Source organism: Lepus europaeus, chromosome 8 (genome assembly GCF_033115175.1).
Source record: "Lepus europaeus isolate LE1 chromosome 8, mLepTim1.pri, whole genome shotgun sequence".
Lineage (NCBI taxonomy): Eukaryota > Metazoa > Chordata > Mammalia > Lagomorpha > Leporidae > Lepus > Lepus europaeus.
Window position 1 is genome coordinate 103,959,462 of NC_084834.1, and position 288,358 is coordinate 104,247,819.

Consider the following 288,358-nt stretch of genomic DNA (forward strand, 5'->3'; position numbering starts at 1 on the left):
AAATAAAATGCAAAACAAAACAGCCTTGATCTTGATGATAAACAATCAATCCCCCTAGGATCCAGAAAATGAGGATGGAGCCTGGAATTGAGCAGGACCTTCTAGGACCTGGGAGCTGTAAACACTGCAGACCCTGTTAGTCATCCTCCAAAGGTCAACCCATACCAGCAGCCACACACTAGGGGTGGTGAAGCCAGCATGGTTATCAGATCATATCCACAAGAAACACCAGGTCACACCTGTCCTTACATTTTGTAAGACTGTAAACATTTCATTGTAATCCAAAACACCTGTTTGCCCAAAGGATGATAAATCTGATTGTCCCTGATCTCCAAACAGCACAGGCTAAACAGGGAAACTGCCTGACCTTTTGAGCATATGTAATCCTATTTAAAGAGCTTTATCTAATATGCAGCCTGCAAACCTAGAGCAACTGTCAGTCACTCTGTTAGTCTGACATGAAGCAGCGTGAAGCAGCGCAGGAAATCACTCTGCCTCCTGAACTCTTTGTGGGAATCATATTTAATCCATCTTGAGGGCCATAATGTTTATGCTTGCACATTAACCTGCTATTTAAAAAGAATATCAAGAGTTGCTTTACAAGGGAAATAAGTTACAAAGGTACTATACATGTGTGTGTTAATAAAAGCACTTTTTATTTTGATAGCATCTGTTATCTAAGTCTCCAAGTCTTTCTGGTGCCCTTTCGGAATTAGAGATATTGAGAGAAAGCAAAGTCCCCACCTTCAGTTCAGTAGATAAAAACCAAATGATTGCTTCTTTCACTGTTGTCTTTTAGCACAATTGCTTTCAAATGTTGATGACTACCCGTCTCTTTGGTGGAGCTTATTAAATACACAGATACTTGAGGTGTACCCCAGAGTCACCACAATATAGTGCCGTAGGAGGCGCGGCCCATGGGTGTGCGAGTTTAGCCTGCTGCACACGTGGGTCAGGTGACGCTGCTCAGGGTGGAGAGGTGCTGGCCGTACAACGGAATGGCAAAGAACAAGGAAAAGAAAATCAAGACTTTTTGAACTGAAAGAGACATGGAAGAAGAAAGACTTGTGAACAAGGGCGTTCTGTCCTCGCTGGTGTCATCGCTCACAGACCATGTATTTACCCACAGGCATGGACCAGAGAATGGAGATGAGCGCCAGTCCCACCGCCTGGCTCCAGCCTTCAGCAGGTGCCAATCCGCTGCCCAGGAAGCCTGTAGCACGGAGCTGAGGAGCGCACCCAGCAGCTGCTCCTAAGAAAGTAAACACTCCCAACATGCACTGAGGCGCAGGGAGGGGCTCAGGTTCCTCACACTTCCCCGCAGAGGCCAAAAGGACTAATAATTAACCGCTGCTCCTCGGACGCTGCGGGCGGGCGCCAAGCCGGGTGCGGACTCAGAGAGGAGCCGCGCGCGGCTGCTCCGCCCTCTCTGGCCTCGGACCTCGCCTACAGGTGGGTCCCAGGTGAAGCCCAGGCCCTGGAGACACGGAGTACTGCCTTTCCTGCAGCCAGAGCTCCTGGTTGAACACGAGAACTCACTCTGCAGAGCAAGTGCAGCCCAGCACCTGCGGGTGGAGCCCCCCGTGTGAAACACCACGGCGGTGGGGAAGAGGACCCCTGCACCGCGCCCCCCAAGTCAGGTGGAGCGCAGGTTATAGGAGAGCAGGATCAGAGGCTGCAAGGTTGAATGCATGCGCGCTTGTTTCAGAGCAGGCTGAACCCCGGACACTACTTTTCCTCCTGATTTTCTCAGAACACTCTATTCTGCTCAAGGTAAGGCGGTGGGGAGGGTGAGGAAAGGAGGGAGCCAGGGGGCAGCAGGAGTGGCCTGAATGTGGCCGCGCCAGCCCTCCTCCCTTCCCTCAGGAAGCCCTTTACCTGCAAGTGCGCTTGGCGCTCGCCCTGGTAGACAAACTAGGCGCTTGGACTACACCCCGCTCTCCTGGTGGTCCGAGCCTTAGAATCTCCTGTGAATCCTTAGCCTGGGATTCAGATCCTTTTCACTGAGGGTTCAGGTAAACCTTGAGCTGTTTTCACAAAGGGACAGGGAGGTCACCTCCAAACAATTCAAGATTTCCAACGCAATTTCAGACTTCAATGAAACAATGAACGTAAATGACTAAATGAGACTCCGTGGGTTAAGGATACAGACTCTGAAGCAGGAGAGTCATCTTGGCTTTGCTGTTTCCTAGTTTGCCCCTTTGCAATCTGTTTCACTTGTCTGAGCCTCAAAAGTTTGTCATCTTGAAACAGACATCACACCAAGATCTGCCATAAAGGGCTCTGTGGGAATTATTCATTCAGCAGATGTTCTACAAAGGGTGTCTCCGTCTGCATTAAGAAATAAGCAGCTCTGCCAACAGGGACATATGAAGAAGGGTGTGCTGAGCTGGGAGACCAGACTATGTGGGGTGCTGGCATTGACCTGGTTTCCAGAAAGTGGATCCGGGACACATGAGCAGGTGGTAGGCAGGCAAAGCGCCTCTCTGAGCAACAATGAAAGTACCTGGTTTCTGGCCACCTTTCCAACAAAGTGTGTGGTGACAAATTTAAATGTATTTGCCACTTAGTCACTTATTTTAGAAAAATATTCTGTATATATATATATATATATATATATATACTAATCTGCTATTTTTGAAAGAAAAATAGAAATATATACTAAGAGTTGTACACAATCTTATATTTGGGGATCCATGGCATTTGATTTTTTTCAGAAAGATTACTTCTTAATAACTTCAATCAGAGTGTACCATATAATCCATGTATTTCTATTGTAGTACCTACTGAATTGTATGTATTGAGATGATGTTGCCATTCATTTATGTTTATGTACAACAAACACCAAAAAATGGTACCTACGTTTTGTTAATCTTTACCTTTTAAGCTTAAATGACCTGGAAGTGGCATATTTTATGAGGTGTTATTTAAAGGCACTTGTGTTAATGTTGCTGGTGGATTTGTTAATATTGCTAACTTAGAGGAGGGGACAAATGTGGTAGCTGTGACTAGCAACTTTTATTGGTGCCATTTTATCTTTTTTATTTTATTAATATAAAACACTTAAATGATTTTTGATTGACCCTAACTTTATATGGTCACTGTGTCAATGGATTATTTTTTCAAATTGCAGAGTAGAAATTCTCCAGTATACTTATAAGAGGGTATTGAAAGGAAAATTGTGAATGAAATTCTAAAGCCAACCTAGCCGAACATTACTTTTTCATTGTTTTCTGGAGTCTGGTCGTGTTTCAGTGTAGTTCAGCCAACAACTGAATAAATTAAATAAATTAGAGCACCAGTATGCACTTCACATTTTTAAAAGAGGAAATACACTTTTATACTGGTATATGTTATTAGAACTCTTTATACTAAGTTGTTTAGTTTTTGTGTTTCTTGAAAGGCATATGTCTAAATAAAGAACAGCAACTCTAATTTGAGATCAATCTATTGAATCACATTTGAAATTGGAAATATAGATATAATTTTTTCTGATATATATAACATTTTATGATAAATGATGAAATGTTTTGATCAGAGTGATAACCAATAGTGATTAAGGAAAAATTAACTTTTCCAATTATATTCAAAATATTGTAACATGCATACATAATTTTTTAACATGCAATTGAGAGGTTCATCCTGACCCTTGTTTTAATTTACTAAAATACAAAATATCTATACTTTTAATTGAAGCAGAAATGTAATGCCAACAGTTCACTTACTTGGAGAAATTCATTGATTGTAGTATAAATGGGAAATTCAGGGTTATTAAAGGTACATGGGCTGCTTATAAAAGTTTAGATCTTTTTAAATGCTCAAGGCCAGTTGAAAATACATCCTTGGAAAAAGGACTCTGATATATTCTGTTGCATATATTTATCTGTAGTGTCCAAATCTATAAATTATAGTGGTCTCATCATTTTTATAACAACTTCAATTACCAAACCAACCAGTGCCACTATTTGTAGTAGTTGAATATGGGCATGTCTCCTCTTTAAGTCACAAGGGAGCTTACTACAGGAGCTTAGATGATTGAAGGAAAATTACATCATTGCTCAGAACCCCTTAAATGGTGCTCAGAAGAGAGAGTTTTGCAGCCAAAATATATACAGGAGAAATGACTCATGATCTCTGTGAAATCAGCCTTAAATTTCCTTTTGAGAACTCAGATGAAGTAGAGAATCCTTGGATTCCACCACAGAGCAAGCTCAGAAGAAGCCATTTGCAGACTGATCAGCTCCCTCCCGGACCATGTAGTGGTCAACATGCCTGAAGTCCTTAAGTGGCCTCCATAACTTGCTTCTCCTCCTCCTGTCCTCACCTCCCTGAGGGTACTCTGGGCAGAAGAAAGTGCAGGGCATCAGTGCCATATAAATACCAAATAGAATATTAAAGATTTGGCATCACAAGGTAGATCCCACTGGAACTGACAGCTATGGCATGCTCACACATCAGAATGCCTGGATTTGATTCCTGGCTCCAGCTCCTAATTGCAGCTTCCTACTAATGCAGACCCTGGAAGGCAGTGGTGATGACCCAGTAAATGGGTTCCTGCCATCCATGTGGGAGACCTGGATTAAGTCCCCAGCTCCTGGCTTTGTCTGGCCCACCCTGATTGTTGCAGGTATTAGGAGATGGAACTAGCTGGTGAGAGTTTTCTTCTGTTTATTTCTGACTCTCTGCCTCTGGAATAAATTTTCTCAGAAAAGAGCTACTAACACTTTTTAAAATTTTTCTTATTTATATAAGGTGAATAAATTTCATATATACAGATTTAGGCGCATAGCAGTACTTCCCACCCTACTCTCCCTCTCACCCACACTTCCACCCTGCTTCTCCCTTCCTTTCTTAGTCTTTCTTTTAATTTTTACAATGACTTACTTTCAGTATATTTTATAATCATAAGACAAACTCTCCTTTAAGTAATGAATTCAATAAACAGCAAGAAGACAAAACACTGTTCCTCAATGGTAGATACAAGAGCTATAAACAATAATCAAATCTCAAAATGTCAAGTTCACTCATATATATTACATTTTTGTACTCTATTAGTTGCTACAGATCAGGCAAAACATATGAAATTTGTCTTTTTGGGACTGGCTTATTTCACTAAGTATAATGGTTTCCAGTTGCATCCATTTTGTTGCTAAAGACAGGGTTTCATTCTTATTTATAGCTGAGTAGTATTCCATTTTGTAGATATACCATGTTTTGTTTATCCAGTCATCAGTTGATGGACATCTGGGTTGATTCCATTTCTTACCTATCGTGAATTGAGCTGCAATAAACATGGAGGTACAGATCACTCTTTCATGTGCTAATTTCATTTCCTTTAGGTAAATTCCCAGGAGTGGGATGGCTGAGTCACATAATAGATTTATTTTCAGATTTCAGAGGTATCACTGTACTATCTTCCACAACAGCTATATTAGTTTACATTCCCACCAACAATGGACTGGGATACGTCTTTCCTTACATCCTCACCAGCATTTATTGTTTTTGGATTTCTGGAGGAGAGCCATTCTAACTGGGGTGAGGTGAAACCTCATTGTGGTTTTGATTTGCATTTCCCTGATAGCTAGTGATCCTGAGCATCTTTTCATTTGTCTGTTGGCCATTTCAATTTCAAAAATTGAAAAATTTTGAAAAATACCCATTTAAGGGGCTGGCGCCATGGCTCACTTGGTTAATCCTCTGCCTGCAGCACCAGCATCCCATATGGGCACCGAGTTCTAGTCCTGATTGCTCCTCTTTCAGTCCAGCTCTCTGCTGTGGCCTGGAAAGGCAGTGGAGAATGGCCCAAGTGATTGGGCCCCTGCACCCGCATGGCAGACCAGGAGGAAGCACCTAGCTCCTGGTTTCGGATCCATGCAGCACACCAGCCCTAACGGCCATTTCGGGGGTGAACCAACGGAAGGAAGACCTTTCTCTCTGTCTCTCTCTCACTGTTTAACTCTGCCTGTCAAAGGAAAAAAGAAATACCTGTTTAAATCCTTTGCCCATTTCTTAAGTAGATTGCTTTTTTTGTTGTTGTTGTGTTTCCTAAGCTCTTTATAGATTCTGGATATTAATCCTTTATCAGCTTAATAGTTTGCAAAAATCGTCTCCATTCTGTCATTGTCACATCACTTCCTTAAGTGTTTCCTTTTCAGTGAATATTTTTATGAATATTTTATTAGCTTGATGTAATCCCATTTGTCTATGGTTTGTTTTTTATTGCCTATACTGCTCTGTCTGGCCTTTTCTAAGAAGTTTTTGTCTATGTCAATATTTTGCAGAGTTTACCCAATGTTCTCCTCTAGTAATTTGGTAATATCAGGTCATAGATTTCAATCTTTGATCCATTTTGAGTTGATTTTTGTATAAGGTATAGGGTAGGCATCTTGTTTCATACTTCTGCATGTTAAGAACCAATCTTCCCAGCACCATTTGTTAAAGACTATCCATTCTCCAGTATTGATTTTAGCTCCTTTGTCAAAGACTTGGCTTTAGATGTGTGGATGGGTTTCTGGGGTTTCTATTCTGTTCCATGGGTGACATGTCTATTTTTGTGCCAATACCAGGCTGTTTTGATGATAATTTCCCTGTAGTATATCTTGAAATGTGGTATTATGATGCCTCCAGCTTTGCTTGTGTTGTTTAAGATTGCCTTAGCTATTGGTGTTCTCGTGTTTCCATTTTAACATAGTTTTTTCTGGATCTGAAATGAATGTCATGGTATATTGACTGGGATTGCATTGATTCTGTATATTGCAGTCCTACCCTATGACATTTTGATGATATTAATTATTCCAATCCACAAACATGGAAGAGTTTTCATTTTTTGGTATCTTCCTCTCTTTCTTTTATGTTTTGTAATTTTCATTGTAGAGATCTTTTACCTCCTTGGTTAAATTTGTTATGGGTACTTTCTCATTTCTTTGGAGTGATGTATTTGCATATGGCTCTGATCTTCTCTATTCCAAGTTTTTTCTCTACCCCAAGTTTCTAGGTCAGAGCTGAGAGAACAACTTTATTTTGGAGCTGAACAGTTATTTGTAGCTTTGTTACTTTTTGAGGGTAAAACACTATATTTTAAATTTTAAGTTAAAATTTTTTTTAAATTTTAGAGTTTACAGCCGTTAATTTAACCTTACCTTATAATTAAAATAAACAGTTGTTATTGTAATGTGATACTTTCTGTTGTTTTTTTTTAAGTTACTGTTATTTCGTGTGTGTGTGTGTGTGTATGTGTATTTTATGTAAGATATGCTCCTGGTATATGAATTAGAAATTACACATGCAATCAGAAAGAAAATAATTATCATTTGTGTTCTCACAACTCCTAATTTCCCTATTAATATTTTAACATACATCCCTATTAATATTTTAATCTACACCTGTTTACTGAATAGATTCAGTATTTTATATGTCTCATCTAAATACCTGAATATAAAAATATATTCATGAAAGGATGGGCATTTGGCACAGCAGGTAAGATGGCATGTGGCATACCCGCATCTCTTATCAGAATCCTGGGGTTCAAGTCCCAGTTCTGTCTCTGATTTCAGTTTACTGCTAATGTGCTTCCTGAGAGGCAGCAGTCGATGGCTTAAGTGCTTGTGTCCCTGAAACCCAGATAAGAGGCTTTGATTGAGTTCTGTGCTTCTGTCTTTGGCCTGGCCCAGCCCTGCCTCTTGTGGGTATTTGGAAAGTTAACCAGTCTACATATGATCTTCCTCTGTGTGTCTCTGTCTCTTTCTCTCCCTTTCTACCTTTCAAATAAAAAGGGAAAATAAGTACATTTTAAAAAATTAAAATTCCTGTACAAATGGAAACAAAATACAAATTTATTTTGGTGCAAAAAATCTTTTGAAATCCATACATTTCTTGTCATAAGACACATTCTTCATTAACTCAAAGATCCCCTGTATTTTCTCAGTCTAGAAAACATAACAGTGAAATAGTGATAATTCTATTCTAAAGGATCTAGTGTTCAATAATATAATAAGATTAGAGAAAGAAAGTAGTGACTAATCAGATAGCTGCAGATAATTTGTTGTGAATTAAGACGCAAGAGAAATTCACTTTGGCTGGAGAAAATAAGGATGTTAGTGCACAGGCATACACACACCCACACACACATTTAGTTCTTCATAAAGTCATGACCATTGTGGCACTTCATGCACCCAGTGACTTCAGGAACAAGGGGCTATAGATGCAGATATAGGCTATACTTCCACCAGCACCATAGAAAGCACAGAGCAGGAACTCAGGAAATGTTTATTGGATAGTCAATAAAACAAATTTTCCATTTTAAATAAGTAACCGTTTAATACATCCATGGTTGGGCACAGGAAGGTACTTTATATGACTGACTCATTTGCTTCATGTGGGCTCATTTTGGTCAGAAGGTAACCGACAAGCCCAGGCAAGACCACACCCAGGTGGGAACACAGAGCCGGGCAGGTGAACCACACATGCCTCAGCTCTTCCTGGGCTTTGCCCAGACCCTGGTGCTGCCTGATGCTGCCTCCTCAGGTCCCAGATGCGCTGGCCAGGCCACCTTCATTCTGCCTTCCTGAGCGTCTCCCATTCCTGTTCATCCCAAACCTGCTGGTACTCCCTAGTGCAATTTATTTCTCCAGGACTTGATTGCTGAACTGTCTAAGTCTCTTTCATTCCTGGGCCATAGAGCAGGCTAAATAGCCAAACTTAAGTAAATGACCTTATTTGATACACAACCTAAGTCAGCGAGCTCTGGCCCCAGGCCCTAGAAGGAACGGTATCATCCACCCTCTCAGTGAAGTGCTATAGATTTGTGTCAACCATCTTCCTTTTCATATTGTAACTGTAGAAATAGTTCTACCAAATAGCTGTGAGCAGTGAGACCTCAAGGCCTCCAGACTTCCAATTTTCTTTCTTCATTAGTCTTCTCTACTTCTGCCATTCATGACCTCTCTGTCATCCTACCCATAAGGCTTTACAAAAACTAGGTCAGACCCTCAAATTCACCAAGTTCTTATAATCTAGAAGACTCTAACAAGAGACCCACCAGGTTTCAGTTTGCTATGAAGCATGATGAATAGGTATGGTAAACAGAGGAGGAGAAACTATGTGAATTCATAGTTCTATGCCTCACTTACAATTAATAGCAATGAGATTTTTACCAAGCTGTATTTTTACCTTTCATGTATTTAAACCATTTGAATATTTTATCGAACCATTTTTAGCTCTGACATGGTCACTATTCTTTTCTATTCAATTACAATGCACTGCCTATGAACAGACATTTCATTCTGTTTTCACTTTCTTTCATTAAATTCCATTCCACTGTCCTGCTGAAGTTCAGAGAATACCATAAAAGCATCTGAAATACTTTCATCACATCTGAAATCTGAAGCTGGCTGTGATTTACTGCAATATAGCTCACAAGTCAGACCTGTAGTTACATAGTGATTATTTAATCTTTTTAGTTATGTTTTTGTGGCTTTTACAAATACAAACAGAGAACTGACCGGAAAGCCACTGTCGTGACTCTTCAGCCCATCACTGCCAGTTTTCACCTTGTGTTCAAAGTTCCTGTTGGTGGTTCTTTTCACTTCAGTAATATCCTCTGGCTCAGCGAGGGCCTGCTTTCTGGTTCATAGAAACATCTGGCTATTTTCTCACCTGCTAGAAGGGGCAAGGCAGCTCTTGGGATGTCTAATCCCATTTGAGGGCACCAATATCATTTGAGAGGGCTCCATACTCATGTCCTAATCATCTCCTGAAGTCTTCACCTCCTAACACTATTGCATTGGGGATAGGATTTTAACACATGAATTTGGCAGGGGGCTCATGGAGCTCCTGCTGTATCTCTGTCCCAGGGAAACCTAAAGGCCCAACAGGTTTCTAACCCCTGGCACTGCTTCACTGGACTAACACCTGTTCTTTCTGATGTGAATCCTCTGTGCATTGTCCAAGACATGCCACAAAAGAGGATGACCCTGCCAATAATGTGCCACCAAAAAGGATGACATCCCCAACTTGAGGGCTATCATTCTCTTTGAGCAAGGGATAATATCAGCAAAGGAAATAAGGCATAAATGAACAATGGCAATACAAAGCAGGAAGAATCACAGCAGTGTAGATGAAGAAGGCTATGGGAGACTTAAAGATGTTGCAACTAAGTGGAAACTAGAAAGAAGCAGAAATCCAGACCTAACGTGATGGGAGTCCTTGCATGCTAGGGACTTGCAAAGAAAAGACTCCATGGTATGGAACTTCCAAGACTGTCACTGAAGACCAGCTTTAACCTTAGGTTACAAAGGTAGGTTTGGGTGGAATTGCAGAAAACCTGAATGTCAGGTTAAGGGTCTTAGGTTGTATTTACTACAAATAAGATCCAAGGAATGTTTGTAAATAACAAAGGGACATGATGGTCAGTGGGCTAAAAATATAAATGGACACCCCAGTCCAGCATTCAGCTTAGGGACTAATACAGGTGCCTGGTGAGGTTAACAAAGTGACTAGGAGGGAACTTCAAAAAGTTCATGGAAAAATGGAGTTAAAAGAAAGCATATTTCTTACAGCAATATGATACATCAAGAATTTTATGGATACCTACCTACTGGTCACTCATGCTTGCAAAGTCATAAATAAAGCCTTGCTTTTTTGTTGGAAAACAACAACGAAAAAAAGAATTTTATGAGAATGGCAGAGTCACTTTCTTTTCTTCCCCTCTTCCTCCCATCCACTTCCCTGTATTCTGGAGAATTAGGATTAGGTCATCCTAACCAATGAAACCTAGTTTGAAAAGAGAAAGAAGAAATACCCTCCCTCACCTTTTCTTTTCCTTTGTTTTCTTTTTCTCTCTCTTTTTTTAAAGAAAATCGCATTACTTAGTGAAATAAGCCAGTCCCAAAAAAGACAAATATATTTCATACTAATATACAGAGTGACAAAAAATGTAATGTATATGAGTGAATTGACGCTTTGACATTTTTAAAAGATTTATTTTATTCATTTGAAAGGCAACATTACAAAGAGAAAGGAGGAAGGATAAAAATATCTTCCATCCTCTGGTTCACTCCACAAATGTCCGAAACAGCCAGGGCTGGGTCAGGCCGAAGCCAGGAGCCAGGAGCTTCCCCCAAGTTTCCCACTTGGATGCAGAGGCCCAAATACTTGGATCATTTTCCTCTGCTTTCCCAGGTGCACTAGCAGGGAGCTAGAACAGAAGTAGAACACCCTGGACTCACTGGTGCCCACAAGGGATGCTGCAGGCTGACTCAGTTGGTGGCTCTACCCACTATGTCACAGTGCCGGTGCTGACATTTGGAGATTTGATTATTGTTTATAGCCTTTGTCTGTACTTCTGAGGAACAGTGGTTTTCTGCTGACTACTTGTTGAAGTCTTTATCTAGCAGATGGTTAAGCTTGTGATTATAAAATAAATTGAAAGCATATCATTGCAAAAATTAAAAGAAAAATAAGAGGAGGATGGAGCGTGAGAACAGAGAAAAGAGAAAGGGTACAGTGCAAAATATCATTATGCTCTTAAAATTGTATATTTGAAATGTTTTCCCTTTATATAAATAATTTTTTTAAAAAACTGCATTGCTCTCCATTCTACCTTTTTTTAAAAAAAAAAGTGATTTATTTGTTTATTTGAAAATCAGGGTTACACAGAGCGAAGGAGAGAGAGAGAGAATCTTCCATCCTCTGGTTCACTCCCCAGGTGGCTACAATGACTAGGGCTAGGCCAGGCTGAAGCCAGAAGCCAGGAGCTTCACCTGGGTCTCCCAATGGATGGCAGGGTCCCAAGTACTCGGTCATTAGCTGCTTTTACCAGGTCATTAGCAGGGAGCTGGATTGGAAATGCAGCTGCCAGGACATGAACTGGTGCCCATATAGGTTGCTAGCATTGCAGGCAGTGGCTTTACCTGCAACACCTCCCTCCCCACCACCACCTTTTTTATTCTGTCTATAATCCCTGATTCTACAGGCTTCAAACAATGGCAACTAAATATGCAATTCATGCAAAGTGGAACAACCAGAAAATATATGTTAAATTTTTGGTCATGCCCTAATGCCATCTAAATGAACTCATAAAGGAAGGGATTATTCTGGTCTGACTACAGTTTCCAGAGCCTGAAGGAGAATGGAGGTTATTATGTTATGCTTAATCAACCTTCAAGTCAAAACTTGATTTTACCTGCCTGGAAGCCAGCAGTTGGGTTGGTCTGACTGGGGCAGGGTTCAGCCAGTTTGGGTTGAATTGCTGCAATAGAAAAAATATTATTTCTTGCATAGAATCATAGAGAAGAAAATGCTTTCTAGATAGATGTCTGAAACAGACTTAATAAACTGCCTGGTCCTTCCTTACCTTGAACCTCTATTTCTGTAGTTTTTCAATGATAAGGTGTACATTTCTCTTTTTTGTTCACACATGAAATTTTACTTAAAACTCCCCAAAATATTCTTATAAACTAGAGACATAACAAAATATTCAATTTAAGTCAGAAAGTAATGCATGAGTGCATCACAGAAATAAATCATTCATATCATTCTGATGTTTAGGGCATCATCGGACCATCTCAGGAAGAGGGGAAAGATGACCATGCTGGCTCACCAGTACCCTTCTTGGATCTTCATCAATGACAGGACATTCATAACCAGGTAACCACACACTTAACGTTGTTTGCTATCCCTCATCAGTCATTTCAAAGTTTTCTAAACACATTGTAAAATCAACCAGATCAATCCTATGAATTGGTATTTGGAATACTGCATGAGAAGTTGAAAAAGCATGTTGCTAAAGTCTCCTAACCCATATGCTCTCATGGAACAACCACTCCTATCTCATTATGGGAGCTTAATTTGATAGAGAGCTACATCTCTATTTTAGTACTTAGAACAATACTGAAGAACCACTTTCAGTGAAGGATCAAAGTTACCTCCTCAATGTTACATCAAAGATTCAGCCCAGGGGCAAAAAAAACAAAACAAAACAAACAAACAAAAAAAAACAAAACAACAACAACAAAAAAGACCAGTGTTTTTTCTTGCTTCTCTTTTCCTTGCGCCTCATAGCACACTTTATCTTTACTGACTCCCTCTTAGCCAATATATGGCAAACAGCCACATGTGTTTTCTTATATACAGCAAATAGCACCCTATATTGCTCTAGAAATAATAGAGGAGGGGACTAAAAACTAAGAGTAAAGACAAGAACAAAACTTGGTTTATGAGAGCAGAGGCTGAGGAAGAGAAAGGTGAAATGATGAAAAACCTAGTGGTCATGACACAGGACCCAAGACATTCAGAGAATGAGAAATAAAACCAAGGAAACGGTAGAGAGAAGTGAATGTAGGTGATGTAGGATTGGGAAGTAGGAAACTAGAGGGAACAAGGGTGGTCATGGATGGAATTAAAGCCACAGTTGGAGGACGAGGATGAAGTACAAGAGATGGGAAGCAGACATGAAGTGAAACATGGAAGCTGCATCCATGCATTCCTCCAATGCTTGCTAGCTATTCACTACAGACAGGTTCTCTGATGGATCCTGAGCATCCAGCAATGAGGAAAAGAAACCTCTTGGTCTTAAAGGGAGGATAGACTCACTATGCAAAATAAATGCTGAAAGGTATAAAGTATAAAAATAAAGGAGGAAAGTGAATAATGAGTACTGGAAGTCAAGAGAAGGAATCCAATTCAAGGTTTTATTTTCAGTGGCCAGAGAAGGTCTGGGTAAAGAGGAAGCATTGGAGGAAAAGCTTGAAAAATATGAACCAGCAAGTCCTGCAGGTGTCTGGCTGCAAATGGTCCAGGCAAACAGAATAGCAAGCCCATTGTCCTGACACAGGTGCATAGCTGCAATGGTTGAGGAGGCCAGTGTTGGGTAATTAAAGACAGACAGACAGTAGGGGAAGGTGAGGTGAGAGACCAAAATGGGACCAGGACATGTACCACTAAGAGACTGGTCTGTCACACTAAGTAAGATAAGAAGCCATGGATGGATATTGGGCACATAAGTGACAATGTCAGTCTGTTAAGAAAAGATTGAAGAGGGGATAAAAATCTAAGCAGAGAAACTGTGAAGGGGCTGATAGTTGAAGTCAGAAATAGTAGTGGCTTGGACTAAGGCAGCAACAGTGAATGTAGGGAAAAAAATGTCCAGATTCAAGATATATTTTGTTTATGAGAGAGAGAGAGAGAGAGACACTCCCATTTAGTGATTAACTTTCCAAATGCCCACAATGGTTGGGACTGCACCAGGCCAAAGCCAGGAGCCATGAACTTAATCTAAGTTTCCCATGTAAGTGGCAGGAACCTAATTGTTTGATCTATCACCTGTTGCCTCCCAAGGTACACATTAGCAGGCAGCTGGAAGTGGGAGCCCGAGCTGGCAATGGAAACCAGAAACTGACACAGGGTGTGGACATCCCAACCGGAGTCTTAACACTAGACAAAACACCTGCCACCAGATTTTGGACATATTTTGAAGGGAGAGACAATAGGATTTCCTGAAGGGTTAATAGGGAGTGAAAAAAAGAGAATAATCAGGATAATTAAAAAAAATTTTCTATAAGAGTGGGATTAAGATTTCTGAAGCTATGAAAGCTACAGAAAAAAAACAACAAATTTTTGATATAAGATAGTGGATTCAGTCCTGAGTGTGTTATATTGCAGATTGAATAACATCACCAAGTTACACAGGTGACAGTTAATGAAAGCCAAAGGAGATACTATCCACATAAAAGTCAGAATAGACAGCTGGAAGGGTGCTGGAGACAGTTAAAAGATAATCACTTATTTTATTTGTCTCTTCCCAAAGAGGTTATGGGAGGAATACAGCGACTCCAAAAAGACTACGTCAGTATTTATTTTTGCCCATATGCCTTATGTGAGTGTAAATTGAACCAACCAGGAAGACAGACTTACCACACTGGCAGAAAAGATCAGAGAAGAAACAGTACACAGGGTTAGAGAAGGATGTGCCAACCTGCGTACTGATTTTCCTGTTCCTCAACTTTTCTTAAGTTGGTTCAGTGCATGAAATCAAGATGTCCATCTCACCTTGCCGAGACATTGCCATACCACTCCCAGGACCACCTCTCAGTGTGACTTACCCACCTGCTTCCCTCATCCTATTCCAGCTGTGATTCCTGGGGATGACATGGCTTTGTGCATTCAGTTCTTTTAACCTTCCCTTGAGATCAGCTTGCAGTCCACTCTCTGTAGTCACCAGGCATCTCCTGAAACCATCTATAGCCCTCTGGCATCCATTGCACTCATTGGCAATTCCATCAGTTAGAATGTCTCTCTCCTAAAAAAATTGACAAATATGATAGAGAAGTCCCCACACCCTCCCTGGCTCTTGTCTGCTCTTGGGAGTCTTTCTCATCTTGCAAATCCCGGTCATTTGTGTGCCATGGTTTTTCTTTGTTCCCTAGGTTCCCCAGGTTCCTTGAATCTTCAGTTCTGCTAGGATAACTTCATGTTTCTTCTTTTTTATCCCTTACTTACTTATTTGTTCTGAGAGGCAGAGAACAAGAGAGAGTACACTCCCATCTGCTGTTTCCCTCCCCAAATGTCCGCCACAGCTGGGACTGTGTTGCTTGAAGCCAGGAGCCAAGAATTCAGTCTGGGTCTCCCATGTGGGTGACAGGGACCCAACTACTTAAGCCATCATCTGCTGCATTAACAAAGAGCTGCAGTCAGGAGCTGGAGCCAGGCATCAAACCCAGGCACTCCAGTGTGGGATGCAAGCATCCTAAGCAGAATGTTACTAGGCAAAAACATTCTGTTCCAAATGGCTTTAAATCTATCTCATTTGTAGCTTTGGCAACTCAGTTGTAACATCTCATCCTTCCCCTCTTCTGTTCATTTGTGCAATAACATGCAGGCTCTTCATGGAAGCAAACATCTCTCCCACATGCTGATAGTCATCAGGCCACCTTGTTGCTTTCTCTGTAATATTTCAGTTTCCCAGTCTCACTTTTCCCACAAAATCCTCCCAGAGCCTCAATTAGATTTTAGTTGGTCCTTTTTAATTACTTACATAATTTTATTTAATAATATTTACTTTTCAATTGTAAAAGTATTGTATAATAATTATAGTTACAATTATAATTGTAATTATTATTTCACATAAATTAATATAATTATAAAAGTTGGGAAAACTAAACATACAAATGTTAGAATAAAATGTATCCATGCCTAACACTCAGAAAAAAAGGAAACAGTTTAATTTTGACATCTTCCCATCTTTCTGTTTTTTTTTTTTTTTTTTTTGACAGGCAGAGTGGACAGTGAGAGAGAGAGAGAGAGAGACAGAGAGAAAGGTCTTCCTTTACTGTTGGTTCACACTCCAATGACCACTGTGGCCGGTGCACCGCGCTGATCCGAAGCCAGGAGCCAGGTGCTTCTCCTGGTCTCCCATGCGGGTGCAGGGCCCAAGCACTTGGGCCATCCTCCACTGCACTCCCGGGCCATAGCAGAGAGCTGGCCTGGAAGAGGGGCAACCGGGACAGAATTCGGTGCCCCGACTGGGACTAGAACCCGGTGTGCCGGTGCTGCAAGGCGGATTAACCTATTGAGCCGCGGCACCGGCCTGACATCTTCCCTTCTTTCTAAGGATATCATTTTACTTACCTGAGCTCCCATTGTTACCCTCTTTTATACAATTGTCATTGTATTACAGATAATTCCTTGTACCTTTAAATTATCTTCCCAGTATGATTTTAATGACATTTTTCCATTCAGTGATAATAGAAACATTGTAATTCCTGACATTTGGTTGTCAGAATGGCTTTGATTTTTTGAATTCACAAGGCTAGTTCACAGAAACACAATTACTGAATTAAAGTGTACAAGTTAATGTACTGTTACTGTTAAAAATCATTTTTCTTAAAATGTACCATGGGTTCACTTCCTATGTGGCCTTTCTTGTTTCATGCAGGACTTAAGCATCTTTTACATCCTTTGAATTTGAGATGATGGTTTTAAGTGAAACATAGATGACCATTTTTTATTTGAACATTCATGAAAAATAAAACCAACTCATGCAACCTTTGATTTTTTCAGCACAAATAAAAACATACTTTAAAAAGGAGTCAATTAGAAAAACATTGACAGAAGATGGTAATTTTGAGTAACCCAAGAATTTCTCTTCAGTAATATTTACTATGACGATTACTAGTAGCAATTTTTTTAAAATTTTTTTATATGTACTAGTTGTACACATTTATGGGATACAGTGTGATTTTTCCATATACTTTTACAGTGTGCAGAAGTCAAAGCAAGGCAGTCAACATTTCCATCTACTTATTCTTACTCTAAGTTTGAGAGCTTTTGCGCTCCTCTCTTCTAGTTATTCATAAAGTTAAAAAATGTGTCTTGTGAACTGTGATCCTCCACACAGTTGGGGGATCTGTGGATGGAACACTCAAAATTATTCCTTCTATCTCAATCTGTTTTAACACCCATTATCCAAACTCCCTTTCTCACTCCTCTCCTTTTCCATTCCAGCCTCTAGAAATCAGTATTCTATGTGCAAATTCACTATATTTTAGCTTTCACATATGAGGGACCTGATTCTTTAAATTGACAAAAATCATGAAAGCAGTGCCTGAATAATTAGTTTGAACAGCCCTCAACCAAAATGTATCTGTGCTTGCTACAAAATAACTTTCAAGCTATCACTCTATACTTTTATACTTCTGAAAATATTTTTTAATCAATACTTTCCAGTAATGAGCAATAGAAGACAAACCAACTATTTTTGAGAACCTATGTGGGTCTTAACTATTTGCAGCAAAATACGTTGCAACAAACTCACACAGGTTTTGGAGGATATTTCCAAAGAAGGTGTGAGAGTCCAGTGACTCTTTCTTTGTGTCATATTTTGAACTGGCAGAATGCAGAACCTGTAGTTCATCTTCTGTAATCCAGAGCCCCTTCAAGCCCTACAATCCCTACGTTCACTGAGGCTCTAAATGTCAAGGTTAAATATTGTAGTAACGTATCACACAAATACTAGACTCAAAGCGTTTTTCTTTTCTTTTCTTTTCTTTTTTTTTTTTTTGAAGGAGGAGAAAACACTTTTACTTTATTTGCTTTTGTACTATTTGATTTAGCATGTGTTACCTTTATAATTTAAAACAGCAACTATAATAAAATATTAGAGAAAAAAGAAATTAGTACTTAATTTTCACTTCAGAAGAAGGTGTTAAGATACCATTTCCCAGATTTCCTGTCTTCTTCAGAAACTTTCTTCCATGTCTGAAGTTCCAATCCAATTCTTCCTTTTTTTTTTACTTTTATTTAGTAGATATAAATTTCCAAAGCACAGTTTATGGATTACTATGGCTTCCCCCCCATAACTTCCCTCCCACCCCCAACCCTCCCATATCCCGCTCCCTCTCCCATTCCATTGACATCAAGATTCATTTTCGATTATCCTTATATACAGAAGATCAATTTAGTATATATTAAGTAAAGCTTGCAACAGTTTGCACCCACACAAAACACAAAGTGTAAAATACTGTTTGAGCACTAGTCATATCATTAATTCACATTGAACTACACATTAAGGACAGAGATCCTACATGGGGAATAAGTGCACAGTAACTCCTGTTGTTGACTTAACAAATTAGCACTCTTGTTTAAGGTATCTGTAATCTTCCCAGGCTCTAGTCATGAGTTTCCAAGCCCACGGAAGCCCCCTGAGCTTGCCAACTTTTGACAAGGCCATAGTCAAAGTGGAAGTTCTCTCCTCCCTTCAGAGAAATGTACCTCCTTCTTTGATGGCCTGTTCTTTCCTCTTTCCACTGGGATCTCACTCACAGAGATCTTTCATTTAGGTGGGTTTTTTTTTTTTTTTTTTTTTTTTTCCAACATGATGTGGTTTAGCCTAATTATTAAGCAAAAGCCTAGAATGCATGACCGTGTCCTTCAGGGGTTTTATCCTAACAATATATATGAAAGTCCAATCTCCATGTGGTAGGTTTTTTTTTTCCCATGTTGTATGTCAATCCATATTTAACATGTCGTAACATTGTACCATTTATTTTAACTTATTTCACTCATTTGTGTCTTGAAATGTGAAACCAAAGCCTTGGCAAAATTGATTGAAGGGGGATCTGAAAAAATTGTTTTACTTTTCTGTTTCAAGCCAACAATTCTTTGTAGATATAGATTCTTTTATATACAAATGCACAGCTTTCTGTAGCCAGGCAGGGCTTATCTTTTCATCTGATGAATTATTTTTCATTTTCATATCAGAAGTTTATTTTAATCATATACTTAAATTACATTAGATCAACTATGAAAAATTCTATGTCCCTCACACAGAAACTCTAGGAAATGAATGCATTTATTTTTCCCCTCAATTAACTCATATATTACCAAAGCCAAATTCTGATACCTCAGATTTTCCTACTGCCTTTTATACAGTAATTTGTCAAATGTATGATTCTTTCCCATTGCTGATTAGTTCAGTTAAAATACCGCTTTTTTTTTTTTATTATTTGACAGGTAGAATTATAGACAGTGAGAGAGACAGAAAGGTCTTCCTTCCATTGGTTCATCCCCCAAAATGGTCGACCTGGCCAGCACTGTGCTGATCCGAAACCAGGAGCCAGGTGCTTCCTCCTGGTCTCCCATGCGGGTGCAGGGCCCAAGCACTCGGGCCATCCTCCACTGCCCTCCCGGGCCACAGCAGAGAGCTGGACTGGAAGAGGAGCAATCAGGTGGAGGATTAATTTTTTGTTTTGTTTTGCTTTTTGTTTTTTGTTTTTTTGCCAGAGTGTCTTGGCTTTCCATGCCTAAAATACTCTCATGGGCTCTTCAGCCAGATCTGAATGCCTTAAGGGCTGATTCTGAGGCCAGAGTGCTGTTTAGGACATCCGCCATTCTATGAGTCTGCTGTGTATCCCACTTCCCATGTTGGATCGTTCGCTCCCTTTTTTATTCTATCGGTTAGTATTTGCATACACTAGTCTTGTTTATGTGATCCCTTTGACTCTTAGACCTATCATTATGATCAATTGCGAACAGAAATTGATCACTTGGACTAGTGAGGTGGCATTGGTACATGCAAATTGATGGGCTTCTATTGGAATCCCCTGGCACATTTCTCACTCCACCACTTGGGGCAAGTCAGCTTGACCATGTACCAAATTGTACATCCCCTCACTCTCTTAGTCCCACTCTTATATTTAACAGGGATCACTTTTCAGTTAAATTTAAAAACCTAAGAATAATTGTGTGTTAAATACATAGCTCAACCAATGGTATTAAGTAGAACAAACAAAAATACTAAAAGGGATATAATATTAAATTGTACATCAACAGTGATGACAAGGGCTGATCAAGTCATTGTTTCTCATAATGTCCATTTCACTTTAACAGGTTTCCTTTTTCATGCTCGGTTAGTTGTCACCGATCAGGGAGAACATATGATATTTGTCCCTCTGGGACTGGCTTATTTCACTCAGCATGATGTTTTCCAGGTTCCTCCATTTTGCTGCAAATGACCGGATTTCATTGTTTTTGACTGCTGTATAGTATTCTATAGAGTACATGTCCCATAGTTTCTTTATCCAGTCTACTGTTGATGGGCATTTGGGTTGGTTCCAGGTCTTAGCTATTGTGAATTGAGCTGCTATAAACATTAAGGTGCAGACCGCTTTTAGGTTTGCCAATTTAATTCCCTTTGGGTAAATTCCAAGGAGTCAGATGGCTGGGTTGTATGGTAGGGTTGTATTCAGGTTTCTGAGGAATCTCCAGACTGACTTCCATAGTGGCTTAACCAGTTTGCATTCCCACCAACAGTGGGTTAGTGTCCCCTTTTCCCTACATCCTCACCAGCATCTTTCGTTGGTAGATATCTGAATGTGAGCCATTCTCACTGGGGTGAGGTGAAACCTCACTGTGGTTTTGATTTGCATTTCCCTGATGGCTAGTGATCTTGAACATTTTTTCATGTGTATGTTGGCCATTTGGATTTCCTCTTCTGCAAAATGTCTATTGAGGTCCTTGGCCCATCTCTTAAGTGGGTTGTTTGTTTTGATGTTGTGGAGTTTCTCGATTTCTTTGTAGATTCTGGTTATTAACCCTTTATCTGTTGTGTAGTTTGCAAATATTTTTTCCCAATCTGTCAGTTTCCTATTCAGTTTCCTGACTGTTTCTTTTGAAGTACAGAAACTTATCAATTTGATGCAATCCCAATAGTTAATTTTGGCTTTGACTGCCTGTGCTCCTGCAGTATTTTCCAAGAAGTCTTTGCCAGTACCCATATCTTGCAGGGTTTTTCCAATGCTCTCTAATAATTTGATGGTGTCGGGTCATAAATTTAAGTCTTTAATCCATGTTGAGTGGATTTTTGTGTAAGGTGAATGGTAGGGGTCTTGCTTCAAGCTTCTGCACGTGGAAATCCACTTTCCCCGGCACCATTTATTGAATAGACTGTCCTTACTCCAAGGATTGGTTTTGGATCTTTGATCAAATATAAGTTGGCTGTAGATGTTTGGATTGATTTCTGGTGTTTCTATTCTGTTCCATTGGTCTATCCATCTGTTTCTGTACCAGTACCATGCTGTTTTGATTACAACTCCCCTGTAGTATGTCCTAAAATCTGGTATTGTGATGCCTCCAGCTTTGTTTCTGTTGTACAAGATTGCTTTAGCTATTCAAGGTCTCCTGTTTCTCCATATGAATTTCAGCATCATTTTTTCCAGATCTGAGAAGAATGTCTTTGGTATTTTGATTGGTATCGCATTTAATCTATAAATTGCTTTTGAGAATGGACATTTTGATGATATTGATTCTGCCAATCCATGAGCATGGAAGATTTTTCCATTTCTTGGTATCTTCTTCTATTTCTTTCTCTAAGGTTTTGTAATTTTCATCATAGAGTTCTTTTAACGTTAAGTTAATTCCAAGGTATTTGATCATTTTTGTAGCTACTGGGAATGGGATTGATCTTAGAAGTTCTTTCTCAGCCATAGCATTGCTTGTGTATACAAAGGCTATTGATTTTTGTGCATTGTTTTTATATCCTGCTACTTTGCCAAACTCTTCTATGAGTTCCAGCAGTCTCTTAGTAGAGTTCTTTGGATCCCCTAAATAAAGAATCATATCGTCTGCAAAGAGGGATAGTTTGAGTTCTTCCTTCCCAATTTGTATCCCTTTCATTTCTTTTTCTTGCCTAATAGCTCTGGCTAAAACTTCCAGAACTATATTGAATATCAGTGGTGAAAGTGGGCATCCCTGTCTGGTACCAGATCTCAGTGGAAATGCTTCCAACTTTTCCCCATTCAATAGAATGCTGGCCGTGGGTTTTTCATAAATTGCTTTGATTGTATTGAGGAATGTTCCTTCCAAACCCAGTTTGCTTAGAGTTTTCATCATGAAACGGTGTTGTATTTTATCGAATACTTTCTCTGCATCTATTGAGATAATCATATGGTTTTTCTCCTGCAGTTTGTTAATGTGGTGTATCACATTGATTGATTTGCGAACATTGAACCATCCCTGCATACGAGGGATAAATCCCACTTGGTCTGGGTGGATGATCTTTCTGATGTGATGTTGCATTCTATTGGCCAGTATTTTATTGAGGAATCTTGCATCTATGTTCATCAGGGATATTGGTCTGTAATTTTCTTTCAATGCTGCATCTTTCTCCGGCTTAGGAATTAAGGTGATGGCGGCTAAAGAAAGCGTTTTTCAAAATGTGGCCCAGGAGCCCCCTGCTTCCATATCAGTTGTTCCTTAACAGTATAGGCCCTTGGCTACACCCATAGCCAATCTGGTGACTCTAACCCGTATTGAACCATGGCTCAAAGAGGAAAGGATCAGGAACTTCTGACTTCCTGACACAAAGAAAACTCCTGAAGCCAGAACAAATCACTGCAAATTTGTAACCCGAAATAATCACTGGGTAACTGTGATAGCCAGTGTACACCTCTTCAGCAAACACCCCCCACTCATTTATTCGCTTAACAAACTGTTTTTCAGTTCCCTGTCTATATACTTGCCCTTTTGGTAAACAAGACAGAAATTACCAACTTCTTGGGGGACTTTTCTTTTCCTGTACAGAAATACATGAAAACAAATAGTAAAATAGAATTTGCCTGACTGAGTTAGTTAGACTGAGTTAGTTAGAAATATTCAATAAAATAAAAGGTCCTAATTTTTTTTCATCTGATATCCCAGTATTTTTTATTGAGCAAATGACAGAATGAGTAGGAAGAAAATCTGCAAGAATATACAGGTGAAACCACCACTCTAAAGTATCCTTAGAACATTTACCAAAATAGATGTTGTAGACCATAAAACGAATATTAGTAACTGCATAACATCAAAATGATGGTATACAAATTATGTTCTATGTAGTGGGAGACACAGGATCACTCGGGTTCCCACTCGCCACTGGCAGCGTATCATTTGTGTCTTAACGCAGAGTGAGAATTCTTAGCTTAGAAACTTCCTTGTTGACGGGTGTTGGCACAGGTGAGCTTCGTGCTCGGATGACTAAGGTTCTTGTTTCTACTTTCTTGCCTGAGGTCATCACCATTCTGCTTTACATGGCAAATAATCTTAGGGAGCTGAGGTTTGTTTTGTTTTGCTTTTTTGTTTTGTTTTGTTTTGTTTTTAAAAGAGGGTTCCATATGGTTGCTTTCACAGTACTTACTTTTCAGGTAGTAAGATAAAAACAGTGCACTTTGGTGAAGTGCCAGCCCTGTATTTAAAAGACAAAACCAAAAAAAGAAGTTCAAATCCAGTTTAGAATGCAGATCATAGTTCACTCTGTTGGACTTTTTCTGCTACTTAGCAATCTAATATCAACCCTTGTAGGCTGTGCAGCCTCCAACAGCAGCCCAAAGGCACGTGTGTGTTCCTGCCTGCAGTAAATAAGCTTAATTAGCCTGATGTCATAAATTTTTGCAGAGAGCGCATTATTCCGAGCACTTTCTTTTTCCAAGCATGTTGGCCAGCACCCTCTGCTTTAACAGAGGAGGCGGCCACCTGCACCTCTAAGCAGAAATAAAACACAAAGAACCAGTGTTCCAGAGGCTGCCTCCTGTCTGGCTAGTGCAGCCGGAGAGCAACGTTTGCCCAGGTTCTCTGACCAAGGTCCTCTCTGATCAGAGGCACAGGAGCAAACACCACATGCCCTTGCGAGTCCTGAAGGAGGTGCCAGACAAAGGAGGACACCACTGCCCTGAAGGCAGCTGAATTTCTGTCTTCAGCTAAGGATAAAGGAGCCCTTTCTGGAGTATTTCTACAAGGAGTCAGGATTTTAAAATCAACCAGAGGCAAATGGTTTTAAACATGTTTAGAGCTATCTCCTTTAAAAATTAGACTTTTTTTCCACATTGGGATTCTTTGTAAAAACTCACAGTACTTATCGTTGATAATGCAGCAAACACACAAGAAAATTGATTTCAAGAAAGTGGATAACACATCTGTTACTATGTCACAATAATGTCCCCCACATATGTGAAAAAGGACATTTATTCAGCTTTATTTATAGTTGATATTTTACTTTCTTTTTTTTTTTTAATTTATTTGACAGGTATAGTTATAGACAGTGAGAGAGAGAGAAACAGAGAGAAAGGTCTTCCTTCCGTTGGTTTATTCCCCAAGTGGCCGCTATGGCTGGCACTGCACCAGCCGAAGCCAGGAGCCAGGTGCCTCCTCCTGGTCTCCCATGCGGGTGCAAGGGCCCAAACACTTGGGCCATCCTCCACTGCCCTCCCAGGCCACAGCAGAGAGCTGGACTGGAAGAGCAGCAACCGGGATTAGAACCCAGTGCCCATATGGGATGCTGGTGCCGCAGGCGGAGGATTAGCCAAGTGAGCCATGGCGCCGGCCCGATATAGCTGATATTTTTCAATAAGAACTTAGTGCTAATAGTCATTGAGCATATCAGTATGACTGGTCTGATACTCCAAGTAAAATTCATTTCCTCCACTGTTACCTATTATCGTTTAGTGAGTTTAAAAACAAGATTGTTCTAAGATACACCGAAACTGTTTCCATGGAAAGTCTGTTTACTCCAGAAATATATTACATGTATAAAATTTACTGAATTCTTGTGTTAGCTACACAAGTGAAAGCCGCCCCCCCCCACTCCCCACAGAGTAGATCAGCATTCAGTTTTCTATATCTTATTCCTAAACAAATGAGTCTGCCTTCTGAAGCTGCAGAGCTCAAACCGAAGTCTTCCTCGGAACCACTTGGAGGGCCTTTTAAACTCTAGGTGCCTGGGCCTGTTAAACTCTAGGTGGTGCAGGTGCTGCTGGTCTGAGGATCACAGTCCGGGAACCACAGGTCTAAAGGCCTCAAACAGAGGTCCATTGTTCGGAAAGGACAGAACCCAGTTCCATGAAAAGATAAGAGTCTAGCTGAGACAGAGGGTTCTGGGAAGACTCATCCCTGAAAACAGTGTTTGTAGGGAGATGGAGTGGAGTGGGAGGGGGCTGATCAGGTTCCAGAGGTGGGTGGGATAGCATTCCTGACACGAGGAGTCTTCCCAGGATCCTTGTGGCTGGCGAGCGGCAGCACACTCGTGATGGCTGAGTGCAGGACACAGGGAAATCATCTTTTGAAAGGAGGCTACAGAAAGAGACCAAGACCTCCATGATAAGGATTCAGGGGTCTTACCCCATCAGCAATGGGGAGACACTCAAGGTAGCTGAGCGGATGATATGGATTAGATGTGTTCTATGTAAGTACTCTGCATACGGTGTGGGCAACAGGTGGAGGATGCACAGAAGAGAAAACACGAGTTTGCTTAGTGTGTTGTTTGTCAAACGTAAGGAGAATTAGGGGTGAAAGGCATGGCCATGTGAGCCACCTGCAAAGCAAGAGCCAGAAGGACTAAGAAGACATGGGTCAGGAAAGCTGTGGGTGCTCATGTGGATGGCCCTGGGAATCACTGGCCACCTCGATGTTTCATACCCTCCAGTGACAATGCCAGAGGTCCTTAAGGCTGGAAGGACCAGCAGTAAAATGAATACAGAGTGGGAAGATGGTTTCCCTCCCAAGGGAATAAGGACCACCCCACAAGCACAGAGTCCCAGTTGTTGCTACAAAGGGTGGTATTTTATAGCCAACTTGCATATGCTCCAGGCAGGACCAGTTCTGTGTGGACACTTGTGCTTACTTTTCAACTGACTTTACAAAAAAAGTAGGGATTGTATTAGAAAAACCATGAAAAGAAAGGGTAAGTCACAGATGAGAGAGAAGCAAGACCCAGGACTGAACAAAGTACCAGCCTAACTGCTCCATTCTCTTCCTAGGACCGGCTCCTTCCCACCACTGAAGTTTCAGTTTAATATTTCTGTCCTCCTGACCATCTCTCTCCAATGCCCTCTTTCTTCTTATTATTTTTTTACTTTTATTTTATTTTTGACAGGCAGAGTGGACAGTGAGAGAGAGAGACAGAGAGAAAGGTCTTCCTTTGCCGTTGGTTCACCCTCCAATGGCCGCCGCAGTAGGCGCACTGCGGCCAGTGCACCGCGTTGATCCAATGGCAGGAGCCAGGTGCTCTTCCTGGTCTCCCATGGGGTGCAGGGCCCAACCACTTGGGCCATCCTCCACTGTACTCCCTGGCCACAGCAGAGAGCTGGCCTGGAAGAGGGGCAACCGGGACAGAATCCGGAGCCCCAACTGGGACTAGAACCCGGTGTGCCGGTGCCGCAAGGCAGAGGATTAGCCTGTTGAGCCACGGCGCTGGCCGTCCAATGCCCTCTTTCTAAGAACTCTTTCACATCTCCCTCTTTCAGCATTCTCCCCAAAGTTGCCCCTATATAAAAGTATTATATTTCTTTATTTTCTCTTTTCTTTTGTCATCCTCACCACAAAGTAAGTCCCACCACTGCAGGGGCCTTGAGGACTTTGTGCATCACTGCCCCTCCAGCGTCTCTTACGGTGTCTGTTGCATGGTAATCCCGCTGTACATTTTTCTTGAATATGGATGAGTAGGAGAGTTAACTACCTGAAAAAAACTAGGTCCACGCATTAGTTTGACTTTACATCTGTTTCATATCTTCACACTGTTTCATATCTTCACACTGTTTCATATCTCAGAGCAAAAGGATTATCTACATAGCACTTGTCTCTTAGTTTACATTCAAATGTCTAGGTTGCTTATATGTGATTATTTTAGTTCTATTTAGAATGGCCTCATATTTCAACCTGCAATCTGCCCATTGCAAGGCTTCCCCTTTTTGTCCCAACCTCTCTGTCTCTTAAATAATAGAGAGCTAGAGTGAGAGTAAGAGTGAATGAGAAAGCACTCCCATTCTCTGATTGCCCAAATGCTCACAATGACCGAGGCTGGGCCAGGCCAAAGCCAGCAGCTGAGAACTCAGTCAGGGTCTCTCACATAGTGGCAGGGGCCCAATCACTTGAACTATTACCATGGCCTCCCAGGGTCCGCATTAGCAGGAAACCGGACTCAGGTGCTGAAGTCAAATATTGGACCCAGCAGCTCTGACGTTGGGACATGGGTGTCCTAACCAGCTTACTTGCTAGGTCAAATGCCCACCCCTTCAGTCACTTAAAAGAATAAAATCACTTGGATTCTCAGCACTCTAAGATGTAAGAAAGTGGATCTCCAAGTGTGATTTCTGAAATAGTGGCATCAGAACTGCCTGGGCATGTGTTTGGAAGGCAAATTCCAAGGACTCCTCCAGACGTGTTCAGTGAGTAATTCTGGGGGTACAGCACAACAGTCTGTGTTTCAACGAGCCTTTCAGGTGATTGTGCCCCAAGTTCAGAACCCCTTGTTTTGTGAGTGCGAGTTGGAAAACCCCTTTGTCCAGTATAATCATATGGCCCCCAGGGCTTCATGTTGTCCATGCATACAGGGTATATGTTTTTTTCTATAGCTTCCCCCACTATTTCTTTAGGCACTAAATGTTTCTTAATCTGTTCTCTCCCAAGCAATTGGTTACAACAACAAATATATTTTCACCTAACAACGTATCAAGCCCCCATTTTGGACTACAATCAAAATATAAAAATTAGTACAGACTTGTGAAAGTATCCCAGCTGTGAGCCATGTTTTCTGTGTGTTTTGGGCCAAAAGGAGATTAGACAGCCAGGGCTTCCCTCGCTCTTTCTTTCCTGTCCCCTTGATGGCCCCGGTGGCCCCTAGGAAGCCAGCTGCTTGTGATAAGAGAAACCAGGGACTGCTGTGGCACCCACTCATTGCCACTGCCAACCACAACCGTAGGTTGTAAATTTTCAGAAATTGTCATCTTCAACTTCAGAAGCCAAACACAAAGTGAAAGGGAATACTTAAGTGCTTCTCCTCACTGAAGACTGCAAAACATGCTAGGTTGTGAAAAACACTGAATGCCCATAATGAAGAGATCTCTTTAAAAACTGTCAGATGTCAGATCTAGAGCATGCATCTGCTTTCATCAGAAGAACAAACATTGACAAAAAATATGTAGCCCTCCTTTGCCTTCCCTGATTAGCTTCCTCGCCATATTTTATTAACATGCAGTGACACGGTTCCAAGTCACTATAGCCCCTCTCAGGTGGGGGAGTTTTCATGGATAGAACATTCTGGATGTTTTCCTTGTTTTGTACCTACTGACCAACCACCACTTCAAGTTTCTTTACAATGCTATGAAATGATTCCTTAATCTTTAATCCTTTAGCTCTTATCTGGGTGGGTCCTAGAAGTTAAGGACCATTAAGGGTGCCAGGCCCATTTTTTTATAAAGGGCAATCTTGTTCTTTAAAAAAAAAAAAAAAAAAGAATGTCCCAGAAAATACAAAGTTACAAAATAGCCAAAAATAGCTGGAGGGTGCTTCTGTGTCCAAATGAGACAAGGGTGGCTCTATCATACCATGGATTAGATCCCTAGAGATCATGTGAAACTCCCAGGTCCTTCTTATCATCGGTAGTCAACAGTAAGAGAAGCAGAAGGAGGTAAGGATGAGGGACAGAACTGCTTGGAAGAACAGAGGAAACAAGTCACAGGTGCCAGCATCCCCACCATAATTCATAGTATTCCATCCTCAGTCATAATTCATAGTATTGCAACAGGGTTGCCGGAAAAGTCAAATGTTTTGCTCTTCACAAAAGCAGCCCCTTTGGCACATGTGCCCTGGCCAGGGCTTTGAAGTCCAGAGAGGAGGGCAGAACTCTGGCCTCCTGATAATTCAGGACCTGTCTTTTCACCTCAGTTGAGATAGACAGACTTCTTCTCCCCCAGCTTGTCAGTTTTCAGATCTTGGAACCTGATCGCTGCATTTGCAATGGAAATGAGAATAACCCACTTTGCTGGCTGAGGGAGCTCTCTGTGCTAAGGGTGAAAGGCACGCTTTTCCTTCATCTTCTGAGCCAGCAGATGAGGGCAAAGGCAAGAGGAGCTGCCGCTATGGCTGCTGATGCAAAAGGACTGCCCAAGTGTGCGGTAGTGATGCCATGGATATGTTGATTCACGTGGATGAAGTGGGTTCAGAGAATTCCGTCAGCGCTTGCAGACATCAGGAGAACGGGATGACATTTTGTCTTGGCAGATTGCTTCATGTCTTGGCTTTATCTGTTGGCATAGTTCCTGATTCCATCTTTCCAAAAAACATACAAGTTTGTATTATATTTAAATGGATGGGAAACTACAGGGAAAAACCTTGAATGCATTACACATTTATTATAAAGAGGTTGCAAAGTTTCCAGAGTTGTAACACATGATATAAAACCACAACCTTTATTCCTAGCAAATAATCCATTTGTATGACCTTTGTATGTTTCATTCCTAGTTACTTAATAAAAACATACAAAAAGTTTTCAATTCAGTTCTATGACCCTAATAATTGAAACATTTTAGTAATCTCATTGTGAACAAAATGCATGGGGGAAAAACTGAACGTGCAAGAGAATAAGCTACTGCTTTTAATCTGCTTCAGTTTTTCATTCGCTGAAGGGACCGGTGCAAATGCTCGATTCCTGCTCTTAAAGAGGAGCGTATGCACAGCTGGACGCTGCTGTCATCACGCAGTGGAGGGGCTGCCTGACTTGAGCCATGAGCGTTTTTCAGTAGTCTCTAAGCAGCAGAAGGAACACAGACGCAGGAATGCAGCCAAGTACGGCCAAAGGTCAAATCGTCTTTGGCAGCTCTCTTGACGTCACGCGGTCGTCTCTGAAACTTATGGTGGGGTACAGCCTACCATAGCATTTCTGCTTTCCCTGAATGGCTCCAAGTAAATCATAATTAAAACAAGAGGGAAACTCTTGCTACAACAACTACCTGACATCCCTTCCGTCTGAGGATATGAGCCTAATTCACAACCACCCAGCAGCCTATGCTTATGCTTATTATAGTTTTACAAAATCTAATAAAAATGGTTCCTTCTAAATTGTTCTGGCTATATTGCCTGATAAGATTGAGGAACTCAATTCTTGCTAAATCCATTACTCATGACACACGTCATTCTGTGGGTAATTCCCCATCTGCTGAGCAGCTGCAACTCAAGCCACAGAGTACAAAGTACACCTGACCTTTTTACAGTTAGCCCTGGGTCCACCCTTCCTCATTCACACCAAGAGATTGCCTTAAAGGAACAGGAGCCCGGGGTCTCCTCGGCACCCTTCCCCGACCCTCACACCCTGTGGGAAGTCTCTCTTGGCCCACCCTCTTCCCAGAGTTGTGATGAAGAATTCTAGGCACCTGTCAGCATCTGCAGGCTCTTCTTCAGCACTGCTGGTGGCAGACACTCAGCGTCCAGCATGGAGAAACTTATGATTCGATCTGGTCCTTTAGTTAGAAATGCAAAGGATAACATTCCTCAGTTCAGTACAAAGAAATCCACATTACATGGTGCATGATGATTTTAAATTTTTTAAGAAAAAATTATTTATATGAGAGGCAGTGGGAAAGAGTACTTCCACTCACTGGTTCACTCCCCAGATGCCCATCAGGAGCTGGGAACTCCAGTCGGCTCTCTCACATGGATGGCAGGAACCCAGCCACTTGAGCCGTCACCTACTGCCTCATAGAAGAGAAGACAGCTGGTGTCAACAGCTGGAGCATCAAAACCAGATACTCTGATGTGGGACATGGGCATCCTACCTGGTGACTCCACTGCTAGGATAACACTGCCCCTGTAATGATGCTTTTAAAAATCCTTCTTACATATTGTGGTGTGGTATTCTGTGTTCCAAAACACCACGGCTTTTCCTTAGAAAATCCATTTCTTTATGTCTCATGCATAAATTACCTTTGAACGCTGTGTCTATTTCTCGGACATCCTCTGGCTTCTAGACATCTCTAGTTATTAAATGAAGAAGATCAGATGCAGAATCTATTTCTCATACCCATTTTAAAACAGTCCTAGGGCAATGGAACAGTCTACATTAAGCAGCTGATCTACCCTGGGTGGGGAACTCTTCTAGAGTTGACAGGGAAAGGTATATACATTTTTTTCTTTTTTATTCTTTTACTTTCTTCTCCTTTTTCTGTAGAGGGGAATCCATTTAAAGAAATTTCTTATTTTTTAAAAGATGTATTTATTTATTTGAAAGTCAGAGTTAAAAAGATAGAAGGAGAGACAGAGAGAGAGAGAGAGAAAGAGAAGTCTTCCATCCACTGGTTCACTCTCCAATTGGCTGCAATGGCTGGAGCTGCGCTGATCTGAAGCCAAGAGCCAGGAGCTTTTTCCGGGTCTCCCATGAGTGTGCAGGGGCCCAAGGGCTTGGGCCATCTTCTACTGCTTTCCAAGGCCACAGCAGAGAGCTGGATCGGAAGTGGAGCAGTTGGGACTCGAATGGTGCCCATATGGGATGCTTGCACTGCAAGCGGCAGCTTTACCCGTTATGCCACAGCACCAGGCCCAAAAGAAATTTCTTAAAATTACCAGTGGCCTGCATAGTGTATATTAAACCCTTGTCCCTTTCCTAAAAATTGCTTGGTTAACATCTTCAATTGGCTTTGAATCCCCTAAACCATACAGTTCTCATGTTACAGTTATTTGGCTTTCCTTCTAGATTTTATATCCCTCCATCTTTGTGGGACATTTGACAGTTTTTCCATGAAACACCAGACCCGGTCCTGCACCTGCACCCCACGGTTTTGCAGTTGCCTGACTCATCCCACTGCCCCCATCTGTAGTTGTGCTGAAATCGTTCCTTCAGACTCTCCTGATGTTCATCATGTCTGTCTAGAACCTCCAACAGCTCCCCATTGTGTGCAAAGTAAATTCTGAATTTCTTAAAATGGTTCACAGGATTCATTACATGTTAGACTCATAGAATCCCAACTCTGAGTTTCTTCCACAAATGACAGAAGTAGCTGCACGTCCCTGGTCCTTGTTAGCATTCTTTCCTTGGCCAGGTAAACTCTTCCCCCTCTTCTTGTTTAATTATTACCCACCGAGGTTCACCCTAGGCAGCAGTGATCTCTTAAAGCTCTCCCTACCTGTGAGGGTGACCAGGACCTCTTAACTCTGCTTACACGGGGCCTCTGGCATGTAGGAATGACCGGCTGTTAGTACAGGCCCTCTTGTAGAGACTACATTGCGAATCATCACCAGATACAGAGAATCAATTTGTCAGCAACTCTTCAACTCCTTGTGCCTGTTGGTTACGTCAAACCAGAAGGAGATAGGTTATCATTTTCTTTCCATTGTTTATATTAGACTCATATCACCAGGCACACAAGCCAACTATCTTCAAAAGTTCCTCTGGAGACCAGCATTTGACCCAGTTGTTAGATGCCTGCAACCCACATCAGAGTGCCAGGGCTTTGGTCCTGACTCTAGCTTCCTCCTAATGCACACCCTGGAAGGCAGCAGGTGATGGCCCAAGTGATTGGGTCCCTGACATCCACATGGGAAAACTGGATTCAGCTCCCAGCTCCCAGCTTCTTTCTGGCCCTCTCTCACCCATTTTGGGCATTTGGGGAATGAACCAGCACATGGGAACTCTGTTTGTCCCTGTCTCTCTCAGTCTCTCCCTCTCTCTACCTCTCAAATTAAAAAAGCAGTTCCTCTTGGAAGGTATGTGCAAAAGACAAAATAAATATTTGGAATTCACCTTCACTATTGCTGTAGTTGTTCATGAAACTCTGAATTTTCTTTCCTAGTTCCTCACTTTACTTTGTGTTATTAACTTACCTAATTTTATTCCAATATTTTAGTTCACTGTGTTCCAATCTATTTTTTATTTTCAATCACAAATGGTTATTGTATATGAAGCAGGTGTGAGATTTCAACATATGTATACACAGAGCATCCTGATGATATCAGAAAATCTAGCAGTTCCATCTCCTTATCATTTCTTTATGAGCCTTGGAGCTCCTCTCTCTTTGTTCTTTAGAAAATGCAAAATGTGTTATTGTGGCCAGAATCTCTCTAACTGGCCTATGCTACACTAGAAATGATTCCTTCTAGCAACTGTTTTTGTCCTCCAGCGCACCATTAGTTCTCTTTTTTTTTTTTTTTTTTTTTTTTTTTTTTTTTTTTTTTTTTTTTGACAGGCAGAGTGGACAGTGAGAGAGAGAGACAGAGACAGAGAAAGGTCTTCCTTTTGCCGTTGGTTCACCCTCCAATGGCCGCCGCGGCTGGCGTGCTGCGGCCAGCGCACCGCGCTGATCTGAAGCCAGGAGCCAGGTGCTTCTCCTCCTCGTCTCCCATGGGGTGCAGGGCCCAAGCACTTGGGCCATCCTCCACTGCACTCCCTGGCCACAGCAGAGAGCTGGCCTGGAAGAGGGGCAACCGGGACAGAATCCAGCGCCCCGACCGGGACTAGAACCCAGTGTGCCGGCGCCGCAAGGTGGAGGATTAGCCTGTTGAGCCACGGCGCCGGCCACCATTAGTTCTCAATCAAAGATCCTGCTCTTGGTGAGAAAGATGGGGAAGATTTCCCTGGTATCCAGTGTCACACAATGGATTATGTTTTGGCAGACTTTCTCTACATGGGGCCAAATTATAAATATTTTAAGTTTTGTCTACAGTATGGTTGCTATCACCACTATGTGACTCTGTAGTAGAGGTGGGAGAGCAGAGCATCCATAGATGACCAGCAAACCGACGGGTGTGGCTCTATTCCAACAAAACTTTATTTACAAACACAGATAGGCAGGGCCATCACCTGCTAGCTCCCTGGGTCATTTAGAGACATATTCCAGTTGAAGATTTTGTCAAACTCTGTGCAAGTACAGAAATGCTTTCCTCTGCACACAATCCTGGGGTACCTATTTTGAGGGCTACTTGTACCAGACCACTAAATACAGAAACAGAAGCTGAGGGAGTAGCATTATGTAAACCTTCATTTGCTTTCATAAGGACTCTCATAGCTCAGCATATTAGGAGTTGCATCCCAAGTGAACCTGAAATTTCTGTCTGGAACTAAAAAAGAAGAGCTATAAAAGTGCTCCTGTTCTTTGCCAGGAGCATAATTTGCAGGAAAAAAATCCCACAGCAATGAGCCCGAGGGAACAAAATCAGTGTGCCCAATGATATTTAGAACAGAAATATTCATTAACATTAAAAATTGAAAGGAACCCAGTTGGAAAATTGAACAATAGCATGGAGGCCATCTGTAGAATTTGTTTTATATGGTAATTGTGTGGAGTGTATTGATCCTTGGAAATGTGCATGTTGAAAATTACAATTGAGACAAGTTCAATGGGAAAAGTATTTTACATTATTTCAAATGTATAAAAATCCATATAGAAGAGACCTGTCATTCACTGTTCAGGAAGTAGGAGCCCACTAGGAGCAGTGAGAAACCACCTGCCCTCCCAAAGTGGCTGCTCATCTGAGAGGGACTCAGATGTTGAAGGGCAAAGGGATTTTGGTGAGAAAAATACTTGGAATTTTAATTTCATGGGAATTTTTTTCCCTATAAAATTCCCTAATATAAAAAAGACTTCCCCCTTTGTTTCTTATTGTACCAGACCATTAAATAAAATTGAGGGATAAAAGTTTTCTGATAATTTTTAAAAGTTTTAGGCTGGTACATAAAAATTGTACATATTTATGGGGCATCATGTGATGTTTTGATGGATATATACACTGTATAATGTTCATATCAGGATAAGCATATCTGCTTAAACATTATTTCATTATTATGAAAACATTCAAAAATCCTAGTTTTTTTCTTTTGGAAAAAATATACCATAGATTATCATTATCTGTAGCCACCCTACTGTACAACAGAACACTAGTAACTTAAAGCCAGTTAATCAGCCTTCCCCATCTTTTCCTCCCGCTATTCTCCCAGCCTCTGGTAAGCCCCATTCCACTCTCAACTTCTGTGAGGCCCACGGTTTTAGAGTCCGCATAGGAGTGAGATTGTATGATAGTTATCTTTCAGTGCCTGACTTACTTCACTTAAGAATTTGTTACTAATAGCATTTAGCCAGGGTTTATTGAATTCGTACCATGTGCAAAGTACTCTTCCTGGCACAGAATATGATGTGAGTAAAATGTATAAGCACCTCTTCCCTCTTGGAGGTGCAGAATATAAGATGAATAAGTATGGTGTATAGAAAGTTAGATGTGACTCCAAGAAGATGCAAAAGAAGAAAACAGAATGTTGAAGGGATGCAAACTTTTAGACTGGGTGACGCAGAAGGCCACCTTGAGAAGGGAACCTTTGATTAAATGGTTAAAGAAGATGAATGAGCTAGTGATGGGATGATGTAGGGTTGAGTCACTGTTGTTCTGAGAAGGATTAACAGGCCAAGGCCCTGGCATTAGAGTATGACCAGAGCATTCAAAGCTAAGTGTAGATAGTGAAGAAAGAATAATAGGAAATGGGAAGGAAGAGATAACCAAAGGCCTGGGCACATCTAGCCTTTTAAGTCGTTGTTTGAATTATAAGGATGTTGACTTTTATTCTGAAAATTGAGAAAGACATTAGAGAGTTCTGAGCTAAAGAGAGGGAGAGTCAGTGTTGCACTAAAATAGTATTTGCTGTTGAGATTAGACAGCCTCAGGGAGGATTTTTGGAGACTGTTACTGTAATCCAGGTGAGATATCTCAAGACTTGGCAACATGGGTGGAAGGATGGAGGTGTGGCAGGAACCAGTGTTTCAGCACCACAACCCACCTGCCACTTAGAGTGAAATAATCCAGGAGAAGCAACCATTCCTTGACCATTGCTTTCTCTCCAGTGGGAAGCACAGTGTCAGGTGCATAACAGATGGGTACTTTAACATCCGTTAAATGTTGCCAAACAGAAGTGTTGTGAAACCCAATGACTATTTCATGGCTGCCTCTCCCCACTTGCACTCTCTGCTCACCACTCTTGGCCCATTTTTCATGCTTTAGTTATTTACCTCTGAGTTAACACCTTCATTGTTTGTTAAGTTATGAGAAGCCTTCAGTTTTCAATCACTGGCATTAAGTCAAAATGACAGAACCATAAAGATTTCATTGAATCACTTTTTTCTCTCATTCTCTATGAATTGAAAGTATTATTATTACCTTTTACTGCTAAGAAGCCCAAGGCTGATTGGAACTGAATCTTTTTTTTTTTTTTTTTTTTTTAGGGAACAACTTAATTCTTTATTGGAGACCTATAATGTTTTTTATGGAAACCAGAAAAATCTGCATATTTTATATGGACAGGTAAGCTCATCAAAGAAATGCAATAGAGTTTGACTCACAGGGGGAAAAAAAAGAAAACTATGAATGTATTGAGGAATCAGGACGAGTTAGAGTCTATGTTCTGGCAGCACAAGTGGCCTGGGAGAAGCAAGTGAATCCTTAACTTGATTTTGATTTTTATTTTTAGAATTATCACAAAACCTCAGGCCTGGAACATCTATGATTTTTTAAGTGTTTTTGGGATAGGAAAGCATTTAAAAATAATTTTAATGACATAGTTAATTTCTATTTTATTTATTTATCTTTATTGAGAGGCAGTGAGAGAGGGATGGGGGAGTGAATGAGAGAGACAGTTGTGCTCCTGTCCCATGTTTCATACGCAGATGCCTACAATAGGTGAAACTGAGCCAGGTCAGGCCAGGAGCCCTGAATTCAATATAGGTCTCCCATGGGAGTGGTAGGCACTCAAGCTTTTTAACCATCCCTGCTGCCTCCCAGAGTCTGTATAAGTGGGAAGCCAGAACTAGGAGCCAGAGCCAGGGATCAAACTATGTCATACTAATAGCAGATTTTTAAATGTTGAAGAAATCACCCAGGGAGATTCTGAAGCTAGAATGTATTTTTAGGGATGCAACTGGCACATGACTGTACCAAATGGCCCTAGGTTTGCTTTCCTTCCTTCCTTCCTTCCTTCCTTCCTTCCTTCCTTCCTTCCTTCCTTCCTTCCTTCCTTTTCTCTCTCTCTCTCTTTCTTGTCTTTCCCTTCATTCTCTACCTTTCCTCCCTCCCCTTTCCACTTCCTCCTCCTCCTCTTTCTCCTCCACCTCCTCTTGCTCCTCCTGTTTCCCTTTGAATATTTTTTTCTCTGTCTCTCCACTGAGTCTTATATAAGAATGAGGCTTACTTCACATGCTTACATTGTCCTGGCCTTAGGCAACATTAGAATTTATTACTCCTGATTTAAATCTTCAAATCTGATGACACAGAATGGAATTTAGGCTACCAGGATTTGTCTGGAATCTGCAGGTTGGAAAGAAGGAAATTTATAAAGCACTCTGGCCTTCACTACTGTGTTTAAGTGATTCACTTTACTTGGGTATTTCAATTAACTTTTTAATTTAATAAAATACTGGAGGAAATTACTAGTCCCTTTATAAAGAACTGTGTCTAATTTTAAATTATTTCAATATTGTCCTATATCTTAGATCTTTAGTATGCATAATATTAAAATATAAAAGTTAGAAAAAAAAGATCAAAATTTTAGAAATTTTGGGAGTTTCTGCAAAATTCATAAGTTTGTTTCCCTAGGGGAAATACTTGAGTTCTCTTCTTAAGGAATTTATTAAAACATCAGATTCTCAGAGTCACAGCAAATGCATGATAATTACTACAACACAAATCTCATCAATTTTCATGTTAATGTGTTATTAATACAAAGAGAACAAATTCAATGCAGTTCATACATACAATTCTTTTTTTTTTTTTAAAGATTTTCTTTATTTGAAAGGTAGAGTTACAGAGAGAGAGAGAGAGAGAGAGAGAGAGAGAGAAAGGTCTTCCATCTGCTGATTCATTCCACAGATGGCCCCAACAGCCAGAGCTGGGTTGATCCGAATCCAGGAGCCAGGAGTTTTTCTGGGTCTCCCACGCAGATGCAGGGGCCCAAGCACGTGGGCCATCTTCTACTGTTTTCCCAGGCCATAGGAGAACTTAATTGGAAGAGGAGGAGCCAGAACACAAACCAGTGCCCATAGGGAATGCTTATGCTGCAGGTGGAGGCTTAGCCCACTAAGCCACAGCAGCGGCCCCCATGGATACAATTCTAAGAGTATAATAATATGTCCCTTCCTTCCTCCTTCGCTCCTGCCATCCCCTTTTCTTTTTTCTTTATTTCCTTTATTTTTTTTTTTTTGCTTTGCTTTTTAAAATATTTTCAAGGTTACATTTTTTATAGATTTTATTTATTTATTTGAGAATTAGAGTTACAGACAGTGAGAGGCAGAGGCAGAGACAGAGAGAAAGGTCTTCCGTCCACTTGTTCACTCCCCAGATGGCCACAATGGCTGGAGCTGCACCAATCTGAAGCCAGGAACCAGGAGCTTCTCCTGGTCTCCCAGGTAAGAGCAGGGGCCCAAGGACTTGGGCCATCTACTATTGCTTTCTCAGGCCATATCAGAGAGCTGGATGAGAAAAGGAGCAGCCAGGACTAGAACCCATGCCCATATGGGATGCTGGAGCCACAGGTGGAGGATTAACCTGTGCCACAGCGCCAGCCCCAGAGATTACACTTTTATCTTTGTAAAAATTAAGAATGGGAACAGGAAAGGAAGGAGAAGAAAGGGTGGGGGCATGGGTGGGAGGTAGGGTAGTGGGGGAAGTATCACTATGTTCCTGAGTCTGTATATAGGAAATGCATGAAATTTGTATACCTTAAATAAAATTTTTAAAAAAGAAGTAGTGAAATGGACACTATAAGCAACAATGAACTGATCAGCTCCTGTCCTGACTTTAGATGTACAATGTAATACTTTATCCTTTTTAGTATTTGTTGTTGTTGTTGTGGTTCTAGTACTATTGGTTGAACTCAGTAATTAACACACAATTATTCTTAGGTGTTTAAATTTTAACTGAAAAGTGATCCCTGTTAAATCTAAGAGTGGAAAAAGAGAGGGAGGAGATGAAGAGCTATGGGTTATTTAACTATGTGCTTATTTTCAAAGACTTGAATAATCACCTTGTAACAATGATCAGATTTGGTCTATGTTATGTCATGATTTTAAGGAATCTTATTTCAACCAGATATTTTGGATTTTGATATTGGCCTATTATGCTATGTTATATGTGCGTACATATTGTATGTCCACATGGGGAAATTTTATTAAGAGTTTTATTTTAAATGGCTTTTAGATAAGATTGTCCATAAATTTAAGCTGCTAAAATCAATCAAAGATACATTTTAATTTATATGACCTGAATCTGTGTATCATATGTTTTAAACTTGTTGGTAGAAAGAAACTAAAAACATTTTATATGGTTGTGCTTAAGTTTACTGGTTAAACAAACTACACCATGTTAGATATCTAAGACGTGTTTTCAAATACATGATTCTTAAAATTTATAGAAGGCATTGGACCTTCCGGTAAATGTTTTGTTAAGTTGTTATCTAATGGTTGAAACGGTTTGCTAAGTATTCATGTAATATTGCTATTGTCAGCAAGTGATCTAGGACTTGCTCCCTCATTTCTCTATTCTAAGCCCAACTTGTTCTTTCACTTCTCTATTCTCTTCAAGGTAGGGAACTAATTCTATTATGAAGGAATCTGTAGGATGCACAATTCAATCTTTAGACCTTATAAGAGATGGCTAACATTTTTCTGTAATAGCATAGCCAAAATAAGAACTTAACTAATAATCTCATAGCTAGATTCACATCGCCATCAGCGAAGTATACAGTAAGTAGAAAAAAAACCTACCTTTCAGACCAAAGGGAAAGAAAGTTTTAAAGTGAGAATATAATTTTCCTCATGGGCATTGTCTACCTTAGAAAAACTACTACAGAACATGCCTGTGACTATAGACTTGTAGTTCAGGCCACCAAAGATTAGAGATGGGACACGGGCACTCCCTTGACTTGCATCGTCTGGTCTGCTTTAACACAAACCAGGAGGAAAAGAAAGCTAGGCATCAGAAGCAATGGGTGGCAGGCCTATTAATGGCTGATCTGTACAGTGATCTGCCCTCAAGGAGACCCAACAGGCCAGTCCACTGCAGTGGCTTTCAATGTGGTAAGCCTGGGCTTTAGCAGAAGTCAGCTTGTGAAGAGCCCTGGCAGCTCTGCCAAGAGTTGGATCACTGGAAATGGACCTGCCCTGGAATCGAAGGATGCCCAGGTCAGAGCCACAGATCTTATTGGCTCCAAGCTGAAAAGCCCTTCACTCAGCCCAACTTCCAAAGTGACCACTGCAGTTGAGGGGACAGCCAAGTAGGGTCAGCAACATTGCAGGCAGAACTGTAAATTTCTTGTTAGAGATGCCCCCTGCCTTTACCTGGCCAGCTCTCCTCCCAGGCCAGCCAAGTAATGAAAGTCAACAGAGTGCCTTCCCCTAGGAGGTTCACACCTCCCTTAGGATATACCCCATGTGAAGAGATAGATAGGTCTGGGCCTCTTAACTTACAAGGCCTAAAGCCCAACAGATTATTATCAAGCCCCTTCTATCAGGTTCTATTTGCCTCTCAATCAGAAAAATTACTTGTAGCTTAGACAGCACCTTTCTTAGCTCCTCTAATAATGACTCTATCCTTTGTTCTAGACCCTGTCTAGTCCACTTGGGCCTCATTCCTTTGTAATCATAACCTCTACTCTACCACCAATGGCTCTACTCCCAACCTGTGTGTACTGATGGTCCTCTTCCCCACTTAATGCTGTATAATTGTTCAGACCTGGTTAAGGCCACTCTTAGGATCATTGGTTACTATCCTCAACCTGTCTTTTATGACCTTGTCTAAATATGATCAGAGTCGGGGAACTTAGAAGGCTTCCATAGCCTTGGCAACTCATGATGACAGCCTAGGGTGGTTACTGGTGCCATAAACTAGAGTGTCAATTTGTTGGGTCAACAACAGGAGCCACTGTGCGCTTGCTCCTGATGTGGGATCTCTGTCCTTAATGTACTGTACATTTTGATTTAATGCTATAACTAGCACTCAAACAGTATGTTTCACTTTGTGTTTCTATGTGGGTGCAAACTGTTGAAGTATTTATACTAAATTGATCTTCTGTATATAAACAGAATTGAAAATGAATCTTGATGTGAATTGAAAGGGAGAGGGAGCGGGAGAGGGGAGGGTTGTGGGTGGGAGGGAAATTATGGGAAGGGGAAGCCATTGTAATCCATAAGCTGTATACTGGAAATTTATATTCATTAAATAAAAGTTAAAAAAAAAAAAAGAAAAGCAAAACAATTATCCTCAGGCATGTATACATGTGTATATAAAACTTCCATATATAAATTCATAGATATGTATACATGAATATGAAACAGTGATTACTAGAAATTTAGAAAAGTGGAGAGACAGGGGGAAGCTTGGATAATAGGCATCAAAACGCAGTTGGGTGAATGCAATGGTTTCTGGTATACCGCAGCATAATAAGGTTAACTACAGCTCACAATACCACGTTCTATTCTGTATAAAGAACTAAAACAGAAGAGCTAGTAGGCTCCAAATCCAAAAAATAATAAAAAAAAAAAAACAGAAATACTACTTGCCTGGTATGATCAGTTTATACTGGGTATATGTAGTGAAATATTGCACTGTATCACTGAAACTGTACAAGTATTATCTGTTAATTCAAATTTTAAAAATAAATGCAAGGGGGCTGGCCCTGTGGCGTAATGGGTAAAGTTGCTGCCTGTAGGGCCGGCATCCCATATGGGCACCAGTTGAGTCCCGGCTGCTCCACTTCCTATCCAGCTCTCTGCTATGGCCTGGGAAGGCAGTAAAAGATGGCCCAAGTCCTTGAGCCCCTGCACCAGCATGGGAGACCTGGAAGAAGCTCCTGGCTCCTGGCTTTGGACTGGTGCAGCTTCAGATGTTGTAGCCATCTGGGGAGTGAACCAGCAGATAGAAGACCTCTCTCTCTCTCTGCCTCTGCCTTTCTGTAATTCTATCTTTTAAATGAATAAATAAATCTTTAAAAAATAATAATAATAAATAAATAAATAAATAAATAGAAGATATACCAAGTACCTGGTTTGTAATTATCATTTTTGAAAGTTCTCCACATCTGGTGAATGGAAGGGGAAAGGGAGCGGGAGAGGGGAGGGTTGCGGGTGGGAGGGAAGTTATGGGAGGGGGAAGCCATTGTAATCCATAAGCTGTACTTTGGAAATTTATATTCATTAAATAAAAGTTAAAAAAAAAAAAAAGAAGTAGAATTTTAAATACACATTATAGTCAAAGGCCTAATGCTCCACTAAATAAAGAGTTCAACAAGTAAAACATAAAAAGATCCTAGTTTAGCAGAAATATAGGCAAGGACTATAAATAATAATCCAATAAAAAATATGTCAATTTCACTAATATACAGTAAATTTTAAAATAATCACAAATCATTAAATCTATAGTAGTATATCATTCTTAATCATTTGGCAAAGATATAAAGCAAAGTTTGGCAAATCTGTACTTGTAGCAATACTGATAAACAAAGGCATCTCTCTCTGATTTTTAGCAATCAGGGAAATGCAAATCAAAACCACAATGAGGTATCACCTCATCCCTGTCAGAATGGCTAGTATCCACAGTAACAAATGCTGCCCAGGATGTTGAGAAAGGGGAACTCTGTACACTGTATCAGGCAATGTAAATTAGTACAGCTACTGGGGAAAACAGTATGGAGACTTCTTTAAAAATTAGAAATACACTTGTCATATGATCCCACTATTGAGTACATACCCAAAAGTCACAAACACATCGTATCAAAGAGATACCTGCACCACCATGTTTACAGCAGCACTATTCACAACAGTAAAAATATGGAATCAACCAAAGTACCCCATGTCAGATAAATGAAAAAGCAAATGTGAGATAGATAAGTAAATAGATAGATAGATAATGAATATCACTGTTAATGAACTTCTATCATTTGCATCAAAATGGACTCAACTGGAGGACATCACATTGACTTAAATAAGGTAGACACAGAAAGACAAATACTACACATTCTCCTTTATATGTGAGAGCTAAAATTGAAAAAAGAAAATCTTTTAGCTCTGATTTAGAACACTTAAGTTGAAGCATGGCCTTTCCAGTTCTATGAATCATTTTCTGTTTACAATGTAAAAGCTATTTAATTTTTTAAAATACATAGTTTCATATTTTATATATTTTAAAAAACCAAACAAGGTGAAGTGTACAGTAAGGCTATCACATTGCTTAATATTTCAATCTTTGCTCACTGGTCAATAAAGTCAGAATTCAGAATTTTCCAAATCTTCTGACTTAGAAGTGATGGAAACTATTAAAAGAGGCAGTCCATGGTTGATAATATATAACTTTCTTCATCTCTCATGATTGAATCAATTACTTAAGCAAATATTTATTGAGTGTATACAATGCCCTGGACACCCTCTAAAAGCTAAAGTTGTGGTGGTGAAGGAAAGAGACTCCCTGCTGCCCACATTCTAGTACAAAAGATGGACAAGAAACAAAGGGAAAAAAATGTCTGCTATGACACATGATGGTAGGGATTCCATACAGCAAAACAAAGAAGAGGACTCAGAGATGTCCCTGGGAAAGGTATAGGGGGAGACGGGTACTGAAAGACAGAGACTGAAAGACAGGAGGCAGTGAATGATGGAGAGGTCTGTGGAGCAGTCATTCCAGAGAGACAGCAACTGGAACTAAGGGCTGATCCGTGCTAGTGTGATTGAGGTGCGGCATGGAAGCCACTCTGGGAGGAGCCCTGTGAGAACAGGAAAGCAGGAGTCAGGGAAGCTGGAGAGGTAACTGAGCAGAAGAAGTTTCCAGAATACATAGGATCCTTTAGCTAGATTACTGTGAAGTCTCTAGCCCATACTTGGAGTGAGCTGGGAGGCCATTGGAGGATTTGAATAGAACAAATGCATTAGCTAAATCACATTTTCAAAGGATCTCTCTAGTTACTGGGAATATTTTGGGTTGGGAGAGGCAAGGGAAGAATGAGACAGACCAGAGAGAAAAGGAGTACAATAACCCAGGCAAGTGATTACAGTAATGAGGACCAGAGTGGAAGTGGAAGTGGTGAGATGGGGCCACATTAAGGACATATTTTAATGTAGTGCTAACAAGAAGTGTCAGCTGTGAAAGAAAGATTATGGGTAGCACTAAACTTCTTGGCCTAAGCAACTGGAAGGATGAGGGTGCTATTTACAAAGCCAGAGATGAATGAGAGAGGACAGTATTTATGTCAGAGAGGTCAAGAGGTCAATTAGAAAAAGACTAAATTAATGTCAAGTATGCAGTTTAACTACTGAGCTCAGGAGGAAGATGTGGGCTAGAAATATATGGTTGAGGGGCTGGCACCATGGCACAGTAGGTTAATCCTCTGCCTGAGGTACCGGCATCCCATATGGGCACCAGTTCTAGTCCCAGCTGCCCTTCTTCCAATCCAGCTCTCTGCTGTGGCCTGGAAAGCAGTGGAGGATGGCCCAAGTGCTTGGGCCTGTGCACTCACATGGGAGACTGGGAAGAAGCACCTGGCTCCTGGCTTTGGATCAGCACAGCTCCGGCCATTGCAGCCATCTGGAGAGTGAACCAATGGAAGGAATACCTCTCTCTCTATCTCTTCCTCTCACTGTCTGTAACTCTACCTCTCAAATAAATAAATAAAATCTTAAAAAAAAAAAAAACAAAAAAGAAATACATGGTTGGGAGCTGTTGGTTTAGAGATGGAATTCAAAGCGCCTTCAGGTCACCAAGGACATTGGTACAGATCCAGAGAAGAGTCTAGGGATAGGCAATGAGATTATGTGTAAAAAGCCTTCAAGTGAGTTACCTAGCCAGCCTCTAAAGAGATATTTTCTGATGGTAGATGGTAGAAAATATTCTGAAATTCCTTGTCTGGAAAACACATACCAATGCTTGATAACAGATGGAGTAGTCAATTCTAGAGAACAAGAATTACATCACTTCAGACAGCAGTTGTTCTATGAGGTTTTTATGTAAAGAATTAATTAGAGTCTCTGGACAAAGCAAGGATGCTATGCACTAATAATATAGAATCTGCATTGTGTGCTGACATTTCAAATAAAGAACTTTGTGTTGGGTTGTTGAAAACACTGATTAGTAACTTGACCTCTGAGTAATCCGAAATGAACTCAAAAATGGGACAAAGAGCAAAACTTTGTTTCAGGAGTGGCTTAAAGACAATTTATCAGACAAAGAAATAAGCAGCAGTAATAATTACCACGCACATCTGGAGTGCTTGCCAGGTCCTGTGAATTAGGGATTCTCATAATGTCCATTTTTTGCGAAGAGGAATCCCAGACTTCAAAAGGTAGTCAGCAGCTTGCCCACGGCTGAGTAACTAGGAAGCAGCAAGCCAGGGTTTGAACACAAGTCTAGCTGATTCCAACGTCTGGCATTTTCTTTATTCTCTTAAATAAGAATTGAGTCATTCATGTTGTCTAACAGTTGAGTTTTCATAATAACAGTAGCTAATTGTTGTTATAATGGTTACTGGATGGTTGACATATAACTCTTCTTGCTTCTATATTTTCCCAAGTTTCTATAACAATTACACATTAATTACTTTAATAACAGAAACAAACTTACTCCTATTAAAGATAAAAATAGATTAGAAAATAAGTTCTATGGGAACAGACATTGTTCTCAGTATTGTTTAAAAACAAGTCGTGTTCAACACATGTTTTTTTAATTTTCCTTTAATGCACAGCATTTTCTTCTTTTATTACACTATTTCTAACTTAAAAGAATTTCCAGGGCCAGTGCTGTGGCGTAGCAGGTAAAGCCGCCACCGGTAATGCCAGCATCACATATGGGTGCCAGTTCAAGAGCTGGCTGCTCCATTTCCAATCCAGCTCTATGCTATGGCCTGGGAAGGCAGTAGAAGATGGCCCAAGGCCTTGGGTCCCTGCACCCTTGTGGGAGACCTGGAAGAAGCTCCTGGCTCCTGGCTTCAGATCAGCACAGTTCCAGCCGTCACAGCCAATTGGCGGAGTGAACCAACGGATGGAAGACCTCTCTCTCTCTCTCTGCCTCTCCTTCTCTCTGTGTAACTCTCACTTTCAAATAAATAAATAAATCTTTAAAAAAAGATTTTCCTAAAATTCTATTGACTTTTCAAAACTATCACTTTGATAGTGTTTTGGATTTTACAGTGTGTTTTCACATGTACTCTGTATACAGACTTTTCATGTATTCTGTATAACTTTTTGAGCTAAACTTTTCTTGTTCAGAAATGAGAAAACAAGTGCTAAGTGTCCCGATAGTTATTTCCTATGATTTCTAGTCCAGTGCAATTTTAAAACCTGCTTTAATTTTAAATTAAACAGAATTACAGAATTCCACTGAATGGACGAATCAGAGTTCAGACTCTCTTAGCATACTACGCCCTCTGGTGGATGTGCCATTAGCATTGTGACTAATTTTATTGGGTATGGTTTTCAAAAATAGAAAATATTATGTAGGATCTCTGTCTTTAATGTGCTGTACACTCTTATTTAATGCTATAACTAGTACTCCAACAGTATTTTTTTTTCACTTTGTGTTGCTATATGAGGGCAAACTGTTGAAATCTTTACCTAATATATACTAAACTGATCTTCTGTATATAAAGAGAATTGAAAATGAATCTTGATGTGATTGGAAGGGGAGAGGGAGCGGGAAAGGGGAGGGTTGTGGGTGGGAGGGAAGTTTTGGGAGGGGGGAAGCCATTGTAACCCATAAGCTGTACTTTGGAAATTTATATTCATTAAATAAAAGTTTAATAATAAAAAAATAGAATATTTCTAAAATAGTTCTTTTGTAGATAAATTAATAAAATCATTCTTGGGATTTTTGAATCTGTTATTGTTTCTCATGAACTTAATTCCCACAACATCAGTTAAATCATTTAGCTTCTATAAATCATACAAAACAACGTGGGGGAATATTGGTTTCTTCCTTAGGCGGAAGATGGCAACCTAATTGTGGAAGGAATGCTGGACATTTTCTGGGGAGTGAAACGACCTATACAGCTGAAAATACAAGATGAGAACCAAATCTCTCCTTTCACTACATTGAAGTCTCCAGAAACCTTTTCCACCAAAGGGTAAGCCATCTTTCATGCTTTTAGTTCCTTAGATGATATGTATATTTACATTCGTTGTATGCACTCTGAAAGAGGGAGCTGATGCTTGTTGGTAAATGCTTACACCATGGATTTGAGTCCCCTGTGAAGTAGGAGTTTGTAAGTCAGGACTCTGCAAAGTTATGTAATTTGTGCAAGCTCCCCGCTAAGGTGGCAGAAGTTAGAACCTTAGTTCTATGGGCACTGGAATCTGAGCTCTGAATCCCTCTACAGTATTGCTTCTCTCCTGAGAGACTATGTTCTTTCATTGGGAAAAAAATATTGTAACCCAGGATTTGTTTATCCCTAGCCTAGTCTCCTAAACATGGGGCAGCATTTAGACATCTCTCATCGGAGCAAGGGACTCTTCCTGATTTTTAATAAAGACTTAATCATGCCAGACCTGATTGTTCTGATCCTGCTCAACAGAGCACAGCAAAGTGCATTAGAAGTTAAATAAATACACAAAACAATTTCCTGCATGGCTTACCTTGAATATCCAAGTTGAGCTGTTTTCTTCATTATTCCTTCCACTTATCAAAAAAATTAATTAATAAGTATTCCCAACAGGAATACACCTACAAAATCCCTCCTACCTCCACTTCTCCCTTCCTTCCTTCTTTCTATTTATTTTTAATCCTTGACTTCCAGCTCTTCTCCCGTCTATGTGAACACTGAGCTACGAGCCTTCTCTTCACAGCATTCTGTCCTCCCATTCATTATTAGGGTGAGTCAGGTTCTCTCAGAGGGGAGGACAGGATAAGGGCTGCCAGGACAATTTGCACCATGTGGTCTTTGGCTACAATAAGAAAAACCAGCTATCACCTCGAGGGAAGTCTGCTTTTCATTTGGAGAAAACATTCAAGCCCCACGATGACTCTTGGCTTGCCAATGTTTCCAAACATTATGCCCCAGCAATAAGAACATTTTGTAATTCCCTACACATATTGTGCAGGTTCTAATTCTCCTGAACCTCTGAGCAAGAGACTACCAACTTCGAGACACCTATTCGCCATCCTTAAAGACATAGGTCAGGTGACGTTTTTCAGAGAGCCTTTTCTGGCCCCTCTGTGTATAGTGGGTACATTGACACTTGTCTACATCACTCTCAGAGCATACAGCTTCCTGCATTTTTATGAACTGATTTCTCCCTATGTAGTGTGAGCTTCAGGATGGGAGAGAACAAGCTTTGTTCATCTTTGCATCCCAGTGTACCTGGCACAAAACAGAGGCTCAAAGCAGAGTATCAAGGGGAGTCCCAAGAAACTTGTGGTTCAGTTACCTCTGCTTTGTTGGAAGGACTCTGTCTCTGCATCTACCCCTTCCCACCAGCCTCCTGTCCATGCTGAGGATTGCCAATGGTATGGAATCCAGACATTAGGAAAAACGGAGGACCAGTCCTAGGTAGCCTGATGTTGTCACCTGCATCCCACCCCTTGAGGTACTGGACGACTGATAGGGCTGATGAGTCTCCATGAGAAGCATCACTTTTTTCAAAGAAGAAATTGCCCTGGGTCCAACATTCGGAAACCTGTACAACATATGAATTCACAGAATTAGCTATCACACTTCATATTACCTCAGAATGCAAGGCCCACTTCTCTGAGCAGTCAGTTTCTTTTGTTGCATTTAATTTTTTTGATTCATGAAAACTTAATAAGTATGCAGTATTAAAAGAAGATGTAAGGGAGAGGAAGTAAGGTTCATGTAACATCACATTCAGCCATCATGATTTAGATGGTTTTCAGTTTCACGATTGTTCTAGCAGTCTTGAATTTTTGTATGAGTTTCAAGACCACAGGTGGACAAAGTCCTGTCTGACAGCTCTCCTTATAGTGCAGCCAATGCTGCAATCCCATCCTTGGGATGCACCTTCTCTAGGACCCATTTACACTTTCATCATTTACCAGATGAAACTGGGAAGCAAACAGGTTATTTCCTAGAATTTAAATCTGCAAAAGAATTACCTAGAAAACCATGTCAGCCTGCTTTTTATACTAGTAGGTAGATTTACGAGCACAATGCTTGAAACATGCCCTCGCAGTGCATTTGAACTTTGTGGAGAGCAAGAACTGGCAGAGAAAGATCCTCCTCCTTATGCACTTGTAGACACACACTCTCTCACACACACACTCACACACACACTCACACACACACTCACACACACAAGCAAGCAAAATTGGATTTGATTGTGATTAACTACTCTGTTAGCCAGCTAAACACTCAGGTGGGAAGGCATATTTGGAATGGCTTTGCTCTGGCCTGTGGTTCTCTGGTGGGGTACATAGCCACATCAAGTACTATTTTTTGTTTCAGTTCAATCTTATACACTCTCTCTCTGGTGGCCACCCTTAAGGTGGTATTTGCCTAAATTCTGGGCCCCAATTAAATTGTGTAAAGAAATTTATTATTTCTTCACTCTAATCCTTCTCCCATGTTCCTTTTCCCACATGTGGCATCTACAGGCAGAACCTGCACCTGTGTTGTCATGGGCTCACAGCTGTGGTATCTCAGCAGCTGAACCCTGTGTATACACCTGCAGGAAGGGCTGTAATCTGGCTTATTTCAGTTCACCTCTGAGAAAATCACCAATCTTGCCATGCTGGATTTTTTTTAATGATGTTTGACATGAGTCACAGCTGAATGGGAGTGATGGAGGCTTCAAAGAAATGAATTTGTTTGAGCTCTGACCACTTGTGATCCTTTATGGAAATTATTCTATGGGTAGAACTTTGATCTCCCATATCTAGGCCAAGTGTTTTCCTTTGGAAATTTTTCATTAAAAAAGAAAAGAGCAATCTTGTTGAGATGATTTTCACTGGCACTATTTTTCATTGCTGTTTCTAATATCTTTCCAAAATTTGTTTTGCCTTATTTTGGACAACTCATAGCAGTGTGACATAAAGAGCAGAATTAGGCAGGTGTACATTTGAATGACATCAATAGTGCTGGAGTTCCCTTACAATACAGGTAAGGAAGTGACCACATTCTATTTGTCTATCCAATTTATACCTCCTTTTTGTTTTGAAATTCGTTAGAAAATTTCCCCCACAGCTTAAATTTGCAAGTCACCCTGAAACCCGGTCAGAGCCAAATAAACAACCCCCCAGTTTGGGCAAGTTAAACTATTTCATGTTACATAAATTTCTAAGCTGTTTTCTCTTGAAAACTCTGGAAAACCACCCTCCCACCCAGCCATATACATCACTGGGTATGGTGACACTTCACAGAACACAATCCAGAGGGGGATACTGATGCTTTCTGCTATAGATAGTAAGGAGAGAGGAAAGGAGGCTAAACATTGGATGTATCCAGTCATGCTCAGGCCCCTATGTTTGTGTGGTGTCACTGAGCTTAAGAACGTGAGACCCTGGCAGCCACCGAGTCTGCCAGGGTCACCAGCAATCTGGGTGGCACATCACTGCTCTGCATACCTGGGGAGTCTCACCTCCTCCACCTGGAAATAGTGCCAGATTGCTTTGCATTTTTAATTCCTGCTTTTCATAGATATTCTCTCTTTTCCATTATTAATTCTCCTTCAATGTTAAGTATATCTGCCCCCTTTTGATTATTAATCTGTCATAGATTGGAGGGAAATAGGTCATTTTATTTGCCGTGAAAGTAATGAGATTCTAGGGCAGGCATTTGGTGCAGTAGTTAATAGGAGGTTAGGAAAACCCACAACCCTTATTGGAGGGCCTGGATTCAAGTCCAGTTTCCCATCCACATGCCAACTCCCTGTTAAGGAGCATTCTTGGAGCAGCAGGTGCTGGCTCAGGTACTGGAGTTGCTGCGACTCTCTTAGGAGACCCAGATTGTGTTCCCATTTCCTGGCTTCAGCACGGCCCAGTCCCTGTTGTTGCAGGCATTTGAGGAGTAGACCAGTAAATGGAAGATCTCTCTCTCTCTCGTTCAAATAAATGAATAAATACTTCAAAAATGTAATTAGAATCTGAATCAGTAGTTGAGTATTGCTTCTTTGAGTGGGTTACCTATAGTTTTGGGACTTTTTTTTGTTGTTTGCTTTTTAAAGATCTCATTTATTTATTTGAAAGGCAGAGTGACAGAGGGGAGAGGATGAGAGAGAGAGAGAGAGAGAGAGATCTTCCATCCACTGGTTCACTCCCCAAATGGCTGTAACAACCAGAGCTGGGCCAGGCCAAAGCCAGGAAAGATTGAAACTCTATCACAGTCTCTAGGGCCACTTCTGCTGCTTTCCCAGCACATTAGCAGGGAGCTGGATCAGAAGTGGAGTAGCTAGGACTTGAACCAAAGTTCACATAGATGCCAGCATTTGCAGGTGGTGGCTTAACTCTCTGCAGCACAATGCTAGTTTTGACTACCTATAATCTAACAGTAGAGGGTGCTGGAAAACTAATCACCAAATATATTAGGATTACTCTATCTACTTCATAACACTATTATGCCAATCAAATGATGCAATAGTTGTAAATTGTAAAAAGAATCAAAAGAATTCAAAGTCAAGGGAAAACTTTTTTTCACATTCACTACCATTAGTATTAAATATTATTTTTTGATTGCCACTATGACAACTGGATAGAATAGATGACACAAATCATCTATGGATAATGCATTTCATTATATGGAATAGAGATTGTGGAAAAAGCCCTTAGTGTGACTAAGACTGGCTCCATACTTAAGAATGTCCATTTGCCTAGAGAGATCAAGAATGTTTAGACCCTAAAGGTTATTGGTCTATCACAAAATAGATACAGCTGGTCAATATCATGAAGATGGTGACATTGAAGATGAGGATGATTTTTAAGACTCATAGTACGTATTGAGTGCTTAGTATGTGCAGGGCATGATTTCAAGAATTTTACACAAATTAACTCATTTAATATTTATAACAACCATATCCTACATGCTATTACATCACATCCACGTTACAGATGAGGACACTGAGGCACAGAGAGGATAAGCAGCTGCCCAAGGCCAGCGAAATAAAGATGAGTGTTGGCAAAATAAAGATGAGTGTTGGCCTGATATAAGAAAAAATAAGTCGCTGTCAGGTTTTATTGGTTCTGAGCACTAGAATACACTGAACATTGCTACTATCCTATATGAAATTATAATTCTTTAGCAAAGGAGTTTCTCATATGTTATTTTCCTTTCTAAACTGCTCTTCTCCATAGTAGTCAATGGCCTTCAAGACAAACAAAATATTTTATTCTCCCACAGCAACTCCCCACAACAGTACTTTGAGTACAATGATACTCAATGTGCATTAGTAGGATGAACACTTTTATATCTAAATTCTCATGAGATATCTGTATAACTATGAATTCTGTTGCCTTCTCCCAATTCCATTTGCATGTAGTTTTTGCAGATTCTATCTAGCTTTGTGTTGAGATGTGTAACTAAATTATTACTCCAAAACATCCAAGATATGATCCCAAAAAATACAGGAAGTATTTAAAATGCATGCTGGTGACTCTGGCATGAATATGATTTTAATAATATCATAAAATTGTTATAACTTTGGTGATTTATCCACCTACAGAGGTCCATAAGTATTATATTAATATTATAAACCTGAAAGCCATTGTGAACCTAAATAAGAATGGAATTGATGTTATTTACAAGATTGATTACTTTGCAGGAGAATGACTCGCTGGGGAGAATTTGATGATCTTTATCATATTAGTGAGTTGGACAAGACCCAGATCCCAGCATCTGAAGCAAGGAATTCTCAGGAAGGTCAGTATCGAGGGAAGATTTATTTTTTTAATCAATGTAAGGATTTAGTGCTGAAATCTATCATATTATACTCTACTACTCAATAAGATTTTGTTTTATACTTTAAAAAGATCTTCTAGATGCATAGTAACTTAAGTCTCTACCATGCTCCTATGATATTTAAGAAACTTATCTTCTTATGTAAAATTATGATTTTTAAAAAAGTTATATGAAGCCACTTAGGTTTGATAGACTAGGGAGCACTAATGGTTTGAATGTACTCTGTATTCATAACATTATTCAATATTTTCCCCAAGGATTAGAATCATGTATTGTTCCAAGTAGTTTTATATGTTAGACCAACCCCTTCAGACCTAGTCCAACATCTCTTTAAAAGTTGAAGCTTTAATTAGTTAATAAATTTATAAATAGCATCATTCTCTCTCTCTCTCTCTTTTTTTCTTTTTTTTTTTTTTTGACAGGCAGAGTGGACAGTGTGAGAGAGAGAGAAATATGGGGAAAGGTCTTCCTTTACCATTGGTTCACCCTCCAATGGCCGCTGTGGCCGGCGCGTTGCAGCCGGCGCACTGCGCTGATCCGAAGCCAGGAGCCAGGTGCTTCTCCTGGTATCCCATGGGGTGCAGGGTCCAAGCACTTGGGCCATCCTCCACTGCACTCCTGGGCCACAGCAGAGAGCTGGACTGGAAGAGGGGCAACCAGGACAGAATCCAGTGTGCCGGCGCTGCAGGTGGAGGATTAGCCTAGTGAGCCGTGGCGCCAGCCATAAATAGCATCATTCTCAGAAACAGTAGATATGCTGACATCACTTCTATATTTAATGGAATTATTTCAAAGATTTATTATAAAAAGAGAAATCTAATTATCAAATGAGTTCATATCAAACTTGGCAAATCCATGAATAATGCCAGCTCCTGTGACATGTCACATTAGTAGTTGTAATAATAATGAAGAGGATATGAGAGTAATGATGATCTTCAGAGCTATAATTTACTGAGACTCTGCCAAGTATCGTGCATGAAATTTTATTTTTTTTCATGTATTGCTTCATGCAATTCTCACACACAGACATTCAAGGAGGAGCTGATGACTGAGAATGGAGGCTGGGGGTGACACAGTTCAGGTACCTGAGCTGAGGCTGTGATATTTCCACACCAGGTCCAGACTGAACAGTGATTTCTTGCCGGCATTAACTTCATGAACCTACCAGTAACCAATATCTTCTAATGTGTAGCTTTTTAATATTTCCAAACCATTTTCAATCCTATCTCCTCCTATGTCCCCTATTATCTCCCTAAGAATTCAGATCCTACTTTTAAAAATGAGATTCCTTATAGTACTCCTCTACCTTTGTCTTATAGGACCTTGAAATTTTGTTATATTAAAACATGAGTTCTTCCAATTATCCCTTTGAAAATATCCATTAAACTCAGAATAATTCCAAAAGCTTGGCAACAAAGATGACATAAAACCTGTTTAATTGTTTTTAAGCACCAGAACTAAACAAAGATGAAATATCTCATGTTTATTTGATGCTTATTATTCTAATTACAAAAAAAAAATTATTTAAAATCCCAAGGTAAAATAGAACACTGTTGCCACCAGATGGCCCTATTCTTACATGAGAACATATTTAGTTGAGGAAATTGGAATAAATGCTATTCTCAAGGTGCAAACAGAAAAGGAGGCAGAAGGCAAGCTGGAATCTTGGACAAGCTTGAATCTTGGGCTACATTGTAGCTAACCTAGATTCAGTTTAAACTCACTCTCCCCACCCAGTCCAATGCTGTACTATAAGTTTATATTCTAACCTAAAAAAAGTGGTAATAATTATAAATATTGGAATAACAGCCAAATTTTGACTAGGAGATTATGAATTGTTTAATTTATATGACTCAATGAAAAGAAATTATAAGATAGTGTAAAATTATGGAGAACAGTCATTTGTATAACACTTCCGGAATGTTCTTGAAAGTATATTATGTGATATCTCTGTGGTTTATTTCAAGTAGGCCCTAATCCAAATCATTCTACTACTTTCACTTTTGTAAAAATCAGAAATAATATCTTTCAAATCTCTATATACTGTACAAATGATTCTCAAGGATCTTTCTGTAGTTTTGCAGGGAAATTAAGGCCCAAATGGCCATCTTTTTAGGAAAAGTCCAATGAATCTCCTATAAGTGCTACTTCAACTTCCTGTACTTTATCTTAGGTGGAAGAGATAGACTTCATAGAGCATCACGTTTCTTCTCCTAGCTCTAACATTCAGAGATCCATATAATGCACCATCCCCACATAGGTTAAGATGGAAATAACACTTGAACCCCAAACACGTGGCCATTTTCTATGAGATCCAAGTCACTGGCAACATTTTCTGTCTGAGTCAGTCCCAGACAATATTAAATAGAGAATATGTAGCTAAGCAGTGGACTATAATGCTTTTAAACATCAAGGAAATAGCAACATTCCTAAAATTAATAAAAACATATATGAATCCAACCCAGGATGCAAGGAGATAGGCAGCTGAATGATATGGGCTTTTAATCTTTATTCTTCCCAGACTATTTGTCTTACCACAGCAGCACTCTGAAACCACGTGCAGATGAAGAGCCACGGTCCTCACTGCTTTACAGAACCATGAGTGAAGCAACCCTGGTGAGAAAAAGGATGAGGCCACTAACGATGGACCGAAAAGACAGACAGAACCATAGGGCCTCTATTAACGGACATTTCTATAACCACGAAGTGAGTTGTTTAAGTTCCACTTATTTGAATTCCATCAATGTGATGTAGAATGATGTTAACTAGTGAGCTAACAGCACCACTCAAATCAACTTGCAATTAAAATGGTAATAATAACAATAGTATTTTGTCTCAGATTTATTGAGCATTCCCTACTGTTAGGCATTAAATCATTTTAAATAGATTTTGAGTAAATGATCTCATTAATCACTGAAATAATCCTAAGAAGTAGGTACCATTAGTTTCTCTACACATGAGTTAATGAGGTTCATGTAGCTTTGGCAGTTTGTCTTAGATCACACTGCTTTTAAGAATAACCAAATTTGAACCCAGCCCTATCTGACTCCAGAATCCAAGCTCTTCACCAATGTGATGGGTGGATTCTTTCCAAGTGGTAGGCACTGGCCAAGCATTGGAAATATATAGATTTTTCAATTGATGCCTCTGCCAGCATGAAGCTCAGGCTTAGACAGGAAAAGCAACATACCAACAAATAATGTCAGATAATATAAATAATAGATGTGAGTTTGAAGGACTTTTTAACAGTAATATTTAAACAAAAAGAAAAAGTCATCCAGAAACCTATTAATTCCAGTAAACTGTACATCTCATTTTGCATATTCCCTTCCAGGTCTTATACATATACACTTACTTTTTCTACAAGTGTAGTTGAAGTTTAGATACAATTTGCATTCTGATTTTTCAACAATATGTGTTAAATTTATATGCGCTATTCCATGGTTCTTGTAAGATATTTCTGTTTGCTGAAGGAGGCTGATATCATTCTTTTTCCAGAACTAAAGTATTTTTCATGCCATGCACTTTAGCAATCATTCAGCCACTCATTTAACAAATACTTAGAGAGCATTTATACTATACCAGGCACCCTCTGAGCCTTTTAATAGTAATTCATTTCTCTGTAGGCCTGTTACTGTGGGGTTTTCTACATTATTCCTTCTTTCACCCTAGAGAGAATATGGGTAGTGTACCTTTGGGGTTTGGTCAGAAGAAACTCCCTTCTCAATTCTTCAAGTTGGACATGATTTTCTGGTTCAAGAATTTTCCTCTTGGCTATAAAGTAGCATTCACTCTACTCACAGATATGCAACCAGAAATTGTGTTGTATAGCGTCATTTATGGGGTGATCTGTGTTGAACAAGGAAAGCCACTCTGCTCCAAATGAGTGGCTTCCACATGGGTCACTTTTGCTGAGAATAAAATTGGCACTAAGTTGGCATCACAGTGTGGTGGTTAAATGCCTGGGCCCTGGAGCTTGACAACCTGATTTCCAATTCTTGCTGAGCAAAGTTAAACATTTACTCTGTCTGTTGCTTTTAGTTATTTTATCCTTCCTACTTTACAAGGTTATTGATGGGATGAAATCAAATGAAATGGATTAAGCTCTGAGCACATGAAACCTCTTGATAATGCCACTATTGTGAGCCACAGACAATATCCATATTAAAGTCTTAGATTGTGATATTGGAGATAAGTTATGGTGACTACGACTCGACAAGTATATATTTCTATCCATTCAGTAATAAATGATTTTGTAGCAAGGTTCTAGCATGTGTTTTGGCCAATATAATTAATATAAAGATTGTGGTTTTAAAATAAAGTCCTCATCAATATGATTTCAAATTCATTGTATGTTGGCATTACTCACTGATTTGTAAATGAAGTCATTGAAGTCTTGTGATGTTAAATGAGCTGGCAAAGTTGGAGTGAGTAGACTGTGGAGTGCCCTAATCTAGTGCTATTGCCATGCTCTGTGACACTTCACATAAACAACATAAACCTGCAAATCAAACATACAGGAGCCCTGAGTTACTGTGGGACGAACAGGGCTCCATAGATCTGATAAGCAGTGCTCCTAAGGGTCACAGAGTGCCTTATTCAGGCCTTAAAATGAACACAGAAATAAATTTTTCTCATACTTAAGGTTTTCCCAGACATTCTCCTCATATTGTCTCAGAAAACTTACCTACATATGCAGATTTTTTACTCACACAAATGCCATGGTTACATATATTCTTTGACAATTATTCATATTTACCAGGCTCTCAATATAGGATTTATCTAGCACTCCAAAAGGCCTCCCCAAAACCCACCCACTTCCACATCTGCTGAACGCACCCTATTTTTACAGAGGCTTGGAACATTTCAAGATTGGAAATAAAGACTGTGGAAGTAAATCTTGACTTAATATCCTTTTCTAACTTTTAAATATACATCTCATGTCATGTGTTCTTCCTTTCTGCTATCTGATAAGTAAAACTTATTCTTTTTCTATTCTCTGTTACACATGGAATTGTATTTTCTACAAGATAACTGTCACAAGTTATATTCACACCAGCAATTACCTACTTGTGAGACCCCACTCACTATTTTTCTTTTGTAAAATTTGAACATATTTCATTTGTATCACAGAATTTAAAATCAATCTGGTCTACTTATGGTTACGAATTCAGTTATTTAATATTTATAAGAGGTTTAGAATAACTCTTACTACATAGTGAAAACTATAGTAAATCACTAATCATGTGAAAATCCTATGGAATCCGTGGAATGCTATAGCTTTCAAGAATTATGAATTCTGCCTCTGCTCAGCAATCAACTTACATACTGACAACAAACAGATACTGTGGCCCTACATAGGCACAAACACGTCTTAATTCCTTTCATAGACTTGTAACCAAGAAACATATACAAAATAGGGAAATTCTAGCTGAGTAAGTATCACTGTCCAGCATTTCTCCAAGTGTGTTCCAATGACTACATACTATTTGTTAAACTCTGTATTTAGCGTAGGGCTAATCTTATTGTATAAAGTTAATTGAAAATAGATTTTAGTAAAAAAAATAAGATTGGGAATAGGAGAGGAAGGAGGAACAAGGGTGGGAGTGCAGGTAGGAGGGGAGGTGGAGTCGGAAGAATCACTGTGTTCCTAAATTTGTATATATGAAGTGCATGAAGTTGGTATACTATTCAACAATAAGAAAGAAAAGCAAAACAAACACTGGCATTTTGAAATGGAATACCTTGAGTTTTTTTTTTTCCCAATGAGAAGACCAGTTTCAAAATTTTGACAACTATTAATTGGGTACAATTTTAAGGACTTATGTGACTTTTTTTTTCCCTAGACATCAATTTTCACTCCAACCTTTGGATCAGAAACTAAGGTCAGAATAAACAGTAACATGAGAACTGAGGAAGTCATAAAGCAATTGCTCCAAAAATATAAGGTAATTTTTATCACTAAATTAAATTATAAATATCTTGCCTATAATGTAACTGTAGATGTCAATGCAGTTGTCTTAAAAGACCAAAGAACATGGAGATCTAAGTTGGATGTTTTCTTCTGAAGGATTCCTTCTTGTTTATGATGCATTTTAGTAACTGTGCCCTGAGTAATTACATTATGCACAGGGAAGCAGTGGTGTTTTTGTCTGAAAATAAAAAACAATGGAAGAACCAAATTCATAATTGGGGTCTGGTTGGCTTAGACAACATCATATGATGACGAAGGATCACATGTTGGTTCATCTTCTTCCATTGACAGATTGAAAATAGTCCCCAGGATTTTGCTCTCTACATTATTTTTGCCACAGGAGGTAAGAAAGCCTGGTCATCTTTGTAACTGACTTGAGCAATTCACAGTTTTCTGACCATGGGGAAGCAAAAGAGCTGTTTACTGTTGGGGGAAAGGGAAGATGATAAGGAGTACAAGAGGGAGGGGGCTTTCGAGGATTATTTATATTCCACCACTTCAGAGAAAGATAACCCAAGAATAAGGTAGCCTACTACAAGGTTGCAGTCCTTATAACACACAAGAGATTGTTGGTTGACTAGACAGTAAATTCCCTGACTAGAGGTCAGAACCCTCAGAAGTCCCCTAAGGGGCATCCAGGAATTGTTAAGCATTGATATATGTTCTTCACCTTTGTACTTGTATTTGTCTTTAAAAAAATTGCTTATTATATTTATTTAAAAGGCAAAGAAACAAACACTCAGACCTCCCAATCACTAGTTTATCCTTCCAAATTCTTAAACAGCTAGGGTGGGCTGGGCCAGGCTGAAGCCAGGAGACAGGAAGAGGCATATATGGGCACTGTGTTTTGTTTATGCTTCATTTCTACAAAAAAAGGAAATCCTGGATATGAAGCTACTTTGACAGAAAACTACAGGCACTTTTGCAGTGGTTGTATTTATATTAAAACTCTGGAAAACTTGAAGTTCTGGGAATATACCAAATTGGATGATATTACTTTCTCTACCTCCCTCTCATAGCTGAATGGATGAAGCCTATAGATGAATGAAATAATTAAAATACTGGCCTCCATTCTCAAAAGCATTCTGTGTACACACACATGTGTATGTATGTATGTATGTATTAAAGATGATCCAAGAATTGGATATGGAGTAAGAGAGAGAAGAAAAATTGAGAATAATTACAAGGTTTTGCACCTGAACAACTAAGAAGATAAAATAATATTAACTGAACTTAGAAGGAATCAAAAAGTATTTGTTGTGTAAATGAATAAATGAAAAATTATGAAGAATTATTGAAGCCTTTTGCTTTATAAAAGGCACAAACAGGACGGGAGATGTGTCAGAAAGCCAAGCTTGAATTTTTGAGATATTAAGGCAAAATCCCAAGTATAGTAAGAGAAAGGAGTCCATTTTTAGTTTAGTTCAAAGTTTGCCCTTCTACTTACTTTTTTGAGTGAGTGACGCCTGTTGTATGTTCTTTTCAGTTTCTTTGTCTTTCTAGATGAGCTGAAAAGAGAAACTGAGTGGGAAAATCACCTTTCGTTGGGATGAACTCTTCAGTACGGTTTTCCCTCATTTTCATTCACAGAGCAGAGACGGCTGAAGAAGACAGACATCCCACTGCTGCAGAGGCTCCTACAGGGACCTTCCAAGACCAACGCTCGCATCTTCCTGATGGACAGAGATGCAGAAGAAATCAGCAGTGATGTATGGGCACCGCCACCCTGAGCCCGTTGTAGCTTCCCTCCTGCCTTGCACCTCTCACATAAATGCTCTGCCTTTTGTGTTGTGTTTTTCTTTCTCAGGTAGCTCAATACATTAACTTCCATTTTTCTCTCTTGGAATCCATTCTTCAAAGATTAAATGAAGAAGAGAAAAGAGAGATTCAACGAACAATAAGGAAGTAAGTCAGGAGCAAGCATGCTGGATGTGTGGTTCTTTAATAGGTTCCTTATACAATTGCATCCAATTTTTAATATTCTTTCTCTTCCTCTCATTTTCAGATTCAATACAGAAAAGGCCATTATACGACAATGTCTTCAAAGTAAACGGACAGTAAAAACAGAGACGACGGTTTAGTCATACAGGCCTCTATTGCTAAAACACTTCAACAAAGTTGGAGACGTGTCCCTCTCCCATGAATGCACCAGTACTGTACTTGCACTCATACAAATAGTCAAGGCCTTGAATCTGTAGAAAACTGAATTTGAAGGAGCTTGTTTCTCTTTGAAGTGATGCGGTTAACTAGGGTTCACTGTTGGACTAAAAGAAGATTGTATTTAGATTCATTAACTGAAATAGGTGGCGTGGATACTGTGCCTTCCAAATGTATTTTATAGCAAAACACGCAATGAACTCCAATTTAAATGGCATCTTCAGGTATCATGCTGCACTTTAAACTTATTTTCTCTTGAACTCTCAAGAGAACTGAAACATCAGCTGAATCAGACATGACTCAGAATAAAGACTGCCGGTTCTAGAAATAAACAAGAAGCAAGCTCTTTCAGCACCAAGGACTCTCAACAGTGACAGCGTTTCACAGATCTTTGAAAACTCCGGCATTTCCGTGACATCTCAGACTGTCTTGATAGGAGGAAGTAGCTCTGGCTATCAGTCACATTCGAGCTACCCATGCTTTGGAAGGAAGATTATCAACTCTGCTGGGAAATTCAAATTGCAATTTGCTCCAACCTGGGTCCTTCTTTTTCTTCTCTCTCTGTTCTCCTAATGACAAGAGTTAGTTGAAGTCTTTTGTTTTCCTTAGTTGTCACACACACACACACACACACACCAAAAAGACTTAATATGTTACAATAGCTAAAACAAGCCTTGGTCCACAAATTATGAATATCTGTTGCTAAACTAATGTGATGGCTAAAGCAAAGCTGTTGTAGCTAAAACTAAGCAAAGGATCTGGAGCTCTGCTCGCTCAGAATCCCTCTTTCACAGGACAGTTGTCGGGGTACTTACAAGTCTCCTAAAGTTATTTGGGAAAAAAACACTGAAGAAATTATACTGAGTTATTTATCAACTGAGTATTAAAACTGGATTTTTTAGAGTACAGTATTCTGTGTTGTAAACTGCTTCCATTTGCACTGCTCATAAGCATTGCATTAAATTGTTTGATCATATTACATGTACTCAGTAACAAATTTATATATAATGAACCCAGCTGAAAGGTCAACTTTTAATATTAAAAGGGGAAACAATTTTAAGGCAAAAGTATAAAGACTTTATCCTTTCATGTGGTTAAATAATAAAACAGTTTCATCTCACGAAAAGAAGGCAAAAGGAATAGTTAAAACTCGGTATGAGCAGACTAATGAAAAATGTGAAGTAATGGCAAGTAGCTGCCATAAACATGAGAGAAGTTTCCTCTTTAATATAATTGAAAGCCTGCAAAATGCATCGGAAAAACATCTGGCCTTGCACAGAAAGAAAAATGGTAGATGGTATGAAAAGAGAAATAACCGGATAGGAAATGCGTGTTGCTACCAAGTATATGGGGGAAAAAAAAGGTTGTATCTTCATGGTGCTCAACTGTAGCAGTCATTGTCCCGTCAGGAGAGAGAAATCAGGCAGTAACTGCAGTAGGAGTTTATAGCATAGAATTTCTAATATCTGAGAGGAGAGTAAAGCTAAAGACGGGAAGAGAACTCTAAAGGGTACCCTTTGGCTAAAAGAAAGACCCTTAAAAATAAGAAGCTTAGAATAAGGGGTTCAGAAGTCACTGGAGGGGCAGGCATGTGGCCTGGCAGGTAGGACACCAGCTAAGATGCTGGCTTCACACTACCTGGCTTTGGCTCCTGACTCCAGTTTCCTGCTAATGCAGACCTTGTGAGGCAGCAGTGGAGGTGGAGGCAGTTGGGCCCCTTGTGGGAGACCAGGCCTGCGTTCCCAACCAGTGCAGATATTTGGGGAGTGAACTAGCAGATTGGAACTCTCTACCTCTCTCTGTGTGTGTTTACTTCTCAAATTAATCAATATTACAGAAAGAAGAATTCACTGGAGAAGGTGTGCCTGCAACCTCCTGGGTAGGTCACTGGGCTGCCCAGCACAAAGCGAGCCTCACCTGCTGGGTGAGCAGGAATGGCCCCCGCAGAGTAGATGACCTTTGTGTGGAAGGACTTGGGGCACAGAGGGATTGGGGTGCTGCTCCAGGCACTGTTGCCACAAAGAGCTGGAGGGACCATCTGCAGGAACGTGGTAGAACCCTGGGTATGGTCTGGGCTCGGGCAGCTTAGCATTCAGCAACTGGCTGGCTGGCTGGATTGCCAGCACCACAGGGTCCTCTCTGTGAGCCTCCGCCATGCTGAGTTGTGGAGAGCAGACTGGGCTCAGCGCCAAGTTTCACCACCACTGGCCAGATCAAAAGCTTCAGAAGCAGGCGGGCAAACGAATGCTGGAGAAAGCTGAACGCTACAGGCAACTGGCGCTGGAGACCCCACTCTGGGCAGAGCCCTGGAAGAAAAAAGCCTGCTCTCCAGGAGCCTGGCCTGCCCACCCCTGGGAACCCAGAAAACCTTTTCCTCCTGCAGTACAGCGCCCTCTACCTCAAACTGTGACATCATGCAAGCAGCGAAGGAAACGTCTGGAGTGCCTGAATAGATTACCACAGAGCTCAGAGACAATAAAATAATAACCAGCATGTCAGCAAAACCCAAAGCAAAAAAAAAAAAAAAAAAAAAAAAAAAGAAATATACTCTTGCCTATTAGCAAAGATTAAGAAATGTCCCATCAAGGAGAGGGACATAGTCCCAGTAGAAAATCGAATGCATATTATTTTTCTTGATGACAAGTTAATGCTATTTAGCCTATGATCTTATCAAACGGAAATGACCAGTGGTACCAAGACATTCTACAAAAATATTTATTATACTGTTATTTATTGTGATGCAAAAAAGTAAAAGGTTTAAATGTTTGAAAAATAGAAAAAAAATTAAAAGATTAGAGGGAAAGAAATTTTACCATAGAATGTTATGTAGCCATTATGTTTCTAAATAAACTTTAATTATAAGAGTAAATTCTCTTCGATATCTAAATAAGAATATGTACACATTCCAAAATATTTATTTCCCTTAAGATATATGTGTTTCTGTGTGTATGTACATATTAGTATTTGTGTGTGTACACGTTCACAAACAAAAACAACATGTTATGTGGGGATTGCAGAATCAGGGTGATCCATGTTTATCTACTTTTTATTTATTAAAGTTTTGAAGTGAATGTATTATTTTTAAAATCAGAAAACAGAAAAATTGTCATTTAAAGGTTAGCAACAACAAAAAAGCAAGTACATGAAAGTGTAGAGTTCTACGAGGTGCGAAAATGTTCAAATCAGCTATTCAAATGCGACATTAACACTACGTCTGTGGTAGTTTTAAAATACATCCATAAAGTCTTGGATACATTTCTTTCCAAGAAATAGAGCTGAATCCTCCTCATTTTGCAAATGGGCTGGACTTGGTGGCTTCTTTCTGTTCTGTTTTTAATTGACAAAAAATAATTATTTGTATTTCCGGGGTGCAATGTCATAATATGATACACACATGTGGTACACTGTGGAATTAACTCAGGCTAATTAACATAGCCATCACCACTCTCACTCATTATTTTCTAGGGCTGAAGTCACGGGAAATCCATACTTCAGACAATTAGTGACCTAACACACAGAAGAGGTCTGAAGGGACAGTGTGGGGCTTTGGAGTACAGGTCACAGAAACTGTGTTCTCTTGCGTCATTTGCTCTGAGGGAAGCCAGCCACCCTGGGCTGAATGGTCCTGGTGCACTAGGACCTATTGCCACAGCCTGGCAAAGGGTCAAGGCCTCCTGTCCACAGCTGTGTCAGCAGACGCCTGGAAGTAGATCCTCCCACCTCAGTCACGCCTCCAGAGGACCGCCACCCCTTCTGATAGCCCAACTGCGGCTTCCTGAGAAAGCCCAGTGAAGCCACTGCTAGATTCCTGATCCCCAGAAACTGTGGAGGATGAGCAGTGCTTCTTGTGCTATGCTGTTAGATGTCAGGTTAATGCACTATCTGGCTGTGGATAACTAATACAATTTCTGAGGCCAAAAAAAAAAAAAAAAGTCTGTTTACCTCAATTATGTTTGCACAGTACAAGAATATAAATTTTCATCACAAAACCATTTTTCAGTGTTTTCGGTGGTCCAAATATTTCATTACCAGTTACTTGTTAGTTCAAATTATGTTCTGGGTAATATATTGCAGTTATTAACAGTAGAGAGCCTCTCACATGCATCTTTATATACTTCGATGCATCTTAGGTCTAGGGTGTGTTCAGTCAAAAAGCAATTAGAATAAATTAGTGAATGAATGAGCAAGTGAGTGGATTGTCTAAAATATTTTTATAAAATGTGTAACAGCTCCTTTTTCACAAATCTCATTCAGTAGCTCAAGAAACCTGGACTCTTTCCTCAAGGGAAGGTTTGACCTAACAGCTAAGATACCCATTGGAAGGTCCACATCCCATAACAGAGAATTTGGGTTCAAGTCCTGGCACTGCTCTTAATTCCAGCTTCCTGCTGGTGTGCATCCTGGGAAGCAGCAGAAGATGGCTCAAGTAACGGCAGTCCTGCCACCCACACGGTAGACCTGGATTGGTTCCTGCTCCCAGCTTCAGCCTGGCCCAGCCTCAGCCACTGTGGGCGTTTGGGGAATGAACCAACGGTGGGAACTCTGTCTCTGTCTTTAGGCCTCTTAAATAAATATATATGTAAATAATTTGAAAAGACAAGAAATATATTTCCTTTTCCTATGGTTTTCCATAATATCAGTGTATATTTCATCATCTTGTGGCTCTGTGAACCAAATATTCAGTTAGGCAGTGTTACTGTGGAATTTGGCTTGGAGATGTTTAGACTGGTTTCAAGAACTAAAAGAGAAAGAAGTTCATTTATAAGGCAGCCAATGAGGTGGGAAAGACAGCAGGTGTGATTACTAAGTTGAAGTATGTACATGGGAAAGAAAGAGAAATAGAACACAATTAGGCAGGCAAAATGCCTCAGTGACACCCATTTGTCTTATAAATTAATAACATCTTACACCTGTTCAATCGACCCATTTGAAATTATTAATATTTAACCCACAAAAGCAGTAATTTCATATAGTTTTGCCTTAACCCACTTACACTTTGCCAGGCACTATTTTAAGTGTTGTACACTGAAACTCATATTACGCACATTACAGTCCCATGAGGAAATTTCTCTTGCAACTGCATTTCATAAATGAGTGCAGTGAGCCACAGAGAAGTTCTGAGATTTGCTGAGCTTTTCAGCAGAAGAAGTAGGTGGGACTTGAACCACTCTGGAATCTGGGCTCTCAACCACCCAGAACTCCACTCCCTCAGTAAGACTTCCTTTTATGTGTCCTCATTCATGTAATTGGAAAAAAAAAAAAAAAAACAACAGAGTAATTCCTCGCTATCCCCTGGAGATTGGTCTCGGGACTCCCTGCAGTTGCTCGAGTCCCTGACATAAAATGTCATATATTTTACATATAGCCTACCCACATCCTCCTGCTTACTAACTTAAATCAGTTCTAGCTTAGTTATCATACCTACTAAAATATAAATCCTATATTAGTGATTGTTATACTGTTGCTTAGAAAACACTAACAAAAAAAGTGTGTGCATACATTTTTTCTTAAATATGTTTGATCCTCTGTTGGTTGCTTTTGCAAATGTGGAACCTGCAGATACAGAGAGCTGGCTGTAACTCCTTTATTGGACACATGTGGGAGTTATATGAATAATACATGCAAAGGCTGGCACTTTTCACATGAGTGTATGATCAACATTAGCTGTTATAATTAAACAGTGTGTCCCCAACCACCACAGCAGCCTTATCTCCCACTGCCTTACTACCCACAACTACTGCATTCTTGTCTTAAAAAGTAGCCAAATTGAGTCACTCAGTGTCTCCTGAGGCAGCTCACATTTCGCCACAGCTCCACGGCTCCCACTTTCTAGTCCTTGGCCAAGGTCATTTCCTCCACGAACCTCCTGGGTCTCTGCCACAGTGTGTAATCCCAAACCCTTGCTGTGCACCACAATTTCTGTGACACTGGAAATTTGAAATTTGCCTTTTATTAGAATTTCTTGCATGTTTATTCCCTGCAATTTCTAGCACAGCATATTGAATGCTTTAGGTGCTAAACGAATGTTTATTGTGTTTAATTTGAAATTCATATGAATAAGTTGAGGGAAAACAATTATTTAAAATCAAATAAAGAGCATTATAATACACATTAATTCTTTATTTTTATCAAATCAAAATAAGACAAATAAAAGTGCAGATTTTTACTTTACCTATTGCACCAAAAAAATCTGGAAAAATAAAAAGAAGTTCAAATTACAAATACAAGTTTGTTTATGTCACCTATGGCAGAATTTCCAGGGAAAGTACTGATTATCTCTTAAAATTAATACACATATATTAAAGCTAAAATTAATACACATATATTAAGAGTACTTGGCCCCAGTGTCAGCATTACATGTATGAGCTAAAAATGAAAGGCAAAACAATTACGAAGGTAACTTTATTTGTTTTAAAAGATTTATTTACTTATTTTTTGAAAGGGTTACTGAGAGAAAAGAAGAGACGGAGAGAGACAGATCTTCCATCCTCTGGTACACTCCCCAAATGGTGGCAACAGCCAGGGTTGGGCTAGAACAAAGCCAGGAGCCAGGAGCTTCAACCAGGTCTCCCACACGAGTGCAGGGGCCCAAGCACTTGGGCCATCCTCCACTGCTTTCCCAGGCACACGAGCACAGAACTGGATCAGAAGTGGAGCAGCCAGGATATGAACTGGAGCCCATATGGGATTCCAGCATCAGAGGAGGTGGGTTAAACAGCCCCAAAGGTAAGTTATAATAGATCTTGTTCCTCTTGGTAAGGATCAACTTCAGAAGTAGTATGGGCAGAAACTCCAACTCCAAGCATGGAGTATTTCTCCCTATGGAAACCCAGCAGCCAGTTCCCAGCCAGCTGTGGCAACCCAGTACAGCCACCACCAGAGGCTTTTGCAAGCCCACGGTTCTCACCTTTCTGTTGCTACTCCTTAGAAGCAGAGAACCTGTAGGGAGATGGGGAGAGTGACTGAATTTTCCAGGGTGACAATGAGACGATTTCTCTATTAAGTAGGAAAGGAGAGATTTAGTGTGAACTGGCCCCTGCTCTTGAGTAACATTGTGAGCAGTTGAAAAATTATCTTGTTGACTCTTATTTTGAATATTAAACTTGTGTTTCATGGTTCATGAAAAATAAATGCAGATCTCCACAAAGATCCCACTTGGACATTTCCTGGGATCATTTAGGCCTCCAAGACAGACTGGCACTCTTCAATTAGTTTGGACCCCTGCGGGGGGGGGGGGGGGGGAGAAGCACATCTGTGAGGGAAAAAGAAAGAAAAGAAAAACCTAGATAGCTATGATCCCCAGATAGAAAAGCTTTCAGACTTAGCTGTTATATGCCTGGGCTGGACTCTAATGGGCCATTTTCTCATGTATTTGGGCTTTTCTGCAGGCCTACTCCCTTAGCTTTGAGATCCATTAACTGTAATTCCTCTCCCACTGTTAGAACCCCCAACTGGGAATGAACTAAAAATTTGCTTCCTTTTCCCAAAAATTTAGGCCTTTTTGATCTCTGTCCTTAATGTGCTGTACATTGTGATTTAATGCTATAACTAGTACTCAAACAGTATGTTTCACTTTGTGTTTCTATGTGGGTGCAAACTGTTGAAATCTTTATACTAAATTGATCTTCTGTATATAAAGAGAATTGAAAATGAATCTTGATGCAAATGGAAGGGGAGAGGGAGCGGGAGGGGGGAGGGTTGCGGGTGGGAGGGAAGTTATTGGTGGGGGGAAGCCATTGTAATCCATAAGCTGTACACTGGAAATTTATATTCATTAAATAAAAGTTAAAAAAAAAATTTAGGCCTTTTTTCTTGCAGGCTACAGACAAGATCATCAGCATCAGCACCACATTGAGTCTGAAAACTGCTCCAGGCTGACCCCACAAGTCACTACACAGCTTTGCACAGGAACTCAAAGGAGACAAATCTGCCAGCATCGAGTCAGAGTGCCTTCTGTGCGGGCAGCATTGAATCAGAATGCCTTCTATGTGGGTTCTGGCATAGACCTCAGTACTCTCAGTTCAGTAGTTTTCTTTGACTTTTACCTGTGTAGTCTGTATTCAAGTAGAAATTACCTGTGGAAGCCCAGATGGATAGATAGAAGTGAGACCTTCTTTAGCAAAAGTGGGAATGGGACAGTTAGAGTACCATTCTAAGATGTGTATACACACGCATACACACCATGGGGGATTATCCACTTGCTCTCCTAGGAGCTCCTAAGATCCTTGAGAAAATGGCTAGAAGTCTATTATTAATTTAGTCCTTCTTCCCATTTGCAAATAATACCATACTAAATTATTCAGACAAATTAAAATCCATCTAACCATTTTTAAGGAAACAATACTTCTGGAGTTTAGGATATCCTTGCTTCTTTGTTAACCTATGATTTTTAAATCAATGTCCATGGGAAATTTCCCCACAAGCTTAACCCAAGACCTTCACTTTTATCCTAGTCTATTTTCTTATAATCAAAACATAGTGATGGAATTTCTTCTTTCTGCATATCAGTACTTCCTGATCTCATCTATCCCACAGTTCCTTAGTCAATTTCTGTTCATAAAATGTTTCTGGATATGGTAAGACAGGAGGAACGCCTTTAAGAAAACTTCTTTAATAATGAGAAATGACTGTGTAACATTAGAACAGTGATGATAGTTGGAGATAAGGCCGATGCAAGGTTTTCTTACATTAAAAAATGTAAGGGCCAGTGTTGTGACGTAGCGGGTAAGGCTGCAGCATGCAATGCCAGCATCCCATATGAATGCCAGTTCATGTCCAGGTTACTCCACTTCCAATCCAACTCTCTGCTAATGGCTTGGTAAAGTAATGGATAATGGCCCAAAGACCTAGACCCCTGTCATCCACCTAGGAGACCTGGAAGAAGCTCCTTACTCCTGCTTTTGGCCTCGCTCAGCACTGACCATTGTGGCCATCTGGGGAGTGGACTAGTGGATGGAAGAGTTCTCTTTCTTTCTCTCTCTCTCTCTCTCTCTCTCTCTCTCTCTCTCTGTGTGTGTGTGTGTCTTCTCTCTCTGTAACTCAGACTTTCAAAATAAATGAATGAATTTTTGAAAAAATGACTTGTGATGAAATAAGGATGAAAAAAGAAGAAAGAAGAGATATCTTCCTTATGCTGAGTCTACTGACTCTAGATTTTCTACTCTTATTTTAAATCCTGCTATGCCAGTGTTGGAAGACTGCCAACACATCATCTATACCAGTTTATCCCTTGGGGATAGATATTAAGAATCTATTCCTAGTGACATGGCCTTCAATTCTGAATACTCTCCAAGCATAATAATTTACCAATAGACTTTTAAAATGTGTTGTCTGAACACCCTAAACAGCACTCTGTTCTAAAAATCAGTCCCTAAGGTATTCGGATCTTGCTAAAAAGCCCATGAGAGCATTTCAGGCACGGAAATCCAAGACACTGTGGCAAAAAATGGCCTACATGAAAGATCTGAATGAGATCCCAGTAGAAAGAAGGGGCCATCAAAGAAGGAATACCTTTCTCTGAAGGGAGGAAAGAACTTCCACTTTGCTTATAGCCCTGTCTAAATAATGATGGTATTTGTGGACTCCAAAGGCTCCCATCGCCTTGGCAGCACATGACAAGAGCCTCAGGTGATCACTGACGTCATAAATAAGAGTGTTAATTGTTAAATTACCAACAAGAGTCACTGTGCCCTAACTTCCCATGCAGGACCTCTGTACTTAATGAGTTGTACTATGAAAATTAATGGTAAAACTTGTCTTCAAACAGTACTTTATACTTTGTGTGTCTGTGTGGGTGCAAACTGTTGAAATCTTTACTTAGTATAGAGTTGATCTTCTGTATATAAAGATAATTAAAAATGATTCTTAATGAAGAATAGGATGGGAGAGGGAGTAGGAAGTGGGATGAGAGTGGGGGTGGGAGGGGTATGGGGGAAGAACTACATATTGAAAAAGTTGTACCTATGAAATTTATATTTATTAAATAAATGCTTTCTAAAAAAAAAAAGGATAGCCACTTCCCCACAAAAATGTCCTTCATTAATCTCTAGAACCTAAGAACATATTAACTTATATGCAAAAAGAGACTTTGTTGAATGACACAAGCATCCTTACAAGATTGCTAACTGATGAAATTGTACTGTTGCATTTCCTCAATCCTGTTGAACCAGAGATAGTGCCTCATCTTTTTGTTGTCATTGATGGTCACAACGGGTCAGTTTTCTGGCTGAAAGCACTACATTCTGCAGTTGTCTGGTAAGTTCTCCAAGATTCCATTTAGGTGAAACATACAGGCAGAAAAAGTGCATAACTAGTCCTGTATGTTTTCTACCACATCCCATATGGAGGCAAAGAATGTTCAGTTTGTCCACAACTGTTGTCATTATACTAGGATTGTTCACTGGGTTAAGGAGGAGCCTAACATATCTGTCCATTGAAAAGTTACTTTGTTTGGTCCAAAATTAAGAAATTTGGAGAGTTGGACTTTGAAATTACATAAACATCCTATTCTGCATTGGTCCTCTGAAAATCTCACAATCTATAAATCACTCTTGTCTGTAAAATTATTGTATTTGAATTTATGCATCTTAAATGTCCTATTTCAACTCTTGCTTTATACTTGTATTTGCAGGTCTTTTCCAGAATTTTAATGTTAATCAAAATTCAATATCTTCCTATATAATAAAAGTTTTTTGGTTTAAAAAAAATAAAATGCGTTGTCTCTCACCTCTTCTGAAATCTCAATGCCATCAGTAAAATATACAAAAAGAGAATAAAATATTGTCAATGCTTTTCTTAAAAAAAGTCACATCAAAATAAAATAGGCTGATACATTTCTGAAGGGAAAAAATAGAAATGAATTGAGGGCAATATTGACCAAAGTAGAGGAACAGGAGCTCAGAATAGAAAAATGAAAGATTTATAGTAGTAAAACACCAAGAAGTCATTTATTTCTGGGCTGCTCTGTTTTTTATCTGGTATTTTCCAAATATTCCACAGATTCTTGAGGCCACTAATATGCCTTCAATATATTCATTTTTACTTAGGTTAGTCAGAAATATTATTAATAATTAAAGAAGTCAAATGACCTAATGAATGAACAAAATAATCTTTAAAAATGAAAGAACCCAAAAAGTTTATCTGTTAGGTATTCATTCTGAAAAACTACATAAATATGTATGTATGTAGAACTACATAAATATATACATATGTGTCAGAATAACTGGAGAATATAGGCCAGTGAAACTTAAAAGAATCCATGAAAGAACACAACATGAGATAAAAGAAATAGTCAAATTTCACCAGGATTGCATCAAAAAATAACCCCACTTGGATCACCAATAATCAGGCCTAAAAATACTGAAAGCTAAAGTGAAAGGACTTTTCTAAATATAAACTTAAGATGATAGAATATTCAATTATAGAAACTGTAAATATATTATAATATTGTAAGAATTATAGAACCTGAAATATTTTCAGGGTATGCAGAAAGTAGGTACTTTTTGCTTTGTCAATGGGAAAAGAAAGGCAACTAAAAACTCCCAGAAGATTATACTAGGAAATCATAATTCAAATATGTAAAACTAAATGAACATAGCATTTATTTGAAAGAGACAGAGGGAAAGATAGAGACAGCAAGCAGGGCCCTCCCATCACTGGTTCACTCTCATTTCCCTACAATGGCTGGGGCTGTGTCAAACCAAAGCCAGGAAACTGGAACTTGATCCACATCTCCCACATGGGTGGTAGGGACCCAACTACTGGAGCCATCACCTGCTGCCTCCCAGGGTGTGCATTAGCAGGAAGCTGGAAACAGAAGCCAATCTGGGACTCAAATCCAAGCCTTCCAATATAGCATAAGGGTCTTCCAAGCAGTATCTTAACTGCTGCACCAAATGCCCACCCCAAATCATGACATCTGTATTATTCTCACTTGAGAGATACAGGATGAGAGACAGGATGACCTAAAGGTCAGTTACTCACATTTACTCACGATATTGCCATAAATGATATTCTTAGCAATCATGTTATTGAATATACCATTTAATGGTTTATGGTTTTTAGCAGCAACCTATTATCAAAGCACATAAACATGTACACAAAGCAGGATGTATAAATCTAGACAAGATCAAAGAAAGATAACAAAGGTTGCAAAGAAACTTAGACATATTGATTACATTTTGGAGAGACATTAGATGGTAACTAAAGTTGAAAGATCAAGAAATAGAATATAAAATAACAATATTCTAATTTAAAATAGTGGAGTCCTTGGATAGGATGGTTGAAGTTAGTATAAGTGCGCTATATTCTTTAAATTATGGTAGTAGTTTAAGAAGTTATTAAGGCCGGCGCCGCGGCTCACTAGGCTAATCCTCCGCCTTGCGGCGCCGGCACACCGGGTTCTAGTCCCGGTCGGGGCACCGGATTCTGTCCCGGTTGCCCCTCTTCCAGGCCAGCTCTCTGATGTATCCAGGGAGTACAGTGGAGGATGGCCCAAGTGCTTGGGCCCTGCACCCCATGGGAGACCAGGAGAAGCACCTGGCTCCTGCCATTGGATCAACGCGGTGCGCCGGCCGCAGCGTGCCAACCGCAGCAGCTATTGGAGGGTGAACCAATGGCAAAGGAAGACCTTTTTCTCTGTCTCTCTCTCTCTCACTGTCCACTCTGCCTGTTAAAAAAAATTTTAAAATAAAATAAAAAGTTATTAAAATGAGTGTGGTGGTCACCGAAGAAGTAAACTCCCATTTTTATTTCCTTCATACTCTTGCCAGCATTCTAACATTGGTTTTGATTCTTTTTTTCTCCTTAGAATTCGCCTTTGTTCTGGCTTTACTTCTTAAAATATGTTTTCTGTCTTGTCCAAAAATGATTCCTCTACCAATAGCCATGGCTGGAACTACAGACTTCCAGCCTACCTGCTCTCCCTTGCAACAGGAATAACAGGTCCAAGTAATTGACCAGTATTATCTAGAAAAGAAAACAGCTAGTCCCTCATAGACCTTGGAACAGCTACTGGCTGCTGTGCCTCCTCATATCAAGAATCTTGGTCCCTTGAAGACTCCTGGGAAGCTACTAAGAATTATTCCATTTTACAATAGCAGACCTAGACTCCTTCTGAAAGCACAGAAGCCAGAGTATTATGCAAAAATTTAACTAAGATTCTAAAATACTTTGATCATCTATTCCTACTATTTTTGCCAAGTGTTTCATATACCTTAGGATTATTTTTAAATATTTCAGTCATTCTCATTGAATATCCCTAAATTACTTTTCTTGTATAAATCTGTTACTTTACAATTGTCTCTTTATTTCTGTTACAAACCTTGACCCCAACTTCTCACCAAGAGTTAGATAAATGGAAATATTGGAAGGGGGTGGGGGAAAATTATGATTCTCTACCTTTACCTTAAACTAGTAGTTCTTAAGGTACAGTCCCCAATTCAGCAACAGAATCATGCGGAAACTTGTTAGAAATGTAAAAGTCGGAGCCAGCGCCACAGCTCACTAGGCTAATCCTCCGCCTTGCGGCGCCGGCACACCGGATTCTAGACCCGGTTGGGGCACTGGATTCTGTCCCGGTTGCCCCTCTTCCAGGCCAGCTCTCTGCTGTATCCAGGGAGTACAGTGGAGGATGGCCCAAGTGCTTGGGCCCTGCACCCCATGGGAGACCAGGAGAAGCACCTGGCTCCTGCCGTTGGATCAACGCGGTGCGCCGGTCGCAGCGTGCCAACCGTGGCGGCCATTGGAGGGTGAACCAACGGCAAAAGGAAGACCTTTCTCTCTGTCTCTCTCTCTCTCACTGTCCACTCTGCCTGTCAAAAAGAAAAAAGAAAAAAAAAAAAGAAATGTAAAAGTCGGATCTCACCCCAGATCTACTGAACCAGGAGTTCTGGAAGCAGAGCACACTTGGTCTGTTTGTGTAAGCCTTCCAGTTGTTTCTGGTGCTCACAGGAGTCAGAGAATCATTGCCTTAGGAAAATCACGCAAAGGTAAACTTGACCAAACTTCAGAGACTGTGCATCATTATGTATAATAAGCATTTTGATCTGAAGAAATAATTCTAGTCCATTTAAATTAGCATAATACAATCTTCAGATAACTTCTATTTTCTCCTTTAATTTGTGGAGAAAATCCAAATGAAGAAGAAAGGGAAAGAGAGAAAGAGAATATTTGGACTTTTTAATAATTAAGTTTTGCTGTTGGACAAAAACTAGGAAGAAAAGCACACAGAAATTTTCTGAGAATGCTCTTGAATGAAATTGTTAGAGTTTTGAGATCAAGGACACTCCAGGAAAACTTCCTATGGAATTCACTGACACAGCTCTTCACCAGATGTGTTTGTTTGACTGGATATGGGGTTGTTAGTCCAGTCGAGTCATATTTCTCAACATTTTATGAAAAGAAGGCTTTAAAATAAATAAATCAATAGGACGCTAGTGCAGGTGGACTATGTTAGTCGTGTGCTAGTCCAGGACTTGGCAAGCAGTTTACTGGGTCTTTGTAGTTTATATAGTCTCTGCCCTACTACTGGAGCCTGCTGTTGCAGGAATGAAGTATCCATTAATAATTTGTAAATAAATGAGTGTGGCTATTTGCCAATAAAACTTGCTACACATATACAGGACAGGGAGCTAGTTTAACCTGGGGGCTATAGTTTGCTACCCTTGGCTAGACCATAGATACATGACTCTTCACATAAGCACATGTACAGGTTAGCTAAATGGGTAGAAAGGAGTCACTGTGGGTGATGAAGGCATTCATGAAAATTAGTACCTTTGAAAATATCCCCCAGGGCTTCGCTGAACTTAACCACAGTAAACCAGCCCCAGCCTGTTTTGCCAAAGCATGAAACTGCTCTATTTTTCTTAACTTCACGCTTGCACTCCTCCACACAGATCCTATCACCTACAATGCCTGGGTTTCTTTTCCTGAAGTCATGTCCCTGGTAAAGAAGCCAATCCCAGGTGCTCTGCTTTGATTCCCTTTGGTGAATTTACACAAGTGTACCAAGCAGTGTCCCTCTGTGATATTCTCAGAACTGTAAGTCACACTTTACTATCATGAAAGCCCATCTACTTGTTGACAATTTGCGAGTAAATCACAGAAAATGTTCTTCTGCAGGTTAGTTTGGGGAGGATGCAGACACACTCTTTTCTCCTGCCGTGTTTTTTCATCTCTCTATTCTTCACCTTCTAATCTCATGAATGTCTGCCCACTGAAACAAGGAAATCTCTGTATCTGGTTTCCTAGTTAATCCCTAAACCACATTTGGTGACTTGCTGATTGTACCCTAGAGATTTCTTGAACAAAACTCCAACCTTCCCAAATAAATCTTTAAATGGCCATTTCTATAAAATTCCTCTGTATTTTCTAAGGAAGCCATTTTTCTACATTGCCAAAGGGCTTCAGCTTATCCTTCTTCCTCCCACCCCCAAACCCTAAGCATTCATGATTCATTCAGCATCGTGGGTTGTACCCATCTCCATTCATGCCTAATTCTCCTGGTTTTCTCAAGTGCACATAAATACTAAAATATCCTACACAAGTAGAGTTAATTACTCCAATCCACCTAGACTGAGATTTTCTCCAAATCCACTTAATTGAAATGGAGAAAGGATTTCTCCTGCAGTAACATTCCTCCTTTTTTCTTTTACATTGATAAATCCTAACAATCCTAAGGGAACAAACAGGAAACAGGAATACCACTTCTTGAAAACATATTTCACTGATGCCATCAACAAGAGTGTCAATTGTTAAATCAACAACAGGAGTCACTGTGCTCTTGCTCCCCATGTTGGATCTCAGTCCTTAATGTGTTGTACTATGTGAATTAATGGTAAAACTAGTATTCAAATAGTACTTAATACTTTGTGTTTCTGTGTGGGTGCAATCTGTTGATCTTTACTTAGTATATACTAAGTTGGTCTTCTGTATATAAAGAGAATTGAAAATGAATCTTGATTTGAATGGGATGGGAGAGGGAGTGGGAGATGGGATGGTTTTTGGGTGGGAGGCTGGTTATGGGGGGGGTGGTAACAGCTATAATCCAAAAGTTGTACTTTTAAATATATTTATTAAATAAAAGTTTTCTAAAAAAATAAAATAATTAAAAATAAAAAAAAGAAAACATATTTCACTTTTCCCTGTTCGGCAGCACACCTGCACCAGATGAGTAAAATTCCCCAAAATGGCTTGAAACTGCGTCTCTGTTGCATACAGTTTCTGCTTCACAAGGTTGCTGAGGAACCTAAATAACAAACAAGAAAAAAACACTAGTACTCCCTAAGTTCTAGAAAACAAGACAGCGCAGCCGCCTTTTATATCCTGAGCACCACACCACCAATGCCTTTTCACCATTCCCACTCTTAAGACTGAAGGCTGGCCAGCGCCGCAGCTCAATAGGCTAATCCTCCACCTGTGGCGCCGGCACCCCAGGTTCTAGTCCCGGTCGGGGCACCAGATTCTGACCCAGTTGCCCCTCTTCCAGTCCAGCTCTCTGCTGTGGCCCAGGAGTGCAGTGAAGGATGGCCCAAGTCCTTGGGCCCTGCACCCACATGGGAGACCAGGAGAGGCACCTGGCTCCTGGCTTCGGATCAGCGCGGTGCACGGCCGCAGCACACCAGCCGTAGCAGCCGTTGGAGGGTGGACCAAGGGTAAAGGAAGACCCTTTCACTATGGAAGTCAGTTTGGAAATTCCTCAGAAACCTGAATATAACCCTACCATACAACCCAGCCATCCCACTCCTTGGAATTTACCCAAAGGAAATTAAATTGCCAAACAAAAAAGCCGTCTGCACATTAATGTTTATTGCAGCTCAATTCACAGTAGCTAAGATCTGGAATCAACCCAAATACCCATCAACAGTAGACTGGATAAAGAAATTATGGGACATGTACTCTATAGAATACTATCAGCAATCAAAAACAATGAAATCCGGTCATTTGCAGCAAAATGGAGGAACCTGGAAAACATCATACTGAGTGAAATAAGCCAGTCCCAAAGGGACAAATATCATATGTTCTCCCTGATCAGTGACAACTAACCAAGCACCAAAAAGGAAACCTGTTGAAGTGAAATCGACACTATGAGAAACGGTGACTTGATCAGCCCTTGCCCTGACTGCTGAACAACTTAATACTTTATCCCTTTTAGTATTTTTTTGTTCTACTTAATACTATTGGATGAACTCTGTAATTAATAAACAATTATTCTTAAGTGTTGAAACTTAACTGAAAAGTGATCCCTGTTAAATATAAGAGTGGGAATAAGAGAGGGAAGAGATGTACAATTTGGGACATGTTCAAGCTGACTTGCCCCAAGTGGTGGAGTTAGAAATGTGCCAGGGGATTCCAATACAATCCCATCAAGGTGGCATGTACCAATGCCATCTCACTAGTCCAAGTGATCAATTTCTGTTCACAATTGATGGCTCTGATAGGACTAAGAGTCAAAGGGATCACATAAACAAGACTAGTGTCTGCTAATACTAATTGATAGAATTAAAAAGGGAGAGAACCATCCAACATGGGAAGCGAGATACACAGCAGACTCGTAGAATGGCAGATGTCCTAAACAGCACTCTGGCCTCAGAATCAGCCCTGAAGTCATTCGGATCTGGCTGAAGAGCCCAGGAGAGTATTTTAGGCATGGAAAGCCAAGACACTCTGGCAAAAAAAAAAAAAAAAAAAAAAAAAAACCTAAATGAAAGATCTCTGCGAGTGAGATCCCAGTGGAAAGAACAGGGCCATCAAAGAAGAAGGAAGTACCTTTCTCTGAAGGGAGGAGAGAACTTCCACTTTGACTACAACCTTGTCTAAATATGATCAGAGTCAGTGAACTCAAAAGGCTTCCATAGCCTTGGCTACTCATGTCAAGAGCCTGGGATGATTACTGATGCCATAAGCAAGAGTGTCAATTTGTTAAGTCAACAATAGGAGTCACTGTGCATTTACTCCTCATGTAGGATCTCTGTCCTTAATGTGCTGTACATTGTGAATTAATGCTATAACTAGTACTCAAACAGTATTTTTCACTTTGTGTTTCTATGTGGGTGCAAATTGTTGAAATCTTTACTTAATATATACTAAACTGATCTTCTGTATATAAAGAGAATTGAAAATGGATCTAGATGTAAATAGAAGGGGAGAGGGTGCGGGAGAGGGGAGGTTTGCTGGTGGGAGGGAAGTTATTGGGGGGGAAAGCCATTGTAATCCATATGCTGTACTTTAGAAATTTATATTCATTAAATAAAAGTTTAAAAAAAGACTGAAGACTTTGGAAATAGCTTGATGTCTTCATGGTGTTCACAATGTCCATCCCTATCTTCAAGTGCCCTGTTGTCACCAATTGGAGATGATACAGAAGAAAAGTGCCCAGTGGGAGAGGGGGGACACACTGTGGTCAATTGCGCTTTGCCCTCAGGACACTTGACATGGACAGTTGGAACAAAGCAGTATGGGTAACTGAGTTACTTGACCCCAGAACTGAGATGTCACCCATCCTCTGTTGCCCCACTGCCACCAACAGCAATGTCTTCAAAGCAAATGTGATACCAGTGAAGGCCCTGGGCAGTGGCTAACACAGTCACCACAGGGAAGGCTCTGCTCTCTCTGGCTCCCAGGATGGTCCCACAGGCCCTACAATTACAGAGGAAGCAGATGGTCATAGTTTACCTACCTAGTGGAAACAATAAAAGGACCTCCAGCTGAAGGTTGTAACCCACTGGGAATGCCTCGTCAAAATTCCCATCTCAACTCCACCACACCTTCACATCCCCTATTAGAACCATGAGGACAGACAAAGCAGAGTCACATAGATACAAATAATGGGGAAGCATAGCTCATGATTTCTTTTCCAGAAACTACAATTGTGATGGGGCTAATTTGAGAAGCATGTGAAGCTGTTAACCTCTGAGGGCCAGCGAGACAAATCCAAAAGAATCTGGACGATTTGGGGGCCAACATTGGAATGGAGTTCCTGATGCTTGGGAGATAGCAGCATCCCATATGAGCACTGATTGGAGTTCCCACTGCCACACTTGTGATCCAGCTTCCTGCTAATGTGTCTGAAAAAGCAGCAGAAGATGGCTCAAAATTTGGGGATACTACTACCCACTTGGGAGACCTGGATGGAGCTCCTGGCTCCTGGCTTTGGCCTGGCCCAGCACTAGTCATTGTGGCCATTCAATGAGTGAACCAGAGTATGGAAGATTCTTTTTTTCTCTCTCTCTCTCTCCTTCCCTCCCTCCCTCTCCCCTTTTCTCTATCTCCCCTCCCTCCCCCTTCTCTGTCTGTCTTCCCCCTCCATCTCTCTCTCTGTGTAATTCTTTCAAAAAATAAATAAATCTTATTTTTAAAAAGAAGCTGTGTGATTTTAACTAAGTCTATGGTTACCCCCAATTCCAAGTCCTAGAAATTGAGGGAAAATTAGATGCAGGACAAAGATTTCTATACAAAAATATTCATTGTGACAATTTATAATAGAAACTAAAGACAATCTTCATGCCTAACAATAAAGAATAGCTGAATTCATATAATGGAAGAGTACATAGTCATTAAAATTCTATTTTGAGGAATAATTAGTGGCAAAATATATGAATTATAATTTGTTTAAAAGCTATATTAAGAAATAATGTCAACAGTCAATGTCTTTTGCATGTATTAATATTTGCTATATTTCAGGCAATGTGTAATAATTTTATGTCTGTTATCTCATGCTATGATTTCTATACCCATTTTAAAAGGCTCTATCTCATCTCCATCTAACTCCTTAGGAATAATATGAGGAGACTTGAAAAATGAAAAATGTAATCAAAAAATAAGTTTATTTTGGTGTAAAACTTTTTGAAATCTGTGCATAGTTTTTTCATAATACAGATTTTCCATGACCTTGCTGAAGAACCTTGGGACATACATCACCAACTGGTGGTGAGAGCCTCCCCCTGCCCCAGAAGACATGAGGATCAAGAACCACATGCAGGGTTCGGTGCCATGGCTCACTTGGTTAATGCTCTGCCTGTAGCACCAGCATCCCATATGGACGCCGAGTTCTAGTCCCGGTTGCTCCTCTTCCAGGCCAGCTCCCTGCTGTGGCCCGGGAAGGCAGTGGAGATGGCCCAAGTCCTTGGGTCCCTGCACCCGCATGGGAGACCAGGGAGAAGCACCTGGCTCGTGGCTTCAGATCAGCATAGCTCCGGCTGTGGCGGCCATTTGAGGGGTGAACCAACGGAAGGAAGACCTTTCTCTCTGTCTCTCTCTCTCACTGTATAACTCTATCTGTCAAAAAAAAAAAAAAAAAAAAGAACCACATGTGAGGACTCATCCAGGAGACAAGAAGCATGCCCCAAATTTCAACTCAGTGAAAAAGACTCACTCAGTGGAGGACAAGAGTAATTCTGTGGTTCCCCAGTGAAACCTCCATAAGACTCATTTCTGAGTTCTGTGTGGATTGGGTAACTTCTAAGTTCTGCAAATCATAAAAACACCAGCAGCTCTGCCATGGCATCCTCTCAAAGTGCATAATTCAGGAGAAATGGAGGGGTATGACCTTCTTTTCATGACAAAACATAAACCAGCTTTGCCTTTTCAAAGTGTCCAGTCTGTGGCAGCTCATGACAAGAGCCTCGGGTGATCACTGACGTCTTATAAATAAGAGTGTCAATTATTAAATCAGCAATAGGAGTCACTGTGCACTTACTCCCCGTGTAAGATATCTGCTCTTAATGTGTTGTACTAAGCAAATTAACGGTAAAACTAGTCTTCAAACAGTACTTTATACTTTGTGTGTCTGTAGGTGCAATCTGTTGAAAAATCTTTACTTAGTATATACTAAGTTGATCTTCTGTATATAAAGAGAATTAAAAATGAATCTTAATGAAGAATGGGATGGGAGAGGGAGTAGGAGATGGGATGGTTTGTGGGTGGGAGGGAGGTTATGGGGGGAAAATTGCTATAATCCAAAAGTTGTACTTTTGAAATTTATATTTATTAAAAAAAAAAGTTAAATTAATAAAATAAAAGTATCCAGTCTGCAGATGAGCAGGAGACAGAGTACCTGGAGGGCACCTGTCTCCTCAGTGGGGCAGGAATGGTGCCACGGATAGCATATCTGGCCAACTCATTGGGAATGGGGGGTGAGAGGAGTTCCATAAAGTGCCTGCTTGAGAATTTTGTAGATAATTGCTGGAACTGAGATTCCATGTAAATAGTAATAGAAAGAGACTGCAAAACCTGCACTATTAATCTCTTAGAACTAAAGACTGATGGAGCCAAGGCAATTGTGGTGTTTGCACTGGTATACCTATATACTTCTATACTGCATATGTATTTATACTGGATATCTGCATTGTTAGAATTAAATGACTATAATTTTCCTCTTTACAGTCTCCTGTATTTTAGAGTATAGCAAGATAAATATTTAAAAAGAAGTAGAAAATATAGGCATTATTTTTTCTAACTGCTCTCTATATATATTCAATTTTCATCCTAGATTAGACCTTAATGATCACTATGAAAAGAAAACATTGCTCGTGTTTGTGCATCTATACCATTCAAGTCTATGTGATTAGGATATATGAGTATAATCAAATCAGTTTATACCGCCTTTGAATAATACACCTAATTATCAGTTTTTAGCAGATTAATTATTCAAGATCATAAACTCAGACTATTTCTCATTTGAATTTCATGGATTTGCCTCAGAACATATTTTCCCACAGAAACATTGCTTGTGGTGTTGAATTTATGAGCCAACCTATAAAAGCATAATAGCTTAAGTCCCAGATCACAGAAATTTTCTATCATGAGTACCTCAGAGAAAATCAAATCATAGATCTTTCAGGCCTACACAATGGGATTATCCTGTTTCCATGCCTCTATTTCAAGCTTCTGTGGTCTGTTATAGATGATTAAGTATTACTAAGGGGCCAAAGCTGGTTCAAGAAAAGGACAGAGTTTTCTGCTAGCTCATTCAAAATCTGAAGTTCTCTTTTCTTCTAATATAAGTTAAATATTCTACATCTGAAAAAGGAAATGTAACAAGAGATACCACAGAAATAAAAATCACCAGGAATTACTACAAAGAGCTATATGCCAACATGTTGGAAAATCTAGAAGAAATGGGTAGATTCCTGGAGACATCATCTACCAAAATTGATTAATGAAGACATAGAAAACATAAACAGATCAATAACCCAAACAGAGATTGAATCACTAATAAGACCTTCCCAAAAAGAAAAGCTCAAGAATGGATTAATTCACTGCTGAATTCTACCAGACATTTAAAGAACTAATTCCAATTCTTCTTGAGCTATTAAAAACAATTTAAAGGAGGAAATCCTCCTAAAGTCTTTCTGTGAAGCCAGTATCACCCTAGTTCCTGAACCAAAAAAAAAAAAGAAACAACAGAGAAAGAGAACTATAGACCAATATCCCTGATAAACATAGTTGCAAAAATTGTCAGCAAAGTATTAACTAATTGAATCCAACAACATATCAGAAAGATCATTCACAGTGACCAAGAGGCATTAATCCCTGGTATACAGGGATGGTTCAACATTTGCAAATCAATCAATGTGATACATCACAAGCAAACTGAGGAACAAAAACCATATAATTATCTCAAAGATGCAGAGAAAGCATCTGATAAAATACTACATCCTTTCATGATGAAAACCATAAGCAAATTAAGTATAGAAGAAACATTCCTCAACACAATCAAGGAAATTTATTGCATCCTTGAATGGGAAAAGCTGGAAGCATTCCCCTAAGATCCAAAACCAGATAAGGATGCCCACTTTCACCATTGCTATATAGTCCTGGAAGTTTTAGCCAGAGCCATCATGCAAGACAAAGAAATCAAAGGGATACAAATTGGAAAGGAGAAAATCAAACTATCCCTATTTGCAGATGACAAGATTTTATATATAAGGGATCTGAAAGACTCCACTAAGAGACTATTGGAACTCTTAGAAGAGTTTGGTAAAGTGGCAGTATATAAAATCAACACAGAAAAATCAGTAACCTTTGTATATACAGACAATGCCATGGCTGAGAAAAAAACTTTTAAGATCAATCCCATTTACAATAGCTACAAAAAATTAAATACCTTGGAATAAGTTTAACCAAGAATGTCAAGGATCTATGATGAAGATTATAAAACATTAAAGAAAGAAATAGAAGAAGACATTAAAAAAAGGAAAAATCTTCCATGTTCATGGATTGCAAGAATCAATATCATCAAAATGTCCATACTATCGAAAGCAATTTACAGATTCAATGCAGTCCCCATCAAAATACCAAAGACAGTCTTCCCAGATCTAGAAAAAATGATGCTAACATTCATATGGAAACACAAGAGATTCTGATTAACAAAAGCAATCTTACACAACAAAAACAAAGCAACAAAAACAATGCCAGATTTCAAGGCATACTTCGGTTATAATCAAAACAGCCTGATACTGGCACAAAAACAGACGTGTAGACCTATAGAACAGAATAGAAACTCCAGGAATCAATCAATCCTCACTTCTGTCTTCTTTCCCCTGCAGTTGGTTTCCCTCTGGGATCATTAGATGGAAGAGGAGCACACAGCTAAGTTTCCCTATCAGCCAGTCCATTGGTTATCTAAAAACAAAGAAAATCCCCTACAGTTTGGGGACAGGTAAGAAAAAAGAGTCTTCCTTGATTAGAAACCAAAGGTCTGGGAATGAGATTCAGGGCAGGAGATATCATGGTGTCCTGTTACCTATCCTGAGCATGACAAATGAAAAGGTAGTTACTTCCACAACAGGGGACTCTGTGCCATTTGTAAGCAAGACCACTCCCTACCCCCACCACACTACCAACACATGGTCTGTTTGCAGTGTTCTGTCCCTCCATCTTCCTCCTGCCTCCTCCACTCTGGTATCTCTACTTACCAATCTCATTGCCTTTATTTTAAAACATTTTCCACAGTATTTATACTCTTTCAGGGTTTTTTCACTTTTTAATTTACCTTTTTTTCATCTTGAATACTATTATTTTAGCTTTCTTTACTTGAGAGGCAGAGAGAGAACACATTCCTGTTCACTAATTCACTCTCCACATGACTGCAATAGCATAAGCTGGGCCAGAGCTAAGCCAGGGCTGACACCAAGAACCAGGAACACAATCCAGGTTTCCCAAGAAGGAGCAGGAATCCAACCACTTGAGGCATGACCACCACCTCCCAGAATCTGTATGCAAGAGAATCTAGAGTCAGGAGCCAGAGCCAGGGACTTAACCCAGGTACCCTAATGTAGAATGCAAGTAATTGGCTAAAAACCCACTCTATTACATCCTGTTTTTGATATTCAGTACTATCAACATGTTTTTACTTTTTCATTTCTATGCTGCCAATCTTTTATTTTTATTAAATTCATCCATAATTCCATTTAGAGGCCATTTTATGCTTTATACGTTGCTTTGTATATTTTCCATACTATTTTATATGCTGTTTTAAATTTTAACATTTCAACTACATAATTTTAATTCTATTTTAAATTATTTTACTTTAAACTTCTCTATGTCTTTTGTTTGCTCTATCTTACTCTTAATTACCTTACTAATGTTTTCCTTTCCCCTCCAGGAGCTACTTTACTTGCTTGTTTGTTTTGTATTTTGTGGACTGAGCAGTGTTGTCCAGCCAGAATTATGCAGGCATAAGTAGAGATACCTTACCACTATCACAGAAAGCTGCAAGTTTTTTCACGACTGGCCTTTCCCAGCTTCCTAATATGGGTCTTTCTAGGAATATCCAGAAATCCTCATAGTAACTATCTCTGTAGTACTGTTTTCTCCATACAAGAGTACATGATGAATTTGCTGGAACAGCGATGCTGCTTCTGAATATTTCACATTTCTGTGTCTAACTTTTATATAAAGAGCACCATATTTTAAAAATTGTGGAGGCTACTATTGTAACTCTTTGATTTAGGGCACAGCAGCAGCCATATTTTGGTAATTAATCACATGCACTTTGAGCCAGATAGTTTGGGCTCAAACTCCAGCTCAACAACCTCTGTACACATTGCATGAGCAGATTCTTGGTTGCGCAAGCTCAGCCTGTTTCCTCATTAAAAGGAAGCAGTACCTGCTATGGTTTGAGCAGAAGTTGGTTCCCCACGACTCATGTAGACATTTGAATCCCAAAGTTTTATGTTGTGCTAATGGTTAATTTACACAAAATGTTGATTTAGATGTGGAAACTGTGAAATGATTTGGGAGTTTGGCCCACTAGGAGATATTTATGGCATTGGCTTCTTGCCCTTAGGAGTATTTCCCACAAGAGGGTTGCTTATATGAGCCCAGTGTTCTTCTTGTCTCTGCTTCCTGACTTGCCATGAGATTTTCCCTCTGCCATACTCCAGCCATATCACTAATGGGGCCACTCAAATTGGACTGTGAATCTCCAAAGACACAGGCTATAAAAAAAACCTTCATTCTCCCTAAGTAATTCCTCTCAGGTGTAAATCTGACTAATACTTCATCTATCTCATAAATATTCTTAAAGATTTATTTTGTTTATTTGAAGCAGAGTTACAGAGAGAGGCAGAGAGAGAGAGAGAGAGAGAGATCTTCCATCTGCTGGTTCACTCCCAAAATGGCTGTAATGACCACAGCTGAGCCTATCCAAAGCCAGGAGCCAGGAACTTCTTCTGGATCTCCCATATAAGTGCAGCACCCCAAGGACTTGGGCCTTCTTCTGCTGCTTTCCCAGGCATTTTAGCAGGGAGCTGAATTGGAAGTGGAGCATCCAGAACTCTAGCCGGTGCCCATATGGGATGCCGGTGCTGCAGGCCGGGGTTTTAACCCACTGCGCCACAGCACTGGAACTCCCATCTCATAAACTTGTAATGAGGTTTTTGTAAATTTTCAAACATAAGTTGGTGCCTATCTAGTCTGGGAAACTTCCTAAGAGGAAGCAAAGTACATACTCGGGAATTGAGATGGACTTTTACCTTCTTATATCTTATTAGACTTGAGCTAAAGGAAGAATAAGAGTTATGATAGTCTTTGGGTACTTAGCGAAGTGGAAAGTTTTAAAGCTACATTTGTGGTCAGCTTTATTACACAGAAAATACCTGGCCATGACCCCTGATTTTTGATGACTTCAAATCCAGCTAACTGCCTCTCTTTCCCTCAGTATCTTGCCATTCATCATTTTTCTGTAATTTCAGCAACTGCATTAATGATCCATATGTGACATATTGACTGCAAAACTGAATTCAGTTGTCTACATTACCTTGTATCCATGTTCTTTATGATGCAACTTTTCTACTCCTCCTATAAAGAATTGAAGTCTATTTCCACATTCCTTCAATCTGAGCTAGCCATGCTGCAGAACTGTCATTGCACAGTTCCAAACCTTGGCCTCCGGTGGCCTCTACCCTTCCCCTCTCTTCCAGCTACCATTTGAAGAAATTGAGTTGGAAACCAGACAACAGGGCACCACATGCAAGAGAGAGAAACAGTCCAAGCTGAGGTCAGTCAAGGCCAACAGCCAACAACTGGCTTAGCAGTCTAGTGCAGTCATGTAAGCAAACTGAGCTGCAGACTGGCCCAGGTCAGTACATTCACCCAGTCAACACAAAGAACTTGAGCAATAATCATTGATGTGCTGATCCACTGCATTTCATCAAAAACTGATATAACATATGAGGAAAGGATAAGGGGAAACAATGGACAATGAGCTACAGTAGCCAGAAGGAAATAGGGTAGACAACATAGAGGAATGACAAGATAGTTTAATAGATGTTGTGAAAGCAAGAGCTGAAATTTTGCTGATTTCATCCAGAAAACTTTTTTTTACATAGAACATGTCATGGAAAATGTTGCTAAAATTTTAAGAAATTGTATCCCACTAGCAACATTTAAGATCAATATGCTTTAGTATTGTTAACAGCAACCAAATCAGAATAGCATTTTGTAAAGTAATAATTTATATTCATAAATTTTCTAATTTGTAAATGTTTCCATATACCACATATATGTCATCTATGAAGGGTCTTCAAAAAGCCCATGGGAAATGTACATCATTTAATTCCATTTTTTCAAGAACATTTTGAAGAAAATTCATATAAGCATGTACGCACCCATGACTTTATATAATTTTGAAAAGAATTGCACATCATTCCTCTCACCTTCCCCCTGGACAGGCACTTGCAGACTAAGAGTATAATAACCCTACCTCATTGTTTATTGTCAACAAATAGGAATCTTTCCTTACTCTGAAACACAACATATCTGTGAAGTATTTCTCACTGTAGCTTTAGTGGCAGAAATTTGGTTGGAAGTGATAAGGAAACTGACTTAGTGCTTTAAAAATGCACTTTTAATAATTAAACATATTCAAAGATAAAATAGGCTACTTTAAGCAAATGATCTGTCCATCACTAGAAGTATTCATAGAGGAACTTCACAGCATGTTTTAGAAAAATTTCTTCAATTTGGAAAAGGAAGTATTGATTAATACTTAAAATTCCCTTTTTTCAGAATGCTTTGATTTTATATCCTCACTGAAGTATGTGACATTTAAATGTTTATCTCCTATATTTTGCACTTCTTGTGACACCCTGGTTTGTTATACCCTGAGAAGTTGCTGCAACACCTTATCTGGTGCAAGGAAGTACATTATGGGGTGGTAGGAGATATACAGAAGAAATCAAGTATTGAAGGAGTTGAAATCAGAGGCATTATATTATTACCAGCTGGCACCCTTCAGTAATCACCCCCAAATCATCCTTCCAGGTAGATTAAAAAGCACCCCTAATAACAGTAGTACAAGTTATCAATTACATACTGCGAGGTGACACGTGTCATCCTCAAGGAACACTGCAAAGCACTTTCCCAACACATGAGGGCTTGTCAAAAAATTAATGAAAAATGCATATTATAAGGGCCAACACTGTGGCACAGTGGGTTAAGCCGGAGTCTGTTGTGTAGGCAACCCATACAGACACTGGTTAGAGTCCTGGCTACTCTACTTCCAATCTAGCTCCCTGCAGTTCCTGGGAAAGCAGCAGCAGATGATCCAAATCCTTGGGCCTCTGCACCTGGATGAAGCTCCTGGCTCCTGACTTCTGCCTGGCCCACCCAGCTCTGGCTGTTGAAGCCATTTGGGGAGTGAATCAGCAGATGGAAGAACTCTCTCTGTCTATCTTTGTCTCTCTGTCTCTCTCTCTCTAACTCTGCTTTTCAAATAAATAAATAAATAAATAAATAAATAAAATCTTTTTTTAAAAATACATATTATGAAAGTCTATGAACGGATTCCAAAAATATTTCATGCCAAAGCAAACATTTTTTAACTCTATATTTCATGAACTTTTTGAAGTATCTTTGTACAGCTCCTACAGAATATTAGTAGGTTCTGTTGTCCAAGGATTTCTGGGTTGGAACAAGCTAAGCAGATAGTCAAGATATCACTGACTTCTATTTTTAATAAGCAAGCATCAATTTTCAAGAGAAAAAGGGTAAAAAAATTCCCAACTTACTTGACCAAAGAACCCTTTTTACATAAATTACCTTATAAAGTTTACATTTTAGTAAAATTATGTTAATGTATTTCTGTTAATAGTTTCTTTGTTTTTTTTATTTTTTTTATTATTTTTGGACAGGCAGAGTGGACAGTGAGAGAGAGAGACAGAGAGAAAGGTCTTCCTTTTCCTTTGCTTCATCCCTCAATGGCCATGGTGGCTGGCTCTCTGTGGCCGGCGCACCACGCTGATCCGAAGCCAGGAGCCAGGTGCTTCTCCTGGTCTCCCATGTGGGTGCAGGGCCCAAGGATTTGAGCCATCCTCCACTGCACTCCTGGGCCACAGCAAAGAGCTGGCCTGGAAGAGGGGCAACCGGGACAGAATCGGCACCCTGACCGGGACTAGAACCCCATGTGCCGGTTCCGCAGGCGGAGGATTAGCCTATTGAGTGTGTCAATATTTTCTAATCAATATGCTTCAATCCCATTAACTAATTAAATACAGGTAATAAGTATGATAGCCATAATTGCAAATCTGAAGAATATTCTTAATTCCACTTGAATTCCAACATAACATTTAGCTGTTCTTCTTGTTGAACAATCATTATATATGCATCCAATTTAAATGCTTTTGTACTCACTTCCTTGTTGGTAGTGGTAATAAAGAACAAAGTTAACATTCTTACTTTTGCTTTTCAATTTGGAGTTCCTCCTCCCGAGCTCCACACAAGTCCTCTTTAAGTCTGATGATTTGGTGACAAGATAAAGATGGAGCAACATAAGTTCTGTCAATTTGCAGATCATCAAAGCATGGCTTTCTGAAGGCATAGGAATCATCACAACAGTGACCCACTGCAGCGTTGATAGGCTCAGCCGCATGTCGTCTGCACAATGCTCCAAGAATTAGCTTTGCCTTTCCCAGAAGAAAATTTAAAAAGAGACATAAGATCAATGGTCATTAATTTTTTTCTTAAATAAAATAACATTATATGTAAGTATTCTAAAGTTTCTTCTAGTTCCACCTGAATTTCATTACTTGGGGAAACACAAGACTATGGGGTGCAGCCTGGTTCCCAGCCTCTCCTGCTTCTTCCTATCATATTCAAGATGAGCTCATTTGGGCTTCATCCTTAGGTTCCTGTCCAGTCCAATTTATAGACCAGTGTGGATTTAAGGCAAGAGTTTCCTATGCTCCACCAAATAAAGCCTCAAGTCAATACTATTGCTAACTTGACTCTGATGTAAAACTGATGATGATTGAAGTTCTTAAGAAGCTCAAATCCGATTTTGTTTCTACTTTTACACCTAGACATTTGTAAACAACCACAGAACTTAGAACACGATAGATACTATATGGATATTTGTGGAATTAATAATAAAATTATTAATGGAAAAAATCTTTAGATTCTATTTCAATTATTTCCTTCTTCTTCTTCCCCTTGTGAAATTATCACCTTGCATTGCTCACAACTTAGTGTTCAAGACACTAGTAGTTATCCTAATGCTATCTGCAAACCTGCCTCTGTGCCCCCATTTCCATAAGGACAACCCAACTTCACTATCACTTATTTGGCTGAGGATGAAGTAACTGAAACCAGCAACTAACAACATTTAATGTTTGGTTTTAGAAGTAATGAAGGGCCGGCGCCGTGGCTCACTAGGCTAATCCTCCGCCTTGCGGGGCCAGCACACCGGGTTCTAGTCCCGGTCGGGGCTCCGGATTCTGTCCCGGTTGCCCCTCTTCCAGGCCAGCTCTCTGCTGTGGCCAGGGAGTGCAGTGGAGGATGGCCCAAGTCCTTGGGCCCTGCACCCCATGGGAGACCAGGAGAAGCACCTGGCGCCGGCCGCAGCACGCCGGCCGCAGCGCGCCAGCCACGGCGGCCATTGGAGGGTGAACCAACGGCAAAAAGGAAGACCTTTCTCTCTGTCTCTCTCTCTCACTGTCCACTCTGCCTGTCAAAAAATAAAATAAAATAAAAATTAAAAAAAGAAGTAATGAAAAAGATCACCCAAAAACAAAGTTTTAAGGATATATAAGTTTAATCAAAACAGTCTCCCCAAAAAGGCATGACTAGATAATAAAAATTAATAAAAAGGAAGGCAGGGCTAGATAATATTTAAATATGAGACCCAAGCAATTAGTTTCATCAAAATAAAGAACAAGTAGGTCACTCATATCTTGGATGTAATCTACCAAAAACATTCAGCACAGAAAGCTGTCACCATATAAGAATCCAATAATGTTAAAATCATGCTGCTGGAGAGGAATCTGGATACTGGATCTCAGAGACTTGAGTATCTTGGTTCCTGGAGTGTTATTTTCCATTATGAGGAAAGAATAATATATTGTGTTTTCACTATAACCTGAAGGAAACATCCCTCAAGATCAAACCTGATCTATATTTGATCCCATTTGCACTAATTTCCACATCCTAATTCAGTCTCCCAACTATTTTGATTCAAGAAAAAAACATACAGACCTAATCATTATACCCAATTATCCTTCCTATTGGAAAGATATTGGTCACTGTAAATGAACAGATTTGTAAAATTAATATCTGTAAATTTGATTAGGATGAGTTAGTCTAAAATCAACATTACCTTTGGAGTTGCTGGCAAAATCACTTTTGTTGACTTTAAAATCTAAATAGATCCTGGGAAGTGATCCAGAGAAAGACCTTGGAATCTGACACCCACAATGTTAGAAGGGAAAACCTTACCAACTGCTGATAAAGACAATTGATGTGAGCTGACAAGAAAGAATTTCCCCTGAAGACAGAAATATTGGGCTTTGTTGACTGTTACTAGATGTGTTCACAGAAGTGAGTTCGACTGCTGAGGATTAAAGATCAGAACTTTCAAGACCAGGCTAATCAAACCTCAGATGTGCTCACGGAATCCTCAATGCAGAGGAACTGCTGCACGCCGCTCAGCAGGCAGCTTCTGGTGGAGCAGCCACCATCTTCTTAGTGAACAGAACCACCTCTTGAGCAGACAGCTGTGGAGCTTTCTTGGTGTAAAGGACTATGAGCCTGAAAAAGTTGCTTCTTCTTACCATGGGCCACAGCTACCCACTTAAACATGGATTCTACAGTTTTTTTCCAATACCTGACAGTGTCTATGATTTAAGATGTGTAGTGAACAGTTCAGAGTGCTTTAAGGACAGATGACAATTAAAGGCTTAACTCTTCCTGTTGAATATGATGATAAGGATCACCTTCCTTTCTTTTTCCTCAGTGTATTTTCTTTAGAAAACTTTGAATTGTAAACACTTTGTCTTGTCTTTGAAATGTATACAAGTTTTTTGGAAATTACATATATCTCTTGTCAGCTTTATGACCCAGAAATGTCTTCTTTAAGGACCAAAGAGCCATCTTTTAAGAATGCAAACAAAGGAGATAGCTCCCCTATCTCCCAGGTTTTGAGGAGGGCAGCTCCCTCTTTAGTTGGTGCTTTGCTCCAAGCTGCAAAACTACCTCCTCTCATGAAGATATCATAAGTTCCCCACGCTCCCTGACAAAGCCACTTAGCTAACACAGATGGTGACCCCAATTACTGAGTAAAGTTAGGATGAACTTAATGTGACAAATAGTACTGTCAAGTCCTCTTAATGGGGATTGGTTTTGTTTACACTGAAAACATAGATGTAATGAGTTGTATTTGCTGGGTTGTGTAGGGGGCTGAGGTCTCTGCCTGTCTTCAGTCTCCTATTGTATGGCTTGTGGGGTGTAAACTAGTTCATCTTTCTACTGTTCTTGTAGAGATGTTTTCTGGGTTGGGATAATAATTCCCCAACAATGCACCATGAATTGCATTGAATCTCATCCCAGGACATTCAGGCAAGTGGCCCAGAGGAAATAACATCTGAGCTGGGATCTAACAATGACTCCAAAAACCCACATTAAAGTAGGAAAGGAGCATTTGGGAAGTCATTGAATGTGACAGAGAGATAAGAAAGAAAGTTTTGTAACAAAATCAAATTTTCATTGTTCAAAACATAATGATGTTTCCTCCATAAAGAAAGTATTGGGGGTGGGGGGGAGGCTGACACTGTGGCGTAGCTGGTTGAGCCTCCACCTGCAGTGCCGGCATCCCATATCGGTGCTGGTTCAAGTCCTGGCTGCTCCACTTCCAATCCAGCTCTCTGCTATGGCCTGGGAAAGCAGCAGGAGATGGCCCAAGTCCTTGGGCCTGTGCACCCACATGGGAGACCTGGAAGAAGCTCCTGGCTCCTGGCTTTGGATTGGCACAGCTCCGGCCATTGTGGCCAATTGGGGAGTAAACCAGCATACAGAAGACCTCTCTCTCTCTCTCTCTCTCTCTCTCTCTCTCTCTCTTTCTCTCTCTCTCTGCCTCTCCTTCTCTCTCTCTGTAACTCTGACTTTCAAATAAATAAATAAATAAATCTTAAAAAAAAAAAAGTATTGGAGGTGGACAAGAGACAAAGTGAGGGGAAAAAGCAATCTGAACAATTTGAAGGCTGTTCCAGCAACCCAGGTAAGAGCCTGAACTAGAAGGATGGTAGGAAGCCATAGATAGAGAGAGAGACCTTCAAGGGAATGACTAAAGAACCAAGCATTGAAGATTACCAAAAATTGGAATCAAGTACAGAACTAATAATAGAAATGGAGTTGGGGAAAGAGTTTACTTTCTACAGCACCCAAGGGAACAGGCAACTTAGTCGAATGATCCGCAAAGTATAATCCATGGTCCATCAGAATCAACATTTATGGGATTTTTTCGAAATGCAAATTCTCAGGCTTCATCCCAGAGTTATAGGATCAGAAACTCTCCAGGTGGGAATTTGTGTTTGAACAACTATTCCAAGTAATTGGGATGCAATATCAGGTTTGAGAACCACATGTTCTCAAATAAACCTTATTCTGGTAATTACCAATGGAATTTGCATATAAAAAGTGATAAGCCAAAAATTCTCTGGATCTATTATTTTGGACATTTAACTTAAAGTCAGTATTATGGGACTCTGTATCAAACTAAAGTTTTCCTCAACGCTTTACTTCCAAATAGACTATTACAGTAAGATCTTAAAGATTACTAAAAATTACCCTTTGTTTTTCGACATCCTAATCCTCAAAATACATTGGTACTTAACCAGGCTCTGCACACAAGGAGGAGTGTGTGTTCTCTCTGAAAAATGACTAAGGTATCTATCTCTACTCTTGGTGAAAATACTAAATTTGCTCTATAGATCTGACCTGGTTCTGACAGAGAGATCCTGGCTTGGCTCCCTGTCACAGCCTTGACTCAAAATCACAAAGTCCCAAACTCAGTGTTCAGATGTGAAGGAGAGACCCCTGTGAGAAGGCAGCCAGGCAGCGTCCCAGCCATAGACATTGGCATCCCTAAACAAGCTTCTGGGGAACAGGCTTGGAAAGCAATGTAGATACCCAAGGTTATATACACATCTATCTAATCAAGACAAAGAGAGCTAGGTGATTTCTGAACTGACTCATTCTCTTAGCCTCTGAAGCTTTTAAGATAGGATATAAATACTTAGCTACTCTCAGAATCAGGATTCACCTAAATCTTTCTAAAGACACAGATCTGAACACCATTTTATAAACACACCTGTCATGAAAGCTACTCCCTCCTAATTTCTTAAGTAAATCACAGTGATTTTTTACACGGCCGCGGCTTTCACGTACCACTCTTTGGAACATTTCCTTCTGCAAAAAAAAAAAAAAAAAGAGATAATCAGTGTTTATCTATGGTTGCAACAATGTATCTTCAGGTAACATTGCAAAACCATCTTCTCTAACAGTTTAATATAACTGTTTTTCTAAATCTAGGTTTATTTAATGAGTTTGAAAAATCACATTTTGCTCAAAGAGAAATTACCATGTACTTGGCGAAGAAAAAGTGGGGCAGTAAGATTATATTACACTCCCCATGTTATAAATTCATTTATGGGCTTAAATGGAATGTTTCATAAGAACAGGCAAGTCACTCATCTAGGCAGAAAAAACTTTAGTGATAATTTACAGATCTAAGTTTGACTAGCTAGCATGTATGTATATTGGACATTTTTGTCTTTTTTTTCTAATTTGAGAGGCAAAGAGACAGAGGGTAAAATAGATATAGAGAAGTGAGCCAGGCTGAAGCTGGAGCCTGGGACCTCAAACCAGGTCTCTCATGTGGATGACAGAAATCCAATTACTTGAACCATTCTCACTGCCTCCCATTGCCTTCATTAGCAAGAAGCTGGAGTCAGGAGCCAGAGCCGGACATCAAACCTAAGCATTCCAATATGGGACATGGGGTTATGACCTGGCATCTTAATTTTTAGGCTAAACATCTGTCCCAAGTTATTTTAATGATATATACATTTCACATAAATAGAATAGGCATGATATAAGTGCAGAAATAGAAATACAGATTAAGAAGTCATGGCTTAGTAAAAACACCACTGGCCGTGAAAACAGGAAAGTATTTCACAATGTATAGTGAAGTAAATCAAGTGGAATTTTCAAAGCTATAGGAAAATTCAGAGTTCTTGAACTGTGAAACAAGATTCCAGTAGGAAGATTCTAGTGACTTTGCTTTGCTTTTTTCTAGGATCACTGGTTAACATCTTAACTAATCACACCTAGTCTCCCTTATCCTAATAAGCATTGTTTGTTCTCCTGAAAATGGTATCAGATTTGCAAAACAGCCTGGATTTTACATTTAACCCTGTCCTTGCACTCTGTGAAACAAACAAGTCACCTGAACCTTCTCAAATTTGATAATCTGATCTAAAAAAAAAAATGTACTTTATAATTCCAGCATTATCTTTCTTACCAGGCTATGGTGAAGATCAGATAGGCCACAGTTGTAGGTGTGCTTTGTAAACTCTAAACATCCATGCTTTTGGAAGATGTTATCATCAAAATGATTTTCATGGAGGCCTAAATAGTGAGGCTCTGAGAGTGTGCTCAACTACAAGAGACTAAATCATCCTTATTTACCCTTCTCTTTGGAAACAGAAAGATGTTACATGTACCTGCGTGAGGCCATAAAGGAAAAGAGATGCTTTCACCCTCAATCCTACTCTCCAACCCCCTCTCCAGGCCTCTAGAGGTATGGAAGCCATCGACTAGAATAACCAAAGCCAGAGCCGCCCTGGCTCAGGGTAACCCATGGATAACTTCTCATTTGGTCAGAGGTTTGATAGGCCATCAAATTTTTCATATCAAATGCATGACAAGAGCTGCTAGCTGTGAATAGTAAGATGTGTCACATGAAAGAGGGATCCTTTTTAGACTTCTTAGCGAAACAGTAGGTCTTCCCACACCCTAATAGGCTGTGTTTTCATGCTGTTACTATGCCAAGCAATCATCTACATTTACTTTAAAGAGGAAATTGCAGAGTTTTCATGAAACACAGAACCTACAAGGCAGTGACTCATTCAGAATCTTATGATATGCCTTTTGATTCAGATGGAAATCATATTTCTTTTCTATTGCTTAAAATCAGCATGAACATGCAACATCATCTTATAAAAGTGTGGTGCCACTAACAACACTAGGACTTCACCTATATTTGTAGTTATTTATTATAAGAACTTTTAAAAAATGAATTTACCCCATAGCTATAACACTCCAGAGGGTTTTCTAATTTACAACAGTTTCCCAATAAATTTTCATAAACTATATTCACTCTTAAAATCACTGGAACTGCCAATTCTGGATGTCTTCTTGAATATTCATAAAGAAACCTGTATCATATGAAACATATTAGAAGGTAAAGAGCAAAATTCGGAGACAATGAGGTTTGCTTTGAAAATCAACAATAACTACAGACTTTTAACTAAAGAATCTGGAAACTTTGGGTACTGCCTACATTTTGAGATAAGGAGATAAAAGTGATAAAATCACATAATTTATACAAAGTAACTACATAGTAGTGAATGGCAGATCGAAAACTTGCACCTAAAATATCCTGATTAACTGACCACTTCCAGCTTTGAGACTATGCTTACTTTTACTAGAAATTAATTTCAGGTGTTTGAGTAGACATATATTTTTTCTAATGAACCTTGAAAGTTCGTTGTCTAAATATTACAATTGTTTTCTAGAATGATATTAACCAGGTATAAAATCAACATCTACCCCATTTTTCAAATAAGCTTTCAAATGTGATCAGTCCATTCATAATCTATGCATTCTTCAAGGTCATAAGAAAGAAAAATGTAGACTGTAGAATATTTTCAAATCAATCATAGGACTATAGAAGGAACCCTTGAAGATATCTGATCTTACTGCCTCAGTTAACAGTTAGAACACAAAAACCTAGGGCAATCAAAAGACTTGACCCACATTCTACAGTATATTCACATCAAAACCAGGCCTGGAACTCAAGTCTCCCAATCCTAGACTCATGTGTTCATTTAGCACTCAAAAGACTCATTAAGATCTATACCTATTTTTCAGTAGTAAATGTGAGTTTAAGAATTCATAATAAGTGAGTTCAGATAGTGCATTCACTTTTATCAACCAATATCCCATAAATTTGAGAAACATAGCTAAGATCATTCTACAAAGAATTTTGAGGAAAACTCAAGTTCTCATCTTTTGCTGGAATTATTTCAATCACACAGCAATATTATCTCAATATTATATATTGAAATCAGTAAGTTTTTTTGCACAAATTAGTATGTGAGGATTCTTCAAAATAGTCATAGAAAGTGAAATTAAAAGTTTATTTTATTACAAAACATTTTGAAATCCATACACAGATTTTTTTCATAACACCTATTTTCCATGAGCTATTTGAAGATCCTTCATACACTTCTGATGGCACACTAGGGCTGCCAACACCCAATTTGTTAAGCATTAAGTGCTACACCATGGGATTGATAGTAGATATTAAATTAATTAGAACAGAGGAACTGACCAGGTATATACCAAGCTGAAGCTCTTGCTCATCTCTAAGTCCTCTAGGACAAAGCTTACAAACATCATTGTGTTTAAAAATTCCTACACTAGTTGTCAATATTTACAAATTAAGAGATTTCTACTTCTCTTCAAATGCAAGGGACACAATCACCCAAAACCCATATTCCGTATTCCCATACAGCAACATGACTGACACTGAGCATTGGCTGCCAACACTGGAACGCACAGTGCCTCTCCTCCTGGCCACACTTCCTACCCAGACACTCTGTTCCCTCACTGGCTGCACCTGTCATTATTCAAGTGTGCAACCTCCCCCCACCCAAGAGTTCATGCATACATATTCCACCACTACGACTTTACAGAAAGCGCCATTACTCTTGTAGAAAGTCCTCTTGCTTGTCAGTGAATTCTTTGCATACAAATTGGTCTTCTGTGAACCTGCTGAGTGGCAGGGGCAAAAGGTCAGGTTTGTCATCATTTTCTGAGATGATGATGCATTTCCCTCGGAATGGCACTGGCTGTTCACAGCACCGAGTGATCTTGCTGGATAGGATAGTCTGTTTAGAGCACATATAGTTCATAAGCTGAGTCTATAAAACAAGAAATGCAGCAGTTATTTTTGATGACTTCATTCTGATCTTTATTGTTATTAGCAGAAAACTGGAGGAAAAACTTGTCACTGTGTATTGCTTTATCCTTGGCAAGGTGAAAGACTGAAAAGGTTATTTTTAGTGATTCACTTTAAAAATGGAAACTTCTCTACTTGACTTTTTTCAAATGTCACAGACTCTTTTAACATCTTTTAAAGAAAAGGGGAGAGGAACCATATTATTGTTGCCATGCTTAGCCAAACAAAATACAAATGATTTGTTTGTCTTTCCATTGTTGTTCTTATTTTGGGATCCTACTTTAGGAGGCATTTTTTCCCTGAACCACATCACAATTGGTTTATTTACTATATACACTATAAATTACTATTTCCCTTGTATATTTACTTATAAACACAAATAATTGGGAATGGATGTGTGTATATGTGCCTATGATATTCATTCTCTTTATATTAATAAAAATTTAAAAGCATTAAAAAAGGAACTCAAAATCTAGTCACAGAGTCAAATAATTAAACAAGGACAATCAGAATGCATTATAATAGAAGTTGTAAGGAAAATATACACATGGTGCTTTAGAAGAAAAAAAGAGAGATTAGCAATGCAGACTGGACAAGGATCACAGTGGAAGTCTTGAATGACTTGTGCCTGAAAGACAAATGGAAGTTGGTTTGAAAGAGGAAAGGTATTCTACAATTATTTGTATTTATATATAAAGAATCTGAGAGGTAATAAATCATGGTATGTTTGGGAAACTGTATTAACATATTTGGATGTCATTGAGAAAATTGAGTCGATAGCTGATGTGTTGTGAACCAAATCAGTGATTGGATAGATTTAAGAACTACTGAAATGTATAATGGAAAAGATTGTAGTAAATAATAATAAAGTTAGAAGCAAAGGGGAGTGATAAAAATATAGAGTGGTATAGGAGACTGCCTTAATACTACCATAAGCCATGGAAATTGATATTCAGTAAAAAGAACAAACTTGAACAAGGTGGCTCAGAATGGAAGCCAAAGTGTTCACTGTTGGAAAACAGAGTGTAGTATATAGATCAAATCATCTGCAAGGCATCACCTGGAGGTTTCTTCTTTGTAGGTTGGGGTATACTTGAAGGCTCTGGAAAGAAGAAAAGGGTGAAGGGCTAAATCTGAGAAGGATGAGTTGAAGCTACATTATGGGGCCAGCATTGGACTAAGGGAAAGCGTGTGCCTAGGCTAAGCAACAAACATGGTCTCAGTCACTCAACAGACTCAGATTTATTTCTCTCTCGAGAAAGTCCTAATGGGGAGGAAAGGCACATCTCTTCCAGGCAGTAGTTGCAGGAATCAAGAGGCAATTTGTCACCTTCAACTGGTGAACTTCCAATATTGTCTTCAGCATTAAAATTAAGCCAGGGGTTCAAGATTGTAATAGACAGCCCAGGAGATTTTTAAGGCTGAGATGCAGAAATAGAATAAACCACTTTCCACCAGAACTTGGTTAGGTGGCCCACTTAAGTGGTTCACAGCCCAGCAACATCTCTGGACTATGGAAGAGGAAAGAGCATGAATTCATGTTGAATGACTAGCCATTTCTGAGAGTGTGCAAAATGAAAGAAAGGAAAAGGCCCAAGCAGATCTGTCAAGAACACCAATTTTGGGGTCAAGTGGTATGGCATAGTGGATCAAACTGGTATCCCATATGAGTGCTGGTTCAAGTCCCAGCTGTTCCACTTCTGATCCAGCTCCCTGATAATGCACCTGGGAAAGCAGTGGAAGATGGCCCAAGTGCCCCTGCCACCCACATGGGAAACCTGGATGGAGTACCTTGCTCTGGACTTCTGTATAGAACAGGCTTGGCTCTTGCAGCCATTGGGAATTGGACCAGCAGATAGAAAAATTCTCTCTCTCTCTCTACTGCCCTCCCTCTCTTTCCTGCTGTGTGTGTGTGTGTGCACATCTGTGTCTCTCCCTCTCTCTCAGTAACTCTACCTTTCAAATAAATAATAATTTTTTAAAATATCAATTTTAAAGGCTAATAGAAGAAATGAAATTGATGAAATAAACTGTAACTATATAAATGTTCTGTTTTCTACCAGAACCTTTGTGGTCATCACTGGAAAAGTAAGAGTGCAGTGGTTGAGATTTGAAACTCTAAAGTCAGATCCTTGGTTTTAATCTTGACTTTGCTACTTTATAGCTTTGATTTCAGGCAGGTTACTTTGCTTCTTGTACCTCAATTTCCTATTCTACAAGATGGTGATTAAATAATACATCCTAAGAGTGTAGGAATTATGTGAATTAATACTAAGAAGTAAAAAAAAAAAAAAAAAAAAAAAAAAAAAAAAAAAAAAAAAAAACCAGAGCCTGTCACAGGGTAAATGCTGGAAAAAGTGCTTACTGAAAAAAATGATCAAAAGAGAAAAAAGTAACAAATATTATGAGAATATTGAGAAAGGGAAACTTGTACACTGATAGTGGGGATTTAAATTAGTACTGCCACTGTGGAAAACAATATGGAGATTCTTTAAAAAAACTAGAAATAAAACTGCCATATGATCCACAAATACCACTCCAGGGTATATACTCAACAGAAATGATGTTTTATATAAGAGATACCTGAGCCACCATATTTAACAACAGCCCAAGATACAGAATCAATCAAGGTGTCCATCACCAAATAAGCAAACAAAATGTAAACTTACACAGTGGAATAATAGCCACAAACAAGAATGAAACCTTGTGATTTAAAGCAAAATGGATGAAACCAGAGGACATTATGTTAATCAAAATAAACCACAGACAGAATGACAAATATTATGTCCTTCATATATGAAAGATAAAAAATTCAATTGGAACATAAAATAATGATTCCTAGAGACTAGGAGGGATACAAGGGATGGAGTGAGGTTGGATAGTAAATAACATATCACAGTTGAACAGAAGAAATAAATGCCTAGAGTTTTACAGCATGAGGGAGTGACTATGGTACACAATAACTTATTATATATTTTCTAAGCAAGTAGAAGAGGAGAGCTCTACAGCTAAACTAATAAAGGAAATGACAAAGAGAGGGAAATGTTGATTATCCTAACTTGATAAGTACACAATGTATACATGTATTTAAATGTCACATTGTACTCCCATAAATATGTACAGTTATTGTTAATTATAAACAATTTAATGCTTTTTAACGTATAATAAATAAAAATATTGGAAAGAATTGAAATGTGTAGAGTGAGTAGTGTTTTGCATACAAAAGGCATTTTTAAAAGCTAATGCCGTAACAATTATTATACAATCTTAGTATGTTGGTCTTGAGGCTGGTGCTGCATTCCATATGGGCACTCATTCACATCCCAGCTGCTATACTGTCAGTCCAACTCCCTGCTAATGGCCTGGGAAAAGCAGGAAAGATGGTCCAAGCACTCGCACCCCTGCAAGCATGTGGGAGACCTAGAAGAAGCTTCTGGCTCCTGGCTTCAGCCTGACCCAGCCCCCACTGTTGCAGCCATGTGGAAAGTGAACTAGAGGATGGAAGATTCCTCCCTCTTTGTCTCTTCCTCTCTCTGACTTTCAAGTAAATAAACAAATCTTTAAAAAAAATCAAGCTGTATTAATTTATATCACTTAATATTAAAATTAATATCCATTCTAAATATAACTTTGTGAGAAGATGTACTCTTACAAAGAACATGGTGTACTATGATGAACACCAACAAACATAAAAAGCTTCTAAGACATGCAATTCTATTGTATACAATGAATACTCCATTCCTGAGAGTATTGAAATACTCTAATCAAAAGAGACTTAAATCAACATAAAAATAAGAAATAATTATATTGTATGAAATAAGTGATCAAGTGAAATAATTTTTGTTAACAGTGATGAAAAAATGAATGTAAATAAACCAAGCAAACCAACTGAGTTAAAAGCAATTAACAAACCTAAGGAGAGAAATAATAAAATAAAATCAGAAACCCAATAAGCAAGCACAAGAACATTGTATTGAAGAAGATCAATAATTTAAATAGCCTTTTTGCAGAGCTAATTAATTAAATAAATACATGAGCAAAAAGAGGCATAATTACATGGTTGATGTTTTTAATTATAAAAAAAAATCAGATAGAACCATATGCACCTAAATGAGAACATGCGAAGGAAGCAGATTTTTTTTTTTTTTAGAAACGTGGCTATTACAACACCTGACCAAAAACAAGTACAGTTAATTCTTCTTATTCATGATAGATGTAACACTCAATTAGTGCATAGTGAATCACTGCCCCTGAAGGTGGTAATACAGGGTCCCACAAGCCTTTAGTCACAGTGTTTTTTTATCAGCCAAGCAAGACACATTTTGTTTTATGTGGGTTTCTATTTAAAAACACATTATTTAATATATGCCGTTCACTCACTTACATGGAATTCGTAAACCAACACCCCTATAACTCATGCATGAACAAAGCTTATCTAATACAGAATTTTTTTCTCCATAAGCACATCACAGCCTTCCTGTGCTTAGGAACACTAGGTAGTGCTTCATCGTTATGCTTTGGGGACACTTTAAATAGCAAAATCACCAATTAATAACACAAAAATTCAAAAAAAGTCATTAAGTAACCCGTACACAGGACCCTTCTTTGCAGTCTAAATGCTGAAGCAGGAAGGCAGACCACAGTCCTGTTTGCCCTCAGCTGGGACTGCGTATGTTCAGCAGCTCAGATTTTTCACTACTCTGAGCATGCACAAGTCTGCAAGTGGCCACAAAGGTGCTATGAGTACTGATTTGGGGTTACAGATAAATTTGGGAAAACAGATGAATTCGTAAGTATAGAATCCTTGACCACAGGAGGATCCACTGGGAAAACACTGAAATTGACCCACAGCCAAAAAAAAAAAAAAAAAAAAAAAGCTAATATACCAGTTTTTATGACCATCCCAGTTTCAATTTAATGGACTAGTCCCAACTTTCACAAAAAAAAGATCATCTGCATACTATTTGAATTATTTTAAGTAATTTAAAAGGAAAAAAAAATCTGATTCAAGAAGTTAACATAAGTGAAACCAACATTTGAAAAGTATCTGCCAAAAAAGAAAGCTGTTGATCAATCTCATGTCTAGTCATAAATACAAAAATCTCAATATATATAAACATATATTTCTCCAGTCTAGAGATACAGTAAAATGAGATTGACTTGAGGACTATAAAAAGATGGCTATACTTTTTTAATCTTTTAATAAAATTCATGAGTGAGTAAGTCAATGGACATAAATCAGTTGATAATCCAGAAATGGCAAAAGAACATTTACTAATTTGGAATCCACCCTGCGGCTGGTGTGTGGCACAGTGAGCTAGGCTGCTGCTTGCAACACTGACTCCCATATGAGTCCTGTTTCAAGTCCTGCTACACCAGCTCTTATATGAGTCCTGTTTCAAGTTTAAGCTACTCAGCTTCCATAAGGCTTCCTGCTAATGTGTCTGGGAAAATACTGGAAGATGTCCCACCTACTTGGGACCCAGCAACCTATGTGGGAATCCAAGATAAAGTTCCTGGCTCCTGGCTTCAGAATGACCCTGACCTGTTGTAACCATCTGGGAAGTAAACCAGTAGATGGAAGATCTCTTTCTCTGTGTCTCTTTGATTCTTCCTCTCTGCATTCCAAATAATATATAAATAGATAAATAATAATACTTCCAAAATACTTTTAAATAATCTATCCTAATTAAAAGCAAAAAAGAATCTTCTAAAATAGAATCAAAACCCTCTTAACACATAAACATTAAGCCTGTTTCCATTATGGTCTGTATCAAGGCAGAACTTCCAGGACAACCTTGAGTTATTTAATATTGTTTGTGAACTCTCAACAACACAACTGCGTAGCTACAGATTTGGTTGGCATTCCTGCCACAGTCCAGACTAGAATGGGAGCAGTTCCAGGGATACTGCTTTGACACAGGTTTTGCTTATGTATTTTGTGTTTTGTTTTATTAGGAGATTTGTGTTTTGTTTTATTGGGATGAATTCTATCAGACCCCAAAGTTCAATTTGTATCCCCCTCAAATTCACCTAGTTTTGACAAAGGCAAGTAAGATTCTAGAAGCCAACATTGATTTCAAGTATGCAGGATAGTATTCCTGTCACACCAGTTGAATCTTTTGCTATAAAACAAAGTAATTCAAGGGAAAAGTCCCAATTGTCTGTCTCCAGGACAGAATTGGCAGTGTCAGCTACACCTTCCTAAGCGATAAAGCTGAATGAGGCACTGACCCACCCATAACAATCCCAATGCCTGGCGAAGAAAAACTGTGTTCTGACTGTAACTCTGCCCCAGCCAAGGAGAGATTTGAGGATGTAAGATTCTAAGGATTCCACTAAGTGTTCTAGCCCATGATTTTCTACTTTAATTGCTATTGTTACCTACATCCTTTAATCTGTCATGTAATAAGATTACAATGGTTGGGGTCAGGGGTCATTGGCCAAAGGAGTCATGAGTCTCTCCATGGAATTATTTTTTTTAACATGACAATTATTCAACTTCCAAATGTATATAATGAATAGCAATGTGACTTGTGATTTACTGAAGCCTTATGAACTTTTGTTGCTGATTCCCTTTTTTCCCTCCTTCTCTGGACTTTTAAACTTCACATTTGAGGTGGGGCCAGAGAGTCCTGCACTGCCCCTGCCCCTGGGCCTGTTGATATTGCTTCTTCAGCCTTGCTTGCTTCCCCTTCCCACCTAGCTGATGTGTCCTAATGGTGCAGATCACAGCTCTAGGACTTGTGCAAGGCTGAAAGATGAATGAAATGTAGCCCTAATTTGGACTGAAGTTAGAGACCAGCTCTAAAAGCTTAAAGAATAAAGGAATAAAGTGAAATAAGAAAGGAGAAGGGAGGGAAGGAGAGAGGGAGGAAAAATGATCACATGAGTTGGGAAAAGATAAGAGGGGAGACATCAGCCTACTTGTAATATGGTGAAATAAATGGTCACTACATTTTCGGAATCATTATTTACCCTGTTATCTTTACTAGTATTTGAGATTTACAAGCTTTCTAATGGCACTAGTCACTGTTAAGAAAAGAGAGAGTCTCACCCTGCCAAGTGCGCATGCTACTGTATTTCCTTCACAACAGATCTCATGCAGATTTTTGACGTCCATGTTGAGTTTGGCAATTTCAGAAAAGTTAGCTTTAGGTTGTTTTTTAGTCAGCAGAACCAATTCCCTGAAAAGGAAAATAAGTACATTTTAAACAGTATTTTAGACTCAATGCTTTCTAAAATTAGTTCTAGTTCCCTGAGTAATGAAAAGAATAGGAACACATCTGCAAATGTGGTGTGAAGAGCATGTACTACAAATGCTTTCTATTTCTCCAAAGGTAGCACCCAGAGCCACACAAAGACCTAAGTCACAAAAAGAACAATTCATGATAATTTTTATTGTTTAAATTATTACTGGAAGAAGTTGAATTGCTTAGATAGGTGATGAAATGCAAGCTGACTAGACTTGGAAATTTATCTGACCTGAGATTTCTAGGTAAACCTCTTCATCGTAAATACAGAAAGTATCAGAACATGAGTCTTTTCTGTTTCTGTCAACAATTGAGTTACATCCCTGAAATTTTCTGCAAATAGAGACAGTGGTCCTTCTCTGCAAACAGAACTGAGCCTCTAGGCAGCCTAACATTGTCTTCAATTGGGGTACAAGGTAGTTGAAGAAAACCTCATGTCATTAAGATCTACTTGGGCAGAAATGCAGTCCCAGCCAGGAAGGAGGTAGGCTGAGTAACTGCAAATGCTCCTCCACCCACGCCTCCAAAAACTTCATTCCCTTTCTTCTTTTATAAGATGTTGGGCCAAAACCAATCTTCAGGAGAAAAGAATACATTTTGTCCTCCAGCCTTTATTATTGAAAGCGGTAAGGACCTGGCATCTCAAAACATGCAGAACTGATATATTGATTATTTCAAGTGGAAATTCCTTGAAGAGCTGTAACTTCAGAAGGGGTCATTGGCCTGCCTTTTGCTACATGCAGCAAATCACAAAGATTCTTAGCAATAGATCCCTTTCATATATCAAGGCCAGAAAACAGCTTTGATCACCAAAGATAATTGGGGCTGCAATGAATCTAAATAAATAAGTTCTGCGAAGTAACCCTAATCTTCCACTTGCTACCTCTTCCCATATCTCTTAATTCCCAGAATTTACTACTCATGTTCAGAGATCCATCTGTCCTGTTCCTCTTTCACAAAGTTTAGGCTCTTTGTCTGAAAAGTATAAAAGTATCATGAACATTGTTTTGGACATTGTTTTGGACATGATCATTGTTTTGAACTTCACTGTCCTATGAAAATTTCTATGTACATGTTAATTTAGTTAAGCTTTTATGCTTTTCTCTTTTTATCAGCCCTTGTATTAATTAGGTTTCCAGATTGAGCCAAAGGGCCCACATAAGAAGTAGGGGGGATTTGCAAGGCAGGGCAGTCTAGAGGATGTGGGAAAGTTCATAGTGCCTCCAACTCAATGTCCTGTGTCTTTGTGCACCCAAGAAGTTCTAAGGGATTTGAGCACATGGAAGAAATTGAGGCAGGAAATAAAGGGGGAAGTTGAAAATTGTGCAATGCCATCCACAGCTCTCTCCCTGCCCTATTTGGGTTTTGTTTGTATGTTTACTTTGTTTTATATTTACTTTTTTATTTCTATGAAGGGAACAGATTTCAAGTATTTCATTTATATAGTTTTAAAAACATACTAATACTTCCCACCATCCCTCCTTTGCTCCCATCCTCACTCCTCCTTCATTGTTTTTCTTTCCATTTTTGCAATGACATACTTTCAGTTTACTTATAATTACAAGCTTAAACCTCTGCTAAATAAAGAATACAACATGTTGCAAGTAGAAAAACTATTCCTCAGAAATGACAAGGGCTATAAGCAAGAATCAAATCTCCAGATGTCATTTCACTCTTAAACAGTACATTTTTTTGTACTCTGTATATCAGTTACCACAAATCAAAGAAAACATAATATTTGTCCTTCTGGGTCTGATTTACTTTACTTCACTGAGTACAACGGTCTCCAATTGCATCCACTTTGTTGCAGCAGACAGGATTTCATTTCTTTTTATGGCTGAGTAGTACTCCATCATGTATATGTACCACATTTTCTTTATCCAGTCATCAATTGAACATCTGTGTTGATCCTGTATCTTAGCTGTTGTGAATTGGGCTGCTATAAACATGGTGGTACAGCAAGTATGTATAAAAAATCCAGGTTTATGTTGATAGAAATGGTTAAATAAGGAATAAATGACTTTCAAACAGGCTTAGTCAAAAGGAATAACCCAATAGCAACAAATCCACAAAATCTAAACAAGTAACTTACACTGCTTTTGCTACTGTGTAGTTGAATTTCGCCTTGATTTCACATAGATAATGATGCCTCAAAGACATTTCTTTAACATATTTTCTGATGGGTTCTAGCTGTAAATTAGAAAAGCAACAAAGAAATATGGTAGTAATAGAGTTAATCACACCCTTAGCAAAGGAGAGAAAAGTAAAAGTTATGTCCTTCCTCAGCATTACAGAGTCTTCAACTAAACCGCTTCAAAAGAAGCCAAAATGCAAAACAACACCTTGCTTTCCAGAGATCACTTAAAACATTTCAAATACAAGTGAGAACAAGAAAGTGAGCTAATGAAAGCCCAGAAAGCCATCACACTATATTTCAGTAAGTACAATTATTTTACAATTATATTTCACTTTTATCCAAATTACTAACCCTGTCTCTCGGACACATCCCATGCTACTTATCTAAAATTTATATTCCAGTTTTGTAATATTTCAGTAATAATGAGTTCCTCCACACCCCAAATGTTCATATTCTTTATCCAGGGGTTTCTAGTTCTAAAACTCTATCATAAGAGTGGGAATAAGAGAGGGGCAGATGTACAGTTTGGCACATGCTCACTCTGACTTACCCCTAATGGTAGTTAGAAACGTGCCAGGGATTCCAATACAATTCCATCAAGGTGGCATGGACCAATGCCATCTCACTAGTCAAAGTGATCAGTTTCAGTTCATAATTGATCATAATGATAGGACTAAGAGTCAAAGAGATCACATAAACAAGACTAGTGTCTGCTAATACTAATTGATAGACTTAAAAAGGGAGAGAACGATCCAACATGGGAAGTGAGATACACAGCAGACTCATAGAATGACAGATGTCCTAAACAGCACTCTGGCCTCAGAATCAGCCCTTAAGGCATTTGGATCTGGCTGAAGAGCCCATGAGAGTATTTCAGGCATGGAAAGCCAAGACACTCTGGCAAAAAAAAAAAAAAACACCTAGATGAAAGATCTCTGCATGTGAGATCCCAGTAGAATGAACAGGTCATCAAAGAAGGAGGTACCTTTCTGTGAAGGGAGGAGAGAGCTTCCACTTTGACTATGACCTTGTCTAAATAAGACTGGAGTTGGTGAACTCAAGAGGCTTCCATAGCCTTGGCAGCTCAGGACAAGAGCCTTGGGTGATTACTGATGTCATAAATAAGAGTGTCAATTGTTAAATTGACAACAGGAGTCACAGTACACCTACTCCCCATGTAGGCTCTCTGTCTTTAATGTGTTGTACTATGTGAATTAATGGCAAAACTACTACTAAAATAGTACTCTATAAAAAAAACTCTGTCATAAAGTTTTCTAAATAAATTAAAGCTTAGTTATGCAAAAAATGTATATTTGGTTATGACAGCAAAACTTTGAAGACAAAATCATTCAACAGCAGGATTGTGGTATTCAGACTTAACTTCTAATAAATAGCTAATATACTTAAATCTCTAATCAAAATTATATACTCAACATGATCATAATCATATATAAAATGAAATCGAGAATAGAAAAATTAATCAAAGGAACTGTATCAAAATCGGTGTCCTTGTTTGGTAGGAATATGTGATATTTTAAAATTTCTAAACAGCTTTATATTTTCACTGAAATCATTTTATTACCATATGTGTAACTATACCTCACAGTGGTATTTTCAAATAGAGTAAGTAGAAAATGTACACAAAGGTAATATTCAAATCATGAAACTAGCATAGCAACAATATAATAAACATTAAAGATAATTTAATTGTATTTCATAATAGTTATCATTATCCTTTCATAATAGTTATCATTATCCTTATAGTTATCATTATCCTTATTATTCCATCACACTCATTCTAAATCAAATATAAGAAGGCTTATTCACTTATTCACAAAACAGTTTGCAAGGCATTTTCTCAAACATCTCATTCACTGATCACAGACCAATGTTTACACAATTGATTGTGTGGTTTTCTGGGAAACAAGTAAGAACTACCAGGAACAGACACTTTTTTTAAAAAAAAGATTTATTTATTATTATTTGAAAGGCAGAGTTACATAGAGTCAGAGGCAGAGGCAGAAAGGGAGAGGTGTTCCATCTGCTGGTTTACTCCCCAAATAGCAGCAAAGGCCAGAGCTGGGCCAATCTGGAGCCAGGAGCCAGGAGATTCTCCCAGGTCTCCCATGCATGTGCAGGTGCCCAAGGACTTGGGCCATCTTCTACTGCTTTCCCAGGCTATAGCAGAGAGCTGGATTGGAAGTGGAGCAGCCAAGACTCAAACCAGCTCCCATATGGGGTGCTGGCACTGTAGGCTACAGCTTTACCTGCTATGCCACAAAACCAGTCCCAGGAATAGATATCTTAACAGCAGCGACATGTGAGCTCACCAAGTGAGAAAGGAGGAAGAACTCTCAGTTGACTTATAAGTATCTGCTTATGCCTAAATTATAGGAGCATGTTAAAGATTTAGGAAAAATGTCCACTAAAAAAGGTTAATATTAAGAAAAGTTTGTAACAAAATATTAAGTACAAATTACCTAAATGTTCATCTCCAGGAAAAAAAAATCTTCACAAAAGCTAAGGAATAAGATTTAAGGCTATGCCTGATCACTAGCTTTTAGCTTTTAATTAATATGAAATCATCATTTTTAAAAAGGACTGTTCTGCTTCAGAATTCAGCTTAGAAATTGGCTTCTAAAAAAAAAAAATGAAGTTTACCAGGGGAAGAAAGGAGAGGAAGGTATATCTATAAACATATAATATAAGTAGTTTTAATGAAGATAACTAGAATTATTGAGTCCTTAGAGTATGCCAGAAACTCGTCAGATACATTATTTAGTTTCTGATAGACAATGAGGAACTCAATACAAGTAACATGTAAAATTATACTGAAGTTTAGAGGAAGATAAGATGAACTTCTTACTGGAATGATCAAAGAAGACAGCAAGGAAAAAGTGGCAGCACCTTCAGCCTTGAGAAATTCACCAAAATAATTATCAAACTACCAATAATTTTCAGCATTACATTTGGAAAATCTGACATCACCATCAGTATTTTTGTTGATTTAGAATCTTTATAGAGCATGCAAAAAAGTACTTATATGGTTGATTTATAGTTATTCAATAAAAGAGAAAGGGCTACATGGTTAGAATTGTGCATCTGATGGTATTTTACAGAGTGGCTACAGTATCTCCTAACCCCATGCTCTTCTTAGAAGGAGATTTTGAAAATCCTCCCATCAAGAGATAAAGCATAAATATTGTCCCTTTCAAACTGGTGAGGTTTTATGATGTTTCAATCTAAAAGGCATGGAAGAAGTGATTTCTTTGGCTGAACTAAAAAAGGCCAAGTAACTTCAGCTTTATCCACTATATTATCTGCATGGAGCCTTGAACCACATGAAGTAGTCCACCTATGCTCTATTAAACTGTGCAGAAGCCCAAACTAGCCCACTTAGAGGCACCATATGGGCAGATTCTAAGAATACGTAAGAGGGAAGAGAGGTTGAAAACATGGTCCACGTTTCAGCCTCCAGAGTCCCAGATTCAGCCATTGGCCCCCACAATCACAAAAAGATCCTGAATCAGAAACAACTGCATGAACCCTTCTTGAATTCCTGACACACAGAAATCTTGAGATAATAGAATGGTTTTCATTGCTTGGAGTCACTAAATTTTGGGGTGTTTTATTATGCACCAATAGGAACTTGAATATTAAAAAATTTATTGTTTGGTAAAATCTATGCTAGACCATGCTTCTAAAATTGTAATGACTATATAAACTCTCTGAGTATTTTGTCAAAATGAGGTCCACAAGAGCTCTTCAAAAAGTTCATGGAAGATGCATATTATTAAAAATCTATTTGTAGAGTTCAAAATTTTAACATGAAAAGCTTAGCTTTTAATTCCATTTTCCCATGAAGTCCCTCATATTTCATAGATCTGCAGAAGAATTTTGGATTCTGTATTTCAGTTAAGTTGCCAGATGACACTTGTACTTCTGGTCCGCAGTCCACACTTTGCATAGCAGGGCCCTAAATAATGATTAGCATATGAATATTGTACCTTTATCTGGAGGCATTTGGTCTTATTTTCTTCTTGGCAACATGACTGAACAGCTGTTTCATAGCAAGCAGACATGGTCAGGAGAGTGGGTCCATACAAGAATGGATATGTTCTAGAAATTTCAAAACTGTACCTGTAATTTGACAAACACAAAGTTGTGCAATTTAGAATTCAAGAATATATGCTTGGCCGGAGCTGCTGCTCAATAGGCTAATCCTCCACCTGCGGCACCGGCACACTGGGTTCTATTCCCTGTCGGGGCACCAGATTCTGTCCCAGTCGCTCCTCTTCCAGGCCAGCTCTCTGCTGTGGCCCAGGAGTGCAGTGGAGGATGGCCCAAGTCCTTGGGCTCTGCACCCCATGGGAGACCAGGAGAGGCACCTGGCTCCTGGCTTCATATCAGCATGGTGTGCCAGCCGCAGCAGCCATTGTGAGGTGAACCAACGGAAAAAGGAAGACCTTCCCTCCTCTCTGTCTCTCTCACTGTCCACTCTGCCTGTCAAAAAATTTAAAAAAAAAAGAATATATGTTGGTACTATTTCTTAAAAACTTAAGATTCATTTTACTTTGTTGACCTGAAACTTAGAATTTCATGGTGATTTAGATGAGGTGGCGCTCTACTTAAACGCACCAACCATGCACTGTGACAGATCACTATGTGATTCATTAGACATCCTCTGAGTGCCCATAGGATGGCCAAAGGTGACTTCTAGGCTGGAAGAAAATGAAAATCAGCAATTTAAACCTTGCATATATTTATAGGAAGTGTGCATTGGATAGCTCAACAGGCCAAGCTGAATTGTAAACTCAGAACTGTATACTGGAACAGAAGAAATAAATTTAAAAGTGTTGGTGAGTGGAGAAGAGTCTCAAGATCATCTACAAGTTCTTTCTAGACTAGGAAAGTTAATGTCACTGTCCTCCAAGATGTGTCATTCAATTGTTTGGTTTGTTACTAAATTCCCTGCCTTTATAGGCTTCTCTAAATGGCTCCTCGCATTCAGTATAGAGTTTGGGCACCAGGTTTGCCTCTCATCTTTCATCATATCTCTTCATAATCTGCAAAGCTTTCTTAAACCCTGTGCCCCTACACAGGCATATATTTTTCTATTTTTAAAAAATTTTTTGACAGGCAGAGTGGACAGTGAGAGAGAGAGACAGAGAGAAAGGTCTTCCTTTACCGTTGGTTCACCCTCCAATGGCCACTACGGCCGGCGCACCGTGCTGATCTGAAGCCAGGAGCCAGGTGCTTCTCCTGGTCTCCCATGCAGGTGCAGGGCCCAAGGACTTGGGCCATCCTCCACTGCACTCCTGGGCCACAGCGGAGAGCTGAGAGCTGGACTGGAAGAGGGGCAACCGGGACAGAATCTGGCACCCTGACCTGGACTAGAACCCAGGGTGCTGGCGCCATAGGCAGAGGATTAGCCTATTGAGCCGTGGTGCCGGCCTACACAGGCATATAGAACCAACAGCAGTTGACATGGCAGACAGAAATAGCTCTGTGCCCAGACAAATCTATTGTCTCTTCCTGCATAACAGGAAGACTCTTCCCACATCACAGGAAGACTCTTCCCAGCCTCCTTTGCCGTTAGATTAAAAACAAGTAACAGAATCCTAACCAGTAAAGCATGAAAGAACATGCCACATTCCACTTCTAGCTCTGGTTACTAATTTCTTCCCACAATTCCCTCTTCTCTTTGTTTCATGGTGACTTTGGAAACTCAAGCTCCAGATGGTATGGCTCCAACATCTTGAATTCCTGAGCAATCTTTTGGAGGAGAATTGTTGCAAGTTGAGCTGAGCTGGAAAAAAGATGAATTCCAGGTGTTAGAGCAGTCCATTAAGGCTGCAGAGTAATAATTAAACCTTTCATCATTCCTTAGGATACTATAAGCAAAAGCTAAATGCAGGGAGTGTCAGCTCCCTTCTCTTCAATTTTCCCCGTGGACCAGGACCAGTCAGGACTGGGAGGATCATGACAGGCATAGAATCAACTCTTTCTGAGGGAACCCCAAAAGGTTCCTGTAGTCATAAGGACCCTGTATTTTCAATACTCTGTTTATCTTGCTTGTCCTAGTTAACTGCCTACTCCACTGTACCTTTCAGTATATTTGCTGCTGCTCTGCCTAATCCAATACTTAAGGAGATGCCTCCTTTACAAGTCCTAGTCATTTTTAATCTGTTTCAATGCACAGGCATGTCCCCACTTTGTTGGTTCAATTAAATGTAATTGTCATTCTTAAGGAGAAAAAAAATTATAGCACAACTTTTCACTTTAATTCCATGTAATAAAGCATTGTGTTCTCTGAGGCTTTTATAGGGGAAAAAAAAAGTCTGGCTTCAAAATAAGAAAACACTCATTTTAGAAGACAATGGCACAAAGAAATGGCTTACCTGTCCTTCACTGACACATGATTCTCTTTGTCCATCTTACAGACACACTCCGCATTTGGAATTTGGAATATATCACTGTATTCAGCATCATATTTTTTATAGGACAGGAAGCACTTGTGCCTTGCTGTGTTACTTGTATTGCAACAGTGGGAAGACCCATGTTTGACAAGCATTCCTGGGTTGTTACATATATACTCTAGGAAAGTAGTCATCTATAGGAAGCAATGATAAGTTAAAGGGAAAGTGTTCTGATGAAACATTTCCTAATACAAGAAGTAAGAAATTATTGTAAAGAAAGACAATTGATTACATAATGTTAAACTTTTAATTCAGCAGTCCCTAACACAGCTCATTTGAGTAAGTCTTAGGTTTTTAAGTCCAAATTTCCACATTCTAGACATTTACCTAGTCAAATTTATTATTCTCTCCTTTCCTATGCAACTGCTTCATTTTTGTGCCATGGAGAGCTACTGAAACAAATAAGCATATGCCATAGAGTCCTGGGAAAGATATTTTTAATGAGAACTACCCACCAAGAAATAGATGGTGATTTGCTCTTCTTGCTTCCTAATTGTTTTCAGTTTGGTTTCCATAGGAACTTATTTTAAGAATTGAACTCTGAGGCAATGTGTATCCATTGTCAAATTTTCAAGTGGAAATATAATAATTTAGTTAGTTTTCAAATACCTTTCAGTGGCAGTAAATGTGTGGAATGACTCTCAAATGACATTTGTTTTCAGATTTGGGGGATAAGGCCAATATTAAAGGTCATCTTTTGAAATGGAAATGAGTGGGAATCATAAAATAAGTGAGACAGGCAGAAATACTTTCCTTAAAATATGAGTCTAATGAGACTCTTTTCACCTCCAAAAAATAAAATTTTAAAAATATATAAGTAAAAAATGATTCACATGCATTAAAATTATTAAGCATAAGAATAATGAATCCAAGAATATACACCTTATAAGAATATGTTAGTGTTTAGCAAGAATTTTTGTGGAATTTGCTAATCACAAGACATAACATTTTATAAAGAAATAATAAATAATTCCCGAGATTTTCTACAAACTGGAAAAGGATCCCATAATAATATTCACTTATTTCTCCTTTACATATTAGCTAAGAAACTTTTTGAAATTACTACTTCAATTTCCCAGGAACCTTTCTATGAGGATGCCATTAGCCAAGATATTCCAAAGATAGAGACAGAGCAATTGATATCAATTAGCCAAGTAGCATTTGGGCTATACTTCATTTTCTTCAGAGTATGTTTCTCTGAGCCTGGTTTCCCAGAGATGGACTGATCAAATGTAGATTTATAAACCTACAGAGATTAAATCTTGGGTGTGACTCATCTACATATCCATTTCTTACAAACCTTTGCCTAATTATTCAACCAGCCCCCTTCATAATAACCTCTTTTGGCTGCAATCTTGTTTAAAAGAGAGAAAAAGGCAGAATATGATTCACCTACCAGTTGATGAGCACATGGGGACAGTGACTCATGTGACTCTTACACTTCTCTGCAAGACCCAGCAACTCTCTAGCTACAGTCTGTACTTCTTCATACATTGCTTTCTGAAGAAACTGAGCGACCATAATGCTGGTGCTGAAACGCAAGATCCATGAGTGTGTTGAAAGTAGCATTCAACCCCTTTCCTCCATCACTCATCATTGTACCATTGCCGCATTCTCCCCAGACATAATTAATGTGTTTTCAAAAATAAAAGAATTTTGGTAGAACTCACATGTCTCTTAAGTTCTCCTGATGATAATTCTGGGTAGCATTATGCTGCATGGCTGAAAAACAATGAAATTTTATTGGCTGCTGTGATCTGACAGCTTGTATCCCTAACCCCAAAGCTGATGAGCTTAGATCTGAATGCTTGAAATCCTAACTCCTGAGGTGATAGTGTTAGGAGTGTCCATTTTTTGGCCTCTTGGCTAAAATCAAATGATAATATTAAGAGTGAGACCTTCTAATAGAACATGAGGGTAGAGTCCTCATGAGTGAAATTAGTGCCCTTTTAAAAGAGACCCAAGAGAACTTATGCATCCCTGCACTGCGTGTGGAATAGCATGGAAACATTGTCTAAGGACCAGAGAGTAGGTTCATACCAGATACCAACAGTAAGGGCTCTCACCAGACCCTGAATCCACTAGCACTTTGATCTTGGGCTTCTCAGTTTCCAAAATTGTGATGAATAAATCTGTTATTTATAAGATAGCCAGTTTAGGGATATCTTGTCATAGCAGCCCACATATCTGCATCAGAGGAAATTTTCCAATTCGAAATCCCTCTTCACAATTCTGTAATCTATATTCATTCACTCATAAATTTCTAGATATATTTTATTAACCACAGTAAATTGGAACAATTTGCCAGACTATACCTTCACTTATATTTTCAAGTATTTTATTTTATTTACTTGAAAGACCAAGAGAAAGACACACATGGACAGATGGAGAAAGATCTTCGTCTTCTAGTTTACTCTCAAAATGCCTGCAACAGCCTGGACTGGGCCAGTCCAAAGTCAGGAGCTGGGAGCCAGGAATTCAATCCCCATGTTCCACACAGATGGCAAGGATGCACGTTATTTGAGTCATCACCTGCTGCCTGCCAGCATGCCCATTAGCAGAAGCAGATCCAGGACTGAAACCCGGAACTCCGATAAGGGATACAGGCCTCCCAGGGAGTACCATAACCGCTATTTCAAAAATCCACCCCTTTCCTTGGTATCTAAACTGCATTTTGTGAACAACTTATTTATGCTTAAATAGATTGTGTAGTTGAAATCTATCGTTGGTCTACAAATAAACCACACACATATGTATTGACGTTTCCGAATTAAACAATGTTTTGATTACTCGACTCTTGACATGAGAAGTTACTAACACACCCAAAATTAAAACTTAGCATGGGGAACAAAAACATAGATGTTAACTCCTTGCCGGGCTTAATTTGGCAAACACAGAATCTCAGATACTGTGGATTCATTAGTCACCTCCATCTTCTTCCTCACCCCCACTCACCACATACACATACTCATGTTCTCTATTGAAAGCAATACTTTGCTTGTTTACACTCTTCTCCACTAAATAAAGAAACCATAATTATTCACTACATTAAAGTAAGTATAGGTTTGGAGACAATTATTTTGGTTTCACCTTCTACCTCAGGTATTTAATGAAACCTTGGGGAAATAGCTTCTGCTCTCAGAGTCACTTTGTCTCCATTTAAATAAGGTCTACTATATTGGGTGGTTGTTAGAATTGCACAAAAGCATCTCTGTGAAGCCCTGAGCCTAGTGCCAGGCACATAATGCTTGTCAGTCATGAAAAATGTAGCTCATAATACCATTGATGCTATTATTCTTGCTGTTTCTCTAAAATTGCTCTCTCAATTTCAAGTAGAGTTTGAAATGTAACATTTTCTCACCTACAGAGAGAATTAAGCTAAAGTGAGTTATTCCTGCATGTGTCACCCTCACATATTAGATCGCTTTCTGTATTCATTCCACACATTAATGTCTAGCAATTTCCAGTGACTCTATTGACAATGACAGCACTGAGAAGGAGAAGCCTTCCCATACACATTTTAGAAATTATCATGTCCCAGCTACCTCGTCCTTAAACAGGGAATGTACAAACATTGATTGTAAGTAGCATTTCCTACCTGCATCTAGTAACCTTCTCTGAAGAGTCTGACATTTAATGCAGCTGAAGAAAACAACAAAATACATAGGCTTGACCATCTTCATTATTTCAGATGAAGCTTTATGGGAAAGAGCCCTATTGTCTGACAAAAATCCAGAATATCTTTATATTCTTTTCAAGTAATCACTATTAACAATTAACCTTTTCTGGTGAATATTTTTACCAGGCTACTCTGATCCCTACAAAACTGAAGAAACTGATGACAATGAAGAAATATTATTGATTACATTCATTAACAAATGCTGGATTTTTAAACAAGTCATGTCAATCTACTTGCTCTCTCAAGATTGCAACATGCAGGCCTTGTAATAACTAATCAATAAACCCTTTTGATAAATACTGGTCTGCAATATTTCATTCCTGGAAATGCTTATTGACATGTACAAAGTTCTGAAGTGGCAGGGGGGAAGTTCAGATCAAATAAATGATCTGGGCCCAGGTTCCAATGTTGGACATATTTCTGTGTTCCTAAAGAAAGTGGGAGCTAAGCACACAAGTATTGGGAGCAAGCCCAGGAGATTGGGACCCAATTAATTGAGTGCTTACTATTGTCCTTGTATTTATAAAGACTTTAATGTATGTAGCAATACACATACTATCACTTCTTGAGGGAGAAACTCTGATTTAGGCTCGTTGAAATTGCTCATGGACTCACATACAAAAATTCAAGTCTGTCTGGCTTCTAAGTTCCACACCACGCAAGTATAAAGAGCTAAGTTTGGGACTGGCGTTGTGCTACAGCAGGTCAAGCCATTGCCTACAACAAGTGTGTCCCATGTAAGCAGTGGTTTGAGTGCTGGCTGCTCCACTTATAATCCAGCTTCCCTGCTGTTGTGCATGGGAGCACTTGAGTCCCTGATACCCTGTGAAAGATTCAGATGGAGTTCTGGGCTTCTGGTTCCAGCCTGGCCCAGCCCTGGCCATTGTGGCTATTAGGAGAGTGAACCAACAGATGGAATATCTCTCTCTCTTTTTCTTCCCATCTCTCTCTGTAACTTTCTCTGCCTTTCAAATGACTAAATAATTTTTAAAAATAAAATAAAATAAAAATTGAATTCTGAAAATTAGTCAGCTATCCCTCCCCACCCACGCTTTGTCAGTCATCTAGCTCTTGGATCTAGGTCAGGAAGAAAGTAATTACTGATTAGGCAGAACATTTAAGATATATGTAAAATCAAAATATTGGAAATGGGAGAGTACTGGTTATTACTTTAACTATTCCTGTCCTCAGTTTCTTCATTTATAAAGGAAAAATCTGGATCAGATCATATTTAGGTCCTATTACTTCAATATGCTACCAACATATTCTCATTTCTGACTTCCTAAGCAAATATATATATGTATATATGTATATATATGGCATATATCATAAGTAAGATAGGCATATTTGCCTGAAAAACAACCAAAAAATCCTATTATGATATATATTTGGGACACATCAGCTTATGGAAGAGAATGTGACAGAAAACTGAGGTCAGCAAGGGAAACCTTTGGCCACATTCCATTACCCTGTGTGGAGTCATAATACTCCATTCTTCTGTGGTGTATCCTAGAGCTGTTCTTTTGAAACTTTATCCTAAACTTCCTGGAACTATCAGAAATGAACTGTTAAACTAGTCTAATCCAATCCTTTGGCAAACTTCAGATGAATGCTACCAGACTATCTGATATCTGCTAGTAGAGACATTACTGATGGATCACTGTGCTTCTCTCTGATCCTAGACACAGCTTTCTCATAGCATAATGCTACAGGACAGCCACTATCAATGGATAGGAGTTGACACTGAAGAAAAATACTGCTAAGTGTATGCTAAACTAATTCCTCCTTAAAAAAAAAAAAACCTCAAAATTAACTTTCAGTGGGAACTCTGCTCTCAGAGACAAGTTCATATAGTAGTGGATTCTTGAAAATAAAAAAGATGGGAAGCAGCACGATGGCAGAATAGGAAGGGAGCACACTGATAGTCCGGGAAGAGACAGTTTAATAAAAGTGGAGATACTGCAGGTTCAAGGAAGAGTAGGGGAAGAAACAGCAGAGGAAACTCTTCCGGAACTAGTGATTCACGGTGGACCTGCGTGAAGGGTGTGGGAGCCCACGGCTCAGGACACCAGCAGCAGAATCAATGCACCAGCGCTGGAACACGAGGTGAGCCGAACCTCAGTAGCCCAAGACACGAGCAGAAAAGCAGGAGGAGCCTAGAGGGAACAAGGCTTGAAGCCCCATAGGGGAAAGTTCACCAGGCTAACTAGAGGAGAGAGGAAAAAAAGGGACCAGTACAGACATGAGTTTCTCTCTCTCTGCTCTCCTCTCAAAGGTGAGCAAGACAAAGAGCAGGTGCCATTTTGGACATACATAAAAGCTGTGCGACCTCAGGGCTGCGCCTGCCCTCAGCCAAGCAGAAAAACCTGACTCTGGGGGAGGGGGGTGTGAAATAACAGGAGATTAGGACCTAGTGAATGTGTGGAGCTAAAGAACTGAGACTGTCAAAAAAGAGACAGTGGGTGAGAGAACTCACAGAGTTCACGTGAGTGCTCTCCAGAGACGCTACAATTCAGTAACCTTGGCAACTCAGTGGGAGACTGTAGGAGAATTTGAGGTCACACTGAGGGCAGCACAGATTCCCTGTGTGGTCTTTGGGAAAGAGCAGGCAAATGTTATACCCACAGGAGCCAGAGATCAGAAGCTGACTACCTTCAATTCCATTCCGCTCAGCTGTGTGGAATTACTTCCCTTCTGAATCAAAAAAGAAAAGAAAAGAGAGAGAGAGAGAGAGATTTACCACGCCTAACCTGGGAGTGTCACCTTTGGCACACCCTTAACCCTGAAGAACCAAACAGAGCTCTCTGGCCATACCCATCTCAAGTCTCTAAGGCTCCATCAAAAGCAGACAGTCCACTTAATAAAGTCATAGTATAACAAGAAAAAAACACCACAGCGAGGGAAGAAGAATCTGAAGAATATCTCCACAATGCCAAGCAACAAACGCAGAAAATGAGGGAACAAGAACAAGGAAGACATTATGATGACCCCAAATGAACAAGACACCCCAAGACAAGATTATGAAGATGATGAGATGGAAGAAATGCAAGATAAGGATTTCAAAATATTTATGATAAGAACATTTAGAAGTTTTCAAAAACAAATGCTTGAACTATGGAAATCCTTACTGGACAGGATAGAAAATCTCCTTCGAGAAAATGAAATCTTAAGGAGGAATGAAAATGAAATGCAGAAACCAGTAGAAAAGGAGGAATGAAAATGAAATGCAGAAACTAGTAGAACAGGAAAGTGTGATAGTGAAGAGAAATCAAAATGAAATGAACTCAATAGATCAAATGACAAACACATTAGAGAGCCTTAAAAACAGAGTCCGTGAAGCAGAAGAGAGAATATCGGACTTAGAAGACAGAACACAGGAAAGTATACAGTCAAACCAAAGAAAAGAAGAGGAAATTATAAATCTAAAAAATATTGTTGGGAATCTACAGGATACTATTAAAAAAAACAATATTTGGGTTCTAGGAGTTCCTGAAGGCATGGAGAGAGAGAAAGGATTAGAAGGCCTTTTTATTTTTATTTTTTTTTAAGGGAAAGGGTTTATTGGGGAACACCCTACAGACCGGAGTGAAGGGATGGTGAAGGAAAAAGAGAAGGAGACTGTAAGAGAGAGAGACAGAGAGGAGGGAAGAGAGAGACAAGAGGAGGAGAGAAGCCAAGAGAGGCCAAGAGAGCACGTGTTCAGGAACAGGCCCTTTTAAAACTTTGCCTGAGGGCGGGCAGGGAAGCAGGAGCAGCGAATCCCATTATGATGGGGGTGGAGCCTGGCTCAGGTAGCTGGGCTGTACTGCCACCTGGCTAAAACTGTGCCAGTTTCCTAACATTCCCCCCTTTTGTTTTTTATAAAGCAGGATTTGTATGGGGTTACATTAGTCCCAAAAGTCCAGGAGGGGTAGAGGGACGATGATCTGTCTTTAGAGCTACTTTCTACTGGCATGGGGTGATGTCTCAGGCCGCTGTCTCCTGGGTGGGGAGCCGAGTGTATTTCTGTAGCAGCATTTGCAACAGGAAATACACAGTTCTGAGAAGGCCTTTTTAGTGAGATACTAGCAGAGAACTTTCCAGGTTTGGAAAAGGACAGAGACATCCTAGTACAGGAAGCTCATAGAACCCCTAGTAAACATGACCAAAAGAGATCCTCACCACAACACGTAATAATCAAACTCAACGCAGTGAAACATAAAGAAAAGATTCTAAAATGTGCAAGAGAGAAACGTCAGATTACTCTCAGAGGTTCTCCAATTAGACTCACAGCAGACTTCTCATCAGAAACCCTACAAGCTAGAAGGGAATGGCGAGACATAGCCCAGGTACTAAGAGAGAAAAACTGCCAGCCCAGAATATTATATCCTGCAAAGCTCTCATTTGTGAATGAAGGTGAAATAAAGACCTTTCATAGCAAACAGAAATTGAAAGAATTCGTCACCACTCGTCCAGTCCTGCAAAAGATGCTTAAAGATGTGTTACACACAGAAACACAGAAACACGGTAACCAATATGAAAGAAGGTAAAGAAAGGAAACCTCACAGCAAAATATCACAGGAAGTTCAAAGCATATATTAGAAAATATCTTTGGCAAATGGCAGGGCAAAGTTACTACTTATCAATAGTCACATTGAACGTTAATGGCCTGAACTGTCCAGTTAAAAGACACAGATTGGCTGATTGGGTTAAGGAAAAAAACCCATCTACTTGCTGCTTACAAGAAACACATCTTTCCAACAAAGATGCATACAGACTGAAAGTGAAAGGCTGGAAACAGATATACCATGCCAACAAAAAATGAAAAAAGAGCAGGCGTAGCATCTTAATCTCAGACAAAATAAACTTTAACACAAAAACTGCTAAGAGAGACAAAGAAGGGGCACCATATAATGATTAAGGGATCAATTCAACAGGAAGATATAATGATTAGAAATGTATATGCACCTAACTACATGGCAACGGTTTATTTAAAAGATTTGTTAAAGGACTTAAAGGGAGAATTAGACTCCAATACAATAGTACTGGGGGACTTCAATACTCCATTCTCAGAGATAGACAGATCAACAAGACAGAAGATCAACAAGGATACAGTAAATTTAAAGGACACTATAGCCCAAATGGATCTAACAGATATCTACAGAACTTTTCATCCTACACTTAAAGAATTTACATTCTTCTCAGCAGTACATGGAACCTTCTCTAGGACTGACCACATACTGGGCCATAAGACCATAAAGCAAGTCTCAGCAAACTCAAAAGAATTAGAATCATATGATGCAGCTTCTTAGACCATAGGGGAATGAAGTTGGGAATTAGCAACTCAGGAATCCCTAGAGCATATGCAAACACATGGAGATTGAACAACATGCTCCTGAATGGCCACTGGGCCATAGAAGAAATCAAAAGAGAAATCAAAAACTTTCTAGAATGAAATGAAGATAACAATACAACATATGAAAACTTATGGGATACAGCAAAAGCAGTGTTAAGAGGAAAGTTTATATCAATAGGTGCCTACATCAAGAAATTGGAAAAGCACCAAATAGATGAGCTTTCAATGCATCTCAAGGATCTAGAAAATCTGCAGCAAACCAGACCCAAACCCAGTAGGAGAAGAGAAATAATTAAAATCAGAGAAGAAATCAATAGGATTGAATCCAAAAAAACATTACAAAAGATCAGCCAAACAAAGAGCTGGTTTTTTGAAAAAATAAACAAAATTGACACACCATTGGCCCAACTAACTAAAAAAAGAAAAGAAAAGAAAAGACCCAAATGAATAAAATCAGAGATGAAAAAGGAAATGTAATGACAACACCACAGAAATAAAAAGAATCATCAGAGATTACTACAAAGAGTTGTATGCCAGCAAACAGGGAAATCTTTCAGAAATGGGTAGATTCCTGGACACATGCAACCTACCTGAATTGAACCAGGAAGACATAAAAAACCTAAACAGACCAATAACTGAGACAGAAATTGGAACAGTAATAAAGGCCCTCTCAACAAAGAAAGGCCCAGGACCTGCTGGATTCACTGCTGAATTCTACCATACATTTAAAGAAGAACTAACTCCAATTCTTCTAAAACTATTCAGAACAGTCGAAAAAGAGGGAATCCTCCCAAATTCTTTCCATGAAGCCAGCATCACCTTAATTCCTAAACCTGAAAAAGATGCAACATTGAAAGAGAATTACAGACCAATTTCCCCAATTTCCCTGATGAACAAAGATGCAAAAATCCTCAATTAAATTCTGGCCAATAGAATGCAACAACACATCAGAAAGATCATCCAACCAGACCAAATGGGATTTATCCCTCGTATGCAGGGATGGTTCAACATTTGCAAATAAATCAATGTGATACACCACATTAACAGACTGCAGAAGGAAAACCATATGATTATCTCAATAGATGAAGAGAAAGCATTTGATAAAATACAACACCCTATCAGGATGAACTCTAAGCAAATTGGGTATAGAAGGCACATTCCTCAATACAATCAAAGCAATTTATGAAAAACCCACAGCCAGCATCCTATTGAATGGGGAAAAGTTGGAAGCATTTCCACTGAGATCCGGTACCAGACAGGGATGCCCACTCTCATGATTGCTATTCAATATAGTACTGGAAGTTTTAGCCAGAGCCATTAGGCAAGAAAAAGAAATTAAAGGGATACAAATTGGGAAGGAAGAACTCAAACTATCCCTCTTTGCAGATGATATGATTCTTTGCTTAGGGGATCCAAAGAACTCTACGAACAGACCATTGGAGCTCATAGAAGAGTTGGCAAAGTAGCAGGATATAAAATCAATGCACAAAAATTAACAGCCTTTGTATACACAGGCAATGCCATGGATGAGAAAGAACTTCTAAGATCAATCCCATTTACAAAAGTCACAAAAACAATCAAATACCTTGGAATAAACTTAACCAAGGACATTAAAGAACTCTACGATGAGAGTTATGAAATCTTAAAGAAAGAAATAGAAGAGAATACCAAAAAATTGAAAAAAATCTTCCATACTCATGGATTGGAAGAATCAATATCATCAAAATGTCCTTTCTTCCAAAAGCAATTTATAGATTCAATGCAATACCAATCAAAATACTGAAGACCTTCTTCTCAGATCTGGAAAAAATGATGCTGAAATTCATATGGAGAAACAGGAGAGCTCAAATAGCTAAAGCAATCTTGTACAACAAAAACAAAGCCAGAGGCATCACAATACCAGATTTCAGGATATACTACAGGGCAGTTGTTATCAAAACAGCATGGTACTGGTACAGAAACAGATGGCTACACCAATGGAACAGAATAGAAACACCAGAAATCAATCCAAACATCTACAGCCAACTTATATTTGATCAAAGATCCAAAACCAATCCTTGGAGTAAGGACAGTCTATTCATTAAATGGTGCTGGGAAAATTGGATTTCCACGTGCAGAAGCATGAAGCAAGACCCCTACCTTTCACCTTACACAAAAATCAACTCAACATGGATTAAAGACTTAAATCTATGATCCGACACCATCAAATTATTAGAGAGCATTGGAAAAACCCTGCAAGATATGGGTACTGGCAAAGACTTTTTGGAAAAGACCCCAGAAGCACAGGCCGTCAAAGCCAACATTAACATTTGGGATTGCATCAAATTGAGAAGTTTCTGAACTTCAAAAGAAACAGTCAGGAAAGTGAAGAGGCACCGACAGAATGGGAAAAAATATTTGCAAACTATGCAATAGATAAAGGGTTAATAACAAGAATCTATAAAGAAATCAAGAAAATCTACCACATCAAAACAAACAACCCACTTAAGAGATGGGCCAAGGACCTCAATAGACATTTTGCAAAAGAGGAAATCCAAATGGCCAACAGACACATGAAAAAATGTTCAAGATCACTAGATATCAGGGAAATGCAAATCAAAACCACAATGAGGTTTCACCTCACCCCAGTGAGAATGGCTCACATTCAGAAATCTACCAACAACAGATGCTGGAGAGGATGTGGGGAAAAAGGGACACTAACCCACTGTTGGTAGGAATGCAAACTGGTTAAACCACTATGGAAGTCAGTCTGGAAATTCCTCAGAAACCTGAATATAACCCTACCATACAACTCAGCCATCCCACTCCTTGGAATTTACCCAAGGGAAATTAAATTGGCAAACAAAAAAGCTGTCTGCACCTTAATGTTTATTGCAGCTGAATTCACAATAGCTAAGACCTGGAATCAACCCAAATGCCCATCAACAGTAGACTGGATAAAGAAATTATGGGACATGTACTCCATAGAATACTATACAGCAGTCAAAACAGTGAAATCCGGTCATTTGCAACAAAATGGAGGAACCTGGAAAACATCATGCTGAGTGAATTAAGCCAGTCCCAAAGGTGGAAGTATCATATGTTCTCCCTGATCAGTGACAACTAACCAAGCACCAAAAAGGAAACCTGTTGAAGTGAAATGGACACTGTGAGAAACAGTGACTTGATCAGCCCTTGTCCTGACTGCTGATGTACAATTTAATACTTCATAACTTTTAGTATTTTTTTTGTTCTACTTAATACCACTGGTTGAACTCTTTAATTAACACACAATTATTCTTAGGTGTTTAAATTTAACTGAAAAGTGATCCCTGTTAAATATAAGAGTGAGAATAAGAAAGGGAGGAGATGTACAATTTGGGACATACTCAATCGGACTTGCCCCAAATGGTGGAGTTAGAAATGTGCCAGGGGATTCCAATACAATCCCATCAAGTGGCATGTACCAATGCCATCTCACTAGTCCAAGTGATCAATTTCAGTTCACAATTGATCATAATGATAGGATAAGAGTCAAAGGGATCACACAAACAAGACTAATGTCTGCTAATACTAACTGGTAGAATAAAAAAGGGAGAGAGCAATCCAACATGGGAAGTTAGATACACAGCAGACTCATAGAATGGCAGATGTCCTAAACAGTACTCTGGCCTCAGAATCAGCCCTTATGGTATTCGGATCTGGCTGAAGAGCCCATGAGAGTATTTTAGGCATGGAAAGCCAAGACACTCTGGCAAAAAAAAAAAAAAAAAAAAAAAAAAAAAAACACCTAGATGAAAGATCTCTGCGTGTGAGATCCCAGTAGAAAGAACAGGTCATCAAAGAAGGAGGTACCTTTCTCTGAAGGGAGGAGAGAACTTCCACTTTGACTACAACCTTGTCTAAATAAGATTGAAGTTGGCGCACTCAAAAGGCTTCCATAGCCTTGGAAACTCGTGACAAGAGCCTAGGGAGATTACTGATGCCACAAACAAGAGTGTCAAATTGTTAAGTCAACAACAGGAGTAACTGTGTACTTACTCCTCATGTAGGATCTCTGTCCTTAATGTGTTGCCCAATGTGAATTAATGCTATAACTAGTACTGAAACAGTATTTTACACTTTATGTTCTCTGTGGGTGCAAACTGTTGCAAGCTTTACTTAATATATACTAAATCTAGGAAGAGGCGGCAAGATGGCGGAATAGGCAGGGAGCACACTTAGTCTGGGGGGAGAGAAAGTTTAATATAAGTGGAGATACTGCAGGGTCAAGGAAGAGTAGGGGATGAAACAGCAGAGGAAACTCTTCCGGAACTAGTGATTCACAGTGGACCTGCGTGGAGAGCGTGGGAGCCCAAGTTCGGGACACCAGCGGCAGACTCAACGCACCAGCGCTGGAACGCGAGGTGAGCCGAACCTCCATAGCCCGAGATACCAGCAGGCAAGCAGAAAGAGGAGGCTAGAGGGAACGAGGCTTGAAACTCCGTGGGGAAAAGTTCACCAGGCTAACTAGAAGAGAGAGAAAAAAAATTTAAAAAGTGACTGATACGGACACAAGTTTCTCTCTCTCCGCTCACCTCTCAAAGGCGAGCAAGACAGAGCAGGCGCCATTTTGGACATACGTCATAAGCAGGGCGACCTCAGGTCTGCACCAGCCCTGAGCCTAGCAGAAAAACCTGACTCTGTGGGGAGGGGTGAAATAACAGGAGATTAGCATCTAACTCGGCAACCCAGTGGGAGACTGCAGGAGAATTGGAGCCCACACTGAGGGCAGCAGAGATTCCCTGTGTGGTCCTTGGGAAAGAGCTTCCGATCTCTGGCTCCTGTGGGTATATCATTTGCCTGCTAACTACCTCCAATTACGTTCAGCTGTGTGGAATTACTTCCCTTTTAAATCAAAAAAAGAAAGAGAGATTTACCACACCTAACCTGGGAGTGTCATCCTTGACACACCCTCAACCCTGAGGAACCAAACACAGCTCTCAGTCCACACTCATCTCAAGCCTCTAAGGCTCCACTCAAAGCAGACAGTCCACTTAATATAGAGCCATAGTGTAACAAGAAAAAACACCACAGTGAAGAAACCAAATATCTCCAACATGCCAAACAACAAACGCAAAAACCAAGCTAACAAGAACAAGGAAGAAACTATGACACCCCCAAATGAAAAAGACACCCCAATTCAAGATTATGAAGATGATGAGATCAAAGAAATGCAAGAAGCGGATCTCAAAAAATTGATAAGAACATTAAGAAGTTCTCAAAAACAAATTCTTGAACTACAGAAATCCTTCATGGACAAGATAGAAAATCTCTCTTGTGAAAGTGAAATATTAAGGAGGAATCAAAATGAAATGAAACAACTAGTGGAACAAGAAACTCTGATAGTGACGAGAAATCATAATGAAATGAAGAGTTCAATAGATCAAATGACAAACACATTAGAGAGCCTTAAAAACAGAATGGGCGAAGCAGAAGAGAGAATATCAGACTTAGAAGACAGAGAACAGGAAAGGAAACAGGCAAACCAAAGAAAAGAAGAAGAAATTAGAAATCTAAAAAATATTGTCGGGAATCTACAGGATACTATTAAAAAACCCAACATTCGGGTTCTAGGAGTTCCTGAAGGCATGGAGAGGGAGAAAGGATTAGAAGGCATTTTCAGTGAGATACTAGCAGAAAATTTCCCAGGTTTGGAGAAGGACAGAGGCATCTTAGTACAGGAAGCTTATAGAACCCCTAATAAACATGACCAAAAGAGATCCTCACCACGACATGTTGTAATCAAACTCACCACAGTGAAACATAAAGAAAAGATCCTAAAAGGTGCAAGAGAGAAACGTCAGATCACTCTCAGAGGATCTCCAATTAGACTCACAGCAGACTTCTCATCAGAAACCCTACAAGCTAGAAGGGAATGGCGAGACATAGCCCAGGTACTAAGAGAGAAAAACTGCCAGCCCAGAATACTATATCCTGCAAAGCTCTCATTTGTGAATGAAGGTGAAATTAAGACTTTTCATAGCAAACAGAAACTGAAAGAATTTGTTGCCACTCATCCTGCCCTGCAAAAGATGCTTAAAGATGTCTTACACACAGAAACACAGAAACATGGTCACCAATATGAAAGAAGGTAAAGGAAGGAAACCTCACAGCAAAAGATCACAGGAAGCTCAATTTCTCTTTGACATAGAATTAAACTCTGATGCTCTGTTAAAGCAATGTGTTAAAGTAATCTATTATGTTCTCTTGATGTCTGTTAAATTCTAATTGTTCAAAAACAGCTGAATTTTTATTAAGAGCTATGGGTTATTTAAATATGTGCTTTTTTCAAAAATTTGAATAATCACCTTGTAACAGTGATCAAATTTGGTCTATGTTATGTCATGATTTTAAGGAATCTTATTTCAACCAGATATTTTGGATTTTGAGCCTTCTTGGCATTCTTGACAGGCATTCAAAAAATCAAAGTTTCAAACAATCTGGTCTCTAAAATTTCCAGTAAATCCTGGACTTTGGTTTTTCCAGTTTGGGCCCAACTGAAAAAATCGAAGGACCTATGTCTCTCATCTTATAGAGACACCAACTAATCAGTCTATTTGGAGTATATTAGAAGGACTGTCAAGATGTGATGTGGTACCAGACTTTAAGTTTCTATAATGGAAAATGCTATTAATACAAATGTTTGAGAATTAAAAAGTCTAATGATCTTGTGTTACTAGACATGATAGTTATCTTAATGAGAAAGCCCCAGAGGCTTAAAGGGTTAAATACTTGTAAAATCCTACAGGTGCTTTCAAAAATACTGTGAAGTAAGCAAGTGCCTCTTGTTGATTGATGAGTTTATAATTTTAAACATGGCGACTTAAAGTCTTTTGTCATCCACAGTTATGTATGATGTGCTGCTCATAAAACTAAAGCGTTGTTGGTTCTGTGTTTAGCTGTCCTCCTAGAGGTTCCTATGGACTTTTTCCAGCCACTTCTATTGGATTCAGTACTTTGGGATGGCTCTGTAAACAGATGAAGCCAATAATGTATTAACAGTACCAACTGAGAGAAAGTATGGTTAACTGAGGTTACTAAAAAGAAAAAGCAATTCAAATCAATTGGCAATCTACAAAAAGAGTTAAAGATTTTAAAAGCTATTATTAAAATTGCTATATTGGTCTATTATGCTATATTATATGTGTGTACATATTGTATGTCCACATGGGGAAATTTTATTAAGAGTTTTATTTTAAATGGCTTATAGATAAGATTGTCCATAAATTTAAGCTGATAAAATCAATCAAAGATACATTTTAATTTGTGGGACCTGAATCTGTGTATCATATGTTTTAGACTTGTTGGTAGAAAGAAACTAAAAACATTTTAGATGGTTGTGCTTAAGTTTACTGGCTAAACAAACTACACCATGTTAGATATTTAAGAGGTGTTTTCAAATACATGATTCTTAAAATTTCTAGAAGGCATTGGACCTTCTGGTAAATGTTTTCTTAAGTTGTTATCTAATGGTTGAAACGGTTTGCTAAGTATTCATGTGATATTGCTATTGTCAGCAAGCGATCTAGGACTTGCTCCCTCGTTTCTCTATTCTAAGCCCAACTTGTTCTTTCATTTCTCTATTCTCTTCAAGGTAGGAAACTAATTCTATTATGAAGGAATCTGTAGGATGCACAATTTAATCTTTAGACCTTATAAAAGAGATGGCTAACATTTTTCTGCAATAGCATAGCCAAAATAAGAACTCAAATAATAATCTCATAGCTAGATTCACTTCGCCATCAGCGAAGTATACAGTAAGTAGAAAAAACCTCCCTTTCAGACCAAAGGGAAAGAAAGTTTTAAAGTGAGAATATAATTTTCCTCATGGGCATTGTCTACCTTAGAAAAACTACTACAGAACATGCCTGTGACTATAGACTTGTAGTTCAGGCCACCGAAGATTAGAGATGGGAAACGGGCACTCCCTTGACTTGCATCCTCTGGTCTGCTTGAACACAAACCAGGAGGAAAAGAAAGCTCGGCATCAGAAGCAATGGGTGGCAGGCCTATTAATGGCTGATCTGTACAGTGATCTGCCCTCAAGCAGACCCAACAGGCCAGTCCACTGCAGTGGCTTTCAATGTGGTAAGCCTGGGCTTCAGCAGAAGTCAGCTTGTGAAGAGCCCTGGCAGCTCTGCCAAGAGTTGGATCACTGGAAATGGACCTGCCCTGGAGTCGAAGGATGCCCAGGTCAGAGCCACAGATCTTATTGGCTCTAAGCTGAAAAGCCCTTCACTCAGCCCAACTTCCAAAGTGACCACTGCAGCTGAGGAGATGGTCAAGTAGGGTCAGCAACATTGCAGGCAGAACTGTAAATTTCTTGTTAGAGATGCCCCCTGCCTTTACCTGGCCAGCTCTCCTCCCAGGCCAGCCAAGTAATGAAAGTCAACACAGTGCCTTCCCCTAGGAGGTTCACACCTCCCTTAGGATATACCCCATGTGAAGAGATGGATAGGTCTGGGCCTCTGAATTTACAAGGCCTAAAGCCCACCAGATTATTATCAAGCCCCTTCTATCAGGTTCTATTTGCCTCTCAATCAGAAAACTTAATTGTAGCTTAGACAGCACCTTTCTTAGCTCCTCTAATAATGACTCTGTCCTTTGTTCTAGGCCCTGTCCAGTGCACTTGGGCCTCATTCCTTTGTAATCATAACCTCTACTCTACCACCAATGGCTCTACTCCCAACCTGTGTGTACTGATGGTCCTCTTCCCCACTTAATGCTGTATAATTGTTCAAACCTGGTAAATGCCACTCTTAGGATCATTGGTTACTATCCTCACTCTGTCTTTTATGACCTTGTCTAAATATGATCAGAGTCGGCAAACTTGGAAGGCTTCCATAGCCTTGGCAACTCATGACGACAGCCTAGGATGGTTACTGGCGCCATAAACTAGAGTGTCAATTTGTTGGGTCAACAACAGGAGCCACTGTGTACTTGCTCCTCATGTGGGATCTCTGTCCTTAATGTGCTGTACATTGTGATTTAATGCTATAACTAGTACTCCAACAGTATGTTTCACTTTGTGTTTCTATGTGGGTGCAAACTGTTGAAATCTTTATACTAAATTGATCTTCTGTATATAAAGAGAATTGAAAATGAATCTTGATGCAAATGGAAGGGGAGAGGGAGCGGGAGAGGGGAGGGTTGCGGGTGGGAGGGAAGTTATGGGGGGGGAAGCCATTGTAATCCATAAGCTGTACACTGGAAATTTATATTCATTAAATAAATGTTAAAAAAAAATATATATATACTAAATCTATCTTCTGTATATAAAGAGAATTGAAAATGAATCTTAATGTGAATGGAATGGGAGAGGGAGTGGGAGTTGGGAGGGTTGCGGGTAGGAGGGAAGTTATGGGGGTGGGGAAGCCATTGTAATCCATAAACTGTACTTTGGAAATTTATTTTTACTAAATAAAAGTTTTTAAAAAAAGAAAAGAAAAAAGATGTTAGGGGCTGGCGCTGTTTCTCCACTTGGTTAATCCTCCGCCTGCAGCGCTGGCATCCCATATGGGCACCGGATTCTGTCCCAGTTGCCCCTCTTCCAGTCCAGCTCTCTGCTGTGGCCTGGGAAGGCAGTGGAGGATGGCCCAAGTACTTGGGCCCTGCACCCACATGGGAGACCAGGAGGATGCACCTGGCTCCTGGCTTCCATAGTGGCCATTTGGGGGGTGAACCAACAGAAGGAAGACCTTCCTATCTGTCTCTCTCTCTCTCTCACTGTCAAACTCTGCCTGTCAAATAAAAAATTAAAGAAAGAAAATAAAAAAGGATGTTAAGTCGCCTTTTAGTGACTTATGGTGGAATTTCAGACCATAGGAAAGACAAGTAGTGGACATTTTTAAAGCAAAAGGCAAGGAAATGTGTTCCATGATACAACTCAGTGAACACTACATAATGTGATCTTTAAAAAAAAGTTTATTGATTTGGAAGGTGGAGAGACAGAGGCAGAGACAGAGACACAAAGAGAGAACCCAATATTCCACCTGGAGGTTCGCTTCCCAGATCCCCACAATAGCCACAACTCAGCCAGGCCAAAAACAGGCACCATAAACTCAGTCCAAGTCCCCCATGTGGTTGATAGGGACCCAACTACTTGAGCCATCACTGTTGCTTTCCAGGAGGTCCACTAGCAGGAAGCTGGAATCAGGAGCAGAGTCAGAATCTGAAACCAGGAATCTGATATGGGATGCAGATGTCTCAGGAGGCTTCTTATAGGGTAGGACGTATCACCATGTTCCTAAATCTGTGTGAAATACATGAAACTCGTTTTACTTAAATAAAAATTTTTAAAAGAGTTTCTTAACCTCTGTACCAAATGCCTGCTCCCCCCCAAAAAATGCAGTTCTTTAAATTGGTTTTAAGGTCAAAAATGAAAGGTAAACAAGTACAAGAGAGGATGATAATACTTAATAAATATTATTTTCATAGCAAACTTAGTTCTTGCATATGTCACTGAAACGGAGCTCAAAGGAACCTTAGAAAGACCAGGACTGGATCCCTGAATCCCACTAAAACCCTGGGTAATGGCTGTTCATGCACCTGCAGACTTGGGAATCACTTGTGCACCCATACAAGCACCACTAGTGCTAGAAAACTCTCCCTGCCTGAGCCCAGATGTGTTCTATTCATTGGCACAAGTTATGCTTGACTAATACAGAGTAAGGTTGACTTGTCCTATGTACAGATTCTCTCTTCTCCAGTTATGATGTCTTTCCTATAAACCACTCCTCTCCCTCTTTTTCTCACAGCCCTGTGGCTTCCTGCTGTGATTAATGCATCTCTGACAAGACAGCCCAGAGAAAGTCATGTGGCAGCCTTCTGTGATGACAGTCTTCCTGAAAGCAGCAGATTTCAGGTCTCTAGTTAAGCACAGTATATTGAACAATAGCAGAATCCACTTTTAGCAATGAAATTGAATCATCTAATTTTGCTTCCGTGTGCCAAATCTGTTCCCTATTAAGTAAAACTTTCTTCCTTGTTATCCTCATTGGTAAATGAGAGTGTTTGGAGGAAAAGGTCAGAGGACAAAATGACTTCATGAATTAAACATTACCATCTGCTAAACGATGCATTGGATACTTTATTTTTTTCCCAAAGAAATCTTTTATTTAAGGAATACAAATTTCTTAAGTACAACCTTAGGAAAATAGTTATTCTTCCCAAGATACCCACCCTCCCACCCACACTTCCACCCCAACTCCTACTCCCAATCCCCTTGCCAGTACCATTCTCCATTAAGATTCATTTCCAATTACTTTTGTACAAAGAAGACCAACTCTATACACTGTAACAATTTCAATAATTTTCCCACACACACACATACACACACAAAAAAAAAACTGTTTGAGAACAAGTTTTACAGTTAACTTTGATAATACAAGTCATTGAGGACAGAGATCCTGCATGGGGAGTTAGTGCACAGTGACTCCTGTTGTTAATTTAAGAATTAACACTCTTATGTATGAGGTCAGTGACCACCTGAGGCTCTTGACATGAGCTGCCTAGGCTAAGGAAGACTTTTGAATCCACAAACTCTGTCAGTATTTAGACAAGGCCATAAGCAAAGTGGAAGTTCTCTCCTCCCTTCAGAGAAAAGTACATCCTTCTTTGATGGTCACTTCTTTCCACTAGGGTCTCACTCACAGAAATCCTTTGTGTAAAACATTTTTTTTTGCCACAGTGTCTTGTCTTTCAGTGCCTGAAATGCTCTCACGGGTTTTTCAGCCAGACTAGGAATACTTAAGGGCTGATTCTGAGGTTACAGTGTACTTAAAACTATTGTCATTCTATGCATCTGCTGTGTGGACTGCTTCCCATGTTGAAACATTCTCTCCTTTTTAATTCTATTATTATTACCGGACACTTGATCCTACTTATATGATCACTTTAACACTTAAGATGACATTTTTACCACCCAGCTTAGTGGGATTTGGGGTCCCATGGCCAGTTTTTAAACTTTACACTTAGAAGTAAGTCTGTAGGAATGTATGCAGAACTATATAGCTCTACAGATACAAGCTTCCTCCTCTCTCTCTTATTCTCACTCTTATTTTTTAATGAGATCCATCCTCAATTGACTTTATACACATATGATTAACCCTATATTAAGAGCTCAACAAATATTATTAAGAAAAAAAAACTGTTCCTCAACAGTCAAGACAAGAGCTGGTCAAGTCATCTCTCCTTGAAGTGTCAATTTCACTTCTACAGATTTCTTTTTTGGTGCTCTATTAGTTCCCACAGATCAGGTAGAACATATGGTATTTGACCCTTTGGGACTGGCTTATTTCACTAAGTATGATGTTTTCCAGATTCATCCATTTTGTTGCAGGTAACTGGATATCATTTTTTTGCCACTATGTAGTATTCCATAGTGCACATATCTCATAATTTCTTTATCCAGTCTTCAGTTGATGAACATTTAGGTGTTTCCATATCTTAGCTATTGTGAATTGAGCTGCAATAAACATGGGGGTGCAAATAACTCTTTTATTTGCTAATTTCATTTCCCTTGGGTAAATCCTGAGGAGTGAGACAGCTGAGTCATATGGTAGGTCTATATTCAGATATTTGAGGTATCTCCATACCGTCTTCCATAGTGGCTTTACCGGTTTACATTCTCACCAACAGACTCATAGAATAACAAATGCCCTAAACAGCAATCTTACCTCATACTCAGCCCTTAAGGCAATTGGATCTGGCTGAAAAGCCCATGAGAGCATTTCAGGCATGGAAAGCCAAAAAACTGTAGCAAAAAATTATCTACATGAAGGAGTAAGATCCCTGTGGAGAGAAGGGGCCATGAAAAAAGATGTACTTTTCTCCAAAGGGAGGAGAGAACTTCCACTTTGCTTATGACTTTGTCTAAATACTGACAGAATTTGTGGACTCAAAAATCTGCCATAGCCATGGAAGCTCATGTCAACAGCCTCAGGTGATCACTGACATCATAAAGAAGAGTGTCAGTTAAATCAACAACAAGAGTCGCTATATAGTTACTCCCCATGTAGGACCTCTGTCCTCAGTGAGTTGTACTATGAGAATTAACTGTAGAACTTGTTTTCAAACAGTACTTTATACTTTGTGTATCTGTGTGGATGCAAATTGTGGAAATCTTTACTTAATATAGAGTTAGTCTTCTGTATATAAAGTTAATTAAAAATGAATCTTAATGAATAATGGGATGGGAGAGGGAGTAGGAGGTGAGACAGGAGTGGGTGTGGGAGGGCGAGTATAGGGGGAAGAACTGCTATATTCCTAAAGCTGTACCTATGAAATTTGTATTTATTAAATAAAAGCTTTCTTTAAAAAATGACACCTACTCATAGATTAGTTAGGATTGAATGAGGTAGTGCATAAGAAGTATGTAGAACAATGTTTAGTGCATAGAAAAAAAATCAATAAGCTAGTAGTAGTAGTAGTTATGGTGCTTGCCCACAACTCCCCATTTACATCCAGGAATGAATGACAGGAGCAGGATCTAGAAGGATTCTGCCCACACAGTTGCTATTCCAAGTTTTGATTTCCTCAGAGCAGGGCAGATTTAGTTGGTGTGAAAAAAAGATGTTAATGGAATGAATGAATCATGAGTGCTTAATTGTGAGATTGGTTGATAAATGACATCAATGTGAGAAATAACCACAATTTGTGTTTATTGCTTGCTGCAATAACACAATTTCAGGGGAAGATGATGGAAGAATCCTTTTATTTTGTTCTTCTCCGGATATGAAATTTACTGCAGGACATACAGGATGATTGCTAAAAAGAAAAAAAATATTTTATGTATCAAAAGAATAGGAAACATAGGGGAAGAATTTAGCCTATGTTAAATTTAGCCTAGTGGTTAAGATGCCACATCCCACATTGAAGTGCCTAGGTTACAGTCCTGGCTCCAGCTCCTGACTCCAACTTCCTGCTAATGCAAATCTTGGGAGTCAGAAGTAATTGCTCAAATATTTGATCCCTAGGAGACTTAGAGTTTTCAGCCCCTGCCTTCAACCTTAGCCCAATCCCAGCCATTGCAGCATTTTGAGAGTGTACAGGAGCTCACTCTCTATCTCTCTACCTCTCTGCCTCCCAAATAAATAAATAATAATAAATTTTAAAAGAATATGAAATCTCATTAATTGAATGATAGGAACTCAAATACTTAATACAATTTTTAGTAATAACTATGTTTTGCTTCTGGTAGCTCCAAACCTATCATCAGTTGAGGTTCATCATCACTGTATATCATGACTATATCCATGCAACCTTTTGTTTCTAAAGTGTGTGTTAGGACTCTTACAGAAACTGTATGTCTTTTTAAAAACTATAAACACATTGCTTTTTTGTTTATAGGAATGCTGCAGCAAGACTCTTTGCATGTCATTCCTATCTCAATAAAAGTCATTTTAAAAGTCACTGAGATTCTCTCAAAAATGATTCTTGTTACTAGGTTACTTCTCACCCAACCCCAAAGACATTACCCCTCTTCTTCCCATCAGTATTGAATGTCTCTTTTTGCTGGTCCAGAGAGCTGAATGCAGCAGCATAAAGATGGAGAGGTAGGTACATTTTAGCTTTTCAGAAAACTGAACAGAAAGAGAAGTGCTAGCTAATACATTTGTAGCATTGCCACCCTTAAGCAGGGATTAATACCAGAGAAACATGACAGGATTGATATCACGGAAGGAGGAAGCAGAGATAGACATTGACATGTGAGAGAGAAAAAGCCAGAGAGACCAAATAAGCTGCAAATGCATTTAACATTTGATGTGAGAGAAGGGATTACCTTTGATGCCTTTCAACTCTTTCCCAAGCAGCCTGGCTTCAGCCACCAATTTTCAGATGCTGAAAGCGAGAGAGAGAGAGAGAGAGAGAGAGAGAGAGAGAGAGAAGAAATAAAAATTTATAGGAAGAAAAGCTTAAGACCTTGTTATTTAAATTAAGAGAAGCATATTACCCTGAATTGGGGGGGGGGGAGTCTTAAAGCACTCCTATATAGTATAGGGGGACAGTGACCATTCTTTCTTCAAGTAAACTTCAGAATATACACACAAGAACTTGTAAAAGCTACCAGTGAATCCATCCATCCCTTTCCCTAGCCCTAAAGTATACCAATTACATAAATGCTTGGTGTTGATCAATAACTTCTAAAGAAAAATTAAAGATTAAGCACGTTTTTAAAGGCATACTAAGCAAGCACTGAGCATAGTGGAGGGCTCTCCCCAGCCTGAAAGGTGGGGAGGGGCTGTGCCTGTGAGTGAGCTTGAGAATAGATGCTTCTAGAAAAGGGTAAAATGGAACTTGGAAAACAAGCCACATAGAAATCCACTGGGGCCACAATAAATGGGGCTCACACTATAGGCAGGTGGCATGTCACAGCAGGGAGCATCTTTCACCTCTTCCCCTCTGCTCTCCTTACCTTCCACTCCCTCGGGAATTCTTAACCAGGGAGGTTAGGATGAGGACTAGGAGGGTAGGAAAGTCGCACCAAAGAGACTTCACTTTCTTACATTTTTCCTGCACCCTCCCTTTGGAGCTAATAGTGATGTCCTTTTCAGATCACATTGAGTCTTTATTTTGTGAAGATGATGGGTGACTCAGAACTGGTGGTATAATCAAGGAGCATTATTATCATACTTACCTACAGATGGTGAGCTTCACTTCAGTTACATGACCAAGGCTACTGGGATTATAAAAAAGCCAGGATTTTTCAACAGCTTTTTATACCCCATTCTATCATCAAAGAGATAGTACCCAAAGCCTGTACCAGAAAGCTGTCAGCCAATGAGGGTGTAGCAACGGTGCTGTCAATCACAGACTTAGAAGACCTTGCAAAGAGGAAGCAGGGGCTTACCATGAACTCTGATTTATTTTGTTTGCCCTGGATACCAGTGGAATTGCAGTGAAAAAAAAAAGCACTACCTCTTGGTCAAAACAGGCTTCAGGCCCCTTGGCTTTGCAGCACTTCTCCAATGTGTCAGTGAAATTAGTGAACAAAGACTGCAGCTCTTCATCTGGGAGTTCAGGCTTCAGCTTCACTAAGTTGACAAGAAACCTATGGCCCACAAGATGCCACATAGAATTAATTAATGGTTTCATTTTAAAGCTCCTCTTCTTCAAAATGTTTGTTACAGAATCACATGTCTTGGGGCAGGGGTATCAATATAAATGGGAATAGAGAGTTAAAGTCTTCCCTTTCAAAAAGGACTCCTGACGCTTTCCTATTAAGCGAATAGAATGGATTGCATGGAATATTCTTTGGAGGGCTATGTAATTGCAGACAAAATGGTATAAAAAATGTATACAAGGTGACCTCAAAAAATAGTGGAAGATGGAGTTCAAAGGATAAGTTTATTTTACAACAAAATTTTTATCATAATACATGGAAAATGATTGTTACAAAAAAACTCCATGCAGAATTCAAAATTTCTTCACATCACAGAACCCTTACACTCTGGATTCTGTTTATACATGAACTTTTGTTTTTCTTTTTTGACAGGCAGAGTTAGACAGTGAGAGAGGGAGAACCTTCCATTGGTTCACCCCCCAAATGGCCGCTATGGCCAGTGCACTGCACTGATCCAAAGCCAGGAGCCTGGTGCCTCCTCCTGGTCTCCCATGCGGGTGCAGGGCCCAAGCACTTGGGCCATCCTCCACTGCCTTTCTGGGCCACAGCAGAGAGCTGGACTGGAAGAGGAGCAACCAGGATAGAATCCGGCGCCCCAACCAGGACTATAACCCCAGGGTTCCAGCTCCACAGGCAGAGGATTAGCCAAGTGAGCCGCAGTGCCGACCTACATGAAATTTTAAAAGTACCCTAGTGTTAGGTTTTTATTATGCACAGTATTATAGGTTATGTAACTACATTGGATGTTTCTAGAAAATTTATATATAAAATGACCACCAATCCTCTTCTTCAATATCTGAATGCCGCTTCTACTACACTTGATAGAGATCCTACCCAAATCCAAATCAACTAGTCATTTCTTGGCATTTAAAGCATTGCCTGAGATAAAGAAGGTAAAATTTCTGTCCCTTTAGACCTCTCCTTTTTTTTTTTCAAACATTAAGTGAAGCTCTCAGAGTGAATAACCATGTTGTTCTTCCAAAAAAATCCAATTCATCATAAACTTACCTGAGACTGTGTGCCAGCCATGCTAACTCACCTCCCAAACACAGTCTCATGTATACTCCAAGTCTCTAGTAAAAGGAAAATAACTGAGTTTTTACTTATAATCAATGACAGTGATTATCCACTGGTGCTTTGCTGAATAGAAGAGAGTGGACGATTTTACAGAAGGAACAGGATTGTGACACCAAAAGCACATAACCACTACAATGAACCTTCTCACTAATACGTGATGTGGGCTATCTCAGAGGGAAGGGCAAGCCATGGAGAGAATGGTTGTACCTGTCTTTCTTCCTCTGGAACTCCTCTTTTTGATCCTGACACCAGTCTAAAGGAAAGGCAAAGAAGTCTTGCGAGGTCGATGGAGGCACATACGTTTGATCAGCTTTCAGACCCTCAAAGCAGGGCCTCCGGAAAGCAAAGTTGGTTTGACAGCAATGGTCCACAGCAGGGTTGATGGTTCGATTTTCCTTTATACCACATAACTCTCCAAGAACTAAATCCATCTGTACCAATGGGAGATGGAACACAGATGGGATTTTAAAACTTGAGCAGACTTTTGAAAAATATGATTAGGTGAATAGCTAGATTGTGCTGAGATCCTTGCTAACCTGACTCAGAAAAATGCACAAAGTTCTAACACTAAACTATAAAAGGAAAAGTAGAAGCAAGAATTCTAAATGTCACCAGGACAAAAATGCCAGCCATAGCAATGTAAATGCCTTAGCAACCTGTACACAGTACACAAACTTTTAACTGTGAGCACAGAGATGTGAACAGTCAACTGAAAAGGACCACCACACACTGCAGTCCTTGGGTGGATTTCCTTCTGGGATGCCCCAAAGGGTACTTTTCACCCCAATCCTAAAAACACACATTAAAGATGTGATCGGAGTAAACACAGAAATTCTTTTAACTGAACTCTCTCTCTTTTTCTTGCAGCAAAAAGGAGACTATGTAACATTCCTTAAAATTATGAGGCTTCTGCTCCAATTCTGAAACAATATTGCAATTCCAAGCCAATTGCCTTAAAAAATTATTTCTAATATAAATAAGAAATAAGAACATTAAAAAAAAGCCCCCAAAATATTTAAGGCATTCACTTTTGCTTCCTACAATTTTCACAGGGTAAATCAAAGAAAAATCTATATTCTTTACTTGATGATGTTGATAACAGTGTCAAGAGAAGGGAGACAGTTACTATAAACCAATGAGTGAGGATAGACTTTTGTTAAGAATTAGTCAGGTATGAGAACCATGCTTACCAGATTATCAACACAGGCAAACTCTTCACTTAGTGTGCAACAGGTAGACAAAGCCATCACCATTTCCTGGCCAAGAGAGAGCAATTCTTCAGTGGAGAGCTGAGGGGCTGTTTTGGTGAGTTTGATAAGGTAGCTGAAAGAACACGGGTCTGTTTGATTCTGAATTAAAGTAGATGCCCATTGGCCCTTGAATAGCAACAGAAATGCACACCCATCAAGGCTAGAGACAATTACTATATGTGCAAAGTGACTCTCAGCTCTCATAAAACACGCCTTATTTTCTTACATCTTGCCTCCTGTAACTCTATATCTTAGCTTCCTTTCCAATTTCACGGTCACTACCAAGGCTCTTGGACTTGTCTGTCATGTCTTATGTAGTGTAGGAGACCCTTGCCAGCAAATACCTTGGCTAGCACGTAAAGCCCTGCTTGAAATCCTTTGTGTATCTGGTAAATATTTTTAAGAAGATTTAATAGGTACATGTTGAGAAAAGGTAGTTACAGAGAAAGGAAACTAAGATCTTTCAATCACTAAGTTTGAATACGCAGCTATCTGATTGCAGAAACACTGAAATCACATTTTTTAAATTGCATTTTGTTGATTTGAAAATGCTCAGTTTCAACAGCCACATTGGCATGATAATTAAGAGAATCCAAATAAACTGTGTATTATTCATGAATACCTACAAGCACACTGGAAGAATAATCATTGAAATGTTAAATAAATGCAGTTGTTTCTATAAACTCAGTAAAAATGGGCATAAATTCTAGGCAAAGCATGTCATCCTGAGCAAATCCAAGTTTGCTCCATCCCTTTTCTAAACCAAGCAGAATCCAAGAATTCTGGGTTGGAGTGAGAAACGCAAGGTCACACTAAAGCATTAGATAATCAACCTGTCCAAAATCTTGCATTTCTCTCATTGCTGTCCTTGTTTCTGATAAAGGATTGACATGACCATTCAATGTGTATTCTTTTTTTTTTTTTTTTTTTTTTTTTTTTTTTTGGACAGGCAGAGTGGACAGTGAGAGAGAGAGAGACAGAGAGAAAGGTCTTCCTTTGCCATTGGTTCACCCTCCAATGGCCGCTGCAGCCGGCTCACCATCGCACTGCGCTGATCCAAAGGCAGGAGCCAGGTGCTTATCCTGGTCTCCCGTGGGGTGCAGGGCCCAAGGACTTGGGCCATCCTCCTCTGCACTCCCAGGCCACAGCACAGAGCTGGCCTGGAAGAGGGGCAACCAGGACAGAATCCGGTGCCCCGACTGGGACTAGAACCCAGTGTGCCAGCGCCGCAAGGCGGATTAGCCTATTGAGCCACAGCGCTGGCCCAATGTGCATTCTTGACTTTCATGTTTCTATTCCTTCCCAGTGTTTAGTATTGGTCATCACTGAAAGACTGAACTGTTTTTCTACACTCTGAGGGATTCTGTATTTTGTCTTGATCGTGAGTGCTCGTCCACTTGTGCAAACGACCTACTGATATTTCAAGCCATCCTTCCCCAAATTCTGGAAACGTTTACATTCTTGTTGGACCATCTTCAGGCTTTTTTCAGTTGTCTCATTGAATTTCTCTTCCTGCAAATAAGAATAATGGTAGGATCAAAGTTGTTATCTAAAATTTAATCATACGTTTGATGTCAACTTCTCAGTCTTTATTTACTTACATAATATTTTCAAGCTTTCATTATACATTATTCACCAAGTTAGGTGTAATTTCTGCATGTGTGTGAAAGAATTTGAGTTTTTTCAATTATGATATATAGTTTTTCTAAAATTTGAAAATCCAAATTTTCATAATCATCTTGTTCATTTTTAGAGCTTTCCAATTGACAGTGTAATTCAGATATTATATTGATAAGGACCACATTTGATTCTTACTTTGAATTGATCAAAGTATTTGTTATCACTGACCTTATGAAATTAACTAACTTGTCCAGAATGACTCACCTAGTAAGTACAGCTACAGAACTTTTACAATCATGTTTATATTTATTCTATATAGTTTTCAATCATTTAGATTTGGAACATAAAATCTTCAATAGTTTTCTTCCAGTTTTTGACAGACTCTCATATGAAATAAAATTGAACATCTGGGGCAGGTTAGGCTGTCTCTTGGGACATCCACATCCCATAGTGGACAGCCAATTTGACTCCTGGCTACAGTGCCTCTCATCCAACTTCCAACTAGTGTACCTAGGAAGGCAGCCAATGATAGTCCAAGTACTTGGGCCCCTTCCACCTATGTGGGAGACACAGACGGAATCCTGGATTCCTGGCTTCCACCTGGCCCATCCCTGGCTGTTGTGACTATTTGGAGCATGAACCAACAGACAGAAGGTCTCTCTCTCTCTCTCTCTCCCTCTCTCTCTCTCTCTTTCTCTGCCTTTCAAGTAAATGAATCAGTTTTAAAAAATGGGACATCTACTGAGTGGCCACCTGAGAGAAAACTGTATCCCGGGGGATGGATGTGATGAGACAGACTGTGTCTCCATGTAAAAGGGAAATTTTCCAGCAATGATTCATTTAAGGATCAGGAACAGAGTGCCTTGTCTGGGACAGTGACAGAAGACAAAGGTAAACAAGTCTTACTCTAGTGTTCAGATTTGAAGCAGTGTAAACCCTTTAATGGCAAGTGAAAGAAAATTTTTAAATAAAGCAAAATAGTACATATCAAAGCAATGAGAAACAAATCAAAAACTTCCAATAATTTCCATAGTATATAAGGGTTAATATGCATTGATACTAATATGCAAGCTACTAATTGTAATAGAAAAATCAGTAATAGACATGAACAAGTTGTTCATAGGTAATTTGTAAATGTAATATCTAAAATCTATAGGAAAAGTTTCACATAATTAAAAAAATCAAAGTGTTTGCTTAAGTCACGATCACTAGCTTTTACATATCACTCTAGCAAAGATAATTTCCATGTGTCATGTTGGTGAAGGTGAAGTTGAATTGAGCATTCTCAAGCACTGCTGCAGGACTGCACACTGGCAAACACGGAGTAGTAGAGGAGTTCAATAATTACATCCTCGTGATAGGACATCATCATTTAAAGTAAAATATATTTTCAAGTCTTTAGTGACATAAAGCATTTTCTGGGCCAGCGCCACAGCTCACTAGGCTAATCCTCCACCTGCAGCGCCGGCACACCAGGTTCTAGTCCCGGTCGGGGCGCCGGCTTCTGTCCCGGTTGCTCCTCTTCCAGTCCAGCTCTCTGCTGTGGCCCGGAAGTGCAGTGGAGGATGGCTCAAGTGTTTGGGCCCTGTACCCGCATGGGAGACCAGGAGAAGCACCTGGCTCCTGGCTTCGGATAGGCACAGCGCACTGGCCGATTTTCAGAATTTTTGTTTGGTAAATTTAAAACTGTTCTGAAATAAAACATTTATTTTACAAAAAGAACTATCTCTTGAGGACAGATTTAGAATTTTTTATTTTATTCTTTGTACCATTTGGTATGCTCCTGATAATCTACATTAATCATTTATTACTTTTATAACATAAAAAAATCCAATACAGCTCAATAAAATAGAGAGTACACACATACAAATGTAAATAAACATTGAATAGGGAGAGTTTTTTGAACCATCACACTGAATCATGGCTTAAATTATTAAGCATAAGCCAAATGGATGATGTCAGTCTTCCCAATTATCATCATACACTAAATCTAAAGAAGACTTAAAGAGGTCAATCATAATTCTCCCTCCTAGTATGGAGCAAGACTTTGGCATCAATGTTAAGTGTGCTGATGTTCTTTTATAATTCTGTGAACTATGATGCTGGAACCTACCACACTGTGGTAACAGTTCAGAGGATTTTCTGTGCTGCAGCAATTTTCCATGAGATTCTTGTACACTTCAGCAATTCTCAAAAGCTCTACTATAGACAGGTCTTGATGCCTTCTTGCATATTCGTAAAGAAACCTGTAATGTGTACAATATTTTGTATATTAGAAATTAGAGCAAATCCTACTACCATTTAATCTAGATAGACCTCCTAAAATCAATCCGCTTCCACATGCTAGTTCCCTCCTCTGGTTTGGTCAGAGTGACTTAAGAGAACATTTTGACACAGATGATTGATCATTTTACAAAAGTCCTCTTCCATATTATGTGGACTAATATTTTTTGTACAAGAAAAGACAGAATTATTAGAGTTGTTTAGAGTTAGTTATGAGAAGGATTTACCACAGAGAACATCAGAAATAATTTGCTGTTCCATCTGTGCTTTAGAATATTCACACTGCTGAGGCCAGCATGTGACATAGTGGGTAAAGCCACCACCTGCAATGCTGGCATCCAATATGTGTGCTGGTTCATGTCCCGGTTCGTTCACTTCCTATCTAGCTCCTTGCCAATGGCCTAGGAAAAGCAGCAGAACATGGCCAAGTGTCTGGGCCTCTGCCACACATGTAGGAGATCCGAATAAAGTCCCTGGCTGCAGACTGTGCTCTGGCCACATTGGCTATCTAGGGAGTGAACCAGCAGGTAGAAGACCTCCCTCTGTGAAACTCTGACTTGCAAAATAAATAAGTAAATCTTTTATTAGAAAATAGAAAAAAGTAAAATTCACCCTGAGTATAATTCCATTGGGAAATACATTCAGTTGCCTAACTTGGACTTGTGGAAATGCAGCTTTCTCCTCACTCCCTGCAACCAAAGCAGGAGATGAGGAGCAGCCTTTGCCCATTCTCCATCCTGTCATTGCCGAACAGTGAAGTGACCACTCTCTCAGCTCTAATTCATGCAGTGGTCCCCATGGGCTCAGTCAGGGGTTTCAAGAGTATGGATGGGAATGATTTGGGGAGAAGGTGGGAAAGGAAGAGGGAGGAGGCTAACATTTACTAAGCCTTAGTGGATGCTAGCCTCTGGATCAAGCTTTAGGCCTAAGAGCCAGAACTGTACTTCCTGGTCTTTGGAAGCACTTTCTCATTTCTCTTCACTCTATCCTCAAAATAATAAAGCTAAGGAAACTAAGTCACAGGCTGATTAAGCACCTGGCTCTGAATAGAATTAGTCAAATAAAATTTGACCCCATGTCCCCAGGAATGCCCACACCACTCTTCTCTACACAAAGCTGACTCTCAACAAAGAACACTGTCTTCTCCAAGTACCTCAGCTGCACCGCCTACTATCTTCTCCATAAAGGACTCTCATCTGCTCATTAAAAATTGGCTAAGGTCTTCCATGGTTTGTGAGAAAAATACCTCACAAACATTTCATGACCAATTAACTCTCCATCATTTTTTGTTGTTCTTTCGGTGGCCTTTGACCCTCCTGGATAATCTCGGTGTTCCCCACACAACCTCCTCAGTTTCCTGTCTGCCTTCTCTATCCCATTTATGGGATGTGCTCCCCCTGCTGAAAGGCAGTAGTGATGAGCCCTCACAGAATCAGGGCTCCTCTCAATATCTGGTGTAAGTCAGCATATTTTTTCTTTCCAGAGAGGAAAAAATACCTAAAAGATAACATCCTCAAATGGTTATAACAAAAAAACCCTGGAAGTCCCCCTGGCTGTAGCATCCATTGAGGACTTTCCTCAGATGCTCCCCTGGAAAGACTGCACCTTAAAGCTCAGTTCTGACTGCAGGCTCAGTGTCATTTTTCCCCAAGGCTCCAATCACCATCTGTGTGGTTTTTTTTTTTTTTTTTTTTTTTTTTTCAGGCAGAGTGGATAGTGAGAGAGAGAGACAGAGAGAAAGGTCTTCCTTTTTGCCGTTGGTTCACTCTCCAATGGCCACTGCGGCCGGCGCACCGCACTGATCCGAAGCCAGGAGCCAGGTGCTTCTCCTGGTCTCCCATGCAGGTGCAGGGCCCAAGGACTTGGGCCATCCTCCACTGCCTTCCCGGGCCATAGCAGAGAGCTGGCCTGGAAGAGTGGCAACCGGGATAGAATCCGGCGCCCGGACCGGGACTAGAACCCGGTGTGCCGGCGCCGCAAGGCGGAGGATTAGCCTGTTAAGCCACGGCGCCGGCGATCTGTGTTCTAACAGGGATGATCAGGCAGGTAATGAAAATGATGACCAAAGTTGCTTCCCTTTCGTAAGCATGGATACAATCTATCATTGTATTTAGTTTAATTTGGTTTAATACCCACTAAACTCATGAGAAATAAAAGAGCACAGTAATTAGAAGAGGCATCTAGAGCTAGGCTGCTTCCAATTAAATCCTGACTGTGTCATGTGTTAGCTCTGGGACTTTGGGACAAGTTACTTAACTTCTCTGAGTCCATTTTATCTCCTGTAAATAGGAGTAATAAATGTACACTAACCTCAAAGGGCTGTTTTGAAAATTTGGCTCCAGAACTACTAGCTTTCCCCTTAGGAGCCATGTAGTTATTTTACAGGATTCTTGAGGATATCAAAATAAATAAAATATATAGCTCATTGCCAGGCATGCAGTAAACGCAATTCTCAAGCAGTCAATAAACATTAGCTTTCACTATAACAAAGATTCTTTTTCTTAAAATTATTTAAAAATACTTTCTACAGAAATGATCTTTTAAAAAATTATATGATACCCCATGAATAGATCCTTTTCCTTCAGCCACATTAGCCAAGTTAAATCAAATCTTATCAACTTCTTTCTATTGGCCTTATAAATTTCAATAGAGAGTTTATATTACGCAGCAAAAAAGTTGTCTGGGTCAGTATCTCGTTCTTCACACAAATTTTCGTTGTCAGTAAGTTTTGCTTCTCTCAAAGATAAATCCTTTGGTCTATCGTCTTTATTTGAGTTAATTATACACTCTCCACGCTCTGGTATTTTCTTTTCACAGCACTCTTTGATTTTGCTGGAGATGGAATCTTGTTTTGAGCAAATATGGCTCATAATCTTGCCCTGTACCAGATAAGAATGAGAAATGACTTTATTTCCAAATTTCTTCAGCATTTCCTTCATAATGGAATCTCTGAATGCAGAAATATTTGGGGTCATTCTGTCAGCTAACTTTGTAGACAATACTCATTTAAATTTTGTATCCATTCATACACACGAAGTTTTACATTATTGAAAGCTTTATTTCTTGGGATTTAAAATGATATAATTATTTAAATTAGGCTCTATCATAAATTTATATTCATTGTTGCATATCATTAATCTTTAAAATATTTTAGTATTCTATATTGTCATTTGGTATTCTAAATATTGTTTCCTTCCTATCGGAGTCTACCTGTGCTTTCAGTGGGGCTATCGAAGGCAGGTCAAGGTCACTGTAATATCCATAGCCCTGATGTCACCTGAAACTACATTGCCAAGAAAATGGCAAAAGCTCAAATATTTGATAAGTGACAGAGATTGGTAAGCAAATGAATTACTATATCAATCAGATGGAGATTTTTCAAATACAACAGGCCATTCTACTCATGGGATCATTTCCTCATGGAAATTAATTTGAAACTGTTCAAATGATCAAATAATGTTCAAAATAGAAAAATCTTATTCTGCTCCCTATTCCTACTCTTCATCCCAATTCTGATCTGTATATAAGGTGTAGGAATTAAGGAGATGGTAAGGTTATCACATTTACACATAATGGATAATGGTTTCTTTTTATTTTTTTTAATTTACAGACAGATAAGAAAGTTCCCATTCATGTTTCACTCTCCAAATGCCCGAAATGGCCAGGACTGGGCTAGAGTCAAAGTCAGGATTGGGTTTCCCACATAGGAGACAGGGACTCAACTACTTGAGCCATCACCTGCTGCCTCTCACAGTTCGCATCAAGAGGAAGCTGGAGTCAGGAGCTAGAGCGAAGTGTTGAATGCAGGTGCTCACCTGCTAAATCCTCACCCCAGGTAGATAATTTTTAAAAGCTGATCTTCCCCAGTCCCTTCTCCAGACACTCCAGAACAAGGCTGACATTTCTTCCCACCCTCTGTTCTAGTCTCACTTCAAGGTCAATGAATTCCATCAACACACCAGGCCATTTCAGGCCTCCCTCACTTTATTCAAACTGTGTCCACTGCCTGAAATCTCCTGGTGATCATTATGGCTGGGGAATGGAATGCATCTCAGAGTTGAAGTGAGAAATAGAATGGAGTCTGGCACCATGTTTCCAACAAACTCCACAGAGAACCAGGAAGCCAGTCTTTGCAAACACATTCACATTTCATCTAAGGACACCTTGTCTAGGAACATCTCTTATTCTCTCAGGATTCACTTCTATTTTCAATCAACTATAATTCAATTCCTCATATTTTTCCATAAAGGCATTAAAGAGAATGAAATTTGAAATATGATCCCTTAGTCTCAGCCCCAAACTTCACAGAAAGTTTTCAATTACATTCTAATTCAGTACATTAGATTTTAATATTATAAAACCAACATTTTCATAAATAATCCAACAATTAAAAATAAATCATGAATGAGATTACTTGAACTGGGTTCTAGTCAGGGATGAAATAACTTAAGAGACATTTATTGCCAGCTGCTTTAAATAAAATGAATGCTTCTTAATACCTTGAAACTAAAATTATGTAACTAACATACTGTCTTCACCATAGTCTAAAACAGTTAAGCTAATTAAAAGTCACAGAGGTAAAACCTAATTTCAACTAAAAAGCAGTCAGGACATTTTGAATAAAATTGTATTAACTTTGAGGGCATGAAAAATTTAAACTATGTCAACAATATAGTTCCCAGTATATTCCCTAGAGAATCACTTTAATGATTCCCAGAGTGTAGCATATGGAGATTGAAGAGGTGTTGGTTAAAGGACACAATTTTAGTTAGATAAGAGGAATAAGTTTAAGGGCTCTGTTGTACATCTTGATGACAAGAATATGTTGTATACTTGAAAATTACTAACAGAATTTAGTTAACACACACACACACAAAAGATATGTGGTAATGTATATGCTAAATAGCTTTATTTGGCCATTCCACAAGGTACATATAGGGAAAACTATGTTACAGGGGCAGGCATTTAGCCTAGTGATCAAGAAGCCAGTTGAGATGTACATGTTCCATATCAAAGTATCTGGGTTCAATAGCCAGACCCAGCTCCTGACTCCAGCTCTATACAAACCCTGGAGGCTGCAATGATAGCTCAAGTAGTTTGGTTCTTGCCACTCACATGGGAGACCTGGATCAAATTCCCTGCTCTAGGCTTTGACCTGGCCCAACCCTGGCCATTGTAGGCATTTTAGGGTATGAACCAGCAGAAGGGAGCACCCTCAAATACATATATACATCATGTTCTAAACTATACATGTACACAATTTGTACTTGTTAATTATGAAGAAGAAAAAATTATTTGAAAGTATTTGGAAAGATTGCACCAAATAATCTGAGGAAGCTTAAAGAAATCAGCTCTTCAGAATACAATGATAACAAGTCATTCCCTGAGCCTTACTGCTAAGTTCTAACAACTCTAAAACAAAATTTGTGATGTAAAAGGTAACATCAGAATTGGTGTTTGGCACTGTTTTGTGTCCTGTCTGCTCTACTTCTGATCCAACTCCCAGTTAATGACCTGGAAAAAAGCAGTGAAAGATGGCTCAAGTGTTTGGGCCCCTGTCACCCATGTGAGGACCTGGATTGAGCTCCTGGCTCCTGGTTTGTTCTAACCTGGTTTGTTCTAACCTGTTGTGACCATCTAGGAAGTGAACCAACAGATGAAAGATCTCTCTATATATAACTCTGACTTTCAAATAAATAAACAAAATATTAAAAAAAAAACAGAGAAAGAGAGCTTCAATTTGGCTTAAACAGATTTTTAAAAAATCTCATATTCCTGAATTTTTATGTCAATACATTCAGCCATATAAACTAAAATTTGTTGAAGGATCTCTAAAAAAATCCCATGTGTAAAAGGAAACCCAAAGTTTTATTTGGACTTATTTACTAAAATTATATTTTATGTTATTTTTTTAAAATTTCCTAATAGCACAGCTCAGGTCAATGTTAGAATTATAAAAAAGTTTACCAAAAATCACTTTTTTTGCTTAGTTTTGGAAACTAGTTACCATGCCGTAGGTGCAATGTACAACATCCCCTTCACAGCATCCGTCATACGTGGAAGAAACTTCTTCAAGGAGGGAAGTAAGTTCCTTAAACCCGATCTTGGGGAATTTTTGGCTGAGGACAACGATGTTTCTGGAAACAAAATTGATAAACCACTAAAGTGATTTGAACAGCAACTAGAACAAGAGGGTGTTCTTTGCTGATAAAATATAAATAGCTCCCAAAAGCGTTGGTACCCTTGGTTTTGCACACGCAGTTCTTTGTCAAACAACTGACGGGACGATGCAGTCTACATGAGTACTTTGAAAATTCTGGGCTGATAGTTGGGTCTGCGCCCACAATCCTGGATCAGAGCAGAAAGAGGTATGTCCTGAGACGTACGGCCTCTTCAGTAATTAGTATAGCAAGAAACACTGTGTAATGGGCCACTACTTTGTATTCTAAGCCCATGGCAGGCATAGAAATCTTTCCTACTGATCTACTTGAAATCTCAGAATTTTTCTCAAGACATTGTCCTAGCACCATTACAAATTAGTTAGAGTGAGTACTAACGAATAATAAAGGTTTTATTTAGGTTTGGATAGGTCATATCAAGCTGGTAAGAGTTTTAAAACCCTCATCAGGAACTCTTAGACTTGTTCAGATTCCCAACTAACCAACATTTATTTCAGAAGTACCCCTTTTTCGTTTGGTTCTCCCCACCCCACTAATCTTCTCCCAATATTAGATCTGATTCTGAGCTATCAATGTAGACTTAAACCACCACAAAAATTCTTGCAACACCTGGAAAAATATAAATAAAATGTCATGAAGCATTTAATAAGGAAAGTGAGTGAGACAAAAAAAAAAAAAAGTAGAAACACGATACATACGTAGAAAACTCACATAGAGTTTAAGACTTTGGATCCAAATTTTAAAAAGGCCCCACAGACATTTTTTTGATAAGAAGACATTGCTTTTAAGTATTGTGTGACAGGTGCTGCCTGTAGGAAAGAGAAAAAATTGTGTTGAAGCAAGAGTACCTCACTATTATTTTATTTAACTACATGTCAGTGAAGTCTTTACAGTTTGTCCAGAGACAGTGAGTCTATGAAATTTTAATTTAGCAAATTTCCATATCAAAATAAATATTCCCTTGTGCATATTATAAAGGCAAAGCCAACGTTCCTGATAACTGAGCTGCACTTGGGAGATTCACCGTGATCACAAGGTGGGGCCTTGTGAGCTTGACTATGGGTAGTCTCAAAGAGGACAGAAAATAGAATGTCCACTTTCATCGTGGATCTCCACCTGCTAGCACTTCTTCTAATGCACAAAGAAAATGAAGGCTGAACAGAGAACCTAGAACTGAGCAACTGTGTCCCAATGATCTCAGGTAGGGAGAATATTTGGATCAACAGTTGATGACTGTCAGTGTGAAAATCAGTGAATGTGACGAGGAAGTGCCATGATGGTAAATGACCCCACATTTCCATTTTAAGTGAGCACGCTGGTCCTGGTGTCGCATCATCCTTATCCTTCCAGAGGAACAAACAGGACACTCACCCTAACTCCAAAACAGCTGGCTTTATGTTGTTCTTCACAGCACCTGTTTGTCAGCTCCTCAAACTGAGCAGCAACAGTCAGAAGTGTAGGGGCAAAGGCAAAGGGGTTCCTTCTGGCCACTTCATATATATAGCTATAAAAAGAAGTTTCAAATTAAAAATAAGAAGAAGAAGAAGGGAAAGGAGAGAAACAGGGAAGGAATGGTAGGCAAAGTAAAGGAGGGGAAAGAAGTGGAAGAAAAGACAGGGACAGGTAGAGCAAGCTGCAAACTGAAGGTAAAAGGGAGAAATGTTTCCCTTTATAGAAAACTTCAATACAAAGCAACAATGTTCAGTCCCCAATAACAGTACTGTCAAGTCCTTTTCATTGTAACTGTTAAAGCAAGGGTGATGATACAGCTGTAATCCTGTCTTCTTCCCTCCCCGTGCTGCCAAGGGGACAGCAGATCTCCCTCCTACGTTCAAAGAACAGCTATCTTTGCCCAGCCCATCTGTGATCTGGGTCAGATTTACTTGTGGACAAATAAACTTATGACTTCGGTTTCAGTGAGTACATCAACTTTCCATAAAGTCTCTGCTGCTACAATTACTGCACTATTGAAAACAGATTTTAGCTAAACAGCCAGTAATTTAATCTCTTTCTGATGTAAAAGCTAAGACTTCCCCTGGGGAAGATATATTATTTCCTCCACTGTGTTTCCTAGCAATTTAACACTGCGCGTACACTTCTATTCTAAAGCGTATCATATTAGCAAGATAACATCTTTCATGTAAGAGTCTCAAAAGCAGGGTCCCTATCTTTTTTTTTTTTCAAGATGTATTTATTTACTTGAAAGCAGGGTTGTGGAGAGAGAGAGAGAGAGAGAGAGAATCTATCTTCCATCCTCTGATTCACTTCCCAAATGACAACAGCCAGGGCTGACCAGGCCAAAGCCAGGAGCCTGGAAGTCCAGGTTGCCCACATGGAAAGTATGGGCCTAAGCACCCAGGGCCATCTACTGCTGCATTACCAGGCAAATTAGCAAGGAACTGGATTAGAAATGGAACAGCCAGGACTTGAATGGATGCTCAAATTGAGTGTTGGGGTTGCAGGTAGTGGCTTAATCTACTGTGACACAATACCAATTCCCAGGGTTCCTATAATACTTTTGTTTATTTCTTCAATGCTGAGCACAAAATGTGCCACACAATACATGTTGAATGAATTCATGAACCAGTCAATCAATGAAATCAGCCCAGTACTTTTGAAATATGTATTGGACTTAGCATCATAATAATTCTTCAGTTAGATCATTTTTTGACTAAAATTAAACTTACTGATTTAGAAAAGAGTCTCTGCTATTTTTATAAGCCTGACACTTCTCTTCAGGATCCAGAGTAAGGAAAGGAGGTAGAAATCCCACATCAGCTTTCTTGTTGTAGAAGAAACAGAGTCTTCTTTCAAAGTCAACTTTACTGCAGCAGTGTGAAAAATTATGCCTTTGAGACAGCCCCTCCATAGCACAAATCTTTTCCTGTAAAATGTTATTCTGGACAAGAGAGAAGAAAATGACAATTCCTCATGCCAAAGACACATGGACCCAAAGAACAATCAGTGCCATACTTTGGGATACAGATTGTCATCTTTCCCCTCATCCCCCACAGAGCATTTTATCCAAACCCTTGACGATCATCTCACACTTCAGGAACCTTTCCCTAACACTTAGCCATCATTTGTTGTTTGTTTGTTTGTTTGTTTGCTCTCTACCTTGCCCTTCCGTCATTGACTTTTCTCCTCCTCTCCCAAGGTGACAACGTCAGTGTGAGTGGGTTCGTAAAAACTTTGGGGTATTTAGTAGCAGTATTCTAGAGATGCAGAAGGTGACACTACTTGGGGAAGCCCAGCAAGGGGAATGTGACTGCAGAGCTCACACTGAGAGGCAGCTGAAGAGGCACCTCTGTGTTTCCACATGCATGTTCAGGCTACGGCAGGGTGCATATGGCATACTGTATACATATGGCATATGCTCACATCCTGCAAGTACATAGTCAAGTCCCCCTGTGCATCTCTCCTGAGGAGAGTACCTTATCCGAAATGCAGAAATGGGGCAAAATAAAAGCTAATATTCATTGAGCATCTTTCTTTTCATATTTTCAAGCTAAAAATGCTCTCTGTGTTGGCAGCTAGTCTTGTATGTTTAAGAAATGCAAACAATTTACTTACAGCTGTTTCTGCACATTCTGGGAGTGTCTTGTCAGCCAAGCATTTATCTTTGTATTCTAGCATGTCTTTCATGAGCATCTGCACTTCCTCAAAGGTAGCTTCCTGAACATATTGAGCAAATGCGATGATGGTGCTGCAATGGTCCACACGAGGTACACAATGTCATATGCAGAATTTCCATTTACATCTAACAAAAACTCACATGAACATCCATTGGATGACTTGTCTCAAGAATTTATCTAAGTATAAAGGCTATAAAATATACAACTCAGTTCTGTCACCTGAATTTTGTAATTAATGGTGTGTTCATTTTCATATGTTTCCTATTACTTAAATTACCACTGAGAAGCACTAACATTTCTGGAATACATCAGACTAGATTACAATAAATACCATCTTCAAAAGGCGTTTCGGACAACTCACAGGTATCCAGCATTCTCTTCTATGAATTTCTGAGTAACACTGAAGTCATCTGAAAAGTAAAGATATTTGCTTTACAACTTACCCTGGTATGTTAACACCTTCTCAATCAATAACTACACATAACATTTAAGTGCACCAAGTACAAATTAGAATATTGATGGTAGAAAATAATTTGGTATATTCTACAAGTAGTAGAGAAAATATATGAACCTAAAATGAGATCTGAATCATAACTGATTATGTGCTCAAGAAATATTCACTTAATTAACTAATTTGAATTACTCTCAAACAGACTAGATTTTAGATTTGCCATTGTTGCTCCATGGACACAAAAGACAAACACAATCACTATTTCCATGATAAGTAGTTATAACTTATGACTAGAGAAGCGATATGAGATTAACTGGCAAGTGATGTGATGAGTGACCAGGCCTGACGAGACTGCCATAGCTCACTGGTATCAGGTCAGCACAGTTCATAAGGCTACTCGGAAACAGATAAACAAGTGGTCTCCAGACTCACCTAATATTATGGATTCCTTTCCAATGAGCGTACACTAATCAGAGCACATTGTGTTCACCCACTACAATGTGAAGGCCTTTTTTTTTTTGTGAAGCATTCTGTTGGACACCTTAAGGCAACCAACAATGACTAAGCCATCTCCCCTGGGCTGCAGGATCCTAAACAGTCTTCTAGTGGAAAGGACACATACACATGCCTGTATTCTCATCTAGAGTGTGGTTAAATATTTGATAGGAATGTTTTATGATACATGGCTGAGGAACCAGAACAAAATTGTAGGAAGAGTGGCATGTGAATTGAGCCTACCAGAAAAATCAGAAGTTTTGTCTTTCTGTGTGGTAAGAACAATGGAAATAAAAAGTCTAAGGTTATAAATCTTGAGATATACTTAGGGAAAGTCAGTCAATCCATTGAAATGAGAAAATGAGACATAAAGAGGAGCACTGGGACTTAGGTTAGGAAGGACATGACTTTGGATTATGGCGGTCTTACATAAGCAGTTGAAGCCACGGTGCTTCATGGAAATGTTTATGTAGCATAGTAATAGGGTCATTTCTATACACTAAGAAATACCACTCAAGGACAAGTACATTTAAAACACTGAGACCCCCATCCCAGCCCCCATAGTGTCTGTGAAACAGGAAGTGACAAGAACTGTTTGTCAGTCAGATGAATGGAAGAATGGATAGCTAGGAAAAAGTAAAAAGGTCATACGGTATGTAGACTTCTGCAATTTCCCTGTTGAGAAATCAGCAGGATCTGAATTTTAGCAGGAGTGATGGAAAATAAATGAAAAATGTGAGTACAAAAGATATTAAAGATAAAAAAGCAGGATTTTGAAAAAAGTTGTTACATTGAAAAAGGAGAGAGAGAACTCAAGAATGACCACTGTTGTCAAGCCCCATGGCTGGTGCCAAATTGAGTGACACACAATTCTACCTTCAGAGCCACAGGGATGCTTAGGACAACTTTATGCACATTACAAGAAAGAAGGTCCAGGTTAGAGAAATGACAAAAAAAAAAAAAAAAAAAAAAAACAAAACCTCCTCTGGACAGATGAAGTTCAAGTTGTTCCCCCTTTGGACTGAAGAAATATAAAAGGCACCATTTCCTCCAGGCTGACACTGCCTTGGCCAGGCTTACAGGTATAGAGGCTATAAAAAATTGTACAAAGGAGGACGCAGAATCCTGCATATCCTAACTGTACCTTTGGTTATGAATATGTTTGACCAGGAAAGATTCAAAAAAATCTCAATTCATATTCAATGTTTCACTGTTACCATAAACCATATGGATTTGCAAGAAAAATGAATATGTTAAAATCCATTTAGCAAATCACAGTGACGCTTTCTATGCTGCCATAACCTGCTGACCATTCTCTAAGTGTGATAACCTTCTCTGTCTATAAATTCGGTAATATGACCAACAAAATACAAATGCTGGAAAGGTAAATTGGGATAATTGATTAGCATATTCAATTTGCAACCAGAAGGAAAAAACAAGTGCACAATTAAGTTGAAAGAAAACAAGTTTTTCAAAACTTTTAATTATTCTAATTTTGTCTTTTTTTGATATATAAGTAAATTTCTTACCTATATCCTGAGGCTTTGTGGGCAGGATTAAGGATTCAATCAAAAACAAAGAGAAAAAAATAAAGCCTGCAAGGTTTAATTGTTTCATTTTCTGGATTTTTGGGTTTTGTTTCTTCTCAGAATTGCATTAACAACAGAAAGTAATAGAACTGAGGAAAATCAAGTTCTTATATTATTCTTTGACCCAGCTAGTAAAAAAGTAACCCATTTAATCTACTTCTGAAATACTACATCTTTGATTTTTATTTGATCACACTACAGAATTTCTTGCCAATTATTAACTAAAAAAAAACTTGCCTCTAGGTTTTACTGGAAAAATCTATTGAGTTAAGAAAAAAAGTCCATAGGTCAAGCATGCACAATACCTAGTCAAACAGATAATCCAACAGAACTTGAAATACTGCAAATGTTAAAGAAAAGGGACTCTATTAAGTGATTCAATGAAAAATAAATATAAGTAGAAAGATAAATTTTCCTGGAAATCAAAGGAAATTAAGCTAAAAATAATAAATTTTATAGATCTTAAGAATTAGAACAAATGAAACAATGAAAATATCTAATAACAAAACAGGTGCTCATATAATCAAAGCTTTTAGAAAATACATTTATAACAAGGATCAATAATCTTAAAAATATTCATATTATTTGAACCTAACACTCAAATTCTGGGAATCTATACTAAGAAGTTGATTCTAGATATGGAAATAGTTTTAAGTACATGATCAAAAAAAAAAAAAATCTTTTAGCTCTGCCCACTAAAAGCACCTAATCAGTGGTAACCAAGCAGCAAAGAGTACATTGAATTCTCACAGTGTGGGTTCTTTTTTTTTAAATATTTTTTTCTTTATTTATTTGACAGGTAGAGTTATAGACAGTGAGAGAGGGAGAAACAGAGAGAAAGGTCTTCCCTCCGCTGGTTCACTCCCCAAATGGCTGCCACAGCCGGCGCTGCGCCGATCCGAAGCCAAGAGCCAGGCACTTCTTACTGGTCTCCCAAGTGGGTGCAGGAGCCCAAGCACTTGGGCCATCCTTTACTGCCCTCTCGGGCCACAGCAGAGAGCTGGACTGGAAGAGGAGCAACAGGGACTAGAACCCAGCGCCCATATGGGATGCTGGCGCCACAGGTGGAGGATTAACCAAATGAGCCTCGGCGCCGGCCCACAGTGTGGGTTCTAAACATTATTTTTTATAGGAATCATGGGCTTCTTGAAGAAATGAATGATTCCATGGCTGGTACCTAAAAAGCATACAGAAATGTCAAAAACTACTGGCTTTGTTCTTTTTGCTCAAAATTGCTTTCACTATTTGAGGATTTTGTGGTTACCCATGAATTTCACAATTGTTTTCTCTATTTCTGTGAAAAATACCAGGAGACTTTTGAATGGGGATTGCAATTCATCTGCAGACCATTTTGGATAGTGGGAACATTTTAATCACTTTAATTCTAATACATGAACACAAAATATTTCTCATTTATTTTCATATTCTTCCATTTCTTTCATCAGTGTCTTATAGTTTTAAGTGTACAGCTTTTTAAACTCTTTGATTAAGTTTATTCCTAAGGGTTTTTTTTTCCCCCCCACAGGCAGAGTTAGACAGTGAGAGAGAGAGACAGAGAGAAAGGGTCTTCCTTTTTCCATTGGTTCACCCCCCAAGTGGCCGCTACAGCCAGCGCATTGCGGCTGGTGCGCTGCGCCGATCCAAAGCCAGGAGCCAAGTGCTTCCTCCTGGTCTCCCATGTGGGTGCAGGACCCAAGGACCTGGGCCATCCTCCACTGCACTCCCAGGCCACAGCAGAGAGCTGGACTGGAAGAGGAGCAACTGGGACAGACTCCGGCGCCCCAACCAGGACTAGAACCTGGGGTGCCGGTGCCACAGGCGGAGGATTAGCCTAGTGAGCCACGGCGCCAGCCCCTAAGTTTTTAGAGTTATTATAATTGGGCTGCTTTATTGATTTTTTTATATAGTTTTTTGTTAAGTATAAAATTTTACTGATTTTTGCATGCTGCAATTACATTAAACGTGTTTATTAGCTCTGAAAATTTGTAATGGTCTTTAGGGTTTTCTATATAAAAATATACTACACATTTTTTAACTGAATTATTTTCTTTTTTTTATTATTGAGTTATTTTAGTTCCTAATATCGTCAAAATAATAAACCCTTGTCAGATGTATAGTGCATAAACATTTTCTCCCATTCTGTAGGTTGTCTCTTCACTAAGTTGATTATTTCTTTTGCTGAATAAAAATTCTTCAGTTTGATGAAATCATATGGGTTTTTTTTGCTTTTGTTTCATGTTACTTTGTGCTCTGATTCAAAAAAAATCATTGCCCATTCCATTCCCTTGAAGTGTTTTAATCACATAATTTCAAAATTTCACATCTTACATTTAAGTCTTTATTTCATTCTTAATTGACTTTTGTGCACGATAAAAGATAGGGGTCTAGTTTCATTTTTCTGCTTGTGGATATCCAGTTTTCCCAAAACCATTTATTGAAAAGAATATCCTTGTTTCAGGACACGCTCTTAGAACTTCTGTTAAGTTCAGTTGGCTATAGATGGGTGGGTTTAATTCTAGAGTCTTATTCTGTTACATTGTTCTAGAATCTGTTTTTATGCCATTATCATACCGTTTTAATTACTGTAGACTTGTAATATATTTTAAAGTCAGGTGGCATAATGTCTCCTGCTACATTATTTTTGCTCAAGATCACATTGTCTACACAAATTTTAGTTGTATTTTCTCTAGTAATGTGAAAACTATCATTGTAATTTTGCTATGGAGGGCATTGAATCCATAAGTCACTTTGGGAAGTATAGTTCACATCTATGAACATGGATGACTTGCTATTTCTTTGTAGCCTTCCTCTAATTCCTTTCATCAATGATTTTCTGGTTTTCATTGTAGAACTCTTTTACCTCTGAGGTGAAATTTATTCCTGGTTTTGTTTTGTTCTGTTTGTTTTTAACACTTGGAAATAGAATTGCTTTCTTGACTTCTTTTTACATATCACGTTTTTATCCTGTAACTTTGTTGAATTTGTTTATTTGTTCTGAAAGCTTTTTGGTAGAGTCTTTGGAGTGATTTTATATCCATCATGTCATCTGCAAGCAGTTACAAATTGACTTCCTCCTTTCTGATTTGGATGTTCTTTACTCTTTCTCTTGCCTAATTGCTCTGGCTAGGACTTCCAGTACTATGTTGAATAAAAGACAAAGTGAGTGTCCTTGTCTTGTTCCAGATCTTAGAGAGAACGCCTTCAGCTTTTTCCCAAACGGTGTAGCCTTAGTTATTGGCTCGTTATATATGGCCTTTGTTATGTTAAGGTGCATTCTTTCTTTCTTTTATACTTTAGGATTTTCATCATACATTTAATTTTATCTGTACAAGTTCTATAAACTTGTTACAAACTTGTTTTTCTTTTCAAAATCATTTGATTTTCCTATCAAATTCAGCACTATACAGTATGCCCTTCAAGTAAAATGAGGTTACTTGCTTTGTTTGGATACCACAGTCCCTTCCAGAAAGCATTAAAATAAAGACAAGACTACACAGATCAAATCCAGTATGATTCAAATCCAACAATGAAGAATTTTAGATATATTGTTTTTGTGCCTAATTTGTTCAGAGTTTTTTTTCATTGATCAATGTTGAGTTTTATTAAATTAATTCTCTGCTTCTCTTGAGATGATTGTAAGTTTTTCTGCTTCATTCTGTTGAGATGATATATAATTTTATTGGTTTGTATACGTTAAATCGTCCTTCTATGCCTGAAATGAATTCCACTTGATCAAGCTGAGCAATCTTTTTTAACATGCTGTTGAATTTGATTTACTAGTATTTGGCTGAGATTTTTGTGTCTGTATACACCAAAGCTATTGGCCGTTAGCTTTCATTTTCTTGTATCCTTGCCTGGTTTTGGTATCAAGGTAAAGTTGATCTCATAGAATAAATCTGGATGAATTCCCTCAACATCTGTTTTTTAAAATAGGAAAGATGGTTATTAATTCTTTAATTCTTTGGTAGAATTCAGCCATCTAGTCCTGAGCTTTTCTTTGTGGAAGACTTTTTATTACTGATTCAATATTGCTAATAATTATTGGTCTGTTTAGGTATTTTATTTCTTCATGATTCAGTGTTGGTAAGGTGTATGTGTCTAGTAATTTTGTCCCTCTCTTTAGGCTATCAAATGTGTTGCCAGATAAATATTCACAGTATTCTCAAACAATCTTGTATTTTTATGGTATCAATACTACTGGTCTGCTTTTACCTCTGCTTTTATGTAACTGTTTGACTTTTCAAAGAACCAATTCTTTGTTACATTGATTTTTTGGTATTATCATTTAGTTTCGATGTCATTTATTTGTGCTTTGATTTTTGTTATTACTTTCCTTCCATTAATTCTGCATTTAATTTGCTTTTGTTTTTCTAATTCCATAAGGTACAATGATAATTTGTTTGTCTGAAATCCTTCTGTTTTTTTGATGCAAGCATCAATGTCGGGGCCAGTGGCCCTGGCCCGACATGAGATGCAGCAGGCTGAGGCTGTCCCTTATCTAATCCTGTTTCCTGCGCTTATTGTCCTGATGGCCGAAGGCACAAGATTTTTCATCCCACATTCCTGCAGGCAGGATGTGACTTCTGATGAAGGTCTATGATGTTCTTTGCTCTATCTGCAGAGCTTGTACCCTGATCATTGCTACTTTGTAAACTTGCTCTGTTCCTGTGCTATGCAAGATTGCACACAATGAATGTTATCTGTATGGGGTCTGGGGTATATAACCTTGTCTTTCTGTGTGCTCGGGGCTGGAGACTGAAGGGTTTCCTTAGGGAGACTGCCTCCAGTCCCTCATCGCCGGGCCCCCTACTTTGGCTTGGAACGCAACGAGGCAATAAACGTGGTGATGAATTGACTGAGTGCTGCATGTCTCCGTGTGGTTTGTCGGGTGGCCTCCGACAGCTGGTGCCATGACTCAGATTCATCTCATCCACAGGTAAGCCTCTGTAAGAGGGAAGGCTGCGGCGGTAGCAGGCCGTAGGGATTAAAAGGGAGGCACATAAGCACGAGTAGGGCGTGGCAGACTAGGGCTTGCCCGGGGAGCCTCTCCTATAGCCATGGGAAATATACAGTCACATCAGACTATAAAAAGGATAATAAAGGCCTTGTTAAAAAGCGCCGGGACGCCGGTTGCAGGAAAAAATATTTCTGACTTTATTGACATTGTAAGAAGCCATACTCCTTGGTTTACTGAGGAATGCCTCCTCACACATAGAAAGTGGAGAGAGCTGGGAAAACATCTTAAGGGAAAGAAGCTCTCACCAGAGGTATGGCGCTTGTGGCGATGCATTGATCAGGCTTTTGAAAGTGATCAGGAGGAGGTGGTACAGTGTTTGCTAGCAGCATCTGAGTGCATGGAAAAGGAGAGCAGGGCTAATAGCCAGAGAGGAGACAGTGCGGCTGAGGAGGTTGCCAACCAAACTGGGCATAGGAGGCCCGCAGTGGTGCCCTCAGCCCCACCAGAACCTGAGCCCCCAGAACCTTGGTGGGGGGACGGGCCACCTCCGGGTTATCCCTCTGATGGCGAGGCCACGTCCTCCTCTTCCTCGAGTGAGACAGAAGCTGACACGGATACGTCTTTAGTGGGACCAGACAGGGGCAGAGACAGAGCTAAAAGGATTGGAGAGAGGAGACGCAAACAGCCTACAGGCCAGCCCAGAGTACTTCAGCTATTGCCTATGGAACAGCCCCATCCTTCCTTAAGAATAAGACCAGAGTGGGGGTTTCATGCTCGTGCGGCAAGTCAGGAGAGGAAAAGAAAGAAACATGCTAGAGGGTGGAAGGAATTTAAGGACCCAAAGGCAGTCTTCCCAGTCACAGAGGATGCCAATGGGGATAGAGGCTGGGCCCCCATAGACTTTTCACAGCTCAAGGAACTCCAAAAGGCAGTCACCATGTATGGACCACAAGCCCCATTTACTTATCAAGTTCTAGACATGCTTGCCAGCCAGGGACTTACACCTAATGATTGGCACAATCTGACGCGTGCTGTTCTCGCCGGAGGGGATTACCTCCTCTGGCAGGTGGGGTTCCAGGAGCTGACTAGAAGCAAAGCTGCTGAAAATGCCCGTTCTGATGGGGCCCGTAGGCATTGGACTGAGGCCATGATTTTGGGCATTGGTAATTTTAATACCGATGCAGTGCAGGTTAGGTACCCGGTGGAACTTCTACAACAAATTAAGGACTGTGGTATGCGGGCATGGAAGGTGATACCTAAAAAAGGGAAAATTTGGTACAGTCTTACAAAAATTCTTCAAGGACCCAATAAACCTTATGCGGACTTTGTAAATAGGCTTTATGAGGCTGCTGGGAACTTGTTCGCAAATGCCGAGGAAGCAGCCCCTCTATTACGCAGATTGGCCTATGAAAATGCGAACAAGCATTGCCGTGAGGCACTGCGACCCTGGCAGCACAAAGATGTAACAACTTTCTTGAAAATTTGCAGAGATGTGCAGGATGATGTCGCAGCTGGAGTATACTCGGCGCGGCTCGAGACTCAAAATGAGCGTGCCGGGCGTGCCAGTAATCGGGCTGGTACCTGTTTCAACTGTGGCAAAGTTGGGCATTTCAAGAGAGAATGCATGGCTCCTAGAAGCCGAGCTTCTAGCAATCAGCCAGGGTTGTGTCCCCGATGTGGCAAAGGTAATCATTGGGCCAGTGATTGTTACTCAAAAAAGGATAAACAAGGAAAGCCCCTATCTGAAAGAAGGAATCAAAAAAACTCCCAGAGCGCCCTTGCTGCCAGGGCCCGACCCAAGGCATCACTCGAACGCAGGCAGCCACAGTTTCGGACACAGCGATTCCGAGTAATGGTGGGGGAGGTGACGGCCGCTTCCCCAGTAATTTTGACACCACCATGGGTCCACAGGCGATTCCACTCAACAAAGACAACTTCCCATCTCAAATTGGAGCGGGCATCCTTTTAGGAAAAGCAACACAGTTACAAAAGGGGATCCAAATTGTTCCTGGCTTAATCACTACTCCTGCTAGTAAGTTTTTCCTTCTCGCCAGCGCCCAGCACGGGCCCATTGTAATCAATGATGGAGATACCATTGCACAATTTCTCTGGTGGCCGAGCCCTAAGGATAACAGAGGGGAACAAGGGCATTTAGCCACTCTTTCTATGACCTTAGATCACAGGCCATTTTATGTTTTAACTATTAAAGGCAAACAAATTAGAGGGTTGTTGGACACGGGAGCTAATGTGTCTGTCATAGCTAATACAGACTGGCCACGAAAATGGCCTCAACAAGAATCAGAGGGTAATTTAGTAGGACTAGGTACTGCTGTGACACTGGCTCGCAGTTCCGCTGTCCTTACTTGGACAGATGAGGAGGGACATACTGGGCAATTTCAGCCGTATGTATGTGATGTGCCTGTGACCCTCTGGGGGAGGGATGTATTAACATTACTACAGGTTAAGTTAACCAATGAGTCTAACGTAGCATGGAACATCATGGAAAAGGCAGGTTACAGACCAGGGAAGGGGCTAGGAAAATACGAACAAGGAATCACCCAACCTATCCCGGCGACTGGGCAAATGGATCGTTGTGGTCTGGGTTTTCCCCGGGGGCCATTGTGAGACCGCAAGCTTTGACAATAACCTGGATAGGTAAAGACCCTATATGGGTTCCTCAATGGCCCCTTTCGAAAGAGAAGTTGCTTGCGGTCCATGCTCTGGTCACAGAACAGTTGGAGAGAGGACACATTCAACCGTCCACATCTCCTTGGAATACACCTATATTTGTTATAAAGAAAAAGTCCGGGAAATTTCGCTTACTACACGACCTCAGAGCCATTAACAAACAAATGCAGCCTATGGGAGCTCTACAGCCAGGGCTTCCGCTGGTTACTGCTTTGCCTAAGGATTGGGTCCTTATAGTTCTGGATATCAAGAATTGTTTTTTCTCTATACCGCTTGCCAAGGTAGACCGACAACGGTTTGCCTTTTCCGTCCCTTCCACAAACAATGCAGCCCCTTTTGACCGGTATGAATGGAAGGTGCTCCCCCACGGTATGGCAAATAGCCCCACTCTTTGTCAGCTGTATGTTCATGCTGCTATAGCACCTACACGCAGGGCTTTCCCTGCGTTCCAAATTCTTCACTATATGGATGATATCTTATTGGCGGCTCCCACAGATAAAGATGCTAAACTCATGTTTATTCATTTAAGCAAAAATTTAGCCAAATGGGATCTCCACATAGCTCCAGAAAAAATACAAGAAGGGGACACTCTCCAATATTTAGGACTCAAGATTGAGGGTAACAAAGTGAGCCCTTTGGATTGCCATATTACTTACTCAGAGTTTATGACACTTAACGAATTACAAAAGTTATGTGGTTCCATCAACTGGATTCGGCCCTATGTGCGGTTACCCACCTCCACACTGAGTCCCTTGTTTAACTTACTTAAGGGTGACCCTGACCTAACCTCCCTGCGTAAGCTAACTCCGGAGAGCTTGCAGGCAATAAAGATGGTAGAGAAGGCCTTAAAACAAACTGAGGCTCAAAGAAGAGATCTAATAAAGCAACTTCTAATTCTTATCTACATAGTAAAAGACCGTCCTTATGCAGTCCTGTGGCAGGGAGCCATTTTAAGCTTTGTTTACCCTTCCCATAGTCAGCCTCGCAATATATTGCAGCTCTCTCAATCCTTGGGCTCCCTGGCCCTGACCACCGTAGAACGCTCTGTGCAGTGTTTAGGTATGTATCCCATTGGCATTATTCTCCCGTTGGCTAAAGAGGTCATAGAGCTTTGGTGTCAAGAGAATTGGGAGTGGGCATACCTGGCCGCCACGCTAAATCTCAATATCGATAATCACTATCCCTCTAATCCAATTCTTACATTTTCTGAGGAGACCCCACTTCAATTTCATAGAAAGGTAACTAACAGGCCCCTCGCTGGCGCATTAACCGTCTATACTGACGGCGCTGCAGGTGGTTCAGGTGCTGCGATCAGTGACAAAGGAGTGTTAAAAACAGTAACGGACTCCAACTCTCCTCAACATGCAGAATTAGCAATCGTGGCAAAAGTCTTGTGTACTTATGATGAACCTCTTAATATTGTCAGTGATAGTTACTATGTGGTGCAAGCCGTTCGTCGCCTCGATCATCCTGCTGTCATAGCCCCTCAATCTACAGTATTCCAGTACTTAACTACCATTCAGGCTGCCTTACAACAAAGGCGACAACTGGTATACATTGCCCACATCCGGGGCCACACCAACCTCCCGGGGCCCATGGCTGAGGGTAACCGACAAGCTGATGCTTTATCCAGGTTTTCATTGATATGCTCCGCCTTTTTAGAAGCGCAAAATTTTCACTGGCAGTGGCATGTTAATGCACGCACTCTGTGCAAGCGTTATGGCCTTTCCAGGCGTGAAGCTCTGCAAATTATCCGAGCCTTCCTGTTGTGCATTACCTCTACCCCTAGACTATCAGAAGGCGTCAACCCCAGAGGTCTTTATGCTAATGATGTCTGGCAAATGGACGTGACTCATTTCCCTCCCTTTGGCCAACAATCCTGTCTTCACGTGACAGTAGATACCTTTTCTCCTGTCATCATGGCAACAGCGGCAGCCAAGGAAAATGCGGTTGCCGTTCAAGACCATTTACTTCACTGTTTTGCTAATTGGGGCATTCCCCGCACCCTAAAAACAGACAATGGCCCAGCGTACACCTCACAAGCTTTTGCTGAATTCTTGGCCCTTTTTTCTATCCGTCACGTCACAGGGATCCCTTACAACCCCCAAGGACAGGGCATTATAGAACGGGCCAATGGTATTTTGAAAGCTACGCTTATTAAGCAAAAAGGGGGCATAGGGAAGCAGTTCCGCTCCCCTAAAACTCATCTTGCCATAGCTCTCTTCACTCTCAACTTTTTAACGCTCAAGACCTCAGGCTTAACCGCCGCAGAATTGCATGCTTCCGGAACAACCTCAGGAAACACAGGTTTTGGTAATATAAGAGGTCAAAAATCTCCTGTGCCAGCTACAAGTTCTGGGAATACTACGCCCACCGCTCTGGAATTAGTTATGTGGAAGGACGTAGTGACGGGCCAATGGAAGGGCCCAGATCCTGTCCTCCAGAAGGAGCACGGTGCGGTCCTAGTCGCGCCCTCTGACGTGGAAAACATCTGGATCCCGACGCGGTTGACACTCCAATTTGTGCCTTTACCCGGTACTGACGCAGGTTATGTGCCTGAGATTAACCAACCGCCCGTGACTACAGACACATAGGTCACGAGGCATCGCTTGTTTGTTTCTGTTTTTTCATAGGCTGCAACGCAGCCGCCTGGGCTCCGAAAGAAGACATACAATCACCAGTCATTGGAGATGGAGTGGATGCAGGGGAGACAGTTAATTCTATGCCTTATGGTCTGTGGCGATCTGACTGCTATTCGTGGAGCCTCCTTTGTGTCTGATAACATTTGGATGCGCCTCGCCCGAATTGCATGTTCTGACAACATCTGCCTTCAACAAGATCTACATGTGGGAACCATTTTAAGTTCATGCCTTCTGCCCGTCTGTCATCCAGCAGAGGAACTCAAAAAGCTTACATTCTTTGCTCGATTCCCTAACAAAATCGTGACTTATCAGGACTCATATAACTGGGGTACTCCGTCATATAAAATACCTGCAAAAGAGATACGGCTTTGGACTCCTCGAATAGCTGTCACCGAAAATGACACTTGTGCGGAGATAAAACACTGTACCTCAAAATGTACGAACTTGGGAAATGGTTTGCATTGTAACAAAACTCTTTCAATTTCCTATGGGACAGGGCACATCCCTCTTCCCGAAGGATGGTTTTTCTCTTGTGGCAATTTCACTTTCAACTACATCCCTGCTAACATGTCTGATGGCACCCATTGTTGCCTTAGTCGATTAACTGTTTTCCTTCCTTCTCCTGATTTGCTCACTGCTAATCAGACTGTACGCAGTAAGAGACATGCATTGACGACCTTGGACGAGTCATGCGATGCAAGTGTCAATTTGTTTTCCAAGGCGGAGGTTGACGCACTGACTTTCTCTCTTGTAGGAGTCCCTGGCTTAGCTGTAGGAGCTTATAAGACTGTAGTAAAATTGGCCTGTGCTATGGTAAAAAACATCAACAGCACCTCTAAAGCGCTATCTCTGCTTAACGATGAACAGCAAGTCCTGAGACAGGGTATTCTAGATAATAGGGCAGCCATAGATTATCTTCTATTACTTCATCATAAAAAATGCAATCAAGTAAAAAACATGTGTTGTTTCAACCTTACCGACAATTCATATAGTATTACTCTAGAAATACAAAACCTACGTGAATTGGCAGCACACTTCACCCGGGATAAAGGCTCCGGCCTCTTTGACTGGCTTACATCTTGGTTGCCTGATTTTTCTTGGCTTAAAGAATTGTTCCTAGGAATGGTATTGTTACTATTTGTTGTGATTTTAGCTTGCATTGTTGGAAAATGTTTTGTGCACTGCCTTTCCAGGCCATGGTAGCCTCGCGCTCTCTCTCCCTAACTGCCTCGTTGACCGCTTGTTCCTACACTGTTCTTAGGGTGGACCGGTAGTCAATGACGGGTAAGCACTTGCAGGCTTCTCTAGCAACCTAAGACAGAGGGCAGGACATGCTTCCTGTATCCTTGATGACGGGTAAGCAGAGTAAGCGCTGCGGGGCACCTAAGACAGGCACGAGTCCACGCCATTCAGCATTTAATGCGAGGGACCTGTGGGGGATGGGCCCTCCCCCGCGGCCCTCTGGACAGTGTAGACACCGGTTACCATAAACACCAGGCCATTCTTGTACAAACAAGAAGGGGGAGATGTCGGGGCCAGTGGCCCTGGCCCGACATGAGATGCAGCAGGCTGAGGCTGTCCCTTATCTAATCCTGTTTCCTGCGCTTATTGTCCTGATGGCCGAAGGCACAAGATTTTTCATCCCACATTCCTGCAGGCAGGATGTGACTTCTGATGAAGGTCTATGATGTTCTTTGCTCTATCTGCAGAGCTTGTACCCTGATCATTGCTACTTTGTAAACTTGCTCTGTTCCTGTGCTATGCAAGATTGCACACAATGAATGTTATCTGTATGGGGTCTGGGGTATATAACCTTGTCTTTCTGTGTGCTCGGGGCTGGAGACTGAAGGGTTTCCTTAGGGAGACTGCCTCCAGTCCCTCATCGCCGGGCCCCCTACTTTGGCTTGGAACGCAACGAGGCAATAAACGTGGTGATGAATTGACTGAGTGCTGCGTGTCTCCGTGTGGTTTGTCGGGTGGCCTCCGACACATCAACTGCTATAAACTCCCCTTTTAGTACTTCTTTTGCTACATCCCTAAGGTTTTTAGTATTCTATATTTTCATTTTCATTTGTTGTTTGAGGAAATTTTTAAATCTCCTTAATTTCTTCCTTGATCCATTGATTGTCCAGGAATAAATTGTTTGATTTCCATGTGTTTACATAATTTTCAGTTTTTCTTGTTGCTGATTTCTAGCTTTATTGCATTGTGCTCAGAAAAGATACTCCAGCTAAGTCCTACTTTTTAAAATTTGTTGAGACTTGTTTTGTAACTCACCATACGCTCCACCTCAGAGAATGTTCTATGTGCTATTAAGAAAAAATGTGTATCCTGTAGCTGTTAGATGAAATGTTGGTATCTATTAGGTTCTATTGATCTAGGGTGTAATTTAATTCTGCTATTTCTTTGTTGGTATTCTATCTGGATGTTCTGTCCATTTCAAAAGTGGAATGTTAAAGTTGGGTAGTTTTGGAGCCAGCGCTTTGGCGTAGCAGATAAAAGCTGCCACCTGTGGTGCCGGCATCCCATATGGGCACCGGTTCAAGACCCAGCTGCTCCACTTCTGATCCAGCTTCCTGCTATGGCCTGGGAAAGCAGTAGAAGATGGCCCCAAGTCCTTTGGCCCATGTGGAAGACCTAGAAGAAGCACCTGGCTTCTGGCTTCAGATCGGTGCAGCTCTGGCCATTGCAGCCATCTGGGGAGTGAACCAGCGGATGGAAGACCTCTCTCTCTCTCTCTCTCTCTTTCTTTCTCTCTCTCTCTCTCTCTGCCTCTCCTTCTCTCTCTGTGTAACTATGACTTTCAAGTAAAATAAATAAATCTTAAAAAAAAAGTTGGGTAGTTTTATTTTATTGGAGTTCATCTCTCACTTTAAGTCTATTAACATTGGCTATATTTGGGTGCTCCAATATTTTACACACATACATTTATAATTGTTACTTTCTTTGCTGTATTGAAACTTTTATCTTTATATAATGACCTTCTTTGTCTTCTTTTACTGCTCTTGATTAAAATCTTTTTTATCTGATAAAAGTATTACTACCCCTTCATTCTGCTTTCTTTTGGGTTCCAATTGTGTGGAATACCTTATTCCATTATGTTACTTTCAGTCTGTGTGTCTATGTGTGTGTGCCCTTAGAGATGAAGTAGATCTCTTGTAAGCAAAATATAGTTGGGTCCTCTTTTATCCATTTAGTTACTTTATGTCTTTTAATTGGAGATCATTCAACCTATTTTCATTTAATGTAATCACTGATAGGCAATTTCATACTGCTGTCATTTTGACACTTGTTTTACAGTTTTATTGTAATTCCTTCTTTTCTTCCTCTCTTACAATCTTCATTTGTGGTTAATTGATTTTTGTATAGTAACGTACTTCCACTGCTTGTTTACAAGTTTTGGTAAGACTATTATGTAATTTTACTTTGTGGTTACCATGAGGTTCACAAAAATCTTTTGGTTATAACAAGGTATTTTGAAAAGATAGCAACTTAACATTGCTTATGAAGATAGGAAAAGAAACAAAAAAGGAAAAGCTAAGAATTATTAGGAAAGAGCTCTAAAATTGTACTCCATTCCTCCCCATGTTTTTAATTTTTGGTGTTTCATCTTAACCTCTTCCCATATTGCCAGTCCCTTAATGTTTTGTTTTTGTTTTAAAGATGTTTTACTTATTTGAAAGTCAGAATTATGGAGAGAGAGGGAGAGAGGGAGAGAGAGAAGAGAGAGGGAGACAAAGACAGAGATCTTGCATCCAGTGGTTCACTCTCCAGGTGGCCACAACCGATGGGACTGAGCCAGGTCAAAGCCAAGAGCCAGAAGTTTTTACCAGGTCTACCACATGGGAACAGGTGCTCAAGTGCTTGAATCATCTTCTACTTCTTTCTCAGGCCACTAGCAGGAGGCTAGATTGAAAGCGGAGCAGCCAGGACCTGAATCAGCACCCATATGGGATGCTGGCATCACAGGCAGCATATTGAAATGCTACACAACGGCACCAGCCACCTTAATGTTTTATGATTTTTTTTTCTTTTCAAGAGTTTATTTTACACCTATTTTACCACACAGCATGTTTTAAACACTGACACATGAATCCCCTAATAAGATAAAAGTTTACCTTATTAGAAACAAGATACACCAGTCTTCAAACATTATTGCACTTTTAACTTTCATAATTTGACAAAGCATTCATGAAATTATTGGCAGACTAGTTTAACAGACAAATAATTCCGTTAAGCAGATGTTGACTGTCCTAAATGGTTTATTAGGTATGAATTTTACAAACCTTACTTGAGTTAGCGGTAACGGTGCAGCTGGAGGGTATTGCGCCTTCTCCAGGCTGCACGGCGAGAACCACCAATAGTGTGGTGGAACTTGTGACCCTTTCCAAGGCCACGACTCTTGCGGCCTGCAGATGTCAGCCCACGCATTTCGCTGTGCTTGTGGACTGGCTTGGTGATCCACTGGGTGTCAGGATTTCTTCTGATGGCTTTATGGAATGGATCAATAAGGATAACCTCAAAGAATTTGTATGTGGAATCTTCACCAACCCAGTAAGAATTCAGGACTCTCAGAGCTCCACAGTGGCGCCCAGCTCGTTCCTCGGCAACAGACTGAAGGCTTCGTGCAAACTTGAGCTGGTTAACGCCATGATGGACAGGCTTGCCGTAGGTCTCACCCTTGGGAACCGGGCGCTTGCGGCCACCACGGCGCACACGAATCCTATAGATGACATAACCTTTTTTGGCCTTGTAGCACAGCCTGCGTGCCTTGTCGGGCCGCGTGGGTCGCTGCACCCTGTGCAGCGCGAGAGCTGGCGGTACTGCCAGCAGCGGACCCGCAAGAGAAAGCGCATCACGTCCGACTGCTTCTTTCGCCATTGCTCCTGGATGTACTTGTAGGCGCCCATCCTGGCTTACCTGATGGCTGCCGGCAGACGGAAAGGCTTGATATTTTTTAATCTTCCATAAAAGGTTTGAATGGATTATGTACTATGTTTATAACTTCACAGCATTCTGAGTTTGTTTGTATAGTTTTTCTTGTCAGTGAATATTATACCTTCGGATATTGAGTTCTTACTCATTAGCATCTCCTTTTAGTATTTCTTGCAATACCAATCTGGTGGTGATACATTCTTTCAACTTTTGCTCGGGGAGGTTTTTATGTCTCCCTCATATGCGGAGGATAGATATGCCAGGTTCAGTATTCTTGGCTGGCAGTTCCCATGAATACTGCATCCCACTTCATGCTGGCTAGTAAGATTTCTGCTGAAAAGTCTGCAGTCACACAAATGGGACCTTCTGATGGGTTATTCACTTCTAGTCTCTCGCAGTTTTGAAAATCCTCTCTGTAGTTTTCCTTGGAAAACTTAATATATTTAGTTATTTACTTGAAAGACAATTATAGAGACAAAGAAATGCACATGCAGAGAGAGAGAGAGAGAGAGAGAGAGAGAGAGAGAGAGAGAGAGAGGTTTTCATCCACTGGCTGAAACCCAAAATGGCTACAAGGGCCAGGGCTTGGCCAAGCGGAAGCCGGGAGCCAGGAACATCTGGGTTTCCCACAGGGGTGCCAAGGATCAAGCACTTAGACCATTCTCCTATGCTTTCCCAGACATATTAGCAAGGAGCCAGATAAGAGGCAGAGCAGACACAACTGTAACTGGCATTCTGGTATGGGATGTCCAGCAGCCTAATCCACTGTATCACAACATTGGCACCAGATAGTTGGATTATAATATGTCTTGGGAAGACTTAGTTGGGTTAAATCTGACTGGTGATCTTTGACCTTCTCTACTTGGGAAGTTATTTCTCTAGGTCTCAGAAATTTTCTGTCATTATCTCCTTGAATATGTTTTATACCTCATTGGCATTCTCAAGCCCATCTTGAGTCCCACTACCTCAGTACATATTCCTTTCCCACTGCCCCAAAGTTCCTATAAGTTTTCTTCATTCTTCTCAATTTTTTTTTGCCTCCTCCAACTGTGTATTTTAAAATATTTTGTCTTAAAGCTCACTAATTCATTGCTCTGTTTGATCTAGTCTGATAGTGATACCTTTTATTATAATTAGCTTGATTTTGTTTAGTTACTTCCATATATATTAATTCTATTAGAATACTAAATGGTTTTTCATATTCTTTTGAAGTTACGTGAGTTACCCTAAAGCAGCTATTTTGAAATCTTCATCTGAGCACTTAAAAATTTTAATTCTTTTTTTTTGGCCCCTTTTTTGCTCTGTAGGTGAGGTCATGGTTCCTAGAAAGTATTTTTAATATTTTATTTATTTATTTGAGAGGTAGAGTTACAGACAGAGAGAGGGAGAGACAGAAAGAGAGGTCTTCCATACACTGGTTCACTACCTAAATGGCTGCAATGGTTGGAGCTGGGCCAATCTGAATCCAGGGGCCAGAAGCTTCTTCCAGGTCTTCCACAGGGGTCAGGAGCCCAAGCATTTGATCCATCTTCTACTGCTTTCTCAGCCCATAGCAGAGAGCTAGATCAGAAGATGAGCAGTTGGGACACAAACTAGTGCCCATATAGGATGCTGGCGTCACAGGTGGAGGCTTCACTTACCACACAGGGCAAGCCACCCAGAAGTTCCTGATGATCATTTGTGTACAATGTTGCTTTCACATTAATGGATAAGTTATAATAACTTGGCTTCATTTGTAGGTGTTCTTCTGAAAATTCTAAGCAAATTATTTATTTTCTTTGAGCCTGTAGACACTTCTTTCAGCAGTAGATAATATCCTAAGACAAGTCTTGCTGCAAGTCTGCTATGGATGTTTTCTCATTTTTCACACATCTCTGAGCTCCAAATCATCCTGAATCTACAGTTGGTGTGCTGTTCATAATGAACAATGGAAGTACTTTAAAGGGGATCGTCCATCCCTACGAATCTTTTCCTGGGATAGGGTTAGGCTCAGACACCTAACCCTGTGTTCACCAATGACACAATATTCAGCCCACTGAGACAACTGAATCCTGGGTATAGGACCAAAGTTCACACTTCTATTATCTGTCTGCTGCTGAGGTGGACTCACTGAGGCTCCTCCAATCAACCACTGGTGATGCTAACTTGGGTTTAAGATCAACCAGGGCCATTGAATTTCACTTGGCATTGAAGCAGGTCCAGGAGCTCTGTCTATAGCCACTGGCCTTGGGACAGAGACCATCAAGATCTGTTCAATATTGATTTTTACCAACCTGACACCTAGTTCCAAAATAGCCCTATGGTTCCTTGGTGTCTACTCAGGGTTGTAGGAGGAATTATAGAGGCAGCTCCTCAACTGCCAAGAAGGCCCTAGGTAGTTATACCTGAGTCACTGAGCCTATGCAATTTTAGGGGTGCACATGTAGAGCTGGTGTTAATACATGCTCAAACAAGTCCATCCCACCAGGATTCAGGGTTTAACTTCATACTAGAGCAAGTCCAGAGACTCTATCCTATAGCCAGGGGCCATTATTATCTGCCAATGTTGGGCTTTACCAGTCTAGCACTGAGTCCCAAGAAACAACCCCATGGCTCCTTGGTATCTTCCCAAGGCTGGAAAAAAGGTTATACCAGCAGCCTTCTGACCACCCAGAGTGACAGCAGCCTGGGTCACACAGAGCCAAACCAAATTGTAGGGGTACACATCAGTCTTGCCTGAGACGGGATGAGATACACAATTGAACAAGTCTGTCCTTCTGAAGCTCAGGTCTCTTGCTGATGCTGGGACAAGTCTGTGAGCAGTAACATGGAGTAGAGGCTGTTGAGCTTTATCAGGTGTTAGGTCTCCAGGCAACAGGCTGGCCCAACTCCAAGGCAAGATCCTAAACTCTTTTCGGCCCTAATTTGCAGCACCTAGAGACCTGTTCCAATTTCTGTCAGCTATTATGGGTGAGTGGTTCAAATTCTTAGGTATAGGCCTGGGGGCAAGGGCCATGGTGCTCTGGTCAACTCTGAATTTTATCTCAGTGGGCCTGGTTGTGTGATTCAATTCCCTCTTCTCCCATTATCAGGAGATGTCATTCTTCTTGCTACATGGACAAGTCTTTCCTTTTGTCTTTCTTCAATGTGGTTTTTCTTACTATTATACTAAAATGAGGCACTGTGGTTTCTCATTGGCTTCTATAGTTCTTATAAAGGTGACATGGTATGTGAATAGCTGTTCAAGTTGATATCTCAGTGGGGGGTGGTGATTGGTCCATCTTACTCAGCTAGCATCTTGTTTAACATTGAATCTTTTTTAAAAATATCCATTCAATCACTGGATTTTTTAATTGAAAGATTTAGTTCATTTTTATTTCAGGTATTTTTTAAAATATTTTTATTAATATAAAGGGAACATGACTCATGTATTTCAAAGATACCATTCTAAGAACATAAGGATACTCCCCTCCCCACTCACTCTTCTCCTTCCTTCCTTTTTTTGTTCCTCCAATTTTTGAAATAAACTTTCAATTTACTTTGAAATCACAAGCTTAATACTCCACTGAATATAGTGCCCAAAAAGTAAAAAGTAGAAAGACCACTGTTCCATGGGAATATATCTAATATTATACATGATTATCATAAATAATAATCAAATCATAAGATGTCAATTTCACTCTTATACATTCAGAGTTTTTTTTTTTACTCTGTATATCAGCTACCACAAATCAGAAAAACATATTAGATGTATCTTTTTTGGGACTGTCTTATTTCACTAAGCAAATGATTATTTTTTTTAATTTTATGGTCCTTTATTGCCGGTAGTAGAGAACAGACTCATGCCCTAAAGAACTGTCAACATTGAAACTCAAAGCAACAGGGTTTATAAAGACAAAAAAACACAAGGAGGGGAGGGGAAAAACAGATTGCTATGATGAGTGTGGGGGGAATACATGGTTACTAGGCTCAAGTTGACCAAAGGCCTATATGAAATGAATATCAATTACAATCTTGACAATAGACAAATTGCAATCTTAATATTAATCCAAGTGTACTTTATCTGTTTTAAGATTGCATGATCATGCTAGAGAGTTTCTATGCTCTGTCAAGTGGGATGCAGTATGCTGTTATTGCATGAGTACTGTTACCTTCAGAGTTTTAGATCATAGTTTCAGACCAGAGTCTCATGGTGGGGGGAGGGGTGCTTTTTCAAGATGGAGTCTCAGGTGTTCTAAAATGGAGTCAATATTCTCAAGGGTTTGTTTGTTTGTTTGTTTTCTGAACATATATTTTTCAACTTTTATTTAATAAATATAAATTTCCAAAATACAATTTTTTGGATTATAGTGGCTTCCCCCCCATAACCTCCCTCCCACCCCCAACCATCCCATCTCCCACTCCCTCTCCCGTACCATTCTTCATCAAGATTCATTTTCAATTCTCTTTATATACAGAAGATCAACTTAGTATATACTAAGTAAGGATTTCAACAGATTGCACCCACACAGACACACAAATTATAGAGTACTGTTTGAGTAGTAGCTTTACCATTAATTCAAATAGTACAGCACATTAAGGACAGAGGTCCTACATGGGGAGCAGGTGCACAGTGACTCCCATTGTTGATTTAACAATTGACATTCTTATTGATGATGTCAGTAATCTCCCTAGGCTCTTGTCATGAGCTGCCAAAGCTATGGAAGCCTCTTGAGTTCGTCAACTCCCATCTTATTCAGACAAGGCCATAGTCAAAAGTGGAAGATCTCTCCTCCCTTCAGAGAAAGGTACCTCCTTCTTTGATGGCCCGTTCTTTCTACTGGGATCTCACACGCAGAGATCTTTCATTTAGGTCATTTTTTTGCCACAATGTCTTGGCTTTCCATGCCTGTGAAACTCTCATGGGCTTTTTAGCCAGACCCAAATGCCTAAAGGGCTGATTCTGAGGCCAGAGTGCTGTTTAGGACATCTGCCATTCTATGAGTCTGTTGCGTATCCCGCTTCCATTTGGATCGTTCTCTCCTTTTTAATTCTATTAGTTAGTATTATCAGACACTAGTCTTGTTTATGTGATCCCTTTGACACTTAATCCTATCATTATGATCAATTGTGAGCTGAAACTGATCACTTGGACTAGTGAGATGGCATTGGTACATGCCACCTTGATGGGATTGAATTGGAATCCCTTGGCACATTTCTAACTCTACCATTAGGGGTAAGTCAGAGTGAGCATGTGCTGAACTATACATCTCCTCCCTTTCTTATTCCCACTCTTATATTTAACAGGGATCACTTTTCAGTTAAATTTAAACACCTAAGAATAATTGTGTGTTAATTAAAGAGTTCAACCAGTGGTATTAAGTAGAACAAAAAAATACTAAAAGGAATAAAATAGTAAGTTGTCCCTCGACAGTCAGGACAAGGGCTCATCGAGTCATTGTTTCTGATAGTGTTCATTTCACTTCTACAGGTTTCCTTTTAGGTACTCAATTGCCACTGATCAGGGAGAACATGATATTTGTCTCTTTGCGACTGGCTTATTTCACTCAGCATGATGTTTTCCAGCTTCCTCCACTTTGTTGCAAATGACCAGATTTTGATTTTTTTTCCTGCTGTATTGTATTCTATAGAGTACATATCCCATAATTTCTTTATCTAGTCTTCTGTTGATGGGCATTTAGGTTGATTCCATGTCTTCGCTAAGCAAATTATATCCAGTTACACTCATTTTATTGCAAAAGACAGGATTTAATTCTTTTTTATACCTGAGTAGTATTCTCCTGTGTATGTGTGTGTATATATATTTGACATACTTTCTTTATCCAGTCATCAGTTGATGGACATGTGGGTTGATTCCATATCTTAGCTATTGTGAATTGAGCTTCAATAAACATGGGGGTATGGATACCTATTTCATACACAGATTTAATTTCTTTTGAGTATATTCCCAGGAGTAGAATAACTCAGTCAAACCATGAATTTATTCTCAAATCTCTGAGGAATCTCCATACTATCTTTCAAAATGGCTGTACTAGTTTATGTTCCCACCAACAGTGGATTAGGGTATTTTTCCCCACCTCCTCTCCCAATTTTGATGATTTTTGATTTGTATAAGAGAACCATTCTAACCGGGGAGAGGTGAAACCTCATCGTGGTTTTGATTAGCATTCCCATGATGACTAGTGATCTTGAGAATTTTTTCATGTGTTTCTTGGCCATTTGAATTTCCTATTTTGCAAAATGCCTGTTCAAATCCTTTGACAATTTCTTAACTGGTTTGTTTGCTTTGTTGTTTTTCAGTTTCTTGAGCTCCTTTTATATTCTGGATATCAATCCTTTATCAAATGCTAGTTTGCACATATTACTACAGTTGTGTCAGTTGCCTCTTTCTTTGTTGAGTGTTTCCTTTGCAGTGCAGAAGATTCTTAGCTTGATGTACTCTCATTTGTCTATTATTGCTTTTATTGCTTGTGCTTCTAGGATCTTATCCAAGAAGTCTTTGCATATTCCAGTGTCTTACAGTTTTTCCCCTATGCTTTTCTCTGGTAATTAAATGGTATCAAGTCATATATTTAGATTCTTGATCCTCTCTGAGTTGAATTTTATTGATTTTTTATTTTTTTGACAGGTAGAGTTAGTGAGAGAGAGAGACAGAGAGAAACGTCCTCCCTCTGTTGGTTCACCCCCCAAATGGCCACCACAGCCAGAGCTACGCTGACCCAAAGCCAGGAGCCTGGTGCTTCCTCCTGGTCTCCAATGTGGGTGCAGGGGCCCAAGCACTTGGGCCATCCTCCACTGCCTTCCTGGGCCACAGCAGAGAGCTGGACTGGAAGAGGAGCAACTGGGACTGGAACCCAGCACCCATATGGGATGTTGGCACCGCAGGCGGAGGATTAACCAAGTGAGCCAAGCTCCAGCCCTGAGTTGATTTGTATATAATATGTAAAGTACTGGTTTTGTTTCATACTGCTACATGTGTGGATCCAATTATCCCAACACCATCTGTTGAAGAAACTGTCCTTTCTCCAGGGAATGATTTCAGCTTGTTTGTCAAAGATTAGTTGGTTGTAGAGGCATAGATGATTTCTGGATTCTCTTTTAACAGTTTTGTCTTAAAGTCTATTTTGTCTGATATTAATATGGCTACTCCTGATCATTTTTTTGACAGGCAGAGTGGACAGTGAGAGAGAGAGACAGAGAGAAAGGTCTTCTTTTGCCGTTGGTTCACCCTCCAATGGCCACCGCGGCCGGCATGCTGCAGCCAGCGCACCGTGCCGATCGAAGGCAGGAGCCAGGTGCTTCTCCTGGTCTCCCATGTGGGTGCAGGGCCCAAGCACTTGGGCCATCCTCCACTGCACTCCCGGGCCATAGCAGAGAGCTGGCCTGGAAGAGGGGCAACCGGGACAGAATCCAGCGCCCCGACCGGGATTAGAACCCAGTGTGCCGGCGCCGCAAGTGGAGGATTAGCCTATTGAGCTATGGTGCTGGCCTTCCTGATCATTTTTGATACCTATTTGAATGGAATATCTTTTCCATCATTTCACTTTGTCTACATGTATCTTTGTTGTTGAGTGTATTTCTTGTAGGCGTCATATAGATAGATCTTGTTTATCATCCATTTAGCCAGCCTGTATCTTCTGATTGGAGAATTTAGTCCATTTGCATTCAGAGTTTTTATTGATAACTAATGACTTGTTCCTGCTATTTTTCCATAAATATTCCTTTTGTTTATTTTGTATCCCCTTTGTGCTTTTACTAGATGTTTTCTGCCTTCACATTCTTTCTTGATGCTGATTCTCTTTCTCTATTTCTGTGTTTTGTACATCCTTAACTATCATTTGTAAGGCTGGATAGGTGATGACAAATTCTTTCAATTATTTTTAGTCTTGGAAGCCTGTTTTTTCACCTTCATTTACAAATGAGAGCTTTGCTGGGTACCATATTCTGGTACTTGGACTGTTCCCATTTTTTTCCTAGTCTGTAGAGTTTCTGATTAGAAATCTGCTGTCAATCTAGCTGGAAACCTTTTAAAGGTAATCTGGCATCTCTCTCTTGCACAATATAGGATCTTTTCTTTATGTTTTACTTTTGAAAGTTTAACTATAATATATCTTCATAATGATCTTTACTGGTAATGTCTATGTGGGGTTCTCTGCACTTCTGTACTTAGATGTCCATATCTTTCTCTAAATTAGGGAAATTTTCTATTATATCACCTAACAAATTTTCTAAGCCATTCTGTTTTTCCATTCCTTCAGGAACTCCTAAGACATGTATGCTTGGTCATTTTACAGTATCCCATAGATCCTGAACAATATTTTTGGTTTTCCTAATTTTTTTCTTCTTTTTTTTGTCTGACTGAGATACTTCCAAAGATTTGTCCTCTAGCTTGGATAGTCTTTATTCTGTCTACCCAGTCTGTGGTTAAAGCTTTCCACCCATATTGAGCATGATAGGTCTTCTCTATCATCAGTAGGAGGAAGGGCTATGAACGCATTGGCTGGCATGTTCATAGCCTCAGCCTTTCTCTGTGCCAAGGTGAATCATTTGTCTGGGGTTCATGCCAGCACACCCCACCCACTCAGGTGAACAAACCATACAAAGAATCTATGCACTTCATAGTGCAAGCACAGAGCGCTCCACAACATTCCTCCCCAGTATTCAATGTGTTCTGAGCTTCAGGAGTCAGACAAGGTGATTGCCCAAAGACCCAGCCACATTCACTCCCATGCCCTACTCAGTTTCCTGGCCTATATATAACTTGCACAGTCACAGGATCTCCACAGTCACTGGGTGCAGGAGATACATGGATCCAATCTCTTTCCTTTAATTCTCCCTGTCCATGGAGCAAGCTGCCCCATACCCAGAGACAGCTGCCTGCCCATCTGAGGTCAGTTGATGCTTCACCTTGGCAAACTGATTCTGGTGCTTTGGTGCAGAAGTGGAGTAAAGCAATGTGCCTTCCCTTCATGGATCTAAGTGTGTACCATGCCCCCTGTAAATTCTCCATGCCAGACTCAAAATCAATGGGAACAGAAGGATTCTCCCTCAGACAAGATCACCAATGGCATGTGGGCTGCTGAAGGCTCTGCTCACCTCACTGCGAAGACGATGTCCCCTCCAGCACATGTCCGTGGGAGTCCCTGATAACATCCTGGTAGATACTATGTGCTTGTACAGTCTTTATTGCTCCACAGAGATTCTCTTCTGTTCTGTTGGCTTTGGACCAAAAACTTCTCTACAAATGTGCCCTGGGAACATGTCCCCTCCTCCTGTTCTTCTGGTATCTTCTTGTGGTCAAACTCAATATGTCTTTTCCATATTCAGTCAACTTGGATCTCTCTCAAGGTACTCACTGACAAATAAAACCTACTATTACCATTTTGTTGATTGTTTTTGGTATTTTGTGTATCCTGTGTTCCTTTCTCCTTCTCTTATTGTCTCCCTCTGTGATTTGATGGCTTTTGTCAGAGTATGATATGATTCCTTTCTTTTAATGTTTTGTGTATCTACTAAATGCTTTTGCTTTGAGGTTATGATGAAGCTTACATAAAATACTTAAAATTGGCAATTGTAAGCAAACAACTTTATTTTGATCACATGGAAGAACTCTATTCTTTTACTATCCCCATGCACATTTTGTGTTTCTGATATCACAATCTATATTTTCATAATGAATGTCCAACAAAAAATGTTATATAGTTATTTTAAATAGCTTTGATTTTCAACCTCCATGTTAAAGACAAAATAGACTTACACCACAGAACAGTATTAGAGTATTCTGAGTTTGACCATGTCCATGCTTTTCAGTTGGTTTTATACATTTACATGTTTTTAAGTTACTAATTAGAGTCTTGTCCTTTCAGCTTGAAGAATTTTCTTTAGCATTTCCTAGAAGGCTGGTCTGGCGATAATGAATTCCCTCAGGTTTTGTTTATGTTGGAAAGTCTTCATTTCTTCTTTATTCTTTGTGAACAAATTTTGTGGGTAAAGTACTCTTCTTTGGATGTTTTTTCCTCTTAGCATTTTAACTATGTCATCTCACTATCTCCCAGCCTGAAAGATTTTTGCTGAGAAATTTGCTGATAGCTATATTGATGCTTCCTTATATGTGATATGCTTTTTTATCTTGCTGATTTTACAGTTTTTTGTCTTTGAATTTTGATTATTTAATTATAATGTGAATTCTTCAAATGTTAGCATCTTTCCTCAGATTTGGAATGTTTTTGGTCACTGTTTCTTTAATATGCTTTCAGGTTCCTCCCTCTCTCTCTCAAAAGATAATTGTGGGAATATAGATTCTCTTAATGGTATCCAATAATTCCCACTGACTTTTCTTATTCTTCTACTTGATCAAGTCTGATATTGAAGCTATCTTTTAAATTATCAATTGACTTATAGTATTCTTTATATCTATGATTCTTTTTAATTTGTTTCTATGTCTAACATTTTTTTTAATTTTTTCATTATTGTTTTCCAGATTTTGTTTAATTTTCTATCTCTGTTTTCTTGCAGTTCACTGAATTCCTTTAAGATGGTTATTCTGGATTCTTTGTTGCTCATTTCATATATTTCTATATATTTGATCAGAGTACATTTGAGGAAGCAACCACTTCTTCTAGCTTTAAAGGTATTCTTTGAAAGGGATAGGTATTCTTTTAGCCTGGAATTCTGCATGAGATAGCTTGTAATGACCATGGGAAAACAGGAATTATCATCAGATTCTCTCATTTGTCTGATGCATTTGCCTTTGTTCTAATATTATGTGGGGCTGCAGACCGGGCTGCATTGTCTAATGAGATCCATTGCCAGCTTTTGTAATGAGACAGAGTTGCTGGTTGGGCACTACAATTATCTCTTATCAGGCAGGGATGCATGGTATATTCTGTCACTATATGATACTATAGTCTGGACTTTGAGGCTGAGCAGAGCCACATACTGGACTCAGGATGTATAATGAGGCTGCTTGGGATATAGGGTTAAAAGATATGCTCCATTGAAATGTACAATTGAAGCTTGCCTCTCTGCTTAAGCAGAGCCTTGGAGCAGGCTCTGAGGCTAGGATCCATTACTATTTGGACTCAGAAATCAGAGAGAAACATGCAGCCTTGGGTATCTCCCTGCCTGGACAGTCTTGGAGTGGGCCCTGAAGCTAGAACAGAGTGGCTTGATAGCTGAGGTTTCAAGCCAGGTAGAAGCCCCCACCATGCTTCTAGGAGCATTCAGCTCAGGTTTACAAAAAGGCTATGGCATTTGTTGATATCTCTGTTCAAGTGTCACCACAGCAGAAACACAGCTATTTCCACAAACTGCATGCTTATCACTATGAACCCTATCTCCTTTCTTTGTTTCTGGCTTCACATGGTCCAGACCTGCCTTTACCTCTAATGTTCCCCATGAGCTGAGACAGGAGTGAGCTTCCTAGGAAGCAACCTGAAATGCTAAGACAGCTCTTTGTCCACCTCTAGCTTTTTTTTCCCCCACTATAGTAATTGTGGATCCAGGGGAATCCCCCTCTGTATGGCACTGTGCCGATGAGGAAAGGGAAGTGTAGTCAAAGTGAGATGGTTCCTCTTATTCCTATAATGTGGTTTTGTTTCAGTTCCATGGTTCATGACTATAACCTTCCTACCCACACAGTACTCTCCTAAAACCATTAATCATCCCTTGACACACCTTTGGTCATGTTTTCCTTTTTCATGGAAGAACCTTTTCCTTTACTTGAATGAATGAATGCTCACTCATCTTCTAAGACTCTTCTTAAATGTTTGTGGGACTTTGCTCCATCAGACCTGATCTCACATAGCCTTTGATTTCCTCAGTAATTTGATGTTACTTCTATTATGTTCATAACCCTGTAGCATTGCTATTTAGTTACTTTCTTCTCTACTGAAGCAACTGGAAAACAGTAACTATAACCAAAAGGAATAAAAAATTAACTGATTAAAATATTATTTGCATTCAATCAAAATAACTACAGTAGTGACCACTTAATGTTTTAAAATGTTTGTGGGCCAGGGCTATGGCGTAGCAAGTAAAGCAGCGCCACCATCCCATTTGGGAGCCAGTTCAATACCCAGCTGCTCCATTTCTGATCCAGTTCTCTGCTATGGGCTGGGAAAGCAGTGAAGATGGCCCAAGTGCTTGGGCCCCTGCATTCACTTGGGAGATCCAGAAGAAGCTCCTGTCTCCTGGCTTTGGATTGGCCCAGCTCCAGCTGTTGTAGCCACTTGGGGAGTGAACCAGTAGATGAAAGACCTCTCTCTTTCTATCTCTGTCTCTGCCTCTCTGTAATTCTGCCTTTCAAATTAATAAATATTTTTAAAAAAAAAAGTTTGTCAATAAAACTGAACAAGATTAAGGAAAAAAGTTACATTTTCTTAGATCTTATAGAAGAAGAATTTATTTTCTTATCTCCAGACTATCTTAGGATATTTAAATGGTCATGTTGTGAACAATGTGCAGCATGAAATAGTGCTTAACTAGGCATCAGTGTTGTAAATCAATCCCTGGATGGTTTTAATCTCTTAAAATGACCAATACCCAATACTTTTTTTTAACAGAATCTGCCTCTGGATATTGCTTACAAAACTGTTTAAAGAAAGTATTTACATGTTCTCATAAATAAGCAGACTAGGAAAAAGTAAACATTTGGAGGTACTTTATTTCAAATGACATAGGGAAATCTCACAAAAAGTCATCATTTCCTTAATTCATAAAAGTATTATCAATTATAATTAAGTGAAAAAGTTCACACCAAGCAATGAAGATAAATTTTGTCTTCTTCTCTTCTCCTGTAACATGAACAAAAATATTTAAGTCTTAATTAAATGAGTAGGTACAGAAGGTAACCGTTTTATTTCAAATAGGGAAGTATTACATACAGCAGATCTGATAGCATTCTATAAGTTCTTTGAAATGCCTTAAAAATTTTTGCATTAATTGAGTCACTAATTTAACACTGTGGGCATAATTTCATTCTAGTGTTTTTAAAATCTCTTATGGAATTGCATTGATTTTTATAAAAATAAATGATACTTCTTAGAATCTATCTCACTATAGGTTGATATTTGGGGAGAATCAACGTTAAATTCTGTATTATCTGAATTTTTGTTACCTGAAGCAATTTAAACTTCTAAAGCAGCACGAGTTTTTGAAATCAGCTTTGGACCCTGAAAATTAAGAACAAATAAAAATAATCAGATAAAGGAATGCCAGTCATACCGTTAACTCTCCACAAACCAGGATGAATTCACAGATTTGTAGATTAACCAACTTAAAAAAATAAAGAAATACACCTTTGGTGCCAATAAGCTGGGACAGTGAAAGTCAGAGAGGAACAATAATCCCCTCATAGCAACAGTGGGGTGTTTTTTTCTGTATCAGCCTCCAACTCCTTCTCCTCCTCACCCGACATTATCCCCTCCTTGATAAATCACCGGACATCAGAAACTAAAAGATGTGCAGAAAAAGCACTACTACCACTTGTTAATGTGCTCTACATCCAAATGTCTTCATGAATCAGAGGACAGTTTCTTGAACTAGAAACTGTCTAAATCACCATCAGTTATTTATATACTTACTTTATAGCTTTTTCTACTAAGAAATAAATCAAAATGACTAATTATTTTAATATATTTTAAAATTATAATTTTCCTAATATTTAGGAGAAAATTTGATTTTTTTTAAACTTCCTGAAACCCCTCAATCCATTTCTAAATGAAAATTAAGCCTCTCTGACATTATAGATCAAAGAGTATTCATTGCTCACGACAGAACACTGCACACCAAGCGTCCTGAGAGTGGACGTGAGTTGCACGCACCTCCTGGGCAAAGCAGGCCTCCCGCTCTTGGCCATGGCAGCACTTCTCCAGCATGCCCGAGAAATCCGCAATGACAGCCTCAAGCTGCTCCTGCGTTATTTGCGGCTTTTGCTTCACGAGGTTAATGAGAAACCTATGATTTAAAGCAAAACACAGCACCAGAGAAGGTGGTTTTGCAATGGTGTTTTTCTAGAACATTCTCAGCAGAGAATGCACAGAGCTCTAGCCACCCTCACCCTAAACCCTCACTCCAGCAACCGACCCCTGGGCTTACTGCACACACACTTTATCTAGTGCATTCACAAGAAAAACAGGCTGGAAACACACCATACACGCCATTGGTCTCTACTTATGCAGATCACAGAGGAAACTCCATGATGCTTCTGCCATACTTGTACATAGTGAAATATGGTCTTTTTCTTAGTTGTCTAGCATGTCCTTTCTTGCTCTTTCTTCTAAGGAGTTTTTATCTAAACTTAAAGGCTCAGACTTCCAAACTCTGTCATCCACAATTGTCACCCCTGTCCCTGAGCCCTGGCAGCACTAACTGCCTGCCCTACTCAGCAGTGCTTTCATGTTCAAGCTAATGTTGACAGAGGCAATAGGGCAAACTGGCCAGAGAAGGCAGAATTCTCACTGTACCTTGAAACTGCCCTCCGACAGTGATGGAGAAAAAAGGAAAGAACAGATTTTCCGTGGAAAGGAGGCCATTTACAAAGCAAGGCAGCATCAAATGCACCGTGCTCAAAGAATGTAAGTTCCATTGAATTGCACTACCATCACCATTACAGAATGCTCCCAAAATGAATTGAGATGTGCATATCATTTCTTAACACCCACACTGAATGAAATATGGTTATTCTCTTCAAAGTGTAAATAGTGCCAAAATTGATTCACTGGTGTGTGTTCTGTATTTGGAAGGAAAATACCCGTACTTGCTGCAAATACACTCCCTAATGCTCCCAGACCCCCAAAAAAGTAGTGTATTTTTTTTTCTCAGCCAGGAAAGGCAGCACAATAGTTACAAGGAAAAGTTACTTTCACTAACAGGAAATTGTCTACCCTAGTGAATGTTTCCAGACCTCCTTCCCAAATGAGACTGTGAGTGCTTTGGGGGGACAACAATGTTCTACAGGGGAGCCCAAGATTATTCAGGGTTGAGGCAGAAGTCTCCTTTACTCTTTAGTGTACATCTTCCCCACAATAGCCAACAACAATCTCTTACTCTTGCTTCATTGTTTGCAGTGCTATACCCTGAGCTTGGCATAGATCCGCGTGGAAGATGAACTTGTCAGCAGAGAATGGTGGAGGGACGTATGTTTCATCCAGCACCAGTTTGTTGAAGCACAGTGCCCTGTTGGCATATGAGGAAGTGCAGCACTGGCCAACCCCAGGATTCACAGGCGTTGCCTCATGTCTGATACATAACTGGCCCAGAACAAGGTCAGCCTGGGGAAGAGAATAGGAAGACAGCAAGGAAATTGGCATTAGTAACAAAGTCTTTCAGGTTCCAGAAAACTGTTGCAAATGTTTTCAATGTCCAGCAATTTATAATTACTCTTACAGAAAAATTAGCTCTCTATGAAGGATCATGGTTGCCATATCATAGATTCCGGTGTTTACTCATTTGTTTAGGATAAAGCTCAGCATGTAGTGGCAGGTTTTACAAAGGTGATGTTGAGGACAGTCCCTTCAGCTAATAGTGTGAGCTCTTTGTAATTGTGCTTCCAGTTACATAACTACTTCCAAAGGGCAAAACAACTCTGCTCTGACCTACAAAAACTCATATGTGTCTAGCATTGTCCAAGTAAGTCCAGTTGAGCTTTACTTTTCAGATTGATTCACTTTCTAAAGAATAACATACCTGCCCCTCACAACACACACACATATACACATCCAGCTGATGTAGGATCCTAAATGGAAAGATATCAAGTTAATAGGTATGTGCCTGTCAGGCTCTTCTAGCTTAGAATTCTCCGTTGCACAATCCAGAGCTATCTCTTAAGCACCTAATGATAGTTTGCAATGAGAGCTGACATGTTTTGTGCGCATGTGTGGGCCAGGCTTACCCCTCATGAGTTACATGGATCCATCCTCATGGCACACATCCAACCTTACAACTTTTATTCTCAAGTGTCAAATTAAAAGCTCAAGCTCAGTGATCTAAGTAAGTGTCCCAATGTGACATAGCTAACAAATGAGGAAAGTAGATGGGTGGTCTCCAGAGCCTGCTTTTCTTAGCCATTTCACCTTCCTGGCACCCTACATCTCCCCCGAGGGAGGACTCCAGTAAATGACTGCATTGATGCATAAGCACAGGAGACTCTCCTTTCACACTTACTGGTGAAAATTCCCAAGGCATGAAGACCAACTAGTAAATGACTCCCCTCATCGATAGAGGAAAAGAGAAAAAGCAAATAAATAATTTAGTTTGCAATTGTGACTTTGAGGGGAAAAAACCAAGAAAAAACTTCAACCTGCAAACAAATATGTAGCAGGAGTGGCATTAGGAACTGAACACTATAGGTATCAGTAACTAGAAAGTCATTTTCTATGCAAAACATGGGACTCAGCCAGTTGTGTGCCTTATATCTTGTCAATGGGAACAAATTGTCCCTACTATCATCATCTTAATAAAAATTATACTACAAAAAGCAAAAAAAAAAAAAGTCTGATTAGAAAAAAAATGTCTACTTTTAATCTCTCAAAGGTGAAGCTGTTTATTTCTTTTTTTTTTTTTTGTATTTTTCATTAAAGCAAGCACTCAGTGAGCACAGGGAGATCTTGAGTGAAATCACGTGTTGGTCATTCTCTCTTTCCTATGAGTGTAGCTTCTTCAGATTCTGCTGAAATAACTAGCTGCGATTCCACCGTTGATTCTCGTACTGGAAGTCTAGCCACATGCCCATTATTCCAAGATGAATTCTCAGCTCCCTTCTAACTGGAAGTAATCCAAGAAGCCTAGGAAAGCCATCACCACTCTGATTTTACCATCACCCCTTCATGGAAATTTGAGGCTTTTTAAAGTCAAACAGTACAGAAATGGGATGGCACTAAACAACCACTCACCGCCGTCTCAGCACAGGCCAATCGCTTGTCCTCACTGAGGTGGCAGCACATGGCTGCTTTGGCCACCATTTTCCTGGTCAAGGCTATCAACTCAGGTGAAGTAAGCTGTGGACCTTTCTTCGTGTAAGAAACGAGGAACCTGAAACAAGCATTTTTTCACCAAGTCATCCATGAGTTTTTGGGTTCCTTGCACCTTCTCGAAGACCCTCTTCTGATGTATTTAGACCAACCTTTTCAGATGCATTAACAGTCACTCTCTGTCCTGTCCCAACATTGCACAGTGGGAAAACAAACTGGGCAAAACGTTGACTCCTGTTCCCGACCTCAGAGCTTCATTGCTTTAACTATGATTCTTTAGTGTTTTAACAATAACATACTCAGACAGAATGGATATCTTTATGCGAAACTTGGCACAGTGTAGGGGATTTAATGGTATGACTACATTTCAGCCATCCCTGGCAAAATTGCTCCCTACAAGAGGGAACTAGTGTAGGCTACGTTCTCTTGGGGGAGACTGAGTAATCAGATTACACTGACTTCCAATTAGAAACAGAGATTGAAATTAGAGTAGCCGTGGGTCACTAGTCTAAACTTACTTCCCCCTTCCCATTAATAATCTTAAATCACTAAAAATATACACAAACATACACATTTTGAAAGTTATACTCTCCCAACTTCTGATAGAGGTCACAGCTTCGTTTTACCACTGCTTGGCTCTCCTGAATGTATTTCTGTAACTCTTCTTCCTGGAAATATAAGCATTATTATGTACATTTGTTTCTATACCTAGACATAGAATGTTCATTTAAAAATTGACCAGTATTCTTTTCTACCAAGAAGCCAATCTTAGAGAAACTAATCTTCAGATATTAAAGATGGTAAAGTATGAATTTAGAGAATTGAAACAAATTGAGTTTGGGAAGATGGATTTTAACTTTGTGAATCACAAAATGATTTGATGGCAGAACATAATGTTTGAATAAAAGGTTACAGTTCTCTCTGTACAAATCTCTTACTTTTCTGGAACTGTCCAAAAATGAATGTTATCTCTGTTCTGTGCATCAAATAATTTTTTGTTTAACATACATTTCTAAAATAAGACTACTTGTTAATAAGTACTCAATAGCTAGGTAAATAACTAATAGATATGAATAGCTAACTACTATTTAATAACTGGAAGTTTTCAAGCAAACAATATTTTTAATGGATGATTTTAACCAATCTTCAGAATCTGCCTAAAATTCTGGAGCAACTTACTCCTTTATCCTGACATTCAAGAGGATTTCCAGTCTGGAAACATTTCTCCAATAATTCTTGGTAACCTTTAGTAATTCGTAGAATTACTGTGACAGGAAGCTCAGGATGTCTTCTTGAATACTCATAAACAAAACTGAAATATGTGGAGGAATTATCATGTTAGAAACCTGAGACAAAAATTAAGTCATTACTTCTCTAACATTCCTATAAAATACAATATACATGGATGGTAAAAGTAATAATATAAATTATAATCCTCAAATTGTCCTGTAAAATGGTATTTTCTTCTTTTCACCTTACTTTGCCTTTTCAACTGTGGACTTCACATTCATTCCTTCAACAAATATGTTTTAGTGCCTACTCTATGCCAGCCCTACTTTATGCCGTGAAGAGTCAATGATGCGCCAAGTTAGAACACCTTTCCTCAGGAATGCAAACATTGTAGGGAGGCAGACACAGCACGTATAAAATAGGTCATCTATTTCAGGGAGTAATAAATCAATGAAAGGCAAGAAAGAATGATGGAAGAGAGGGGAAAGGGTGACATCTGAAAGGGCGGGGCCACCAGCTCAGCAAGTAGTTAAGAAAGGTCTCTCTGGACAGCTGATACCACAAACGAACTCTGAATCAAGGAAAACATGCAAGTGTCTGTCTCAGAAAAGATCTTTCTCAGCTAAGAAAAAGTCAACTGTGAGATCCTTTGCAATTGAAGAACTGCCTCCATTAAACAATTAGCTTGAGAGGTGCATGGATATACACCTAAAGATAATTCTTGAATTTACTAATTGTATTCCCAGGTTATAGAAACCAGTTGTTTATAGTTCTGCCACCAATAAATTGATAATGTGTCTCTGAAACCTGAACTTTGTTCTGGTTTGTATAATTTCATTTAGCAGTGTAAACAATGTCTGAATGTCTAATTTTAATGCAACAATAGAGTAATATCCTCAAAGAATATTAAAAAGAAAATTGGACCATTATTTTCATTATTGCATTAGAATCAGACTCATAAATTTAGAAAGACCCTTGGAAATTATTAAGTATAATGTCATAAGAGCTGCACAAACTCCTCCGTTAATAGTGTCCATGGATACGTATGTGCAATAAAGAAAAATATAGTAACTTGATTAATTGCTTCCCTTAAAGGCAAATAGAAACTACCAATTACACTACAACATGCTACAAGTAAATGTCTTTAAGTATACTTTGATATTCTTTGGGGAAAAAAGGTGTGTATTCAATAAATAGTGAAACCGTTCTAATAAAAGACCTCTTGTCTACCATTATATATTGAGCTATAATTTTGGAAAATAATTTTAACATGGGATAGCAAAACAACACTTTCTTAATCATAAGCCCTTCTTTTTACAAAAAATATCCACGTCCTATCTGCAAGTCTAGTGGTGGCCTTGGGATGATGACAGTGCTTACAGGATGACAGTGCTTCTGATTCCAGGGGAATTGATATAAAATGAAACACAGCTTCATATGCAAGCCAGCTCACAATAGCGTTGATGAATACCTCACCGTTATAAGACAGAACCCATTTTCCATTCCTGAGTCATCAGCTTAAATCTATTTTAGCTCAGAACATTCTAGCCAAACATTCTCACATAAACATACTGAGCTCAAAATCCAGTTCAACCACATGAAGCTGTCAGCCACATGACAGTCCTTACTTGTGTGAACATACCATTACAGAACAGTTACCTTGCCAAAAAGATGTTTTTTTGCTGTGAAGAAAATTGGTTGAAATCTCTATCTCCTAAAAACCTGTGTAGATGTGGAGATAGACCTTCAGGCTTGTCGTCGTTTTCTGCATGAATTATACAGTGACCAAGTTCAAGGATGGGCAATTTGCAGCATTCTGCTATTGTGGTTGGTAAAATGTGTTGTTGAGAACATATGTAGGACATAATTCTTTCCTGTAATGGGATAAAGGAAGCATACATTTCATAGGGTTTTTTCCCTTTCATGTAGAACTTTAGGTCCAGTTCTAGGGAAAAAAAAAAAAAGGCAGGGAGAAGGGAGTGGAAAGAGTCAGAGAGGGATGAAAAGTGAAGGAAAGAGAGAGAGAAAAGGAAGGAGCAAGGAAAGAGAAAAGGAAGGAAGAAGACGTTTTACCTTGGTCTTTCATTTTAGTTTCCCCCCCCATCTTGCTTTTGCTCACTCCAATTTCCTATTTGGTTAAATTTTTCCATAGCTATCAACTAAACTCTACTAATTTATTTTAATAGGAACCTTAAAAAAAAAAAAAAAAGCACATGCACTCTTCAACTGCATGCACATTGCTGTATATCTTCCTATTAGTGTTCAAATATGCTACTAGAGATTTGCCTTGGTTGCCATGACACGGAGAGAGCAAATTTGCAGCTCTATGTTTATCAAAACAAACTGCAGGTGCAGCTTGAGGTGTAGCAGTTTGAGGTGTAGTAGGTTAAATTTCCACCTGCGACGCAAGGACCTGACTTCAGACCCCCTTGCTCCACTTCCAGTCCAGCTCTTTGTTAGTGCATCTTGGAAAGCAGTGGAAGATGGCTCAAATACTTAGGCACCTGCACCCACATGAGAGACCAAAAAGACAAAAGGTCCAGACTCCTGGCTTTGGCATGGCCCAGCACCCGCCATTGTGGCCATTTGGTGAGTGAACCAACTAATGGAAAATCGCTGTCTCTCTCTATCTATCCTCCTCTTCCTGTAACTCTGCCTTTTAAATAAATAAAAATAAATCAAAAAAAAAAAAAAAAAGCAAACTGCAGTGTCCAACGATGACCTCCAGAGGGCAGTGTATAGATAATGAATTAGCAGTGCTGGTGAGAGCCAGCAACAAGCAGAGGTTGCAGACGAAAGTCATGAGATGTATACATTCTGAGCAGAGACAACTAGAACCCATTATTCAGCTATTAAAATCTAACCACATATCACAGTGAAATCAATTTTTCCACTTTAAAGGAAGAAGTGGTTATAGCTCCATATTGTTGTTTTAAAACTCATGTTCTAAAAATAACTATGAAAATCAGTAAAATTCCCAATTAAAGACTGAGGAAACTGCCCTAAGAAAAAAAAGCAAAGCAAGTCTTGCTGACATCCCTAATATGCAGGCAAACTCTTTTAGAATGGAAAAGTAGTGAAGCTGTAAGGCCGGTCTGTTGGGCAGTCTCTTCGTGATCCATCTTCCCCAATCCCCCACTCTGGGCTTCCTGCTTGCTCAGGGATTGTCTCTCTTAGGCCTTTCCTACAGCCCCTAATTCTTGCTGACTTTCAAGGTGATCACAGCCAAGTTGTGCAAGACTGGACTGAATTGAGAAAAGAACATTTTATCTTCATTTTCCACCTTTTGGTTTTCAAGCCTTTGAGGATCAGAGCAGTGGTTTTAAGTCTCCTTGGAAAGGAAGGTGTGCCACAGGGCACCAGAGAAGGAGTATTTGGAGGCAGTCAGGCATCTTGTGAAATACCTAGGAAGCATAGGACTAGTCCCAAGTTAACAATGCCATGCACCTCACATGGCTATTGACTGTGGCACACTCAAGGAATCCATGACTGGGGTGGGGGGCGTTCTATTTTCCTGATTTTCCCAGAGCTCGTTATTGACACTTCTCTTTGGCATGGCTGCTTTTTACCTTGTAGGACAGTTTCTTTTGTTACTTTGTTGTACTTATTCATTCCGCAAACTATAACAGAGTGCCTTCCATGAGCTAGGCATTGTCCCATAGAGATAGCCATCAACAAAGCATAGTTCCTAACTCCAAGGAGATCACTGGTGTACCTCTCCTCTCAGACCATAAATTCCTTGAGGTCAGCTATGCATCCAACAAATGCACCTAGGAGGCAGTGGATAATGGCTCAATTACATGGGTAATTACAACACACGTGGCAGACTCAGAATGAGAGTTTTAGGCTCATGGATTCAGCATGGACCAGCCCTGGCTATTGCAAGTATTTAGGAAATACACCAGCTGTGGAAGATCTCTGTCCCTCAGTCTTTCCCTCCTTCTTTGTTGCTCTATCTTTCAAGCAAATAAAAATAACTTTTTTAAGAGCAGATTCTGACCCCCCCCCCCAAGACTCTACGTGGAAACTTCCTGAAATGTTACTGTCTTCTTCAGAAGTGAGAATTGAAGATCTGGTATTCTGGCCCAGAGGGTTTAATTGCTACTGGCATCTCATATGGGTACAAATTCGGGTCCTGCCTGCTCTGCTTTCAATCCAGCTCCTTTCTAATGTGCCTGGGAAGATAGAAGAGGATGGCCCAAGTGCTTGGATCTCTACTATCCCTTTACAAGATCCTGATGAGGCTCTTGGCTCCTGGCTTCATGCTGGCCTAGCCATGACCATTGTGGCCATTTGCAGGGTGAACCAGTGGCTGAAAGATATCTCTGTCTCTCTCTGTCTCTCTGTCTCTCTCTCCCTCTCTAACTTTGCCTTTCAAATAAATAAATAATCTTTCCCCCAAAAAATTTGCAATTCCACTTGGTTGCCTAATTACCAGACCCTGTGACAGCTCAGATAGCCTTCTCTTTTGTAGAATGAGACAAACAGAAAGAGCAAGCAGAAGGAAGCATGACTCCTTACCCCATCCTGCAGGCACTCCAGCACGTTGCCCTGACAGCACTCCTTGTGTGTGTGGGCCACATCCAGAACCAGTTTCTGAATTTCAGTGAAATTCGCCTTGGGAAGCTTCTGACTCATTTTAACAACAGTTCTGGGGTATAGAAAGGAAATAGAAATCAATGGTGATTATCAAACAGAATGGCATTTGTAGCGGATGTGAACTTAGAGCTCTGAGAAGAACTGAAATGTCCTTGATCATAAAGACAAGACAAAGTGTTTTTAAGTCTTGTCAATCCCTGCCTAGTCCTTCACAGCCTTAGCTCTGTAAACTGTGACTCTGTCTCCCAAATGATTTGCGACTCATTTCACTTCTCCTAAAACCTTTCCTGGGATGAGATGGATTCTATCTTTTTGCTGCTCACACCTGATGCAGTGCATTTGAGATAACTAGAGTGAGTGGATGCAAATATTGAAAAGGATAAACAATTCCATGGGAATGACAATCATTGTTCTCTTGAAAGAAAAAATGCTTCTGAGACTCCAAGGAAGGGGTGCATACGTGCACATCAATGAAGTGGAAGAAGAAAGAAGAGTAGACTGAGCATTCCAGACATGCCATCGTGCAGAGACACACAAGGTGGCCAAAAGGGAAAGAGAGAAAAAAATATGAATTCCAGTTCCTTCTGCGTATTTTATTTATTAAATGTTAAGTAGTTTCTGTGTGAAGAGACTGCTCCCTATAATAAATAGTAATGTTACTGTTATTGATAAAGATGGATTTTCTTTATAGATTCCAGCATTTTTAATCACTTATGGACAGCATATGATAACCTCATGACAGTAATATCTTAATTTCTATTCTATTACAAAGATTTTTAAAAAGTAGTTCATGAATTAATCTTTAAATTTCTAATAGAGTTCGAGAGTGGTTAAAGGACAAATCTGACCTTTTCCAAGAAAAAATTTAAATCCATCTTTGGAATTAACCCCATGACTAAAAACTTTAATGTGGCCTCCACTGTGTACATTCTTTTTAACATATAACTTAACAAACAGGAGAGCAAACAAGTAAATAAACTCTGAATGCATATACTTCTTGCACTTCAATTTTTATCAGCTCAGTGGTTTTCCTATACCAGGAATGTTTCATTATAAAAGAGTTGAAGAGAACTTTAAAATAGTTATATAATTTCAGATTGTCTTTGTTCCTAACACTAGATTTCAATATTGTTAACTAATAGGAATATTTTCATAGGAACCAACAATTGACATATGGGCCTCACAGCAGATCCAGAAGCACAACTAACACAAAGAATGTCTGGTAAGCCAGAAATTTTCAATGATAGTCAATGAAGATTGATCTTCTTCGTAGAGCAGCTAAAAACATATGGGCTAATGCTGAGGTATAATTTGACTGCAAGCCAGAATTTGAATAGTGTCTGGGAAAATAAACAAACAGTAAAAGCTTAACATACTCTCCAAGTATTAGCTCAGCTAGGCTTGAGTAAGATTTATACTGTAGACAAATCTGTTAGCCTCCCTCCAGGCTGAAAAGGGCTTGATTCTATACATATCAGCACCCATAGAAGAAACTTTCATTCAGAGTAACAGCAACAATGAGACAAAAGAACCCAAATTCAAAATGGTAGCACTGTAGATCTCACTTCTTTCCCAAACAGAGAGCTCAAACTTACATAGCTTGGAAGGTGAGGGGTGAAAAATTTCTCATTACTGAACAAACATGTTGATTTAGCAAGCTAACTTCTCTTAATTCTTTTGTAATTGGTGCTGCCTAGATGGAGAGGAAACAAGATGTCAGGAAAGTATGTATTTTCTTTTACAAGCTTTAATCATTATAAAAACAACAGATACAGCTGAAATATGAGATTCCACAAACAACCTTCAACTAAAAACTATAAATATCACACATGCTTTCAGAACATCATTCATTCATTCTTTCTTTCTTTTAGATGAGTTTCTTTGTATCTATGGCCAGATAGACTTATTGAAGATATATTGGAATAAGAATATTATAACTTTCATATTGTGGATCATGAATAAACAAGTACTTTTAAACAGCTTTAAAACTGATTGAATCCTGATAATTTTTTTCTTTTTATCAATTTTACTTATATTTATTTGAAAAGTAGAGTCTGGGGTCGGCACTGTGGTGCAGCAGGTTAATGCCCTTGGCCTGAAGTGTCAGCATCCCATATGGGCACCGGTTCGAGTCCCGGCTGCTCCACTTCCAATCCAGCTCTCTGCTATGGCCTTGGAAAGCAGTAGAGGATGGCCCAAGTTCTTGGGCCCCTGTACCCATGTGAGAGACCTGGAGGAAGCTCCTGGCTCCTGGCTTCGGATCGGCACAGCTCCAGCTGCTGTGGCCATTTGGGGAGTGAACCAGTTGATAGAAGATCTCTCTCTCTCTCTCTCTCTTCCTCTCTCTCTCTCTCTCTCTCTCTCTCTCTCTACCTCTCCTCTCTCTGTATAACTCTGACTTTCAAATAAATAAATAAATCTTTAAAAAAAAAAAAGCAGAGTCATGGTAAGGGAGCAATTGAGAGAGAAAGAGAAAGAGAGGGATTCTATCCGCTGGTTCTCTCTCCAAATGTCCACAACAGTCAGACTGAGCAAGCCTAAGCCAAGAGCTGGAAACTCTATCCAGGTCTTGTATGTGGATGGCAGGGATCCAAGTACTTGAACCATCCCCTGCTGCCTCCCAGGGTGTGCATAGGAGGAAGTTAGAAGTACAAGTGGAGCTAGGACTCAAGTCCAGGCACATAGATTTGACATACAGACATCCCGAAGAGCATCTTAATTGTTCCACCAAACACCTGCCTCCCCACCTGTCCTCTGCTCCCACTAATTTCTTAAATGTCTGCTCAGTTACAAAAAGGTAAGATAGCATCACCATCTGAAAAGTTAGAATTCTTAGAAAATTTATGTCATAAGACTTCTGGTGGCAAGTAATTAATTGTTCCAGCATTCTTCCAGTTCTCTGAAACTGAGAGCTATCTCTTCTATAAACCTAGCATTGTTTGTTTAATGACAATGAATACATACCTCCTCAAATTTGTTCTAATAATTATGTAATGAATTAAGCCCCCATTCACTTTTTCATCTCTCTTTTCTTCCTTTCTCCTCAATTTTCCTTCTCACTCCTTTCATTTACATTATCATCTTACCTTGTCTTTCCTTCCTTATCTCACCCAACTCACTTCCTTAGTAACAAAAAAAAATTCGTTGACTTGAATGAATGCATGAAAAAACACAAAATCTCATTTATTTTGTGCAAATTATTCTAGACTGCAGAAAAATGATCTACCCTGAAATAGACACTGCCCACAAAGGCATATTTCTGTGTTTAATTTTGTTTGCTTTCGCAAGTCACACGATCAGACCACAGGCTGGATTCAGATATCCACACAAATATGGTACCTTTGTTTGAAAGCATTCCACAGCATTTTCAGCTTTACAGCAAGGTGGGATTATTTTGTCATAGCGAATGGCCAGAGAGATAATTGTAGGTGCATACATGAAAGGGTGCCTTCTTGATATCTCATAGATGTATCTGTGAATTGAAATAGAGTAAGGACATTGAGCAACATCCAAAAGTAGTACTAATGATGCTTGGAACAGCACTCTGGTATTTGAAAATTCAGGTGACAGCAAAAATGAAATGCATTTGGCTTTTTCTTTACTGTTTTCCTAAGGAGAAAGCAGTCTTATTTTTTTCAACATGCTTTCAAAAGTTTTCTTCACTGAAGTTCTTGGGGAAAAAAATGTGGCAGATAAAATCAGATTCTAGCATGAGAATAAAATAGCAGAAATGCTGACTATAATTTTTATTAAAGTCTTCACTTCAAGAAGCCTAGCCTGGGGAAGACAATTACCCAGGTGGTTAAGATGCCCCCAACCCACCTCAGAGTATCTGGGTTCAATACTAGCTGTGGACTTTAGCTTCTTGCCTATTCGGAGAAGCTGGGAGGCAGCAGTGATGGTGTGGGAGACCTGGACGGAGATCCCGACTCCCAGATTCCCCTCCACCTTTCTCTCCCCATTTATTGTGGGCTTGCGGAGCATGACCTAGAGAATGGGAGCTCATGTTGCGCTTGCTTATGCGCACTTGCTCGCTCTCTCTCTCCCTCTCAAATAGATAAATACAATTTTTAAAACACAAGTCTACTAAGACATGTTTCAGAGACCAGAAAAGCCAGATCTTTGCTAAGAAAAGTAGAAAGGTAGACACTTTGCTCCCAGTTGTGCAGAATGAGCTATCCACCTTGACAATCTCTGTAGCAGCCAAATTCTAAAGGGCAGAGCTTCCATTTCTGAAGTGGACAGTGACATGGAAGATGGAAAGCAAGAAGAATTCGAGGAGACTTCTTTGACAGAGAACCTGGGTTCAGGTGTCCTATCAGGGTCACAACCTCCTAAGCCTCAATTTCCTCTTCAACAGAATGGGAAGAGAAGAATGAAGAGGCAGTGGGAAGAGGACTTCAAAGCTGTTTGTGAGCATTAATCCAATCCTGTGTGCCAAACACACATGTCTGCAATATCTTAACTGCTCAGTAAGTCTTAGCCATGTTTATGTTTTAACCACGCCTGGATTGCCAATCCTTTTAATTTTTTTAGTTTATTTGATAGACAGAGAGTCAGAGAGAGATAGAAAGAAAGAGAGAGAGCCTATCCACATTTTCATCACCAAATGCCCACAGTGACTAGGGCTTGGCCCCGGGGAAAGCCAGGAGCAAAGAAGATAATCAAGTCTCCCACATCAGTGGCAGAAACCCAGTCCCCTGAGTCAGCACTGCTGCTTCCCAGGGTCTGATCAGCAGGGAGCTGGAGGCAGGGGTCAAGCTGAGTATCAAACCCAGGTCTTGGCCGGTGCCGCGCCTCAATAGGCTAATCCTCCACCTGCGGCGCTGGCACACAGGGTTCTAATCCCGGTCGGGGCGCTGGATTCTGTCCCGGTTGCTCTTCTTCCAGTCCAGCTCTCTGCTGTGGCCTGGGAGAGTAGTGGAGGATGGCCCAAGTGCTTGGGTCCTGCACCCACATGGGAGACCAGGAGAAGCACCTGGCTCCTGGCTTCGGATCAGCGCGGTGTGCCGGCCACAGCACACCAGCCGCAGCAGCCATTGGAGGGTGAACCAATGGCAAAAGGAAGACCTTTCTCTCTCTCACTGTCCACTCTGCCTGTCAAAAAAAAAAAAAAAAAAAAAAAAAAAAAAAAAAAAAAAGGTCTTCCCAAGAGGAACACAGGTAGCGTGACAGCTAGGCCTGATGCCCACCCCTCCAACCGTTCTCCTTTGCAGGAAATTTGGCAAATCCAAGAAAATAAGTCAATATTTGACTTCAGAATTAGTCCTTTTGTGTGCTACTAATAACTACTTAAGTAAGGTGAAATTGAGAGATTAGAAGGGAGAAAACGGGTGCAGCTCAAGAAACTGAGAAACAGCTGGCAGTTGGCTGGGTGGTCTGTACAAAACCTGGAATGCTGTGGAAACAAAGTTATACCGAGAGTGCCTCTTCTAATTCCCTTGTTGGTGACCCCAGCAGACACAATATCAAATATTACTTCTGCGCCTCCATACTTTGGAGTAGATCTGTAAACTCAACAGAATTCTGAGTTCTGCTTGGTCAGATCCTGACCTGTTGATGAACGCCTCCCTGTTTTCCTCATACGCTTTACATCCCGAGACAGGCTCCGGAACTTGGAAGGGCGGAATGGATGCGGGCGCGGCCTTCTTGTGAGCGAGGAAGCAGCGGTGTCTGTCGTCTCCGCTCTGGCGGCAGCACTCGGCGAGGCCGTACTTCTCAGAAATCTCCGTCTCGTGGCAGACTTCTTCCAGAAAGGCAGGGAGCTAGAGGCATGATTTCATTTTTGATGAAAGATGGCTAACTGTACTTAAAGATTCTAGAGAACACATGAAGTGTTTCTAATATCCAACATCAGAACTATAGACTATGAAAATGCCCCACACAGATTCTAACACATACTTTCAGACTGATGAGCTAGCTTGCACTGCTGCCTTAGGGAGAAGAGAATTTCAGTTCCCAGCCCTAAGCCCTTCACGGGACCATCAGACAAAACTGTTTTATTTTTAAGTAAAAAATACCATATGATATTTTTATCCCTTATCCCTCTCCTTCACTTTGAATTATTTTATTTTTCTCTTTTTTGTTATAAATCATTTGGCCCCGGGAAATAAGTGTTCTTTTTTTATATAAACCACGTTTAAGATATGGATACTCATTTAATTTGATATTCTTATGACAAGACAGTAATCTAAAACTGGATATTATTTTCAGTTAAATATAAAAATAATTTTGAAATGGAAGAGAAAACAGATGCAAGTCATTAGTCAGAAGGCGACTTAGCTAAAATGTTTTCACATGTACATGCATCCATGTTAGGTACCTTAATTCTGCCAAAATCAGGTGATGAGAGCTACTTTCTGAATAAAGTTTCTGAGGAACACATGCATTCCAGTGATCTCAGGAAACTTTCCATTTGGTTTTTGTAACTGCTAATATTTAAAGAATCTTAGCAATGCTAAGTAAGGCTCCTGATTCTCAATTCACACTTCTAAAAAGCCTTTAAGTTTACAATGATAAATAGCCAATCTATATCATCACCAGGAACATGAATTGAACATAAAGTTGCAACGGAAATGTCTTTTGCATAAGTTGCAATAGGGTGTGTGTTCTGCAGAATGTCTACATGTTCTTGACCAGATTATCAGGACAAACCAAAAAATAACAGATTCAATACAGGGATTTTATTACATCCAAGCTCCAGAGTTGGGAAGCACTTTATTTTAAAGGGGCAGCTACTTTACAGTGTTCTATTCACATTCTGTTTTGGCTGCTTCATCGACCCCACTGTGACAGGGGAAATTTGGGCACCTTGTTCCATAACTGGCCTTCTCTAATCACTATAAAGTTGGTTTTATTTATATTGAGACACAATCAGCAATAATATTATTTATTGAGCTTTTACATTGAGACATTCTTATACTAAAATAAGAATTGCTCATCCAAAATTCTAATTGAACTAAGTATTATGTATTGTTGTTATTGATTGTTTACTAAATCTGACAATACTAACCTGGTGCTACCTACCTCACAGTCACAGTAACATAGGGTTCAATATAATGTGCTACTAAGGATGTTAGGTCTGAAGCCAGGTGGCTCAACTGAAATCTTTTTTTCTACCATTTGATTGTTCCTTTAAAAAAGTTATTCAACATCTCTGGCCTCAGCTTTCTCAACTAGAAGATTAACCTCTACCGCCCACGATTATTGGGAGGATTTAATAAATTAATATTTATAAGCAAAGACGATATTCTCCTGGTAAGCTTCAGCCAGGGCCTCTTGTCTCACTGAACAACCATTTTGACCCATCTGTGCCCTCCTGTGTGCTATAAAAGATATTAATTATCAATGTATATGTGTGTAACATTCCCTAAAACAATGTTGGTCACATTGTGTTTTTAATGAAAATTAACTACTACTATTAGTATAATTTCAGTTTCCATGACAACTCTGAGACAGAAGCTATTACTATCCCTTATGTTATAAATAAATAAGAAAAGAAGCTCAAAGGAGTTAAGTAATATGCCCATGGTCACATTGGTCATCCTATTTCAGAACTTAGTTCTTAGTCATCATACTTCTTATGTCTCTTTTTAATGCCCATCACTGCTTCCTCATCCTCTACTGCAATTCGGAATTAATCTAATCTTTCTTTGATCCAACTCTTCAAACATTTAAGTTCATTTTTCATGCCTTCCCTGCATCTTGTCCTCTACATATTAAATTTTGGTCAGATACACAATGCCTGTTCATTATAATTCACTCACCTGATTTTCTAAACACCCTGAAGACTGGTCTCTGGCAGTGGGTTTCTCAATTACAGTCAACACATCTCTCACCATTTTGCTTATTTCTTCATAAGTGGCTTCTTGCACAAACTGGGTCACACATATGGTAGCTCTGAAAAAAAAAAAGTGTGAATACTTAAGGACCAGATATTTGCAGTCTATATACCTCAAGTGTAGTTTTGGTTTGTTTGTTTTGTTTTCTGTATATGTTGTGAGCTGTTTAGAGGGCAACCTTCATGAAAATTTGTGTGAAATTACTAGTATTTGAGTCATCTGGAAAGAAATTTCAGTCTTTTCCTCATGTTCATCCTTCATAAATATACATATAGCTGTTAAAAGTCAAAATTAAATGGATTTCTCAGAAGAGCGGTTTCTCCTTTTTACAGTTACCCATTCACTGCAATGCATCTGCAATGGGGCATCCATAGCCTTCACAGTTTCACTGAAATTTAAGTATAGCATTGATCATTAGACCTCTGCCTTTGTGTACGCCCATCCCGAGCAAGGCCTAACCCCAAACTACCATGCTATGCTTAAGAAACTGACTCCAAGCAGAGGCTGTGCAGGTTTCTGTGTGCAAGCAGCAGCAGCAACACTCTGCTTTAAATTGCTTACTAGACATTGTAGAAATGTGGAAAGACACTTTCAAGAGAAAGACAGACTCTCCACAAATAACAGCAAACAGAATATTTTCCCTCCTATGATTTGTGACAAAGATTTAAATATTATGTTGAATTAAGTAGTCTACAGAATAGAGAACAGTATAATATCAAATTGGTATTGTTGAGAAAAATCCCTGAATTTATATGTGGTTGTCATTGGTCAGACCTTAACACTTATATTCCAAAACCTAATTTGGCTTGTACCAAGGAATTTCAAGGGCTCTAGATGTTAATTTCTAAAGTGCTGACCAACTTTTCAGGATGTTTTATACAATTTGATATTCAGTGTAAAGAACTTTCCTTGAAATTTTCCAATTTGTGTTTATACTTTTAAAAATGTATAAGGCTATCTAATTTCATTGAGCTCTCTACTAATATTTTCATTGCTTTGTTTCTTTAAAGTGTATTTACATCACTTCTCGGCCTTTTGGCTAAGATCCAGTGTGTGTGTGTGTGTGTGTGTAAAGTGCATTTACATAGAACTTACAGGTCAACTAAATTCATTCCTGCAGAACATTTTGAAGAATCCAATATGGAAGCTGAAAAGAAAAGCAAAGTTCATGAGAAAAATAGTGTTTTCAGCTGTACCCAGGAAGGGAAACATTGCCACATGGAAATCTTTGTATTTAAGTTAAAGCTACAGCGCTTTAGAATGAAGAAGACAGGAAACTAGAAAACCTAAAGGATGAAACTAACATGAATAATTTATAGTAGGCCTGGAACTAAACTCCAGATTTCATCTCCAAGTGTTTGCTTTCCCCTGAACTATGAAACTGTAATTGCCTTAAAAATCAAATGGTTAAAATATGTTTCCATCATCCTTTTGGACATAATTGCATCATAGTTAGGCATTTGTACCTCAGTCCCAGTACTTCTTAAGAAAAATAATGATCTGTTTCCCTTAATTAAGAACAAAATATTAGTTATTTTACCATTATAAAGGGGAGCTTTATTTGTAAAGAAGCCAGGATTACATGACCTGGTATGTACACACAAATACACACACCCACATTTTTTCCAAGTTTACATATATATATATATATATATATATATAAACAATTGAATAAATAACATACAAAAAATCAACATAGGACATATGAACCACTCATTGATCATGTTAAGCACTGTTATGATTTTTGTAAACCTCTGATAAGGTTACAGGTTAGTCTTTGGTTTATATATCTGCACTTGTTAAACATATTTTCCTGTGTGGAACAAGAAATATAGTGAAAAGAAAATGAATTCAGTACAAATGAATAAATGCAAATCTAAGAATTGTGATGCATAGAAAAGAAAAATATAAAATACCTCACCTATTCCATATGCATTGCTATGCAGTGTTCTGGATTCTGTAAAATTTAGTAGTAATATTAAAAAAAGTGATACTACCCACTTCATTTCTTCCAGTTATTTCGTTCTTGGTAGTGCTAGGAGAAGAATATCGAAGACCATGGTGGAAAGCCTTTTATACGCTTTTCAGGTGATACCTGTTAACTAGTAACCTTCTGCTGATACATCCGCTACCTTATTTCCTTAGGTTGAAAATGGGATGATGTGTCAATAATTAACACCACAGGGGTTATCTGTATTTTATGTTCAAGGACACAGACCTATTTGGGGTGGGAAAAAAAAAAGAGAAAAAAAGAGACCTTGAAAATTCACTCCTTTTTGGAATATAGCAAATAATCTTCTCAAGTTGCATAGTGTTCAGAGATGTTTTCCCTAAGTTGCAAAATAATTAATTCCTTTCAAATTAAAGTTAATGAGACTATAAATAGAAACTAAATGCATGCATTATTTTAAAATGTTTATTTATTGCCTATCATATGCCAGCCACAGAAATGTTCCTTGATCAATTCAGACTATTAAAGAATATATTGCTTGATCATTATGTTGCTATTGTGTAGCTCAGAAATACTTTTCACCTGGTTTGTATGTCAATTGGGAGCATTTTTAAATATTTAGTGCCTTGTATATGGTTTAACACAGAAAACTTATAGCACAATCCCAGGTGAAGCAAGTTCTGTAATAATGTCATTGGTGCAAATTAGTTTTGCATGTGTGTCACCATGGTATGGGTCAGCTGCATATTATTTAGCAACTCAAGATGATGTTTTCTTCTTGCCATTTTATTTGCATTTATTTTATGCTGGTTTTCTTTCTTGCTCCATAAGTTTTTGCTCCTTCAGTTTCTTCTGGGATATCTTTAACCTCTGTGTCAGCTCCTTTTCTGGTTCAGGAATGGTGTGTCCCTTTTCAGTCAGGATCATCTCCATGTGGCAGGCAGAGATTGTGGATGGCTTCATCTGAACCTGAGCTCTGAAGGGATGGCTCTGTTCACTGGATGTGTTCCATGACTGGAGAATCTACATTCAAACCTTTAGATTCAGCATCACTCTGCATTTTTAAGTATGTGCAACACAAATCTAGCACTCTTTTTTGGACCCAAACCCTGTGTCCAGCCTCACTGTTTGACCTGGGCACACCTACCAACTCCACCCCTTGCAATGACAAAGTGGCACGCAACATTTCTTTAATGTGACATCTTTCAAATACCTGGTGTCTTTTCAGATAGGTATACCCTTGATGGCCTGGGAAGTTTCTCAGATGTTCCTAAAGTGAACATAGAAACTTGAACCTCTTGATTTGCATGATTTTGTGGGATTGTCTGAGTGAAATGATTAGCAGACCATTTCCACAGATCACTGGAGGCACCTTACAGGGCAAAGAGGACATGATGACATTAGTGCTAGGTGATGAGCATTTACAAGAGTCTAAGAGTGGGGACCAGCTCTGTGGTGTAGCAGGAAAAGGCGCTGCCCATGACACTGGCGTCCCATCTGGGCATTAGTTGGTGTCCCCAGTGCTTCACTTCTGATCCAGCTCCCTGATAATGCCCTGGGCAAAGCTGCAGAGGATGGCCCAAGTGCTTGGGCCCCTGTTACCCAGGTGGGAGACCTGGAAGAAGGTCCTGGCTCCAGGCTTTGGCTTGTCTCAGTCCTGGCCATTGCAGCCATATGGAGAGTGAACCAGTGGATGAAGGCTCACTCACTCGCTTGCTCTCTCGCTCTGTGTGTGTGTGTGTGTGTTTCTTCCTCTCACTCCATAACTCTGAGTTCAAATGAATACACAAATCTTAAAAAAAAAAAGTCTAACACTGGTTCACTTCATAACTTCCATGAGGGTCTCAATCTGGCTACACATTGGAGTGGGGGTGGGGGCCAGTGAGGAGGAAGGTACCTTTTTAAATTCCAGTACCAAGACAATTACCTAGACCAAGTAAATCAGAATCTGTGAAGATGGAATCCAATCATCAGCTTCTTCTAAAGCTTCACAGGTGATTCATTATTGTGAAGTAAGATTGTAAAACCAAATGGTCAACACTAGCAAACAAATAAATATGGTATATTCATAAAGTAGAGCAATATGCAGCCAACGAAATAATCTTGTGAAACAATAGCTCTTGATATGGAAATATGCTTATAATATATCCCTCAATTGAAAACAGGAAGAAAAGTTATGGTCAAAATAATTTTTCTGCCTTCCTTGTTCTTTCCTTCCTCCTCAAAATAAAGTACGGAATAAAAGACAGGAATAATGGACCACAGAGTTATGACATTGGGTTTCTCTGGATGGTAAAATGTCATCTCTCACTCGCTCACTCTCTCTCTTCCTTCCCTCCCAAAGCTTGTTCAATGAAAAGATTACATGTAGTTTCTAAAATAAAATGTAAAAATAAATGTAGCATATTTTTTATAAAAATGGATCATACAGCATGTATCATAGCATAAGCAAGGTCATCAGTGCTGGTCAGCTAGAATCCCCATTAATTTATTAGGTCATGTTTATCTTCTACCATGTGTGGCCATGCTAAGATCTTCTTCTAAGGACAGGCTAAATGGAGCAGGCCCTGCTCATGAACTCTCCAGTGAGAGGCACTGCTCACCTGGTCTACACTTGGCTTCCTGGACAATGTGTAATAGTCATAGCTCTTTCACTCTCCCAGAAGGGGCATTTTACTCAGATACAGAGAAACAAAAGCATTAGTTTTAAAGAATAAACTGAAAATCACCAGTCATGGAACACTATAAAGAACTTGAATACAGTTTTATGAAGCAAACTCATGAGTATCTAGCTTAGCTAAGCAAGGGCAATATATCCCAAAGTCTTTCACAATGCTCCTTCCTCAAAACTCAGTAGCATTTGTTGAATGAATGATGAACGCATTTGTTCAAAGACAAGAGCTGAAGATGGAGGAAAAGGTTACATTTGACAAATCCCATGTTCTATAAACTCTGAGGAGGTCTTTGACACTTTACAAACTGTGTTTCAGGTTTTATGCTAATATATGTATAATCTGCATAACTGGGTAATCCAATTTTATAATCTTATTAAAAGATTAGAGGGAATGTACATAAAAATTCCTGGCAAATAGGCCTTTCTAAAGTATGATTATCCCAATATTATAAATAGACACAAAACCACAAAGGTACATATCAATCTAGAGGTGTATTCTGTCAGCCAACCCATCAGGATGCTGGTGAGGCTAAACCATGAGTAACAGCCTCACTCTTGGTCCAGGTCCTACATGAATTGGCTTTGCGTCCTCTTTTAATTGCCTTCCTGATTCTCCCTTACCCACAGATCTCTATTGTCCTTACTATGTGATCAGAGAGGCACTAGAGTCCCAGGAGAACCAGGTTTGAAATTGCCCCGCTGCCGCGCACACTTATTAACTGCATGACTTTGAGTGAGTTAGATAATTTCTCCAGGCTTTGTTTTCATCATCTATAAAATGACAAGAATGATTGTGGCTCTTTCATGACTAAATGAAAACTAAATTAATTAATTAAAGAGTGCCTTTATCCCAGACAGGGCCTCGCATGGAACAGCACTTGACAGATTGCGTTGCAGCAATTCTTTCACCACCAATACTAATTCTGCATCCCAGGCATTGTTCTTTGATGAGAAAAATCAAGCACGAGACACAGTCATCATTCCTGGTCTCATCAAGCTTACTGCCTAATGGGAGAAAGACCATTACATGAGCAATGGCTGCCTGGTATGATGATAACATGATGAGCAGAATAAAAAAGGGGTGCCTGACAGCTTCAAATGAGTCTGGCAAGGCTTCCTGGAGGAAGTAACATTTCTGGTGAAGATTTGAAAAGAAATTCAAGGGAGCCCAAATAAAGAAGGAGGGAAGAATGTTCCAGACAAAATTAGAAGGCAGTGCAAAGGATCCCTCATGTGGGAGAACAAGGCGTATTTATGAAATGGGGAGATAGGCAGCAATGAAACACAAAGTTTAAAGATGATAGAACTCACTCAGTAGAGGGAATTTCTGAACATGTTGGCAGAGGTGACATCTCTTTTAAATCAAACTTACACCTCATCCTAGGATACTAGGAGACTACAAAAGGGATCAAATAAAAATTATATTTGCATTTTAAGCTGCCTCTCTTTTAACAAAAGGCAACAAGACAGTGATAAGAAGATACTGCCCAAGGATGAGAGTAATGCTAATAGAAAACAAGAGGTGTGCATAAACGTAAGTGGTGTGAATGAGATGACATCAGGAACCGGCAACTGAATACATGTTCAGGTCTGGATTTATGGAGCTTAAGATAAAGTGACCCATGTACCCAAATAGTTCTCACTATGCCTATTGACTTAGCATAACTGTTAACCAGAATCCTTCTCACCTGCAAAAACATCCTTGGCGCAACACCATGGCTTACAAGTTAAAATGTCATTAAGCCCTCCAAGTGAAGAAGTTGGTGGGTGTTTGGATAGTGCTCTTGTCCCTAGAACAAGATCAAAGCTGGAGATAGAGATTTGGCAATCATTGTCTCGTAGAAGGTTTTTGTAGCCAGGTGAGTGGGTGGGAAAGAGATTGCAGTGGAAAGAGGAAACCTGCAATACCAGTGTTTACAAGACAAGCAATAAAGAGGGGCTTTAAACCAGAGTTTGTCTACTAACTGCAAACAACTCTAAATCTCTATGTGTCATTGCTCAAAGGCTAGTTTTAAGTGCAGAGTTCACATCACATGCTGTTCCATTGCTCTCATTCTTTTTGTTTTAAAGGGTTATACATTTAGTCATCAGTTTCATCATTCAGTAAATTGTATCATGCAATGTACCACTAATGACTTTTTAAAAACTTTTACTTTTAACATTTACTTTTAACTGACACATAACAATTGTACACATTTGCAGGGTACTGTGAGATGTCGTAAGACATCTATATATTGTGCAATGTTCAATACAGAGTAAATATAACTATAACTCCATTTAAAATCTCCTTTTGATGAAAACATTTGAAATCTTCCCTTCCAGCATAAATACAGATATAGACAAGTAGCTACAGACAGAGACAGTGACAAAGAAGAGATAGAGTCTGTGCAATAGAACATCAGAACTTTTTTCTCCAATCTCACTATAAGTTATTATCCATTCATCAAACTTATTCTCTAGTCAACTTGATTGCTCTAATTCTGATTGTATTGACTTTTTTCATAAATATGTGGAATTTCTAAAAAGAACATGAAAATAACATGGCACAGTAAACTTGACTGTGGTACCAGGAAAATATTTTAACTTTGTACCAATTGTTAGCCATCTAATATCAGATAACTAATGTAATCTGATTCGTAATTTTCCCACAGATATTATGAAAACCATATTTCCTCTGAAATTTACTTTAAATGTAGATGGAATAATGTATTTTAGATGCTTGACACTTACAGATGTTTTTAAAAGATAACATTAATCGGGGCCGGCGCTGTGCCGCACTAGGCTAACCCTCCACCTGCGGCGCCGGCATCCTATATGGGCACCAGGTTCTAGTCCCGACTGTTCCTCTTCCAGTCCAGCTCTCTGCTGTGGCCCGGGAGGGCAGTGGAGGATGGCCCAAATGCTCAGGCCCCTTCACCCACATGAGAGACCAGGAGGAAGCACCTGGCTCCTGGCTTCGTATCGGCGCAGCTCCATCCGTTGCAGCCTTTGGGGAGTGAACCAATAGAAGGAAGGCCTTTTCACTGTCTGTAATTCTACCTCTCAAATAAATAAATAAAATTTGTAAAAAAAAAAGATAACATTAATCATTATCATTATAAGTATTGGCATTAGTATTCAACATCATATATCTTCTTCCTCAAAGTACATGTACATGTAAGTGGGTAGAAAATGTCTTCTCTAGGATCCAACATGGGAAGTGGGAGAAACAGCAGACTCATAGAATGGCAGATGTCCTAAATAGCACTCTGGCCTCAGAATCAGCTCTTAAGGCATTTGGATCTGGCTGAAGAGCCTATGAGAGTATTTTAGGCATGGAAAGCCAAGACACTCTGGGGAAAAAAAAAAAAGAAGAAGAAGAAGAAGAAGACCTAAATGAAGGATCTCAGCGAGTGTGATCCCAGTGAGAGAACGGGGCCATCAAGGTAGGAGGTACCTTTCTCTGAAGGGAGGAGAGAACTTCCACTTTGACTATGACCCTGTCGGAATAAGATAGAAGTCGGCGAACCCTAAAGACTTCCATAGCCTCGGCAACTCATGACTAGAGCCTAGGGAGATTACTGACACCATGAACAGGAGTGTTAAATTGTTAAATCAACATCAAGAGTCACTGTGTACTTACATCCCATGTGGGATCTGTCCTTAATGGGTTGTCCAATGTGAAGTAATGATATAGCTAGTACTGAAACAGTATTTTTACACTTTGTGTTTATGTGTGGGTGCAAACTGATGAAATCTTTACTTAGTATATACTGAATCGATCTTCTGTATATAAAGATAATTGAAAATGAAAAAAAAAACCTTGGTGTTAAATTGGAAATTACATAGAAAATTAATCAATCTTTTTTAAAAAATATCATGCAGGATCTCTGTCATTAATGTGCTGTACACTGTTATTTAATGCTATAACTAGTACTCCAACAGTATTTTTTTCACTTTGTGTTGCTATGTGAGGGCAAACTGTTGAAATCTTTATATATACTAAACTGATTTTCTGTATATAAAGAGAATTGAAAATGAATCTTGATGTGAATGAAAGGGGAGAGCGAGTGGGAAAGGGGAGGGTTACAGGTGGGAGGGAAGTTATGGAAGTTATGGGGGGGGAGCCATTGTAATCCATAAGCTGTACTTTGGAAATTTATATTCATTAAATAAAAAAAAAGAAAATAATGAACCCCCCCCCAAAAAAAAAGAAAATGTCTTCTCTTCCCTCAGTCTTTTTTTTTTTTAATTCTCCTTTGCATCAGTGCTTGTCAAAACTGTACCCACCCTTTGTGGGCTAAAACTAATTATTCTCCATAGATGTGTTATTGACTTCCTAACCAGAGCTTAACTCTCTCAAATTCAACAGTGTATAACACTGTATGTAGTGTTTTCTAATAGAACTTCTTGTTTGACGCCTGCATATCACAGTCATTTTTAAGCTGTGTAGTTCTTCCTGGAGAGTTGACTTCATGGAATTGGTGACTCATCCTTGTGATTCCTATGGCATTTAGCACAACATCTGGCACAAAGTGAAATCTTATAGAGAAACTAAGGAGCATGGCATCAGATTGTTACAGTCAGGATTTATGCACAATTTTCTTCACCCATTCATTGGTACAAATGAATGACACATTTCTCAAATTCACCACAGAATATTAATGAGATGCCTATATTTGTATTTGTATTTTTTTCCTGATATTTAGAACCCAGAGGCTCCAAAATAGATCTGGTAAACAGAGAAAACCTAAGGCCTGCTTCCCATTTGCAGAATTTCAAATATTCATTATAGAGCAAAAATAACCTAAATATCAGTATGGGAGATGTCCCCCAAATCCTCCATCCCCAAAGAGTCATTTCCTGCTTTAAGATTTAATTACATTTAGTCCCATGCTCATCCCCATGGTTATGAGAATTCAGAGATGCAGACAGCATCTTGTATTTACCCTGACATCAGTGCCTCTTATTTTGTGTGCTGTTAAATTGTCTACCCATACTCTTTTGTTTCTGCTGTCCCTTCACTATTCTGATTCCCATGTTGGGTGCCCGCCAATCAATTTTTCCAAGAGCCTCCAACACAAGTTTTCATCAAGGAACTAGAACTCAAACATGCAAAGTACTTCTCAGCTTGTATCAATACCAATGGACTGTCTTCACGTGGAGCCCTGACCGACCAGCCCCTTGCCTGGTTCCTCCTCCTTTCTCAATCTCTTCTGATCCAGCCCCAGCTTCTACAATCTCTCCTACTGTTTTAAGGAAGAACAAACTATCTCTCCTTTTGTTTAATGGGAGCCTTCCTAAATCATGCTCTGGAAGAAGAGTCTGCATTCACATTTGCTGCCCACTAGAAAGCTATCAAAGAATTTTGTTCAGAAAAAAAAAAAAAATGTTCTTCATCAATAGGATTTTGCCCCTTACTTGTAGGGGGGGAAAACAAAGTAAAAGAGATCAAGGTCAGATTAGGCAACTGATCTGCCTGACAAACTTAAAAGGATACAAGTGACGTGAGGTCAGCAAGGTGAACCAAAATATCAATATGGGTCAAGAAGAGATAAACCAAAGTAAGCAAAGGGCCAGTTGAAAGTAAATTTCACAAAAATGTATGTTCCACTAACAGCAACCCTCCTTAGCTGAGCTGACTGCTTATGACAGGCAGAATTGGACCACGTATTTCAATAGCCTATAAACTATTTGAGGGAAATACTGTGCTTTGAGAGCATCTCCTGAAAGTCCTAGAACAATCTGTGCAGAAAAGCTCTTCCCAAATACTTTTTATGCAGTGACTTTTTAATATGGAATTTTTCTCTTCCAGGCTTTTTTACAATGACAACCTAAGAAATCACAGAAGGACTTTCTGGCCTTTTACCATAATCAAGATAACTGCTAGATTCTCCCCTTCCTTAGTGTCTTAATCCATTTGCTCTGCTACAGCAAACATTTATTACATTTCTAGAGGCTGGGAAGTCCAAGGTCAAAGTGCCAACAGGTTTGGTGTCTGGTGAAACTGGGTTCCTCACAGATGGTACTGACTATGTGTCTTCACGTGGCAGAAGGGACAGGAAGGCAGATGGGCACTGCAGAACACGCCTCTAAAAGTCTCACCTCTTCACACTATCACAATCGATGTTAGGTTCCACTGTAAGAATGTTGGAAGGACATTTACATTCAAACAATAGCACTTAGTGCACTTGAGTGCTGACCTATTATTGTGAGTGATTTAGAAAAGTCTCCTACATATCCCAGCATGCACTACATGTTTGTGTCCCTCCAGAATTCATCACATGAAGTACCAGTCCCAAAAGTGATGGGACTTGGAGATGGTGCCTTTGGGATATGCTAAGGTTTAGATCCTCAGGATGATATCAGTGCCATTATAACGAGACACTTACAAGTTCCCTCACTCTCTTGGACATGTGAGGATGCAGCAAGAAGAAGACCATATATAAGACAGGAAGAGAAATTGAACCCTGCCAGAACCTAGATTTATACTTTCCAGTCTATAGAAGTGTGTGGGGGGGGGGGGGGTCTTTTTTAAAGGACTTATTTATTTACTTATTTATTTATTTATTTATTTATTTGAAAGGCAGAGTTACAAAGGGAGAAGGAGAAACAGAGAAAGAACTTTCATTTGCTGGTTCACTCCCCAAATAGCCACAACAACCCAGGCTGGGTCAGGCCAAAGCAAGGAGCGTCTTCCAGGTCTCTCACATGAGGAGCAAGGGCACAAGGACTTGGCTCATCTTCTAGTGCCTTCCCAGGTGCATTAACAAGGAGCTGGATCAGAAATGAGCAGCCAGAATTTTTTTTTTAATTTATTTGACAGAGTTATTTGACAGAATTTGAACCAAGGCCCATATGGGAAGCCTGTAATACAGGCAGTAGCTTAACCTGCTGTGCCAGAGAGCTGGGCCCAAGAAAATGAGTTCTTTAAATCACCAATGCCATGGTATTTTGTTATAGCATCCTGATATACACACATACAAATATACACACATACACACACAGAGAGCCTTATTAATATGCATTTCTCTCATGGGCAGTATATGGAATTTAAAACTGGAATTATATATTACTCTTAGGCCAATCATGCCACTTTATTTATTATATATATATGTGTGTGTGTGTGTGTGTGTGTATATATACATATATATAATTTTGCTTTGCTTAGAAAAATGCTCCTTTAAAGGACTCTGCCTGCAATGCCAGCATCCTATATGGGTGCTGGTTCAAGTAGTCCCAGCTACTCCACTTCCCAATCCAGTTCCCTGCTAATGCACCTTGGAAAGCGCCAAAGAATGGCCCAAGTACTTGAGCCCCTGCACCCATGTGGGAGACCCAGAAGAAGTTCCTGTCTCCTGGCTTTGCTCTACCATTTGGAGAGTAAACCAGCAGATGGAAGATCTCTCACTATCTCTCTCCTTCTCTCTCTGTATCTCTGCCTTTCAAATAAATAAGTAAATCTTTTTAATATGCTCCTTTGGAAAATAACCATAGGGGCCAGGATTGTGGCACAGCAGGTTAAGTTGCCTGCAACATTGGCATCCATAGGAATGATGGTTTGAGTCTCAGCTGCTCCACTTCTGATCCAGCTCCCTGCTAATGAGCCTGGGAAACCAGTGGAAGATGGTACTAGCACTTGGATCCCTGTCACCCACATGGAAGACCTGGATGAAGCTCCAGGCTCCTGGCATCATCCTGGCCCAGCCCTAGCCACTGTAGCCATTTGGGTTTGAACCAGTGGATGGAAGATATTCTCTCTCTCTCTCTCTTTCTCTCTCTCTCTCTCTCTTTCTCTCTCTTCATCTCTCTTTCTGTAACTCTGCCTTTCAAATAAATATATAAATCTTTTAAAAATAAAGACATATGTATTCTCCAGTACTCTGTGGGAGATAAGAAGTTTTGAGTAGGTTTCACTATGATCTCACATCTTCTGCCATGAGAAAAGTAATAAATGGGTCAGAACACAATTCCTCTCCCATCCTCAACACATAGTGGTCATCCTTGCATTGAGTCAGTTTTGTCTCAAGGAATGCATGTGTTGTCCACCTCCATCACCAAGTCAGGGAAACCAGTTCTCTCATCAAGTCTACTTTGAATAGAGATGAAGCAGTCCTTCCAGAAATGGGAAGCAGCAGTGGAGCCAATATTTGAAGATGTTTGTGGTATCCTATGATTTTTCTCCTTTTGAGACTTTAAACATCAATGGATTTTCTTTCCCATAGAACAGAGGCAATAATTTTGACACATATTCATCTAGACATCCACTGGAGATTAACTTTGTCCTTTTTTCCCTTTGTAACCTCTGTTCTATACCCTAGTGCTCTAGTGCTAAGTCCAAAGACAGGGACTACCCTTATCTGAAATTTAGGTGTGTTCATTTGCCTTTCTGATGCCCTCTTCCATCATTGGAAGCTGTTTGTGGCTCCTCATCTTCAACCATGCAGCTCTTTTAAACTGCAGCGAAATTATTCCACTTGAGGTAAGTTATGGTCTTTGACCACCCAAGAGATATGGACTTCCTCTTTTACTTACAATACCCCCAGTCACAGCGCTTTTACTCCCTGGTGATACTGTCCCTTCATTCAATTCGTCCCTTGAGATTCTTCAGATAAGCTGTTTAAATGGCCAGTTTCTGAGGTCCAGATATTGGTGAACAAGGAAATGAATGACAAAGCATTTAAAAGCAGAACTGAACAGCTGAGGATGAAGAATTAATGTGGAAAAGTGATTGATTTATTCATTTGCACACAGATATTGACTAGTAGTGCTTGATAATCTAGGGTTGAAGAAATTATACAAGGTCTACATGAATTATGCAAAATGGACAAAACAGTTATTATACCTATACATCAATCTTTTTATATGTAGCATTTTATTTAATGTAATAAATTATTAATTATAAGAAGATTCTCTCTTCCCTAAAAAATATACCTTGAAAGCCTAAAAAACGTTCTTTGATGCCATGTAAAAATTCATGTATTTATTCATCAGTTACTCACAAAAGAAATAATATAGATAATTTTAGGCCAGTCAGAGTGAAGGAACAGTAACCATCTGGAACATTCCTAAGCATACCAACTTTGCAAGGGTATGTCTTGATGTATTTTAATTTGGAGTAATATCCATTATTTCACTTTATTAAATAAGCTGAATCACTATTATTACCTTAAAGCACTGATTTTTATTGCTCAAATTTACATAAAATTTAATTTACTGTTTTTGCTGTATGGGAATCCAGGAAATTATTGTGAGTCAAGCAAGATTCTATGATATAACATGTATGACTGTGCTACAATGTTGCAATGGCTATGACATCACCAGGCAATAGGAATTTTTCAGCTCTATTATAATCTTATGGAACCAAAATCCAATACATAGTCTATCACTGACTGAAATGTTGTTATATGGCAAATGACTTCCTTATTGCCAAATACATCTCATTCTTGACTAATTTTGTAACTCCTATATCAAGAAAGTGGTAGCCACGATACAATGGACATTTGGGTTCTGTTTGTAATGAAACCAATAAGTTTTCTTCCCTCTACAGTTTCCTATTACTATTTATTTAACATAATACTGATTATATCATTATTCATAACAGTGCATCATCCATTATGTCACCATAAATTCTGGCTTTCAATGAGTCCTGTAAATATTATTACTGTGCTTTATTGATGACCAAAAATATAAATATCTAGTCATGATAAATTTACCATTCAGGGGGCCGGCACTGTGGCATAGCGGGTAAAGCCACCGCTTGTGGTGCCAGCATCCCATATGTGCACCAGTTCAAGTCTCAGCTGCTCCACTTCTGATCCAGCTCTCTGCTATAGCCTGGGAAAGCAGTGGAGGAAGGCTCAAGTCCTTGAGCCCCTGCACATGCTTGGGAGACCCAGAAGAAGCTCCTGGTTCCTGGCTTCGGATCGGCATAGCGCCGGCCATAGCAGCCAGATAGGGAGTAAACCGACAGATGCAGGACCTCTCTCTGGCTCTCTCTGCCTCTCATTCTCTCTGTGCGTAACTCTGACTTTCAAGTAAATGAAAATAAATAAATCTTTTAAAAAATTTACCATTCAGTTTTTCTTTGTATAAACATAGAAAGATAAACCTTGCAACCATGGTTTCTCCTAATCTGTTAGGTCATAGTCAGTGCACTTCTAGACTATAATATTTTTCCATGGTAACTGCACCCCTGCATTACATAGCCACCAAGTGGGTAGAGAGAAGGGAACTGTGGTGAAGCAAGAAGATAAGTATATTACTTTAAGGGAAATTTAGCGGAACTTGAGACAAACCACACAATGTATTAACCACACTGGTAGAGGCTAGAAGGAGCTTAACTGAAAGGGGGCACCAGCATCACAGAGGAATGATCCAAAAGCCCTTGGAACAGCCACAAATAGTCATCCCTGAAGACTACAGGACACTTAGTGTCGAGATAATGTATAGATTGCAATGACCACATTTGGTGCCCAGTGGCAGAGTGCAGCTAGCAAAGAATGTTTGCCACCACCCTTGCCACCTGTATGTATAATAAACAGAAGCAACAGACAGGACAAAGCTACTGGATGCTCCCACATGTGCAGATCAAGTCCAAGCCAGAACCCTAATCTCACCATGTGTTCATTGCCACACCCATCAAAAGACTCTAGAGATTCACCAGAGCAGACAGTCCACTTAATCTAGAGTCATAGTATAATGAGAAAAGCCACCACAGCAAGAAAAAAAAGAAACCAAAGAATATCTCCACAATGCCAAACAACAAATGCAGAAACCGAGGAAACAAGAACAAGGAAGACATCATTATGCCCCAAATGAATGTGACACTCCAATACAAGATTATGAAGATGATGAGATAGATGAAATGCAAGATAAAAATTTTAAAAATTTAACGATAAGAGCATTTAGAAGTTATTAAAAACAAATGCATGAACTACAGAAATCCATTACAGGATGGGACAGAAAATCTCTCTCATGAAAATGAAATCTTAAGGAGGAATCAAAATGAAATGAGGAATTTAGTAGAACATAAAATTGAGATATTGAAGAGATACCAAAATGAAATAAAGAATTCAATAGAACAAATGAAAAACACATTTGAGAGCCTTAAAAACAGAATCAGAGAGGCAGAAGAAAGAATATCAGACTTAGAATACAGAGCACAGGAAAGTATACAGTCAAACCAAAGAAAATAAGAGGAAATTATAAATCTAAAAAATATTGTTGGGAATCTACAGGATACTATTAAAAAACCCAACATGTGGGTTCTAGGAGTTCCTGAAGGCATGGATAGAGAGAAAGGATTAGAAGGCCTTTTTAGTGAGATACTAGCAGAAAACTTCCCGGGTTTGGAGAAGGACAGAGACATCCAAGTACAGGAATCACATAGAACCCCCAATAAAAATGACCAAAAGAAATCCTCACCATGACACATTGTAATCAAACTCACCACAGTGAAACAAAAAGAAAAGATTCTAAAATGTGCAAGAGAGAAAAACTGCCAGCCCAGAATATTATATCCTGCAAAGCTCTCATTTGTGAATGAAGTTGAAATAAAGACCTTTCATAGCAAACAGAAATTGAAAGAATTTGTCACCACTCGTCCAGCCCTGCAAAAAATGCTTAAAGATGTGTTACACTCAGAAACACGGCCATCAATATGAAAGAAGGTAAAGAAAGAAACCTCCCAGTAAAAGATCATAGGAAGTTCAAAGATTATATGGAAAATGGCAGGGCAAAGTCACTACTTATCAACAGTCACATTGAAGGTCAATGGCCTCAACTCTCCAGTTAAAAGATACAGACTGGCTGAATGGATTAAAAACCAAAACCCATCTATTTGCTGCTTACAAGAAACACACATCTTTCCAACAAAGATGCATGCAGACTGAAAGTGAAAGGTTGGAAAAAGATATTGCATGCCAACAGAAACCAAAAAAGAGCAGGCGTAGCCATCTTAATATGAGACAAAATAAACTTTAACACAAAAACTGTTAAGAGAGACAAAGAGGGGCACTATATAATAATTAATGGATCAATTCAACAGGAAGATGTAATTAATATAAACATATATGCACCTAATTACAGGGCACCGGTTTATTTAAAAGATATGTTAAGGGACTTAAAGGGAGAGTTAGACTCCAAAACAATAGTATTGGGAGACTTCAGTACTACACTTTTAGAAACAGACAGATCAACCAGACAGAAGATCAACAACGAAACAGCAGATTTAATCAACACTATAGTCCAAATGGATATCTGCAGAACTTTTCATCAAACACTTAAAGAATACACATTCTTCTCAGCAGTGCATGGAACCTACTCTAGGATTGACTACATACCAGGCCATAAAGCAAGTCTCAGCAAATGTGAAAGAATTAGAATCATACGATGCAGCTTCTTAGACCACAGTGGAATAAAGCTGGAAATTAGCAACTCAGGAATCCCTAGAGTATATGCAAACACATGGAGGCTGAACAACATGCTCCTGAATGGCCACTGGGCCATAGAAGAAATCAAAAGAGAAATCAAAAACTTTCTGGAAGGAAATGAAGATAACAACACAACATACCAAAACTTATGGGATACAGCAAAAGCAGTGTTAAGAGGAAAGTTTATATCAATAGGTGCCTACATCAAGAAATTGGAAAAGCACCAAATAAATGAGCTTTCAATGCATCTCAAGGATCTAGAAAAACTGCAGCAAACCAGACCCAAAACTAGTGGAGAAGAGAAATAATTAAAATCAGAGAAGAAATCAACAGAATTGAATCAAAAAAAAAAAATTACAAAAGATCAGCCAAACAAAGAGCTGGTTTTTTTAAAAAAATAAACAAAATTGACACACCATTGGCCCAAATAACTAAAAAAAGAAAAGAAAAGACCCGAATGAATAAAATCAGAGATGAAAAAGGGAAAGTTAACGACAGACACCACATCAATAAGAAGAGGTATCAGAAATTACTACAAGGACTTGTATGCCAGCAAACAGGGAAATCTTTCAGAAATGGATAGATTCCTGGACAGATACAACCTACTTGAACTGAACCATGAAGACAAAGAAAACCTAAACAGACCTGTAACTGAGACAGAAATTGAAACAATAATAAAGGCCCTCCCAACAAAGAAAAGCCCAGGAATCGATGGATTCATGCTGAATTCTACCAGACATTTAAAGAAGAACTGACTCCAATTCTTCTCAAACTATTCAGAACAGTCGAAAAAGAGGGAATCCTCCCGAATTCTTTCCATGAAGCCAGCATCACCTTAATTCCTAAACCTGAAAAAGATGCAACATTGAAAGAGAATTACAGACCAATTTCCCTGATGAACATAGATGCAAAAATACTCAATTAAATTCTGGCCAATAGAATGCAACAACACATCAGAAAGATCATCCAACCAGACCAAGTGGGATTTATCCCTTGTATGCGGGGATGGTTCAACATTTGCAAATCAATCAATGTGATACACCACATTATCAGACTGCAGAAGAAAAACCATATGATTATCTCAATAGATGAAGAGAAAGCATTTGATAAAATACAACACCCTATCAGGATGAACTCTAAGCAAATTGGGTATAGAAGGCACATTCCTCAATAAAATCAAAGCAATTTATGAAAAACCCACAGCCAGCATCCTATTGAATGGGGAAAAGTTGGAAGCATTTCCACTGAGATCTGGTACCAGGCAGGGATGCCCACTCTCACGATTGCTATTCAATATAGTACTGGAAGTTTTAGCCAGAGCCATTAGGCAAGAAAAAGAAATTAAAGGGATACAAATTGGGAAGGAAGAACTCAAACTATCCTTCTTTGCAGATGATATGATTCTTTATTTAGGAGATCCAAAGAACTCTCCTAAGAGACTACTGGGACTCACTGAAGAGTTTGGCGAAGTAGCAGGATATAAAATCAATGCACAAAAATCAACAGCCTTTGTATACATAGGCAATGCCATGGATGAGAAAGAACTTCTAAGATCAATCCCATTCACAATAGCCACAAAAACAATCAAATACCTTGGAAAAAACTTAACCAAGGATATCAAAGATCTCTACAATGAGAATTACAAAATCTTAAAGAAAGAAGTAGAAGAGGATACCAAAAAATTGAAAAAAATCTTCCATACTCATGAATTGGAAGAATCAATATCATCAAAATGTCCTTTCTTCCAAAAGCAATTTATAGATTCAATGCAATACCAATCAAAATACTGAAGACCTTCTTCTCAGATCTGGAAAAAATGATGCTGAAATTCATATGGAGAAACAGGAGAACTCAAATAGCTAAAGCAATCTTGTACAACAAAAACAAAGCTGGAGGCATCACAATACCAGATTTCAGGATATACTACAGGGCAGTTGTTATCAAAACAGCATGATACTGGTACAGAAACAGATGGATAGACCAATGGAACAGAATAGAAACACCAAAAATCAATCCAAACATCTACGGCCAACTTATATTTGATCAAGGATCCAAAACCAATCCCTGGAGTAAGGATAGTCTATTCATTAAATGGTGCTGGGAAAATTGGATTTCCATGTGCAGAAGTATGAAGCAAGACCCCTACCTTTCACCTTACACAAAAATCCACTCAACATGGATTAAAGAACTAAATCTATGACCCGATACCATAAAATCATTAGAGAAAATTGGAGAAACCCTGCAAGATATAGGCACAGGCAAAGACTTCTTGGAAAAGACCCCAGAAGCACAGGCAGTCAAAGCCAAAATTAACATTTGGTATTGCATCAAATTGAGAAGTTTCTGTACTGCAAAAGAAACAGTCAGAAAAGTGAAGAGGCAACCGACAGAATGGGAAAAAATATTTGCAAACTATGCAACAGATAAAGGGTTGATAACCAGAATCTATAAAGAAATCAAGAAACTCCACAACATCAAAACAAACAACCCACTTAAGAGATGGGCCAAGGACCTCAATAGACATTTTTCAAAAGGGGAACTCCAAATGGCCAACAGACACATGAAAAAATGTTGAAGATCACTAGCCATCAGGGAAATGCAAATCAAAACCACAATGAGGTTTCACCTCACCCCGGTTAGAATGACTCACATTCAGAAATCTACCAACAATAGATGCTGGAGAGGATGTGGGGAAAAAGGGACACTAACCCACTGTTGATAGGAATGCAAACTGGTAAAACCACTATGGAAGTCAGTCTGGAGTTTCCTCAGAAACTTGAATATAACCCTACCATACAACCCAGCCATCCCACTCCTTGGAATTTACCCAAAGGAAATTAAATTGGCAAATAAAAGAGCTGTCTGCACCTCAATATTTATTTCAGCTGAATTCACAATAGCTAAGACCTGGAATCAACCTAAATGGCCATCAACAGTAGACTGGATAAAGAAATTATGGGACATGTACTCTATAGAATACTATAGCAGTAAAAAAAAAAAAATGAAATCCAGTCATTTGCAACAAAATAGAGGAATTTGGAAAACATTCTGAGTGAAATAAGCCAGTCCCAGGCCAGTGCTGCTGCTCACTGGGCTAATCCTCCACCTGCGGCACCAGCACCCCAGGTTCTAGTCCTGGTCTGGGCACCAGATTCTGTCCCGGATGCTCCTCTGCCAGTCCAGCTCTCTGCTGTGGCCCAGGATGGCCCAGGTCCTTGGGCCCTGCAACCACATGGAAGACCAGGAGGAAGCACCTGGCTCCTTGCTTCGGATTGGCCCAGCGCACCAACTGTAGTGGCCATTTGTGGGGTGAACCAATGGAAAGGGAAGACCTTTCTCTCTGTCTCTCTCTCTCTCTCTCTCTCACTGTCTAACTCTGTCTGTCAATAAATAAATAAATAAGAATGTCAATTGTTAAATCAACAACAGGAGTCACTGTGCACTTACTCCCCATGTAGGATCTCTCTTCTTAATGTGTTGCACTATGTGAATTAATGGTATAGCTAGTACTCAAACAGAACTTTATACTTTGTGTTTCTCTGTGGATACAAACTGTTGAAATCTTTACTTAGTATATACTAAATTGATCTTCTGTGTATAAAGATAATTGAAAATGAATCTTGATGTGAAAGGGATGGGAGAGGGAGTGGGATATGGGATGGTTGAGGGTATGAGTGAGGTTATGGCAGGAAAAAGCCACTATAATCCAAAATTTGTACTTTGGAAATTTATATTTATTAAATAAAAGTTAAAAAAAGAAAATGAGTATTTTGAAAAGATTATGAAAAGATTTCAAATTTTTATATCAAATTAACTGTATCTTTTTGAATGTTTATTTCATCTATTTGAAGGACAGAGCTAGAGAGAGAGAGAGATTCCATCTACTGGCTCATAACCAAAATGCCAACAAGAGGCAGGGTTGGGCCAGGCCAAAGCCAGGAGCCTGAAATTCCATCTGAGTCTCCTACATGGGTGGCAGGGACCCAGGCACTTGGACCATCATCTACTGCCTCCCAGGATGCATTAGCAGGAAGTAGGGTCAGAAGCAGAGTAGCCAGGACTTGAATAAACACTCCAGTATGGGACTCAGATGTCCCAAGCACTGGCTTAACCTATTGCACACAATGTCCACCCTAAATGTATCTTTTTTTCCATGAACTTTTTTGAAAAAAGATGTTTTTGTTAATTTGAAAGGCAGAGCAACAGTGAGGGAAAGACAGATAGAGAAAGAGATCTTCCAATTGCTGGTTCACTCCCAAAATACTGCAACAGCTGGGGCTGGGACAGGTTGAAGCCAGGAGATAGGAACTACATGTAGGTCTACTACATGCGTGGCAGGGTCCCAAGCACTTGAGCTGTGATCTGCTGCTTTCCCAGGCACATTAGCAGGGAGCTGGATCATAAATGAAGCATCCAGTATTGGAACCTGTGTTTCTACATGGGATGCCAATGTCACAAGTTGCAGCTTAATGCACATTGTCAGCTCTTCCATGAACTACTGGAACACTCTCACATATACCTGAATTCATATCAATATAAACAATTGGAGTAATAAATAAAAAACAACTCTTCTTTACAGAAGACTTTAAATAAGATATGTAGGATGGGCTGGCGCCGTGGCTCAACAGGCTAATCCTCTGCCTAGCGGCGCCGGCACACCAGGTTCTAGTCCCAGTTGGGGCACCGGATCCTGTCCTGGTTGCCCCTCTTCCAGGCCAGCTCTCTGCTGTGGCCCGGAAGGGCAGAGGAGGATGGCCCAAGTGCTTGGGCCCTGCACCCCATGGGAGACCAGGAGGAAGCACCTGGCTCCTGCCATCAGATCAGTGCGGTGCGCCGGCCACAGTGGCCATTGGAGGGTGAACCAACAGCAAAGGAAGACATCTCTCTCTCTCTCTCTCACTGTCCACTCTGCCTGTAAAAAATATATATATATTTATATGTATATGTAGGTACTCCTTCTTCCAGGGGTTTAAGTTTCCTCCTTCTCTCACTTTCAAAGTGGGTTGGATTTAGGGACTCATTTTCAAAACCAGAGTAAGAAAGGGGGGAAAATAATAATTTTACAGAAGGTAAATCTGGCAAACACGACCTTAACCAAGCGATCAGAATTCCCATCCCCAGTCAAGTTGGTATCATGTCATGAGCCACTGATATAATGCTTCACGTATGCAAAAATGAGTGGACTATTCTGGTGGCCCAGTTTCCCATGTTGTGTATCAAAACGAATACCAGACAACAGGAACTGTGCACACACCATGGTGCCCTTCCTAAGCCAGAGCAAGTGCCTGCCTCCTGGACTCAAGTGTCAAACTCATCTGGGGATTTCACTGACTCCTTAGAGAGCAAGGGAAGCCCCAGCTTAGAGATTAGTTATAGAGCTTCTTTTTTTCAAAAGTGTTAGGTTTCACTTGGTACCTGAGACTGGCTGTGGCAGCAGTGCCATCCAGAGAAGGCAGCCGGACCTGGTCCCCTGTCTGTATAGCGGAATGGCACTGCCTTATTCAAAATTTAATAGATCTACCTTTGACCAATCAGAGGCCATTATCTTCATTTCTTTCCTTCTGGACTCCCTCTCATGCTTGTGTTGATAGCAGAAAATGTAGAAAGAGTTCAGAACACTGAACAGGATTCCAAAACAGGGGTTGGTTGAGGAGGGGGCAGATGGATGGTGAGCGTGTCCACACAACATTCCAGGAATGGAAGGGAGCTTTATAAATTTGTGCCAGAACCTTTTGCATGCAGGATACTTAAAATGAAATAATAAAGCATTATTATTAAGGATAAATTGTAGAATAGCACATATATTAAGAAAACAATTATTTAAAAAGTACCTAAAATGTAATATATTGGAGTGAAATGGACATTTTGAAACTCAATGATTGTTTATAGCCCTTGTCTCTTCTGTTGAGGAACAGTGTTTTTTGTTTTTTTTTTCTTCATACTATTTTTTGAACTCTATTATTTAGTGTAGGGTTAATTACATGATCATTAAGCAGACTGAAAATAGATCTTTGTAAAAATTAAAAGTAGGGGGGCCGGTACCATGGCATAGCAGGCAAGGCCGCCGCCTGCAGTGCCAGCATTCAAGTTCCATCTGCTCTGTTTCCCATCCAGCTCTCTTCTATGTCCTGGGAAAGCAGTAGAACATGGGCCACTTTGGGTCCCTATACCCACGTGGGAGACCCAGAAGAAGCTCCTGGCTCCTGGCTTCAGATTGGTTCAGCTCCAACCATTGTGGCCATCTGGGGAGTGAACGAGTGGATAGAGGGCCTCTCAATCTCTCTGCCTCTGCCTCTTTGTAACTCTGCCTTTCAAATAAATAAATAAATCTCTTTTTTTTGTTTTTATTTTTTGACAGGCAGAGTGGACAGTGAGAGAGAGAGACAGAGGGAAAGGTCTTCCTTTTGCCGTTGGTTCACCCTCCAATGGCCGCCGCCGCTGGTGCGCTGCGGCCGGCGCACCGCACTGATCCGAAACCAGGAGCCAGGTGCTTCTCCTGGTCTCCCATGTGGGTGCAGGGCCCAAGCACTTGGGCCATCCTCCACTGCCCTCCCTGGCCACAGCAGAGAGCTGGCCTGGAAGAGGGGCAACCGGGACAGAATCCGGTGCCCCGACCGGGACTAGAACCCGGTATGCCGGCGCCACAAGGCGGAGGATTAGCCTAGTGAGCCACGGCGCCGGCCATAAATAAATCTTTTTTAAAAAATTCAGAGTGGGAATGTGAGAGGGAGGAAGAAAAAGGAAGAAGGGTTGGAGTGTGGGCACCAGGGCATGGGGGAAGTGTCACTATGTTCCTAAATCTGTATATATGTAATCCGTGAAACTTGTATAACTTAAATAAAATTTTAAAAAATTAAATACATATATAAATAAATTACTAAGTAAGGCAAGTTCATAGAAAAAGGCCTGATAGGTCTGTAAATTTATAGAAAAATTATAAGACAAATGACTACCTTTGGGAAAGGCAAAAGAAGATCAATATTGGATGCACATGTTAATTTTATACAAGAAAACTTCCCCCTCCAAATCTTGTACTGCATCTACTCAACAGACCTTCATCACTGCTTCTCCATAGCTTGCCATGTCCCTAATCTCTTTCTATAATGCTTTTCTTCCTGGATTGCCATCCTAAACTCTTAAATTTCTTCTGGGATCACTTTTATTCCCAACTCAACTAATCATCTTTAAAAGCATCGCTAACTCCTTTGCCCAGTAGTAAGGTATGCCTCACCCCTGCTGCAGTTTTTATCCTTTTATTTAGAATCATCCTAATGATAGATATTGTTTTGAATTCTTATAATCCATAACTCATAATTAATGTTTCTTATCTTTAATTAGCCCATAGAGAAATATAAGTCCTCTCCTAAAGTGCAATAAGAAAGAACACATTGAATTTTCACAGAATCTACAAAATCTTCAGAATGGCAACACATCTTTGGAAAATAACAATTCCAGACCACTATATTAGTTTTTCATTTTTTATTAATTGCAGCACAGAGAAAAGAGGCCAAATGTTTGAAGGAATTTGTATGCCTTAGATAGGCTGTTGGTTTTATACCAAAAGAAAAGAAAAACAGATGAATAGGCTCTGGGTCTTCATTTCTCTTCTCTTATTCTCAGGGTGGGCTGAAAAACAAAATGACAAATTCAATTGCTATTTGTGAAATAGCAGGCATTTTTGGAATCTACTAATACAAATGCTGAGGTACTTAGATTTTCTTTCTGCAATTTCCAACAGTGAAAACAATTTAAACCTGTCCTAGACTACAGCAGTCAAATTCTCCTGTTGAGTAAAGGGGGAGGACACAGTAAGTGTTGAAAAATGCTCTCTTTATCAATGATGTCATCATATTCCTCCAGCTTCAGGGTCAGAGGCTTTTCATCCTCACTTCTCAGTCATTTTCTTAACACCTACTTCTTACCTAAGTTATTACCAACAAAAGCATCTTCCCACGGTTAGAACTCTAGGGCTCTAGGTAGAAAATGTTTCCATTTTGGACTAAAATAAGTCACATTTTTAAGTTACCAATTTGTGTTGATACAAAATTATTTCCTTGGCTGAACACCCAATAAGTAGTTATTATTATGTGAGCAAAGAGTGATAACAATAGACTATACATGGTGGGCAGTCTGGAAAACATGAAAATAATTGATGCTAAGAAAATAGTTGGACAACTTGTTTTTAACAACATCTTGCTTCATTATTTTTCTATTTTTTAATCACTTCCAAAGCAAAATGAGTAGAACACATTTGTATTCAAACATCTCTGTTTTAAAGTGGGTTCTTTTGTCATAAGAAGAGAAGTCCTGTTACAGTCCAGCATCTTGACATTGCAAATTTAGTCACAGGTTACACACTGTAAAGTGGAAGTTTACATGAGGTAGATATATCATGTCACCCAATGAAATGAATTTACTGAACTACTAGGTTAAACCATATGAAATTATTGGTAATCAACTGTTTTTAGTGCATAAAGATGTTCTTTCCTATGGTTTAGCTTAATGCTTAGTGTATCTTCCTGCTAACATGGATGACTTTAAAGAGGCCAGTGGTGACCTCTTACTCTGCTTTGAAATTTTGAATTTTTGGCTTCACCTGTCACTCCTAGCTGGATGTCCCTTGGGTAAATTACTTAACCCATGCCTTGACTTGGACTTTCATTATCTTACCTACAAAATGGGAATAATAATGGTACCACAGTCAACCACTATTTGGGGAGTTAAATAAATTAATATATAAATAGCTAAGAATAGTGGTTGATCCTGGTCTGCAGGTTTCTTGGAAAACGACCAATCTTGCAATTTTAATAATAACTATTATAATTACTGTTTCAAAAAAGCAAAAGTATAGTTACCTGAAATTATTGCGGCTGTGATGTTTTTTAGCCTAAGGTAGCTTTACTTGATTCAACAAGTTTTGGACCCTGAATATAAAGAAATGACAAATATTAAGAAAATATAAGCATTATTATTAGAATAAAAAGTTAGTGGTTATATAGCCATTGTTGATTACAAAGTTTCACATACATCAGATCCTTTAATTCCAATTTACCACCAGAAACCCTGGAAGGAAATTCACTGGCATCCACTGCCACCAAAAGAATAAAGAAATTACTACTATGCCATTGAAGGGAATATTAAATGAATCAGACATTTAAATGTAAATTTCTCCACTAACCTATAAAATTATAAAAATTAATCAAATCATAGATCAACACTTTTCAAGAAAATGTTTAAATAAATTAATGTTTTATTCTCATGAGCAAAAGACTTCATGCCTTATAAATACTCCTATGTTCATAAACATCATAAATCTGGAAATTAAATAGGCATTATAAACAATATGCCACAAGGCAGTTAAAGATAAAAACCAAGAACTGTGTAAGTCATTCTATAAGACAACTAATTGTGTGTAGAATAAGATGCCTGTCCCACAAGCCCTTCAATATATAAATCCCTAACCCCTTACCTGCCCAAACACACAAAAATAAAACTCAAACATATTAAAACGAAGGCAACTCCAGTACCTCCACAGCAAAGCAGGCCTCCTTGTCATCAGCACCGCAGCACTTTTCTAATAAAGCGGTGAACTCTCCTACAACAGTTTTCAGTTGATCACCTGTTGCGTGAGGCTTGTGTTTCACCAACTCAACAAGTGCCCTGCATTTAAATGGAAAAAGAAAACGAAACAGCAGGAAAATTGTTATTTACCTCAAGAAGTCTTGTGATGGTTAAACTAGTAGAGCCACCATTTAAGATTACAAACACTGAAGCCAGGCAACTCTGGGTTTGAGGTCAGGCACATTCACTACAAGCTTCAATATTCTCCCCACCACCACCCACCCATCCCACCTCCAAATAATTCAGATAACAAAACCCACTTTCCTATGGCTGGCTGACAAATCAAATGAGATAATCAGTGTAAACAGCTCAACACTTTGCATATTTTCAACAAATCTCTTTGCAGTAAATTTCTAGAAAGGATTATGTATTGTATTTATATATTCTTCAGATTTTAAAGGTTAGTCCAGACTTAATTTTATAACTATTTCAAAGCTTAAAATGGTCTTTAAAATTTTAATTATTCCACACTTCACTTTAAAACTTTGATCTTTTAAATTTGCATAATTCAGTATTAATGTTGGGGGGGTACTATAGGAAATAAGATTATTCAAACTTATGGAAGCCAGTGGATCTCTTCCATTGACAATGCCAGAAAGAGCTATGTAGCATGATAGGCTTGACAATATTACTGTTAAGTAGGGACCATGGTTGTAGCCCACCAGAAATGATAGAAACTTAGCAACTTTCTGTGTTAAATTTCATGCAAGTCAACTCCTTTATAACAGCAGTAGGGAGTCAGGTCTCATAATTCACATTTTTGAGGTGTTTTTTTTCCAAGCCACATTGCAAAAATCACATCTTACCATTTGCCTCATCTCTAGGGTTACCATAGTACAAACTTTTCTAGAAAAGCATTCATGCCTAGAAATAAATTTAGCTATGATTTCTAGTAACTATGTGCCAACATGCACAAATCCATTAATTAATTGTCCAGTTTTTTCTACTTGATCTGGACTAAGATGTAGTTTTACTGTGTCTTTTATCCATCATAGTACTCTGAAGAATTTGTAGCCAAGATTATAATATAGTCATTTTTCAAAGAAAAAAAAAGCCATTCATTTTGTTCTAGACATTTGTGTCAAGTTAATAAGGCTAATAATTTTCTCTAGAGAATATAACCACTACTTAATCAAAGGTTGCTCATTTCAGTTTATATTTCCCACTATCAAGACCACAAACACAAGCAATAATGAAATACTGCTCACGTTTGTTTCTTGATTTTCCTCTCCGTTTCTGGAAGAGTGCATATGTCCGCATGGAAGGTGAATGTTTCAGCATTAAATTCTTTGGGGACGTATGTTTCATCAGGGGTCAGGGCACTAAAGCATGGTCGTCTGTCGACCAATGACTCTGAGCAGCATTTGGTGACTCTCTCACTCACTGGTGTCTTCTCATGCAACACGCACAACCGGTTCAGGACCACGGACAGCTAAAAAACAGGCAGGAGAGTAGAACTTGAAAGGAAGCAAAGTTCAAAGTTTTCCAAGAACATCTACTTTCCAGTACACAAAATAAGCAATGCATCTTATTTAGCAATGTTGAATGCAAGGCTGCTTGAGGTGGTGGCTTGCTTATCCTTGGAATTACCACTAGGTACTTCTTAGTCGTCTCTCTTTTAATAAGTTAGATCTGCATTTTAAGAATAAATCACTTGAAAAAAAAGAATAAATCACTTGAGAAAATAAACAACAAAAATAACTTGAGGTTGTATGTCTCGAAATATGTGTTGGAGAGGGGAGAAAGTAATCCTAAGCTAACACATTAAAAGGAGACCTCAGAGACAAAAAATTTAGAAAATGCCAGAATAGAATACTGAAAACTCATGAATTACTTTAGAAAAAGGTTATCATCTTTGAGATCTCACTTAAAATCCTCACTTTTTTGTAGTCAGACTATTATAGGTAACCAAATTCTGGCTGCCACTACCACAATCATATGCATATTTTAGTCTACTCCTGCTTCTGAAAGTTGTCATTGTCAATATCTAAAGACCAAATTCATAATTGTTAGCTTTGTTACATTTTAAAAGACTCACATAATCTTCAACACAAGGCAGTCTTTCTGCTTCAGGGTGCTTACAGCACTTGCTGCCCACTTTTCCTAGGTTTCTTGATATTTCCACAAGAGTTGGAGTTGACACTTCAGGTACTTTCTTGGTATAACGAACTATGAGCCTGTACAAAAACAGTCCAAGTGTTTTCAGCCAAGCAAGAAGCTATCTTTTTCTAACAGAGTAAAGAAATCAGTGAACACTAGCCAAAATCAACTAAGATGTTCTTATTTTCATCATATTATCTTTATCATCAGGGATGTGGGGGTAAAGTAGGAGGAAGATTTTTTCCTGAGCGACAAGTTAAATCTGGATTTGAATCCTAAGTAATACTATAAAATCTTAGGATGGTGACTTACCCTAGGAGGGTTCATGACATTGATAAAATTATTATTGCTTCATTCTTTCATAAAATATATTGAGAGCTTAATATAATTATTTAGCAGCACTGAGCTAAATTTTAAAGATGCTTGTGAAAAAATGATAGCAATTATACTGAACTACATAGGGAGGGTACAGAGATTAAAAGAAACAAAGTATGCAGTTAACCTGATATGGCATTTAGTATTTAATAATCATTTATTGAGAATGTCGATCAACATTGAAAGTCAATATCTGACAGTAATATACTTAAAGGAAGAGACTATGTCTTGTTCACTGTTATCCCTAACATCCATAGTTAGAAGAGTAAGTATATGAGTTGCACAATAAACATGTACTGGTTGATGGGTTTCTTCCTGTCTTTACCTCCATAGCTAAGACTCTATTGAATTGGAACATCAGTCAAGCAGGCCATTCTGTCTATTTCCTCTAGGGAGGGAAATTCTATGGGAAAATAAGGTTGCAACCATTAAAGCCTGGCTATATCTCCTCCAAATCCAATCTTTCCTGAAATACTAACATATGTATCTAAATTCATATTATGATATTTTTGTGTTCAGTTTATATATTACTTCACGAGCTACTACAATTCAAGGCCTACACTTTCCTTCTCTATAAAGTATTACTTTGTTTTATCTGCTCATAAGCTATCCTTTAACCTTCAAGTAGCAACCTCAGTTCCAACATACCAATCCTCCCAATCTATATATATCCAGTCTCAAGAAATCAATGTTTTTAGAACATTTACAAACATAGATCCCTACATCCAAGCAACTATTTCACATCACATCCTCAGTACTTCTTGATAAACAGTGATTGCAAATATAAGCACCATTTCATTATTAAAAGTTCCATACTAAGTGGCCTATATATTGTGTTAGATCATTATAAACCAATTAAATAAAAAAGTCACCCAATAAACAAATATACTTACGCATTTTGGAAGTTGTAGTCACCAAGCTGCTCATAAAGTTCACAGTTTTGTTTTACTAAATTCTTGGGTTCATCCACAAGAGGCTGAAATTCATCAAGCTGAAACATAAAAGAATTATGTTTATGGTATTCTGCTTGAGGAGCAGATTCAGTCACCCTACTATTCACACAAGATCTGTCCTCCTCCTACCTTTCTCTGAAGGGAGGAGAGAACTTCCACTTTGACTGTGACCCTAGCGGAATAAGATCAAAGTCAGCGAACTCTAAAGGCTTCCATAGCCCTGGCAACTCATGACTAGAGCCTAGGGAGATTACTGACGCCATGAACAGGAGTGTCAAATTGTTAAGTCAGCAACAGGAGTCACTGTGTACTTACATCCCATGTGGGATCTGTCCTTAATGTGTTGTCTAATGTGCAGTGATGCTATAACTAGTATTGAAACAGTATTTTTACACTTTGTGTTTCTGCGTGGGTACAAACTGATGAGATCTTTACTAATTATATACTGAATCGATCTCCTGTATATAAAGACAATTGGAAATGAAAAAAAAAAAACTGGTGTTAAATTGGAAATGGCATAGAAAATTAATTAATTTTTAAAAAAATATTATGTAGGATCTCTGCCTTTAATGTGCTGTACACTCTTATTTAATGCTATAACTAGTACTCCAACAGTATTTTTTTTTCACTTTGTGTTGCTATATGGGGGCAAACTGTTGAAATCATTACCTAATTTATACTAAACTGATTTTCTGTATATAAAGAGAATTGAAAATGAATCATGATGTGATTGGAAGGGGAGAGGGAGCGGGAAAGGGGAGGGTTGTGGGTGGGAGGGAAGTTTTGGGAGGGGGAAGCCATTGTAACCCATGAGCTGTACTTTGGAAATTTATATTCATTAAATAAAAGTTAAAAAAAAAAGAATATTTTCAACAACAACAACAAAAAAAAGATCTGTCCTCCTATTTACCAAAGACTTGTAACTAGATCTTCAACGCCACATGTAGCACGTGACATTCAAACTCTATTTTATTTAGCAATCCATGGTATTTGATAAATCATCAAATCAAGTTAATTTTCTTTACATCTAAAATGAAGCTTTAACTGACATTTAAATTTATCTTATTTTGGCCTTAGGAGAAAACAAAATCATGGTCAAGACTTTTTAAAGGTAGGGATTGCTCTCTTCAACTTTTTCTTTCCCAGACTTTTCTAGAAAATGGTTTTGTTTAAGCATTCTATTTCAGGTTATTTTTCCTATAAATGCTGAAGAGCACAAATTTGAACTCATCTCAAGAAAATATCTAAATTGTGTTATATATCACTTCATATTCTTGCATTATTTCTCTTTGTCCTTATTGGAATCATCAGTCAGAGAGTTACATTTCTTTCCTGCAGGAAACCCACCACTTTGGCATAGCATGCGTGAGGGTCATCAGTGGCACAGCACTTTTTCAGGGTGGCTTCATAGGCCTTGCCAAGTCTCAGCAGCAGAACGACAGAGTAATCAGGGTGCCTTCTTGCATACTCATACAAAAACCTATTAAGATAGAAACAGGTTTAGGTGGACAAATGAGCAAGAAAAATCACATAAATAAGCTCAAGAACAACATACATTCCAAAAGTCTGAATTTGATGAAACTCTATGCAGTAAAGCTTAATGAATAAAGACTTGGGGTCCAGAGTTAAAGTTACCTGTGTTGAATTCCTCACTCTGCCACCTATTTCACTCTATCACCGTGGGCATCTTCTTAAAACTATCAATCTTAGTTTCCTCTTCTGTACAAAGGGATTAGTGATACTATCTATTTGTTCAGGTGGATTGTGAGAAACCCATGACTCAATCTATGCAAAACACAGTTTGTCCCATATTAAATGTTTAATGAATGATTGTTTTACTTTCATGTATCACTAGTTTGATTTGGACTACATCACAAAAGGATTCTGATAGACAACAGGTACATAGATAAATGAAAGATGAATATATTTTTTAATTTCTCTTTTTCCTCTCTGGATAAGTGAAATTTTATAGGGTATATAACTTCATGGAATATTATTCAGAACAGAGCAAAGTATCATAATCCAACAACAGTAGCACATATTTTTAAAAGTTCATGTTAAATGTATATATAAAAACTATGCATGGATTTTAAAAGTTTTGCTCCAAAATAAACATATATTTTAATTCCACTTTCCATGAACTTTTTGAAGTATGAATATATATATTTGGTTCTTTAGTGGATATTACATTGTAAACTTATAAAATTTATGTCTTTTCAACCAAATATAAACTATGTGGTATCAGAATCCACATTTCTTTCTATACTTCTTGGCTTTCATCATGTAAACAGGTATAGATAGATGGTCAGATCTTGGAAAATATGTATTAACACATACAAATATATATGAATGATGTTCAAGAAATATCCTTTGAGGGCTGGCGTCATGGCACAACAGGGTAAACCAGCATCCCATACAAACATCTGGCTGCTCCCCTCCCAACCCAGCTCCCTGCTAATGTGCCTGGGAAAGCAGGAGAAGATGACCCAAGTAACTGAGCCTCTGCCACTCAAGTGGAAGACCCAGATGAAATTCCAGGTCCCAATTTCAGCCTGGCCTTACCCCAGTGGTTGTGGCCATTTGGGGAGTGAACAAGAGGTGGAAGATCTCTCTCTCTCCCTCTCTTGATATCCCCCCTCTCTCTGCAACTTTGTCTTTCAAATAAATAAAATAAGTCTTTTTTAAAAAGAAATATCCTTTGAACTAATAAATAATATGCACCTATTGATATCATTTATATATTTCCATAAATATTCCTAAGGAGTAAGGAACTTTGACTTTTGCCACGAGCATGTATTATACTTTATGACAATTTTTACACTAATTAACTGTTTCAAATGTAAAGGGTGGGGTAGAGAAGGATTAAGAAGCATTCTGGGCAATACAGATATTACTGCAACTCTAAATAAGAGTCTCACATTCCTAATAAAAGCTGTGAAAGGATAATTCCTTATCTACTTACTTGCCCAAGAAGAGATCTTTTGCCTCTTGATAATTTTTGCAAACGTCCTTATCCTCAACAAATTCCTCAGCTAATGCTGGCAAGTCAGCTGGTATCTCATCATTATGCAAATCATAAATGCAGTGGGCTTTTTCCAATAGTGGCTTATCACAGCATTCCTTCAGATGACTGGAGATTGTTTCCTGATGTTCACATATGTACTTGGCAAGGTCCGCCTACAATCAAGTTGATGGAAACTACTCAACATAAATTGACATGGCTACACTTGTACACTTTCTCCCCAGCTACCTACTATGTGGCAGAACACACTGTATTCCAAGACAATACACATATCAATGAACATCAAAGAACATATTCTCAATTGTATTCTAAGCCTACAGCCTCAAATATCCCTACTGATTAAAAAAGGTTGGCCAATAACAGCTTATTATTTATTTGGTAATCAGTTGACTGCTGTTATGTATTAATTTTATATTTCTACTCTTAAGGGATTTAAATTGTTCTCATTAAAACTCAATGTTATTTTTCCAAATATTCCTCACAAATTAAGTATAGTCCTTTTTAAGCCAAATACCTAAGTATGAGAGATTCTTAGAGAATAAATCAATTGCACAAGTCTTTGGCCTTCCTTATAACTATGACGCACCTGCCTTAAATGTTGAAGGGAGGAGCAGGCATGGTAGTCCAGCACATTAAGCTGCTGCTTTCAATACCCGCATCCCAAACTGGAGGCTGGTTCAGGCCAGCTACACTGAACTTCCCATCTAGCTTCTTGCTAATGTGTCTGGGAGGCAGCAGATGATGTTCCCAGTATTGGGTCTATGCCATCCATATGGGAGACCCAAACAGAGTTCTCAACTCCTGGTCTCAACTGATGCTACCCCAGTGGTTGTTGCAGGCATTTGGGGAATGAACCAGCAAATGGAAGACTCCGTCTCTGACATTGTGCCCTTCAAATCAATACATAAATCTTATTTTTAAAATTGTTTTAGGATGTCTCATAATAGATTAGAATTCTGGTATTTGGTTGTATTTTAATTCTTAAAGAAAGGGTGAAAATATTACAAGTTTGAAAAAAAAACAGCATGTCAAATATTCGTATGTTTAATACAGAGAATGAGTGAAAGGGGGCGAAATACAACAGAGTATTCAGAAAGTTCATGAAATATATGCATTATGACAAAACTGGGGCTGGCGCTGTGGCACAGCGGGTTAAAGCCCTGGCCTGAAGTGCTGGCATCCCATATGGGCTCCGGTTCTAGTCCCGGATTCTCCTCTTCCAATCTAGCTCTCTGCTATTGCCTGGGAAAGCAGTAGAAAATGGCCCAAGTCCTTGGGCCCCTGCACCCATGTGGGAGACCCAGAAGAAGCTCCTGGCTCCTGGCTTCAGATCAGCACAGCTCCAGCCGATGTGGCCATTTGGGGAGTGAACCAGCGGATGGAAGACCTCTCTCTCTCTCTGTGTCTCTACCTCTCTCTGTAACTCTTTCAAATAAATAAAATAAATCTTAAAAAAAAAAGAAAAAACTATGTGTGGGCTTCAAAATATGTGCACACCAAAATAAACTTCCTTTTTCATTTTTTTCCCACAAACATGTTGAAAGAACCCTAATGTGTCATTTCCAAAGGTCTTTTCAGGTACTGACCCTTGTACAACCCCACCCACCTCCTTAAAGATCTTCATCTGTTACTGTCCTCCTTCAGGTTAAGCCCATGCTCTCACAGTGTAACTGAAAGGGGTTACAAATCAGTGAATGAGTTCATCTGGTTATTTAGTAATAACCAGGTTAAAGCAAGGGAAACGTGGAGATGGAGTAGATGAGAGCAAAGAAGGTAACCTCAGGCTGCACTCAGCTGCCACCAATGACTCAACATATCTATTGTGAGACACTATGCACCGATTTCAAAATTTCCATGAACTCATAAAAGTCCCCTCACGTTCATCCTACCCACTTGAGCAGGTAAGGCTCTTTACCCTGTCATCTGCACATTCAAGCAGGTCACCGTGGCAGCATTCCTTGTGGACTTTGGTGAGATCTGTCACTATCTTGGAAACTTCTGTGAAGTCAGCCTTGGGAAATCTTTGGCTCAGACGAGCTAGTGCCCTAAAAAGAAAATTTTCCCATCCAAATATTATTATCATGCAATATTTTACGTGTAAGCACAAAGGGGAATACCACTTATAACAAGGAAATTCAACACAAACTGACATATAGAAATTATTTTTAAAAATCATTAGTTCTTATTTAAATGCTAGCTCTGAATCAGAGTTATTATTTTAGGGCAGAATTATCCATCAAAAGAGTATACATGGTGGAGAAAGAAATCTAATAATTCATAAAAGCTGAAATCAAAGAGGAGTTCTAAAGGGATCAGCAGGCTGAGAAACATCACATTTGGAACCAAATCTGACTTCCAGATCTGACTTTATCAGTTCTTAGCAGTGTGACCCAAGGCAAGCTCCTTCCCCTGCCTGAACTTGAGCCTCTACAGTGTCATAACAGAATGCTAAATCAAAGGACTGTTCTGAGGAGTAAAGTAGATGGTACATAGGAAAGCATTCTGGAATCTGAGAAGTACCACACACTCACATTATCTTCTTCTACTCAATTAAAACACATTTTCCTCACTTCTAAAGGTTTCTGAGAAAAGAAATTTCATAACTTGCACAGCATTAGAGAGTTTTCATTATGCACTCTTATATCAAGAAATTGGCCCAGCACAGTTGTTAAGTTCTGTGATGAGATGGACTAGAATAGTGTTCTCACTCCCTACTGACTCATTTCAGAATCATCTAAATCTAATAAGGAAGATTTCCTCCCCAGAATCAATGACGGCCTGTTTTACTGTGTATTGTTTCATGTTGGAGTTGATTTGGTTTATTTTGGCAGTGTAGACGATAAGACTAAAGGGCCTGACTGGTTTGGTTGACAGTTTTCAAAGAGTAGGTGTAATGCCTGTTATCTTCATTTTATCTCCTGTTCTTACAGATTTGTTGCTGATCAGCAAATGAAGGAGTTGGAGTATTTTTCTTAACTCAGACATTGAAGGATGCTCCTATAATCAGCTATTAATACTAGCATAAAAACAGAGGCCCATTCAAAAAATGTGACATAAAGAGCAAAGTTGAAGCTCTGAGAAAATGAGAAGTAATATTGACTTAATTGATAATTGGATTTAATTATTGGGACAAAATAGGACCAGGAGACACTTTTGGGTCATTGAAAGGTAAAATAATATGAAATAATGGACCATTACAATAAGGTCCCAAATCTTTAAAAGTGAATGGGATTTACCTATTTTTCCTTTCTTTTAGGTCAAAAAATATAATAGATAATGTCCTCTAAATTCTTTGACTCCATAGAAGAAATAAGATGAACCATAATGTTAACTTGTCATTGGTATTCTGATTTTCACCTCTATTAAATTTCCACATTTTACACAACTGAAAATGTATTGGAAAGCACTGTGTAAAATGTCATGTTTCACAATTTTTTCAACTTAACCATCATCATTTACTTTGCTGCAAAGATATAAACAATGTTTAAAAAAATATTTACCATGCTTTGTAAGCTCTCTCTCCAAATTTTTGAATGCTAGCACACCTGAGTCTCTCATGGGCAGCTGAAGCCAGGGCATTTTCCTTCAAAGTATCAAGCTACAGAAAAGAATATTTAAAAAAAATTAGAAACAAATTCTACATGAAACACCTAAATTCAAATCAGACTGCTCCAAATTAAATTTTAAAGAGATAAATAACACCTACATTCCCAAGTACTCCTTTTGGTAAATTATCATTTAGCTATGTAGAAAGAGACAAAATTAATCTGGCCATGGTGGAAGCCTCTAGGTGATCCAAGGCAGTCTCAAGCCCTCCCAGGAACGGGGCATTGAAAGGAGATGAGGGAGAAAAGAGGACACCAATACCCCTCAGGAAATGTAAGTTGGTTGGATTCTTCATTTTAGATCCTCTTCCACCCCTTCTCATATGAATAAATTTCCCCAGAAAAGAGAATGAACTACATAATAAATTTTTACAGAATAAGTGAATGAACTTGGACTTCTAGATGTAGCAAAATCCTCTACTTCAAATTCTCTCCCCCAGTAAAAAGTTTCATGAAAAGATAAACTAAAGCTGTGGCCCCTTGTTGTGCCAGCTGACAAATAAGGATCTCTGTACCTCACTCTACAGATGACCTCCCCTTAGTTAAGAGCAGTAGGATGTTTAGACACGCTCACAGTGACGCCCTGGTCGGACCAGCACTGGCAAATCGCAGAAGGAATGAGATCAGAGGCATTTCTGAGAATGGCAGACCTTTGGGGGATACAGCAGTGAGGCAGACTGTTTTGACCACATAGGGCATTTTATACCAGAGACTTAGCTTCCCTGACTAACCAGCCAATAAGGTGGACAGGATCTGAGCTCGCACTGTGAACTGGTTCTTTTATTATTTGGTGGAATACCTTAGGTGTGAGGCAGGCCCCTTTATCAGCAGCTTCGCAACATTCTGTTAGAATGGCTTTGTACTTCTTAGCATAGTAAAGGAGTTCAGGGGCATAAAAGTAAGGATGTCTTCTGGCAACTTCATATAAATAGCTACAATTTAAAAAAGAAAAGAGGTGAGTAGTTTTTATTTTTTTGAATTTATTTGACAGGTAGAGTTATAGATAGTGAGAGAGAGAGAGAGAGAGAGAGAGAAAGGTCTTCCGTTGATTCACCCCCCAAATGACTGCCTCGGCCAGCACTGCGCTGATCCGAAGCCAGGAGCCAGGTGCTTCCTCCTGGTCTCCCATGCGGGTGCAGGGCCCAAGCACTTGGGCCATCCTCCACTGCCTTCCCGGGCCACAGCAGAGAGCTGGCCTGGAAGAGGAGCAACTGGGACTAGAACCCAGCGCCCATATGGGATGCCGGCGCCGCAGCTGGAGGATTAACCAAGTGAGCCACAACGCTGGCCAGTGAGTAGTTTTCTATAGCAAAAATCTCCCCAAAAAATATTTATCAAGTAGCCCAATTTGCACCTGAGAGCCGTTTTGTCATTCTTTGAGTGAAAGGACAGATTAAATTTATATATGGGAAGTGCAGATATATATGCATATCCGGTTAAATTTTGGTGATATAATGTTGCTGACTAAAATCAAATTAATTATGGGATTAATTTATATATATATATATACATGTATCCTCATAATATCTCAATCTCAAATGTTTTCATATAGATCATATCCTGTTTCAAGAACAAACTTTTTTGAGAGACAGAGAGAGCTCCAACCCATTGATTCACTCCCCAGATGCATGCAACAACCAGAGCACAGCCAGGAGCCAAGAAAGCAATCCATATCTTCCATGCTGATGACAGGAATGCAATCATTTGAAACATCACCCTACCTCCTTGGGTCTGCATTTTACAGGAAGATGGAGCTAGGAGCCAGAACTGGAAATCGAACCCAAGTACTCTGATATAGGATGTGAGCATCTTAGCCACTTGGCTAAACATCTATTCCCAAGATCAACAGAACTTTGAACATACTTTTGTAGTGTAGGATTACTTGGTGTCAAATATTACTTCTTTAAGAATGGTCATATAGGGGTCGGTGCTGTGGCACAGCGGGTTAAAGCCCTGGCCTGAAGAGCTGGTATCCCATATGGGCATCGGTTCTAGTACCAACTGCTCCTTTTCCAATCCAGCTCTCTGCTATGGCCTAGGAAAGCAGTAGAAGATGGCCCAAGTCCTTGGGCCCCTGCACCCATCCCATGTGGGAGACCCGGAAGAAGCTCCTGGCTCCTGGATTCTGATTGGTGCAGCTCCGGCCGTTGGCGGCCATTTGGGGAGTGAACCAGCAGATGGAAGACCTCTCTCTCTCTGTCTCTACCTCTCTCTGTAACTCGGTCTTCCAAATAAATAAAATAAATCTTTTTTTGGAAAAGAATGATCATAAGATGAGGCTGCAAGGGATAGCAGGTAAAACCACCCCTTGCTACACCAGCATCCCATATGGGTGCCTTTTCGAATTCCAGCTGCTCCACTTCTTATCCAACTCCCTGCTAATGCACCTGGAAAAGCAGCAGAAGATGGCTCAAGTACTTGGGCCCCTGATCCACGTGGAAGATATGAAAGAAAGCTCCTGGCCACTGGCTTCAGAATGGCCCAGCTCTGGCCATTGTGGACATTTGGGGAGTGACCCAGTGGATGGAAGATCTCCCTCTGTCTCTCCCTCTCTGTCTGTAACTCTGCCTTTCAAATAAATAAATAAATTTTTTTAAAAAGTGGTCATAAGAACAAAACTTCCAAGTCTAAAGGCAGAAAATATATTGGTTGTGGACATGTTATAATGAGTGTTGATCCATACATTTATTCCATAATTTTAAATTTTGAAAAATGTGAATATCTAATTACTTACTGTGCAAAGAATGCCTTTTCATCATCATGAAAGGCTTTGCACAAAACGTCAGCTTCTGGTCTCACAAACGGTGGCAACTCGGGTTTATCATCCTTGTGGTGCAGGAAGCATTCGTTTCGCTCAGGTTCTTTTTTCTCGCAGCAGTCAGCCACGTCACCATAGGTGTCACGAAGCTTTGGCAATGCACAGATTTTGTCTCCAAAAATATCATGCTAAATGGAAAAGATAGGGCACAAAGTTGATAGGAAGCACTTTATTCTCTTTATAGGCAATGACAGTATAAGAAATGTAATATACTGATAGAGCTTTGTAGAGAACCATATAAAAATGCACTCCCCTTCCAGCATTTCCCTCCATTTGACCATATCTGTGTAATTTTCATAAGAATTAACTGCCACCCCATTACTTATGGAGGATAAGACAGAAGGGCAAAAAAATGTTTTGAAAAGTGTTTCACTACTCCACTTCCCACCTGATATAGAAGACCAGGAAAGCAATCACTGTTACCAAAAATCAAGAAAAAATATCATTCTATGTAGCAAGTGATTTCACATCGGAGAGCAAAGTGTTCAGAGAGCTTCTCATTTGATGTACTCTTTTTTAAGAGGTCTGACTTTCTGGTAAATATCATTTAAAACAGAGAAGCAACATGATCTACTACACATTAAGTTATTGCATTAAAAATCTAGGTTTTTTTAATTCTAGAAATATTTAATTCATTAAATGAATCCCTTCCTTCTCCCATTCATTTTTATTTTGAAAGTCCTTGTCATTCCAGGGAAAATATACTCTAAATTCTTCTCTACGCAAAATTAAATTAATTCTTCAAAAAAGTATATTTTTAAAATTTTGTATTTTTAAAACTGCAATATTGTTACAGTTTAATTATTCTCCCAAAGGGAGAAGAACACTAAAAGAAATCAGAAGAAAGTCTCTAGTGTAAATGACAAATGTCCCTAAGAGGCATGTACAGACTGAGTTGTGAAACATAATCTGTCCTTGTTTTAAGACTTATCTGGAAATGCCAAAAGCTCAAAGTTCTTCAGAATGACTGAGTACCTTGATTTTTCAAAACATGTAAAACTACAGATATCCCTAAAATGAGGAATGTGTAGCTGTACTATTATTTCATTCAGTTAACAAAATTAGCACACAAATCAGTTGGAACTGAGATAAAAACCGTACTTTCATCTCAAAGAGATGCTCCTGACAGCACTATGCACAACAGTCAAGATGTGGTAATGTATACCCATTAACAGATAAGTGGATAAAGGAAATTTGATACACACACACAAACACATAATGAAATACTATTCAGCCTTAAAAAGAAGGAAATTCTGCAACAGACACCAACATGAGTGACCTTGTTGGATACCATGCTAAGTGAAATAAGCCAGCAATAGACAAATACTGAATGATTCCACTTACATATGACATCTAAAATTACCAAATTCACAAAATCAAAGAGTAGAGTGATGGTTGTTAGGGGCTGAGAGGAGGAGGAAATAGTTACTAATTAACCAGCATAAAGTTTCCATTGAGCAAGATGAGTAAACTCTGATGATCTGCTAATGTAAATTGAAGATATAGTCAACGATGCAGAATTGTGCACATTAAAAATTAGTTAAGGGGGCCGGCACTGTGGCGTAGCAGATAAAGCCGCTGTTCGCAGTGCCAGCATCCCATATGGGACCGATTCAAGTCCCAGCCACTCCACTTCTGATCCAGCTCTCTGCTATGGCCTGGGAAAGCAATAGTAGATGGCCCAAGTCCTTGGGCCCCTGCACCCATGTGGGAGACCCAGAAGAAGCTCTTGGCTCCTGGCTTCGGATCAGCACAGCTCCGGCCATTGGGACCAGCTGGGGAGTGAACCAGAAGATGGAAGACCTCTCTCTCTGCCTCTCTCTCTCTCTCTCTCTCTCTCTCTCTGTGTGTGTGTGTGTGTGTGTGTTACTCTGACTTTCAAGTAAATAAATAAATTTTTTTTAAAAATCTCAGATTACCAGTTAGACACATTAAAACTGTTGTGTGTGGTCTCAGTGAAGAAATGTCTGTTAATACTGGGCACAGTTAGAGTGTCTTCTCCCAGAAGAAGTGATGGCTTATTAGTCTATAAGATATTTAGGTGCTGCTTAACATCTGGTCATTTAACAATAATTTTTAAAACTGAAAGGAATTTTCTTCCTTTGAAATATTTGGGTACTTAAAAGAAAAGAAAAATCTTCAAGATTGAAATGTACTTACAAGTGATTTATCACAATTTGCTGCTGACTCATCAGCAACACATGCTTTTGCAAAGTCTGTCACTTCATTCACTAACTTCATATGCTCTTCATATGGGCACTTCTGGAGATACTGAGAAAAGGTAATCAGCACCCTGAAATAAAGGTCATAAGGATTTGTAGCACAAAGATTTTAATACAAAACTGGTTGCTATGCTAGAAGGCAAGTCATATACTCACATGTCCTATATTTTATACATCTTACTGTACTAATTATTGACTGTTCACATCAGGTGTTACATGAGACCTAACCAGGCACATGTGGCTTAATAGACAAAGAGGATATGTAACAGGATACTCCCAACGTTCATGAAAAATAGAATTAATTTATTTTTATGAACAAAAACTTTTGAAATTTATGGAGTTTCTTACAATATATATTTTTCATGACCTTTGTTATGACCCCTCATATGCATGGATTGCAAATTTTTTGCATCAAGATTATCTTTTACCTTTAGTTTTCCTCAAACTTTGTGAAGTACCGTCGTATTGCCACAATGCTTAAATGTATGTGTGTGCATGTTACATATCTATGCACACACACAGGGCAAGAAGGAAAACTGCATGCCAATTAGATGTAACTGGCAAAACTAGGATTCATGTAAGTCCTTTGAATTGCTTAAAATAAAAAACAAAACCCACACACCTCATTTAATCAGATTGTGGGATGAGAATGACCTTTAATAATGTAAACTATTTTCTCATTTTTTTCTTAGATTGAAAAATATATTAAAATGTTCCCAAGAAACCACAGGACTTCTTACAACGTAAGGGGAATTTTGTAACTGAGGTGCCAAAGGAACCCCATGTTACAGTCCTTTCCATGAGGCAGATTGTATGGGAGTTTCAGTGTTTCACCATCCAATATAGTAGCCATTAACCACATGTGACTACGTAAATGTAAATTTATTAAAATTAAATACAATTTAAATTTATGCTCCTCAGTTGCATTTGCCATATTTAAAGTACTCAGTAGCCATACATGACCAATGGCTACCATATTGGAAAGCATGATACAGAATGTTTCCATCAGTGCAAAAAATTCTATCGGACAGCTCTGTTCTAGTATCTGGACCCTCCAGGTCATCGCAAGCACAAAATTTGACTCCTTCATATTTTAACTCACAGGCCTTTGAAATGTTGTTCTCCCACATCATTAAACCGATGAGCAATCTCACTTTTATCTGCAAGAAGGGGAAAAAAAAGACAAAAGAGTTATATAGAGACAGGAGAAAACAATAAGTTATTATGTTTGTGTTTATGTTTCATTCCAAAATTTGAACTCTGACCTCTCCAGAAAATCTTAAGATGATGATGAGCTATTTCTTCTGCATTTAAACAGAATTATTCAATTCCCAAGAATACTGTTTTAAAAATCTTTAAGTATTTGTAGCTTTCTATTCAAACTTGGATATGATTTAAAGTTCTTGTAGTATCTAATAACAGCTATTAAGAAGACAGTCTGGGCCAGCGCCACGGCTCAGTAGGCTAATCCTCCATCTGCGGCGCTGGCACACAGGTTCTAGTCCCAGTCGGGGCGCCAGATTCTGTCCTGGTTGCTCCTCTTCCTGTCCAGCTCTCTGCTGTGGCCTGGGAGTGCAGTGGAGGATGGTTCAAGTCCTTGGGCCCTGCACCCACATGGGAGACCAGAAGAAGCACCTGGCTCCTGCCTTCAGATCAGCGCAGTGCGCTGGCCACAGTGCGCCAGCCGTAGCGGCCATTGGAGGGTGAACCAACAGAAAAGGAAGACCTTTCTCTCTGTCTCTCTCTCTCACTGTCCACTCTGCCTTCAAAAAAAAAAAAAAAAGAAGCAGAAGAAGAAGACAGTCTGGGGGGCCGGCGCTGTGGTGCAGCGGGTTAACGCCCTGGCCTGCAGTGCCGGCATCCCATATGGATGCCAGTTCGAGGCCCAGCTGCTCCACTTTCTATCCAGCTCTCTGCTGTGGCCTGGGAAAGCAGTGGAAGATGGCCCAGGTCCTTGGGCCCCTGCACCCATGTGGGAGACCAGGAAGAAGCTCCTGGCTCCTGGCTCCTGGCTCCTGGCTCCTGGCTCCTGGCTTCGGATCAGTATAGCTCCGGCCATTGTAGCCAACTAGGAAGTGAACCATCGGATAGAAGACCTCTCTCTCTTTCTCTCTCTCTTTCTCTCTCTCTCTCTCTCTCTCTCTCTCCCTCTCTCTCTGCCTCTCCTCTTTCTGTGTAACTCTTTCAAATAAATAAATAAACCTTTAAAAAAAAAGACAGTCTGAAACAAAAGTAACTAAATATGAGTTCTATTTGTAAAATTAACACCACAAACATATTTTTTTTGCTTTGTTTTATAAAGGATAACACAGTGAATAGGGTAAGAGATAGTTGGAGTTACAAATTCTATCTTCACCTCTGCTTCATGAAGTTTATGACACTGTCTCAAGTTCATTTATGCACAAAAAAATCATAGTCACTAAACAGGTCTCCCTACTTTTTTCACCTAGGATGTTTGAAATACAAAGATAATCTCATAAGGGCTCACAAATATAAAATATTTCTAACAACAAATACTAAAAGAAAACAATGCTTTAAAGATAAATGAAGAGTTTACTGAAACATCTTTTACTAGGGAAACAAGATAAAAATTAAGCAATAGAAAACCAGAATTCTTACGTGCTTCTCGACGAAACACACCCCTGGAGTAAGCAGAGCCGAAGAGGAAAAGAAGGGAAATAAAGGTTGCCCACTTCATTGTGCCAAAGGCTGTGGGTTGGTAGAAGAGAAAAGATAGGGTGAATGGAAGGAACTCAGCACTAATATACTTCTTTAACCAATAATTGTAGATTATTAACTAGACTCATCTTTGTATTTCATTGGCTCTCAACTGATTGCAAAATTCATAATATTCTTGCCAAAAAATTGTTTGACTAAATTCCTTGTACATGTTTGCTATCTGGAACTGTTTTCTGTACAAAACCTTGCCAATTCATTAAAGTTATATAAAACATCTTATCAAATTTTACATAAGAGTTTAAACGATTTGTACCTATTATTCATTGCCATGTTCTTTATCTGCAAACTCCCATTTGAACATTTTAGCTTATGGTGTTTGCAAAAATGCGAACAAACCAAGGACTTTACTTAGAAATAAGAGCTAAGAGGTAAGTCTCAAATTCTACCTGTTACTAATTCCAATTGTGTTTTTGTTGATAGATAATGAAAAATTTACACACACATTAAAGGATTTTGATGTTTTTCATTCCTTTGAAACTTTTCTGTCTGAAAAAGCTAATGATGGCTCAAATGCAAGCGAAAAGAAAGAAAGAAAGAAAGAAAGAAAGAAAGAAAGAAAGAAAGAAAGAAAGAAAGAAAGAAAAGCCCTCGCAACGATAACAACTGCATACCAGAATTTTCAAAAACCTCATGGCAATGTGTGATATGAGAAAATTATTAGGATTTAAAAATTCCTTTCTCAAAATGAACTTATCTTTCAATTCCACTTTTCCATGAAGTTCTCGACATTACCTTACATTTGGTTTTTTCATGTTTTCATTCCAACTCTGACCTACAGGTGATTCAGTCCCTGAAGTAGGATACTGAGAACCAATATGAGCATCTCATTTTCAGCTAAGGAGACCCAGTAAAGAAAATGGACCCAAATGGCAATGATGATGGTCTTTGCCACTATTCTACACAAGAGGACAGCCTGAATTCTGACTATACCTCTAGGGGTTATGGGAATCCTATGTCTTCACCAGACATCAGTCTCTCCATTTCTTTTTTTTTTTTTTTTTTTTTTGACAGGCAGAGTGGACAGTGAGAGAGAGAGAGAGAAAAAGGTCTTCCTTTTTGCCGTTGGTTCACCCTCCAATGGCCACTGCGGCCAGTGCATTGCGCTGATTCGAAGCCAGGAGCCAGGTGCTTCTCCTGGTCTCCAATGCGGGTGCAGGGCCCAAGCACTTGGGCCATCCTCCACTGCACTCCCGGGCCACAACAGAGAGCTGGCCTGGAAGAGGGGTAACCGAGATAGAATCTGGCGCCCCAACTGGGACTAGAAGCCAGTGTGCCGGCGCTGCAAGGCGGAGGATTAGCCTGTTAAACCACAGCGCTGGCCAGTCTCTCCATTTCTTCATCTTAATAAATAGAAAAATTGCATACTCTTCTGTAAAGGTACTCTAAATTCCAAAATAAGTTTAGTAGTATGTCTAAAAACAAAACAAGAAGAGATAATTTTTTATCCTTCCCCACTTTTCTCTACCCAGGGTTCTGACCTTACCTCAAATGGATGTTCTTCCTCTGCCCTTTTGCCCTGAAGATGAAGAACTACTGTTCTCGACCCCTAGGGCAACTTTCTTTGATGCTGTAGAACAACAATTGCATCAGGCCAGTTATTTCCCATAATTAAATAACTGATTCCATCCAAACGGTCAATCATGCCGCTCCACAGTAATATAGAAAAGGTGCAATGTTTCTAATGAAAACAATGTATTGTGAAGACTAATAAAGCCTCAAGAGAACCATTATCGTTCCTAGTCACGCTTATAATGAAAGAAATATACTTTCTATGATGTTATTTCATTTATTTCATCTCCAGGAATGTGTACTAATTAAATAATCCAGCACAGAAGAGGAGAAAATAGGTAACAGAGAGTTTGGGGTGGGGTTTTTTGTTTGTTTGTCTGTTTGTCTTTAATGAGCCAACAGAGTACCAGACTTGTATTTCAAGCTATGGCTTAACAGAAACCTATATTGAAAAAGAAAGAGAAAAACTATTCTAACTTCCTAAATAGAAACAAATAGTTCTTTCTAGTATAAATTATGGAAATTTTCCTTATAACTTCCTAGACAAAGTGGGCCCTATCTTTTTTTGAAGCCAGCGGCCAACCTTATCCTTTTTCTGATAGGAATCCCTGGGGAAGGGCTAAGGCAACATACAGTCTTTTTCACTGAAAATAGTTATATAATTGACTTAAAAGTCAAGCCTTTGTCACACACATACACACATGCACATACACACATGCATACACATAACTGTGCTTCTATTTTCACCTAACAAATTAGAAGAATAGTCTTTTTATTTATTCTACAATGCATTATATTACAGTCAATGGTAAACAAAGAAAACCTAAAAAATTTTAAATTTATCATGACTGAATAGGAACTTTAATTTTCATATATTTAATGAAGAACTCATAGCTTTACAATATGAAATTGATAACATCTGCACTTTCCTTACAATACCTATGAGGTGTTTTAATCCTTATTAAAATGTTTAATGTTAATGTTTAATCCTTATTAAAAGTCAGTAGATAGTAGAGAAATTAAAATATTTCATTTCTAACACTATTTGCATGCTTAACATTCACCTTAATTAATAAGAAATCCTTGAACATTTGCAAAGCAAGAATTGTAAAATTTTCCATAAAAACTTCTGGCATTAATTTACATATACAGGCTACACTAACAGGATTAAAACCACATAATTGTTAGTTATTTCTAAATATCCTGTTCTTCAATCTTTTGAATTCTATGTTTAGTCAGTCCTCAAAGAACTCTGGCATGAGATAAATGCAAATATTTAAGCTGAGTTATAAATATGGTTTATAGAATCCATCTTCTAAGTAACTAACAAATTAGCTTCAGTGATTTTAAAATGTCTTTTCATTTTTAAGGAAGAAATTTAAAATCAAGAGTCATCAAGAAAATTACTTTATTTAGAAAGAATAATAGTGTACCAATCACTGAAAAGAGGCCAAAAAAAAAAACCATTTGAAATATGAATGCAAGCAGGATTTGAACCAGAGCCTCTTTCTCTTTTGTCTTTTGCTTTGCATTCAGTTTGGATAGAATAGGCACAGTTTTGAAGTAGATGAACTGTCCCCTTCTAGTGCCCCACTTTCTTACCACTGTATTCATAACCATAAACCTACACCCTCTCGGGCCCTTTGAGTTCCTGGAGTTTCTCACCAGCCGTTCCAACCAGGCTTCTCCTCCACCAGGCAATCCTGGTCCCTAAGGATCTCTCCCTCTGGAACTGCTTCCCACTTCTCACAGATATAAAGTGAACATATTCAGGACATATGACAACAAAGTCTGATGCCATCATCAGTATTTTAACACAGACTTCCTAGAAATAACTGCCTTATTCCCAGTCATTCTGAACACAGAGACCTGGAAGCAGGAAAAGCTTGTCTCAGCATTCTTCCTCCTAAACAATGGACTTGGGCTGATCCTACCACTTCCTACCAGGAAGGACCTGGACTGCTTTCTAATACAGAAGGCTAGAAAAGTAAAAGATCACTAAGAATCAAACAAACCAATTGAAATACAATAAGCACTTTCATTTCGTATTTATTCATAAAGATATGTTACCCAATTAAAACATAAGACAACTGCTCCAAGCGTATTAACTTACACAGGCATTTCTAATGCAAATAAAAAGATGTTACCCAAATGTCATCTGTTTCCTCGCATCCCTCCAGTAGCCATTCCCTCAAAATATCAGCATAAATTAGGGAGAAATAGGGAATTTTGCTGATGACTTTAAGGAGGAGAATGTAGGTATCATAAAAAACACACTAAATGACCATCTTGGACTTGTCCCAGCTCTTACACCTCTTTCCCCTTTTCTGGTGAAATCGTCCCCTTTTCTGCCTTACCCTCATGTTACACTGGATTAAGGAATATATGTCTGCTTCCACTCAGATTTCCTAAAGGCTTTATTTCAGATTTGTCAATTCTTTACCAGGCAGTTTAATTCAGCTTAGAGAGGGTTTCTAGCTGCAGACTGGGACATAAGTTATCTGTAAGGCTTCCTCTACCTTGAACATTCTGTGATTCTGTGTTCTGAATGTGACAGTCTCATAAAACTGGAAAACGGCCTGACCGCCAGGGAAGATACACCAGGCTAGGGAGGTAGGATCCAAATGTGAGAGCTTGCTCATGCTTAAACTGCACAGTTGCATCTTGGTCATTCCTATCTGTCTGGTTCCCCTTAAAAGTTTTAGAAAATTAAAAGGTCACTTAAACTTGTTCAAACTACATTAATAAAATGAGATTTTCTCATATCTTTTTATCAGGTTTATCCATTGTAGGAAAAAATACAGTTAATACTGTAATCCATGCTTATCCACTTTTCACAAATTAATAGCAAATAGAATCTATTAACATATAAATTGAAAATAACACTAATAACTCCTCTTCCAAAACGATGTCTACAAACGAAAACCAAGCAGTAATGAATGCAATACTGAAAGTCCATTCCTATTCTGTATTTTTTCCAAATGCAATTCAAGAGACTACCTAAGAAAAGCTTAATTTTAAATTACAAAAATGAACTTTAGCAGTTTCTTATACAATAATCAGGCTTCTATGGGTAAAATATTCTTATCTTGAAATTTTAGAAGCTCAATTTTAAGATATTTTAATTAAAAGGTAAATTTATTTCTCTCCTTAAAGTCTTCTAAACCTTTAGAAATTATTAAATGTTTTGTAATCTTCCAGTGTCAGTCCTTAGCTGGAACTTCCTCCATCTGACACCCAAACAAGCCTTGGAATTTAAGTCTTGAAATTCTCAGGAGTTTTTCAAGTGGCTACATATGGACTTACATCAAGAAAAAGATTATTTGTGGGCCAGCACTGTGGCCTAATGGGTAAAGCCGCCGCCTGCAGTGCACGCATATGAGAATGGGCGCAGGTTCAAGTCCCAGCTGCTCCACTTCTGATCCAGCACTCTGCTATGGCTTGGGAAAGCAATAGGAGATGGCCACGTTGTTGGGCCCATGCACCCATGTGGGAGACCCGGAAGAAGCTCCTAGCTCCTGGCTTCTCCCTGGCCCAGCTCCAGCCATTGCAGCCACTTGGGGAGTGAACTAGTAGATGGAAGACTTTTCTCTCTCTCTTTGCCTCTGCCTCTCTGTAACTCTGACTTTCAAATAAATAAATAAATCTTAAAAAAAGGATTATTCGTATTGGAGTGAAATGGACGTTTTGAGATGTGGTGATTGTTTACAGCCCTGTCTCATCTATTGAGGAACAGTGTTTTTTTTCTTCACACTGTTTGTTGAACTCTTACTTAGTGCAGGGCTAACTTTGTGTTCATTAAGTAAACTGAAATTAGAACTTTGTAAAAATTAGGAGTGGGAATGGGAGAAGAAGGAGGAAGAGGGGTTGGGGTATGGGCAGGAAGGAGGGTAGGGTAGGAAGTATCACTATGTTCTTCAATCTGTATATATGAAATACATAAAACTTGTATAACTTAAATAAAATTTAAAAAAAAAAAAAGAATTAATGTTAACATCTAAAAATAAATAAATAATTGGCCTATTCATCTTCTCTAATTAGAATAAATAATACAATGTGAATATTTTAAAAGTTATTTTAAATATATATTTTGGGTATGTAAGCATTGAATTATTCAAAATTAGTTTGTTGTTAGACATTGAGAAGAATAGAAGTATCTCATTAGAAAAATTTATGTTGTAGGCCGGCGCCGCAGCTCAATAGGCTAATCCTCCACCTGCGGTGCCGGCACACCAGGTTCTAGTCCCGGTCGGGGCGCCGGGTTCTGTCCCGGTTGCCCCTCTTCCAGGCCAGCTCTCTGCTGTGGCCTGAGAGTGCAGTGGAGGATGGCCCAGGTCCTTGGGCCCTGCACCCCATGGGAGACCAGGAGAAGCACCTGGCTCCTGCCTTCAGATCAGCGTGGTGTGACGGCAGCAGTGCGCCGGCCATAGTGGCCATTGGAGGGTGAACCAACGGCAAAGGAAGACCTTTCTCTCTGTCTCTCTCTCTCACTGTCCACAAAGCCTGTCAAAAAAAATTTACGTTGTTTTGAAGGTTTTGTTTGCAAAATAAGTCATTTAATAATAATGTGTTACAACAAAACTATGCATTTGAATAGAATAAACCAATTTCAGTAGCATATGATGCGGATAATGGCATTCTCTTTCCAAATGGTTGCTGATTTGGTTATGATATCTCCAATAGCTTAAGTTTCTAGTTGAAATACATGTACTTATTATTTTCATTTTTATATTTATACTATTCATTCATTATAGATATATAAATTAGACTTTCCACAATTAATATCTTGAAGGCAGATGGCATATTGATGAGTCCAAACTTCTCTCTGCAGTTACAGAGAAATCTGGCAAAAAGCACACATCAGGAGTAATGATATCTAAAAGTAAACATTACCTTGGCATAAACAAATACACTATTTGTTTGGGAACAACAGCCTTCTTGCTGACAGGGTACAATGTTTCATGTTTACTTTAAGTACCACCACTTAATCTTTAATTTATACTCAAGATTTACTGAGTGTCCACAAGTTGCCTAGTAATTATTAGACCCTTAGGATACAAAAGATTAATAAGACACACAAAGTTCCTGACTTAGGTGCTTACAGTTTGGGAAATAGGTAAATATGACCATAACGAAATTGCAACATTGTAAGTTACTTTGCTTGGAGAATACAAGGTACTCTAAGGATGATAAAGAAGTAGTAGAGGAAAAGCTCTAAATGTAAGAGCAATCTGTGCATAAGGAAGACCTGGGAGTTCTAACCTCTTTAACTACTTATGCAACTCAAAAGACTAAAACTTCAATTGTGTATTCGCTGGGTTCATTTTGCTTCTGAAAGAATTTGCCTAGAGACATACAATGAAGAAGCAGAGAATGAGGGAAGTATGGAAGATTTGAAGATGTGTAACTTCTTTTTTTTTTTTTTTCTTTTTTTACTTTTGACAGGCAGAGTGGACAGTGAGAGAGAGACAGAGAGAAAGGTCTTCCTTTTGCCGTTGGTTCACCCTCCAATGGCCGCCGCGGTAGCTCCTCCTGGTCTCCAATGCGGGTGCAGGGCCCAAGCACTTGGGCCATCCTCCACTGCACTCCTGGGCCATAGCAGAGAGCTGGCCTGGAAGAGGGGCAACCAGGACAGAATCCGGCGCCCCGACCAGGACTAGAACCCGGTGTGCCGACGCCGCAAGGCGGCGGCCCTGAAGATGTGTAACGTCTAATGATTGACAACAGACCAAAACAAAGAGTGGGGCTGTAAGTTAAGAAGATAGTACTTCCTGCAAAATGTTAGGAAAGAAAAGAAAAGCAGGCTGGCAGGTAGAAAAGCAGACTTTGAAATTTTGGGGATTTCTAGACAAAGCTAACTAGGGAAATGTGGCCATTTTAGTATTACAAATCCCAAAGAAAGATACCATCCTCACAGAAAGTTAGAAAACTTTAAAATATATATATACATAGAGAGAGAGAGACCCTTGAGGAGGAAATAGTTTATCTAAGGTGATTGACAAAGTGGGTAGATCACTTGAATATTTAGGAGGAAACAATGTCCCTAAGTAAGGCAGTATTTATTAAACAATTTCATGTGCCTGGGAGTCTGAGAAAACTTTCATGGAAATGTGACATTTGAGCTGAGAATTTTTTAAGTGATCTTGAATAAGGAGGAAAGAAAACAGCCTTCCAGGCAGAGAGAACAGCATATGAAAATGGTTGAGTCAAGAAAGAGCTTGAGGGACCTGTGTTGTGGTGCAGCGGGTTAACACCCTGGCCTGAAACTCCAGCATCCCATATGGGCACCGGTTCGAGTCCCAGCTGCTCCACTTCCAATACAGCTCTCTACTGGGGCCTGGGAAAGCAGTGGATGATGGCCCAAGTCCTTGGGTCCCTGCACCCATGTGGGAGACCCAGAAGAAGCTCCTGGTTCCTGGCTTCGGATCGGCGCAGCTCCAGCTGTTGCGGCCAATTGGGGAGTGAGCCAGCAGATGGAAGACCTCCCTCTCTCCCTCTCTCTCTCTCCCCCCTTGCCTCTCCTCTCTCTGTATAACTCTTTCAAATAAATAAATAAATCTTTAACAAAAAAGAGCTTGAAAGAAATTTTGAAAAAATTAGACACACAACCTCAGAGGCAGCAAAGTGTGAGATAAGATAGAGTAAGATCGTTTTATATGTCGTCTTAGGTCTTTAATCCAAAAGCAATGAAAAAGTGTTGAATGATTTTACTAGCGTAATGATATAATCTGGTTTATGCTTTGGAAATATTATTCTTGCAGTGTGGGGAAGAGGCTGGAGAGAGTAAGAATATATGTAGGAATCAGGAGTCTACCAAAATAATCCTAACACCAGAAGATGAGATCTTGAATTATATCAATGGTTTAGAAATGGAGAGGAGTAAAAGATTAGAGAAATTTAGCATAAGTCCTGGCTTTTGACCCAAGCAACGATATCCCTTCTACAAAACCCAGTCGCTTAGAAAGCCTCCTCTGGCCTTCTCCAGCTATTCTCTGCTGGAAGAATCCACAAATCAAAGGGTATGTGCCTCCAGTCTGCCTGCTTCTTGACCATGATTCAAGTACCTTCACCATGAAACTCCATGGCCAAACAGCCCTGGAAATCTTCTAGGACCTGAAAGGACCACTGACATGTGCACATCCTCCCATGGACAGACTGTGAGTGGATGTGTTTGCCCCTAGGCTGAACAGGGCCCAGGAAACAGCTGCTTGGAAGCCTATGGTCTGAGCCACGATGTGAGGAATAAGGTTTCCACATACACGGAATTGAGTCCCCACCTTACTGCAAGGGGGAGTCAGCATTGGGCAGAGGAAATAAGGGCAAGCATTGGTGGTTGATTCTTCCTAGAAAAAATTCCATGGAGATAAACCTGCATAGAGCATTAAGTCATTCTGGAAAGGACTGCTGTTTTGTTAGTAACTTCCTGATGGGTGGAATCGCAGACAGGTGATGAGGTGACTGAAGTGGTGCTCCCATCGTTCCTAAATCTCTCCACATATGGCCTGTCCCACTAGGACTAAAGGTTAACTGGCCCTCGTAAATAATCACTGGGGCCTGGACTTTGGTACATGAACTTTGATGTCTCTATTTGTTCAGAAACAACCCCCTCCCCCTCTCAGAGGTTCTTAGATTAAAGTTTTCTTCCTGAAGTGCTACAATCTGAATCTAACATCCTCTTGAAATATAATGAGTTCCTTGAAAGCAAAAACCATGTTTCACGTTCATTATGTCCAGCACCAGATCTTTTATCTTTGGATAAAAGAGCCATTTATAATTTCAATTGATTGTCAGCTTGATTTCACTGGCCAAGAGACAACTGCACACCCAAGATAAGTGGCCACAAGCAACTTGATACCATGTGTCCTCTTACATTTTTCTTTTCTCATTAAATGCAATTGAGGGAATTAGTGTAGTTTAAGGGATGAAATAGAAGTAAGTAGGTTGGAAGAAACTGCCTTACTTCAATGTTAACCAACTGAGGAGGCTAAGGACATTCTCAACAATCAGCATACTGAGGTGTATTTATTTATTTTAAATATTTATTTATTTATTACAGCAGACTCATAGAATGGCAGACGTCCTAAACAATACTCTGGCCTCAGAATCAGCCCTTAAGGCATTCGGATCTGGCTGAAGAGCCCATGAGAGTATTGTAGGCATGGAAAGCCAAGATACCATGGAAAAGAAAAAAAAAAAAGAAGACCTAAATGAAAGATCTCTGCAAGTGAGATCCCAGTGGAAAGAACGGGGCCATCAAAGAAGGAGGTACCTTTCTCTGAAGGGAGGAGAGAACTTCCACTTTGACTATGACCCTATCGGAATAAGATCAAAGTCAGCGAACTCTAAAGGCTTCCATAGCCCTGGCAACTCATGACTAGAGCCTAGGGAGATTACTGACGCCATGAACAGGAGTGTCAAATTGTTAAGTCAGCAACAGGAGTCACTGTGTACTTACATCCCATGTGGGATCTGTCCTTAATGTGTTGTCTAATGTGCAGTGATGCTATAACTAGTATTGAAACAGTATTTTTACACTTTGTGTTTCTGCGTGGGTACAAACTGATGAGATCTTTACTAATTATATACTGAATCGATCTTCTGTATATAAAGATAATTGTAAATGAAAAAAAAAAAACCTGGTGTTAAATTGGAAATGGCATAGAAAATTAATTAATTTTTTTAAAAAAAATTATGTAGGATCTCTGTCTTTAATGTGCTGTACACTCTTATTTAATGCTATAACTAGTACTCCAACAGTATTTTTTTTCACTTTATGTTGCTATATGGGGGCAAACTGTTGAAATCGTTACCTAATATATACTAAACTGATCTTCTGTATATAAAGAGAATTGAAAATGAATCATGATGTGATTGGAAGGGGAGAGGGAGCAGTAAAGGGGAGGGTTGTGGGTGGGAGGGAAGTTTTTGGGAGGGGGAATTCATTGTAACCCATAAGCTGTTCTTTGGAAATTTATATTCATTAAATAAAAGTTTAATAAAAAATATTTATTTATTTATTTGAGAGGCAGAGTTACAGAGAGACAAAGGGGGGGGGGGCAGTCTTCCATCTCTTCCACAGAGAGCCAAATGGCCAGAGCTGTGCCGATCCAAAGTCAGGAGCCAGGAGCTTCTTCCAGGTCTCCCACATGGGTGCAGGGCCCCAAGGACTTGGGCCATGTTTTACTGCTTTCCCAGGCCATAGCAGAGAGCTGGATTGGAAGTGCAGCAGCCAGGACTAGAATTGGCGCCCCTATGGGATGCCAGCATTAGCAGGCAGCAGCTTTACCCACTACGCCACAGTGCCAGCCCGTATGTTTTATTTAAATAGTCCATGACATATCCCACTGGCCCAATAATCATGTTCATTGTACAGAATGTTGCTCAATACTTACAGCATGCCTATGGCTGACATTTATTTGCCTGTCCCTCCTGAGCCAAATCCAACTCTCAGTTCCCATTTATACTCTTTTGAATTTGATTTAGATGAATACCCAAAGGGGATGCTAAAGGAGTTTAAATATGAAAATCCAATCCTCCCAACAACTGAACCATCCTGCATTTTCTCTACCCATTTGTTATAGAGAAACTTGCCCACTTTATCACATGGTGCAGTTGCTTCCAAATCAGTCAAATTAAACTGACATCCACACTAACCTAAATCAGTCCACTCAGTCCTTTGGTTCCTACTCATTATACCTTAAAATTGTGACTAATCCTAGAAACATCAAAGAAATGTGACTGCAGGAATGGGGAGAGGAGGACAGATAACATTCCTTTACGCAATAGAAAAAATCTGGCATGTCAATCATTAATAAAGATATGCTTCCTTTTAAACCAAAACATAAGTTTTTATAGGAAAAAAAAAAGCAGTAAGTGATAGAATTTCATGATCGTTCTGATGTTCTTTATTATCCACACCCTAGGGAATATTCAAGTAAATTCTTCACGTGTTGGAGGCTGCTTTGTTTGTAGCCATGATCATCTAGGGAGACTTCCTATACCTGTGAACTCAAACTTATTTCCTAATGCCATAAGGTACAACTCCAAAGTCACTACAAGATTGTTATTGACAAAAATCTCTGCACTATACCTACTACAGTAAGATTATGATTTCTAACTTTCAAGCAGTTTCCAAACAGGATCATGAAATAAATTTAGCATATTATGACAGTATGTTTCAGTAAAATACAAGTGATAAAGTTGATCCAAGTGCCTTGCATATTGAAAGATAGCACTATTTTTGTGAAATTTTTGTGGTACCATATATGTCGATATCATTCACCATGTAAAATGCACTTCTTAATATAGTCACTGTCAAAAAAAGCAACTTAGAAATCCACTTCTCCCAATGAATCCACTTACATCAGCTCAGTATGTTCAAAATCAGTTGGCATCTTCCCACCACAATCCTCAGCTAATTTTTTCCCATATCTCCCATTTGACTTACAATAACATAATTCTCCATGTCTTTCATTTTCATAGGTTTGGAGTAACTTTAGTACTTCCTTCTCCTCAACATCAATTATTCAATTTGTCCCTAAATAGCTTTAATCCACCTTCATATTTATCTTTATCCCCCAGGACACTGACACCACATTGATGACTGATTTGGCTCTCAAAAAAATCACACCTCAGTTGTTATAATGAACTCTTAATAAATATTCATACCACTCATCCATTTCTACTCCAATTAATCCCAAAACTGTTCTCTCCTTAAAATCTTTTATTGGCTCTTCCATTACTTTTTTTTTTTAGAATAAACACCTTTATTACATGGTGGAGGACGTATTTGCCTTTCTAGGCCATGATTTTCCTCAGATAGAACTTCAGCTCTGGGGACAGCGCCATGACTCACTTGGTTAATCCTCTGCCTGCGGCGCCAGCATCCCATATGGGCGCTCGGTTCCAGGCCCAGTGGCTCCTCTTCCAGTGCAGCTCTCTGCTATGGCCTGGGAAGGCAGTGGAGGATGGCCCAAGTGCTTGGGCCCTGCACCGCATGGGAGACCAGTAAGAAGTATCTGGCTCCTGGCTTCAGATCAGCGTATCTCCGGCCGTGGCAGCCATTTGGGGGGTGAACCAATGGAAGGAAGACCTTTCTCTCTGTCTCTCTCTCTCACTGTCTAACTCTTATCTGTCAAATAAATTACAAAAAAAAAAAAGAACTCTAGCTCCTTGCCTTCTAGTACATAGCCATCTGCTCGGCCAACTGGCCAGGTCTTGCCACAACGCACGCAAGAAGCTTGCCCTGCTGGAACTGCTCCTCCAGTTCCAGACTGCTGATCTTGGCATTCTTTTTCCTTTCGTGTAACTCTTCTGAATCTTCTTTGATTGTTTTTTGTTTAAAATTTCTTCCTCCTCAGGAGTCAGCTTGGCCCCCTTCTTGCATCCCAATCTCCCATTACTTTTTTTTTCTTTTTTTTATAAATATTATTTAGTAAATATAAATTTCCAAAGTACAATTTATGGATTACAATGGCTTCCCCCCCCATAACGTCCCTCCCACCCACACCCTTCCCATCTTCTGCTCCCTCTCCCATTCCATTCAAATCAAGATTCATTTTCAATTCTCTTTATATACAGTAGATCGATTTAGTAAAGATTTAAGTAAAGATTTCATCAGTTTGCACCCACACAGAACATACAGTGTAAAATACTATGTCAGTAGTACTTATAGCATTAATTCACATTGGACAACACATTAAGGACAGAGATCCTACATGAGGAGTAAGTACACAGTGACTCCTGTTGTTGACTTAACAATTTGACACTCTTGTTTATGGTGTCAGTAATCTCCCTAGGCTCTAGTCATGAGTTGCCAAGGCTATGGAAGCCTTTTGAGTTCGCCGACTCCAATCTTATTTAGACAGGGTCATAGTCAAAGTGGAAGTTCTCTCCTCCTTCAGAGAAAGCTACCTCCTTCTTTGATGGCCCGTTCTTTCCACTGGGATCTCACTTGCAGAGATCTTTCATTTAGGTCCTCTTTTATTTTATTTTATTTTATTTTTTTTTTTGCCAAAGTGTCTTGGCTTTCCATGCCTACAATACTCTCATGGGCTCTTCAGCCAGATCCGAATGCCTTAAGGGCTGATTCTGAGGCCAGAGTGCTATTGAAGACATCTGCCATTCTATGAGTCTGCTGTGTATCCCGCTTCCCATGTTGGATCCTTCTCTCCCTTTTTTATTCTGTCAGTTAATATTAGCACACACTAGTCTTATTTCTGTGATCCCTTTGACTCTTAGACCTATCAGTATGATCAACTGTGAACTGAAATTGATTACTTGGACTAGTGAGATGGCATTGGTCCATGCCACTTTGATGGGATTGTATTGGAATCCCCTGGCACATTTCTAACTCCACCATTTGGGGCAAGTCCGATTGAGTATGTCCCAAATTGTACATCTCCTCCCTTTCTTATTCTCACTCTTATATTTAACAGGGATCACTTTTCAGTTAAATTTAAACACCTAAGAATAATTGTGTGTTAATTACAGAGTTCAACCAACAGTATTAACTAGAACAAAAAAAATACTAAAAGGGAAAAGTATTAAATTGTACATCAACAGTCAGGACAAGGGCTGATCAAGTCACTGTTTCTCATAGTGTCCCTTTCACTTCAACAGGTTTCCTTTTTTGTGCTTGGTTAGTTGTCACTGATCAGGGAGAACATATGATATTTGTTCCTTTGGGACTGGCTTATTTCACTCAGCATGATGTTTTCCAGATTCCTCCATTTTGTTGCAAATGACCGGATTTCATTTTTTTTACTGCTGTATAGTATTCTATAGAGTACATATCCCTTAATTTCTTTATCCAGTCTACTGTTGATGGGCATTTAGGTTGATTCCAGGTCTTAGCTATTGTGAATTGAGCTGCAATAAACATTAAGGTGCAGACAGCTCTTTTATTAGCCAAATTAATTTCCTTTGGGTAAATTCCAAGGAGTGGGATGGCTGGGTTGTATGGTAGGGTTATCTTCAAGTTTCCGAGGAATCTCCAGACTGAATTTCCATAGTGGTTTTACCAGTTTGCATCCCCAACAACAGTGGGTTAGTGTCCCTTTTTCCCCACATCCTCTCCAGCATCTGCTGTTGGTAGATTTATGGATGTGAGTCATTCTAACCAGGATGAGGTGAAACCTCATTGTGGGTTTGATTTGCATTTCCCTGATGGCTAGTGATCTTGAACATTTTTTCATGTGTCTGTTAGCCATTTGGATTTCCCCTTTTGAAAAATGTCTATTGAGGTCCTTGACCCATCTCTTAAGTAGGTTGTTTGTTTTTATGTTTTGGAGTTTCTTGGTCTCTTTGTAGATTCTGGTTATTAACCCTTTATCTGTAGTATAGTTTGCATATATTTTTTCCTATTCTGTTGGTTGCCTCTTCACTTTTCTGGCTGTTTGTTTTGCAGTACAAAAACTTCTCAAGTTGACGCAATCCCAAATGTTAATTTTGGCTTTGACTGCCTGTGTTTCTGGGGTCTTTTCCAAAAAGTCTTTGCTGGTACCTACATCTTGCAGGGTTTCTCCAATGTTCTCTAATAATTTGATGGTGTCAGGTCATAGATTTAAGTCTTTAATCCATGTTAAGTGCATTTTTGTGTAAGGTGAAAGGTAGGGGTCTTGCTTCATGCTTCTGCATGTGGAAATCCAATTTTCCCAGCACCATTTATTGAATAGACTGTCCTTACTCCAGGGATTGGTTTTGGATTCTTGATCAAATATAAGTTGGCCGTAGATGTTTGGATTGATTTCTGGTGTTTCTATTCTGTTCCATTGGTCTATCCATCTGTTTCTGTACCAGTACCATGCTGTTTTGATAACAAACAATCTGAACCTTCTTTGATGGTTTTTTGTTTAAAATTTCTTCCTCCTCAGAAGTCAGCTTGGCCCCCTTCTTGCAGCCCAGTCTCCTATTACTTTTGTTTGTTTGTTTGTTTGTTTGTGACAGGCAGAGTGGACAGTGAGAGAGAGAGAGAGAGAAAGGTCTTCCTTTGCCGTTGGTTCATCCTCCAATGGCCGCCGCGGCCGGCGCACCACACTGATCCGAAGCCAGGAGCCAGGTGCTTCTCCTGGTCTCCCATGCGAGTGCAGGGCCCAAGCACTTGGGCCATCCTTCACTGCACTCCCTGGCCACAGCAGAGAGCTGGCCTGGAATAGGGGCAACCGGGACAGAATCCAGCACCGTGACCAGGACTAGAACCCGGTGTGCCGGCGCTGCAAGGCGGAGGATTAGCCTATTGAGCCTTGACGCCAGCCAATCTCCTATTACTTTTAAAAGAAATACCAGGCTTCTTACCTTGGTATTCAAAATGTTTTATCATTTGATTGCACTAGTTTATAATGTCCCCTAAAGAAGAAACTCTTTCTCCATCACTGCAGTATCATAGTTAACATGATTGGCATGCAATACCATTTTAATAATATTGCTTGAGCAAGTAAAAAAATTAATGAAAAAACAATGAAAGAATTGTCTCTGTAGTACAACCTTTTGTTCCCCTTTCACATATGAATTCCTCCCTAAATTCAATAATATTCATTGTAACATTTTTTGGAAGCCTACCAATTATGAAAGACTGCATCAGGTGAGAAGACATGCAAGGTGCTATGCAGCCCTCACCTTCTCTCCCAGCACACTGTGTTCATTTCCAGACCAACATCTCTGTTCATTGGCTCTCTTCCATCATGATGACCTCCCTTGTGGTTTTCTATCTAATTAATCCCATCTTCAGGCATATCTGCAGAGCTTCTCTCCCCAGTCTTGTATTATTCTGTCTTCCGATGATCGCTATTACTTTGTTTTCATTCTTCATTATGTCTCTTACATTATATGCTCTTATTAAATTGCAAAAAAATTTGAGTAAAAATGTATCCTATTAATTATATTTTTCACAATGTTGAAGTTCGTTACTTATTAGTCATTAAACCTAAGAAAAATTAAATAAGTAAAATTTTTCAAAGTGATCATATCCATGGAAAAAAATTTAAATCTCCATCTCTAGCAAGTATAAAACCATTCGAGTAATCCCATAGATTCCTGGCATGCAGTGGGTGCTCCATAAATGTTTGTCAAATGAATGAATGAATGAACAATTAAATGGTTTCCAGATTGTGTCCAGCAACTCCTTGATATCCATGAAAGTATAGTAAAAATCTGAGCTTGTTCTCAAAAATAGTTTCAAATAATGACAGAAACTTTGCATTTATACAAGCTAAGGCTGCAAATACTAGCTAAAATCTCAAGTGTGTTTACGTGTGCTTAGAACTATGTTAATTCCATTGAAGGACTGAGTGTGTCCGAAGAACAAAGAAAGCAGAGAACTTTTTATTAACAAGCTTTTATAATATTTGTTGTGACAATGTGTTAGGCTCTGTCTCACCATTCTTTTCCAGCATTACTTCTTTTGCTACTCTGAAAATCTTATTAAGGCAGCATTATCACTACCCCATTTTACAAATGAGAAGCTTAGGCAGGAGCCGTGGCTCACTTGGCTAATCCTCTGCCTGTGGCGCCGGCACCCCAGGTTCTAGTCTCGGTTGGGGCACCAGGTACTAGTCCCAGTTGCTCCTCTTCTGGTCCAGCTTTCTGCTGTGGCCTGGGAGGGCAGTGGAGGATGGCCCAAGTGTTTGGGCCCTGCACCCTCATGGGAGACCAGGAGGAAGCACCTGGCTCCTGGCTTCGGATCGGTGCAGCGCACCAGCTGTGGTGGCCATTGGGGGAGTGAACCAATGGAAGGAAGACTTTTCTCTCTGTCTCTCTCTCACTGTCTATAACTCTCTCTCTGTCTCTCTCTCACACTAACTCTGCCTGTCAAAAAAAAAAAAAAATGAAGAAGCTAACGTTAAGCTAAAGTAACTAACTTTAAGTGATTTGCCCAGAATCAACATCATAATGAGTAACAGAGCAAAAACTGTGAACTCAGCCCTGTCTTTGATCAGAAGGAGAGACAGAGACAGACAGAGATGATGATGATGATGATGGTGTGCTTCCAAACACTAGAGCAATTATCCTCTGCTAGTCCCTCAAAGCTTTTTTATTATATTGGCAAAGCTCTATCTATTTTTACTGACAATAGACAATTAGGGAGACTGTTGAACTGACATGAAGATGTACTCTTTTTGTCTTGTGCTGTATGCTTTGTTCTTCTCAAATAGGATCTCTCAGTACCATAAAGGGCTTACTTCATACCTTCTTATAACAATCCCAGTCACTAGAGCAACAAGAAAGAGAATCAAGGGAGGTACAACATAGGCTATAGAAGGAAACAGAGACACAAACACACTGGGAATGAAGCATTGAGTATCCACGACTGTTCCAAGTTTTAGGAAATCTCACACAAAATCCAAGATTGGATCCACTGTTTCACATTGCTTTAATATACTACTTTAAAAGTCACATCAAGCTTTATTTTACAATATTGTAACTAACATTCTTTTCAGTTACTGCTTTGCCAGTGCTAAAAGACATGCAGGAACAATGTTTAAACACCCTCTAAGCAAAGTCCTTCTAGCTCACACCATGTCCCATGCTTCCTAGGAAGATGTTCAAATTTGTTTTCCGTTTAGTTGCACTGATGATTACCTTTCAAACTAAGTAGGTTAGGGCAATATCTGTGGAATTTGTTCAACAGAATTTGTTTGTCCAGATACAAAACTGCTGGATTAAGCAGAAGCAGAGTGGAGTGGAATGGCAAATACTAAATGCAAGCCACATGAAGGCAACAACCAGAAAAAAAAAAATGGTATTCATGGGAATGAGTGCCCTTCTGGTAATAATTACCCAGAGGATTTCTGGGTGAGATACGTGGTCATTTCATAGGACTGCCACTGCACATTTCTGCTTATTATTTATTCACTGAGTTCATTCAAATGATGATCTGGTGTCTTTTATACTTCCACATAGTCCCAATGTCTGTGCTAAGAACTATAGAGGTATTATCATGTACTCTAAGAGTACAGATTTAGGCGTAGAACTTCCAAATTTAAATGGCAGCCTCACTTCTTACTAGCAGGGTGGAACTGGTCAAGCTACTTCAACACTTTTTGCCCTGATTTTCTCTCCAAAGAAGCGGAGATAATATCAATGGCATGGCTGTAAGTACACTGGCCAATGTATGTGAATGAAAGCAGTGTCTGGCACATAGTGACACCCAATGAATCTTAGTTATCCTTATCATTATCACTGTGAGAAAAAGCAGGCTGCGGTCAGCAAAAAGTCTTACCTTAGAAGTGTTCAAAGGACATTGCAGTTATAGACACACATGTAAGGAACACTTAAATCACAAAGCAACACAGATTGGCCAACCACAGACTGACCTACAAATACTCTAAGGCTGTCCACACAGGAAGGAAGGAAGTTCTGTGGGTCTAGTCAAAGACGTGAATTAACCTAGGCCTTAAAGATTGGTACAGGTGGTACATATTGCTATCCTCATTATCCAGAACATTTCACTTTAGATTTGTGAGAATAGAGCAGAATTTTAGGACTAGGGAAGTTCAGAGAGATAATTGATTCCATGCCCTATGTTTTACAAATAAGAATATAGAGGCCAATGGCATGTGTTGTGGCACAGCAGCTAAGCTATCACTTGGGTGCCTGCATACCATATCAGAGCCTGGTAGCCACACTTCTGATCCAGCTTCTTCCTAATGAATCTGGAGTGCAGGAGATTATAGCCCAAGGACTTGATTCCCTGCCATCCACATGGGAGACCTGGATGCAGTTCCTGGCTCCTGGTTTTGATGTGGCTCTGCCCGGGCTGTTGCAGGCATTTGGGGAAGTAAACCAGCAGAGGGGAAAGCTGTTTCTCTCTTTCTCTCCCTCTATCACTATATCCTTTAAATAAATAAACTTTTAAAAAGTCAAGATGTGGGGCCAGCGCTGTAGCTTAGTGGGTAAAGCTGCTGCCTATGGAGCCAGCATCCCATATAGGTGCCGGTTCAAGTCCCAACTGCTCCACTTCCTATCCAGCTCTCTATTGTGGCCTTGGAAAGCAGAGGAAGATGACCCAAGTCCTTGGGTCCCTGCACTTTCATGGGGGACCTGGAAGAAGTCCTTGGCTCCTGGCTTTGGATGGGCCCAGTCCTGGCTGTTGTAACTATCTAGGGAGTGAATCAGTGGATGGAGGATCTTTCTCTCTGTCCCTCCCTCTCTCTATAACTCTACCTTTCAAATAAATAAATAAATATTTTTTTAAAAAAAGTATTATTTCTAAGAGAAAAAGTGTATATGCCAACCTGTTAGCCGAACCATCAACAAACACCTTTTGATGAGCTACTATGATTGTGCCAGCCTCTATTCCAGAAGCTAGAGACTCAACATCAAATAAACAGACATACTCCATGACCTGGAGGAGCTTACTTGCCAGTGAGGACACCAGCAAACTGACTAGTAAATAAATTGTTTCATGTGCTGATAATGTGAAAATAATAAAATTAGGTGCTGAGAGTGTGGCTGGTGAAGAGCTGTACTGTTGGGTGGTAGGGACACGTCAGAGAGAAGGCCAGTCTGAGGAAGTGACATTCATCATCTGAGTAATAACAAAGCGATAGCCATGAAGAGATTGGGGGGTGGAGATGAAGAGTGAAGTCATTCAAAGGAAAACACAGACAGAACAAAAATGCTCTAAGAAAGGACCAAAAGGAGGCCAGGGTGGCTATAGCAGAGGAACAAGAGGAGAGCGGCAAGAGATGAGGTCTAGAGGGAGGCAGAAGCTGGACTCCATAGACCTCTGTTAGGAGATTAGAGTTTATTCTAATTGTGCAGAGACATAAGCCACTTTTTAAGAAGTACCAAAGTAGCACAGCAAGATCTTATTTAAGCTTTAGAAAGCCACTGATCTTTCACAGTGGGCAATAGAGGAGGCAGGGAACCCAGAAAGCTGTGGCAGTACCCCGGGTGAGAGATGATGTAGTCCAGAATAGGATTGTAGCAAAGAAAATGGCAATCAGTAAGCAGATTCTTACTATATTTTGGGAGTAGATCTGTCTGAAATTACTAACCAATTAGGTATGAGAGAGAACAGGGATTCAGTAATGACTTGTAAGTTTTGATGTTAACAACTGAGAGAATGCTGGGGCCAGTCATGGAGTGGAAAGGCTGGGGGACAGGTGGAGAGGAGGATTGGAGAATACACACTAGGTTTAAGGATGATAATTAATGTTCCTCCTTGCTCTTCTTAAGCCTGAAATATCTGCTTGACAGCCTGGTAGAGAAGTTGTTGATACATGAATCTAGACCTCAGGGCAAAAGTCCAGGATATGGGTAAACATTTGAAAAAAATAATCCATAGAACGTGCTTAAAGCCATAGAGTTTTTTTTTTATTTTATTTATTTGACAGAGTTACAGAGAGAGGTAGACACACACACACACACACGCACACACACACACACACATGAGAGAGAGAGGGGTCTTCATTCCAGTGGTTCACTCCCCAAATGGTTGCAAAGGCAGGAGCTCAGCTGAGCCAATCTGAAGCCAGGAGCCAGAAGCTTCCTCCAGGTTTCCCATGTGGGTGTAGGGACCCAAGGACTTGGGCCATCCTCCACTACTTTCTCAGGCACATTAGCCTGGAGCTGGGTCAGAAGTAGAGCAGCCAGGACTCAAAATGGTGCCCATATGGAGTGCTGGTGCTGGGGGCCGGGGCTTTAACCCACTCTGCCACAGTGCTGGCCCCAAAGCCATAGACTGAAATGAGATCATGAAGTGTAGACGGGGAAGGGTTGAGTACTGAGGACAGAACTGGAAGCTCTACAAGTCTTGGGAGTTTTAGGGTGGAGGAGGAATCAGAGAAAGCTGAGAAAGGGAGTTGATGTGAGGCAAGGAGAAAGCCAGGAGCTGTGGAAGCCTAGAAACGAAGATGCAGACAGAGGCACTGTGATGTTGCTGGTTGGGGGCTGAGTTAGAAATGCTATTGCTGGATTATAAGTAGCTCATGGCAGCTTAAAGACAGCAGAGGCCTTAAATTTCAACACTACTAATAGTTAATAGAGGTGGCAAAATATTTGGTGAGAATGCACTAAGTGATTACTGACTGGTTATGCATGTATGCAACACTACAAAAGCCAAGTTTCCCCCATAGGACAGATAATAACTTTCCTTTTAACTTACTCATTCTTCTATTGAGTTGAAAATGAATATTTCTGTGTAATATCACTTAGTCTCATTGAACAATTATTGAATAGTCACACTGCAACTTAGTGACATAATACCTATCTTGATGACCATGTCTACACGTCTTGACTCTAAGATTTAAATAATCCTGTGTAAAGAATGGGGTAGATGGGACCCACATTGTGACAAAATTGGTTAAGCCATTGCTTGCAACACCAGTCCTGGCTGCTCTGCTTTCGATCCAGCTCCCTGCTGATGTGCTTGGGAAAGCAGCAGAAGATGGACCAAGTTGGGCCCCTCCCAGTGAAGTGGGAAACGCAGATGGAGTTCCAGGCTCCTGGAGTCAGTCCACCCCTGTCCTGGCAGTTGGAACCTCATAGGGAGTGAATCAACAAATGGAAAATCTCTCTTAGTCTGCTCGCTCGCTCTCTCTCTCTCTCTCTCCTTCTCTATGTCTCTCCCTCTCTCTGTATCACTCCAAATAAATATTTTCTTAAAAAAACAATGATAACATTATAGTTATGTTTGATTTGGACAAGGAGCTAATTTGAAATCTTTCTTGAGAGTTTATACTGTATCAGAAACAATTTTAGGCCTTTATGAAACACAGAAAGTATAAATTTGCATGTTATAATTATCTGCAAGAGTTTTACAAATTAAAAGCAAACTGATGCCAAAAAAAAAAATCTATCATACAAGACAGGAGGCCAGCAGTGCCAGAGTTCCAAGCAATATGCACTTCCATTCATTCATATTTTTAAAATTTAATATGCAAAAATATCTGACACCTTAATCTTTAGAATCACCTCTGACAGTTGTTAATTGCTTTTACATACAACTAAAAATAAGAAATCCTTGACTATAAAGAACAAATTCACTTACAGGTTGTTAAACTATAATATGAGCCCATCTGCCACTGTGAAGGCCAGTGACCTCATGTTTACACTTTAATCCTTTACCACTGATAATTTGCAAAACCAGGCAGACAACAAATACTCTACAACTCTAATCAACAAAGAGTGAACTATGTCCATTGAAAAGTATACTCTGGGCAAATGAATTACAGAAAGTCCACACAAAAAATGACCTGCAAGGACTAGCCTCACTTTGGGAAAAGGAGAAATGCTGAGCCCAACATTTATGTATTAACTGGGGAGATCTCACAGGCAGAGAATCAGCAAATGAGTACCATAATTCTGTATTGTGAGAGTTTATAGCTTACGAACACTCCAAATAATAATAAAACAATCTCTCATCTAAATATGACACCAACCTAATCTGGGCAAATATTAAAAAATTGCTTATTCTTATGCCTCATATGTTTGTTTTGCCCATTTTTAAATTTATTTTATTTATTTGAAGAGGGGAGTGGCAGAGAGGGAAAGACAAAGAGAGAGAGAGAAAGAGAGAGAGAGATCTTCCATCTGCTGTTTCATTCCTAAATAGCCATAACAGTTGGGGCTGGGAAGCCAGGGGCCAGGAGCTGCACCTTCCACATAAGTGGCAGGGACCCAGGTACTTGGACAGTATCCCATTGCTTTGCTAGGCAGAGTAGCAAGGAGTTGGATTGCAAGTAGAGCAGCAGGCATTCGAACCTGGACTCTGATATGGGATGCTGGCATCAGAGTAGGAAGCAGCATCTTAACCTGCTGCACCACAATGCCTGTCCTTGAGCCCATTTTTAACACATCAGTAGAGAGACATTTGAAAAAGAGCAATATGGTGAAATAAAACTAGATATTATAATGCTAGTTTTCTATTATAAAGGTAGTTTTCTATAGCACCTGGGAAAATCACTTTTTCCAATATGAAAAAATTCTAAAACAATTGTGTGGGTGGTATTTACACTCAAATTAGCAAAATGATTCTGGAAACATTAAACTCAGTTTCTTTCTTTTTTTCTAAAGATTTATTTATGTATTTGAAAGGCAGAGTTACAGAGAGGCAGAGAAAGAGAGAGAGAGAGAGGTCTTCCATCTGCTGGTTCATTCCCCAAATGGCTACAACAGCTGGAGCTGGGCCATTCTGAAGCCAGTAGCCAGGAGCTTCTTCCGGGTCTCCCAGGTGGTACAAGAGCCCAAGCACTTGGGCCATCTTCTGCTGCTTTCCCAGGCCATAACAGAGAGCGGGATAGTAAGTGGAGCAGCTGGGACTGGAGCTGGCACCCATATGGGATGCTGGCACTGAAGGCAGCAGCTTTACCTGCTACACCACAACACTGTCCCATGAGAAGTTTTTTTCTTTAACCCACTGGATTGATATTGTTGTTTCTTTTTTAGTTTATTTTCATTTTTATTTATGTATTTCTTTTATTTGAACGGCAGAGAGAGAGACAAAAATCTCCCATCTGCTAGTTCACTCCCCAAATGCCTTCAATAGCCAGGCCTGGGTCAGGCTGAAGCCAGGAGCCAGGAACTCAATCCAAGTCTCCCAGCTGGGTAGCAGCGATCCAAGTATTTGAGTCATCACTGCTGTCTTCCAGTGTACACACCAGCAGGAAGCTGGAATCAAAATGGAGCTGGGATTCAAACTCTGGCCTCTGATATGGAATACAGGGAACCCAAGCAGCAACTTAACCACTGGACCAAAAACTCACCCCTGATATCGCCACTGCTATGGTCAGGTAAAGAAGATTGACTCTATGAAGGTTGTATTACAGACTGTCTAATGTTATCCTGCCTCAACCATTTACTAGTTTCTGCCATTAGACATGTTAACATTTGTGCTTCAGTGTACTCAACTATAAATTGAAGACCTGGATATGTTTTGAGGATTCAGTAATATTTTTTTTTTTACTTTTTGACAGGCAGAGTGGACAGTGAGAGAGAGAGACAGAGAAAAAGGTCTTTCTTTACCATTGGTTCACCCTCCAATGGCCGATGCGGCTGGTGCACTGTGGCTGGTGCGCCGCGCTGATCCGAATCCAGGAGCCAGGTGCTTCTCCTGGTCTCCCAGGCAGGTGCAGAGCCCAAGGGCCTGGGCCATCCTCCACTGTACTCCCGGGCCACAGCAGAGAGCTGGCCTGGAAGAGGGGCAACCGGGACAGAATCCAGCGCCCCGACCGGGACTAGAACCCGGTGTGCCGGCGCTGCAGGCAGAGGATTAGCCTTTTGAGCCATGGCACTGGCCAGATTCAGTAATTTTAATACATATAAAGTATTAGACATATAACAAGCACCCAGTAAGTGTTGTCCATTATTATTATATCCACTACTCTTGTTACCATATGTAGCAAACATTAAAGTACGTGTGCATGAAATTGTCTAAAAAAAAAAGCCAAAAAAATGGAATGAAGAGTCCAAGAAGCTTAGAAAACAGGATAGGTTTCAGAGAGACAGACAGACAAGAGATAGAGAGAGAACAGATATAGATAGATAGATAATAAACTCACCACTTTTGTTTACCAATGTGTGCACAAATAACAACTTGAAAATATTTGTAAGGTGAATATGTAACTCTTTTTGGAAGAGATCTTTACATTTTCTCTATTTTTTTAATAACTTTATCAGCCTGTCACTTCTTTTTTATTTTTTTGATTTATTTCTTTGAAAGAGTTTTTTTATTTTTTTTTTTTTTTTATTTCTTTGAAAGGAGGAGTCAAAAGAGAAAAGAAGAGATCTTCTATCCACTGGTTCACTTACAAATGGCTACAATAGCTGGAGCTGGGCAAGGCCGAAGACAGCAGCCAGGAGCCAAGAGCTTCTTCTGGGGCCATCCTCCACTGCTTTCCCAGGTGTATTATCAGGGAACTAGATGGGAAGTGGAAGCAGCAGAGATTCGAACCAACGCACATATGGATGCCAGCATTACAGACAGTGGCTTAATCCACTGTACCACAACACTAGCCCCCTGTGTTTTCCCTATTTCCTAAAATCTCCTGGAACTAGCGAGCAATTATACAACATTACAGTATACAAAGTTAATATACAAAAGTCAGTTGTTTTTCCTTATAACAGTAACCAAAAAAAATGAAATCCGAAGCTAAAATCACAACATCATTTGCATTAGTGCCCTAAATAACGAATACTTAAAGGGGCAGATATTTGGACTACCAGTTAAGATGCCAATTAAGACACCTGCATCCCATATTGGAACACCTGGGTTCAAATTCCAGGTAGAGTTCCTGACCCAAATCTCTAGCTAATGCATACCCTGGGAAGCAGAAGCAAAGGCTCAAGTGTTTGGAGTCCTACCACCCACTTTGGACACCTGGATTGAGTTCCAGGCTCCCAGGTTTGGCCATGGTCCAGCCTGGAGCTAATGGGGGCATTTGGGAAGTGAGAAAGCAGATGGTGGCTCTCCCTTTTCCTGTCTGTCTACTTCTTAATAAAAAATACTTAGATAAAATATAACATTAAATATATAAGATTTGTATGAGGAAAACCATAAAATGCATAAAAACAAAGACCTAAATAAATGTACAGATATTCCATGATCATGGATAGGAAATCTCCATATTGTCATGATATCAGTCCTTCCCTACTGATCTATAAACTCAATATAACTGCTATTGAAATCCCTGCATATTATTTTGTAGATGTTGACAATCTGATTCTAAAGTTTATGTTGAGAGACAAAAGATGCTCCAACACAATATTAAACAAAATCATAGAATCAATACTACCCAACTTCAAGACTTAATACAACTCCAAAGATCAAGATGATAAGGTGTTGGCAAAAGAATAAAAAATGAAGTAAAGGAAAAGAGAAGAAAAAAAGGGGAAAAAGCATAAAAACACCCCAATTTCAAGATGCTTCCTGATTTTAGCAATGTCACAGTAACCAAGCAAATGCACATCTTAGGACAGGAAACTGTGATATTTTAAGGGTTATCTTTTAAAGTCAACTTTTCTTTCCATTCTACAGGATTATTTGGGTTATTCCTTTGACTATGAGAACAGCCCTGTTCCTTGAAAATCAATAGACTGAACTTTTTTTTGCAAGGAAGACATAATAGTAACAAGTGTTTTTCTGCCCCAAATAAATATATCCCAACCTATCCACTGATATCAAAAGTGATCAGGTGACTTTAATGTCTCAGAGATCACACATACATCACATATGCTTCAAATTTATGGATCATTGTATTCTTATAGTCTGGTCTCAATTAAAGAAAATTTTTAAATAACTTGTAGCAAATTATTCATTTACCAGCACATTCCACAGCAAGATTTATTTTTTCAATAAAAATTATTTTTTATTTTTTTAACTTGTATTTAATAAATATAAATTTCCAAAGTACAACTTTTGGATTATAGTGGCTTTTTCCCCTCATAACCTCCCTCCCACCCACAACTATCCCATCTCCTGCTCCCTTTCCCATCCCATTCACTTCAAGATTCATTTTCAATTATCTTTATATATAGAAGATCAAAATTATTTATTTATTAGACTGACATTTTTCTTTTATATCTTACAACTATAAAGAAAAGTTAATGAGATAAGTCTTTAATATACTGTTAAAGTGCAAATTGTACCTTCTGCGTACCGTAATGCAGTAGCTTTGAACATACTCAAATACTAGGTCCTGGTAATTCCAGCAACCTGAAGTTGTAGCAATAGGGAACTTCCACATCAAGTTTTCTAATCTTATATAGACATAAAGCAATGAACTCAGGACATATTTTAACAGAATTTGTTACATTTTGGTTCAAATTAACTCAAAAGGTGGTATTCTAGGTGCTTAGAAATATAAGCAAAATAAACCAAAAGATATGGATTAGCCAAGTAATCAAAGAATCAGGCAATGTAAAAATCCTTCCATATTAAATATCCTCTTAAAGACTGAAATATACAAGAGAATATACAGCAATCCTTAAGACTGTCTTATTAACTCCTTAAATTTGCTAATACCAAGTAATTAGTTACTGGACAAAGCTATGAAAAATAGCAACTCACAAAGGAATATTAAAATGTATATGAGGTTGTCTAGAACTCCTAAGTGATTAACTGAGATATAGCAACTATAAAATAAATACATTTAATGGATGGGAATAAATGACTCACTCCCCATCGCAACATCCTCAGTTTAAATGTATGACTCAGCATAGCTATGAATTTGTATATGAGGACTTTCAAAGTTACTTGAAAATAATCAAAATGTGAATGTTAAATCTTCAATTATTTTTAACTGTCTATCTTTAAAGATAGGTCTTTATCTGGCTTCACAAATATGCCATGGAATATAAAAGAGTGACATCAAAGTAAATATATTGTTGGAAAGTCAACAAGAGACACAACTGACTCCAATGAAAAAAATCTTTTTTCTGGAAATGCTTCCTGTAGCTAATGATTCTCCCTCAATAAAACACACCACTGTCATCTCTCTTTTTATGTGTGCTTCCTCCAGTATGGCATGCATGTGATAGTACAAAGAATGGTGAACTCAAACCAGGAAGCTTGGAGTCTGAGTTTTCTCACTACTTTGAAGCACTGAATAAGTTGAAACTCTTAGATCTCAGTTCAACTCAGTGGGTCTTTGTAATTCAACATGGGCCAAATAATCTGGATACTTCAAGATCACAGCTGAATAAGGATGACCAATTTAAGATATATTAAGAATGTCCAGGGCTGGCGCCGTGGCACAGTAGGTTAATCCTCCACCTGCAGCACTGGCATCCCATATGGGTGCCGGGTTCTAGTCCCGGTTGCTCCTCTTCCAGTTCAGCTTCCTGCTGTGGCTCAGGAAAGCAGTGGAGGATGGCCCAAGTGCTTGGGCCCTGCACCCGCATGGGAGATCAGGAAGAAGCACCTGGCTCCTGGCTTTGGATCAGCGCAGCATGCCAGCCATAGTGGCCATCTGGGGGGTGAACCAACAGAGGGAAGACCTTTCTCTCCGTCTCTCACTGTATAACTCCATTTGTCAAATAAATAAATAAAAGAATGTCCACCTAATATAGGATTATTGAAAGTGACATTGGATAAGTAACATTGGACAATTCACTCATCTATAGATTGGAGAGTTTGGCCCAAATGACTCTTAAGTTCCTGTCTACAATTTTGATTCCTTTGAAACTATAAGTATAGCTTTTCCCTACCATGTCTAAACACTAACCAGTTCCTCACTCAAGCCTGAGTTGCATAACAAAAGAGAAATGGTGTTTACTCCCAAAAGAAGCACCTAAATAGCAATTATGATGGAGTAGGCCTCTTCTGAGCACTTTACACTTATGCATGTATGCATTTAATCTTCATAACTGAAGTAGGTAATACTATAATGTTAATTTAACAGATAAGGTTCCTGAAGCATCAAAGTAGTATAATGTGTCCAAGCATGGATGGCTAGTAAGTACTGGGGTCAGGATACAAACCCAGGCAGTCTGGTTTCAGAATCAGTACTTTTACCTACTCTACTCTGCTGTATGCCTAATAGTCACAGAGTACATGTACTTTATCCAAATGGGGAAGATTGCTTATTTCACACTCTTAGAAATCTTCCAGCTTACCTACATATTATCCAGGATATGGGCAGAGGTGAATTAACACGTTTGCTATCAACTCCAGAAGGAAATGTGACTCAAATTCCTGACATTGTGAATTTGATAGATGCTGTGTTTATAAGTAACAGATCTTTGAGGGGAAAATATTCAATCCTAAAACATTACTCACCATTATAATATTTGCTATTATATTTTGAAAATGGAGGCCTCATGAAGAATTCAAATCTCTTGGTTATTCTTATTAGATCTGAATTTCCATCTCGTTGAAGGCCTTCAAAGGATACAGTGCCTCACTTTTGGTCATAGACCGTAGGCCCCTTAAGGATGGGTCTTCACCTATCTTGACTCTTGTTCTATTCCCACTGAGTAGTATAATGGTCCTTCAATAAGTATTTGTAGATAACCAACAAGAGTTTGCTGAATTAATAATATAAAAAACTCATTTTCAAATGAGTTGCTTCCTCTTTTCACAATAAGGTAAATATACATAATGAAGAGAAAAACTGGGATGGGTGGTTGGTCTAGTGGTTAAGATACCAATTAGGATGTCTATATCCCATATCAGAGTGCCTGGGTTCAAGTCCTGGTTTTACTCCTAATGCTAGCTTTTTGACTATGCCCTGGGAGGCAGTGAGTGATGGCTCATATAGTTGGGTCCCACAAGGGAGACCTTGATTAAGTTCCCAGCCCCAGCTTCCCTTTTCCTGGCATTTTGGAAGTAAACAAGCAAATGGGAAGTCTATATCTGTCTGATCTGTCTGTCTGCCTCTCAAATAAATAAATTATTAAAAAAAAAAAAAACTTGGAAAAGGGAAACCTGAATGAGTATTCGAAAGTGTTCACTGAAGAAATGTTCTTGCACATTAAACATTTATGAAGTGAATTTTGATGTGTTTCAACTTTAATTATCTTTGATATGTTCTTATTGAAAGATCAGTCTTTGTTATCCAGTGTACAAGAAATCTCTTTGATTAAAAGTGAAATATCTTGGGGCTTGGCACTGTAGCAGGTTAAGCTATGGTTTGCAATGCTCACATCCGTATCAGAGTGCCACTTCCAGTCCCTGCACCCAACTTCCAATCCAGCTTCTTGCTAATGTGCCTTGGAAAGCAGCAGGAGATGAACCAAGTACTTGGGCCCCTCCTACTTATGTGGAAGATCTGGAAGTAGTTCCTGGCTCCTGGTTTTGGCCTAGTTCAGCCCAAGCTGTTGCAGGCATTTGGGCGGTGAACCAGTGGCTGAAAGATATTTCTTTCTCTCTCTCTCTCTCTCTCTCTCTCTCTCTCTCTCTCTCTCCCTGCCTTTTGAATAAATAAATAAATCTTTTTTCTAAAAAAGTGAAATATTTTGCCTATAAAATAATTGTCCATTTCAGCAACTGAGAAATCAAACAAGGAAAAGCCTAAACTTTGTGCTTTAAGCAATCAAGGCACAGGCCCTATTCTACAAGGAGACACCTAAAGACTCCTATTAACTACACTAAATCATCTGACATTGAGTTGAAAGACTGAATTAAAATTAAACTCTAAAAGGAGTATTTTTAAATGGTAGAGAATGAAGAAAATCATACATAAAATATAGCCTCAGCTTTAAGAGCCAAATAAATTTCACGAAAGTTATGTGATTACTTAAACTTCAAGGCAAACATTAATAATTCAAATGTGGATGGTGGGTCTCAGATTAATAAGCCTGTACTGCTGAAAGAGAGTCAAGGTTATCACTGCTTCTCTAAGCAAATTCTGAAGCCCACGCATAGTAACCTTTGAAATTTTAACCAAGCATCACCAGACTTAACACTGATTGCTTCAGTTTACGTGCTGCTGGTCGTAGAACTTTGAACCGGCCATTTTGTTTGGAAAACTTGTAGATATTGTATCTCTTTAAGTTAAACAAACCCTTGGACATACACACAGGTTGTTTAATGAGTGCTGCCCCCTAAAACGGAAAATTTCACTATTGATGAATGGAAGTACTGACCAAAGCTAATAGTCACACAGTGAAAACTTACTCAAATTTCCTATCTTTCTGTCACTATATTTTATATGAAAAGCTATTATTGCCATTGTTTTATTCTTCAGGAGAATAATTCCACATTATCTTGAGTTATGCCTATTTGAAACTGATGTGAAAGCATTATAACATTATAAATATAAAATTTTATTGTTTTTGTTTTGTAATATTCTTCATTGAAATGTAGTAGTGTTTCTGCTTGTGTTTATGGGAGTATAATTCTGTTTCTTTGTTGAATTCCAGTAAAACATCATAAGCATATTTTATAGGGGAAAATATAATCCCTTGATCAGCCACATCCACTCAATTCTATAATTAAGAGAATTTTAAATTATTTAATTAAATAAAGAATACTAATTTCTCATAAATATTAATTAAAATGTTCAGAATGTTAGTTATTGGGCTATGATCACTACTATTTGTTTTGCAATTAAAATACTAAAGAGAAATTATGCAACCATGTTAAATTCTAGCAGAACTCATTTTTTCTTTTCATTTATGGATAGTTCAAACTCCTTTTAGTTTAGGTTGTTCTATTTCAGAGTAGGCTAGAAGTAGGGAAAAGTCAGAATAAATAGAAGTATTAACAGTGCAAAAATTACTCTATTCCAAGCTCTAGGATAACACTGTGGCCTGCCATGATGATGAACTATTCTTATTGTTTTTTCATTTCCCAAACTTCTATTTCAATTACGAACAAAGATGTGATATAAAGTCCATTTTGTCAAGGTGAACTTGTATGACTCACCCTTAATGTGACAGAAACAGAAACTCGATGGGAGGTCTTTCCTTCTACACCTCAACCTAACATAAATATTATTAAAACACTTTACTCAAAAGCATAGATATACATGCAATTTACCAAGCAGTACAAATTTTTTAATTGATTGATTGGTAGATTGCTTTGAAAGACAGAATGACAGTGAAGAAGAAACAGAGAGAGAGAGAGAGATCTTCTTCCATACACTGATTCACCCAGCTAATGCCCACAACAGCCAGAGCTAGGCCAGGCCACAGCCAGGAGCCAGGAACTCTTTCTTGGTCTTCCACAGGGGTGGCAGGAGCGAAAAAAACCCTTGGGCCATGATCTGCTTCTTCTCAACTATATTAGCAGGAAGCCAGATCAAAAGTGTAGAGTAGCTGGGACTTGAATTGGACACTCCAATGTGGAATGTGAGCACCACAGTGCCTGCCCCATAAAGAATATTTTAAAGTATTTTAGTTTGCACGCTGTTATATGAGCATGCCCTATCCAGGTCACCATAGAAACTCACTTTGAATGGTCTCACACCCGTAAGACTATTTGTGTCACCATTGCCTGGTGTTGGTAAAAGATTGAGTTTCTATCTCCTGTGTTAAACCAATTTATATTCCATCACAGTGAAGACAGTTTCAAGAAGATTTTCTTTTATCACGACAAACAAGGTCAAATTGGTTTGGGTTTTTTAATATTGCAATATTTATTATCTTACAATTCCCTCAATATAAGAAAATAATAGAATAATTACCAGGTTCAGAGTAACCTGAAACTCTCTTCCAGCCTGGCAAAGGGGTCTCCTGCCATGGCAGTGAAGTCCTGGGATTGCAGTGGCGGCAGAGCCTACTACGGGTACTGAATGCTAGAATAGTAAGCCTGGAGGCCCTCCTCAAGACCTGTAGGGCACAGGAGTCAACATACGGCTCAATTTCTAAAATAATTTTTAGCTCACCCCATAGAAAGATCCTACCCAAATGAAAAGTCTGTCGTAGGGGCTGGCACAGTGGCATAGTAGCCTATGCCTCCATCTGCTACAGCAGCATCCTATATGGGTGCCAGTTCAAGGACTGGCAGCTCTTCTGGTCCAGCTCTCTGTCATAGCCTGGGAAAGTAGTAGAAGCTGACCCAAGTGTTGGACCCCTGCACCTGTATAGGAGACCTGGAAGAAGCTCCTGGCTCCTTGCTTTGGATCAGCCCAGCTCTGGCTATTGCAGTCATTTGGGGAGTGAACCAGCAGACGGAAGACCTTTCTCCCTGCCTCTAACTCTCTCTCTCTCTCTGTAACTCTACCTTTCAAATAAAAAAAAAAATCTTTCTTAAAAAATCTCTAATAGCTGTGAGTCCAGTGCACATAGATGATTACCTGATGTGGACACCTATTTGCCTACACACTGTTTCTTCAGTTCCCTCCATTTGATTACCATCCTCAACACTGTTCTGAAACCTCATTTCAAGTGATTGTACTAGACCCCAATAGTGTTCTATGTTCTATGTGTTCTATGGCGTGAAAGGACATGGTCAACAACATTTGATTAGCCCTTTTTATGTTGATCTCAAACAAATTACATTATTCTAGTTCCCCATGCTCTTCTTGAACCAATTTTCTACTTTCTTATTTGCTGACAACTCTCCTTTTTATCTTCTAACCAGAGAATTCTTGCCTTCTGCTGAGTCAGTCAAGAAATCATCTAGTTCTGTCTTCTTTTGGTTCTTTCTCTCCCTATCTTCCATTTTATAATGTAATACCTGTGTTAACAGGTATATATACTTCAAACCACAAGCCATCCTGCTTTTTATACAAACAAGTATCTTTCCAAAATATCATACGTATTTGCTACTTTCCTTTAACTCAAAAATTTGCAGTGGTTCTCCCATGCCTTTAAAATAAAATCCAAACTTTAATAATGCCCTGGAACCCATGTTTAGTACAGAAAAAAAGGTCATCTAGAAATGATAGCTTTCCAGACTGAATCCCTCGAACAAACTAGGATGACATTTGCAAGGTCTTCTAAGGTAGCAAAAATGTCAACAGATTGATGAAATACAAAGTGCCAAGCTCCCATTAGGGCAGGAAGATGTATAGAAAAGAAAAGCAATAGACATAGCATTAAAAATGTCAGGGATTCAATCAAACTCATGGAAATGGGTGGACAGGATTAAATGGTGAACTTAAAGATGGCATGAGATAGATGAAGGTAAAAGAGTGAAGATAGTGGGAACAAGCCATAGGCATCTCCTCCTAGAGGCTCTGCAGAAAAGAACCTTGGAATTGGATAATACAATAATTCCTGAACTGCATTTTAGAGAATAAAGCCATCTTACTTAAGGCGAGAAGACACAGATAGATACTACATGGACCTGAAAATATATATGTATTGACAGAAATAATATCTTATGAAATATTTTCTTATTGACTTTCTTGTATATGATCTTCCTATTCAACGCATTGGGAATTATTAAAATTGATGTAGCAGGAACGCAAAAAGAAGAAAATGTTAGCATTCATTTATTATAGGATTTTCAAGTGGTACAATAATCTTGAAAGGTTTTTGTTAAGAGAGAAAGGTTTTAATCTTTAATCTTGTTCATCTACATTTCAAAAGAGAAAACTGAATAGTCTCAACCTACATAGACTTTTTTTCTCTTATAGGCCTTAGACAGAAAGAACTCTAAATGTGAATAAGAAACATTCTGTTCTACCACCCAAAAATAAAATGGAGAGCCCTTTCAGAAGAAAAATAGTAGAAACAAAAGAGAAATTCCAAAGGAATGAGAATAGAATGAATACATCGCTAATGTTATTCTGAGATGTTTTGTCCCCTAAAAGAGAAGTAAGAATTAAGAAGATGAAAATTCAGATAGGTTGAGGAGAAAGGCAAAAAGTTTTATACTGCTTTCCTTTTACCTCCTAGAAATAGGAGCTAATTACAAAGCACCCACCTGGGCCAGCCTGAAAAACCCTTTGCAGAATAGAAATAAACACAACTGCATAGCGACTACTGAGTTCTTATGAGATCTGTAACATTGTGTCTGAAAAAGTCACAAGCACATTCTACACGAATGATTGAAAGGTGTGGGCACTAAGCTCGTTGCCAGCACATGGGTCTGAATCTGGGGATGATAAACCCTACTTGGTGAATTAATCTGCTATTGAGTATGATTACAGACAAATATGGTCCTCATGCAGATTCATCTTAAGTATGGAAGGTTGAATTTTGGCATGACTGCATAAGGTTTGAAATATCTACATAGGACAGTATTTTGAAGGAATATTTCCTTGAAGAATTCAGTAGAATAAGAGAAATAAATTCAAGAGAACTGAAGAAAAGACAAAAAAGTACACTAGAGAGGTAAATCTTAGAACCTCGTATACTTGACAGATTTGGGAAGCTGAATCTGAATCCTTCCTTTAGGTTAACTTCAAGTCAGAAAAGTAATGAAGTCCTCAGTAGTCATTTTGTTCATCACCCTGTCCGTTTTGGAATGCCCTGTGTAAGAACGTGGTGTTCAAGGCTGATCTCAGTCAGAATAGCCCAAACCACTTGGAGGTAATAGTCCCTTTGGCAAGTTTAATCAGTAAGTCCAAAATTACATAGAAAAATCATCTAGAACATTCACATAGTGTCAGGAAACTCACCCACACATGTTTGTCTGTCCTGTGCTCTAATACAAAACTTTACCAATCCTACCAAGAGCTTGTTGACTCTGGCCATGAAATACCAGCCAGAGGGATCACAGGTCACATATTACTAAGTTAAAGAGCTCCCTACCACCACCCCAAAAAATACCTAGCCAGGCATTTCTTTGTTCTTTTTCCACTCCCATTCCCAATATTTTCACATCAGACTAAACAAAATCACCATATTTCCTTTAAACCAAACAGAGCTCTGGAATTTATTTATATGAAAAAATAAATTACAACCACAACTACCTTTCTTTTTTTTCTCCTATGAGTCCCCTTTTCTCTCTTTTTATTTACTTCTAAATTGGCTAGTCAATGGGGTTCTAAAATATATGTCCAAGTAGGAAAGGAGTATAAATGGAAAATAACCAATATCTTTTGCCATTCCGGTGCTACTGGATGAATGTGATCCAAAATAACACACGCGCACTTTCACTATCATTCTAGTAGAACAAGTCCCAGTCTTTCACATGTGTAAAATCATCAGCGGTGGGGCATGTGTTTGGCTCAGCAGTGAAGACAACCTTCGGTTGCCTGCATCTCATATCAGATTGCCTGGGTAAGAGCCCTGGCTCTGCTCCTGATGCTAGCTTCCTGCGAGCATGCATCCTTAGAAGGAGCAGGGACGACTCAACTACTTGGGCTCCTGCCACCCACATGGGAGATCCAGACTGAATTCTGGGTTTCTTGCTCTGGCCTCTTCCAGCGTCAAGGGTTGCAAGCATTTGGAGAGTAAACCAGTGGATGGAAGACTGGTCTCTCTATTTCTCTCCCACTCTTTTTGCATTGCAAATGAATAAAAAGTATTTTAAAAAATAAAATCAGTCATGGGTGGTTAATATTCTCCCAATAACATTCTACATTAAGAATGATTTAATCTGGCATAGAAAATTAATTAATTTAAAAAAAAATATTATGTAGGATCTCTGTCTTTAATGTGCTGTACACTCTTATTTAATGCTATAACTAGTACTCCAACAGTATTTTTTTTCACTTTGTGTTGCTATATGTGGGCAAGCTGTTGAAATCATTACCTAATATATACTAAACTGATCTTCTGTATATAAAGAGAATTGAAAATGAATCATGATGTGATTGGAAGGGGAGAGGGAGCGGGAAAGGGGAGGGTTGTGGGTGGGAGGGAAGTTTTGGGAGGGGGAATTCATTGTAACCGATAAGCTGTTCTTTGGAAATTTATATTCATTAAATTAAAGTTAAATTTTAAAAAATGATTTAATCATTATTTTAATTTTAATGTGATGTCACAGATATAAATGCCATGTAAAGTACATCAATTCAATGGAATATTATACCTGGTAGAGAGAAAGAGAGAACCCCTAATAATTGCATGCGAAATGTTCTCTAAGTTATATTATTCAGAAAAAAAGTGCAGAATGGAATATGTTATATGTTAGGCTTAAAAAGGAGGGTGAGATCATGTTGAGAGAGACACATAAATATTGACTAGTAATTAATAAAAACAATCTCAGGAAAGATACTAAAAAATAACACTAGTTGATCCTTAGGAAGGAATTAGATGATTATGGAATAGTTATGGAACGTATACTTTTCGTTAAATGTGAGAATTCATGTATGTATGCCTTTGTAAAACATGAATCCTTTTCATGTACTGTCCACTAAAAAACAATTGAAATTAAAGCTGAACAATATTTAATAGAAAAGATAGTCCTTTTTTAATCTACGATCTGGTGAGTTTTATTCTACCATCAAAGTAGTCTTGGGAAAGTATGTCTAGTCCTAGGAAAAATGATGTCTGAAATCAAATATTTCAGAAACCTTCTCATATAATTGACAAGGAACAAAATTTCTGCTCTCCTTCTTCCGAAAAACATGCTTACTGAGCTTCCTCTACACTGACCACCCTGGAGTCACTGTGGCTACAATGACTGAGTGGAACGAGAAACTTCAGCAACCTCCTTCAAAATTTACTCCATCTTTGAATGCTTCAACTCAGCATTAAATGCAGTCATTATCATGTTTTTCATTCCATAAGTACTGAAAGATGGCAGAAATGATGGTAAAGAAAACCGATGAAAAACAAAACAGAAAATTTACTGTTTGCCACCAGCTGGACATCTGCAAGTGAGCTACATTGATGTGCATTTTATTGATCTATTCCCCTAAGAGCACGTGTTTCTCTCAGGCAGACATTATCTCTTATTCATTCCTGTAGTACCCAGTGCCTACAACTCTGTTTTTCAAGTTATACAGTCTGTGAAACCCTGAGGTGCTTTGGCCATCTGCAAACATTGATTTTCTTCCTTTAAATAATGTATAGCTTAAACTCTGTGTATGGATGTACATATACATGCAGGCATATATAAGCACATATATATTTGTGTGTGATATCATTATATATAATGTACGTATTTATATTATGTCTAATATGCTATTTATAATATAACATGTATATGCACACTTTTTATAAAGTGTGTCATATTCAAATTGGAGACTATAGAGATTACAAAATATTAACTCTTTTGGCAAGGGCAGCTCAACTTCATACAAACCTAGGAAAAAAATCTGCAATGCATGCATTTGAACTTCTTGAAAAATGCCAGTGCTTAGGAATGCTGAAGCTTTGAAACTATACTTTTCTATAGTTCAGAACAGAGCATATCCAACTATGTAGGACAAATCTATGTGACAAGTTTATCCCATTCTTCTGCTGCTCAAGGTAGGTAAGCTATTTCAAATTGATATGCCTAGTTCTTCCTGAGTAAGGGAAAAGTATGACTTCACATCAACAGTACTCCTTAAAGTGCCTAAAGTGTTCACCTTCCTGGAACTGTGTGCATACATGTGTCCTGGGCCACTTCAGGCTGACAAGGGCATTGAGGAGAGTCTCAAGGTACAGAATATGTAACTAAAAACTAGACAAATGATGGAGAACAAACTAAGTTCTGATGAGTGACCTTAACTGTGTGACAACAATAGGACAAACATGGAACTCACTCAGGTTCCACAGAACTTCTTAGAACTGAATCATGTGATGGAAGTCGTTGTTTTGTCTGGATGAGGGATGGAGACTAGAAGATGAAGGGGTGTCGTTCCTATTCATCCTTAATTTTGAGTTAGAAATATTCCATCTCTTTTTTAAAGATTTTTAAATTGCTACTGAAAAGCAGAGAGAGAGGGAGAGTCAGAGAGAAAGAGATTTTTCATCCACTGGTTCACTCCTCATAGGGCTGCAACATCCAGGGCTGGGCCAGGCCAAAACCAGGTAACAGGAGTTTCATCCAGGTCTCCCATGTTGGTGGCAGAGACCCAAACACTTGGACTATCTTCTGCTACTTTAACCAGGCCATTAGCAGGGAGCTGGGTCAGAAATGGAGCAACCGGGACTTGAATCAGTGTTCATGTGGGATGCTGGCATTACAGGCAGCAATGTTATAGACTATTCCACAACACTGTCCACTATTTCATTTACTAGAAGTGGGAAAATTTACTTCTCAATTACACATCCAAGTCATATTTCCACACCACTCTCTCACCTCCACTCCCTCAGATATCAGCATACTGGCAGAAAGGCACATATTTGAGTTATAAATGAAAGAATTTTGTGAGCAAAATTAGTTGAGCAATCCAAGTCACCTGTT

At 39.4% G+C, this 288,358-nt stretch overlaps 6 protein-coding genes and 1 long non-coding RNA gene across 9 annotated transcripts; 2 read left to right on the forward strand and 5 right to left on the reverse strand.

Moving 5' to 3' along the window:
• Positions 1 to 1,698: 1,698 nt before the first annotated feature.
• Positions 1,699 to 61,198, forward strand: RASSF6 (Ras association domain family member 6). Its single transcript, XM_062198693.1, has 11 exons — positions 1,699 to 1,773; positions 12,547 to 12,645; positions 36,498 to 36,576; positions 47,223 to 47,365; positions 53,010 to 53,104; positions 55,665 to 55,849; positions 58,990 to 59,091; positions 59,409 to 59,460; positions 60,708 to 60,826; positions 60,925 to 61,022; positions 61,123 to 61,198. Exons 2-11 carry the CDS (start codon positions 12,581 to 12,583, stop codon positions 61,196 to 61,198), a joined length of 1,014 nt encoding a protein of 337 aa, XP_062054677.1. The 5' UTR covers positions 1,699 to 1,773; positions 12,547 to 12,580.
• Positions 61,199 to 64,022: 2,824 nt separating this feature from the next.
• Positions 64,023 to 118,953, reverse strand: LOC133765106 (alpha-fetoprotein-like). The gene is given in 15 exon segments (XM_062198694.1): positions 64,023 to 64,601; positions 90,453 to 90,679; positions 92,661 to 92,719; positions 92,722 to 92,798; positions 95,356 to 95,453; positions 97,351 to 97,483; positions 99,039 to 99,253; positions 106,349 to 106,478; positions 108,637 to 108,734; positions 112,689 to 112,821; positions 115,083 to 115,294; positions 116,557 to 116,594; positions 116,597 to 116,691; positions 116,831 to 116,882; positions 118,759 to 118,953. Coding segments are annotated over 15 exon segments (1,797 nt in total). The 5' UTR covers positions 118,844 to 118,953; the 3' UTR covers positions 64,023 to 64,456.
• Positions 118,954 to 134,112: 15,159 nt separating this feature from the next.
• On the reverse strand, positions 134,113 to 158,964 carry AFM (afamin). 3 transcript variants are annotated; one of them, XM_062198697.1, is made up of 15 exons: positions 158,838 to 158,964; positions 156,724 to 156,772; positions 156,301 to 156,433; positions 155,415 to 155,626; positions 154,099 to 154,231; positions 153,439 to 153,536; positions 152,556 to 152,685; positions 149,213 to 149,427; positions 146,379 to 146,511; positions 144,060 to 144,157; positions 142,586 to 142,718; positions 141,603 to 141,826; positions 140,114 to 140,246; positions 138,978 to 139,036; positions 134,113 to 134,447 (listed from the first exon to the last, which is right to left on the reverse strand). In XM_062198697.1, exons 1-14 carry the CDS (start codon positions 158,923 to 158,925, stop codon positions 139,016 to 139,018), a joined length of 1,800 nt encoding a protein of 599 aa, XP_062054681.1. In that variant the 5' UTR covers positions 158,926 to 158,964; the 3' UTR covers positions 134,113 to 134,447; positions 138,978 to 139,015. The 3 variants fall into 3 exon arrangements, with proteins under 3 accessions (XP_062054681.1, XP_062054680.1, XP_062054682.1); XM_062198696.1 differs by lacking the exon at positions 134,113 to 134,447 and adding an exon at positions 137,833 to 137,962; XM_062198698.1 differs by lacking the exons at positions 134,113 to 134,447; positions 158,838 to 158,964 and adding an exon at positions 137,833 to 137,962 and having other exon boundaries at positions 156,694 to 156,768.
• Positions 158,965 to 173,219: 14,255 nt separating this feature from the next.
• LOC133765679 (large ribosomal subunit protein eL15-like) lies at positions 173,220 to 174,124 on the reverse strand. The gene is given in 2 exon segments (XM_062199220.1): positions 173,220 to 173,995; positions 173,998 to 174,124. Coding segments are annotated over 2 exon segments (612 nt in total). The 5' UTR covers positions 174,095 to 174,124; the 3' UTR covers positions 173,220 to 173,480.
• A 12,620-nt stretch (positions 174,125 to 186,744) lies between these two features.
• On the reverse strand, positions 186,745 to 206,761 carry AFP (alpha fetoprotein). The gene is made up of 15 exons (XM_062199221.1): positions 206,660 to 206,761; positions 205,834 to 205,885; positions 204,664 to 204,796; positions 202,451 to 202,662; positions 200,237 to 200,369; positions 198,493 to 198,590; positions 196,820 to 196,949; positions 193,958 to 194,172; positions 192,248 to 192,380; positions 191,639 to 191,736; positions 190,991 to 191,129; positions 189,147 to 189,370; positions 187,922 to 188,054; positions 187,216 to 187,270; positions 186,745 to 186,892 (listed from the first exon to the last, which is right to left on the reverse strand). Exons 1-14 carry the CDS (start codon positions 206,742 to 206,744, stop codon positions 187,226 to 187,228), a joined length of 1,830 nt encoding a protein of 609 aa, XP_062055205.1. The 5' UTR covers positions 206,745 to 206,761; the 3' UTR covers positions 186,745 to 186,892; positions 187,216 to 187,225.
• Positions 206,762 to 229,240: 22,479 nt separating this feature from the next.
• Positions 229,241 to 249,229, reverse strand: ALB (albumin). Its single transcript, XM_062198704.1, has 15 exons — positions 249,112 to 249,229; positions 247,595 to 247,652; positions 246,431 to 246,563; positions 244,187 to 244,398; positions 242,252 to 242,384; positions 241,348 to 241,445; positions 239,763 to 239,892; positions 237,788 to 238,002; positions 236,173 to 236,305; positions 234,766 to 234,863; positions 233,436 to 233,574; positions 232,606 to 232,829; positions 231,304 to 231,436; positions 230,632 to 230,700; positions 229,241 to 229,402 (listed from the first exon to the last, which is right to left on the reverse strand). The coding sequence occupies exons 1-14, from the start codon at positions 249,188 to 249,190 to the stop codon at positions 230,659 to 230,661; spliced, it is 1,827 nt and encodes a 608-aa protein (XP_062054688.1). The 5' UTR covers positions 249,191 to 249,229; the 3' UTR covers positions 229,241 to 229,402; positions 230,632 to 230,658.
• Positions 249,230 to 249,332: 103 nt separating this feature from the next.
• Positions 249,333 to 250,961, forward strand: LOC133765112 (uncharacterized). The gene is made up of 2 exons (XR_009866578.1): positions 249,333 to 249,599; positions 250,701 to 250,961. It is a non-coding gene; the product is annotated as an uncharacterized LOC133765112 (long non-coding RNA).
• Positions 250,962 to 288,358: the final 37,397 nt, after the last annotated feature.

Coding starts and splice junctions, on each gene's coding strand:
- RASSF6 (XM_062198693.1), top strand. CDS start 12,581: ATGACCATGCTGGCTCACCAGTACCCTTCTTGGATCTTCATCAATGAC. Junction 36,577..47,222: donor TGCATATTTTATATGGACAG/GTAAGCTCATCA, acceptor TTTCTTCCTTAG/GCGGAAGATGGCAACCTAAT. Junction 55,850..58,989: donor GACATTTCTATAACCACGAA/GTGAGTTGTTTA, acceptor TTTTTTCCCTAG/ACATCAATTTTCACTCCAAC.
- AFM (XM_062198697.1), bottom strand. CDS start 158,925: ATGAAACAATTAAACCTTGCAGGCTTTATTTTTTTCTCTTTGTTTTTG. Junction 153,537..154,098: donor CCAGCTGTTTTGGAGTTAGG/GTGAGTGTCCTG, acceptor TCTTTCCTACAG/GCAGCACCTGTCACACAATA. Junction 140,247..141,602: donor TTCCAGAGGAAGAAAGACAG/GTACAACCATTC, acceptor TGTGGGCCATAG/GTTTCTTGTCAACTTAGTGA.
- AFP (XM_062199221.1), bottom strand. CDS start 206,744: ATGAAGTGGGTAGTATCACTTTTTTTAATATTACTACTAAATTTTACA. Junction 202,663..204,663: donor CAGGGTGTTTAGAAAATCAG/GTGAGTGAATTA, acceptor TCATGCCTCTAG/CTCCCTGCCTTTCTGGAAGA. Junction 188,055..189,146: donor CTGCAAACAATGAAGCAAGA/GTAAGAGATTGT, acceptor TTTAAATCATAG/GTTTCTCATTAACCTCGTGA.
- ALB (XM_062198704.1), bottom strand. CDS start 249,190: ATGAAGTGGGCAACCTTTATTTCCCTTCTTTTCCTCTTCGGCTCTGCT. Junction 244,399..246,430: donor CAAATTGTGATAAATCACTT/GTAAGTACATTT, acceptor TTTTCCATTTAG/CATGATATTTTTGGAGACAA. Junction 239,893..241,347: donor GAGAGAGCTTACAAAGCATG/GTAAATATTTTT, acceptor TTTTCTTTTTAG/GGCACTAGCTCGTCTGAGCC.